The following is a 288358-nucleotide window of genomic DNA, read 5'->3' as shown; positions in this document are numbered from 1 at the left end:
CAAAGATGGCAGTGCAGGACAGGTAGGGCATCAGACGGAGGATTCTGGCAGCCCGTGGCAGGAGCTGAGGAGACGCTGTGATAGCGCATCAGTCTCCCTTGAATCCTTGGGTGCCAGGTGGTTATCTGGACTTGGTCTTGGCCTTGGCTCATGACCTTGGCTCATGACAAAGAAAGAGGAGCCAAACAAACAGGTGGAAAGGAAAGCTAAACCTTGTAGGGGTTCGATTTCTGAGTAACCCTAGCCAACTGCCCAGCCTGAAACTATTTTTCTCAAAGCATTGTCGCTATCCGGCTCTGCAGCTGTAGGTGCCCTATTTGACACGCAGGTGAGAATTACCTGTCCTGCTCAAATCCACCTGCTTGTCTTTCCCAGAGACCCCTGAAAATGGTCTTATTAATTTAAGATGGTACAGATTTGCCCTGGATGTTACTGAAGAAGTCCCTTTGAAGAATTTTTGTATTATTTCCTTCCCTTCTTTCCTCCCTTCCTCCCTTCCTTCCTTCCTTCCTTCCTTTCCTCCCTCCCTCCCTCCTTCCCTTCTTCCCTTCCTCCCTCCCTCCTTTCCTCCCTTCCTCCCTCCCTCCTTTCCTCCCTTCCTCCCATCCTCCCATCCTCCCTTCCTCCCTTCCCTCCTTCCTCCCTTCCCTCCTCCCTTCCTTCCTTCTTTCTTGTTCTTTTTTATTATGGCGAAGTACATGTAATATAAAATTCATCATTTTAAAGTGTGCAATTCAGTGACACTAATTACATTCACAGTGTTGTGTAACTATTACTGGTATCTATTTCCAAAATGTTTTTGTGACCCCACACAGAATCTCTGTACCTGTTAAACAATAACTCCACATACCTCCCTCCTCAGACCTTGGTAACCTCTTATCTATTTTCTGTCTCCATGAATTTGCCTACTGTAGGTACGTCATAAAAGTGAATTCATACAATATCTGTCCTCACATAGTATGTCTTTAAGGTTCATTCTTTTTGTACCGACTTCCTTTCTTTATAAGGCTGAATAATATTGCATCATAGGTATATCATATTTTGTTTGTCCATTCATATTTTGAACACATGGTTCTTTCTATCTTTTGGCTATTGTGCATAATTCTGCTATAACATGGATGCAAAATATCTATTTGAGTTGTTGCTTTCCATTCTTCGGGTGTATACCCAGAAGTGGAATTGCTGGATCATACGGTAATTCTATGTTTAGCTTTTGAGGAACCGTCAAACTGTGTTTTGTTTTGTTTTGTTTCAAACTGTTTTTCATAGCGGCTGCACTATTTTACATTCACATCAGCAAAGTACAATGGTTCCAATTTCTCTACATCCTTACCAACTTTTGTTATTCTCAGCTGTTTTGGTTTTTTTAAATAGTAGCTTTCCTAATGGGTATGAAGTGGTATCTTAATATGGTTTGTATTTTTGTAATGACTAGTGATATTGATCATTTTTTCATGTGCTTACTGGCCATCTGGTTATCCATCTTGGAGTACTATCTATTCAAGTCTTTTGCCCATTTTTGTATCGGGTAGTGTCTTTTGTTGTTGCTGAATTGTAGGAGTTCTTTGTATATTCTGGATACTAAACCCTTTTAAAAAATGATTTGCAAATATTTTCTCCCATTCTGTGGGCTGTCTTTTCACTCTCTTGATTGTGTTCTTTGATGCATAGATGTTTTAATTTTGATGAAGTACAATTTATTTGCTTTTTCTTTTGCTGTCTGTGTTTTTGGTGTCAAATGCAAGAAAGCATTGCTAAATGCAATGTCATGGAAATTTCTCAAAAGTCTTTTCTAAGCACTTTTTGTTTTAGCACTTATATGTGGGTCTTTGATCCATTTTTTTTAGTTTTTATATACGGTGTAAGATAAAGGTCCAACTTCATTCTTTTGCTTGTGTATATTTCGTTTTTCCAGCACCATTTGTTTAAAAGACTTCCTTCCCCCATCTTATTTTCTTTTATGTTTACATGATTTTAGACTCCCTGCATTGTAAGGAAAGTGAGAACTACTTAAATTGTAAGCAATATATAAGTAAAATATATTTAAGTATATGGTAATAAAACCCAATAACTATGATACAGAACTATGTTAATGTTACAAATCCAAGTTTCACCTGTTATAATCCATATGTCAGCAGCCTGAAAAGATTCTTTCTTTTATTGATCTCTTAGCCTTCATTGTCTATAACATTTTTTAAATTTTGCATCAATTCTTTTACAGAAATATATTTGGCATTAACATTGTGTAAATTTAAGGTGTTGTAGTATTTTTAAAATTATTAATTGGTTCACCTCTTACTTAGCCCCGATTTTTTTTTTTTTTTTTTTTTTTTAGCTTATAAACAACAGAAACTTATTTTTCACAGTTTTGGAGGCTGGAAAGTTCAAGATCATGGTGCTAGCATTTTCAGTGTTCAGTGAGGGCCTGCTTCCTAGACTGCACCTTATCCATAGCTAACAGATTGATGCTGGTTGTTTGCAGGAAACATCAGCTCTTCCCCATAGGGTCTTCTTTACCCCATAGGGCTGCTTGAATATCCTCACAATATGGTAGTCAGCTACCCTGAGAGGGAGCAATCTAAGAGACCAAGAAAGAGGTTCCTACGATCTCTCAGTAGCTGGACAGCTTATTGTTATTCTCTTAACTTCAAGTTAAGGATCCATGTGAGGCATAATGTCACATGCATTTGATGTCCTCTAGTACAGTGTCATCAACGGAGTATATGATTATGGAGGCTGAGAAGTCTCATGATCTACTGTGCAGGATGGGGGCCCAGGAAAGTTGGTGGTATAGGTCCAGTCCAAATCTAAAGGCCTAAAAACCAGGAAAACCAATGGTGTAAGTCCCATGGAGAAGCAATCAACTTCTCTCTGGCATAATTCTTATGTTCTGCCCCAGAATTCAGACTGAGGTGAGGGAATTCCTACAAAATCCACCCAGCACTCATGCATACACAACCTAGAAGTGCAGGGGAATCTGTGCCCCACAAAGCAAACCTTGACCAATGTGATCAAGAACCAATCCCTCCTGATCTAAGGTGGATAATTCTGAGGCCATTCCACAGAGCTCCTCAAAAAGCCCTAAAGAGATAGAGATGCAGTTTCTTATAACAACCATTTTGAGATTACACCTTTGTATTGGTTTTCTCTCCTTTCCTGTTTTACTCTCCCTACCTCTATGGGATTACTGTCCCCGACCCCCAAATAATTTTACTCGAGGCTTGGTCTCAATCCTTGCTTTCCAGGAGGAACATGGGCTAATACGTCAACCTTAGTCTTTTGATATCTCTTGTATCTATTTTTAGGTGAAAATAACAAATGATTTCTTATAACCAGTTAAAAAAGACTAAGAGGAAAGTAGATGTTGGGAGTCAGCAAAGATTTGACTATGTGATTAAGATAGAAACTCTTGGTTTCTGTATTAGGCTAAGCTAAGGCAATAGCCTGAAAATAGCCATTATGGAATCAGCTATTTTGAAGCCACCGTCAGTTGACTGGAGGCTATAATTTGTCCTGTGTGTCATTATAGTGCTTCCTTCACAATGCATTGCTCTATGCAGGGAGAACTGGTGTGATAAGTTCTCACGTATAACTGTGTCCTTCCCCTTGCTCTTTTAAACAAAAAGTTTATTTATTTGTTTATTTTTAAAGCATACAATCCAGTGGTTTTCAGTATATCCACCAAGTTATGCCATCATCACCACTATCTAATTCCCAAACATTTTTTATCATTCCAAACAGAAGCCCATATTGATTAACAGCCACTTCCAGTTCTCCCTTTCCTTCAAGTCCCTGCCAGCCATGAATCTACTTTCTGACTATATAACTGGTCTATTCTTGACATTTAATATTAATGGAATCATAGAATATGTGGCCTTTTCCTTTTTTTTTTTTTTTAAGATTTTATTTATTTATCTGACAGAGAGCGACACAGCGAGAGAGGGAACACAAGCAGGGGGAGTGGGAGAGGGAGAAGCAGGCTTCCTGCTGAGCAGGGAGCCCGATGCGGGGCTGGATCCCAGGACCCTGGGATCATGACCTGAGCAGAAGGCAGACACTTAATGACTGAGCCACCCAGGCACCCCAGTATGTAGCCTTTTCTGTCTGGATTCTTTTACTTACTATAATGTTTTCAAGGTTCATCCATGTTGTAGCATGCGTCAGTGCTTCTGGGGTTCTTTCTTGACATGGACCAGTTCCTTGCTACCAGCTGGGTGTCCTACAATTCAGCTCAATTCTGACTCTAACCCCTGGAGTTAACATCAGACCTTACAAGGTTAAGGGGTCAGTCCTGTGGGACTAAACCCCACTTCAGACACCACCTGCTAATGGGGTGCCCAGGCTATCCATATTTCTGCCCAGCCAACTACAAATTCAGGGGTTTCCATGAACCCACATCTTAGGTTTGATAATTCACTAGAATACCTCCAACTCACAAAAGCACTTTACTTATTGTTACCAGTTTATTATAAAGGATACAACTCAGGAATAGCCAAATGGAAGAGATGCATGGGGAAAGTATGGCGAGAGGAGGTACAGAATTTCCATGCCAGCACTTTGATGTGTTCACTAACTTGGAAGCCCTTTGAACCCCGCTGTTTAGGGTTCTTTTATGGACATTTCATTACTAATTGATTAAACCATTAGGGATTGGTGATTGAACTCAAGCTTCTGTCTCTTTCTCTTCCCTGAATGGTGGGAGTGGGACTGAAACTTCCAACTCTAATCATGGCTGTTCTTGCTTGCAACCAGCTCCCATCATGAAGCTATCTAGGGGCCCACCAAGAGTCACCCCATTAGTATGAACTCAGGTATGGTTAGTTGAAAGGGGTTTGTTATGAATAACAAAAGACTCTCCTATCACCCCATCACATAGGAAAATCCAAGGGTATTAGGAGTTCTGTGCCAGGAACCTGGAAAAAAGACCATATCTACATTTCTTTTTGTACCATAATACTTTATTCCTTTTTATGAATGAATAATATTCCAGTTTATGGATATACCACTTATGTTTATCTATTCCTCTACTGATGGACATTTGGGTTGTTTCCACCTCTGGTTATTATGAATAGTACTGCGGTGAACATTCGTGTACAATTTTTGTGTGGACATATGTTTTCTTTCCCCTTGGGTAAATACCTAGAAATTGAACTGCTGAATCAAATGGTAACTCCATGTTTAACTTCTTGAGGAACTGCCAAACTGCCAAACTCTTTTCCAAACACTCATATTTTTTTAAATTTATATGTACACTATTTAGGTTTTATCTCCCAATTAACTTTATAAACTCCTTGAAAGAAGGACCAATGTTTTCTACTTCCCTGTATCTGCCACCATATTGATCCTAATGCTCTGCACCTAGTAGGAACTCAAGTATTTGTGTGTGATCACATAATTAAGACAATATGGCCTTTATCATGGGAGTCAGTAGCAAACACAGTCTTATTGTCAGCTGGTTGGTGGATATTTATAGATATATCTGGCTTTTTTGTTTTCTTTGCTTTCCGCTCTGGAAAAATTCAGGCAACTGTTGTTGTATGTAAGGAGTGGGGTTACAGAGAATGGCTTACCCAATCCTTCTGGTCAAGTGCTTATACAGATTCCCAGAGAATGTTTATCAGTTCTTATTCAAAGTAACGTATCCAATTTAAACCATACTTACGGACTGGCAATAATTTGGAAATATTTTCCCTGTACTAATCAACTCATCTCAACTCTCCATTCATGAATATAGGGCCTTACTCTGGGGATTAGTCAGGACTCTTCCAGTTGTGAATAACAGAAAACCAACTTAAAGTAACTCATGCAAAAAAAAAAAAAAAAAGAAAAAGAAAAAAAGAAAAGAAAAGAAAAGAAGAGGAAAGGAAAGGAAAGGGAAAAGGAGGAGGAATTTATCAGCTGTAAATGTTAGTTCCTAAGCTTTGGGCAAGGCTGGGTCCATGGTCATCACATTGTTTGCTCATGCTCATTGTCTTCCTGAGTGTGTTGGCTCTGTTTTATCTGTTTTGACTTTCTTTTCTTTAAGATTTTATTTATTTATTTGAGAGAGAAAGAGAGAACACAGAGGGAGTGAGAGGGAGAAGCACACTCCCTGCTGAGCAGAGAGCCCGACGTGGGACTCCATCCCAAGACCCCGAGACCACGACCTGAGTCAAAGGCAGACACTCAGCTGACTGAGCTACCCAGGCGCCCCATGTTTTGACTTTATTTTCAGAAAGACTCTCTCTACCCGGCAGTACCATGTCCCCTGGCAGCTCCCTTTGCTTCTCATTATTTCTTTGACATAAATACTAGAATGCAAGGCAGCTACCAGGATTGGATAAATTCAATTTACCATCCTAGTGGTGACAAAGGAGCCTAACATCAGGCTGAAGCTTATTTTCTTATCTGGGTGGAAACTCTGGAGATACTCTCGGAGTCTAGATATCCACCTATCAGGATAGTTGCCACTACTTCTCCCCACCACTTCCTCTAGAAATTCTTGGTGCACCAACCTGCACCACATGTTCGGATTGCAAGTACCTAATCCTGTGCTTGTAGAGGGACATATGCTGTAGGATGATTAGAAAATACAGTGTCTAGGACCCATTCTTTAAAACTTCTTGCCATGCCTTTTTATCTCTGCTTGTACCTTTGATTTGATCTTGTCAAGCCCAATGGAAAGGGGCCTGGTACTGCTGGACAGCCATTCGTGGGAGAGGACCTCAAGTGGTAGGTGAGGTTAAACCCAATGGTGTGCAGGGCATTGGCTAGGACACACAACCTGAGCTCTTTCCTCAGTTGACCCCAGCATTCCTGCATCTTTTCCAATTCTGAGAAATGAGGGGTGCCTGGATGGCTCAGTTGTTAAGTGTCTGCCTTCAGTCCAATTCTGAGAAATGAATCCCTATAATGATAATAAAAACTAGGATCTCCTCACATGCTCAACTCAGCTCAAGGGTGAGATTGGGAAGTTCTCTATATCCTCTACCTCCAGTCCCTCTGTAGCTACTGCTCCATCAGCCCCTAAAACTTTCTGAGCCAGAAATAGGAAGAAAACATGGGGAGGACTGGAAGCTGGCTCACCTCACACTGTTGTGTTCCAGCAAGAAATCCAAGGAGTCCAAATTTTCTATTTAAACCAAGCCAACATTATAAAAATGTATTTGTCAAGGTAGAAGGATATATGATTTTTAAGTTTGTTACCATAAATTGTAAATTTTAAATAGTCAATCTATAGTGTGTTTCCTTGTCTGTATTTGTGCCTCGGGCCCAGCAAATGTCAGAAACAGACCGGCCTCTCTTTTTCCCTTTTCTCACTAATTTTGCTGATCTGCTATCTTGAGCACCCTCGTAAGATGGGGATAAAAGCACTGTCTTTGCCTAACCAAGTCTTGCATTTGTATCTGCTTATACCTTCCACAGAGAACAATCATTGATAGATCCAAACCCCACCGAGCAGAGAGAGCTTCAGAAAGAGGATGCTGTGATCAATGTATTTAAATCTCATTTGGAAAAGGTCATTGGTGTGAAATGGAAGAAAAAAAATCCTATCGGTATGGGTTAAAGATAGAAAGTCTCAGTTGCGGCTGCAAGAAACCAAGGCACGGTAAGTAGTGGAATGCAAAACAAGTATGACAGTTCACCTAACGGAAAGATTCACCTCATTGGAGGAACTCACAGAACTTTGCATTCATTGTCATAACACCTACCTAAAGAGGTGAGAATTATTATGGTTACTTGAAGATGAGGAAACTAAGGCACAAATAAGTAAAGTACTTATGGTAGGTGAATTATATCTCAATTTTTAGAAAAAGTCAAATATCAACCTTTGGCCAGAACCAGTTACATAATTTGCAGGGCCCAATACAAAAGGAAAACGTGGGACTCCTTATTCAAATACTATGAGGAATTTCAAGATGGTGACAGCAGAACATTAACCCAAGCACAGGGTCCTTCGAAGCATGTGGCCCAATGTGACCGTATAGGTCACATACCCATGAAGCCAGCCCCACACATGGCAGAGATGAAGCCAGACACAGAGCTCAGATTCTTATTTTCCTATGTGAATGTCTCAAGCAGAGCAGTGATTCTCAAGCTGGGAACACAAGTTCCTGGGGCTCCTCTGATAAATTTTTTGGTGTATTGAGACTTTGTTTCATTGTTTTACTTTACTGTCATCACTCAAGTTTGGGAAACACTGGGCCGTCTCTCCTCCTAACCAAAGTCACTCCTTCCTTGCCAGAGCAAAACCAGGTTTGGTGGGGGGGGTTGGTTCTGAAGCCCCTTTTTAAGAAAATAAAATACAAAATTACAAATACAAAGTAGGTCTTGAAAGAGGCCCATGCAAGTAAGGAGCCCTGAGGCTTCAGCTTCATTAGCTCTGGGGTAAATCTTTCTCTCCCTGCACCCCTGTCCCAGCTCTCAACTCCTCTCAGCTCTCAAGGACTTTGCTCCTCTGGTTATACCTTTCTTGTCCTTCGTCATTAAACTCACTCCATCTATTATCATTCCCACACTCCTGTCTCCCCTTTGATTCCTCATCTCTCTCTGGGTGACTTCCTTGTCTCTTCTCTCTTCAGAGCCTAATTTCTTTAAAGAGTGAAGTCTTCACACACTGCTACTTCACCTTCCATTTAATACCTTGCTTCCTTTCCCACCTGCCACGGACGAATGGCTTTTGTCATGCTTATTCCTAGTATATGGCTTCCTTGTGGCTTGAACCTGTGAGTACTGCTCAGTGCTTGTCTCTCTGACCTCTCAGCAACATTTGCCATAGCAGAGAACTATTCTTTCTTCAAGCTCCTCTCTTGGTTCAATGACACCATCTCGCCCTCATGTTGATCATAGGTCTCTGTTTCTTTTGTTCTCCTTTGCAGGCCCCTTGTCTCCTACTCAGCCCCCAACAGTCTCTGGCACATGAGCTAAGTAAGCCACACAGGGCTCAGTCCTTGGGCCCTCTTCTCTTCTCTGTTGACACTATCTTCATAACCCTCCATACCATGTATATGCTGAGAACTCAGAATTTTCTCTTTAGTCCTGTCCAAACCTCTCCTTTGAGCTCTAGTCCCAGATCACTATCTGCCAGCTTGGCATCTCCACTGGAATGGCTCACACGTAGCTCAAACTTAGTATGTCCAAAACTGGGCTTGACATGACTTTACCACCCCAAAGCCAGTCCTTCCCTCATTTTCCTCATCTCAGTATTTAGCACCATCATGTAACCTGTTGCTCAATTCAGAAATGTGGAAATCATCCTTGATCCATCAGTAAATTCTATGGAAACCCCCACCATATCTCAGATGTATTTGCTTCTCCCCATTTCCCACGATAACACCCTAACCCAACTAGTCCATCAGTTCTAAATGCCAACAATAGCCTCAGCCCTGATCTTCTCGCTTCCTCTGTTGCTCTCCCTCCAACCTGTTTTTCATAAATAACCAGAGCAACACTGTCTCATAGAAATGTAATGTGACCACATATGTAATTTCAAATTTTCTAGTAGCCACATTAAACTAAAAAGAAACTAATTTTGTGAAATTAATTTTGACAATTAGCCAAACATATTCAAATATATCAACATGTAATCAATATAAATATTAGTGAAATATTTTACACTTTAACGTGATTTTAAGTGAAAAATTTCAAAAAAAAAAATAATGTATATTCTGCACTTATAGTCCTCTCAATTTGGACTCACCATAATTCAAGTGCTCAGTAGCCACATGTGGTTAGTGGCTATCATACTCCAAGGAGCCAGAGTGATTTATTTTATTTTATTTTATTTATTTATTTGACAGAGAAAGAGTGAGTACAAGCGGGGGAGCAGCAGAGGGAGAGGGAGAAGCAGGGTCCCTGCTGAGCAGGGAGGCCTACAAGGGGCTTGATCCCAGGACCCTGAGATCATGACTTGAGCAGAAGGCAGATACTTAACCGACTAAGCCACCCAGGCACCCCAAGAGTGATCTTTTTAAAGTAAGTTGGGTTAGGTCATCACCTGCTTAGTAACTCCTCAATGGCTTCACAATGTACTTGGAATAAAATCTAAGCTCTTCAAGGATGCCTGGGCGGTTCAGTTGGTTAAGCGTCTGCCTTCAGCTCAGGTCATGATCTCAGGGTCCTGGAATCGAGCCCGTCGGGCTCTCTGCTCAGTGGGGAGTCTGCTTTTCCCTCTTGCTCTGCCTGCCACTTACCCTGCTTGTGTGCGCTCTCTCTCTCTCTCATTCTGACAAAGAAAGAAATAAAATCTTAAAAAAAAAAAAATCTAAGCTGCTCAGCATGATCTAGCCATATCTTTTCAACATCCTTGCGTCCTTTTTCTTTTTGTTCATTTTGCTTCAGCCACCTTGGCTCCCTTTCAGTTCTGAGAACACACCAGCTCTCTGTCTCCATGTACGTCTTGGCTGGCTCCTTATCTTCAAATTGCCGCTCAAATAGTATCTCCTCAGACAAGCCTTCCCTACCTGTATCTAAGAAGGTCCATCTAGTTATCATTTATCACAGTACTCTGCTTGTTACCTTCAGTGTGCTTTCTTCAGTTTGTGATTATATATTTATTAATCAATTTAATGTCTATCTCCCCTATTAGACTGTAAATTTTATGAAGGAAAGAATTATCTCCAGCACTGTAGACTGATTCTGCTCTAGTTGACACTCAATAAATATTTGTTGAATAAATGAGTCTCTGAGCACCGTCCCCCACATCCTCATTAAGGGAACTAAGAAGCAAATTGATTTCAGTAGTGCTGTGTATCAAATGACAATGAATGCATGATAAGTAAATACATCCTTGCTAGAAGAGATTCTTTCCCATTAACCAAAGAAAGGTTCGAATGTAGGCAAAGTTAGATTCTGTTTATTATCTTTCTTTTTTTTTTTAGGCGATCTTAATTATTTACTCTGCAAATAAAGCAATTTCGCTGAAAAAAATTCTAAGGTCAGTGGTCCCTCTGGGAATCCCCACATCTTAATATAATGGCTCCATGAAAGTTGAACTCTTGCTCTATGAGACAGAACCAGAGACTCCAAAACCTCTGTGGCTTTGGGGAAAGGCAGCTGGAAGATGGATGAATGCCCTGATCCCAACCTAGCGTGATTACTAAGTTGTTCGCTCATTCTGCGAATGTTTGTGAATGCCTTTATAGCAGGCATTGTTCTAGGCTCTGGGGATACAATAGAACTAACAGGCAAAAAATCCTGTCCTCATGGAGCTTATATTCTAGTAAGGGGAGATAGATAGTAAATAAGAAACTGAGTTTATACTATGTTAGATAGTGGTAAGCTCAAGGAAGGAAAATTAAGCCAGGAGGGGGGCTGGGAGTACAGTGCTTACAATTTTAGGTAGGGTGACCAGACAATGCCTCACCCATATGGTAACATTTGCATAAAGCACTGGAGGTGAGGGAGTGACCCAGGTAGCCAGCTGAGATAAGAGAGTTCCAGCATTAAGGGAACAGCAAGGAGGCCAGTGTGACTGGAGTAGAGTGAATGATAGGGAGAAAAGGTGGTGAGGAGGTCATAGATGTTGGCAATCCGTGAATAGATCGGGGAGAGCCCAAAGTAGGCCACTGTAAGGACTTCGGTTTTTACTCCGGGTGAGGTACAAAATCAGTGGAGGGTTATGAGCAGAGTTGTGACACGGTTCTGACTTATATTTTAGAATGATTACTCTCACCTATGTGCTGAAATGAGTGAATGAATGAATGAACGAATGAATGAAAGGAAACGAGGCAAGAAAGAAAATAGAACTAGGAAGCCTTCACTTAACCTGGAAACCAAGAAACAACGCTAGAAAAGATCTCTTAAAAAGAAGCGTAACACCTGATCGCTTTCTCACTACATTAAAAAGGCATATGACCCACTTAAGGTGCTTGATTGCTCGCTACAGGTCTCTCCTTGGGCGTGCGTGTGTTCAGGAGGGGCGGGGAAGACACTTGAGCTCACCAGAGAAAAGCAGCTGGTTGCTGGTGAGGCTGGAGCTGGACCCAAAGCTGCCCCTTTGTCACTAGAAACCTGACCCTTTTCAGTTTAGTCAGACAATGACGGCCTTGGCTGGGGAATGTTAGGGATGCCTGCCAAGTTTACAGTCTGCCTCTCTCAGCCTAGACAACGTTCGAGAGAGTAGCATATCTTTTGAATTTGAAGAAATGAGAGCAGAAGGGAGAACTCACATTTCTCATTAGTATAACAAGCCGACTATGTCAATTGTGTTGCTGAATCTATTCTGTGCCAACCGTGAGAAAGCAAGACATCCATAAACAGAAAGGAAGATATAACTGTGGGGTTTAGGATTTAAGGAGCTCCCAAATGCTTGTCTAGATAAATTTATCTCTGCTAATTATTGTTTACCCCTGTTGTAGTCTTTTATTTTTTAATTTTTTTTAGAATGGAAATGAACTTTTTTCTGGTTATAAAAAAGAAGACATGTACATGGTTAAAAATTTAAGCAGTACAAAAAAGTATACAATGCTAAGAAATAATATAGACATGTAAAGTCTCAATAATATGAACATGTAAGGTGTTTCCTAAATTCATCTACATATTTGACCCTATCACAATAAAAATGCCATCAGAATTTTTTTTTATAAGGCAAAGCAATGCTAAAGTAAATGTTGAAAGCAAATATACAAAAATAGTGATGAAAATTCTGAAAGAGAAAAATAACAGGGTAAAATTTGCCCTAGGAAATTAAAATATATTATAAAATTACTGTAATTAAAAGTTTGGTAGTGGCACAGGAATAGACAGATTGGTGGTATAAAATAGTATCCAGAAATAGACCCAAGTATACATGCAAATTGACTGTAAGAGGAAAGAATTTCAAAATTTGGGGGGAAATATGATTAATAAATAGAGTTGGGACATTAAGTTACTATCTAGAAAATAAAATAAAATCAGATCCTATTTTGGGGGCTACGGTCTTCATAAAGGTAATGAAGTTAAAATAAGGTCATTGTAGTGGGCCCTAATCCAATCTGAGTGCTGTCCATAGAAGAAAGGAGGTCAGGACCCAGAGATAAGAAAGACTATGTGAAGACACAGGGAGGGGGCCGCCATCTACAAGCCAAGGAGAGAGGCCTCAGAAAAAAACAACCGCGCTGACCCCTCGAGATTAGATTTCTGGCCTCCAGACCTGAGAGGAAATAAATTTCTGTTGTTTAAGCCACATGGTCTATGTGGTACTTTGTTATGACAGCCCTAGCAAATTAATACAGGAAATTAAATTCTTTCTCATCAAGATATGAAATTCAGAAGCCATAAAAGAAATGATTGGTAAGTTTGACTACATAACCACTTAAAATTTCTGCACAGAAATAAAAACATGCAACAATTAAAAAACCCCCCAAGGAGCACCTGGGTGGCTCAGTCAGTTAAGCATCTGCCTTCGGCTCAGGTCATGATCCCAGGGTCCTGGGATTGAGCCCCACATCGGGCTCTCTGCTCAGTGGGGAGCCTGCTTCTCCCTCTCCCTCTGCCGCTCCCCCTGCTTGTACTCTCTCCCTCTGTGTCAAAGAAATAAATAAAATCTTAAAAAAAAAAATTAAAAAGACAATAATCTGGGGAAAAAGTATGATACCCAGAAGGGCTAATCTCCTTAATTAAAAAAAAAAAAAAAGAGCCCAAGATTGCCAGATCTTTTTTTATTTATTTACTTCTCTTTCTTTCAAAAAAAGCTGGAAATCCTACATTTTATGGCTATCTCCTGGTGGTTTCACACTGACTACTAATTTAAACTTTAAACACTGCACAGGCCAACACTGTATGGGGCTCCTAGTTTAGGCCCTTTAGCCTAGATTACCACCACAGGGGGCCTTCCCTTCAGCAGATGAGTCCAAAGTGGGCTGTGAGATTTTTTAAAGATCTCACCGCCATTGAGAAATACAGAATGAGGATTTCGTCTTAGTCATCCAGAATCTCTCTCTCTCTCTCTGCCTCACATACATGCATGCATGCATACCTGACTAATATTAACTCTCAAATGTAGTTTGTAGCTGCTTTATGGAAGAAAACCATTTCCCCATATGCGACATAGTATTTACTGACCTCTGCCCAAATGGGAATAGCTTTATGTTGTTGGTGCAGAACTATGTCAGTCACTTCCTTTCCCCCTCACCTTAAATGGTAATATAAGCCTAAGAGGCCTACCTGCACAGGAAACAGGAGCCTCTACAGAGCTGACAGTTGATTGATGGATACACTGAGAACATAAAGTAGCTTTAAAAAAAAACTCTCTCTGTACTTTAAGCCAAATCACATTCCCAGGCAGACATCTCTAGAAGGGAAAGAAGAAATGGCAGAATTTATGACCCACTTGCATAAGAACCTCCTCCTATGACTAAGTGTGAGGCGAGAGTAGAGGTAGTATGCCTGTTTGTGGAGGGCTGGGGAAGGGGATGTATGTGTGTAAAGATTTATAATCTAGAACTTTAACTATGGTTAATTTGGGTAGTGAGATTTGGGATGATTTTTATTTTCTTCTATTTAATTTTTTTATATTTTATACTGTGAACTAGTATTGCTTTTATAACAGGAGAAAGAACAATAAATGTCATAAAAGTGTATTGTATGTTAACCTTATGTTCCTAACTAGACTATATAAATTCTCTGAAAGAGGGACACATTTTTTTAAATCTTTTCCCATACCTATATTTTAGGGCTCATGATAGACACTTAAACTGTGGCTGATAGTCATTAATATGGAGTCTTTTCCAGAACTAGTCTTGATTAAAGTCACGTAGGCAGAATAAGTCTTGCCTGGGTCAGAATGATCCTTGAGGATCCATCTGAAAAACAGAATCTGTGTGTTAGATATGTATTATCCTATACTGATCTCCTAGGCACATTATCATGCTCAATGGGCACCCAGCCTCATAATGCTATATTCTAGGACTTTGCACCAGGAGTCTGCTATTTGGTATTATTTTAAACTTCAGATAGTACTCACTGGCTTACAAGATCCATCTGTCTATCTATCTATCTATCTATCTATCTATCTATCTATCTATCTATCATCTGTCTATCTATTTATCTATCATCTTCTACTATTACTGTGAGGTTTAATGAGATAATGTGAAGTACCCAATATAGTGCTTAGTACATAGAACTCCACGCATATAAGCTCTACCTTCTGCTCTGCTCTCGTTTCCCACTTTGCAGCTAAGCTGAAAGAAGGCACAAAGCCAAAGGAGAGATGAATGGATGACAGCTGGCCATAAGAGAGATGTTAGTCAAATTCCACAAGATTAAATGGCTGTGAATCAGAGGTGTCAAGGTCCACTCCCAAGATTCCAAAGAGCAACTTTTAGTCTTGCAAGAAAAGTTGGTGAGGAGAGGGATAAGTGAGAGGCCTGCTGGAAGAAAGAGGAAGTAATTATTCCTAGCAGAGGGTGAAATTGGTTCTTGGTATTCCTTCACTATAATGAGTGACTATTTTGTTGGCCAGGATTGGATTAGCCCAAGGGTATTTAGAGATCTATGTATCTCATTGGGTCATCTGCATTTTACTGAGGAATAGGAAGATTAATTGCAGGCACCTGCCAGTCTGGTCATCCCACTTAATGCAACCAAGCCTAGGAAGTCCTCTCACATTCCAGAAACTGCTCAGTCTCCCGCTTTGATGAAGTTTGCCCCATCTGTCAGGAAAAAGGCAGTTCAGGCCACATTCTTCCCAAGCAACAGAAAAAGCCAATCCCAACAAAGCTAGAAGTTTGTCCTAAAAATCTGGAAGATTACTTAAGAGATATTTCAGCCACCTACATCTTCAGTAAGCCTCCCCAGAAACAGGTTAAAAGAGGAGAAATTACAACTGATACCGAAGAAATATAAGGGATCGCAAGAGACTACTACGAACAATTGTATGCCAATAAACTGAACAACCTAGAAGAAGTGGATAAATTTCTAGAAACATACAATCTTCCAAGACTGAATCATAAAGATGTAAAAAATCTGAATAGATCAATTATTAGTGAGGAGATTCAATCAGTAATCAAAAACCTTCCAACAAACAAAAGTCCAGGATCAGAAGGCTTCCCTGGTGAATTCTACAAAACATTCAAAGAAGATTTAATACCTAGCCTTTTTTAAAAAAACTCTCCCAAAAAACTGAAGAGAAGGAATGCTTCCAAACTCATTTTATGAGGGCAACATCACCCTGATACTAAAACCAGACAAGGACACCACAGGAGAAAGAAAGAAAGAAAGAAAGAAAGAAAGAAAGAAAGAAAGAAAGAAAGAAAGAAAGAAAGAAAGAAAGAAAGAAAGAAAGAAAAGAAAGAAAGAAAGAAAGAAAGGAAGGAAGGAAGGAAGGAAGGAAGGAAGGAAGGAAGGAAGGAAAGAAAGAAAGGAAAGAAAGAAAGAAAGAAAGAAAGAAAGAAAGAAAGGGAGGAAGGAGAAAGAAAGAAAGAAAGGAAGGAAGGAAGGAAGGAGAAAGAAAGAAAGAAAGAAAGGGAGGAAGGAGAAAGAAAGAAAGAAAGGGAGGAAGGGAGGAAGGGAGGAAGGAGAAAGAAAGAAAGGGAGGAAGGGAGGAAGGAGAAAGAAAGAGAAAGAAAGAAAGAAAGAAAGGAAGGAAGGAAGGAAGAAAGAATTACAGGCCAATATCACTGATCACATAAATGAAAAAGCCCTCAACAAAATATTAGTAAACTGAATTCAACAATAAATTCAAAGGTTCAAACACCATGATCAAATGGGACTTATTCCAGGGATGCAAAGATGATTGAACATCCACAAATCAATCAACATGATACACCACATTAACCAAACGAAGGATAAAAATCATACAATCATTTCAGCTAATGCAGAAAAAGCATTTGACAATATTCAACATAAATTTATGATAAAAACTCTTAACAAAGTGTATATAGATGGAATGTATCTCAACATAATAAAGACCATATGTGACAAGTCCACAGCTAATGTCATACTCAACAGCAAAAAGCTGACAGTTTTCCCCTTAAGGTTAGGAACAAGGCAAAGATGCCCACTCTTGCCACTTTTATTCAACATAGTATTGGAAGTCCTAGCCAGAGCAATTAGGCAGGAAAAATAAACAAAAGTCATCCAAACTGGAAAGGAAGAAGTAAAAGGATCACTCTTTGCAGGTGACATGATTTTATATGTAGAAAACCTTTAAGACTCCACAAAAAATTGTTAGAACTATAAATTCAGTAAAGCTGCAGGGTACAAAATCAATATGCAAAATCAGTTGCGTTTTTATACACTAACAATAAGCTAGTAGAAAGAGAAAATAAGAAAACAATCCCATTTACAATTACGTCAAAAAGAATAAAATACCTAGGAATAAATTTAACCAAGGAGGTGAAAGATATATATTGCAAACTATAAGACATTGATGAGAGAATTTAAAGAAGACACAAATAAAGGGAAAGGTATCTTACGCTCATGGATTAAAAGACTTAATTTTGTAAAAGCGTCCATATTACCCAAAGTAGCCCAAAATTCAATACAATCCCTATCAAAATTCCAACAGCATTTTTCACAGAAATAAACAATTCTAAAATTTGTATGAAACCACACAAAATCCCAAATAGCCAAAGTAATCTTGAGGAAGAAAAACAAAAGCATCATCCTCCCTGATTTCAAACTGTATTATAAACCTTTAGTAATCAAAATAGTATAGAATTGGCATAAAAACAGACACATAGGAGCAGAATAGAGAGCCCAGAAATAAACCCAGCATATATGGTCAATTAATTTATGACACAGGAAGCAAGAATATACAATGGGGAAGGGACAGCCTCGTCAATAAATGGTATTGGGAAAACTGGAGACCACATGCAAAAGAAGAATATTGGACCACCATCTTACACCAAACACAAAAATTAACTCAAAATAGATATAAAAGTGTATGTAAGATCGTAAACCATAAAACTCCTAGAAGAAACCAGACAGTAAGTTCCTTGACATCACTCTGAGTGACATATATTTTTGGGTCTGACTCCAAAGGCAGTGGCAACAAAAGCAAAAATAAATAATTGGGACTGCAGCAAACTAAAAAGCTTCTGCATAGCAAAGGAAACCACCAACGAATTGAAAAGGCAACGTACTGAATGGGAGTACATATTTGCAAATCAATATCCATTAAGGGGTTAATATCCAAAATGTATAAAGAACTCATATACCCAATAACAAAGGAACAAAAAATTTGATTTAAAAATGGGCAGAGTATCTTAATAAACATTTTTCCAAAGAAGATATACGAGTGGCCAACAGGCACATGAAAAGATGCTGAACATTACTAATCAAAACCACAGTGAGATATCACCTCACATCTGTCAGAATGGCTGTTATCAAAAAGACAACAAATAACAAGTGTTGGCGAGGATGTGGTGAAAAGGGAACCCTTGTGCACTGCTGGTGGGAATGTAAATTGGTGCAACCACTGTGGAAAACAGTATGGAGGTTCCTCAAAAAATTAAAAATAGAACTACCATTTGATTCAGCAACTCCACTTCTGGGTATTCAAAGAAAGTGAAAACATTAATTTGAAAAGATATATAAACCCCCATGTTCATTGTAGCATTATTTACCAAGTTATGGAAACAACCTAAATGTTCATTGATAGAGGAATGGATAAAGAAAATGTGATTAATATGTATGTGTGTGTATGTGTGATATATCGTATCTTTTTTAGATATACCACATTATATTATATATACCACATATATATATATGTAATGGAATAGTACTCAGCCATAAAAGAGAATGATACCTTGCCATCTGCAACAACATATGGACATGGACCTTGAGGGCATTACGCTAAGTGAAATAAGTCAGAGAAAGACAAATACCATATGATTTCACTTATATGTGGAATCTAAAAACAAACAAAGAAAGAAAAAAATTCACAGATCCAGAGAACAGATTGGTAGCCAGAGGGGAGGGGGATAAGGTAATAGGCAAAATGGGTGAAAGGAATCAAGAGATAAAAACTTCCAGTTATAAAATAAATAAGTCATGGGGATGTAAAGTACAGCATGGTGACTATAGTTAATATGGTATTGCAAATTTGAAAGTTGCTAAAAAGGGGCACTTGGGTGGTTCAGTCGGTCAAGCATCTGCTTTGGCTCAGGTCATGATTCCGGAGTCCTGGGATTGAGTCCCTCATTGTGCTCCCTGCTCAACGGGGAGTCTGCTTCTCCCTCTCCCTCTGTTCCTCTCTCTGCTCGTGCTCACTCTCTCTCTCAAAAAAGTAAATAAAATCTTTTTTTAAAAAAAGTTGCTAAGAAAGTAAATCTTAAAAGTTCTCAACAGACAAAAAAAATTTTTTTTAACTTTGTATGGTAACTAGACTTATTGTGGTGATCATTTCACAATGTATACAAATGTCAAATCATTATTTTGTATACATGAAACGAATATAATCTGTATGTCAATTATACTTCAATTAACTAAAAATGTCAGGCTATCTTTTCTTGCCAAAACACAACCATAACCATTTTTCCTCCTTGATTTAATCCTATAGGAGTTTCTGAGTAGTTTTGAAGAACTTTTCAAGAAACAAGACAATCCATCCATACCTGCATTGTCTAATATGGTAGCCACTAGTCATAAAATATAAGACACCCAGTTAAACATGAATTTTAGATAAATACAGAAAATTTTTTTAATGTGTGTCTCATGAATTATTTGGGATACACTCAACTATAAAATTATCTGTTGCTCATCTGAAATTAACAATTAACTGGACATCCTGGGGTGCCTGGGTGGCTCAGATGGTTGGGCATCTGACTCTTGATTTCGGCTCAGGTCATGATCTCAGGGTCGTGGGGTTGGGCCCTCCGTTGGGCTCTACACTCCGCAGGGAGTCTGCTTCTCTCCTTCCCCCTCGCTCTCCCTCTGCCTCTCCCCTTGCTTGCGCTGGCTTTCTCTCCCAAGAATAAATGAATAAATAAATCTTTAAAAAAATAATTAACTGGATATCCTATATTTTTACTTGCTAACTCTATAACACTGAACATTTGGCTATCTAAATTTAAATTAATTAAACTTTAAGAAAAATTTAAAATTTAATTTCTCAGTCTTACTAGCCACATTTCAAGAGCCTAATAGCCATGCATGTGGCTAATGGTTACCATTTTGAACAGCATAGATATAGAATATTTCATCATTGCAGAAAGTTCGATTGAACTCCACTTTTGCCAAACAAAAGATAGAAGGAAAGTTTTGTGTATTTCATAGGTTATAAAAAAAATTATATTTGGGGCTGGAAAACTGCCAGCACACCCCAGCTGGCCCCTTCTAACACAGCCAAGAAGCCATAGTCTTCATGTTCCAGCTATTATTATTACTGAATATGCAAGTTAATTTTGATTAAAAGGTAGGAGGATCTCTGTTTTAGCTAAATGAGTTTATATAAGAGAAGCAGCTTTTGCAATCTACATTTGTGGGTGCAGTTGTTCTTGCTTTTCTCCTGGGACTACCAGGAAATAAATTAGCTATCAGATCAGAGCAAGCCAAAATTTAAAAGGTTCTAGATGAAAAGTGAATGTGTTGCTACCTAAGTTATTAATATCATTATTTATAGATTTTTCTAAATTAATAATCAGAGAACATCATCAACCAGAACATCAGTTTATAACCCAAGTCTGTGATGAATTTGGTGAACACAGCAGATGTACTCCCTCTCTTAATTAGCCTTTTGGGAGAAACCATGTTTTGAATTGCTGCCTGCAGCCCTGGGAGTCTTATACAAAGCAGGCTAAGATTAAGCTCTAGAAGAGATCTGTACCAAAAGCTGATTTTTACATACCATTTGGTGAATCTTGAACAGAAACTGGCTAACATGTGAAATGTAACCAGCTAAAAAATGAGACTGTGTCATCATCAAAGGGAGAAACCATAAAGGATCTGACCCAAATATATTAAAAAGCTGTACATCAAAAACTTGTCAAAAACAAAATTAAAGACAGATGACTTAAATTTTATTTTATTTTTATTTTTATTTTTTTTAAGATTTTATTTATTTATCTGACAGAGAGAGACACAGCGAGAGCGGGAACACAAGCAGGGGGAGTGGGAGAGGGAGAAGCGGGCTTCCCGTGGAGCAGGAAGCCCAATGCAGGGCTCGATCCCAGGACTCCGGGATCATGACCTGGGCTGAAGGCAGACGCTTCACAACTAAGCCACCCAGGCGCCCCCAGATGACTTAAATTTTAAAATATTGCTACTTATGTGACAGAATCGATATCATTATTACATAAGAAATTCTTACAGATCAGTAAGAAAAAGACACACGTCTCAGTAGAAAAATGACCAAAGGATAAGCAAGTCCCAACATAAAAAATACAAAAGGCTAATAAATATTTAGTGTCTAGAATAGTACTTGTCACATGTTGGCACTCAGTAAATATCCACTGCATGAATGAATGTCTGTTTTTTTTTTTTAAAAGATTTTATTTATTTATTTGACAGAGAGAGACACAGCAAGAGAGGGAACACAAGCAGGGGGAGTGGGAGAGGGAGAAGCAGGCTTCCTGCTGAGCAGGGAGCCCCATGCGGGGCTCGATCCCAGGACCCTGGGATCATGACCTGAGCTGAAGGCAGACGCTTAATGACTGAGCCACCCAGGCGCCCTGAATGAATGTCTGTTAAAAAATATTTGATTCCAGGACTAAGCAAAGAACTGCAAATTAAAAGCACAGTGAAATACCATTTTCACCTGTCAGCTTTGCAACAATGAAAACTAATATCCAGTGTTGATGGGAGGGTAGAATGGTATAAACTTTTTGCTGGGAAAGTTGACAATTATGAAAAAACCTTTTTCTGAACCTTTGACACAGCAATTTCTTTGATTTTATGTATTTATTTGAGAGTGAGAGCAAGAGTGAGAGCAAGAGGGCAGGAGGGAGAGGGAGAGAGAATCTGAAGCAGACTCCCTGCTGAGTACAGAGCCCATGGGGCTGGCTGGATCCCACGACCGCAAGATCATGACCTGAGATGAAACCAAGAGTTGAAGGCTTAACCAACTGAGCTACCCAGGCACTCCCCGCCCTTTTTAAAAGATCTTATTTATTTATTTGACACAGCAATTTCTAGGAAGTTGTTCTAAGAGAATTCTTTGAAATGCCTATACCTATGTATACAATGGTAAGGTAGATGATATGTATTTTTTGTTGTTTGTTGGGTAATTCTTTATAATGTACCCTCCAAGTCTTAGTGGTTGGTACATAGACATAGGATGTAACCTAGTCAGGTCACTCCTTCCACAGAATTATCCAAGTTGGAGATAGAAAAGGAGTTTCCTCTTAGTCCTTGGCATGTTGGCTGTCGGGGTCAGCTCTAGAGCTGACACGGAGCATGTCCTCCACTAGAATGTGGTCAATGTATAGAAGTAGAAATGAGATTGAAAGATGGAGGGAGAGAGAAAGAAAAGGTATTCTGGTATAATTTGAGTCAATAGATCCAGTCAACCCTAAGGCTAGTATAGATTCTTCGTTTCTGTGGTTATATGATGTGAGCCAATTAATTCTATGGTTTTGCTAAATTCACACGAGCGAGGACTTCCACTTCCTATGAAGATGGAATAATAAGGGCCAAATTTATCCTTTCACCCAAAACAACTAAAAACCTAGACAAAATGTTTTTTTTAAATAACTATTTTCAGGACATTGCACATCAGGCCATAAAGAACAATGAACCCTGAGAGATGGGAAATAAATGAGGTTAAGCCCCTATGATTGCCCAGCTTACGGCCTTGAGAAAATTTCCAGATGGTGGCACAGAAAAGTGGAATCTAGGTAGAGCCTGGCAAATTCCCTGGGGTGAGGAGATGGAGCAGAGAGTCTAGGGAGATCAAGACAGCTAGAGTTTGTAAGGTAGAATACCAGATAGGAGACAGCTGTGCACAGAGAGAAAAATGACTAACAACAACAACAAAAATCTAGGGATCTTCAGAAGGTCCCTTTCAAGTATTCAACAGAATACTCACCAGCACATGAATGTGAGTGAAAGTGTCCACTGATAGATGAATGGATAAAGAAAATATGAGATAAACACACATACACACACACACACACACACACACACACAGAGTGAAATATTATTCAGCTGTAAAAAAAGAATGAAATCTTGCTATTTGTAATACCATGGATGGATCTAGAGCATATAATACTAAGCAAAATAATTCAGCCAAAGACAAATACCACATGATTTCACTCTAAAACCCTGTTTGTTTCTCAGAGTCCATAGTCTCTCATGGTTCATCTCTCCCTCCAATTCCCCACCCCCATTTTACCCTTCCTTCTCCTAATGTCCTCCATGCTATTCCTTATGTTCCACAAATAAGTGAAACCATATGATAATTGACTTTCTCTGCTTGACTTATTTCACTTAGCATAATCTCCTCCAGTCCCATCCATGTTGATGTAAAAGTTGGGTATTCATCCTTTCTGATGGCTGAGTAATATTCCATTGTATATATGGACCACATCTTCTTTATCCGTTCATCTGTTGAAGGGCATCTCGGCTCTTTCCACAGTTTGGCTATTGCGGACATTGCTGCTATGAACATTGGGGTGCATATGGCCCTTCTTTTCACTACATCTGTGTCTTTGGGGTAAATACCCAGTAGTGCAATTGCTGGGTCATAGGGTAGCTCTATTTTTAAATTTTTGAGGCACCTCCACACTGTTTTCCAAAGTGGCTGTACCAACTTGCATTCCCACCAACAGTGGAAGAAGGTTCCCCTTTCTCCACAACCTCTCCAACATTTGTTGTTTCTTTCCCTGTCCATTTTTGCCATTCTAACTGGTGTAAGGTAGTATCTGATGGCTAATGATGATGAACATTTTTTCATGGGTCTGTTAGCCATTTGTATGTCTTCTTCAGAGAAGTGTCTTTTCATATCTTCTGCCCACTTTTTGACTTGATTATTTGGTTTTTGGGTGTTGAGTTTGAGAAGTTCTATATAGATCTTAGATACCAGCCCTTTACCTGTAGTGTCATTTGCAAATATCTTCTCCCATTCTGTGGGTTGCCTCTTTGTTTTGTTGACTGTTTCCTTTGCTGTGCAGAAGCTTTTTATCTTGATGAAGTCCCAAAAGTTCATTTTTGCTTTTGTTTCACTAGCTTTTGGAGATGTATCTTGAAAGAAGTTGCTGTGGGCGATGTCAAAGAGGTTACTGCCTATGTTCTCCTCTAGGATTTTGATGGATTCCTGTCTCACATTGAGGTCTTTCATCCACTTTGAGTTTATCTTTGTGAATGGTGTTAGAGAATGGTCGAGTTTCATTCTTCTGCATGTGGCTGTCCAATTTTCCCAGCACCATTTATTGAAGAGACTGTCTTCTGCCTAACAAGTTTTAAAAGCAAGACTTGAAAGGATCAAACTGTTCCTAAATAACTGTGCTCCAAAACAAACTCAGGAATATTTATGGAACTACAAAAATATCCAGCACTCCACAAGGTAAATTCACAAAGAATGGCATTAATAAAAAATTACTGGACATCCAAAGAAGCAGGAAAATATGAACCATAATGGGGAAAGTAATTAATTGAACTGACCCAGAAGTGATGCAGATGTTAGGATTGACAGGCAATGGGGCGCCTGGGTGGCTCAGTCAGTTGAGTGCCTGACTCTTGGTTTTAGCTCAGGTCGTGATCTCAGGGTCATGGGATTAGGCCTGGCGACGGACTCAGCACTCAGCATTGAGTGCCCAGCCCGCTCACTCCCTCTCCCTTGCCCTCCCCCTCTGCCCCTACCGCCACTGGCGCTCTCTCTAAAATAAAAATAAATACATAAAGTCTTAAAGAAAAAAAGAATTAACAGACAGGAACATTACAATAGTTATAACTCTACTCCGTAGGTTCAAAAGGCTAGAGGAAAAATCAGGTATATCAAATAGAGACATGAAAGATATTTTTAAAGGCCCAAATTGAACTTCTAGAAATGAAAACTATAATGTATGAGAATGATTACTATACTGGCTGGAATTAATGGCATATTATCCATAATGTTTTCAAAGTTCATCCATATTGTACATGTATTAGTGCTTCATCCTTTTTTTATGCCCAAATAAGATTTCATTGTGTGAATAGGCAACATTTCATTTATCCATTCATTAGTTGATGGATATTTGAATAGTTTCTACTTGTTGGCTATTGTGAATAATGCAGCTATGAACATTCATGTACAAGTTTTTGTGTGGTTATAGGTTTTATGTCTCTTGGCTATGCACCTTGATGTGGAATTTTTATAAACTTCTTTATCCTTCTGATCTCCATTTATCAAATATATAAATAGCCTAATTGCACCTGGAATTGCAGGAATTGCAGCATAACTCTGCGTGTAACTTTTTGAGGAAGTGACAGTTTTCCAAAGCAGCTCCACTACTTTACATTCCTACCAACAGTGAAGTCCAATATACCTATTTTTGTTGTTGCTTGTGCTTTTGGTGTCATATATAAGAAATCTTTGCCTAACTAAAGGTCACAAAGATTCACTCCTATGTTTTCTTCTAGTAAGTGTTTTATAGATTTAGTTCTTCCATTTGGGTTTATGGTCCATTTTGATTTAATTTATGTGTGTGGTGTGAAGTAGATATTCAATTTCATTCTTTTGCCTGTGGCTATCCAATTGTTCTGGGACTGTTCGTTGAAAAGACTATTCTTTCCCACTGAGTGGTCTTGGCATTCTTTTTTTTGAGAAAGAGAGAGAGCGTGCATGTGGTGGGGGAGGGGAGCAGAGGTAGAAGGAGAATCTTTTTTTTTTTTTTTTTTAAGATTTTATTTATTTATTTGACAGAGAGAGAGACACAGAGAGAGAGGGAACACAAGCAGGGGGAGTGGGAGAGGGAGAAGCAGGCTTCCCGCGGAGCAGGGAGCCCAAGGCGGGGCTCGATCCCAGGACCTGGAATCATGACCTGAGCCGAAGGCAGACGCTTAACGACTGAGCCACCCAGGCGCCCCTAGAAGGAGAATCTTAAGCAGGCTCCACGCCCAGCATGGAGCCTGACATGGGGTTCAGTCTCAGGACCCTGAGATCATGACCTGAGCTGAAATCAAGAGTTGGCTCTTAACTGACTGACCACCCAGGCACTCTGGTCTTGGCATTCTTGTTGAAAATCAGCTACATCAAAAACTAATGATATAATGTATGGTGATTAACATAACAATAAAATAAAAAAATAAAAATAAAAAATAAAAAAAGATCAACTAATCATAAATATGAGAGATTATTTTTTGGACTCTCAGTTCTATTCCATTGATCTATATGTTTATCTGTATGCCAATTCTACCCTATGTTGATTATTGTAGCTGTGTAGTATGTTTTTGAAATCAGGAAGTGCAAGTGCTTTAACTTTGCTCTTCAAGATTGTTTGCTCTTCCCTTGAGATTCCATAAAATTTTAAGATCAGCTTGTCGATTTTTGCAAGAGATTTTGGTAAGGATGATGGTGAACCTGTAGTTTAATTGGAGAGTATTGTATTTAACAATATTAACTCTTCCAGTCAATGAACATGGGATGTCTTTCTATTTATTTAGGTCTTCCTTGATTTCTTTTCACAATGTTTTATAATTTTTAGTGTGTAAGTTTTGCACTTCTTTTGCTAAATTTATTCCTAATTATTTTATTCTTTTTGATGCTGTTGTAAATGAAACTGTTTTCTCAATTTGTTCATTGTTATTGTACAGAAATATAACTGATTTTTCTATATTGATCTTTTTTTTTTAAGTCATTTTAAAAAGAGGGAGGCAGGGGTGCCTGGGTGGTTCAGGTGATGAAGTGTCCAACTCTTGATTCTGGCTCAGGTTATGATCTCATGGGTTGTGGGATCAAGCTCTATATTGATTTTGGCTCAGGTCATGGTCTCATGGGTTGGGGGATCAAGCTCAGCAAGGAGTCTGCTTGTGAAGATTCTGCCCAGCCCGCTCATCTGCACATACATTTTTTCTCTCTAAAAATAAATAAATAATTCTTTATTTGTTTTATTTTTTTTAAGATTTTATTTATTTACTTGAGAGAGCACAAGCAGGAGAAGCAGAAGAGAGAGAAGGAGAAGCAGAGAGTACAAGCAGGAGAAGCAGAAGCAGGCTCCCCACCGAGCAGGGAGCCTGACCTGGGGCTCCATCCCAGGACCCTGGGATCAGGACCTGAGCCGAAGGCAGACACTTAACCGATAAAGCCACCCAGGTGCCCAATGAATAATTCTTTTAAAAGAGGGAGGCAGGGTACCTGGGTAGCTCAGTCATTAAGCATCTGCTTTAGGATCAGGTCCTGATCCCAGGGTCCTGAGATCGAGCCCCAAGTTGGGCTCTCCGCTCAGCGGGGAGCCTGCTTCTCCTTCTCCCACTCCCCCTGCTTGTGTTCCTCTCTCGCTGTCTCTCTCTCTGTCAAATAAATAAATAAAATATAAAAAAATAAAAATAAAAAGAGGGAGGCAAACTATAAGACAGACTCTTAACTATAGAGAACAAACTGAGGGTTGCTGGAGGGGAGGTGGGTGGGGGGATGGGTTAAATGGGTGATGGGTATTAAGGAGAGCACTTGTGATGAGCACTAGGTGTTGTGTGTAAGGATGAATCACTAAATTCTACTCCTGAAACTAATATTACACTATATGTTAACCAACTGGAATTTAAATAAAAACTTGAAATAAAAAAAATAAAATCATTTAAAAATTTTAATTAGTACTGTTTACCAATGGAGAGATGCAGTTTATTTATACCAGCAGCCATAGGGGCAAAGGGAATACACAGTTAGCTGGCAACCTGTATAGGATGGACTACTTAGGCAAAATAATAATCTCCAAAACAAAGGACAGTGGTGAGCTGCACTACACTTCCCCAGTGATCCCAATGCCCCAGGACAGGAGGTGGTGGGAACTAATGTGTGGAAGAAAAAGCCACAAACCACAAAAATGTGTAAAGAACCCCTTCCCCCCATACACACACATACTCTGACATAATAGAATTACAGGGTGATCAACATACTTAACTGAGGAAGGAAGGAAGGATAGGAATTCTGCTGTTAGAGGGAAGATAGGTAGGGAAAGAGAGAATTCCTAACATGTCAACTATATGGTAGGGAGCATTCGCACCCCAGAAAAGAAAGGAGTTAGTTTATTCCCTCAGGGCACCTGCTGGACCTAGCCCCGCCCATACCCATTCAGGACAGGCCAAGGGCTATTGCCCTAATAATGGGAGGGTAAAAAACAAAAACAGTAAGTAAGAGGGAGGTAATATGAACCAACCATCATTCAAAATTACTTTCCACTTCTTCCTCCTCTAACCAAGAGAAAGACAGAAAGGAAACAGAAATGTCACAGTCAGAACTCCCTCTCTGAAGGAAGAGTGGGATCATGACTTTACCTTCAGCCTGTTTCCCAGACATTAATTGGAAGCAGGCCATAGTTCCACTTAGACCCTCCTTTCCCTCTGCATCCCCACAGAAGGAGATGTCTATAAAGTCAAGGGCAGATAACCCAAATTATTTTAGCTCTTGCCAAGGCTTAACTTTCTAAAAAATTATTACAAATCTTGGATTGAAGACCAATCTGCAGCTAGACCTGAACCCTGATTAGGACAATTCCAGGGGGAGAATGCAATAATAGATAGTCTTTTTAAAATTTTTCTACATTGATCTTGTATCTTGTAAACTTGCTAAACTTGACACTAGTTCTAAGTTTTTTAGTAGATTCCTTAGGATTTTTTATATATAAGATCACATCATCTACGAATAGACATAGTTTTCCTTTCCAATCCATTCTTGTTTAATTGCCCTGGCTTGAACCTCCAGGACAATGTTGAACAGAACTGGCAAGAGCAGACATTTTTGTTTTGTTCCAGATCTTAGTGGAAAGCATTTAGTCTCTCACCATTAAGTATGATGTTAGCTATAGGTCTGCATTATGTTTATTTTCTTCTAATTAAGCATCTTGCTAAATTCATCCTGGTCATTTGCCAATATTTTATACATAGTTGTGAAATTTACTAATCTTTCAATCACCTATTGAATATTTAGAATGAACAGAGCTAGTTTTATTCCCAGTATGTGTTGTACAAACACTTGAACCCAGCTACCAGTTTATTTCCATTTTGTGCTGGCAGTAACAACAACAGCAAAAGATATTTTGACCATAACATTAACCTTCTTCAAGGCTCTATTAAGCTTAATGCAAATATGGTGGAGGCATAGCACAGTTTTTATAATCCCTTTGATGGCTATTTGGATGATCAAAATGCCTTACGCATAGTAGGTTCTCAGTAAATATGTGATGCATTGTTGTAGGTTAACTGATAATGGGAGAAGGAATAACATGGAAAAACAAAATCCAAAGATAATCCAAAGTTCAAGTTTTAGACAGTAATTTTTATCCCAACATCCCTCCCCACACTTTTTCCCCTAAGCTTCTTTATCCTTTTGTCTCCTTTATCATATATATAAGTATCCTAAAAGATAGGCAGGCCAAGAGAGGAGAAAGACTCCTCAAACTTTCTAATTTGAACCTGAATTATGAAAAGGAGTTGGTATACAATACTCCGGTTTTATAAGGAAATTATCAGGAAAATTAAATCCCTGTTGGGACTGAGCCTTCTGCATTCCACAAGCATTTGCCAGCTTAAAAAGAATATTGTAGATTTAACATGGCTAGCTAGTAAAAGAATGTCAGAATCTTGGGACAAATAATTTAGTTTCCTTAGGTCATAGTTTATTTATCTGTTTTATGATTCTATTTAAGTCAATTTTTTTCTTCTAGGAAGATAATATTCTATATGTTTCATTAAATATAACCAAAAAACCACAATGTAGATAAAAACACTTCTCCTTTTTATTTGGGGATGGTGGGGAGAGGTGCTAGGGAATTTGTCTAACATTGACAAGGATCAGGGAATCAAAAAATCTTAGAATTGAAAGAGTCCTTAGTGGTCATCGAGACTAACCTACTGTCCAATGTGGAAATTCCCTTCAATATCACTGACTGAAGATCAGTCATCCAGTTTCTGTTTGAACATTTCCTGTAACAAGGAGTTCACTGGCTCACAGGACAGTTGATTCTAATTTAGGGCAGCTTTAATCATTACCAAATTCTTGCTTATGTTAAGCTGAAATCTGTCTCCTAGTAACTTCTACCCTTCTGCCCTTTGGAGCCACACAGAATAAATCTAATCCATTTTACACACACAAGTCCTTTCAGACATTTGAAGAATGTTATCACGTCCCCCCCAAAATTCTCTTATCCATGCTATGTTTCCTAGGTTTCCACTGTTTTTACAAGACATGATTTCCAAGCCTTTTGCCATCCTGGGCTCTATTAACTGGGACTTGTTTTATCAGTTTCTTTAAAAATAGCGCTCAGAACCGAACACCATATTATAGATTAGTGGTTCTAAAGCTCTTTTTCTTTGATGGGGGAGATGTCAAAGACACACCTGTGGGACTCCAGTGAAAACTACGCACACTCAAAAAAAATGTAGACCAAAAACCTCATCATTTGCATAGGCTGTTCAGGGAGTTGGAGAACTGTCTAAAGCCTATATCTGTACACCCCAGTTATTACACGGTCTTTATGGAATATAATAGGTCTATCACCTTCCTGAACTGAATATTTGATAAATTCTAAGGTTTCTTTTATCTCATGTTTGTTCATTTGAATATTCAGCTTGTCAGGGCACCTGGGTGGCTCAGTCAGTTGGGTCTGCCCTCGGCTCAGGTCATGATCCTGGAGTCCCTGGATTGAGCCCTGCATTGGGATCCCTGCTCGGCGGGAAGTCTGCTTCTCCCTCTGCCCCTCACCCCACCCATGCGCTCTCTCTCTCAAATAAATAAATTAATTAAATATTCTTTAAAAAATGAACATTCAGCTTATCAATTTTGGCAAATAGTGGACTTCATTCCTTCCTACCTTCCTTCCTTCCTTTTCTTTTTTGTTGTTGTTAATGAAATATCTCCAAAGCTTGCTTGTACAGATGATTATTTAAATGTAAGTTTAGATCTTTTGTATTTATCTCTGTAAACTTTTATTTTGATCACTTTGACTCATTGTCCATGTCTTTTAAAATATTGAGATCTTTTAAAATATTGGTTTGATACAGTATTAATCGGCAGTCTCTTCAAGCCTCATGTCATCTGAAAATTTAGTTCCTGTTTCTTTTAGTGTTTGTAGAAGTCACTGATTAAATTGTTGAATAATACAGGCAAAGAACAGAGTTGTGTGGCATGTTCCTGAAGACCTCCTTTCAGCATGTCACCAATATTCTTTTGATACCTTTCAGTTCACATTTCTCCATCCTGTCCAAAAAAATAACCTGAGGGATTTTGTAATAAGCCTTGATAAAAATAAAATGACACTATGTCTTATGGCATTTAAAAAAAAAATTTACCAGGGTAGTACTCTTTATCAGAAAAGGAAATGAGATGGGGGCCTGCTGGTTCAGTTGATGGAGTATGTAACTCCAGATCTCAGGGTTGTAAGTTTGAACCCCACGTTGGGTATAGAGATTACTTAAAAATAAAATCTTAAAAAAAAAAGAAAATGAAATGAGGATTATTACAAGGAGTTAATTTTAGGGTTGATACATATTTACCATTTTATGCAGCTGTGGCCCTCCTAAGAAGATTTATGCAAATTGTATATCAATAACAACTAACAGCCTGGGACTATTCTGAATTTGTTTGTATCTACTTACTTATTTATTTGACCTAACAACCTCTGAGGTGGGTACTGTTGTCATCCCCATCTTATAGACAAGGAAAAAGGCTGAGGGAGGCTCAGGAACTTGTACAGTTAAATTGCTATTAAGTGACAGGGTTTGAACCCTGATAGGTTTTTGTTTTTGTTTTGAGAATTCACGTGTGAATTTAGTTTCCTCTCTCACGATTTCTACCCTGCTTCCACAGCACATATGAGTCAAAGAGAATGAATAGAGCACCCTTAACACTTGCTCTTTGCCCAGAAAAGTAGGGGCTTTTTAAAAAAAATTTTTTTTTAAGACTTTTATTTGTCAGAGAGAGAGAGAGAGAGGTAGGCAATCAGGGAAGTGGGCTCCCTGCTTCCCTGCTGAGCAAGGAGCCCAACGTGGGACTCGATCCCGGACCCTGAGATCATGACCTGAGCCGAAGGCAGATTCTTTAACCAACTGAGCCACCCAGGCCTCTCATAAAGTAGGCTTTGAAATAGGCGAGTTTCTTTCTAACCAGTAAATACGAGGAGGAAACATGCTAAGATTCAGTAAGATCCAGTGACGTGGTCTACATGGAGGCTCTAATGTGGACACCAAAGAACATACTAGGCCAGTTTAACCACTGGCTGGGTGGCTAAATTCTTCCCTTTCTGTGTTGCAGTTTCCCCGTCTGCTTTATTCCATTCTTCTCTTTCCTCGGAGGGACTGTGGGAAAATGGACATAAGAGTACGACTATGAGAAGAGCTTTGAGTTTGAAAGATACCAGGAAAATACAAGATGCTGTTAAAATTGATCTGTCCTGAACAATAACCCCTTAAAGACCAATTATCATAACCAGTTTGAGTACGCCATTGCATCATCCTCTTTTAAAAACATGGAGAGGCACCCCCCACTTAGAAAACTATTTAACCCTAAATTAAAGGTGAGGATTAGGACTGCTGGCTTCATTTAAATTGAGAGCGACATAAATTGCCAGCTGCTAGTTTAGGGATTATTGTTGATGAGGGATTTTAACTGTGGAATGGACTGTTGTCAGAATTAGGTAGGTCAGACCTTATTTGACACAACATGGACTGTTTGTTTCTGTGCCTTTATTTTTACGTAAAAAACTATATATAAAAACTGAGTGGGAAGGTCTTTTTAAAATCCCAGTTAATATTAAATAAATACTAAAAGCTTATAGTGTGTTAGGAGCTGACAAGGTATCATAATATCTAAATGGATTTGTTGACCTTTAAAATGGAGCTTGGCTCTCGTGTCTATTTGTCACAATTTCCTACTTATTTCCTTCCCCACCTTTTCCCCATTGTCAACTCTTGTTATTCTCAATGGTCATGGAAAAACTATATTCGTTTGAGAGCCTTAATGTGACCAAAACAACACAGACTGACAGGTCATCTCTCCTCCTTACTGAACTTTTTTTTTTTTTAAGGTGTAATTGACATACATTATATTAGTTTCAGATGTATAACACAATGATTCTATATTTGTATATACTGCAGAATGATCACCGTAGTAAGTCTAGTTAACATTTACTGAAGTATTTCATTTGAGCTCATTACAGAGCTTCTATCAGTAAGAATAAAGCTTTTAACACAAAGCTTGTACCAACAAACAGAATCTCATCAAGATGTTCTTTTTGGTCTTCCCCCTAACTCCTCAAGAGAATGTTCTAGTGATAATATCCAGTCCAATTGTGTATCTTCTACATGTGATTAAAATGCCACAGGATTGGGCGCCTGGGTGGCTCAGTTGGTTAAGCGACTGCCTTCGGCTCAGGTCATGATCCTGGAGTCCCTGGATCGAGTCCCACACTGGGCTCCCTGCTCAGCAGGGAGTCTGCTTCTCCCTCTGACCCTCCCCCCTCTCATGTGCTCTCTCTCTCTCATTTTCTCTCTCAAAATAAATAAATAAAATCTTAAAATAAAATAAAATAAAATAAAATAAAATGCCACAGGATTATTAGATTGCATAGACTTTGAAGTGGTCTTCTTATGAAGTAAACTCATTGTATTAGTGTGAAGAGAGAAATTAAATTTTGGGAAGGAGGAATGAGTAAAACGATGAGTTAAGGTAAAGCAGATGACTGGGTGAGTCCAACAGGAATGGAGAACAAAAGCAAATGAAGCTCTAGATCTTATTTTTAGTATTTAAATCGTAATTTTAAAAAATCTTTCTTAAAGAAGGTCTGTTGATGGGCCAGCCTTGGGAGAAAGGAGAAAGGCCTCTGGAGTAGTGAAGTTAGTTCACATTTTATTTGATCTCTATTGCCCACTGCTCACAGCTTCCATTTTAGAAACAGATCTTCCAAAAGCATATAATAGTGAAATATTAGTAACAACTTAAAAGTCCAGTAATGAGGTAGAGTTTAATAAGTCTTGGTTAGACTATGCTGTTATTTTTTTTTTCAAAGATTTTATTTATTTATTTGAGAGAGAGAGCACAAGCAGGGAAAGGGACAGAGGGGGGTGGCAGAGGGAGAGGGAGAAGCAGGATCCCCATTGAGCAGGGATCCTGACATGGGGCTCTATCCCAGGATCCCGGGATCATGACCTGAGCGGAAGACAGACGCTTAACCGACTGAGCCACCCAGGCGCCCCTAGACTATGCTGTTATTTAAAATAACATTGTAAGTAAAAATTAGCGATAATTTTGATGGTAATATGCAAATATGATTATATTCTTAGGTAAAAAAAAAATTACCATGTAAAAAGCATAAAAATAAAAGCATAGAAAAAATACTGGAAAATATTTTTGGAAAATATCAGATAATTTGGTTATTCTCTCTGCGGTAGAATTATGAGTGGTTTTTACTTTTTTTATTTTTATTTTCTAAATTTTCAAAAAAGAACATGTATACTGTTGCACTAATAAAACAATAACATTTTTTAAAGACTGCAATAAATAAAAAGCTTTCTTGCCTTTAAAGAGATAAAATAATGTAATTTTTAAAAATATGGCTTTTGGTGTTATAATGAACAGAATATTTATTAAAAACCTAGTTTGTTGTATGAATGTATGGTGGGAGTGGTTTGTATACACAAAGTTAAATTTAACATTTTGAATTAATCAATAGTTAACATCTGCTATGACCAGGGCTCCCTCACAGATATTGTAGAGGACAGAATCATTATCAGGCACAGATCTTGTTTACAGAAGGCTTACATCTGATTGTTGAAACAAGGTTTAAGCCAGCAGAAATATCAGTAATAATCCCCATGACTAGCTGATGTGTTTTTCCACGAGTCATTATATGATGTTTCATTCATGTAACTTGATGACCAGAAGATGCCTCTGGAGAGGACATGTACACTTGAAAACATCTTAGCCAATCTTTTTTTGGAATATTATCTATCTCTAGGTAATAACCATGTACCACAGGAATCTGAAGAGGCAGGACATTTTTTTCCATTTAAAAAACTGAATCAAAATTGATTCAGCATAAAATAGGGGCTAAATCTTTACAGGATTTTAAATTTTCCTTTGGGCCAGGGTTTAGCCTTTTGGGCCTCCTTCCAATTAGCACCCTTGACTTTATTTTTTCTTATCAAGACTTAGCATTTGTGTTCTGATTCTTTTGGGTAGCTAGCCCAACACTTCAACCTGTCCTGGTTTGTTATAGGCAGAGACAAGTGGTAAGATTCTCCAAATCTATTCTGTCATAGCTTAATACCTCTGTCAAAGCTCAGTGATAAGAGCTGTAAAGATGCTCAGATAGAGAGCTAAAATCAGTCTGGCAGTTGCAAATGTCTACTTTGAGAAGCTACTCCCAACATGTACTAAGCTATAAGGCAACATTATCTTGTCTTTCTCTAGGAAACCCCTACATTCCAAATTTAGATTCCACATGCTTATCTAACCTGGCCCCTTATTATCATCATGACTGTTATTATTGCTTAGCACCCTTATCAAAGAATTAAAATTACACCACATACAAAATGTGTTCAGCATACTTCCTCTCCAGAGGGAACCTAATCTAGATACGCACACAAAAAAAATTTAGAACTATCTTAGGGGAGAGAGAAGAGGGAGGGAAAGCAGTAGAGGGGAAAAGAAATAATCATTTTAGAATTTTCCTAGAGAAGGTATAAAGGAACTTCACAGGAAGTCCCAAAGGGAGTAGGTTGAGGTCACCTGCCACTCTTGACAATGGAATAGCATTATTATTAATTCATTTCAATGAAAGGTCCAGCTCTGCAAAAGGAAATTTGCTAAGGTCTCATCCATTACTAACCTGAATGGCCCAGGTTCCTTTCTCTTCATCTTTTTCCTCTATTGTTTCCTTGTATTGTGTATAATTTTATGAGCTTTGTGATTAAGTTGAAGAAAAATGAGACTACTATTTAAGGACAATTATTAGTGTTTTAGAACGTATACTTCTGTCTACTGTAGAGTATTACTCCATGTAGAAGCTGGAGCGCTTTTCCTAATTCTCAGCTGTTCTAGGAAAGCACATTTACGATATCTTCAACGCCTCAACACATATATTTGGAAGACGATAATATTATTGCTATTATTAAATTTACCGAATACTCTTTTTAGTTTCAGAATGAGCCTGACTGTGAAGGTTATTAAGCAAAATATGTTCAGTAAAATCATCATCTTTAGATTCAGAAAATTATCACTGAATGTTAATTTATGGATATTGAAGAAGTACATAGGATTTCCCTTGATCATAGATGGCTATGTAATGCAAGCAAACTCTTAAGAAAGATCATATGTAATTGGAAAACTTACCTTCTGTTTTATTGGTAAAAAGATACTCAGAAGATGAGCAGTGATTATGTTCATAATTCTTTTCAGTATTTTTCCTCATAGTTACCCCCGTCCCTCCAACCAGTGAAGATGGATGAACAATACCACTGCCCAGGGGTTTATCTAACTGAACTAGTAATCTCATTTTTTCATTTTTACCCATAAAGTTCATGTAGACTTTTAAGTATTATGTTTAATTATAAACAGAATAGGATGCTTTGTGGAGTATTTATGTTTCAATAATCTTGGTAGAATTATGTGCCAATTTAAAAATCTAATTTACTGAGGTAAACTTAGGTACAATAAAAATTGCCCAGGGATACCCGGGTAACTCAGTCAGTTAAGCCTTCGGCTCCAGTCATGATCCCAGGGTCCTGGAATCGAGCCCCTCCTCGGGCTCCTTGCTCAGCAGGGAGCCTGCTTCTCCCTCTCCCTCTAGCCTTCCCCCAACTCATGCTCATGCTCTCTCTCAAATAAATAAATAAATAAAATCTTAAAAAAATAATAAATATTATTTAACCCAAAGTCACAATGATTTTCTCCTATGTTTTCTTCTGGAAGTTTTACAGTCTTAACTTTTATATTTAAGCATATGATCCATCTTGAGTTAATTTTTGTGGATAGTACGAGGAAAGGATCAAGGTTTATTTTTTCCTGTATGGCCGTCCAATTGTTTCAGCATTATTTGTTGTAAAGTTATTTGCTTTCCCCATTCAATTGCCTTAGCACATTTGTCTATGTGTCTTGGCACTCTCTGTTCTGATCCAATAATCATTTGTTAATCTTTATGTCTGTACCACACAGATGACTTGATGACTGCAGCTTTCTAGTTAAGTCTTGAAATCAGGTAAAGTCTTTCAACTTTGTTCTTTTTGCAAATTGTTTTGGCTAAACCAGATTCTTTGTATTTCTATGTAAATTTAGAACCAGTTTGTCAATTTCCATTTTTAAAAAGATTGCTGGGATTTTGATTGATATTGTGTTGAATCTATAGATCAGTTTGGGAAGAGCTGACATCTTAATAATATTGAGTGTTCTGATCCATAACAGGGCATATCTCTGAATTTATTTAGGTCTGTAATTTCTCTCAGCAATATTTTGTGGCTTTTAACATATAAATCTTGTACATAGTTTGTTAAATTTTTCCTGAGGCATGTTTTTTGACACGATCTTAAATGATATTTAAAATTCTTTCTTTACATTAAAAAAATAAAAGTTGTATATATCTAAGGTGTACAACATGATGAGTCGATATACACATCCATAGTGAAATGATGAGTACAGTCAAGCTAATGGACATATCATCTCCTCACATAATTACCATTTTTTGTGTGTGATGAGTGCACCTGAAATCTACTCTCTTAGCACATTTCCAGTGTTCAATACAGTATTATTAAGGCTAGTCATCATGTCTATGTATTAGCTCTCTAGTCCAACTCATCCTACATAACTGCAACTTGATACCCTTTGACCAACATCTCCTCATTTCCCCATTGCCACCTCCCCCAGCCTCTGGTAACCACCACTACTCTCTAGTTCTATGAGTTTGACTTTTTTCTCTTTTCTTTCTTTTTTTTAGATTCCCCATATAACTTAGATGATGCAGTATTTGTCTTTCTCTATGTGACTTGTTTCACTTAGCATGCTTTCAAGTTTCATCCATGTTGTCACAAATGGCAGGATTTCCTTCTATCCCATGGCTGAATAATATTTCATTGTATATTTATACCACATCTTCTTTATCCATGCATTTTGTCGATGGACACTTAGATTGTTTCCATACCTTGGCTATTGTGAATAATATTGCAATAAATGTGGGAGTGAAATATCTCTTCAAGATCCTATTTTTATTTCCTCTGGATTTCATTTTCTTTCCTGAATTGGGATTGCTAGATCATATGGTTTATTTTTAATTTTTTTTGAGAAATCTCCATACTATTTTCATAACGGCTGTACCGATTTACATTCCCACCAACGGTATACAAGGATTCTCTTTTCTCCACATCTCAACAACATGTTATCATTTGTCTTTTTGATAATAGCCATTCTAACATGTGTGAGGTATTATCTCATTGAGGTATTTACTTGCATTTCCCTGATGATTAGGGATGTTGGGCATATTTTCATAATACCTGTGTGCCATTTGGATGTCTTCTTTTGAATAATATCTATTCAGATCCTTTGCCCACTTTTTAAATTTAAATTTAAATTTTTTCTTTTTCTTTTTTCTTTGCTACTGAGTTGTATGAGTTCCTTACACATTTGGGATAGTAACTCTTTATCAGCTATATGGTTTGCAGGTATTTTCTCCTTTCTGTAAGTTGCCTTTTCATTTTGCTAATTATTTTCTTTGCTGTGCAGAAGCTTTTTAGTTTGGTGTTAAGTCCCACTTATGTATTTTTGCTTTTGGTGCTTGTGCTTTTGGTGTTATATCCAGGAAATCACTAATTTTGTTGTCTATTTGTGTGTGTGTGTTTTTTTTTTTTTAAGATTTATTTATTTATTTGAGAGAGAGAGAGAGTGAGAGCATGCACACGAGTGTGGGGAGGGGCAGAGGGAGAAAATCTTCAAGCAGACTCCCCACTGAGTGGGGAGCCCCACGAAGGGCTTGATCTCATAACCCATGAGATCATGACCTGAGCCAAAACCAAGAGATGGACTCTTAACCGACTGAGCCACCCAGGCGCTCCTATTTGTGTTTTCTTGTTGTTCACTGAATTTCTTTCAGAGGATTATTCTCAATTCTTTGTCAGATAGTTCATAGATCTCCATTTCTTTAGGGTCAGTTATTAAAGCTTTATTAGTTTACTTTTGTGGTATCCTGTTTCCTTATTTGTGATCATTGTGGCCTTATGTTGATGTATGGGCCTTTGAAAAAGTGCAGGCTGGCTTCAGTGGGGGAAGCCCTTCACCAGTCAGCCCATCCAGAGATCCTGGGTGGGTTGTCTGGTGATGTCCGTGGGTGGGTTTGCTGCTGGAATCCTTAGTCAGGCAGATCTGGTGCTTGGGTCAGCAGCTGGGCAGGCTTTGTGCTTTGGTCCAAAGGGACCAATCTGGTGCCTAAGTCATTGGGGGGATGGGCCTGGAGCCTGATCCTAGGGGGGCAGTCCTAGAGCCGGGTCCATGGGGTTGGCCCAGTGCCAAGGTCTACTAAGGCAGGCCTGGGCCCTGATTCTGCTGGACCTGGGGCCTCAGGGGTCCCTCTGGCACTGGGGTGTGTCTGGGAGCTGGGGCCAGGGGAACCAGCCTGGAGTACGGGGCCACCTATCATTGGGTTGGGCCCAGTCCTGGGGTCTACAGTGAAGATGAGTATTTGCTTCACTTACTTTCTCCCATTGGGAGGGTATATCTCACTGTACTGGACTGCCTGGTCTCGAGGAAGGAGTGACAGGAGTAATGTGAAACTGTCTTTCCTACCCTCTCAATGCATCTTTTCTTATTTCTTTGCTCTACCCAGGTGCCATAATTCCCACCTGGAATCCTTAGCTCTTGTGAAGGTATTTTCATGTGTAGATTTTTGTTCAAACTGATATTTCTGTGAGGGGTCAACCACTGGAAACCTGCTGATGTCTGAAAGCCAAATGATATATTTTTAAATTTTAAATTATCCATTGCTTGTATATAGAAATGAAATTGATTTTTGTATATTAACCTGTATCCAGTGTCATTCTTAAATCACTTACTAGTTTTAGTAGGGTTTGTCTTTTAGCTTCCTTAGGATATCCTATATATATATCATCATGAGGTCTATGAATAAAGGCAGTTTTACTTCTTTCTTCATAGTCTGCGTGTCACTCATCTTCTTCCTTCTCTTATTGCATCAAGTAAGACAGCCAATACCATATTATGAAAAATGGCAAGAGTGAATATTCTTTTTATTTTTTTTAAGATTTATTTATTTTAGTGAGAGAGAGAGAACATGCAGAGGGGCAGAGGAAGATGGAGAGAGAAACTCAAGCAGACTCCTTGCTGAGCGCAGAGACTGATAGTGGGCTTGATCTCATGACCCTGAGATCAGACCTGAGCTGAAACTGAGAGGTGACCCTTAACCAACTGCACCACCCACAGGCGCTCCAAGAGTGAATATTCTTACCACGTCTGCCATTTTAGAAAGCATTTGTTCTTTTACCTTTAAGTATGATGTTACACTAGTTCTTTTTTTTTTTTTTAAGATTTTATTTATGTATTTGAGAGAGAGGGAGAGAACATGAGCAGCGGGGAAGGGCAGAGGGAGAAGGAGAAGCAGACTCCTGGCTGAGCAGAGAGCCAGACGTGAGACCTGATCCCGGGACCCTGGGATCATGACCTGAGCTGAAGGCAGACGCTTAACTGACTGAGCCACCCAGATGCCCCCTTTAGTTTTTTTTTTTTGTAGATGTACTTAATCATGTTGAGAAAGTTCCCTTTTATCTATGGTCAGCTGAAGTTCTGGGTTGTTTTTTTTTATGAATATTTGTTGAGTTTTGTTGCATGATTTTTCTACATCTATTAAGATGTAACTATAAAATGTCTTTTCTGTTTCCCAACACATTAATTTTTCCAACGTTTCTCATTCTTTGTTTAAATCCTAATTTACGGGGTCCCTGGGTGACTTGTTAGTTAAGCGTCTGCCTTCGGCTCGGGTCATGATCCCAGGGTCCTAGGATAGAGCCTCATGTCAGGCTCCCTGCTCAGCGGGGAGTCTGCTTCTCTCTCTCCCTTTGCCCCTCCTCCCTGATTGTGCTCTCTCTCTCTCAAAAATAAATGAATAAAATCTTTTAAAAAATAAATCCTAATTTACTAATTCATCTACTAATATTTTCTTTTCCTGAAGACTTAAAAAACCCAGTTCTTATAGTGCATGTCTACTTGCAATGGCTTCTCTCACCAAATATACACCTGAGTTGGGTGGGGTAGTGATGGTAAAACACTCCAACCAAGTGTATTTTGTAATAGCTTCCTAGGTGATTCTGATAAATCTCTTCCTGTGAGAGCTTGTGAAGGCCTAGAACATGATAGGGATTCTCATTTTTATAAATATTTTCCTTTATGTTCTTCCTAGATGATGTAATAAACTAATACTTGGTAATGTCATATGATGGAATATTTAATGACATTGGAAATGCTTATAATTATAAATTTTTTTATCATTCTGTAGAGAATGATACCTAAATATCAAAAGCTGCTATCTCTTTTTTTTTAAATATCACTGTCCTTTATTAAATTATGAACATTTTCCAATATATTTAAATGTTTTAATAGCTGCATAATATCCCATTTCATAGTCATGCCATAATTTTATTATTAGCAATTTTTGAAAATTTTAGTAATGGAATAATGCAGTATATATTCTTTTATGTCTGGCTTTCTTATATTCAGCTTTTTTTGTTTGTTTCAAATTTTTATGTAAATTCTAGTTAGTTAAGATATTAGTGTAATATTGGTTTCAGGAGTAGAATTTAGTGACTCATCACTTATATATAACACCCAGTGCTCATCACAACAAGTGCCCTCCTTAACGCCTGTCACCCATTTAACCCATCCCCCACCCATTTCCCCTCCAGCAACCCTCATTGTGTTCTCTATAGTTAAGAGTCTCTTACGGTTTGGCTCCCTCCCTCTTTTTTCCCCCTTCCTCTATGTTCATCTGTTTTGTTTCTTAAATTCTACATATGAGTGAAATCATATGGTATTTGTCTTTCTCTGACTGACTTATTATTTTGCTTAGCATAATACTCTCTAGTTCCATCCACATCCTTGCAAATGGCAAGATTTCATTCTTTTTGATGGCTGAGTAATATTCCTGTGTGTATGTGTGTCTGTGTGTACCACATCTTTATCCATTCAGCAGTTGATGGACATTTGGGCTCTTTCTCTCCATAGTTTGGCTATTGTTGATAATGCTGCTATAAACATCAGAGTGCTTGTGCCCCTTTTAATCCGTATTTTTGTATCTTTTGGGTACATACCTAGTAGTGCAATTGCTGGGTCCTGGGTATTCTATTTTTAACTTTTTGAGGAACCTCCATACAGTTTTCCAGAGTGGCTCCACCTGTTTGCATTCCCACCAACAGTGTAAGAGGATTCCTTTTCTCTGCATCCTTGACAACATCTGTTGTTCCCTGAGTTGTTAATTTTAGCCATTCTGAAAGGTGTGAGGTGGTATCTCATTGTGATTTTGATTTGTATTTCCCCAATGATGAGTGATGTTGAGCATCTTTTCATGTGACTGTTAGTCATCTGGATGTCTTCTTTGGACAACTGTCTATTTGTGTCTTCTGCCCATTTCTAAACTTGATTATTTGCTTTTTGGGTGTTGAGTTTGATAAGTTCTTTATAGATTTTGAATACTAACCCTTTATCAGATATGTCATTTGCAAATACTTCTCCCATTCTGTAGGCTACCTTTTAGTTTTGTTGATCAAAGTTTCCTTCTCTGTGTAGAAGCTTTTTATCTTGATGAAGTCCCGATAGTTCATTTTTGCTTTTGTTTCCCTTGCCTCTGGAGACGTGTCTAGTAAGAAGTTGCTATGGCCAATGTCAAAGAGGTTGCTGCCTGTGTTCTCCTCTAGGATTTTGATGGATTCCCGTTTCACACTGAGGCCTTTAATCCATTTTTTTTTCAAAGATTTTATTTATTTATTTGACAGAGAGAGACACAGTGAGAGAGGGAACACAAACAGGGGGAGTAGAAGAGGGAGAAGCAGGCTCCCTGCAGAGCAGGGAGCCAGACTGGGGAGGGGGGCTCGATCCTAGGATCCTGGGATCATGACCTGAGCCGAAGGCAAATGCTCAAAGACTGAGCCACCCAGGTGCCCTCCTTTAATCCATTTTGAATTTATTTTTGTGTATGGTGTTAGAAAGTGGTTCAGTTTCATTCTTCTGCATGTTGCTGTTCAGTTTTCCCAACGCCATTTGTTGAAGAGACTGTCTTTTTTTCCATTGCATAGTTTGCCTCATTTGTTGAAGATTAGTTGACCATACAGTTGTGGATCCATTTCTGGGTTTTCTATTCTGTTCCATTGATCTATGTGTCTGCTTTTGTGCCAGTACCATACTGTCTTGATGACTACAGCTTTGTAATATAGCCTGAATTCCGGAATTGCGATGCCTCCAGCTTTGTTTTTCTTTTTCAAGATTGCTTTGTCTATTTGGGATCTTTTGTGTTTAGGATTGTTTGTTATAGTTCTGTGAAAAATGCTGGTGGTATTTTGATAGGGATTGTATTAAATGTGTTTAATTTTGGGTAGCATAGACGTTTAGCATATTAGTTTAGCATAGATTGCTTTGGGTAGCATAGACGTTTATCAATATTTGTTCTTCCAAACCATGAGCATGGAATGTTTTTCCATTTCTTTGTGTAATCTTCAATTTCTTTCACAAATTTTCACAGATCTTTTACCTCTTTGGTTAGGTTTCTTCCCAGATATCTTATGGTTTTTGGTTCAATTATAAATGGGATCAGTTCCTTAATTTCTCTTTCTGCTGCTTCATTATTGGTATATAGAAATGCAACAGATTTCTGTACCTTAATTTTATATCCTGTGTGACTTTCCTGAATTCATGTACCAGATCTAACAATTTTTTGCCAGAGTTTTTCAGGTTTTCTACATAAAGTATCATGTCATCTGTGAATAGGGTGAGTCAGGCAGTTAAACAATGAAGAAGAGACTTCTTCTTCAAATGAAAATTTGACTTCTTCCTTGCTGATATGGATGCCTTTCTTCTTTTTGTTGCCTGATTGCTGAGACTACAACTTCCAGACTATGCTAAATAACAACGGTGAGAGTGGACAACCCTGTCTTGTTCTTGTTCTGTTTTTCCCCATTGAGGATGATGTTAGCTGTGGGCCTTTCGTACATGGCCTTTATGATGTTGAGGTATGTTCCCTCTATCCCTACTCTGTTGAGGGTTTTTATCAAGATGGATTTTGTCTAATGTAATGCTGTATTGTATGCAATATAATGCTGTCCAATATAATGTCCAATGCTGTATGTTGTCAAATGCAAAAGCTGATATCTCAAAGGCTAGTAGGGTTGCTGGCAATTTGTACTTTCATATTCTATTGTATTTTTCAAATTGTGTGCAATAAGTGAGAATATATTAAGAAATTCATACAATATAGATAAGAGTATTCCCCAGAAGTAGCCTCCCACTTTTCATTTTGGTGTATACTGCCCATACTTTTACTGTGTGCGTTGAAATACATATAGAAACAAAAATTTAAAAATACAACATATGATCTAGTACATATAATTCAACAATTTGAGTTTTTCACTTTTTTATGCCACCACATATATATCTACCTCCTTCTCTTCTCCTGTTGCATGATGTTCCCAAAATTAGATATACTATAGTTTAACTACATGCAGATTGTTTCAATTTCTTGTTATAGGCAAAACTGTAGTGGATCTTCATATACATATTTGTTAGTGCATACATACAAGTATTTCTAGAAGGCAGGTACCAAGAAGGGAAACTGCTAGCTCAAAGGCTGTGCATGTTGTACATTTCAGTAAGTACTAACAAATTACCCTCAAAAAAACGTTTTTCTAATTTATGCTATCATTAATAGCACATGAGTTCTCCACACCTTGCCTACACTTGATATTATAAATGCTTAAAATTTTTGCCAATGTTGTAAGGGAAAAGTATATATCTTATTTTAATTTGCACTTCCTTAGTTACTGAGTTCCACCATTTTTTTAAAGTTTATTTTTGTCATTTGGATTTCCTCCTGTCTCAATTGTCCCCTTTTTCTATAAGATTTATTATCCTTTGTGATTTAAGGTGTTATTTAGATATATTTTGAATATTAGTCTTTTGCTATACAGGTTTCAAAATTTTTCTGTCAGCTCACCATTTGTGTTTTGTCAATTTTGAAATAGTCAAATATTTTTCTTTATGGCTCTTGGGTTGTTCTTTGATGTCCCTTCCTATCCCATGTTTTCCTAGATTCTAAATATTCTTAGAGTTTATTTTGAAAATTTAGTCTTTAAACTATGTGGACATTAATTTTGTGAAGGGTGGGGGGTAGACATGGAACCTAATTTGTTTTTCTTTTTTTTTAAACACTTTTTTAAAGATTTTATTATTTATTTGACAGAGAGAGACACAGAGAGAGAGGGAACACAAGCAGGGGGAGCAGCAGAGGGAGAGAGAGAAGCAGGCTCCCCGCTGAGCAGGGAGCCCAATGTGGGGCTCGATCCCAGTACCCTGGGATCATGACCTGAGCCAAAGGCAGCCAGTTAACCGGTTAACAGACTGAGCCACCCAGGCGCCCCCTAATTTGTTTTTCAAATGAATAACTAGTTGTCCAAACACTGTTTATTTAACCTTTCTCCACTAACTTGAAATGCTATCTTCCTCATATGCAAAATTCCCATATATACATAAGACTGTTTCTGTATTATCTTTTCTGTTTCATTATCTATGCTTATCTCAAGGTCATACATTTAGTCTATGGTTTTATGATATGCTTTGATATAGGGCAAGTTCCACCTTCCCCGTTATTTCATTTATAATAAAAAAGGTTTAAAAAAATTTTGTTCTTCATTGTTTAACTGCCTGACTTTCCTTTCTTCCTTGAGTTCCACATGACAGGGAGGTAAAATTAAAAATATCCATAGGCATGGGAAAAGAGAGAAAGGAGACAAAAAAAGAAATGTTCTCAAGACGGTATTTTTTCCCCTATACTTCAAGAAGCTACATACAAAATAAGGTAGATTTTGTATGTTCAGCCACTGTCTAAATCAAAGCTGTTTCCGGTTTCATTACTAGCCAGTCACCAATGGCGGGGACCATGTATACGTAAAATGTGAATTGATGGGAAATAGAAACATGACTCAGTTTGAGAAAATGAACAAGGACTAAAGTGAACAAAGAACATGGTGAGAGCCAATAAAATACTTATTCTTATGGATCCACCTGTCAGGAACTAAAATCTCTTAAGCTTAGTGTGTCTATGGTATCTTGAGTTTTTTCTGCTGCTTCTATTTATGCCACTTGATGTTTTATATGGATTATAGGGGAATCAATTCTTTATTTGATAACTGAAATGACAAAGAAAGGAAAAGTATTATTAGGGATATTATAGTAATGAGTAACAGAAAATATCATGTTAATTGGAAGTTGGTAAGCATTAAAAAGGGAACTTGGCAAATAAACAGTTTAACCTTTAAATCCAACCATTGTACACAATATGGTTATATTCAATATAAAGTTGTACCTGTTTTCATAGTGAAGCTAATGTTACACTGGTAGGAAAAGCTGTCAGGTGGGCAAGAGTGGCTTTACCCCAACAGTTAATTATTTACAATGAACTTAATTGTTTGTTGCGGAAAAAAAACATGTTGATAAGGCACGATTGTCAAGGGCCTTGGTAGTGTGTACTCTAGTTGCCCTCACTGAATTCATATTTTACTTTATTATTATTATTTTTTAAAGAGTTCATTTATTTATTTGACAGAGAGCCAGCGAGAGAGAGGGAACGCAAGCAGGTGGAGTGTGAGAGGGGAAGCAGGCTTCCCGCTGAGCAGGGAGCCCGATGTGGGACTCGATCCCAGGACCCTGGATCATGAACTGAGCCGAAGGCAGTCGCCCAACAACTGAGCTACCCAGGCGCCCCTGAATTAATATTTTAAAGTGCTCATAATCTGTTAGCTCCATGAAACCTAACAACCTTTGTTTTTAAAACCAACTTTTTTGTAAACCTAAAAGTGTAGCTTTTGAGGAAAAATTGAAAACAGTGTAACTATTTTACGTATCATATAAATTATATAGCAAATCTTCTCTAGGTGGAGTTCATCCCGATAAGTTGTGGGCATTTTCTAGGAAACTGGTGCTAACGAATCTTCTGTCAAGTTGCTTCCAAACTACTCAAACTCTTAGTGGGGCGCTCGGTTAGGAAGTGTGCTTCTGAGTTCGTTCTATAGCGGGCGCTGATGAGAGGCAGGAGCCTATGGACGCTCTGATGCGGTTGCATACGTTTAAGATCTTCCCGCTCTTACCCGGTGGGCTAAGACTTTTAACTGCCATCTGACTGGTCTGGCTTCCCACTCTGTCTGGTGCCCCCTGGTGCTCATCACCTGTACAATCTTGAGTAGTTGCGAGGAGCGAAGGGGTCCAGAGAGCCTAAGGATGCTTTCAAGGAAAGCATTCCATTACTGTGAACTACATGGATCTAGATTTCCTCTAAGTCCAAAGCCACGGTATAAATTACGTGTACATTCATGTACCTCTAGAGAAAGGGGATGTTGTTTTACTAAGCCCTCAGGCAAATGAAAGATGGAAATTAAGCTCAATCGACTACATAGCAAAAGTCAACTCGGCTCTCTCAAGTTTGTGGTAAAAGACGCAAAGATACGTGGACCTTCTCTATTCTCGAATCCTCGCTCACCGCACCCTTAATTTTTTTCTGGCATAGCAAAGGATTCAATATGCTCCTGGATTTCAGGAGGGCAGCCCATCTTTGAGAGCCAGACTACCTATCGTGGGGCTGGAGCTGAGAGTGTGGCCTTAATTGTTATGGAAGGGAAGAGGAGAGGAGGTAACACTCCCTGTCTCCTTCTGCAATCCATTTCATCACTATTAATCCCATGCACAATTTTCACAAAATTTCTTTTACCCTAGGGAAGGAGTCTTCAGCCCCTCTGGCTCTCTGAGCTCAGGTTCTGGTTCTCTTTGCTTGCTTTCCTCCTCCACTCCCACACCCCTACACTCAACACTACTGCGGCTCTCTCCATTAAAGATGAACAACAGATCATCTTTCATTGCATGGCAACCTCTTAGCGCTCTCTCGCCTCAGCAGTGCATGACGGGAGTCTCTCCTCTCGTCCTGCCTCCCTCTTCTTTTTTTTCTTCCGGCCCTTTTTCCACAATTAAACGCTAAATAATGATTTTCCTAGCTAGCGTTGGCTTAAGGATGGGGTTTAGCGACCCACGGTGACGCTCCCATCAGCCTTCCAGAAGGGGCGGTTTCCAAAGAAAACTACAACTCCCATGAGGCATCAGGCTAAAGCAACCACAGAGCATCACGGAAGTCGTAGGCTCCCTCCTCCCCAATCCCTTTCATGCTTCACAGGCAAGAACTACAAATCCCAGAGAGCCTCGGTACTAGCACGCCTGCGCGAGAGCCCCGAGAGCCGGGTGGGGGTGGGGCGCCCCGGGCGGCGGGGGGCGGGGTCCGAGCGGGCTGTGTGGAGGCTTCAGACTCCCGGCGCCATTTAGCGCGGAGAGTTTCCCCGGCGGACGCGGCTCTCCACGCTCGGCCACTCTGCACCCCCATCTTCGGTGACAGAAGGAGCCTGGTGGGGGTGACTACTCTTTCCTCTCCCTAACCCCCTTCACCCAGTCCTCTCGGTCTCCTCTACTCTCGGCCCAGAGAAGCCGCGGAGCTCGGGCCCCGCGGTGAGCGGCCCTCCCCTCCCCACCGTTCCCTCCCTCTGTCAGCCCCCGGCACCGGCCCGGGAGGAGACGGGGGTTTGCCAGGCCCGGGGCGGGGAGGCCTCGGGGAAGGGGGGGCCCGCTCCTCAGGCACCGAGGCTTCGAGGCTTCGGCTCTTCCCGTCCGGGCGATGGGCGCCCTGTGAGACTGGTCCCCCTAGCTGGGGGCGCGTGTGGGAGGAGGCGACCGACTGACTGACTGACCGGGAGCCCCCGGGCCGGCCCTCCCTCGCCTTCCTCGGCCCCTCCCACCCTCTTCGGCTCTGGGATTGCCACCGCTCGGGAGTCCGTGCTCGTCCGTTCCTCGCGTTGCCGCCGCCCCCGGGGCCTAGCCCGCCCAGCTCGGGAAGCGGCGGCGGCGGCGGGGAGCTGGAGCCGCCGCCGCATCCGCCGCATCCGCTTCGACTCGGTGCCGGCTCCTTGCCCTGCCCCTCATGACTGCGGCGCCTCTGCTGCTCCAGCCTTCCCGGCCGCCGCTCGCCGCAGGATGGATGCGGACCGTGAGGCGCTAACCCCCGTGGCTCAGCTCCTCGACCGCCCGCCGACGAGCCCCCTCGTGAGCCGCAGCAGCCGCCGCAACTGGGCCCAGTGGTCCGCGTCTCCTTCGGGGCGGCTTGTCAGTGCTGAGTGAGGAGCCGTCCGGGTGCATCCGAACCCGCCGGGAGCGGGAGCCCTAGTAGCGGGACCCGCACACCTCCGCCGCTCTTCGGGCTCGGCCCCTCGCCCTCTCTTCATTCACAAGTTCGAGCCCGCTCGCCTCGCTTCTGCGGACCGACCATGTCAGGCGGCGCCGCAGAGAAGCAGAGCAGCACTCCGAGCTCCCTGTTCCTCTCGCCGCCGGCGCCTTCCCCCAAGAATGGCTCCAGCTCCGATTCCTCGGTGGGGGAGAAACTGGGCAGCGCGGCGCCCGACGCTGGGACCGGCCGGACAGAGGAGTACCGGCGTCGCCGCCACACTATGGACAAGGACAGCCGTGGCGCGGCCGCGACCACGACCACCACCGAGCACCGCTTCTTCCGCCGCAGCGTCATCTGCGACTCCAACGCCACTGCGCTGGAACTGCCCGGCCTTCCCCTTTCTCTGCCCCAGCCCACCGTCTCCGCGGTCGCGCCGCAGAGTACTCCGCCGGAGCCGCACCGCGAGGAGACCTTGACCGCCACCGCCGCTGCCCAGGTAGCGCAGCTACCTCCCGCCTCTGCCGCCCCTGGGGAGCCAGCCGGCGCGGGCCCTGCCGCCGCGACTGCCCCCGGCAGTACCAGCAGAGATCGCCAAGTGTCCCAGCCCAACCATGTGGGGAGCAAAGAGGAGCCTCCGTCGGCCAGAAGCGGCAGCGGCGGCGGCACCGCCAAGGAGCTACAGGAGGAACGGAGCCAGCAACAGGATGATATCGAAGAGCTGGAGACCAAGGCCGTGGGAATGTCCAATGATGGCCGCTTTCTCAAGTTTGACATCGAAATTGGCAGAGGCTCCTTTAAGACCGTCTACAAAGGTCTGGACACTGAAACTACAGTGGAGGTCGCCTGGTGTGAACTGCAGGTATAGCCCCACTTCTTTATTTTACGGTGGTTTGGATCTACATTTGGCTCGGTGAAGCCAGTTTATCGAATTCCTCCTTTACAAGTCATTCTCTTAACTGTTCGCTCTGGAGGGGGGGGAGTGGGAGGCCAACTTTTGAAAGAGATTGAAACTAGAACTTGGGGCATGACCTACGTAGGATAAGAATTATTGGTAGCCAAAGAGGTTTGCTACTGGGGGGAGTGGTGAAAATCATCTTAGTACAAACGCATTACCTACTTGTTACTGTTTTAGTGTCTGGCAGGAAACTCGGAGTTAGTGGGAAAGTTTCTGAGTTAGGAAAGTACAGAGTCTTCTTGCCTTGTGCGTTTCAATCTCAGCAGAGGCTCTGCACTGTAGAGCTGCTGGTGTGTTACATGCGAGTTTCCATCCCCGAGATCAAGCTGTACTTTTAAAATAACGACCTTGTTCCTGAATGACCTTACTTGGGATATATCTTAGTTGGTGATTGCACAGGCATTTAATATAAACTACAAAAAAGACTTTCTTCTCTGGATAAATGACTTCGGACTAGAAAGGTACAATAAGTGTTTGGTATTGTCCCACTTGATGATGCTTAAGGCTTTTGGTAGCTAGAAGTTACCTGACAGGGTAAATTAAAACTAGTAAGGCTTCACCCCATTCACTATACAGTGACTAGTACAAGAGCCCATGTAAAACTGTGTGCTTTGAGAGTTGTAATGTCACTATGGTTATTTTAAACTTGTTATGAAAGGTTTTTAAGCCAGACTTTTCCAAGAGTCCAAAGGACTCAAAAGTGCTTTGCTTTTAACCTTTCAGGGAGGTTTTCATGGTGTAAATAATGGTGTGTCATTCTGGTTGACAAGTATATTCTACTTTTAAATAGCTAGGTTTGGGCAACTTGTTGCTTGACCTATAGCAGCTTGATTGAACGTTGCTCGCATCCGGAAGTGAACGGAGGTTGGAAGAAGCAGAGTTCCACTGAATGAAAAAGTCAGTTACAGTATACAGGAAAAATGCCATTATCTGTATTCTTCTTGTCAAGAAAATGGACTGAATGGATCAAAATAGGATATGAAAGTAACTGAATAGTCTAGGAGTTTATCCATGAATGAATATGTTAGCACTTAACCCTTTGAATGTCACCTTCCAGATGACCAAGGCCATATCAAATGTGAAGGGAAGTTAACTCAACATGTGGAAGGAAGTGAACTTAAAAACTGACAAGTTCTTTAGGAACGTAATAATTTCTTAAGTTTTACAGTAAATGATGTAGAACTTCTAAGGCATTGTGAAATAAAAGCTCAATTTTATGGTGGTTTATATTGAAAAGGGTGCAGACCTTTTTGAAAAAATCTTGTCAAACTATAATTTATTCCTATTGGTCAGTCATACTCAAAAACTTAGGTCTGATTCCTTTTGGTTTACAGGCAACAATTCTGTTTACACGGGGACACTTTTTTTTTTTTTCTGCTTTTGTACCAGGGGTGCCTATTGCTGCTGATCCTGGATTTTATTCTTTTGTTAAGGTTTTACATTTGAATAGGTGCTCTATAGATATATTTTTTTAGTTGGTTACCTTACTTTCTTAAGACTGGACCCAAGTAAATGTTGAGCAGTTTATGGATTAATTTTGTTAGTTTCAATTTGAATTTAACTTTGAGGACTTACAGAGTGTAATGTGTGTATTTTCCTTAATCACCTGGAATTTTTTTTTTTTAAATTTATTTGAGCAAGCATGAGTGGAGGGGGAGGGGCAGAGGGAGAGGGACAAGCAGACACTCCCCCCACCCCCGACCCCGCCCCCCAGCAGGGAGCCTGTTGCGCAGTTGGATCCCAGGACTCTGGGATCATGACCTGAGCCATCCAGGCACCCCTCACCTGGCATTTTTTGATAGTTTATTTATCTTGGAACTAATGATATAGTGGGAAAAATCAGTTTGTCTAATGTCATAATAATTTTGTCTAAGCTCAGCTTTTCTTTGAACTCATTGCTTTTTGGATTTTTGTTCTCTGTCTAGACATGGGCATGGTCAAATTAAAGAATATTGGATGCTTTATATATAATATCACCATATTATTTTAAAGCCAGTTGAGGATTTGGCTGCAGAACCAAATAAATCCTAGCTCATTGAGTGGTACCCTGGTTTAGAAACTTTCATATGTCATTTGGCCCTGTTTATACAATTTCTCGTTTTGTTTTTTAAAATGTGATTTTCCCAGCCCCAGGATCCTTTATAGCAGTAGTTGGGCAGTATTTTTGGTTTCTTGACCAGGACATTTTCTAATAACCTATTCATTAGGTGATTGTTTGAGTTCTTATCTTTGGATACAAATTAAAGGACAAGTCACGGGATTATTAAAGCATTGGGAAGAAAGCAAAGCTTTTTCATGAAAGTATACTTCTAACATACATATTTTTTGTAGGAAGATAGGAGAAATATTGTATTCAGTTGTTGAGTTAAAAATCTTAGTGTATTAAAATTGGAAGAAATCTTATGTTATTCTGCCCAACTACTTACTTAATAAAGAACCTGAAATCATGGAGCAGGTAAATGACTTGCTTAGATTGGTAAAGAACAAATTTTAAACTGGTTAGGATCAGGGCACCTGGGTGGCTCAGTGGGTTGGGTGTCTGCCTTCAGCTCAGGTCATGATCTCGGGGTCCTGGGATTGAGACCCTCTTTGGGCTCTCTGCTCAGTGGGGAGTCTGCTTCTCTCTCCCTCAGTGCTCTCTTTCTCAAATGAATAAATAGAATCTTAAAAAAAAACTGGTTAGGATCTAATGATTTGGGAAATGTTAAAACATTTCTAGTCTAGTAAATGGCTAGTTAGTACATCTCAAATGAGGCAATTGTATTTTGGTGTGGAAGTCACTATCAGATTTCTTCAGAATTCTATAATCATAGCAAATTCAATACTTTGGTTTGGGTATTGATTTTATCAATTCAAATGTATAAATAGGCTTTTTGGGTTGGAGAATGAGTGAATGTGGTGTACAAATCAAATTTGTTTCCATCAGGCTAATTTTTAGAATCACAGTATGCATAGCTATCTATTAAAACAAGTATCAATTCCTAATAAATAATATTAGGTAATACTTTGATACCACAGGATCTTAAGTACTAACTTTGATCTTTTAAGATGCAGATTTCTTTACTTGATTTTATTAGGCAAATGACATGCCTTAAATTTTAATACTCAGTTTGCCTTGGTCAGAAAATGTTATTGCTGGACTTTGCAGAGTTTACATTGCTTTTCTATGGAAGGATCTTAGTTTTTTAAATGTAGCATAATTTTTTAAAGAAAATGTATTTATACACAGATTTGTAAATGATTTTACTTACTTTAAGTACTTTTCTCCCCAAATTGCTTCTAGCCTTCACTTGATAACTTGATACATTCACTTTGTATATTGATGAGATTGTTTCCAGATCAACTTGGAAGGGGAAGTCAAATTTTGTTTAAGCTCCAGTGTTCTTAGTGCTTGCTTTGCTCTGGCTTCTTCTTCTTCTTCTTTTTTTTTTTTTTTTTTTGTAAATTAAGGGTCATGTCTCATCATGAGTATATGATACTAATTTTTTTGGGACTTAATTTTCTTTTTTTAAATTGAAGTATAGTTGACACAATGTTACATTAGTTTCAGGTGTCCAGGTTTTTATTAATGTTTTATAAAAAGTTTAGCAATGCTGCAGAAATGTGATGTGGTTCTGTGATTAAGAAACCATAATTTATTTCTTTGCTTTAGTTCTTAAAATAACTCCTGAACTGAATCTTCCATTTGAATATTGATGGGTTTTTTGCCTTTATTTTTTACATTTGTGCCAAATTCCTTGTTTTTCAGGATGAGAATCTTCAGTAATTTTCAATCCCAGGAACAAGGTTTCAGGGAATGGTCTTCGGAGTTTTTTTTGTTTGTTTATTTTAAAGTCTCAGAGTCACTGATGAGTATGGGCAACATTGAGATAACTCAAGTGTTGCTGCTGTGCAAATTAAAGAATGGTAACTTGTTTGAAGTAATCCTTTTTCCCTCCTAACAAGACAGAATGGGATTAAAAATAGCATAATTTTGGTTTGGTATGATTTAAAATATATGTAAATTTATTGCTGTAGGAAGTAATCTTTGTGGTACAGGAATTGAGAATTATATTTAAGTTGATTCAATGATTTTTCTTAGCGTTAAGGATTTAAATGTTTTCCTTTTCTGTTTACCTTTTTTCTCATCTTAAGTATCTTAAGTATCACAGTTGTTCCTAGTGTAAGGTTGTTTTTGTGTAAAACAAATGAGGAATCTATTGTATGGTGATTGAGTTCATTTCTTGATATTTAGGTTTTAGTGCACAATCCTGGTCATTTGAAAGGCATTCTACTTAATCTCTATGGAAACATGCAACTAAAACTGAGCTCTCATTTTCGGAAATTATTCTTTTTTTTTTTTTTTAAGGGGGGGCCAAATTATATTATTATTTTAAAATTTGATTACAACCAATTTTGTTGGCATTAAAATTAGAGGTATTGTAAATTTGAATGGATAAACCAAAAACCAGAAATTAAGTTTGGTAAAAATGGGAATAGGAGTTTTTATTTGGGTTTTCTAGTAGTTTTTAAGTTTTTTAGATAAAGCTGTAAAAGTAGCAAGAGTGGTTATGCTCAAATTATAATTTCTGAAAATGTTAGTATAACATGAAAAAATTTATAAGTTACTAGGTTTTGCTGTACCAGTTCTTTGTATTTATTTTTAGCATCTTGCATTTTATTTGAGGAATTTTTTGGTTTTCTTTTCTTTTTTTTTTTTTCTTAACAGGACTACTGGAGTGTGCAGGAATAGGTGAGACTTACCATGCATGACCTAAATTTAGATTTGAAGAGGGCATTGTTTTCTGCAGTATAACATCGTCATTAAGAACATAACTGAATTCAAATCCTGACCCAGCTGATGATGTGTCACTTTGGGCAACTTCTGTGCTAGTTTCCTATTGATAAAATGGGATGTAGTAAGAGTACCTACTTTATAGAGTTGTTGTGACAGCTGAATGAATTATGTAAATATAAAACGTTTGGGACAGGGCCTGCCACATAAGTATTAACTATGATGATACAGCATCTTTTTAGGCTGTCTCTTTGAGGATATTTGTGAATATTTTGTTTGATTTGTCTATACTTACGCTTGAAAATTCATGTAGCAAAACTCTTATTGTTGCTATCATTCTTACAGGCGGATCTTTGGAGTTGAACATGTTGTCATCAGTGCTTTGAAATTCTTTAGCTTTACCTGTCTTCTGCCTAACTTTGTAATTTCATGACCTGTCACTTTCTAAAATGCCAGCCTTTTTGAATTATTACCTTCCAGAATTTGCTGAGATCTTTTTCCTTTTGGGATCATTCTTATGGTATTCTTTGGAATGATTCGAAATTGTTTATATTCTTTGTCTCCTTAACTAGTCCTTGAGCTCTTTGAAGATATAAATAGATTCTCAAATTACTTTAATAAATACTATGTTCTTTTCCAAGTTAGAAATAGTTGTAGATCTCAGGGTTGTTTTATCCATACTCCTTGCCTCTCTTTGGTCCACAGCAGATTCTCTAATCTTGTATTTGGAGAGTTCACTATAGTATAACATAATAGTCTATAATGGAAAAGACCTCTAAGGCAGAACATTTGGGTTCTCTGTTACTCAATTATCTGACCCTGAGTAAGGAACTTACATCTGTAATGCTGATTTATTAGTAATATGACTTAACTGGATTGTTGAAGATAACTGAAAAACTATGTGAAGGTACTTTGTAAAGTGTTATAGATAATAAAAGGATAATAGTGCTTTAAAAAAAATCCTTTTTTTTTTAAAGATTATTTATTTATTTATTTGACAGAGAGGGAACACAAGCAGGGGGAGTGGGAGAACACAAGCAGGGGGAGTGGGAGAGGGAGAAGCAGGCTTCCCACTGAGCCACCCAGGTGCCCCTAAAAAAATCCATTTTTTAAAGGCCTTATGTTGTCACTTGTTACAAATTGGTTGGATATTTTAAACTTCTTAAAGTTGGGCTTTAAGACATGCAATAGAAAATTAGGGAAAAGGCACTGGAGTTATAATGTTTGAGTTAATAAGCTACATTGGAACGATGATATAATTGCTTTGTTCACTACTTTGTTTAGCTCTGTAAAAGTTAAAAAGCAAAATTTTAAAAATCTGGAAGAGAATAGCACTCATCCAGATTCTAATATTTACACAGATTCTCTCCTCTATCCCCACCCTTTTCTAATTGACCTCAACTGGATTAATCCAAATAAAAATTAGTAAAAAATAAAATAAAGTTTCTAGTTAGAAAAAATAAAGTTGGCTTTTAGGAGCTTTTTGGTTTTTCAATTTTAGGAATTTTATCAAATCTTAAGACAAAGGGGAGCAGCTTTTCAGACTGAAGAGAAGTTGCCAGAAGCTCTTCTTAAGAGTGTTTTTATTTGGGAGAGGATGGTGTCTTTATCAGGTGGTATACTTAATATTGTGTGTACTTTTTAAAAGGTTGGTTATTGATATTCTACATGAGAAGAATGATGTCAGTAATTTGCTTGGTTTTGTGATTGACGTGATCATATCTCCACCTTAATTTATATTAATTTAGATTTTTCAGATGGGCTCTTTTTTTTTTTTTTTTTTTTTTTTAGAGTGGGGAGCAGAGGGAGGGAGATAATCTTAAGCAGAGTCCGTGCCCAGCACTCAACTTAGCTCACAATCCTGAGATCATGACCTGAGCCAAAATTACCAGTTGGACGCTTAACTGGCTGAGCCACCCAAGCGCCCCTCAAATGGGCTTTCTTTTTTTTTTTTAATTTTTTTATTGTTATGTTAATCCCCATACATTACATCATTAGTTTTAGATATAGTGTTCCATGATTCATTGTTTGTGCATAACACCCAGTGCTCCATGCAGAACGTGCCCTCCTCAATACCCATCACCAGGCTAACCCATCCTCCCACCCCCCTCCCCTCTAGAACCCTCAGTTTGTTTTTCAGACTCCATCGTCTCTCATGGTTCGTCTCCCCCTCTGATTTCCCCCCCTTCATTCTTCCCCTCCTGCTACATTTTTCTTTTTTTTTTTCCTTTCTTAACATATATTGCATTATTTGTTTCAGAGGTACAGATCTGAGATTCAACAGTCTTGCACAGTTCACAGCGCTTACCAGAGCACATACCCTCCCCAGTGTCCATCACCCAGTCACCCCATCCCTCCCACCCCACCCCCCACTCCAGCAACCCTCAGTTTGTTTCCTGAGATTAAGAATTCCTCATATCAGTGAGGTCATATGATACATGTCTTTCTCTGTTTGACTTATTTCGCTCAGCATAATACCCTCCAGTTCCATCCACGTCGTTGCAAATGGCAAGATCTCATTCCTTTTGATGGCTGCATAATATTCCATTGTATATATATACACCACATCTTCTTTATCCATTCGTCTGTTGATGGACATCTTGGCTCTTTCCACAGTTTGGCTATTGTGGACATTGCTGCTATAAACATCGGGGTGCACGTACCCTTTTGGATCTCTACTTTTGTATCTTTGGGGTAAATACCCAGTAGTGCAATTGCTGGATCATATGGTAGCTCTATTTTCAACTTTTTGAGGAACCTCCATACTGTTTTCCAGAGTGGCTGCACCAGCTTGCATTCCCACCAACAGTGTAGGAGGGTTCCCCTTTCTCCACATCCCCACCAACATCTGTCGTTTCCTGACTTGTTAATTTTAGCCATTCTGACTGGTGTGAGGTGGTATCTCATTGAGGTTTTGATTTGGATTTCCCTGATGCCGAGCGATATTGAGCACTTTTTCATGTGTCTGTTGGCCATCAAATGGGCTTTCATAATGAATTTGCTTTTTGACATCGTGACTTGAATCTTGGCATTGCAAGATTGACATATTAATTAAGTGTGTTATACTAAATGAATGTGCTTCATGATTTTTAGGAAGGAATCCTCAGGTAAATTGTCATCACAAAAGCAAATACAGTTTTTCTAGGAGTTCAAGAATTCTTTTTTTTTTTAAAGATTTTATTTATTTGACAGAGGGAGAGTACAAGCAAGGGGAGTGGCAGGCAGAGGGAAAGAGAGAGGCAGGCTCCCCGTGGAGCAGGGAGCCCGATGCAGGGCTCGATCCCAGGATCTTGGGATCGTGACCAGAGCCGAAGGCAGTTGCTTAACCGACTGAGCCACCCAGGTGCCCCAAATTCAAGAATACTTAAGAAATTTAAGAATTTAGGAATAATTTTAAGAAGTGTTTAGAATCTAGTTGGTACAATCATCGTATTCAGGTTAGTTAAGAAAAACCACAGTATTTCTGTAGAAATAATTATCTTTTATGCAGCCAAGGTTCAGCTTCTTGGAGACAGATGATTTTTTTTTTTGGTCAGTATGTGCATGGTGGATGGTCTTGTGTTAATTAAACACAAACTAATATATAAGCCAAACAGAGGTGAAACTAATTAGTAAATCAAATCATTATTGATGTGCACATTTTCTCTATTAATAGAAGTAAACAGCTTGCTTGGGATAATGACAGGATCATCTTATTATTATTTTTTAAGATTTTATTTATTTGAGAGAGAGAGAGACAGTGAGCGAGAGAGAGAGAGACAGTGAGCGAGAGAAAGCTTGGGGGAGGGGCGGGGAGCAGAGAGAGGGAGAAGCAGGCTCCTTGCTGAGCAAGGAGCCTGATGCAGAACTCAATCCTAGGACCCTGGGATCATGACCTGAGCCCAAGGCAGACACTTAACCGACTGAGCCAACCGGGTGTCCCTAACAAGATCATCGTAATGGCCAGTAGTTTTGTGCTAAATAACCTGATATATCCATCTCTATGTGGATACTCTCCTTACTTGGACTGGCATGTCATTGTGGGTTAAGATAAATTTGGGAAATGCACAGGTCATCTCTTTAACATGTTGAAGAATTCCTAGACATCATTATCATATTTATATTTACATGCTCTCTGAACGTTCCGCACACCCCTCCCACACAAATACTCAGCTATAGGCAGTGGAGAGTAACTAAAGAATTATAAACAAAGAAGGTAATTAGATTTGCATAGTAGTAATTGTGGAGAATGGATTTAAGGAGTACAAGGTATGTGTAGTTTAAGTGGGGTATGAGTATGAGATTTCTACAGCCTGAATGAGGGCAGTAGTAGAGAAAAGGAATCTTTAAATATTTCGGAGATAAAATATTCAGTGTTTGGTGATGAATTGGCATTTGGAGGAAAAATGAAGCACAGATAAAAGGGTAGGGATCTGATTGTGCTGTCAACTGAGGGAAGGAATAAGAAAGAATTAGGGGTGTTGTTTTTTGGGGGAGCGGAAAGGCTATGGAGATACATTCAATTTGACGTGTTAAGCCTGAGGTACTTGTGAAACCTCCAGCAAGAAGTTCAGTAGGCAGTTGGATATATTACTGGAGCTCGAAGAATAGGTCCAAGGTTCCCAAATGTCTATGTTAGTCATAGCTGAAATAATGCAAGTACATGAACTCATCGAGGGAGAGGATATATATAAATATGTAGAGAAAAATAGAGGAAGAGCCAGGGGAGGATAATTTTCCTGGGGCAGAATAGGAATAATTAATGGGTGGGCAATGGAAAAAAAGAGCCCAGGGGTTGGACTAAATAGAACGCTAGAAGAATGGCTGAATCAAGGGAATAAAATTATAAGAAAGGAATATAGTAGAGAAGTCCAATTTGCATAGTAGTAATTTTGGAGAATAGATTTTAGAAGGACTAGAAAAGAGTTGTAGAGATTAGTTAGGCTTTGGAAATTTATTGTATTTGGCTATTAAGAAGTCATTAATAAATTCAGGATTATCTAAGAGAGGGGATGTCGTGAGCAAGGGTGGATGGAAGTCACTGGTAACATCCTAGATTTATGTATTGTTCGCTAGCCTCCTATGGCTATTTAACTTAATTAAAACGGAATAAAATTTAAAAACTCAGTTCTTCAGTTAAACTAGCCACATTTCAAGTGCTCAAAAGCCATGTGTGCCTATCGTATTGGATGGCACAGATAAAGAGCATTTCTATCATTGGGGGAAATTCTATTGGAACATGTATCTAGATCTTGGGTTGACGTGTGTGTGTGTGTGTGTGTGTTTTTAACAGCTTGATTTAGATACAGTTTACACACCATAAAGAACATACAGTGTGGGGGCACCTGGGTGGCTCAGTTAAGTGTCTGACTCTTGATTTTGGCTCAGGTGATGATCTCAGGATTGTGAGGTCTGTTGTGTACTGGGTGTGGACCCTGCTTAAGATTCTCTCTCTCCCTCTGCGCCTCCACCACGCCCCCCCACCTCTTAAAATACACACACACACACACACACACATAGTGTATTGCTTTTATAACTTGTTACGTATTTTAAAAATTATTCTGTATTAGTAAAGTAAAATAGTTCCTTTTTTGGAAAAGCTATACAAAGGATGTTATCACAAACTCACGTATACATGCAGAATTAACAGATTAACATTATGTCACATTTGTTCCAGGTATTTGGTGATCTTACAGTTTGAGAATAGTGGAAAATTTGTAGTGGATTTAAGGGAATGGCTGAGGAAGGTTAAGAACTATTTCTTTTATTTAGACAAGTTTAAATGAGTATGGGGCAAGAAAGATTGGCTAAGTAGAAGGCATGATCAAGGATGAGATGGATAGATAAGCAAGGAAAGGGCTTTAAAACTTGAAGCATTGAAAAAGTATTTTCTCTGCCTCAGTATCTATCTTAAGGGTCTGTTATAAGCTAATTATTTTGCTTTGGTTATTTTTTGTGGATAGTTAGATTTAGTCCAAATAAGTTTTCATACTTCATGCTATTTATCAACTAGTGTCCAGAATACTTACCAGAATACTCATTGGAAGTAATGTTCTGGTTAAAGAGAGTTTGTTTCTCTCCTATGATCTCTGGCCTTCATGTTTCATTTACATAATAGTATGGTGATATATACTTCAGAAGTGAGCATCTCTCTGAAATGACCCATCTTTGTGTGTCACTTGAGGAAAAAGCAAGATTTCAAATAAAATTTTGTTACAAGAAAGATTCTGAATTACTATACTGTTTCTAGAATGTGGTAAAAATGGACTTTTCTGTAACAAAAGCCCTAAATACTGCATACCTTTCTTCAGGCCTTTTTTTTGCAAAGTGTTCCTTGCTAATTAAGCTGGAAAGGTATTAATAATCACTAATACCTATCTAATGAGAGCCTTTTTTTGCAACAGGCACAGTACAAGGCAGATATTTTCTTAATTTTATATTTGAAGAAACTAACTCAGGTTTAATAACTTATTTAAGATCTTGGTATATCTTGTTCTTTCCACTGCAGATTACTTCAGTTAAACCAGGAAGAAGAGTTTGAATTCTTGTGGAATTCTAAGTCCTTTTGCTCTATTTAGCAGTTATAATTCATCATTGAGCATCTTACACCTTTATATTACACTTCATGAAATAAATCTCTATTTAAATGTTCTTTTAGCCAGTATTTATATGTAGATTCTATAAAGAGGGAGATGGTAGGGTCTTTTTAATTAACTTCTTGGTGTGTTCAGAGTTTTTTATTTTTTATTTTTTATTTTTTTTTTATTTTTTAAAGATTTTATTTATTTATTCATGAGAGACAGAGAGAGAGAGAGAGAGAGAGAGAGAGAGAGGCAGAGGGAGAAGCAGGCTCCCCGCGGAGCAGGGAGCCCGATGTGGGACTCGATCCCAGCACCCTGGGATCACGACCTGAGCCGAAGGCAGACGCTTAACCGACTGAGCCACCCAGGCGTCCCTGTTCAGAGTTTTTTAGATGCTATTTACATTCATTGGTTATCACAGGGTGTTCTGTTTAGACTTATTTAAGGTAAAGCGGTATTATTTCTGTGGTCTGTGTGTATCAAATTTCCATCTAATAGAGACAAATTGAATGGCTGTAGCATTAGTAGGATTTTTGTCAGTGGTCTTTAGCAACTTCTGTAAAGATTGTTCATTTTCAAGTATTACATTGTTAGTAAAAATTAATTAAATTCCTAAATTCCTAAAATTGTTAGGTACCAATGCTATTTTTTACTCAACCAGGAAAGCAGAATTAAGGATATTGGAGTACTTAACAAATAGATCAACATGTTAGTTGTTATTGTATAACTTCCATAGGACTTAGTTTTACTTATTTTGGAGATTGAAATTAAAGTTTGTTAGGTTAGCTCTTGATGCTGACTTTTTTCCTTGATTTAAAAAAAAATCTTCTTACCTTTTTTTTTTTCCCCACTGTGTACTTTGACATATTACAAATGCTACTGAGAAGGATTTGGCTTTCTTGTTTGTATGAGCTCCAAGTAGAAATCTCATTTAAATTACATAATTATGTTTTGAAATCCTTTGGAACGTTTAATTTATTCAGCATTGTTATGGGACTAAGATGTTACCTCAAGTAAGATTTCCAGATAAATGAGATTTTCTTCTTGAAGTATCAAGACTTCTATTAATTTAGTAAAACACTTAAAGTGTATCAGTTGATATTATTGGCCTATGTATACACCAGGACAGACTAATAAGCATATCATCCCATAGGCCTGGATTCCTGGATGTTCTTTAGACTAAAATGGTTCTTTGAAGTCAGACAATTCTTTACCCTGTTATACCGGGGGTAATCCAGACTTGGGCACATAAGATCTCGCCTCATAGTATGGAAATTGTTCAAAATGTTCTTGTTTTGTTTAGAGTAACTGGGTCTGTAGGGGTTTTCAGCTTCCCTCTTTCATCCTAGGCATAGGTTTAGGCTTTCATTCTCTCTTCCTTCAAGGTAAGTTGCATTATTGTGGATGTTGAGGATGGGGGAAACTTTCCAGCCCGTGGACCATGTCGTTCAGGGCCATTTCTAGTAACAGTAAATTTAAATGGGAAGGCCTTGGAGTCTGCATGCTTATTACCAAGAGCCTTTTTTTTGTGTGTATATTTCTACACACTTTCTCTTAACTCGGTACCATTTAATATTATTGGTAGGGATGCTTTTATCAAGTCAAAAATAGAGCCTGGTATATACCTTCTCTAGGGCATAAGATACCTATTTGCTTCAATTACATTACTGAGAAGGGCCACTTAAGTGGTTCTACCCAGAACAAAGAAGGTGACACTCAGGTGCATTGCTCTTTTCTGCCTAGACAAAAAAAAGCCACCAGCAATTTTAAAATGGTAGACTCTCAACTTAAGTATTTGTTCTGCCTGACCAGGCACCCTATTACATGGAGGTGCTAGTTTAGATACTACTTTTGGTGGACAAATTGTGTTGCATTTGTACCAGCTTCTTTGTCTCTAGATTCCGCCCCCCCGCCCCCCCCAACATAAGTGGAGGGGGTGGGGCATAGTGATATTCTTCTGGGGAGAATCTTGACCATTTTCTATGCCTCTTCTTACAAGGATAGAAGGGAAGCTTCCATATTTGCCGTAAATGCCACTATTACAGGGTTTCACAGATCTTACTGAATATGTACTCTGCTTAAGTATCTTATTTTAATGTTTTAAACATCTGTCATCCTTAACCCTTTTCACAAGATGACTTCTTTAACAACCAGTACTTAGCTAACTATTACATGACAGAATTTTTTTCCTCTTGTCTTTATGTGATAGATACACTAATAACCTCAGAAAATCTTTTTACTATGAAATACTTAACAGTTGTCCCGGATTGGGCCAGAAGCTGCCTTCTTTGTCCTTTTTATTAACATATCCCTATCGTTTTTTGATGATATCCTTATTTTCTGCACAAGATGTTCTTTCCCCACCCTGGCCCTGGTATAGGGGAAACAGGTTCCTTACAGTGTAGAACAAGATTCAGAAAGCAATGTGTACTCATGGCTACTGGGGCATCACTGTTTCCAGATTTTTTAGTGAAGAGTTAGGAAGTATTTATATATGTATGCATGAATGTTTGTGCGTCTGTGTATATATGTGTGTTTGTGTGTATGTGTATACTTTTTTTTTTTAAGATTTTGTTTATTTGAGAGAGCAGAGCAAGAGAAAGAGCACACATGAGCGGGGGGAGGGGCAGAAGGAGAGGGAGAAGCAGGCTCCCCGTTTGAGCAGGGAACCCGACTCCGGGCTTGATCCCAGGACCCTAGGATCATGACCTGAGCCACGCAGGCACCCCATATTTGTATATATTTATATCTCTCTCTATATATTGGAAGCCGCAAGTTCACATTGATAGATCTATTCCAATTCAACTTAGAGTTCATTATAGCTTTCCCCTTTTCCTACATGTATGCTTCCCTTCTCCAGTAGTGAGAAACTTGGTTCTCATCTTGCTAAATATATGGACGAATTCGCATAGTTCTGTTCATGTAGAAGTGGCATAATAAATATATATTCGATCTTTGCCCCTGGCTCCTGACCCAGAGCTCCTAAACTTCTTGGAATTTCCACAGTGATATCTTGCCCTATGTGTCTTCCATCTGGCTGGCCTTAGATTGCATCCTTAAGCATTAACTGGTAAGTAAACCGTTAGAGTTCTTTGAGCCATTCAAGCGAATTATCAAATGTGAGGAGGAGGTCATGGGAACTCCAATCTGTAGCATGTTGGTCAGAAGTATAGGTGGCAGCTATATTGGGACTTCCAGCTATCATCTCAAGTGGGGGCACTTGTGGGACTGAGCCCTTAATGCTTTGCACTAACTTCAGGTAGTGTCAGGAATGACTTCCAGAGAATTGAAAAATTTGTTGGTGGTGTGAGAAACACCACGCATTTGTCAGAAGTGTTGAGAGTAAAAATATGAATATGAATATAATCTCTTAGCTCCCCTGGACTGAAGTCCCCTCTGGGACCCTTCTCACTGCAGCAGGGCTGCCTTCCTTTCCTCTAATATCTTCCTCTCTGGCAGTGGTACTCTTTTAAAATTTTTAAAATTAATTCACTGTTTTTACTTTGACATTCTTTCCGCTGTTGCTTTGAGGATATGATGCACTTTTTAGCCTTAAAGGAAAACAAGTGATATGAACTGTCCTCTGATTTTATTTTGAAATTGTAGAAGATAGCAGTAATCACTTCACTTACATTCAAAATCATTCCTGATAAATGCAGATAAATTTTATGAGTCTTAGTATCAAATTCAGTATTTGTTTTCTGTGGTTTTTCTAATAAAAATTTAGCATCCAGGGGCTTCAGTCGGTTAAGCGTCTGACTGGTGATTTCAGTTATGGTCATGAGCTCATGGGTTGTGGGATTGAGCCGCCAATTCAGGCTCCGCACTCAGCAGGGAGTCTGCTTGGGATTCTCTCTGTCCCTCTGCCACTCCCCCCACTTGCCCATGCTTGTGTGCGCATTCTCTCGCTCTCTCTCTCTCTCAAATAAGTAAATAAAACTTTCAGAATATTTAGCATACAAATTGAGATGTGTGGGTATAAATTACACACTGGATTTTGAAGACTTAGTAAAAAACAAAGTTAAAATATTCCAATTAAAAAAATAGATTACATGTTGAAATGATCATGTTTGGATATACTGGGTAAATATATTATTAATTTCTTCTGATTCTTTTTACTTTTTTAAATGTGGCTGCTTGAAAATTTAACATTGCATGTATGGTTCACATGGTTTCTCTGGCTACCTTTGACCTAGACTATTCTGTTAAAATAAAATGCTGTAAAAGAGCTGATGCTACAGTAAGTTAAGTATACTACTTCCTTTCAAAAAATGTTAGCACCTTCCTTTCTGTGGTTTCTTTTATTAGCACCCTTTACAAACCATAATTCTTTTGCCGTTGCTGAAGAGAGAAATTTGGGTTTTTGAAGTCTTTTCTATTTGGTTTGTGGTGCTTTTAATATCTGATTATTTTATGAAAATTGGCATTTAGTCCTTTAAAATTTTATCTTGTATTTTGTTATTTACCAGCATAGCTGTATCAGAAATGATATTTCTTACGGTCTTGTTCTTTGGGTATTTTATTTGTTGCTAAGACTATTATTATAAGAATATTCTTATATAATGCAGTTTTTATTGCAAATATCTTGAAATATTTGGTAAATGCTTTTATTTCACATGAACTGCTAATACATGTTTGGATATATACTAAATGTGTAAACTTGCTGCTTTATTTATATTCTTTAATTATTTCTGGCCATTGTGTCTCCTTAAACTTGTTAACCAATTTAGTGCCCATATTCATATTTTAATATTGAGGAAAAGGTTAAGTTGATTTTTGGTATCGATAATATTTGTAGTTTATTTATGTTAACTTTTTCCAAAATAGTTAATTTGTGGCTAGTTCTTCCTGTACAGTAAATAAGGGTGAAAAGATTAGTGAAAATATCTCTAAGTGCTTTATTTTAATAAAATTGTAAAATATCTGAGATGCCAAGGTAATGCTTTTCAAAATCTAGATGGTAATTTAATAACCACAGAAGCCTACTTTCCTTTTGTAGAAGGTCCTTTTCATAGTCATTGTTTAGAAAATGGTAATTTGATTTTGACTCCCATTATCTAAGTTATAACTTCACTTGTTTCTAGCTTAGGTTTTGTGATCATCCTTAAATCACACACAAAAAAGATTTTTAAGAAAAAAATCTATAGAAGTAATATATTCTCGATATAAAAATTAGGAAATTAGAGGAAAAAATGAAATAAAAATGACCTGCAGTGAATCCCTTCATCCAAAGATAAGCCTTGTTACCATTTCTAACAGTCTAATTTCTGTGTGTTTGATTTTTGTTTTTATAGTGTGATCATACTGTATGGTGGTAGTTTGCCTGTTTTATTGCATAGCAAAAGCATTTTCCCATTTAAAAATTTTAAGTGTTTTTTTTTTTTTAAAGATTTTATTTATTTATCTGAGAGAGAGAATGGGAGACAGAGAGCATGAGAGGGGGAGGATCAGAGGGAGAAGCAGACTCCCCGCCGAGCAGGGAGCCCGATGTGGGACTCGATTCTGGATCTCCAGGATCATGACCTGAGCCGAAGGCAGTTGCTTAACCAGCTGAGCCACCCAGGTGCCCCTAAAAATTTTAACTGTTTAGATCAAAACAACAAATACTGTTTGTATACTGTAATCGTAATTGGGTTATGTGTTCCCATAGTTGTGATTGTTTTGTATAGTGGCATAATTTGCCTGATTTACCTCACAGAAAAACTCATTTCTTATGTTAAAAGTTAGAAATTTTTGATAAAAATACGTATTATTTGTACACTGTCATAATTGTTTTTGAGACTTGGTACTACTACAGCACATGGAATTGTGATATCAGTTTCAGAACTAACATTTTGATCTTAGAGTGTGTAACACTTGAATTCCTACTTGACTGTGTATTTCTTTTTAATTCTCAAGAGAGAATCAATTAGAATGTTTGGCCCACAAATGCTAACATTTAGTTACAACTGCGTTTAGGAAATTGGTCATTGATGCATTTGATCACTCTGAACAGAAATTTAAAAGTCATGGTTGATATATTGTAAAGCTGATTAATTTTTTCACTCTCAGCCTTTGTTCAGAGATTTGCAGAAAGTTCATTCACTCCTCTCATGATTTTGGGCATGGTCAGAATATTTTAAATCAGTAGTTTGTTTTTAGAAGTGTTACTGTGCTGATACAGTTGTTGTTGTTGTTGTTTAAGATTTTATTTATTTATTTGACAGAGAGAGAGAGAGAAAGACAGCGAGAGAGGGAACACAAGCAGGGGGAGTGGGAGAGGGAGAAGCAGGTTTCCTGCGGAGCAAGGAGCCTGATGTGGGGCTCGATCCCAGGACCCTGGGATCATGACCTGAGCCGACTGAGCCACCCAGGCGCCCCTGTGCTGATACAGTTTTTAAGAGCCAAGTATTAGTACATTGAAAGATCTTTGAGGAAAGTTCTTTGTATATTGACTAAACTATAGGAGAAACAGCTTTAGTGTGCTTTTTTACTTCTACCCACTCAAGATAACTTAAATCTTCTTCCTTTATTTAAATTTTCATTTGTCTGTTCTAGAGCATACCAAAGATGTTTTGAAAATATAGGAAATTCTTAATGCATTTAAAGGGAATTACTTCCTAATTTTTTTTTTTTTTTCTGTTATGGAAGTAATATATAGTCAGAGACATCTTAGAAGACAGGGAAGAATAGAAACCAAAATAACTCCACTAAAGTTCTATCACTAAAAGACAATGCCAGTGTATCAGTTTGGAATATTTTCCTTTTCTCTCTCCCCTAAGATGGGTTTTATATTTATTCAACAACTATTTATTAAACTCCTCGTATGTGCCATTTTATAATTCATTGGTACATAGGAATCAGTATTAACATTTTTTACAGCTGTGTTTAACAGCAGTTCCTTATGCAGAAACACCACGATTTACCCCCAATTGTTCTTTTAAGTTACGTTTTCTTATATACAGTAGGCCTGAGTCTTGTCTGTAAGGTTGTAACTGTGAAATATATTCCCATTTTACTAAAATTTAATATGTTGTGACCTCACCTAATTTTGTTGGTCATTATTCCCCTGTACAACTCCTTCTTCTCCCAGTCTTTGGATAGCTTCATACATTCTAGAACACTATCAGGAAAAGGCTTTCCAGTTTTCCATCTACACTGTTTATCAATGACATGCTATTTATATAAGCCTGGAAGGTTCTTTTGAAGGCCAACTGACAGAGAACCTTGAGTAGTAGGATCTTTCACAGAATTTTTTAAAACAAAGTTCTTAACCGTCATTATGGTCTCTCTCTTACCCTCACTGCACCACCATCCTCTTCTTCCATATGCCACTCCCAGTGGGCTTGGGGGCAGGGGTATTGATCTTGATCTGGGTGAATCCTTTAAGCCCCTTGTTTTCCCCCAGTTTCTACCTCTTCAACTCTTCATTCTTTCCATCCCCTCCCTCTCTAGTACAGTCCAGCTGAACTTCTCTCTTTGGGCCTGGGGCTTGTCTTCTAACTGTTGGTTCTAAAATAACACAAAAGACCTTGAGACAATGGCTTTGGAGTGGGGGAAGGGAATCTACCTATTGCCTTGTGAATAAAACACAAATTAATACCTCGGATTTCACTATTTAGACCTAATTTTTTTAGGATTAAATTTCAGAATGTAATTATTGGTTTCTAAGGCTATGCACTTAAATATTTTCTACAGTCAGATTGTTTCCAAAAGAGAGATGCTCATGTATATTTTCAGTGCCCCAAGTGAGAGCTGTTTTATTTATCAGTACTGTTATTTAAAAATTTCTCATTGCTTTATATTTATTTCTTAAGAACTTCCCCATATACTTAATAATAAATTATATATTCTCTTTTGTCTTTTGATATTTTGCCTACTTCCAGGTGCTTTACTCCCATAATCAATTTCATAAATTCTTCAAAGCAAAATTAATGTTATATTTTTGGAAAATCTTTTTCCGTGCTGGGAATCAAGTGTCAATAATACAATATTCTCTTTTTTCCTTCATTAGACTTAATTTTTTTTTTTTAAAGATTTTATTTATTTATTTGACAGAGAGAGACGCAGCGAGAAAGGGAACACAAGCAGGGGGAGTGGGAGAGGGAGAAGCAGGCTTCCCGCGGAGCAGGAAGCCCGATGCGGGGCTCGATCCCAGGACCCTGGGATCATGACCTGAGCCGGAGGCAGATGCTTAACGACTGAGCCACCCAGGCGCCCCTAGACTTAATTTTTTTAGAGCAGTTTTAGATTTATAACAAAATTGAGAGAGAAATACAGAGATTTTTCCATACACCTCTCTGCTCCCACACATTCATAGCTTCCCCCCATATCAATATCACTGACCAGAGTGGTACTTTTTTCTTTTTTTAACCAAGGATGAACCTACACTGACACATCATAACCACCTAACGTTCATGGTTTTCCTTAGGGCTTTTTTTCTTAGGATGTTATACATTCTGTGGGTTTGGACAAATGTATAATTACATATATCCATTATTATATCATTCAGATTATTTTCAGTGCTCAAAAAAATCCTTGGTGCTGTCCCTATTCATCTTTTTCTCACCCTCACTCTTAGGAACTACAAATCATTTTACTGTCTCCACAGTTTTGTTTTTTCCTGAATGTCACATACCTGGAATCATACAGTGGTAGTAGTAGTCTTTTCAGATTGGCTTATTCTACTTAGTAATATGCATTTATGGTTATTCCATGGAACCTTTTCATGACTTGATAGCTCATTTCTTTTTAGTGCTGGATAATATTTCAGTGCGTAATATACCAGTTTATCCATTCATCTACAAAGGGACATCTCGGTTGCTTCCAAGTTTTGGCAGTTATGGATAAAACTGCTATAAACATCTGTGTTGCAGGTTTTTGTGTCAACTTAAGTTTTCAGCTCCTTTGGGTAAATGCCAAGGAGCATGATTGCTGGACCGGATGGTAGGATTACGTTTAGTTTTGGAAGAAACTGCCGAAGTTTTCCGAAGTGGCTGTATCATTTTGCATTCCCACTAGCAATGAATGAGCGTTCCTGTTGTTCTACATGCTGGCCAGCATTTGGTATTATTGATGATCCGGATTTTGGTCATTCTAATAGGTGTGTAGTGGTATCTCACTGATGTTTTAATTTGCATTTTCCTGGTGACATATGTAGAATATCATTTCATATGCTTATTTGCCATCTATCTTCTTTGGTGAGGTGTTTGTTAAGTCTTTGGCCCATTTTTTAATCAGGTTGTTTTCTTATTGTTAAGTTGTTGTTTTTTGTTAAGATTTTATTTGAGAGAGAGAGCGAGTGAGTGAGCACAAGTGGGGGGTCGGGGCAGAGGGAGAGGGAAAAGCAGACTCCCTGCTGAGCAGGGAGCCTGACCTGGGGTTCGATCCCAGAACCCCAGGATCATGACCTGAGCCGAAGGCAGATGCTTAACTGACTGAACCACCCAGGTGCCCCTCTTATTGTTGAGTTTTAAGAGTTCTTTATGTATTTTAGATAATAGTCCTTTATCCAGATGTATCTTTTGCAAATAATTTGTTTGTGGCATGTCTTCCAGTTCTTTTGTATTATAATAGATTCTGTTTTCTTCATTACTTTTAATTATAGATTCTGCACTCTAAAGTTCATAAGTGAATTTCTAATTTCTCATCTTCCCAATCTTGGTATTAAAAAATTGGTTTGTCTTTTTGAGCATATTTATGCTAGAGTATTATCCAAATTTTAATTTAACACAGAAGTAGATTATTTTAATGTTTATTTTTCCTTTTATTTTTCCCAACTCAGCATGTGTTTAAAATTTTATAGTTACATTAGTGGTTATTCTCTCATTTCTTTGTTTTTTATTAGTATTTAGAGAGTAAATTAACAGATTACCATTTACTTGAGGTAAATGGCACATTGAGTAAGATGGCTTCTTGTGACACAGAACAGTTTTTAATTTAGTTGTCTTTTAAATTTCTGTCTTATTGTGACAGATTGTGTGTGGCTTTTTTTTTTTTAATGGTGGTTAGATTTTTTTTTTTTTTTAAGTTTATTTATTTCAGTAATCTCTACACCCAGCGAGGGGCTCAAACTCACAACTCAGAGATCAAGAGGATCATGCACATCCAGCTGAGCCAGCCCGGCGTCCCAGTGACAAATTCTGTTTTTATTACCAGTTGCTTCTAGGGTCTAATACGAGGTTTGATGAGAAATTTGAAGTGTATGTGCGTTTGTGTTTAAAGGACTTGAGAAAGGGGTGGGAATTTGGAACTATTTATGGGGGTCCTGTGTTTTACATATATTCTCATTTAATTCTTGTGACATGAAGAATTCAATCATTTTATAGGTGGAGAGGCTATAAAAGTTAAATAATTTGCCAAGATCACAGCTAGTAAATGGTAGAAGTGGAAGTTGAGCATGGATCTTTCTTGTTTCTTTTTTTCTTTTTCATTTGTGTTTTAAAAGCTAGCATGCTTTTCTTCAGACTTTGTAATTATCTTGTAGTGCACACTAAAAGGAATAGTTCAAGTTGTTTCTGTGACCTAAAGACCAAATTGATAATTTTTCAGTTTTTAATCTGGTGTTTGAAGTATATGAAATTAAAATTGGATGTCAATGTGTTCCTCCTGTGTATGGCGTTTGTAACTGGTCTCGTGCTTTGAGAAAGAAGTTGTATGGGTTTTCCAACGACTTCCAAGAGGCAGTTAGTAAGGATCTAGGTAAGAATATGAACTGAAGGAAATTAACCAATAAACCCGTGCTGGAGTCATAATTGTTGACCAGAATGTTTACAAATGCCTCCCAGAAGTGGGTGCCTATTCAAAAGTGTTGCACACAAAGGATTGGACAGATGACCTTTTATTACTACTATTCTGTGAATTAATTGAGAATTATGTGCATATGTTAAACTCATTCCATGATGTACAGTGTGACTTTTAGTTATTCTCAATGGATAAAAATCAGTCAGCATCTGTGATTTTTCATTTGCAGTTTTAATTTATTATTTATTTATTTATTTATTTTAAGATTTTATTTAATTATTTGAGAAAGCAAGTGAGCGAGAGAGCGAGCAGGAGCACAGGGGAGGGGTAGAGGGAGATGAAGAAGTAGACCATTCCCAACAGGAAGCCTGATGTGGGGCTCGATCCCAGGACCCCAGGACCATGACCTGAGCCAAAGGCAGACGCTTAATCTACTGAGCCACCCAGGCATCCCTCATCTGCAGTTTTTAAAAAGCTAAAGGGTTAGATTGGCTTCTTTGTGAAAGACAAGATTTTATCATGGAGGTAGATGCTTCTGTTACTTGGAGCCAAACATAATCTGCTAGAATTTTGAGATACAGCTAGATAAGGTCTACCATGGAACTATTACCAGCTATATAATTTCTCATTATTATTCTGAGCTAGGAAACATTTGAAGAGAAACAGTGAAAGGAAAGCTTGCTTATAAGCATGGTATTTCTTTTGAAATGATAAATGGTAAATATTTAGTATCAAAGTTCCTTGTAGTTACTCAAGGAAACAAGTATTAATATTACATGTAGCTATTTTAAAAACAATTTACTACAGACTCAGGAAACTTTAGAATGTTTGGCTTCCAAAAATTTACTGTATTTTTTTCTTTGTGTCTTGTCGAGATATATGGCAGGATTGTACTATTACACTTAACCTTTTAGTAGTATTTAATTTTGAGTTGTAGCCACAGGTAAATATGACTCAAACATATTTCAGAAGTTTTGGTGATGGAAGCCTTGTTAGTTGATTTAGAAGGACTTAAAACTTCATTTATTTAGTGCCCTAGCTAGAAATCTGTAACTAGTAGCTGGCTTCTGGTTTCCTAGTGATTTAAATTATATTTTCATCTAAGAGGAATTACATTCCAGCCTAAGTGATTTCATGTCTTTGCTTATAAATGAGGGTTAAATTTTGTTTAAACTGTTTAGTTGAGCTGTGGGAAACCAGAACAGGGCTATTGTCTAATAGTATTTCACGTCTAGATTTTTCATACCTGTGAGTATGATTTTTTAAAACTTATTTTACTCCCTGCCCCCGCCCCCCCCCCCCCCAATAACACCCTGAGCTCTACCATCTACATCATCTTCCCTCCACTCCATACCCCGGGCAGGGCACTGATTGGCTCCAGTGCCCTGCCAGCATACCCCTGCCCCACCCCTCATCGTGTCTTTAGGGCATCGCCTATTTTCATTATGTTTTAGAAAAATGAATGAATGGACTTTGGCAGCTCTTATATTTGGCATGTGAGTGGTACTTGCTTTGAGTTAGAATTCCCTGTTGGGGCAACAATCTCGGTTATGTTGCTGTGAGTATAATTTAAGCATATACACATACACACATATTTATAAATTCCCCTTCCCTTAATCTTCTAAGAGAAAAATTCACATTCAGTCTTGTGAATTGGCTGGACTGTAGATTAAAAATACTGGATTTTCTCTAGTACATTTAAACCTGTACTATAAAAGTAAAAAATAGGACATTTCTCTTTGGGTGTGAAGGACAGTGTGCCTCAGTCAGTTTCCCTTTCCCCTTCCCTGTTTTTGTTTGAAATTTCTATGTACTTCTATACGGCTCAGAAGTCAGAAGAAATAACTTTATAGCTCTGCTATTCCCAATGTTTAGCAATTTTTAAAATCTGCATTTTGTTAGTAATTATTAACAGAATTGTTTAAGTGTAAACAATGATTGTTCTTTATAGAAGTAATTTGAGGCATTGGGGGGCATTCTCTGCAAGTGTTACGAGTTATGGATGTTGGGAGAGAGGATGTAGAAATGTCTTTGCTTGTAGTATGAAGTGTTGATAATCTGCTTCCTATTTTCAGTGTTTAATCTTTTTAGCTCTTTGTAGAGATATCACTTATGTTTAGACTTCAATCCTTAAATGTTTCTTTTCTTACTGACTTTGTTGTTGGTGAGTATTTATTTGTCAGGGGATGGGAATAAAATATTTTGCATATGCTTCTCACTCAGATCTCGTAAAATGTTTATGTTTTATATAGAGTGAGGTATACAGATCACAAAAAATATGGTCTGATTTAGTTAGAGTTGTAGTATGTTGCTTCTAAAATTTGGACAAAATATAGAAATTTACGAAGATTTCAGTTATGTTATGGTCCTGGTCATGCATTTTCAAAAGCAGTGTGTTGCATTCCTAACCAGTGTATTGCATGCACTGCTGAACATAATGGGAAAAGAAAAGTGCCATAAAAAGCTAAGTACCAAGTAACTAGCTGGAAAAAGCTTTTAATGGGAAAGCTGGCGAGGTCATTAATCTGTTAGAATAGTATTTGAGGAAATAGTTGCATGTGTTAAGCTGCAATTTCTTTTGGTTATTAGAAACCAAAATAGGAAATTCAGAATTAGCATTTAAATGCTGATCACTTTTTTTTTTTAAGTGGCTTTTTGCAGCCTAATTTAGTGCATTGAAAATTAGAATGGAAGACTTGATCTTAATGCTAACTACTGTATAGAAGAATGACCTTGGGTAAGTATGTTGTCTTATTAGTGAATTGAGTGGTAGAATTGCTGAGGATCCTTTCAGCTTTAAGCAATTGCCTTAAATGTGCCTCATATCCTCTTGAACAATCAAAAAGGAGGGTTTTTAGTTTGATTCAGTTTTATTTCTCCCAACAGTCCTCCAATTAGTAAATGTGTAGTAGATTTGCTGTAGGCAGGCTATGCGGTGTCTTTCAAACCTTTTTGACTGAGACCCATTCTAAGAAATACATTTTACATTATGATCCAGCACATTCACAGACAAAAAGACAAGTTTCACCAAATACTTACTAGTGATGAGTTATGTTTTCTGTTCTATTTCATTAAGGGGGGGAGCTTTTTTTTTTAAAGATTTTATTTATTTATTTTAGAGAGAGTGTGAGTGGGGAGTGGGGGAGGGGCAGAGGGAGAGAGAATCCCAAGTGGATTTCTCCTGGGGCTCGATCCCAGACCCTCAGATCATGACCTGAGCCTAAATCAAGAGTCAGCTGTTTAACCAACTTAGCCACCCAGGCACCCCAAAAGCAAGGAGGGGCTGGGGGGGGCTCTTTATAATCCACTCTCTTTTTTGTTTGCTTTTTTAAAGATTTTATTTATTTATTTATTTGACACAGAGAGAGCATAAGCAGGGGGAACAGCAGGCAGAAGGAGAGGGAGAAGCAGGCTCCCTGCAGAGCAGGGAGCTGATGCCGGGCTCCATCCCAGGACCCTGGGATCATGACCTGAGCTGAAGACAGACACTTAACTGACTGAGCCACCCAGGCACCCCTATAATCACTCTTTGAAAAATTATTTATTTAGAGTATAAACTTGAAGTCAGATCTTTTTTAAGTTAAATCAAGCAATAAGTTGTTTTTAAGTACTTGCCACAAAATGAAGATATAGAGGCTATATGAGTTTTAGCTCCTGCTTTGTTAATCGTAACACAAGCTTTGAACATATTTGTTCCTTCCTAAGAAGGAACACTCATGATGATTTGGGGTAACAGCTGAAGCTAGGCACATGTAAAATTCAAAAGTTGCTTGTCTTCAATACAGATAATTTAATGAACTGTTAGTTTTATTTAACTTCTTTAGTCCCTTATCAATAGGCACAATACTAGCATTGGCTGTAACACAAACCGTGGCACTAAAAATCTTCAGCACCTTTTTGGATTTGAGTTTTTGGATGGTATTTTGTGGAGAACACGTTTAATTTTCAGGCATACTTGTGCTGTTAAGTGAGTTTTTTGCTCTTGTGTTTTAATCATCAAGATACATTTTGTTTTTAACCTTAAATTTGCCAATCTCCTAGTTCTATCAGATTCCTTTATCTCTTTCCCCTGCCTCCTTACAGGATTTGTAGCTTACTTTTTCTAATCTAAGGATTAAAATAAAGTTTTCTAGGGGGGCGCCTGGGTGGCTCAGTCGTTAAGCGTCTGCCTTCGGCTCAGGTCATGATCCCAGGGTCCTGGGATCGAGCCCCCCAGGCTCCTGGGCTCAAGCCCCGCATCAGGCTCCCTGCTCGGCGGGAAGCCTGCCTCTCCCTCTCCCACCCCCCCTGCTTGTGTTCCCTCTCTCGCTGTGTCTCTGTCAAATAAATGAATAAAATCTTAAAAAAAAAAGTTTTCTAGGAATATTACTTAATATTTGTATGACCCTGAACAAGCCCACTCCCTTAAATTCAGAGCCTTTTCCTTATTTGAAAGTGATAATTTTGTGTACCTGACTGGATTATTTTAAATAACAAATAACCAAAAAATACAGTACATTCATAATACAGTGTGAAAATTTATACAATTGTAAGTCATTATCATGGACTTGACTTTGGAAACTAACTTCTGAGTTATTTGACTTGAAGTGACCCTGAAAGTTCATGACCTAATTATCATTTCACTGGAGATTGAATTTGAAGCCAGAATTCTGAGAGAAAATAATGTAGAAGTAATTACATAGCTGACTGTTTAATCTAGCAACTCTAAAACAATACTGGTTAGTTCTTCTGTAGTACCTCACCTCATTCAGTTCTCTCAGTAGCCCATACATAGTATGTTGTCATCCCTATTTTAAGAAGAGAAAGCCACGGGAACTATTTGGTGGAATAATGTTTGTAAAATAAGGGATCCTCCCATGGGCCTTAGTTGTGTATAATTGAATGTATCACTTTAGAGTTCCTAAGTCTATGACATTAATTAGAATTTAGAAATCTAAATCCAAGGAAAACAAGATGGAAATAAAATAGTGGTGAGAGACTTTATTTATCCATGACAAGTTAAATAGATTAAAAAATAAATGTCTTGGGATGCCTGGGTGGCTCAGTCGGTTAAGCATCTGCCTTCAGCTCAGGTCATGATCCCAGGGTCCTGGGATCGAGTCCCACGTAGGGCTCCTTGCTCAGCGGGGTGCCTGTTTCTCCCTTTGCCTGACACTCCTCCTGCTTGTTCTCTCTCTCTCTGACAAATAAATAAAATAAAATCTTTAAAAAATAAAAAATAAAAAATAAATATCTTAAATCAGCACTGCCCTAAATAGAAATATAATGTGTACCACAGATGTAGTTTATATTTTCTGTAAATTTTCACATTAAAAAAAAAGGTAGAATTAAACATTTTATATAGCCCAAAATCCCTAAATAGCGTTTCAACATGTGATTAATATAAAAATTATAAAGATGTTTTATATTCCTTTTTTCTATTAAATCTTCAAAATTCAGTGCATATTTTACACTTTTACACTTAACATAACTGAATTCACACCAGCAACATTTCAGTGAAGTATTCAGTAGCTATATTTGGTTAGTAACTACCATTACTGGATAACTCAGTTCTGAGGTTTCCAGTTTTTTTTTTTTTTTTAGTTCTGAATGCTAAGAACCTCATTAAATTATTCTTGAGTAACGTTTTCTTATCATCTCACGAAGTTGGTGATAGTTTTAAATTATGCCGTATCAGTAGTGAGGCTGTGGTTGCAGCCATCAATGAAATATGAGTGGCTAAGTTCTCCTCAGTTTCAAGTTTAAGAAAATATTTATTTTAAAGGTTTTCATTATTAGAGTATTTTTAAAAAAGATTTATTTATTTTAGATAGCATGATTCTGGGGGGGAGGGGCAAAGCAGAGGGAGAGAGATAATCTCAAGCAGGCTCCATGCTCAACGGGGAGCCCTATATGGGGCCAATCCCAGGACCCCCAGATCATGACCTGAGCCAAAATCAAGAGCTGGATGCTCAACCGACTGAGCCACCCAGGTGCCCCTTCATCATGATTAGAGTATTAATCCTGGCTCATTATGCATATTTTGGAAGATCTAGAAATGGAAAGGAAAAACTACCAGTTTTTCTTATATACAATGGAATATTATCCAACCATTAAAAAAAGAAGGAAATCTTGCTGCTTGTAACAACATGGATGGACTTTGAGAGTATTAAGTGAAATAACTCTGATGAAGTCTAACAATTTGTTCTTTTATAGATTATCCTTTTGATGACATATCTAAAAAAGCTTCGCCTAACCCAATGTCACAGAGGTTATCTAAAAGTTTTGTAGTTTTAGGTTTGCATGTAGGTCTAGGAGTTAATATTTGTATATGGTATGAAGTATAGATTGAAGTTCATTATTTTCGCATATGAGTATCTAATTGTTACAGCACTGTTTGTTGAAAAGACTGTCCCTTCACTGAGTTGTTTTTGTACCTCTGTTGAAAATCAGTTGTCCCTCATTCATTTCTTCCTTCCTTCCCTCCCTTCTCTTCCCTTCCCTTTCCCTTGCCCTTCCCTTTCCCTTTCCCTTGCCCTTCCCTTTCCCTTGCCCTTCCCTTCCCCTTTCCCTTGCCCTTCCCTTCCCCTTTCCCTTGCCCTCCCCTTCCCCTCTCCTTCCCCTCCCCCTCCCCCTCCCCTTCTTCCCCCTCCCCCTCTCTCTTCCTTCCTTCCAAAGATTTTATTTATTTATTTGAGAGAGAGAGAGAGAGAGTGTGTGCACAAGCGGAGGTGGGGGGAGGGAGAGGGAGAAGCAGGCTCCCAGCTGAGCAGGGACCCCCCCCCATGTGGGGCTCAATCCCCGGACCCTGAAGGCAAACATTTAACCAGCTGAACCACCGAGGCACCCCTCTTTTTTTTCTTTTTTTTTTTATTTAAAGAGAAAGAATGAGCGGGGAGGGGTGGAGGGAGAGGGGGAGAGAGAATCTTAAAGCAGACTTGCCCAGCATGGAGCCCTATTGGGGCTTGATCTCACGCTGAGATCATGACCTGAGCTGAGATCAAGAGTCAGACGCTTAACCAACTGAGGCACCCCGACGCCCCGTCCCTTATTCATTCTTTGGTCAGCTTTATTGAGATATTCATGTACCATAAAATTCACCCATTAAAAAATGTGTAAGTCGTTGGCTTTTAGTATACTCACTGAGTTGTGCAGCCGTTACCACAATTTTTATCACCCCCAAAAGAAACTGTGTACATGTTAGCACTAATGAACTTTTACATAAATTAATAACTTTTTTGCAAAAGTTGAAATGCTGTTACTGCCCCTGCCCCTCTGTGCCCAAATTTTAAACTTTGATAATATTTTGTATCACACTGATAGTAGTCTCTGACAGTTTTGTATCTTTTGTAGTGTGACTATATCATAAAATACTTAATCATTTTTTGAGGGGACATTTAGGCTATATGTTCAGATTTATACCTTCATAGCAGTATAAATCTATTAAGTATCCTTGCTTAGTGCAAACATGTTTGTGTAGGATGGATCCCCATTTGAATTGCTAGGGAACTAGATATGTACATTTATTACTTAAGTTTTTAATTTTATAATAAGTTCTGTGCTTACATAATTTGAATAGGTAAATAGTTCTGTGAAGCTCACTACAGAAAATAGCAGTGCCTCTGTTCTCTTTCCACCATCTTTTTCCTATTTCGTAGTCCCCAGAAGTACCTACTTGGCAATTTTTTTAGCTATCTTATCTCTTTTGGTATTTACTTCTATATAATATCTGTAACATACTACAGGTCTTGGTTTTTCAGTTTTCAACATTAGTTTTTAATTCTCCCTATGGATTAATCTCACATCTTTCATGCATAGTTTTATCTGTCATTTCCCTAATGAAGTTGAAATATTTGGTGTTTGTATCATTATGATTCTGTAAGTGCTGTACAAAGCTGAGCCTAGTAATAAATGTGATTACTTTATTGTACAACCTTTTGCTTTCTCTGGAGTTAATGTTGAGTTTTTGCTTAGTTTCCTTTGTATTTGTTATATTTTTCCCTAAATTCTTCTCCTAGTTGTTTAAATTTCGTGTCAATACATGGAAACTTTTAGATATTCTTCCTTGAAGATGCCTCTTTTAAGGACTTCTGACCTTCACCAGTTTATACTGACTGCTTTCTAGTTGATGCCCAGCTTAGGCATCTTGTATCATTCATTTCAGGAAGTCTTTTGTTTCTGGCTGATGTTGGATCTTGTTTCTAGAATCCCATCTCTTTCTTGGTCTCTTCCCTCGTTTTTGAAGGTATACCTTAATAATTGTTTGAGAAAAGGCATTTGGGAGAGAGAGATTTTTTTAAGACCTTGCATTTCTAAAATATCTTCCTTCACCTTTCTTTTACTCCACTCCTTAATTTGGAGTTTGGATACTGAATTCTAGATAAGAACTAATTTTCCTTCAGAATTTTAAAGGCATTGCTCTGTTTTCTTCTCTAACTTCTAGTGTTACTGTTAAAGTTTGATGCTAATAGGATTCTCTGTCCCCGTAACCTTTTTTTTTTTTTCCTTTTAGAAGTTTTCTCTACATGACCTATGTTTTAAAACTTCAGTGATATGCCTTGGTATAGGTCTTTTTTTTCCATTGTGGCTCTTTGTGTCTGGAAATTCATTGGTCATTAACTCAGATAATTTTCCTTCTGTTGCTTTATTTCTTACTCTGTTTTCTCTGTTGCTTCATCTGGTGCTCCTGTTATATATATGTTGTTTCTCTTAAACCAGTGGTCTAATTTCCTGTTCTTGTTTCTCTTGTTTTTTATATCTTTGTTTTTTAGTTCTGTTCTCTAGATTTCTTCTTGGAAGATCTTGACTTGACCATGCTGTTGAGGGTTTTTTTTTTTTTTTACTATCATATTTTTTAACTTCCAAGAAATCTTAAAAAAAAAAAAAAGCACCATCTTGTTTGATGTATACAAGATTTTCTCATTGTAGAATCTTTTTCTTTTCCTAAAGTTTTTGATTTTTTATAGTTTCCGCTTTTTCCGTTTCTTTACTGATTTTAGTTGCTCCTTTTTTTTTTAGATTTATTTATTTATTTATTTATTTATTTGAGAGAGAGAGAGAGAGAGAGCGCACAACAGGGGGAGAGGGAGAAGCAGAAGCAGGCTCCCCGCTGAGCAGGAAGCCCAAGGCGGGGCTTGATTCCAGGACCTTGGGATCAAGATCTGAGCCTAAGACAGATGCTTAACTGAGCCACTCAAGTGCCCCTTTAATGGCTCTTTGATATTAAAGGCTTTCTGCAAGTATCTGGTAAGTCTTGGTTATATGCTGTTTGAGTTGGGCATTGGAAAACTGATAACAATTTTAATGGCTGGGCTTCTTTACTGTGGGCTCACTGATTTGACTGGGCTGTTGAGGAACCTGTTGGGGAATCTTTTGGAACCTGGATGTTAGAATTTTTAGATCTTTCCATTTACTAGTCAGATTCCTAGTTTTATTGCATATGGCCAAAGAACAGCTTATGGTTAATGTGATACCTACTTTAGGGATTTTATTAAAACTACTTATAGCCTAATATGTGGGTGTTTCAAAAATTGAAGTTCTGTGATCATTCGAATTAAGTTTTTTCTATTAAGAGAAAATATTCTACATTTGTTCATTGTATTGCTTAAAATGCATATATTCTTGCCTTGTTAGACCATTTGATTATTTATTTCTATTTTATTATGTTATGTTAATCACCATACATTACATCATTAGTTTTTGTTGTAGTGTTCTATGATTCATTATTTGCGTATAACACCCAGTGCTCCATTCAATACATGCCTTCTTTAATACCCATCACCAGGCTAACCCATCCCTTCACCCCCCTCCCTAGACGATTTGATTATTGAGAAACACATATTAGTCCTATAAGATAATTGTGAATTTATCAGTTTCCCCTTGTATCTCTTCTTTCTGAATCATTCTAGTTTAGATATATTTCTTATATAACACTTAGCTAGATTTAAAAAAAAAAGTTTGTTCCAAAGGTCTCTTTTAATAGAGAACTTTAACCTATTCACATGTATAGTGATAATTTATATATTTGGAGTTGGATTTCTTCCTGCCTTCTGTTGTTTTATATTTGCCTCTCTGTTTTTGGCCTGATTTTCTTTAGAAGATGCATTTTTATCTCTAGTGGTCTGTATGTTCTATACTTTTTATTATTCATGTGACTACCCTAAAATTTGTGTTGAAATCTGACATTTTAGTACTAGATTATTAATTTTTTAAAAGATTTTATTTATTTGAGAGAGAGATTTTATTTATTAATTTTTTTTAAAAGATTTTATTTATTTTGAGAGAGAGTTGTTCAACCCACGAACAGGGTGGGAAGGGCAGACAGACAGAGAGGGAGAAGCAGACTCCCTGCTGAGCAGGGAGTCCGATGTGGGGCTTGATTCCAGGTCCCTGGGATCATGACCTGAGCTGAGGCAGACTCCTAACCGACTGAGCCACCCAAGTGCCCCTAGATTGTTAATTTTTTAAAAATATTACTATTTCTCGTTTCTTTTTTTTTAAGATTTTATTTATTTATTTGACAGAGAGAGAGACAGCGAGAGAGGGAACACAAGCAGGGGGATTGGGAGAGGGAGAAGCAGGCCTCCAGCCGAGCAGGGAGCCCGACGCAGGGCTCGATCCCAGGACCCTGGGATCATGACCTGAGCCGAAGGCAGACGCTTAACGACTGAGCCACCCAGGTGCCCTTATTTCTCATTTCTTGTATAATGGAAAGAGCACAGGCTCTAGATCAAGACAGCTTTGTGTTTGGATCTTGGCTTTGCTAGTCTTTGTTTTTTTTTTAAGATTTTATTTATTTGTTTGTTGGAGAAGGGGAGCAGCACAAGCAGGGGGAGCGGCAGGCAGAGGGAGAGGCAGGCTTCCTGCTGACCACCAACACCAGGCTGGATCCTAGGACCCCGAGATCATGCCCTGGGCCAAAGGCAGACATTTAACTGACTGAGCCACCCAGGTGTCCCTCATTTTTCCATCTCTAAAGAGACAATAATAACTACCTACCTCTCAGGGGTGTTGTTAGGTTTAAGTGTGTTAATACACATAGGAACTGGTAGGAGATATTTATTTATTTATTTATTTATTTATTTATTTTAAAGATTTTTATTTATTTGTCAGAGAGAGAGAGAGCACAAGCAGGGGGAGCAGCAGAGGGAGAGGGAGAAGCAGGCTCCTCACTGAGCAAGGAGCCCGATGTGGGACTCAATCCCAGGACCCTGGGATCATGACCTGAGCCGAAGGCAGATGCTTAACGACTGAGCCACCCAGGCGTCCCTGTAGGAGATATTTATTATATGTGTGTTTTTTCCATACCACCAATCAATTCTTTGACACCAGCTGGGTGTTGGGTACCCTACAGTTCAACTATGAAACTGCCCCTGCTCCCACTTTGGACACTAATCACAAGTCCAGGTTATTCCCTGTGCTTTTGACTATCTGGCTCTAGATCAGAGGTTCCAACAACTCCCTTCTCTGGTTCAATTAATTTGCCAGGGCAGCTCACAAAACTCAGGAAAACATTTTAGTTACTATATTACTGGTTTGTTTATAAAAGGATATGACTCAGAAACAGCCAGATGGAAGAGATGTATAGGACAAGGTATGTGGGAAGGGGCATGGAGCTTCCATGTCCTCTCCAGGTGCACCACTCGCCCCAAATTTCCACATGTTCACCAAACCTGAAGCTCTCCAAACCCCATCCATTTGGATGGTAGCCTCATTGTATAAGCATGAGAGAATGGAGGAGGGGCAGAGGGAGAGGGAGAGAGAATCTTAAGCAGACTCCACCCCCAGTATGGAGCCAAAGTGGAGCTCGATCATTACCTGAGCTGAAATCAAGTCGGTCGCTTAATTTGACTGAGCCCCAGGCACCTCGCAGGGCTACTAATTTACGGTAAGAGTCAAAATTAGGGGAAAAGCTATAGCGCAAAAATCCACTGGTTTTCCATTCTAGTTATTGAGAAGTATGACAGTGTACTCTGTATAGACAAATAACATTGAAGAATAACATAAAGCCACAGAATATTTTGCTTTTAAAATTAAAGCATAACTTTTTTTTTTTTTTTTTTTTTTTTTAAATTTTTTTTATTTTAAAGCATAACTTTTAAGCAAAGTATAGTATGTTGTGGTAAATGACGTACAATACTAGTCATAACATTTATATTCTGTCCCCAATTCTATCTATATTAGTCCTTCTTTCTCTCTTCAGTGGTCAGGTTAAATGTATCACTTTCACCTTCATTTCTCTGAGGTAGAAACTGTGGGATTACATCTCAATTCTTCATTAAACTTCAGCTATTCTATCTCAGAAATGCCTCTCCTTCCATCTCCATTGCCTTAATTTAGGCCATTGTGTCATCTGTTTTGGTAATCCAACTGACTATTCAGCATCCAGCTGCATCACCCCTGTGCAAGTACCCACACTACCCAACCCATTCAAACATACAGATCTTTCATTTCCTGTACTGCCGTCAGACTCATTTATATGAGACAAAACTTCATGTTTCATGTTACTTTCTATTGCCTAAAATTTAACTTTCCTGACCAAAATTTAGAAATTGAGAATGCATATTGTAGGTTCACAAGAAGCCCTACGTTGAAGAAACCAGTTTAACTTAGTTCTACCAACATTTCCACATGCATACTCTTGTTAGTATATCTTTTAATATTCTAGAACAGTGTTCCCATTTTGGGGAAGATAAAGTCTAAATTCCTTAGCTTGGTCAGGTTTTTAGTCTTGCTCCAACCAACATTTTTAGCTTTATCTCTTTTCTATCTTATACAGATAGAGTTATTCAAGGAATGAATATTGAGGATATACTCTCAAGGCACTGCAAAGATCAAGAAGCCATTCTTTGTCCTCAGGTTGCAAATAGTCTTTGTAAAAAGTCCTGTGGTAGCATTTTCTGTGATAAAGTGTCTTCTGAAAGGACAAAGAACTTTCAGGATGTTTTTGGCTACAAGTAGCAGAAAATCCAACTTTAATCAATAAAGATTTATAAGTTTTCATAAGAGAGAAGGCATTTCCATATAATTTGATTCAGTTATGTTATTAAAGATCTCTTTGCCATTCTCAGCATGTATCTCAGACCAGTGCTCCTTATGGTCCCATTCCCAAGTGTCTCATGCATCCTGGACAGCATTCAACAGCAGATGTAACAGTTTCTTTTGGATTGTCTCATGCCTCACTGGCCAGAGTTGAGGTCACATGCCCACATTCCCCTTGCACTGGAGGTGGGGCCTACCCTTCTTTTAGCACAGGATAGGTACTTGAACCAGGTAAGTGATTATGGTTAAGAAGAAGAAGGGGCCTTGGGGATGGCTGGTAGACAGTTGCTAATGCCTGCTACTTAACTCAGTCTTAATGAATGGGGAGGAAGTAGAGTAGAAGGAAACAACTTTTTCCGTAAAGTGATTTTAAGCTGAGTTTTGTGGAAAGGGGAGATCAATAGAGAGACCTTTCCTTATCCTTCCAAGCCACCTTTATTATTGCTTGTATTTTCTTTTTTAAGAATAGCGAACATGTTTAACATATTTCTCTAGGAATGTATCTTGACCTTCTGTGTATATGTGTGTAAAAGCTGTATCATTTACTTATTTAAAAGGAACATGTAGCAGCTGGTTCAGCTGAATGAAATATGTTCTGTAGGATAAAGGCTTTATAGGAAAACTAATCATTGTTTTAAAATGACAAAAAAAAATCTATTGATGTCTCATACCTTAATGTTAACTTTTTTTTTTTAAACTTTAGAAGATACTAAGAATTTACAGCCTGCGTGTCATTTTGTTTAGTGTTTATTCTGTCTCTCTTCCTTCCTACCTTCCTTCCCTCTTTCCCTTCTTTTCCCTTCTCTTCCTTAAGAGAATTCTTTTTGAAATGGAACTTGAGTACATGTTTTGGTTCTCTCTGCCTGATCTTGTCCTTCTAATTTTAGAGGTGAAAATGTAGAGATCCAAAAAGACTAAATGATTTGTTTGAGATCATTTGGCTAGTAGAGCTAGGTTTAGAAGTCATATTGTTTAGGGAAATGAAATGCAGCTGTAGTGGAAAACTAAGGGAAATATGCTATGTTAAGATTCTACAGACAATTGTCTTACAATCTTTTTTACCCCAAAAGAGCCTGATATTTTAAAAAGGGGTATAAAACTGTTTTTGCTAGGGTTGGTGGGTTATTATAATTTTGTGGATGTCATAGTACCACAGTATATGGTAATTAAGTAGCACCCTTAGAAATCTACAAATGTCAGGAACAGAATTTTACTATTTTTAAATTATGAACAAAAGAAAAAGGTCTTTCTTGGACCTGTGAGAAAAATAATTACATGAATAATGAGGCTCTTTTGGAAATTTTAATGTGCACACATAAAATTTTAGTGATACCAGAATGCTATTATAAATATTGGTTCTTTGTAACACTTATGTGATAGGAACTTTTTGTACAACATGGTCCTTAACTTACCTAAAACCTAGATCTGTGTTTTTCTATATTCCTGGCGTAAGTTAACACTTGTCCCAAGAAGAGATACTTGGCTTGGAGAGCTGCTTTTTTATTTTTATTTATTTATTTATTTATTTATTTATTTATTTAAAGATTTTATTTATTTATTTGACAGAGACACAGCGAGAGAGCGAACACAAGCAGGGGGAGTGGGAGAGGGAGAAGCAGGCTTCCCACTGAGCAGGGAGCCCGATGTGAGGCTCAGTCCCAGGACTCTGGGATCATTACCTGAGCCGAAGGCGGTCGCTTAAGGACTGAGCTACCCAGGCGCCCCGAGAGCTTCTTTTTTAAAAATAAGATTATATTTCATAGGTAATCTACCACCCTAACATGGTAAGCCATTTTATTTTAGTTCATCAGGTATTTATTAATGATTTACTTTGTGAAAGATCCTGAGGAGGGCAGATAACATTGTCTGTGTTTACAGCTTACTTAGCACAGGACGTTGTACTTGAAATTTATAACTATTAATATGATTGATGCCTTTTCTGATAATTTTCTATTTCTAATCTTAAATTGGGGGAGGATGTTTGCTTTTTAAATCTAAAATACATATGGTGATAAAAGAAACATTTATTAGTCCAGGTTTAAGACATTTCATAATACTCACACTCTTACCTCCAGACCCCCTTAGTGAATAGTTTTATTTTACTCGGGACCTGTAGCTAGACCAATGGAGGAGGGGAATTAGGGGATTCCTCATTACATCAAACTGACTGTCTGCCTTTTTCCCCACCTAGACCTAAACACTGCTACTCCTGTATCCCCAGGCTCTCAAAAGTGAGAGATGAGAGAGTTCATTAAAGTTTTCTGGAGGGAGAAATTAGCTACATAGGAGTGGTGGAGGGAAATAATGTATGTTGTAGGCTGAGGAAGAACAGAAGTCTAAAAGTAGAGAACTTGGCACAGAACTATAGTAGTATATGTATTAGTTCTGATTAATAAAACTATTTTTTCCATTTTTGTAATATTGTTATTCTTATAAGAGAAAAAACATACAAATAGGAAAGGGTTTACACTGTTTAATATTAAAGCCGTATGTACATGTTTACAGCAGAAGCTAATAGTTCCTTCTTGCCCCTTACTGCTTTCACTTTGCCCAGATGCAATCATATATTTGTGTGTGCTTCCAGTTCTCCATACATTTATATCAATATATGTTCCCATTAAAAAACAAAACCAAAAAACTTGTAAATACTGTTCTTTGACGTGCTTTTTCTTTTCCTTAACTCTAATTCCTGGCGATCTTATCAGGTCCTGTAGAACTCTGAGGAAAAGAGACATCATTTGGATTCAAATACCGCTAGCCGGGTCGCCTGGGTGGCTCAGTCGTTAAGCGTCTGCCTTCGGCTCAGGTCATGATCCCAGGGTCCTGGGATCCAGCCCCACATCTGGCTCCCTGCTCAGCAGGAAGCCTGCTTCTCCCTCTCCCACTCCCCCTGCTTGTGTTCCTGCTCTCGCTATCTCTCTGTGTCAAATAAATAAATAAAATCTTTAAAAAAAAAAAAAAATACCGCTAGCCATTAAACCTCTGTTTTCTTCATTTGTGAAATAAGGGTAATGATAGCATCTACCATTTAGGGTTATTACAAAGATTAAATGAGACATATATGGGCTCTTTAGCATGGTAGTTCTTGGTAAACTAACATGTGATAGCTACTATTATTAATAAACAAGACCAGTACATTTCTATATTATCCTTCTATACTTAAGAAATGAACTTGTGGGGCGCCTGGGTGGCTCAGTCGTTAAGCGTCTGCCTTTGGCTCAGGTCATGATCCCAGGGTCCTGGGATCGAGCCCCACGTCGGGCTCCCTGCTCCGCAGGAAGCCTGCTTCTCCCTCTCCCACTCCCCCTGCTTGTGTTCCCTCTCTCGCTGTGTCTCTCTGTCAAATAAATAAATAAAATCTTAAAAAAAAAAAAATGAACTTGTAGCAATAAAGCTCAATCGGCCTACCCTCTAAATCTAGAGAATAAAATCTTTATGGGGCCTACCAGTGATGGCAGTGATGACTGTTACCAAATGATTAAAGGGCTGTTTCATGAAGAACAAATCAGACCTTTCTCTGTGGTTTTTAGAATCATTGAGATACCAAATTATTAGCTGTTTATGGAAGAACTTTATAAAGCAGAGCTTACCAAAGTTTGATGACCTGAAAAGTCTATAAAATGATAAAGGAGAAAACATATAGGTCTTCCTAATTGTCATATATTAAAATAAGGACACACCCACAAAAGAGCTAAATAGTAAATTTAGGACAAAAATAAGGATTATATTTCTCTATTCAATGGGTAGTAAACATTGGAACTAATTATTTTAAGTAAAAAGGGTGATAACAGTTTTAAAAGGATTTAGATAATAGAGATATATATTGAGTGATAGTATTGTTTTAGGACTCCCTCCACAATTCTTTCTGAAGGAAACAGACCATTTCTTCTTACTGTACAGTATATATGTTATTTTCTAGCACTGAGAACATGGATTAAATATGGCAATTCTGAAATTGTTTGGTGATGGTTTGTATTATTTTATTAACTTGATGTTTGTATTTTTAAAAACAGCCTTATTGAGATAATTCACATATATTACAATTCACCTATTAAAGTATACAGTTCAGTGATTTCTAATATAGTCACAGAGTTGGTGTAGCCATTATAAGTCAGTTTTAGAACTTTTCATCACCTGCCAAAGAAACCCCATTTCCCCCATTTCTATCTAACCCTTCTAGCTATGGGAAACCACTAACTTATTTTCTGTCTCCATAGATTTGCCTATTCTGGACATTTTGTATAAATGAAATAATACAATATATGGTCTTTTGTTGTGACTGGCTTCTTTCCCTTAGCATGTTTTCAAGATTTGACAGAACTACTGGTAAGGGGTTTTGTTTAGGGGTACTAACTTCTGCTTTAATTGCCCCACTATTTGCGTTGATTTCTTTAGAATAAACCTTAATTTTCCCCCTACCACCCAAAGGTAAACTCTTGACTGAGCATTTTCTCATGTACAAGGAAGGGAATGGGCATTGATTAGTATGCCCTACAGACTCTTTCCTTTTTTTAATTTGATGTCCCATTTCTGCTTTACTGAGCCTTAATGTTTTTGAGGAAAGGATTGGCTCCCTTCTTAGATACCCTCTATATTCTAGGCTGTTACTTTTTGGGTCAGAATGTCAGCATTTGCCAGACATCTTTTGCAGAAGGCTCCTCTCCATCCTTTTACTGTTTTGCATTTAGTATTTATTTCTCAAACTTTCTTGGGTTACTGTGGTTAATGCGGTCTGGAGGGAAAGTAAGATAAGATGTTTATAATTTTAGTTGGAAACTCCTGCAAACTTCTCAAATGATGTTAATGATGTTGAATCACCTTTCTGTATGGAGTTGACAAGCTTGTTCCTTGGTGTTGGCTTTTTGCTTAGCAGAGCTTAAAAACTCATGTATGGGGGTGGGGAGGTTTTAAGATGGTAGCTAACAGTTGCAAATACAGCCTTTCTTATTTTTTTCACTAAAATAATCGTGAAATCAGGAATGAATGACAACTAATATTACTAGGAATGAAAATTGATAGACATAAAGACAGAACTGGGAATAAGTGTTACTAATGATGAGGCAGATTCAGCCAGATAGAGGAATACTACGTAGATTTCAGCACATGGAGTTTATATTGACTGTTTTTTGAAATGAAGATCACCAGCAGGAAAAAAAATCCTTATCTATCCTCATTATTTGTTCAGAAGTGTGACCTGGAGCCTGAGCTAACCAGAAAGTTGATCAGCCATCAACTTTACTCACTCTTACATGAGATGAACTGAGTATCCTTTTTCCATGCCTCTAGTATGTGCCCCTCGCAAATTTTCTGTATGTAAGCATATCAGTAAATGAGGTGGGGGGGGGAGGAGGAATGTATAGGTGGTAATTCTGTTGTACATGTAGTGTACTTGGGATTGTTACCCAAAATATGGTATATATACTTCTAGAGATAGAAGATATTTTTAGGTGATATATGAAAGAACATTTGAATACTTACAGATTTTTTAAGGGGGAGAGGGGCAGAGGGGGAGAGAGAGAATCTTAAGCAGGCTCCATGCCCAGTGCAGAGTCTGACGTGGGGCTTGTGTTGGGGCTCAATTGCACAACCCTGAGATCATGACCTGAGCCAAAATCAAGAGACAGATGCTTAACCGACTGAGCCACCCAGGCTCCCCACTTATAAATTTGTTTTAATCGCCGGCAATACTAATTGGTTAAGAGGATGCCAAATTATATACTAAATAAAGTGTCATAAATAAAAATAATCAAGTAAATATTATTTATAGCTGGTATTGGTTTTGGAAAAAAATTGTGAAAATGATAGGCGAGTGACAGAACTTTGAGAAACATCACTAGATAAAAGCTTACTAGAAACTGGCACTAGTATTGCTATTTATGTATATCACAATATAAATATGATAAGGGAATTTGACTTGCACATGTTTGACAGGCCATAAACCGTGAAAGATCTGTGCTGTCCGCTTTATTCCCATGGCTCTATTCATTTCTAAAGGACAAATAATTGATAGACTAGAAGAAAATTTTCTGAGTTTGAAAATAAAGTTCTTTGTACACAGACACAAAGAACTCGCTTTGTTCTAATCAAAAACCAAGGAAAGAGGCCCACATCTTAGATACGTTCTAGCAAAATAATTGAACTTAAAAGTTTGGGGAAAGGGAAAATTATAAATATCCGTGTATAGAAGTGCTGTTATTTTTTAAAGATCTAAAATCAGATTCTTCACTCCAATGTTAGATGCTAGAAGACCATGGCATCTACTGTGTTTAAAGGGACTCTAGAGTATAGGGGCGCCTGGGTCACTCAGTAATTAAGCGTCTGCCTGCGGCTCAGGTCATGATCCTAGGGTCCTGGGATCTAGCTCCGCATAGGGCTCCCTGCTCAGCAGTGAGCCTGCTTCTCCCTCTCCCACTCCCTCTGCTTGTGTTCCCTCTCTCACTGTCAAATAAATAAATAAAAATCTTAAAAAAAAAAAAAAAGGGACTAGAGTATTGAAACAAGAATTAGGGTATCAAAGATTGGAGTCTTTTTATAATGAAATGGTTAAAATTGTAAACATGGCTATAAAGGGAATATAAATGCCATGTGACCAATAGTCTGTGGCATCAAAAAGGAAGCAATAATCAATACTTAGATTACTTTAACAACTAAGAAGTAGGTAAGGAAGGTGGTGAACATGTTTTGAATTCCAATGTAAGGCACTCCAAAGAACCTGATCCTAGATAGAAGTTAAAGAATGTTGTTGGAGGGGGCGCCTGAGTGGCTCAGTCGTTAAGTGTCTGCCTTCAGCTCAGGTCATGATCCCGGGGTTCTGGGATCCAACCCTGCCTCAGGCTCCCTGCTCAGCGGGAAGCCTACTTCTCCCTCTCCCATTCCCCCCCTGCTTGTGTTCCCTCTCTTGCTGTGTCTCTCTGGCAACTAAATAAATAAAATCTTAAAAAAAAAAATAAATGTTGTTGGACAACTTAAAAGTAAGCACTAATAGATTTAAATAAGGTATCTTCCAAACCACTAGGAGAAAAAATGAAAGTAATTCCATCATATGTTAGGTTGAATTATATGATATAGCCTGTATTCAACCATGATGATGGACAAAAAGACAATTTTATTTGGTTCAACTTTATAATATGGTTAATTATATTTCTGCGTTTTTAAAAAATCCTGAAACCCCCACCCCTCTTTGAGTTTCTCAAGTGCAAGTGCCACACCCTTCTTATACTTTGAATTGATTGTGTTTTAGCATTGTCCTTAATAACCTTGTATATAATTTCAATAAGAATTTGGTTTTGCAGAACTGACCTTAGGATAAATAACATACTTTTTTTGATAGTTTCATTATGATTGATTATGAGATACCTTTGACTTACTGCTAAAACCATAATACTAACCATATCTGATTTCCTTTCATTCCTATTTTCCTCCTTCTAGAAATAAAAGAAGGCAATGGAAAAAACTCTTAATTTTTAGTTACTCTTTGGAGAGAAGTATGGAAGTATAGGGGATTGGAACTGATATCTATGACAGAGTTTAAAGGCTGAAACTGGGGAATTGTTTATTTCTAAATGAAACTATTATATGATTCTCCATAAACTGAAAGTTCATTGTTGAGATGGGTGGTAAACAAGATACTTTTGAAGCTGCAATTGTTTTCCTTGTCAGAAAAACTTCCCAGCCAACCTGAGGCCATATATAAAATACAGTTAGATCTAATTTTATAAAATTAGGTGGATATGTTCAATAAATAAGAACTTTCCTTTACAGTATCCATAGTTTGAAAATGATTTAGCTAAAAGTAAATGTGCATGTTCTTTTTTTTCTAATTGACAAGCAGCTTCTAAAAGTATTCTAACTCAAGGATTAGTTTTATGTATTGCAAATTATAATAGGTAAATAACGGTTTCTTTGAAAATCCATAATTATTGTTGCTGATTTGACCAGGATATTGCTGCTGATTTGACAAGGATATTATTATTATTTTTTTTTTTTTTTAAAGATTTTTTTTTTTTTTTTTTTTATTTGACAGAGAGAGACACAGTGAGAGAGGGAACACAAGCAGGGGGAGTGGGAGAGGGAGAAGCAGGCTCCCCGCTGAGCAGGGAGCCCGATGCGGGGCTCGATCCCAGGACCCTGGGATCATGACCTGAGCCGAAGGCAGACGCTTAACGACTGAGCCACCCAGGCACCCCGACAAGGATATTATTTAGTCAGGTATACTCGAAGAATGGCCTTCTCTGTTGGGATAGGAACCTTAAAAAAAGATCATAAGCAAAAAAGCCAGATTTAGAAAAAGTTCAGAAATAGCATTTATTTAAAAATCAAAATATATAAAGCAGTATCATTCATGAATGTGTATGTATGTTGTAAAAACTTTAAAAATATACATTAGGGTGATAAATGCCATATTCCAGACAGTGGCTAGGTATGGGGAGGGGGAGAAAGGAATGACATTTTATTTTATATAAAATAACCTAAAACAAATATGGCAAAACATTAAGATGTGACAAATACAGAAGGTACATACATATATATATATTCTACATTTCTCTTTGCTGAGAAAGTTCATGTAAAGTTTCAAAGTATTTAAATTCCCCATATACCCACTGATCATACTGTAACTGATTTTTTTAAAAAGATACATTAAAACCAATTCATGGGGTGAAATGACACTTGGTTTAGGTTTTTTTTTTTTTTTAAGATTTTATTTATTTATTTGAGAGAGAATGAGAGACAGAGAGCACGAGAGGGAAGAGGGCAGAGGGAGAAGCAGACCCCCTGCTGAGCAGGGAGCCCGATGTGGGACTTGATCCCGGGACTCCAGGACCATGACCTGAGCCGAAGGCAGTTGCTTAACCAACTGAGCCACCCAGGCGCCCGGTTTAGGTTTTAATAATAATGAGAACTAATCTAGTTCCTAGTTAAACTTATCGAGAGGTCAGTATTGAGGTAGAATTATTTACTTGTCTTGGAAATAAGAAAATGTGAGATTTGTAACTTATTTTTTCTCTTATTTAATAGGGAGTTGGTAAGATGATTAGTAGATATTATTTTTCTCTTAAGTGTAAAAGAATTATAGACAATATCTCATATAGGTTATGCACAACTATAAAGTCAAAACACACTTTTGATTTAAATGCAAATTAAAATCAACTAAAATCAAATTAGTGCTTACTTCGTAGTCTGAATCAAATTGTTGCAGTAAGTCTTCCTTTATAAAAAGCTTAATCTTACGAGAATGTCTTTTTCAGTTACAAATTATAACTAGCAATTTTGTCTATTTTTTTTTAAAGATTTTATTTATTCATCCCCGTTGAGCAGGGAGCCCGATGCGGGACTTGATCCCAGGACTCTGGGATCATGACCTGAGCCGAAGGCAGATGCTTAACCATCTGAGCCACCCAGGCGCCCGATTTTGTCTATTTTTTAAACATTTTTTTTTTTTAAAAGATTTTATTTACTTGACAGAGGTAGAGATAGGGAGAGAGTGAGCCTGTGTGCACACACATAAGCAGGGGGGAGTGGCAGGCTCCCTGCTGAGCAAGGAGCCAGATATGGGGCTCAATCCCAGGACCCTGGGATCTTGACCTGAGCCGAAGGCAGACGCTTACTGACTAAGCCACCCAAGTGCCTCAGCAATTTTCTTCCTTTCCTTCCCCCTTCCCCTTTCCCCCTTCTCTCTTCCCCCTTCCCCCTTCCCTCTTCCCTTCTTTCTTTCATTGACAGAGAGAGACAAGAGAGGGAACACAAGCAGGGGGGACTGGGATAGGGAGAAGCAGGCTTCCTGCTGAGCAGGGAGCCCGGCTCGATCCCAGGACCCTGGGATCAAGACCTGAGCCGAAGGCAGTTGCTTAACCAACTGAGCCACCCAGGCGCCCCAGCAATTTTATCTTTAAATAATAAAGGAATTCAGAGTAAATAATTGGGGGAATTTGCTGACATTAGGACACGCCAATCTGTCTGCAGCCAAAATTAATTTCTTAGCAAAATTAACAATACATGGAATTTATAAATTGCCCCTTAGCTTAGCATTTGGTTGCTAATGTAATTTGTAAAATAAACTGCCTCGTGAAATCTTTTAACTAGTTGAGTCAGAATATACACATATAAATTTGTATTTGTCTAAGAGCACAGAAATCTTTTACTTATTCCTGATATGTCTGTAGTCCCAAATTAAGGAAATGCTACTTCTGATGACTTTCTCGGTAGTCTCTTTCACTGCAGTGTAAAAATGGCCAAATGTGAATTATATTCAGGAATACGTATGAGATAATAAATCCCTATGAATGGAGTAGCTGCCATAAAAATAATGTTCTTAGGGATGCCTGGGTGGCTCAGTCTGTTAAATGTCTGACTCTTAGTTTCCGCTCAGGTCATGATCTCATGGGTGGTGAGATTGAGCCAGGCATTAGGCTCCGGGCTCAGCAGGAGTCTGCCTGAAAGATTCTCTCCCTCTGACCCTCCCCGTGTGCATGTTGATGCTCTGTTTCTCCAATAACTAAGTCTTTTTAAAAATGTTCTTTATGTAAGTATTTTGATAGTTTTAAAAGCTTACATGCAGTATGTTAAATTCTCAAAATAATTCTTAAGAAAGATGATGTTTCCATTTTACAGGCAAGAAAACTAAGACTCGTGTCAGTTCAGCTATAGGAGTGCAAAAGAAGAGATAAACATGGCATATGAAAATATAGGAATCCCTCCTACCTGGTGGGTTATTTTGGAAAGTGTTGGGGGAAAAAAGGTGAATCTGAGTGGCTTTTGAATTTGGATTTAATGTAATAGAGTACTTTTCAAATATACTGGTCATAAGAAGTACTTCCCCTGGTGATTGATTCACTGGGGCTAGGGTAATGCTCCTGGAATCCTTAGTTGACAAATGCCCCAGAAAATTCTTATAATTAGGCACAGTTGGCTAATTTTACACTCGCTCTTTCTGAGCAAGGGACTTGGCATGATAAAAATAGTGTTTTGGAGGACATCAGCCTTCAAAAGGATAGATTGACGTAGGAAAAGTGTAATAGTTGTTTTGATATGAGATAGTTGTATGTTTTACTAGTATGTGTCAATCAATGGAAATGAGATATGGAGAATGATGGAATTACGGAATTACAAGGATTGAAAAAGTTCCAGTCTTACTGCTTAGGAAAACAAAGAGAAACTAGGAAATTGAAATTGTTAATAAGCTAATTTGTGGAAGAAACTTTGTAGGGTTGGAGATATATTGAGTCTTGGGTCATAAAATGTGCATTAGACCTTTGTAAATGCTAATTCGAATTCCAGAATTAGTAAAGCGTTACATTAAAATAGACCCTACCAAACATGAACATAAAACTTCATTAAGGCAGGTGCGCTTATGCAAATGAGGCTTTTTGTTTTTCTTTTTCTTTACTCTTCGAGTCTTACTTCTTTCTGCATTTCTGGGTCTCCCTGTAAAGTGTAAATATTTATTCCCTGCCCCCAAAGTGGATTTGAAAAGAAGGGAGAGGTTAAGATTGAGCTGATAGGGAGAGGATCCTAGAAGAAAAAGTGATACAGAAGTATTTCAATTTAATATGAATGGGTATATTATACTCAAGGACCCTCTCCATGTGTATGTGGTGTGTGTGTGTGTGTGTGTGTGTGTGTGTCTTTTTAAAGAGTTTTTGAAATTGTGCTTTGGTTTTATTTCCTTAGGTCATGCCTATTGAAAAGCTAATGCATTGTGTTCTTATATACTGGACTTAATTTTATTGATTTCTTTTCTGGACAAATGAGACAAGTTTTGGATATCAAGCTCAGTGAATTCTTTGAGATTCTTTTTTTTTTTTAAGATTTTATTTATTTATTTGACAGAGAGAGACACAGCGAGAGAGGGAACACAAGCAGGGGGAGTGGGAGAGGGAGAAGCAGGCTCCCCACAGAGCAGGGAGCCTGATGTGGGACTCGATCCCAGTACCGTGGGATCGTGACCTGAGCCGAAGGCAGTCGCTTAACCGACTGAGCCACCCAGGCGCCCCTTCTTTGAGATTCTTGCTTTGCAATGTGCACCTATAGCATTTGCTTTCCTGTGGTGGCCGATTCTTAATAGGAAGATCCACTAAGTTTCAGTGCTAATAACTCCATTTGAGTTTTCAGTTATGTTTTGTTGGTCTCCCCTTTGGAAACCCTCCATTCCCCGTTCAAAAAACTGGAAACTTTCTCATACCCACTGCAGGGTATCATTTATCTCTGAAGTGTAAAATTTCCTTCCTATAGTGAGCAAGAATTTTTTTAATCTTTCAGTCCACATTCAACTTACCTTCTTGTCCCCTTCTCAGTCCTTTTGCTTTCTTTAGAAAGTTTTAGTCTAAGGTCCTACCTATAACAATTGGAGTTTAGCTCTCTCCGTTAATTGCCTTCACATTCAAATTAACCTATTTCAATAAAAACTTTTGAATTTATGTGGATGGCTTAGTAGTGTTCTGAGTTGTGCTATTACAATGGATATTTTAAGTGATTTAGCGAAAATAGTTTGCTATTTTTTAATAGGACTGTTTACTTTTTTTGTGTGGTTCATCTATTATAAGTATCCGCTATATTTGTAGCATTAACATAAAGCTTTCTATTTGTGCCAGGCTCTAGATATGTTTGAATTATCTGGCTTCTGTGCCCCCTACCCCCACAAGGAGATAGGCGGAGAGAATCTCTTAGGCTCCAAATTTACATATTTGTGGCCCAGATTTGGGGATGGATTGGAGAATGCTTAATGAGAACTCTATAAATTAGTCTGGTTTGAGAAAACACTCTTGACTTTTTTGTGTAAGTAGATCATTTTTTCTTGCTGCTTTGAAACAAATTACCTTTTTGTAAATAAATGAAATACAAATAAAGATGAACCAGATTGGGAAGAAGGGATTGATTGGGAGTTAGAACAACCAGGGTTTTTTTGTTTGTTTGTTTGGTTGGTTGGTTTGGTTTGGTTTTTACTGTTATTTTGATGACCTTTTTTTGTCTCTGAAACTGGTACTCACTCTTTCAGAATAAAAGACTCCATGGAGAAGCAGGTGATACAATGTCATTTTTAAAATATCCTTCTACTCTCCCCCAACCCCATAATTATATCTATTGACCTATTGAGTAAAATTAAGCTAATGTAGACTCTTCTCTATGGGATAGACCCAGTTCCTCTCTAAGGGTACCTGATAAGAAGGCCATAAAGAAATTTGTAGTAGAAATTTACTCTGTAGATTTGGCCACTTAAAATCCAGGTTTAATTTTCATATTGTATTTCAAAACACCTTAATAGCCCTGTTAATAATTTTTTGTTGTTGTTAACATTTAAGAGTTTTTGCATGAGAATCATTATTTTGCTTCTATCATTTATTTTCCCTTCTTTCCCCAGGCCTCCAATCTCTTTTCTGAAATTTTCAAGACAAAGAATACAAGTTACCTATGTAGGTTTTTTTTTTTTTTAAGATTTTATTTACTTATAGAGAGAAACAGCGAGAGAGGGAACACAAGCAGGGGAGTGGGAGAGGGAGAAGCAGGCTTCCCCAGGAGCAGGGAGCCCAATGCGGGGGCTCTATCCCAGGACCCTGGGATCATGACCTGAGCCGAAGGCAGACGCTTAACGACTGAGCCACCCAGGCACCCCACCTATATAGTTTAAAAAGCTAAGTATTTAGTAGATAGAAGTATTTAGAAGTACAAAATACTTTTTTTTTTAAAGATTTTATTTATTTTATTTATTTGAGAGAGAGAGAACGAGAAAGAGAGCACATGAGAGGGGAGAGGGTCAGAGGGAGAAGCAGACTCCCCGCCGAGCAGGGAGCCCGATGCGGGACCCGATCCAGGGACTCCAGGATCATGACCTGAGCCTAAGGCAGTCGCTTAACCAACTGAGCCACCCAGGCGCCTCAGTACAAAATACTTCTATCATCTTGAAATTGTTATTAGACCACGTAGCCCTAGGAGAGATAGATAACACCAGACATAAATAGTTACTTATGTGATTCCTTTCTTTCAAAATAGGGAATAATTCTTTTAAAAAAAATTACTATTTTACTAAATGGTAACTGAAACCCATGCTGCACTGGAAAGCAGTGTTTCAAACTGCTTTCCCCCTGAAGACAAGTTTTTATTTCTATATCCCAACACCCACAATTAAGCGTCACTTTAAAAGATGTAATAGATGCCCAGGTCTTTGCTAAGTCAGAGTGGTGCAAAAAGTGATAAGGAGGGGGAGGACTCCAATATTGACTGAAAACATTTTAATCTCAGAATTCCAGGCACTTCTCTCCACCCATATTTTGATATGTAAACTTATCATCTGTGGTCTTAATTTAGCAGTAAAACTTTGAATATTGCTAAAAATAAAATGCTACAGAAGCTTAAATGCTAATAAGACTTGAGAGCCAGATATTTTGGGGGTACAGATGTTAGCCAATAAAATTAATTAGTGAAAACCAATCTCGGGGCACCTGGGTGGCTCAGTCGTTAAGCGTCTGCCTTCAGCTCAGGTCATGATCCCAGGGTCCCGGGATCGAGCCCCGCATCGGGCTCCTTGCTCCACGGGAAGCCTGCTTCTCCCTCTCCCACTCCCCCTGCTTGTGTTCCCTCTCTCGCTGTCTCTGTCTCTGTCAAATAAATAAATAAAATCTTTAAAAAAAAAAAAGAAAACCAATCTCACTGTTTCATTGCACAGTTTGGAATCCAGATTTGCTTCTGGGGCTAACAAAATAAACATTAGTTAGGGATAGGATTGCTACTTTAGGAAATATAATAGTGAAATTTGGGGATAAAGAGAAAATGCCTCTAGAGGATGTTTAAAATAAGCTTCTTAAAAGCAAGCAAATGAAGATGTGCGATTTGCTATGAGGCCATCATACCAAATAGTAACATTGTGATTTTCACCCAAGAAGAAATTGCATCAGCAAATAATCTACTGAGCACTGTTATTTGGATGGTACTGAGATGAACAATTGTTTCAGTTATTGCCCAGCTCCCCACCTCCACCCCTCAGCAGCCTGGAACTGTGCATATTATGGGAGGCCATGTGACAGTGATCCTTGGTTTTGTTCATTTAGCCTGTCAAAACAATTTTATGTAGGTGGAAAGAAATGAGTGAAATGAATAGAGTGGGTTAGCTGCATCAGCTCTAGTTTACACTGAAGTAAAAGAATGATAGTGTATCAAGCCCCCAGGAATATCCAGCTTGATAATGTTGGGGAGAAGGTACTAAAAAGCAACAGTGGCTAATCTGTTCAAAATCTCATTTGATTATTTTAAAATTTTATCATTGTCTTCCCGATAATTTGATTGACAGTTGGTAATATTTAAATAATATATATTCCTCTTACTCTGTCTTCAGTTATAATTTAGTAAAGTGATTAGTCCTTTTCAGCGATCCCTAGTTAATAGAAATATCAACATGGCTTTTCTGAGAACATTGTTTTAGAAGCTTCACAAAATGTTAAAATGTTTGTTCTAGTATAGTAAATGGAACATGAGCTTTGAATCAAATCCTCATTTAATTCTTGGTTCTTTTTTTCCTGTGAACTTAAGGGATATATTAAATTTTTTTCTGAGTTTGCTTATCTGTTAAAATAGAGTCATACTATCTAATATCTCACAGGTTTTTCCTGAGGATTAATGAGAGCAATTAAACAACCAGCTGCTAAGTAGCAAACAATTAGCAAATATTTTTGAAACCCCGCCTGTTCTTACAGGTCTGTGTGCTTGTTGGTTTTGATTGGTTTTACTGTTGTCTTAAAAAATTTTGGGGATGCTAAAATAATGTCATTCTGAGGTATTTTATGAAATGCTCTTAGATAAAAAATAGGAGACTTAGTTATAGGTAGAGCAAGTTGACAAATTATTGAAAGAAGCACCAAGTTACTTGTTTGGGTTTTTTCCCCACTTGGTTGATAATCTGTACTCATGTAATTACATATTTCTAATTTTAAAGATCTAGTAATGTTCTCAGACCTCTTAAATCATCAGTTATTTTCAAGGAGGATAAAAATCTGCACAATAAATATTTAAAATAGCCTCCATTACAGTATAGATGACTTAAAGGCAAAATTAGATAAAAGTTAATATTTTGATAGAATTTTAAGACTGCCATTTATTGTGTTTACAAGGAAACAGGTTGTAGTTTTTTGGTGAGGAAGAAGTCCCTGTTTGAGCTTTTTTCCCCTTCTTTTTTTGTGCTTTGCTATAAATAAGTAGTTGGCAGCTTTTTTACAAAAATGAGCTTTTACAAATTATTTTTAAAAATGAAAATGGCTGTGACCTTTACAAGTTGGTCATTGTATTAGACTTACAGAGACTCAATGGCCCAATTTTAATTCTCACCTTTCTTTTAAGTCATAGAAATTTCTTTTATTCCTGGGGAAATGCTAACTGCACATTAAGGATATACATATACTTTTTTTTTCTTGGAAAGCACTTTCATGGATTCATTCAATACCTGGCTGTTGAATAAGTCATTATACTAGGTTGTCAGATACTAAAGATAGAACACTGAAAAAGCATTTTGTCACTGCTTTTAGAATAAGTCTCAATGTAATATGACTTGTGATTAAGTGCTATAAAAGAAGCATATACATAGTTTATAAAAAGGTGTGTGTGTGTGTGTGTGTGTGTGTGTGTAGGGGGTATGATGACCTAGAGTAAAGGACAGTTAGGGGAGGTGTCTCTGAGGAAATGAATTGATCTTTGAAGGATGACTGGGCATTAACTAGGCACAAAAGGTTGATAGAAGGGTGTCCTAGATATAGAGGAAACAGAATGTATGAAAGACCTGTATGGGAAGAAGCATAACATGCTTAAGAATGGAAAAGGTTAGAGTGATAAGAAATTAGGCTTGAAGGGTGGGCAAGGACCATACTATGTGGGACCTCATAGGTCACAGTGATTTTCCCCTTTGTCCTAAAGGCTGTAGAAAGTTATTAAACGTTTAAACAGTATCATGACATACAGTATTTCATTGAATCTTAAACTCCAGTAGTGTGACACATTCTAATTTCAGATGTAAGAAAAATGTGAAAAATGGCGTTTCTAAAAATTATGTAGACATTCTTTAGAATTGATTAAATTGGCACTTAAAACATTCTGGCTATATATGGACAAAATGGAAAACAGATTATATAAGGGTAAGATTAGATTTGGGAAACGACGTAGTAGGTTTCAGAAGAGATCATGATGGCTTGACATAAGATGGTGATACTAGAGAAAGATATAAGTAAATTACTTAGAGTTTCAGCAGAAAATTTACCAAGCCGTGTGTACTTTTTTTTTTTTTTAAGATTTTATTTATTTGTCAGAGAGAGAGGGAGAGAGAGCACAAGCAGGGGGAGTGGCAGGCAGAGGGAGAAGCAGGCTCCCCGCTGAGTAAGGAGCCTGGTACAGGACTTGATTCCAGGACCCTGGGATCATGACCTGAGCCGAAGGCAGATGCTTAACCGACTGAGCCACCCAGGCATCCCAAGCTTTGTGTACTTTAAAACATTATTGAAAACTCTGAATTGTAGATATGATAGACAGTCTCTAGATTTTTTTTTTTTTAAGATTTTATTTATTTATTTGACGGAGAGACACAGCGAGAGAAGGAACACAAGCAGGGGGAGTGGGAGAGGGAGAAGCAGGCTTCCTGCTGAGCAGGGAGCCCGACGCAGAACTCGATCCCAGGACCCTGGGATCATGACCTGAGTCGAAGGCAGACACTTAACTGACTGAGCCACTCAGGCGCCTCAGTCTTTAGATTTTAAAAACAATTAAATTTTAAGTAACAACATAGAATGATTTGTGTTAGTGTCATATTTCATATCTAGTAACAATTTCTGTTTAAAATTTTCAGTTGAGAGAAAACACTTCACAATTGAAGGTTCAGACATAAAGGTTTTTTTTCTTTTAAACTGTCTAAAGATTTTGTGAAAGCCCTATACAGAGAATTATTCAGACTTAAAATTAACTTCCTATTTGTACAACAGTGATTATATTTATATAATTTATATTTGTTTTTTTGTTTTTTTTCTTTTTCAAAGATTTTATTTATTTATTTGACAGAGAGAGAGAGGGAACACAAGCAGGGGGAGCAGCAGAGGGAGAGGGAGAAGGAGAAGCAGGCTTCCCGCAGAGCAAGGAGCCTGATGCGGGGCTCGATCCCAGGACCCCGGGATCATGACCTGAGCCGAAGGCAGACGCTTAACCGACTGAGCCACCCAGGCGCCCCTATATAATTTATATTTAAGCTATTACTCTTGAACAGTATTCTCCCTTATCCTTATTCCGAGTTTCAGCTACAGTGGTCTACTGTAGTGATATATTTCCCAGCAGTTCTAAACTATGGGTGAATAAAATTTAAATAAAATAAGTTCAAGTTTCAAAGCTCACTCTTATTAAAGTTTGAATCTCCTCAACCCTGTTCTATATCCTACATTTCCAAGTTTACCTTTAGCACTTTTTACAGATTCTTGTGGTCTTAAGCATTTCAAGTATTATGTGACCAGAACCGTGGGTACTTTCATGCCCATGATCTCATTTAATTCTTAGAGTATCCTGCTGATATGGGTTCTTCTTTTCTTACATGGTTAACTCTAGCTTGTACACAGTCATGTACGGAGAATTGGGTCTTTTGTGATATGCTCTCAGAGTACCCAGTTTTTTCCTCTTCATCATACTTAATAAAATTCATGCCTCTGCCTCTTACACTGTAAAGTCTAGGATAGCAGGAACTTTGTCTCTGATGTTCATTATATCCTGTTGTCTGAGACAGGGTACCCAAATATTTATTAAAATTAAGCAAACAGGGGCACCTGGGTGGCTCAGATGGTTAAGCGTCTGCCTTCGGCTCAGGTCATGATCCCAGGGTCCTGGGATCGAGCCCCACATCGGGCTCCTGGCTCAGCAAGGAGTCTGCTTCTCCCTCTCCCTCTGCCTCTCTCCCTGCTCATGCTCTCTCTCTCTCTCTCTCTGTGTCTCAAATGAATAAATAAAATCTTCAAAAATAAATAAATAAAAATAAAAAATAAAATTAAGCAAACATTTATGAAGATGTACAATAATTGCTAAAAACTAAAATGGATATTGCATGCTACAGAAGATAAGAATACTCATCAAGGGGGCTCCTGGGTGGTGCAGTCAGTTGAGCCTCGACTCTTGGTTTCAGCTCTGGTCATGATCTGATGGTTGTGAGATCGAGCCCCCAGGGGACTCCTGCGCTCAGCATGGAGTCTGCTTGGAGTTTCTCTCCCCCTGTACCCCCCAGCACCCTGTTTGCTCTCTTTAAATAAATCTTTAAAAAAAATACTTATCAAGAAAATCAAGAAAGGCAGACTATATATTAAAATATAAAAAATAAACGTCTATTAATTGTAGGTAGAACATCATAATTCATTTGGCTTATGTGATTACTGTCTTCTAATTGTTTTGAGCTGGATTAGCTTCACAATTTCTTTAAAATAAGTTTTCTTAATTCAACTATAGTAAGGTTTAGTAATGTATAAGGGAGTCAACAAGTGATCTAGATTTTTCTTCTGTTTTCTATATAAATTTTCCTTAAATGAGGAACATTTAGGAATGAATGTATGGTAAATAAGATTTTTTTTAAAAGTATATTGGGAGGGGCGCCTGGGCAGTGCAGTCAGTTAAGCTTCTGACTCTTGGTTTCTCCTCAGATTGTGATCTCAAGGTCCTGACCCCTGTCAGGCTCCATGCTCAGGGTGGAGTCTGCTTAAGACTCTCTCTCCGCCCCCCCAGAATAAATAAATAAATCTGTAAAAAAAAATGTGTATTGGGGAACCCTATCATAGGTCAATAAATTGAAAACCAAACAAGCTGAAAACTCTTCCCACTGTAAAACACCAGATATTTTGTGGAAAATTTTTATTAAAAGAACAATAAAAACCTACCCTAAGCTTGTGGGAATTTAAGGATAATCTCGAAGGTCTAAAAACTAAGAAGAAACAAAAAACCAGAGTGGGAGAAGTGTGAACTGACAGGAGGACTTTTCTGGGACAGTTGCCAATCTTGTTAATAACTAAGAGGCATGGTTTTACCGTCTATCTAATGATAGATGAAGTCTTAAGCCCAAGCAGGTACTGGAATTGAGATGCAATGAAGTTGTTCCTTGAAGAGAGCTACACCTTTAATGAAAATACAGACTAGAGGAAAATTCCCTTTCTTTTTTTTTTTTTTAAGATTTTATTTATTTGAGAGAGAGAGAGAGGGCACAAACAGGAGGAGAGGCAGAGGGAGATGTGGCTCGATCCCAGAACCTGGAGATCATGACCTGAGCCAAAGGCAAATGCTCAACCATGTGTGCCACTCAGGTGCCCCAAATTCCCTTTCTAAGACAGGAAAAGACAAGCTTCTTCAGGTCAGGAGAAAGAAAAGTTTACCCTTGAAATTTATAAACAAGGACCTGTATTCACACAGGTGATTTTGATTTTGAACTGATTGCATGGAGTTAACGGCCAAGGCTAGTAATATCCCTAGGGCACTAGACCTAAGCAAACTCCAAACCATCTACAGGGATACACCTGTAACTGAGGATATTCCAACAGACAAATCACAGTTTAAGATAATCATTTTATTCAATATTGTAAATCACATGAAGAAACAAACCCACCACAAGTGAATCAAAACAGTAGGTAAAATTAAAGCCCCAGTAACTCAGATAAAAGATTGAATTGAGCGTTTAAGGTAAGTTATTTTTAAAAACTTAAAGGACTAAAAACATCAAGTTAGTGTTGGAGGGGGGGTAGTGAATGACTTAATAAAGACCTGAAAAGAGATTCAAGAAATGAAAATGCATTGCGATCAAAAACTAAATGACAAGTGCTACTTTCCTCAGTTATCTGCCTTTAGATATTTTGACTTTATCTTTTCACTGTCTCTTCTCTCCAGAACAGGAACATTTTAGGAGGATAACCCAGGACAAAATAGCTCTGCTGCCATAGATCTGAGTCTCAGTGGACAGGGTATATGACTTATGGATGATTGTAGCCCCTAGTTGAGAGTGGGAATAGAAGTGATTAAGGGCTGTGAAAAGGGGCTTTTATGGAACTTTGAGAGGAGCCAAGCTTGCAGTCATAATTTGGAGATGGAGCAGGACTCCGGAATAGAGGAAATTCCAAGGAAGGTGCTAGGAAAACTTATATGTTCATGAAGCAGGGAATGGGGGGAGGTTGGAGGGGTTCTTTGCAAATTGAGCTGACAGTTATCATGTCTCATTCAAAACCCATGTGTTAGGGTTGCCACTGAATGGGGAGGGACATATCCTTTCCCCAGGCATTGGGCCTGGTGAAATGGCAGCAGAATTCCTTCCCCACTGAAGCAGTTAAGTGCCGAGCCTTTTTGTTCCTTTTTTCCCTCCTCGCTTTATGATATTAGTGAGGAGAGTAGGGACTGGAGTGGTGACTGAGTTCCTTTTATCAAACCCTTTGGTGGGTACTTTTGGTGACAGACTGACAATTTTGTTTTATTTTCTTTGTGGATGTCCAAATATTTGCCCCTCTTACCTATATACCTAGTCCTCCAAGACTTGTATGGTCAGTTGGAAGTGTTCATCTGGTTTGTGTTCATTCATCTCTTATTTCTGGAGCAGGGACTGAGACCTGGCCACATGTCTTTTGCATCCCTTCCTCCTTTGGACTATTTATCTGTTTGTTCGTTTGTTTGTTTGACAGAGAGAGAGACACAGCGAGAGAGGGAACACAAGCAGCGGGGAGTGGGAGAGGGAGAAGCAGGCTTCCCGCTGAGCAGGGAGCCCGATACAGGGCTAGATCCCAATCATGACCTGAGCCGAAGGCAGATGCTTAACAACTGAGCCACCCAGGTGTCCCGTCCTTTGGACTTTAAAGTTTAATTAATTAAAAAAATTTTTAAAAGAGGTAATAAGCAGTTTAGATGTAATGACTCAAGAGAGACTTAGTGAACAAGAAGGTAGATCTGAGAACATTGCCCAGAAGGTATAAGAAATGGAAAATGAGAGAGAAGATAGGAAGGATAGAGTAAGGTTGTGCACGTGTACACACACACATACACACACCCTCACGCATAACACATAAATCTTATAAAGAAGAGAAAGGGAAATAGGAGGAGGCAATTTTCAAAGAGATAATAATTGAGAATTCTCTGACTTGAAGACAAATACTTGAAACTTTTGGCTTAGAAACACAGTCAGCCCCATTATATATACATAAAACTAGGTGCATGGTACTGAAAGTGCAGAACACAATTAAAAAAAAAAAGTCTTTGGAACAACTAGAGAGAAAATACAGATAAATTTACAAAGGAGAACATTTATACTGACAGCTGCAGTAGACACCAGAACACCACAAAACGGTATCTTGAAAATGCTGGAAGAAAAATAAGCCAGCCTGGAATTCTACATCCATCTAAACTATCATTCAAGAGTGATGATGAAGTAAATATTTCAAACAACCTAGGATTATACCACTAATGGAACGTTTACTGAAAGAATTTTGAAAAATATATTTCACAGAAGAAGAAAAATGAACCCAGATAAAGAGAATAAGGAGCAAAATGGAAAGGTGAACAAAAAGATATGTGGGTATATATAAGTAAGCATATACTGTTAAATAACAATTATAATGTTATCTTAAGGAGCAATAGGATAAGAGGGAGCTAAAGTATTAGGGAAATAATGTATAAGATGGGGAGGGATGATGCGAATAGTGTTTTTTAGTGGTATGTAAATTTACAATAAATTTTTAAAAATTAATATATACAGCTTAGGAAAAAGTTGAACAGATGATACAGTCTCCATATCATTACAAATTATATGCCTTTAATTAAAATTCTTGATAATATTCTGATAGTTTTAGTTGGCTTATGCTGTAATTTCTACATTATAAAAATAAAAGTCTTCTTATTGGAAAAACAAATAACCAAGATAATTTAGAAAATAAAGTTGAGGAAGGTGTTACAGGAAGTGGTTCTGCCAAGAATGAATTATTTTAAAACTATAACAATTAAGAAAATGTGGTATTAGTGCAGAATAGACAGACCATTGGAATAGAATATAGAATCCAGAAATAGAATTACACTTATATGGGAAGGATGGATTGTTCATCAAATGGTATTAGGTTATTGGTTGATATAGAAAAAAACAGCCAGTCCTTCTTTTATCCAACCAAATAAATTCCTCAACGGATAAATTCCCAAGTATGGCAAACAAAACGTTTATATTTTAAAAAGGAAAAGAAAAGGTATGGCCTCAGTGTCTGGAAGAATTACTGAATAGATAAAGCCCACCTACCATAAAGTAAAAGATTAATTGAACTACAGTGAAATAAAAATATCAAAATCAAAAGACATCATAAGCAAGGTGGAGACACAAACCACAAATTGAGAAAACATTTGTAACATAAAATTAATAAAGGATTTGTATCCAGAATATATTGAGAACTTCTACAAAAAAGGAAAACAACAAATGATAGGATTAGGCATCTCACTGAAGAAGAATCTCAAGTAGCCTGCAAAGAAAACAAAAACTTTTTTTCATTCTTGCCTCTAAAAATGTAAATTAAACAGCAGGATATGAGTTTACACCCATCACATTGATAAAAAGTTAATGTCTGATAATACCAATTACTGGTGACCCTATGTAGCAATGGAAACCTTCATACAATGCTATTAAGAGAGTACATTGGTATAGTCCCCTTGAAAAGCAGTTTGTTGATAGCTATGAAAATTGAACGTGTGGGGCGCCTGGGTGGCTCAATCGGTCAAGCGTCTGCCTTCAGCTCAGGTCATGATCTCAGGGTCCTGGGATTGAGCCCCTCATTGGGCTCCCTGCTCAGCGGGGAGCCTGCTTCTCCCTCTCCCATTCCTCCTGCTTGTGCTCTCTCTCTGTCAAATAAATAAAATCTTAAAAAAAAAAAAGAAAAATTGAAGGTGCCTTTTTCTTATGATTCAGTAATTCTCAACATGATCCTAATAGATGTTTTTAGTATTTTTTTATGCCTCATATCTCTTTTGAAGGCTAGAGTAGTGTTTTAAGTCTATACAGTAAAATACATAGGATTATAATGGAAACTAATTATACTAAAATAGTTATAAAAATTTTAAAATTTATGATATAGTATGCATTGTTAGTGTATACTAATCAGATCAACTGAAAGATCTAATAACTGTCAATTTCAAAGTAATGATTAATGTAAATGATATTTTGAGACAATCTATAACCACTGTTATGTGATACCAAAATATCTAGGGCTGTTGGTGACAAAAATCACAAGGATTACTGAATACTCTCAGGTATATATATTCATAATTGATGTATGGGCTTATTTCTAGACTTCCAATGCTGTTCCTTTGATCTACATATCTTATCCTCGTGCCAGTACCACACTGTTTTGATTACTGTAGCTTTGTAATAAGAACCTGTGTCCTAGAGACACATTTAAATGTATATCCAAGGAGATTAATAGTGTAACACCACTACAGTATTGTAGTAGCAAAAAATGGGGAATAGCCTAAAGATTAATCAATAGGAGATGATATAAATTGTGATATATTTAGGTAGCAGGTAACTGTGTAACAGTGACGATGAATAAAATCAAGTTACAATAATATGGTAGATACCTTGTAGTGTCTCCTTATATATCATCACAGGTGATCTCAAACAGTACCGAGTGAAAAAAACAAGCTTTCCGAGTGAAAAAAAGAAGCTTTCAAAGAAAACATACTCTATAACATCATTTTATGAAATTTTAACATTTTAACCAAAGTGTAAAAACCTATATGGCAGTGGTATGTCCAAATTCAGTCTAGTAGTTACTCAAGGGTAAGGAGTAGTGATGGGAAGGACAATCTTGTTACATAGGGGGCTTTTAATTATGTCTATAATGTTTATTTAACTGTGTGATGGACACATTGTATGCCTGGAATCTTTTGTTAAAATATGTATTGCGTGATTTGACAGAATATTAATAAGACAGAGATAGTTTCAATTTTAATATACAGAATAATTTGGAGTTTGTGTATATGGGACCTTGTCAAGGGAAGATCAGCAAATTAAGTGCTTTCCCCCAGTTCATCTCAGAGAAGTGAATTAACCTAAGAATTGCCAGGTGCTTTAAACATGATGAAAGCATACCTAGTAGATTATTTAATATATTCATAAAGAAAATTCTAATCAAAGCAAAGACAGAACTAGAATTTATATTTAGATCTTTTTGCCTCCAAAATCTCATACTTGTTCCATGTTGTTAAATTGCATATATTGCATAGCAATAAATGATATATTTTAGAAGTGGTAAGTTAACTGTACCCACAAAATGATACTGTATCTGAGGCACATGTTAACATAAAGACATTGAAATAATCTCAAGCATGACATTATAATCCAGTTTTCTTAAATATAGTTTAGATTGTTCTCACACTCATGAAAGGCTGAAGAAATTATTAGTAACTTTAATGTTACAGCATTCCTGGTTTATTGATCATTATAATTTAGTATACGTTTGGCATTTGAATTTATTATTGTGGAGTTTTTTTCTATTTGAACTATTTTATTTAAGTATAATTAGCAGATAGTGCTATATTAGTTTCAGGTATGCAGTATGATTCAACAGTTCTGTACATTTCTCAGGGTACATCAAGATAAGTGTATTCTTAACAGCATTTAAATTTGTGTGACTTGGTGTTCTGTTATTTTAAACCACATTCTGTTTTGGTTTTGATTTTAGGATCGAAAATTAACAAAGTCTGAGAGGCAGAGATTTAAAGAAGAGGCTGAAATGTTAAAGGGCCTTCAGCATCCCAATATTGTTCGATTCTATGATTCCTGGGAGTCCACAGTAAAAGGAAAGAAGTGCATTGTTTTGGTGACTGAACTTATGACATCTGGAACCCTTAAAACGTAAGTCTATCAATGTTATAAAAGTTGACCAAGAAGTTTGAAAGAACTTGAATTGTCTCATGTCATATTTTATCAGTCCTGCTTTTGTTGCCCAGCATACCAAGAAGGGAACAATCCCTCCAATTCTTGGTAGCACATTTTCCTGCCCACTAAGTCCTCTGGTGCATAAAGTGATTTGATAATTATTTAATGGTAATATTAAAATAAGTTAATACAGAATAAACCTAGTTCTTTTAAATCATGTTGCTTTGCAGTTCTAAAATTGAGTGGCTAAGGGATCACGAACTCATATGACAATGTAGCCCTCTAGTGGTTAAAATGAGGTTGAAGCTTATTTGAGAAGCTTTCTCCATTTACTTTATCACTGTGTATTGGATAGTTTTTGCCGCATCTATGCAACTTATGTCACATTGAAATTGTACTGTGACAGTTATTACTAGATAAATCCATTTGCCATAGTATCAGAAATTAAAGCCGAAATAGCTAGACTCGTCGTTTCTTTCAGGAGAACAGGTCAAATGCAGAAATTTCTTGTTCTCCATTTGAACAATTCCCAACAAGGAATTCCCTTTCCCTAAAAGAGTTTTAAAGTAAGAATGGGAGTTTGCCTTTGAAATCCCAGGTCTCTCAGATTACCTGTACTCAGAGGGGAAACTACAGTCGACCCTTGAACAACGTGGGGGTTAGGGGCAATTGACCCTCCATCTAGTTGAAAATCCAAGTATAACTTTTGAATCCCTCAAACTTACTTAGTAGCCTACTGTTGACTGGAAGCCTTACTGATAACATAAATGGTTGATTAACATGTATTTGTATATTATATGTATTATATACTGTATTATAATAAAGTAAGCTAGAGAAATAAAATTATGAGAAAATACATTTGCAGTACTATACTGTAAAAAGTCTGCATGTAAGTAAACCCAGACAGTTCAAACCTGTGTTGTTCAAGGGTCAAATGTAGTATAAATTATATGGTTTAAATTTTCTATTGTGGAGGAATTGGACTTTTAAAAATTGTCTCTTTAGTATGTATTCATTCCTTACTACTTTCTTTAATTAATACTACTGAGCTAATTCATCCCAAATCTTTGAAACAGTTTTGTATCTCCTGGATGTAATGACTTGCATGTGCTCTTGGATGCTCAAGATTAACACATTGAAAAGCCAACGGATTATTTCCCTCCTGCAAATTCTAGTTTCCCCACCTAGCTTCTCCAATATTTATGGCAACACCTTTATCCTAGTCATCCAAGCTGATTGCTATATGTCTGTTTCTTCCATTAGATTGTGATCTCTAGCACTATGCCTGAAATTTAGTAAGTATTTGAATGAATTAAGGAAAATTGTGCGGTAGTAGTTGTGTATATCTGTACCTTGAGATTCTTTTCACCAGTTTGGATACTTTAGTGGGCTGTCAATAATCTGTCAGGCATACCCTACAAGAGTACCCTATGACAGTTTATTTGTTTTAAAAAGTTTATTGAGGGACTTTGGGTAACATAGTAGGCTAAGCCTCTGTGGAATTGTCCCTTAATTGGTGGAGCACACAACTCTTGATCCTCGGGATCATGAGTTCTAGCCCCATGTTGGGTGTAGGGATTACTTAAAAAAAAAAAAAAAAAGCTCAGGTGTAATTAGAAAAGATCCAAAGAACTTTTAGAAATAAGAATAAATACTTAAAATTAAAACTTCATTGATTAGGTTAAACAGCAGACTAAATTGAACTGAAAAGAATAAATATGAAGATCAGAAAGCAAAAAGAACACAAGACATGGAGTGAGAAGACATTAGATTTAATTATCATTCTAGGAGGAAAGAATCAAGAGAAAGACTTGATGTGTATATAGTTCTAAGCAAATAGATTTATTTTAAAAAAAAGATGTTTAAAATTTATTTGACAGAGAGCACAAGCAGGGGGAGTGGCAGGCAGAGAGAGAAGCAGGCTCCCTGCTAAGGAGCGAGCCCAATGCGCTGGATCCCAGGACTCCAGGATCATGACCTGAGCCGACGCTTAACCAACTAAGCCACCCAGGCACCCCCCGCCCCAGCAAATAGATTTAAAACAAATCCATATTCTCGTATAGTTATATATGACTTTTATACAGCCATTAAAGCAAGTCCTATAAGCTGCTTCTTGTTAATACTTTGTTAGCAGTTCAAATGAGTAGCAGGACGTTAAGTTGTTTTTCTTCACAGTACTTAATAAAGTTGACTGTAACAAACGAAGAACCAAATCCATATTCATACCTGGAAGAACACAGAATAATTAGGAATATTGGTAGCATTTAGAGAGGCAAATGGAGCGAAAGGGATGGGAATTGGTTCCAACATACATGCTTTTTGGACTTTTTAAGTTTCTACCTTTGTTCCACATATTTATTAATACTTAAATTGAAACAAATAAACACCCATACCTGAAAAATAATATGGGTTAGAAAATTTGATTCAGGAAATATAAAGCTAGATTTTTTTTAATTGAGATGAAATTCACAGAACATAAAATTAACATTTTTATTTATTTTTATTTTTTTGAAGATTTTATTTATTTATTTAACAGAGAGAGAGCGAGAGCAGAACACAAGCAGGGGGAGTGGGAGAGGGAGAAGCAGGCTTCCTGCCGAGCAGGGAGCCCGATACGGGACTTGATCCCAGGACCCTGGGATCATGACCTGAGCCAAAGGCAGATGCCTAACTTCTGAGCTACCCAGGCGCCCTAAAACTAACATTTTTAAAGTGTACGATTCAGTGGCATTTTGTACCTATACAATGTTGTATGATCACTATGTGATCTCTCAAGTTCTTAAACATTTTCATCACCTCAAAGGAACACTGTACTCATTAAGTAGTTATTCTCCATTTTCCTTCCCATGCAGTGTATTTACTCTTTAATTGCCCACCATCTAAGTTCTTGGCATTTTTCTTTCTAAGCTTAAATCATTTCCCATCATTTCTGTTGGCCTCAGAGCTAAGGGAACAAGAGGGTTAATAGAAAGAGCACTAGGGCACCTGGGTGGCTCAGATGGTTAAGCGTCTGTCTTCAGCTCAGGTCATGATCCCAGGGTCCTGGGATCGAGTCCCACATCGGGCTCCCTGCTCAGCACGGAGCCTGCTTCTCCCTCTCCCTCTGCCCGCTGCTTCCCCTGCTTGTACACTCTCTCTCTCTCTATCAAAAATAAATAAAATCTTTTAAAAAAAAAATAGAGCACTAGACAGAGTAGGAGTGATGAGTTCTACTCCTAGCTCTGCTTCTGCCCAACTGTGATTTGGGGCAAATAGCTCCCCATATCTGGGCCTCAGTTCTCCATGTGCAAGATGAGGAATTGTACTGACCTCTAGGATTTATGGATAGGAATTTTTTCTGTGATAAAAAACAGCAGGGCATCTGGGTGGCTCAGCCAGTTAAGTGTCTGCCTTCGGCTCAGGTCATGATCTCAGGGTCCTGGGATCCCTGTCAGGCTTCCTGCTCAGCGGGGAGTCTGCTTCTTTCTCCCTCTCCCTCCACCCCTCCGCCCCTCCCCCAACTTGTGCTGTCTCTCTCGCGAGCTCTCTCTCTCAAATAGAATCTTAAAAAGAAAAACATATAGCATAAAATTTGCCATCTTAGTCATTTTTAAGTGTGTAGCTCAGTAATATTAAGTATATTGACATTGTTGTGCAACCATTTTTCAGCACTCTTCAGTCCTACAAACTGAAACGCATTAAACAACTCCCCATTTCCCCCTTATCCCAGCCCTTGGCAACCACTAACTGGTTTTTGTCTCTGGTTTTATCTGATCAAGATATTTCATATAATTGGAGTCATAAAATAATGGGGCCTTTTGTGTTTGACTTTCACTTAGCATAATGTTTTCAAGGTTCATGATGTTGCACATATTAGTACTTCATTCCTTTTTATAACCACATAATATTTTGTTTCATGGATATACCACAACCATTCCTTTGTTTATAGACATTTGATTTGTTTCCAACTTTTGGCTATCCTTAGTAGTCCTGCTGTAAATATTTGTGTATAAGATTTTGAGTATATATTTTTATTTCTTTTGGATGTATGCCTACAAGTGGAATTGCTAAGTCATGGTAATTCTATGTTTAACCCTTTGAGGAACCACCAAACGGTTTTCCACAGTGACTGAACCATTTTACATTCCCACCAACAATCTATGAGTTTCACTTTCTCCACATCCTTGCCAACACTTGTTTATTATTTTCATAGCCATCCTACCAAGTGTGACATAGTATCTCATTGTGGGTTTTGATTTGCATTTTCCTAGTGTCTAATGATGTTGAGCATCTTGTCATGTGCATGTCGGTCATTTATCTATCTTTGGGGAAATGTCTGTTCCATCATGTCTTTTGGACAAATCTCTGTTCAAGTTCTTTGCCCATTTTTAATTTTTTTTATTATTGTTGAGTTGTAAGAGTTCTTTATATATTCTGTAAGCCTTTCTCAGATACATGATTTGCAAATACTGTCTCCCATTCTGTAGGTTGTCTTTTTACTTCCTTGATAATGTCCTGTGATGTATAAAGTTTTTAATGTTGATGAAGTCCAATTTACTTGTTTTTTCTTGTTGCTAGTACTTTTGGTGTTGTATCTAAGAATCTATTGCCAAAACCAAGATTGCGCAGATTTACCCCTAAGTTTTCTTCTAAAACTTCTACAGGTTTGTCTCTTATATTTACATTTGTTTCAGTTTGAGTAAACTTTTATGTATGTGTGAGGTATGGGACCCAACTTCATTCTATTGCATAGGGATGTCCAGTTACCCAGCATTGTTTGTTGAAGGGACTGTTCTATCCCTATTGAATGGTCTTGGTACCCTTGTCAAAAATCATTTAACCATAGATGTATGGGTTTATTTCTGGACTCTTGATACTATGCTGTTAGTCTGTATATCTGTCCCTAGCCAGTACCACGCTGTTTTGATTACTGTAGCTTTGTAATATGTTTTCAAATTGGGAAGTGTGTGTTCTCCAATTTTGTTCTTCTTTTTCAATATTGTTTTGGCTAGGGGTGCCTGGGTAGCTCAGTCAGTTAAGGGTCTGCCTTCAGCTCAGGTCATGATCCCAGGGTCCTGGGATCGAGTCCTGTGTCGGGCTCCCTGCTCGCCGAGAGCCTGCTTCTCCCTCTCCCTCTGCTACTCCCCTGCTTGTGCTTTCTCTCTCTCTGTCAAATGAATAAATAAAATTTTTAAAAAAATATATTGTTTTGGCTATTTGAGGTCCCTGCAATTCCATGTGAATTTGAGAATTAGTTTTCCATTTCTGTAAGAAGGCTGATAGAATTTTGATAGTATCTGTAGATAGAATCAAATATATTTATAGATGCATTGACTCTGTAGGTCACTTTGGGTAGTACTGCCATCTAACTAACTATATTAAGTTTTCCAATCCATGTGACAAGATGTTTTTACATTTTATTTAATTTTTCAACAGTGTTTTCTAGTTTCTAACGTATAGGCCTTTTACCTCCTTGGTTAAATTTATTCCACTGTATTTTATTCTTTGGGATGCTTTTGCAAAATGGAATTGTTTTCTTAATTTCCTTTTCAGGTTGTTAATTGTTGGTGTATGGAACACAACTAGTTTGTGTATGTTGATCTTGCAATCTTGCAACTTTGATGAATTGTTTTATTAACTCTAGTTGTGAGAGTGTGTGTGTGTGTTCTTCGGTATTTTCTTTATATAGGATCTTGGCATCTACAAATACAGTTTTACTTCCTTTCCAATTTGTATACTTTTATTTCTTTTTCTTGCTTAGTTGCTCTGGCTAGAATTTCTAGTACAATGTTGAATAACACTGGTTATCCTTGTCTTACTTCTAATCTTAGTGAGAAAGCTTTCAGTGTTTCATTATTGAGTATGATGTAAAGTTTGGTTTTTTCATAATGTTCTTTATCATATATTCTCTGCTATTCGTAGTTTGAGTATTTTTATCATGGAAAGGTATTGGAATTTATCTACTGCTTTTTCTGTATCGAGATGATCATGAGGTTTTTTTTTGTTTTTTTTTTAACCTTTGTTCTACTAATGTGTATTATGTTGACTGATTTGTAATGTTGAGGGATACTTCCATTTTATGGATAATTTGTACTTGGTGTATAATCCTTTTACCATGCTGTTGGATTCAGTTGGCTAATGTTTTCTTGATGATTTTTGCATCTGTATTCATAAGAGATATTGGTATGTAGTTTTCTTGTGGTGTCTTTGCTGACAGGGCAAATGAGTGACTTATGAAGTCATTTTCTACTTTTCTACTTTTTGGGAGTGTTTCCTCCTTTTTTACTTTTTGGAAGAGTTTGAGAAGGATTAGTGGTTTTCCTTTAAATATTTGGTAGAACTCAACAGTGAAACCATGTAGTCCTGGACTTTTCTTTGTTGGGAGGTTTCTTGAGGGAATGTTCCATGTGTTCTTAAGAATATGTATTCATCTGTTGTTGGGTGTCATGTTCCATATATTTCTCTTATGTTTAGGTGGTTTATAGTATTGTTCAAATCCTCTACTGCCTTAATGATCTTCTGTCTAAATGGTCTATCCATTTTTGAAAGTGGGCTATTAATTCTCCAACTTTTACTGTAGAACTGTGTACTCCTCCTCTCAATTCTGTCAATATTTGCTTCATGTATTTAGGAACTCTGATGTGTATTACGTTTATAATTGTTATAATCTTGATAAATTGACCCTTTTATCAATACATATTCTTTATCTCTTGTATCAGTTTTTTTCCCTTATGTTGAAATAATGCAAAACATCTATTTTCTATATCAGATAAGAACACAGCTAAGTAATCCAATTCTACTGCAGCATTATAAAAATCATCCCTTCACCACAGTGTAAGATTTAAATGCATCTGCACAAGGGTGCACACTCTATAAAAGGAATAAGGTTGCTGCTGCCCTGCCAAGCACTTCCGGTCCCTACCCAGGTCCTACTGCAGTACTGGTGGTCCCAGTGGTTTTATCCAAATAAATTGTGTTTAAGAAATAAAGCATTTAAAAAGACAAGTCAAAATGCCTCAGAAACCATATCTCCAACTCAGAATTCATCTATTTAAATGTTATATTTGCCTCCCACTAATAAACCTTTATTTCACTCAGCTGGAGCAATAAATCTTCCACACTGAAGTATCTTCCTTGCCCAGTTAATCCAAAGGAAAAAAACTGAAATGATTAGTAAAGAAAAATGTAGGGACTAACACACCCTTTTAATATGTTTTTAAATATTTTTATTTAAAGGTTTAAAAAGTGTTTAAAGTTTGTAATTCCTAGTAGGAAGGCATTATCTGAATGAATACCCTAATGGCAAACCACTGTAGAAATATTTTAGTTGCACGTGGGGCAGAGAGGTGGGGGTTCTCTTCACAGCACCCCAGCTTTCTTCATGAGAAGGTCAGAGGTACACTGGTTTGTATTATTGTGACATCCATTAGGTGATCGAAGTTGCTTTTCCTTCAGCAAGGGCTTTATTTGTCAGAAGGGCATTATGCTTGACCTCCAAGTTTGGCTGACAATTTACTGATGAGATTCATAACCTTTGGGTTGCTCTGATATTTTGACATATTCGCTGGGTTCTGGGCTACATTCTGGAAGGCCACCATAACTTCTGGATCCTGCATGGCTACAGGAACCTCTGGATCACTAAGAATTTCATTGAGCCCAGGTATTCCTGCCATTCCAGGCATCCCCCCTGCCATTTCAGGCATTCCTCCAGGAAAATTACCAGGCATTCCCCCAGGAAAGTCACCTGGGAAAGAACCATACTGAGCTCCTGATTGTCTTCTGGCTTTTTCCTCCCTCTGGGCTCTCTCATGTTCTTCCCGAGCCTTCTTAACCCTTTCTATTCTTTCTTTGATCTCTTGCTCTTCACGTTTTTGCTCATACTTTCTCTGATGTTAAGCAATTTTCTGGGCCCTCAGTTGAACTCCTTTCAGCATTGCACTAGCATCTTCATCGTAATCCAGTTTACAAGCAAGGGCAAGATCGTGTGCTGCTTCTTCCCAACGGCCCAGAAGTCTGTGTGCTTTCCCTCGCCACTTACAAGGCTGAGCTGAATCAGGATTTATTTCAATAGCTCTGTCACAGTCTCAAATGGCAGCATTTGGCTTCTGTAATTTGATGAAGACACTGGCTCTCTTGGCATACAGAATGGCCAAGCGAGAATTCAGTTTGATGGCATCTGTGAACAAGTCGGTGGCTTTCTGTAGTTCACCATCATTTAGGGCATCAGTGACAGCCACTTTTTTATCATTTGCCTGATCCATCATTTCCTCGATTATCTCTACATTTTCATCTCCCATTTCTTGAGGGGCATCAGTATCTGGTTCAGTCACACCTTCATTGTCATTTTCTAGATCACTTTCCCCACTTGATGGTTTGTCTGTCTTTATGTTTTCCTCCACCTTCTTACTATCTGTTTTTTCTTCCTTGATATTGTCTTCTGATTTAGTTTTATGAGTGGCAGGTGGTATTTTACCGTCCATGTTCTCCACGCACTCCTGCAGGAAGCGCATTTGCTCAGTGTGCAGAATACTCGGATTTTGCTTCCACATTTTCTCGAAGGCCCAAAACTCGCTCACTTTGCAGGGGTCCATGGTCCAGAGGCGGTGGCAGGTGGCAGGCGTGGCTGAGGTTGCAGCCCAATTCCAGGCGCGGGCACTAGCTCAGCATGATCGTGTTTGTATCAGTTTTTGATTTAGTCTATTTTGTCTGATATTAATATAGCCACCTCATTCTCTTTTGGTTACTGTTTGCATGGAATATCTTTTTCTGTCCTTTCATTGTGTGTGGGTCTTTGAATCTAAAGTGAGTCTCTTGTAGACAGCATGTAGTTGGATCTTAGATATCTCCATTCAGCCATCTCTGTCTTTGATTAGAAAATTTAATCCATTTATACTTGAAGTAATTGGTGATAAGGAAGCACTTTTTGCTATTTGTTTTTTGTATATTTGACATCTTTTTTGTTCCTTGTCTTCATTACTGCTTTTTAAAAAAATTTTTCTTTGTAGTGTACCATTTTAATACCCTTCTTGTTTCCCTTGTGTATATTGCGTAGATATTTTCTTAGTGGCTACCTTAGGGATTACAATTAACACCATAAATTTCTAACAGTCTAGTTTGAAATGTTACCAACTTAGCTTCAGTAGCTTCAAAATCTTTTCTCTTATACAGCTTTGCACCTGTTTTGTGTTTTTGTAGATTTTGCAAAGATGCAAATTGCATCTTTATGCATTGTGCTCCCATTAATACAGATTTATAATTATTGATTTATGTGTTTGCATTTTAAATCATGTAGGAAATGAACAGAGAAGTTACAAGCCAAAAATACATTAATACTGGTTTTTATATTTAGCCAAGTAGTTATCTTTACCAGAGATTTTATTTTTTCCTATGGCTTCAAATTTTTGTCCATTGTCCTTTCATTTCAGCCTGAAGGACTTGCTTTAGCATTTCCTGTAGGGCAGGTGTACTGACAACACTCCCTCAGCTTTTGTTTATCTGACCATGTCTTAATTCTGGCTTCATTTTTGAAGGATATTTTTTGCTAGATGTAAAATTCTTGATTGACAGGTTTTCCCCCTACCTTTCAGCACTTTCCTCTGCCTTCTGCCTTCTATGGTTTCTGCTGAGAAGTTGGCTGATAATTTTATTGAGGATCTCTTGATTATGATGAGTTGCTTCTCTCTTGCTTTCAAGATTCTCTTGTCTTTGGTTTTCAACAGTTTGAATGTAATATATAAACGTGAATCTCTTTGCATGTGTCTTTCTTGGAGTTTGTTGAGCTTCTCAGATATGTAGATTCATGTCTTTTATCAAACTTAGAAAGTTTGTGACCATTATTTTATCAAATACTCTTTCTGTTCCTTCTTATTTGGGGCTCCCATTACACATATGTTGATCAGCTTGGTGGTATCCCACAGGACTGTTAGGCTCTTTTTTTTTTTTTTTTTTTTTAAATATTGTATTTATTTATTTGACAGAGAGAGACACAGTGAGAGAGGGAACAGAAGCAGGGGGAGTGGGAGAGGGAGAAGCAGGCTTCCTGTGGAGCATGGAGCCCAATGCAGGACTCGATCCCAGGACCCTGGGATCATGACCTGAGCCAAAGGCAGACGCCCAACAACTGAGCCACCCAGGCGCCCCAGGACTGTTAGGCTCTATTGAGTTTTCTTTATTTTTTTTTTCCTTTCTGCTGTTCAAACTACATAATTTCAGTTGATGTGTTTTCAGGTTTGCAGCTTCTTCTGCTTGCTCCATCTGCTGTTCAAACTTTTTAGTGAATTTTTCATTTTAGTTATTTTATTTTTCAGTGACAGAACTTCTGTTAGTGTCTTTTTAATAATTTTTAATTGATATTCTGTTTCTTGAGCTAAAATTTCCTGTGCTCTAGTTTTTGGCAGCCATTGTGCTTAACATTTAGTCCTCCAATTTTGTGGGATGAGTACCGTAATTAACCCTATTTAACCATGAGTTGGTTGTCAGTTTATGTTAAATAATTCAGCATTGAAGAGCTGATTAGGAGCTATGGTTATGAGGGCAAGACTTTTCAACTACTAGGCTTTTCTTCAAGGTGATTGGGCATGAGTCAGCCATAATGAAGGACTTAGAGATGCTGTATTAGAGAGACCCTTTATTTATTTATTTATTTAGTCGGTCTTCTGCATTGATGGTACTTTTCTTGTTTGGTTATGGTGGTTCTTAACTAATATCCCTATCTTTAGCACCACTTTTCATTCTCACCATATTTAGCTTTTCTGGGTTTGTAAATGTCCCATTTATAGTTGTATGGGCAAATCAGATCTCTTCTTGTCCACATTCTCCTCTTTAAAACTATGCTACAGTTATCATGTATATATCTATGTCCTTATTTATTTCTGTAGAAATAGGTTTCTAAAAATGAAATGTGACTCAAAATATATGTATAATTTTAAATATTTATTTTATTTTTTAATTAAATGTATGCATTAGAGATTGAGTAGCCAGTCAGGCAGTAGCAGGAGTTCAGGCTTAAGAATTCACTTGCCATCTCTATCTTGTAATAGTTGTATAACTTTGGGCTCACTGTCTTCATCAATAAAAAGAAAACTTACTACTCTCTACCAGAAAGTAGAAGTGACTTTGTTATTAGCATTGTCTGAAATGTATGCCATATATCAAAAGTTTTTAAATCCAGTGTGTTTAAAATTGGACTTTGTAAAAATTAAAAACTTATGTACATTGAAAGATATTATTAATAGAGTAAAAAAGCAACTCACAGAATGGGAGAAAATACTTGCAAATCATATAACTCAAAAGGGATTAATATCTGGAATATATAGAGAACTCCCAAAATTCAACAACATTAAAAAACCCTATTAGAAACGGGCAAAGGACCTGGATAGACATTTCTCCAAAAAGATTTAATGGCCAACAATACAGGTCATTATGGAAACATAAGTCAAAATCACAATGAGATACCACCTCATATCTGTCAGAATGGCTATTATCAAAAAGACAAGGAAAACAAGTGTTGGCAAGGATGTGAAGAAAAAGGAATCCTTGTGTGCTGTTGGTGGACATGTAAATTGGTGCAGCCATTGTGGGAAACTATATGGAGGTTCCTCAAAAAATTAAAATTAGAAGTACTGTAATTTGAAAAAATATATGTACCACCTGTTCATTACAGCTTTATTTACAACATGAATGGATAAAGAAGATGTGGTGTATGATGGGTTATTAATATTGTTCATCCATAAAAAGAAGGAAATTTTGCCATTTGTAACAATGTGGATGGACTTTGAAGGCATTATGCTAAGTTAAATAAGTCAGATAGAGAAAGACAAATACTGTATGATCTCACTTATATGTGACATCTAAAAAAATTTAAAAATACCCAAAACAAGAAAAAACTGAACTCATAAATACAGAGAACAGATTGGTGATTGCTGTAGTTGGGGGCACGGGGGTGGAGTGTATGTAATGGGTGACAGTGGTCAAAAGGTACAAACTTTTAGTTATAAAATAAGTAAGTCCTGGGGATGTAATGTACAGCATGGTGACTACAGTTAATAATGCTGTATTACATGTTTTAAAGTTGCAAAGAGTAGATCTTAAAAGTTCTCATCACAAGAAGAAAAAACCTGTAACTGTGTATTGATACATATTAACTAGACTTATTGTGGTGATCGTTTTGCAATATATATAGATCATTTTGAATCATTACGTTGTACATCTGAGACAAATATAATGTTATATGTCGATTAATCTCAACTTAATTACCATATGACCGAACACTTCCACTTATGGGTTCATACCCAAAAGAATTGGAAGCAGGGTCTTCAAGAGATATTTGTATACCCATATTTATAGTTGCATTATTTACAATAGCTAAAAGGTAGAAGCAGCCCAAGTGTCCATCAAGGAAAGAATGGATAAGCAAAATGTGTGTACGTGTGTGTGTGCCTGTCTGTCTGTTTGTGTCTACACACACAGTGGAATAGTCTTCATCCTTAAGGATGGCAAGGAAATTCTAACATGGGCTGTAATATGAGTGAACCTTGAGGACATTATGCAACGTGAAATAAGCCAGTCACAAAAAGTCACATACCAATACTGCTTGATGTCACTTTCTATGAGGTACCTAGAGTAGTTGATTCATAGAAACAGAAAGTAGAATGGTGGTTGCCAGAACCCAAGGGGGGTTGGTTTTGGGGAGTTATTGTTCAATGGGTATGAAGTTTCAGTTTTCAAGATGAAAAGAGTTCTGGAGATAGTTGGCGGTGATGATTTCATAACAGTATGAATTAATATCACTTTAAAATGGTAAGTTTTATGTATATTTTATCTTAATAAGAAATGGGAAAATCCACTGTGTTGAATTTTCTCAAAAAATAGAGGTGGAACAATTAGAGTCTAACTCATTTTATGAAGCCAGCATAACACTAATACCAGAACCTAAGATATTATGGAAAAAGAAATTTTTAAAGAACAATGTCCTTCATGAATATTGATGCAAAAATCCTTTACAAAATAATAGCAGATTGGATCCAGCAATCACAATACATCAATACCAGAGAGGGTTTATCCCAGGATCACAAAGTTGGTTTAACATTGAGTGAATCAATGTTATTCAGCATTAACAGAATAAAGGAGAAAAGCCATATTTTCAAAATCTGTCAAAAAGTATTTGACAATTCAATATCTATCTATTCATGGCTAAAAACTCTTAGCCAAACTAGGAATAGTAGGGAACTTCCTCCAGCCTATAACTAATATGTCAAACTTAACCATTGCCTCTGAGATTAGGAACAAAGCAAGAATGCTTGTTTTAACCACTTATATTCACTATTGTTTCAGAGGGCCACCCATTGCAATAAGGCATAAACACAGGGAAAACTAGTAAAAGGTGTAAAGATTGGAAAGGAAGAAATACCACTGCCCTTGTTCGCAGGTTATGTAATTGTTCACATAGAAAATTCCAATGTTTCTAAATAAATTTAATGAAATTATAAGATACAAGGTTAATATATAGTTATATTTTATATACTTGATCATTTTATTAATTTTATTTATTCCAATGTAAGTTGTAGACATCAGTATGCTTCACATGTAAACACTTAAGTGCTCATTTCATTAAAGTTCTAATATTTATATGCTTTGTTTTTCCTTACAGTAATATTTAAATATGATGAAAAGTGTAATCAATCATAATGGTATCATTCTATGAATTTTGACAAAGGCATATTCACTTATGTAATCAAAATCCTATTAAGGTATAGAACATTTTTATTATCTTAGTAAATGCCCTTATGGCTCCTAGGCAGCCCTTCCCTCACTCTACAGAGGTAATATGTTTCAATATTTTTTTAAACCATAAAACCAATTTTCACCATTAGTTTTCTTTTAATTACCTCATCCAAGTGAAGTAGAATTTCATTTTAGTTCCTGTATTAGCTTTTTAGTTGAAACCTTCTTGTGTTGTTTTGTTGTTTTTTTTAAAAAGCAATTGCTTTTGAGATTGTGTTTATATCTTTAACTTTTCACAATAAACTTTGGGTTGATATTGTACAATTTCATGTAAAGGAACCTTGCTACAGATAAAGTTTCAGTTGTCCCTGATACTTGTTCTTTGTGCTATAATTTTTATATATGTTACATTTATGTATTCTATAGACCCTATAATACAATGTTATAAATTGTTCTTTAGTTAAGCATGTGTATTTTAAAGATACTAAGAGGCAAATGTAATTTTTTATATCTTCATAATTCTGAATATTTTCAGATGTCTGAAGCCAATCCACAAACTTTATCTTTCCAGCAGTAGGTAGCATCAGAAATCTCTGTTCCATTCTTTTAGCATTAGCTGGGCTGCTTGGAATCTGCTTCACAAAATATGTATTTCAGAGGTCAACCAGAGATTTGGGCAGAATGAATATTCAGGATTTGGGGCTCCCTTCTATACCACCCTTCTGGGATTTCCCTCCTTTTTTTTTTTTTTTTTAAAGATTTTATTTATTTATTTGACAGAGAGACACACAGCGAGAGAGAGAACACAAGCAGAGGGAGTGAGAGAGGGAGAAGCAGGCTTCCCGCTGAGCAGGGAGCCCGATGCGGGGCTGGATCCCAGAACCCTGGGATCATGACCTGAGCTGAAGGCAGACGCTTAACCGACTGAGCCACCCAGGCGCCCCTGGGATTTCCCTCTTTTACTTTCTAGATCTCTGCTGTCCACTAGAACTCTGTGCTGATGGAAATATTTTATAATTTGTACTATCTAAAATGGTAGCCACTTGATACATGTGGCTGTTGAACACTTAAAATGTGGCTAGTGCAGCTGAAAAATGGAATTTTAAATTTTAATTTATATTTGTCTAGTGAATACTATATTGAACAGACTATCATTATAGAAAGTTCTTTTGGACAGCCCTGTGCTAGCTGCTGTGGTCATCTTGAACTCTGTCTTCCTATTTCTCAGCTAATAAGACTACAGGCTTCTGTTTAGAATTGAGCTGATCCGCATGTTCAGGCTGGCACCTTCCCTCAACTGTGAAAAGATTTAGAAAATAGGAAGCTCAAGCAGTGCTTTCTTTTTTCCCCTCATGTGAACTCCCTTCCAATTTATGCCTAATTTTGATTGCTCTCAAGAGTCTTGAAATAGTTGTTTTTATATTTTTTACTACAGTTCTGTGTCCAGTAAGAATTACTCCATTTACCAGAAGTCAAATTCCACCCCTTAACTTTTATTTTTTTATTGTTATTGTTTATTTTTTATCTCTTCTAAGTTATTTTATTAGTTACCCAGTTTTAAGGAATTCACTTTCTGTGCTTTGTTGTTAGAATTCATTTACCAACCACTTGTTATCCTTTCCCCTTTAACCTTGCTAAAAGTATCACTAACTTTTAAGGTTACTGAATCTTAATAGTGTAAATTTGATATTCCCATCTCAGATATGCTAGAATTAATGGAATTCTTCAAAGCAGTAAACTCATATCATTGATAACCTGTTTGGTGTGCTTTGCCTTTTCTAGGTACCTGAAAAGGTTTAAGGTGATGAAGATCAAAGTTCTAAGAAGCTGGTGCCGTCAGATCCTTAAAGGACTTCAGTTTCTTCATACTCGAACTCCACCTATTATTCACCGAGATCTTAAGTGTGACAACATCTTTATCACTGGTCCTACAGGCTCAGTCAAGATTGGAGACCTAGGTCTGGCAACCCTGAAGCGGGCTTCTTTTGCCAAGAGTGTGATAGGTATGTTTCAGGTGTACCTTGCATCCTAACTGGTTTTCTGATATTCCTTTTATTTAGAAACCTGACCCTGTCAAAGCTTTTATTATGTGAAATAAGCCTTCAAAAATTCCTAGCTTGAACTCAAGAAGTGATCAGTTTTACTTATGAGATGTGGAGTTCTCTATATGCTTCTAGAATCATCTGGAAGACTAACAGTGTTTTGTAAAGTTACAAAGTTACGTGAAGAGAAGTAAGGTGAACTTTGTTGACAAAACCTTATGTAACTATCAATCTTATTGGGTCATTCTGTTGATGTGTAGTATTATGTACTTAATAGAGTTACTTTCTTATAAAAGAAATTGAATTTATATGTAGTTTACTTTCTCAGAAAGTGTTAGATATATGTATTCAAAAGTTTCTACCTGTTAAGACTTTGTTTCAAAATGTGAAAATGAGTTTATTCCGAGAACTTGGTTTTAACTTTTCTTACTCCTACTCTTCAGAAGATATATCTGAAACAGCTTTTCAACCCAATATTATTTGACATTTGGGGTTGGATAGTTCTTTGTTGTTTGTAAGGGCTTTCTTGTGCATTATAAGATTATTTAGATGCCAGGAGCACATCCCCTTTCCAGCTCCCCCACAGTTGTTAAAACCAAAAATGTCTCTGGACTAAATGTCCCTGGGTAACAAAATTGCCCCCTTGTTGAGAATCACTGATCTAAAGAACGAGGCTGTCCTTTCAGACTTTCAACTAAATGTTAGAGAGTTGCAGCTGGAAAGATAATTTAATGCTTATTATTTTGATAAACTTTCACTCTCTGAAGAGGATATGACACTTTGAAAACTTGAAATCTTTACAGATACTCTATTCTCCCCCCAAAGGTGGTGACAGCAAGGAAACCATTAATTTTTAAGTGGGCTAGAATTTTATGTATTAAAAGAAAACCATAGGACACCAGTAATTTGTACATTCTTATAAAATAGTGTCCTCCATAGAATATTATGTGACTTGGATTCGGAATGCTATTTTTAAATTTTCTTAAAATAGATTAACAAGAAGAATTGGAAAAGAGTTATTTAAAGCTGAATTTCCTTTTTGCATTCCTTACAGGAAAAGGAAACATTTCTTTGTCTTTGGCTCCTTAAAAATCTCTCACCCAAGAGAGTTTTCCCCCTCTTTTTTTGTTTAAATCATAGTATGTAAGCCTATTCTTGGAAATGCCCTGTAGTTTGAGGTATCCAGACTTAATTTCTTTGGAAACATTGGAAAACCTGGTCTGTGGGACCACACTATTCTCATAACTCACTCTGTATTTGAGTTCTCCATTTGTGTGTATTTATTTTTTGTCTGTAAAATCTGTTAAGATGTCCTTCACTGTTTTTCTTGTTATCTGCAGTAGACTTATTTGTGTACTGCAGGTGGTATGGTAAGTAGGTGAAGAAAGGGGCTCTGGTGAGTGGCCTTTATAGACAATTACACTTTATTTTTTTCTTTTAAAAAACATATTGAATGTTAGATTTTTCACTGCAAGGCCTGCTTAAAAGTGAAACTGATCAGGTGGAATGTTAATGGCCAAAGACTAGCTATAAATACTAACCTTACAGCTACCATACAGTAGGGGGCAGACAAGTATTTTGATCTTTTTTAACCCACCTTGTCTTATTGGTAGATGCCATTATATCCTCTTTATTTCTTGCTAGTCTCTTACTTTTCCTTCCATTTGTTTTCGTTATGAGTTATATCAGTTTTTCTCTTATCCAAGTCTCTATTTTGACATTGTATAACAGTAATCCGTTTGAAACAGTAAATAAATAGACACTTGACCCTGTTCTAGTTTCTTTTATGAAGGCCATGCAGCAAAGAGACTAAGATTTTTTTCCTCTTCCCTGCCCCCACCACTCTTCTCTCTTCTCTTCCCCCCTTCCACTTCCTTCTATCTCACAGGTCAACCCCTCTGCTTCTTCCCCAGGTGAGTAATATCTGTAGCCTCTGCTCACATTGAGTCTGAATTGTTCTTTTAATTTAAGGTACCCCAGAGTTCATGGCCCCCGAGATGTATGAGGAAAAATACGATGAATCTGTTGACGTTTATGCTTTTGGGATGTGCATGCTTGAGATGGCCACATCTGAATACCCTTACTCAGAATGCCAAAATGCTGCTCAGATCTACCGTCGAGTGACCAGTGTAAGTCTTAGCATGATTAGTGAGCTTAAGTCACACCAAAAAAGGAATGCCAAGCTGGGTATCATCGAACCATGCAAAAGAGAACAATAGAAAGCACACTCAGTTGTTCGGGGAAGAGGGAGTTGAGGGATTTTATTGCTTCTGATTTAGTGAGAGCAAAAATAAAGATCAAAGAAGTACCAGTATATTCTGGATTCTCCTTGCATACATTTAAAACTTTATTTTGAGATAATTATGTTTAAAAATACTCTCATTACTACTTTTCAAACCCTAACTTATTCATCTAGGTTCTCATTCCCTCCAACCATAAAACAAATTTCTGAGTTAAAAATAATGCTCTTAACTCAAGTTGCTTTGTTCACAGATCTTTCCCTAAATAGTTTAAAATTGATTTATGAATTTATTAAATCATTTGTAAGTACCACAGAGTTCAAAGCATAACAGTAATTTCTGGATCATCTAAATATCCTAATCTATTAAGATATTTCCCCCGATGTTTCAGAGATGTCTGTTTACAGTCGGTGTTTTGTGGACCCCGTCAGGGGGTCACACAGAAGATACTTTATTGTTATGTCTCTTAATTTACAACTGTTGCCCCCTCCTTTCTTTTTCTCAGGCTGGGTGAGGGCAGGAGAAATGTAGTAAATGTAGTTTGTTTAGCCTTCAGATAATTCTGATAAGTATCCTAATCACTATTCTATTTTGCCCTTAGAAAGTGCATCTGCTTTGCTTCTTAGATAAAGTTCTATATCTATATTCCAAAGTTCAGTATTCCCTATTCTTCCCCCCAGTGCCTAATAATTTACATTATCACTTTTTTCTTTGGGGGTAGGATGGGGTATTCACTGGATGGTTCCTCCCTGTGTTTTATTTAGAATTCTTGAAACCTCAAGAAGTACATTTGATTCCTTGTTTTTCTATTCACCATATCCTATTTATCAGGTTCTTGGTTCAGAATAACTCTTAGGTATAGGCCTTATTCATTCCCATTGTCAGAACTCTGCTTTCACATCTTACTTACTTCACACCTTACACTGTCATCCTGAAGTAGTTAACAGTATGAATTTGTTTTTCTGCTTCACTTGAACTAGTTGAATTTCCTTGCTATTTCTTTTTGGTGTAAGGAACTTACATGATACCAGTTTGCTTATGAAAGCATGTACAAATTCTTATTATAATCTTTGCTGTTCCTCATCTTTATCTAAACACCTTTTTTTAGTGAAGCCGGTCCTCTTTATTATCTTGCATATATGCCACATCCTTTCCTTTTTTCCTCTCCATTTGTACATGCTCTTTACTTTCTATGTGTGCTCTTCTACTATCCAGTCAGTTTTTATATACTGGATTTAACAGACTTCCCCCACAAAATTTTATCTGATGGGCTTCACTACATAATGATTTTTGCCTTCTCTGAGCTTCTCAACTGTTCTGAATCATAGCATTTTATTTGTAATTGATTATTTTACTTAGGAGTTCAAAAATTGAATTAATCTAAAGCATTTAAAATGGTGCTTAGCATATAATAAGCACTATATATAGGTGCTTGCTGTTTATTTTTATTGCTTTATATTCTTCTTTAAGATTTGTAATCTTATCTCTACAAAGTATTTCTGTTTAATTCTATCCTTATCTTTAGCACTATCCCAAATATAAGTCTCAAATGCAAATACATGCAACATTTTCTGAATCCCTGCTACATGCCAAGTCCAGAACCTGACAACAGGTAATTAAAGATGAATAACATATATATTCCCTGTCTTCAGAAAACTAGCTCCAATATAGAAGATAAGTGTGTAAGCAAACAGTTGTAATTACAGTATGATGATAAGAGCTTATTGACTTTTTGTCTTTTCTCCTTTGGAAAAATGCCTATTCAGATCCTTTGCTTGGTTTTTAATTGGGTTATTTGTCTTTTTATTATTGAGTTTTATGGGTTCTTTATATATTCTAGATAGAAATCTTTTATGAGATAGAGGATTTCTAATTATTTTCTCCCATTCTGTCAGTTGTATTTTTTTTTTTTTTTTTAAGATTTGTTTATTTATTTTGAGAGAGAGAGCCAGGGGGAAGGGCAGAGAGAGAATCAGAGAATCTCAAATACACTCCACCCTCAGTTCGGAGCCAGACACGGGGCTCAGTCGCTCGACCCTGAGATCAAGACCTGAGCTAAAATCAAGAGTCAGACACTTAACTGACTAAGCCACCCCAGACACCCCAGTTGTCTTTTCTTACTACTGTCACTATATTACTAGTGCCCTTTAGGACATAAAAGTTTTTCATTTTGATGAGGCCGAGTTTATATATTTTATCTTTTGTTTTTCTCATGCTTTTGATGTCATATCTAAGAATCCATTTCCAAACCTCAAGTCATGAACATTTACCCCTATGTGTTTTCTTCTATGAGTTTTAGTTCTTATAATTAGATCTTTGATTCATTTTGAGATAATTTTTGTATGTGGTGTGAGGTAAGGGTTTTAACTTGATTCTTTTGCTTGTGACAACTATCCAACTGTCCCAGTACCATTTGTTGAAAAGACTATTATTTCTCCATTGAATGATTTCACCCTTGCTGAAAATCAGTTGACCATAGGCACATGAATTTATTCCTGAACCCTCAATTCTGTTCCATGATCTATATGTCTTGCTTTGTAGTAAGTTTTGAGTTGGGAAGTTTGAGTCCTCCTGTTTATTCTTCAGGTTTTGGCTCTTCTTGGTCCTTTGCAACTCTGTATAAGTTTTAGAATCAGCTTGTCAATTTTTGCAATTCAGCTGGAATCCTGGTACATATGGCATTGAATCCATAAATCAGTTTGGAGATTTGCCATCTTAGAACATGGGATATTTTTCCGTTTACTTAGATCTTTTGTAATTTCTTTCAGTGGTGTTTTGTAGTTTTCAGAGTATAAATCTTGGACTTTTTTTATTAAGTTTATTCCTGAGTAATGTATTTTTGGGGGGATTCTATTATAAATGGAATTGAGTTTTTTATTTCATTTTTTCGATTGTTCATTACAAATATTGTTGGTGTTTGCATACTGATTTTGAATCTAATAAACTTACTGAATTTATTCTAATAGTTTTTTAGTAGATTCCTTAGGATTTTCTATATACAAGATAATTTAATCTGCAAATATAGTTCTTAAAGAAACATAAGGCTTGGCAAGTGCGAGTATACGCTTTACTTGTGAGAAAGAATTGGGGGAAAAAAGGCTGACTCTTAGTTTAATGAACAGAATTTAGGGATAAAGTTGAAAAAACAAAAGACTGAGTAATGGTTGGCTTCTAGGAATTTTCTAGAGAAAAAAGAGACCTATCTCTTGATATGTCAGATTCCTCTCCCATGGTAATTATATAGTCTGTGTAAGAGAAGATAAACACGTAATTCTCAACTTTTTCACTGAAATAACCAATAAGAGTTTGTTTTTAAAAATTAACTGTAGGAATAATAAGTAAAATTTTATAAGTGAATTACTTTTATTTTTTTTACTTTTCCTAAGGGTAATTTGCTGTTTTTTTAAAGTTGCCTTGGATTTTATTTCCTTTCATTAACTCTCCTGATTTTGCTAGAAATGACAGAATAGTTGACAAATTAAAATACTGAATTAAAACAAATCTGAACCACCCAGTTGTTTCGATAGGTCCTGTACAAATCCTTGTTTGAATCCAAATATGTGAATTTAATCAGTTATTCTATTATATCCTATTACATTAAGTTACCTTACTACGTCCACACATATTGATTAATTTTTTTTAACCTAACTTTCAAGGAAGAGTTGAGGTTTGGGGTATAGGGAGACACAGGAAACTGTATACACCTAAAGTGTAAATTGGTTCACCAAGTATTTGGGCATAGTTTTCAGGGGCTGTTATAACAAAGAGCCACAAACTGGGTGATTTAAACCAGCAGAAATTTATTGTCTCACAATTCTGAGGCCAGAAGTCCAAAATCAAGGTTATAGCAAGGTCATGCTCTCTGACACACGGAGAGGAAAAATTTTGGTTGCCTTTTACCTTCTGATGGTTTGCTAGCAATCCTTGGCATTTCTTGGCTTGCATCTGCAGCACTTCAGTGTCTGTCTCACGTGGTGGTCCCCCCTCATCTGTTTGTGTCTCCTCTTCTTAGAAGGACACCAGTTAGATTGTGTTAAGGGCCCACCCCACTCCAGGATGACCTCACCTTAACTGATTATAATTGCAAGGATCCTGTTTTCAAATAAGGTCAGATTCTGAGATACTGAGGGTTAGAATTTTAACATATCTTTTGGGAGGGCAACAATTCAACCCGTAATAGTTCAGTAGTTCATGGGTTCATCCAACAAATATTTAAGTCTACTCTGTTCCAGATTTTTTTCTAGATACTAGGTATTAAATATTCTTGTTAAGTAAAACCCAAATCCTTGTCTCTTAAGAACTTATTAGGTGAGGGAGAAAAGACAAGCCAGATAGTTACCATATGGTATAAAACCAGTTATTCTTGGGATAGCTACTTAATGGAAGCATTAAAGAGTGGTGCCTAATTGAGTTTGAACAGGTTGGGAAAATGATGTTAAATAGGGAGAGACTAAGTTAATAGTGTTGCATGTGAGAAATCTATTATTTGTATGTCTGTAGAATTTGGAAGTGGGAAAAGAAAGAAACAGGATAAGAGAGGAAAGGAAAGCTTAAACTATACTCGAGCATTGGGGGAACTATTGCAGTACTTTAAGACTGGGTAGTAGGTGTCATAAGATCAAACTTAAATTTTAAATTTTTAGAAAAATTATTCTGGGGGCGCCTGGGTGGCTTAGTCATTAAACGTCTGCCTTCAGCTCAGGTCATGATCCCAGAACCCTGGGACCACGACTCGAGCTGAAGGCAGACGCCCAACGACTGAGCCACCCAGGCACCCCATAGCCACACTTGATTCAAAAGTTGCTCACTAGAGGCTCAGGACTAAAACCAGTGTTTCAGAGTTCTTTGGCTTCAGATAGCACAGCACTGCCATCAGATCAGATAAAAATTTATATAAGTAATTACTTGATAAAATAAAAAAAAATAATTTGATTTTTAAGAAAAAGCATTTGAGACACTATACTAATAAACAAATGTATCTTTATTTGTAGATACAGACTCAAGCTCAAAATCCCCTTCTTAAATGATTGAGTTTTTCACGTTAATTTAATAGAACTGAGAAAGACCAGTATCACTTTTCCATATTCTTAGTATAGTATCTACCCTGTTTTCAGTTTTTCACCATTTTTTAAAGATAAAATTCACATACCATAAAATTTATCATTTAAATACTTTAAGGTGTACAATTCAGTTTTTTAATATATTCATATTGAACCTTTCCATCAGCCCCAAAAAGAAATCCGATACCCATTGGCAGTCACTCTCCATTCCCCCTTCCACTGAGCCCCTGTCAACCACTAATCTACTTTATGTCTCTGGATTTGATTTGCCTGTTGTGGACATTTCTTACAAATGGAATCATATGATATATGACCTTTTGTGTTATACTTTGTTTTTCTGTTATACCTTTTGTATTACGCTTTGACTTAGCATAATGTTTTCAAGGTTTATCCATGTTGTAGCATGTATCAGCATTTCATTCTTTTTTATGGCTGAATAATAATCCATTGTATGGCTATACCACATTTCTTACGTTCAACAAATTTTATTTCTTCCTCCTTTTCTCATTGTTAAACTGTTTGAACTCATAGCCACCTTCCCTTCTGGAGAGGGACTGGGAACAGAAAGGATGAAGTATATAATGTCTTAAAAGATACTGTCCCAGAGCCTGATTTATCAAGTCTTTGTTTATACATATTGTATTGATAGCATAGCATATGGAACATTGTAGGCACCTAGTAATATTTTGAAGAATAAATTATTTTTGATTAAAGGAATCCCAAATATAGTCAGTTAGACACTATGTAAGTTTGGAAGTTTGAATTTACCTTGCAAAAGAGGAATGAAACTTAAGGCCACCTTTGAAGTATTAACAAAATTATTCTAAAATGATATTGAATCGTAGCAAGTAGAAACTGATACACATATAAAAGCAATACATTTTATAGGATGAGTAAAACTATTTGGTACAAATAGAGCTGGAAACAATGACTTTAATAGTTAGAAAAAGTCAAACTTCCAGGATATGAAGTACATTCAAGAAAGTCACCTATACACATACTTTTCCATCGATTCTCAAATCTCATACTTGTAATTTCTTTTTAAGATTATTTATTTTAGAGAGAGAGCACAAGCAGGAGGGGCAGAGGCAGAGGAGAGGGAGAGACAATCTCAGGCAGACTCCGTGCTGAGTGTGGAGCCCAATGCAGGGCTCATTCCAGGACCATCAGATCATGACCTGAGCTGAAACCAAGAGTTGGACGCTAACCGATTGTGCCATCCAAGCGCCCCTCATTGTTGTAATTTCTAAACAACTATTTTATAAGTAACTCTTTCCATTATGAGGCTAGGTCTGTATTTTGTTGAAGTGTTTCACCATAATTTTTACCTTATGATCACTCACACTTTCTTCTCTGAGATTTCGTATAAGATCATAATTTCACTTGTTAATACCTCAAATGTTTCGGGGTCCCTGGGTGGCTCAGTCAGTTGGGCAGCTGCCTTTGGCTAAGGTCATGATCCCAGGGTCCTAGGATAAAGCCCCGCATCGGGCTCCCTACTCCATGGGCAGCCTGCTTCTCCCTCTCTACCGTTTGTGCTCTCTTACACTCTCTCTCTCTCAAATAAATGAATAAAATCTTTAAAAAAAAAATACCTCAAATGTTTCAGGACAATTCCTGATTCATGAGTCCTTCTCATTGAGACCCATCATTTTCAGTTTTTAGAGCTATAGGTTTCCTTCGCTATCCACAAGCAGAGCATTCCTGTGAAATCTTTTGTAAGTTGAAAAAGGCATAAAGTGAAGGAATAATTAACTTACATTTATATCAAAATATTTTGAGTACTCGCAAACCCCAAAAATAACCACTCTCAGACTTTTCTAATACCTTAGGACATATCTTGCTAATAGTTGCTTAAAATAAGTCAAGATAAAGCACAGGTGTTCATAGGCACAATTCAAAGCTATGTTATTTGGATGCTGGATGTAGCTCCCAGGGGAAGGAGTTTGGCATTGCCATTCTTGCTGCTCAGGGTATGTACTGTGTCTGTACTGGCTGGCTCACTGCAAAACAAGCCCTGAATCCTGTTTTCACTTTTTGCCCTTTTTCATAAAAGCAAAAGCCCTCTTTGGTTTTCTTTTGGTTAGTGAAAACAGGTACTAATGTAGATCTTTCATAAAAGCAAAGTGGCGTAATGCAAACTTCCGAAAAGCGAGGATAACTATTCCTTTAGATTTCTTGAGTGAAGGGACTTAATATGCATAATTGGAAGAAGGGACTTAATATGCATATGCTCAGCAATTGTTTTCTTGACCTAGAGGAGACTAAATAAAAAGGAAGAAAAATCATAATTGACGATAAAGAACTTGGTAAGATTATACAACATTGCAAAGGCCTGGTAGAGGTTTAAGATTCATCCATTAAGATCTTTGAGATTAACATAGCAGCTACCAGACTTGAATGATTTAGTTCAGTGGCTGTCAAAGTCTTTTTATCAGGATGCTTTTATACTCATAAGAATTATTGAGGACCTCAAAGAGCTTTTGTTTATTTGTGTTTTACCATATTAGAAATTATCACTAGATTTTATAATGTATCAATTAATAATATAATAAGCTCAATATATGTTGACCTCAGTAACATTTTTGCAAAATACTATTTTTTCCAAAACTAATTTTAAAGATTTAGTGAAAAGAGCAGCATTTTTCTATTTTCGCAGCTCTCTTTAATGTCTGGTCAGAAAGAAGACCGTTGAGTTCTCGTATCTGCTTCTGTATGAAATCAGTTGCAATATTTTTTATTTGGTTGAAATGTATAAAGAAAATCTGGCCTCACGCAGATATGTCATTGGAAAAGAAGTACCTTGTAGGTCCCCTGATAGAGTTTTGAATACTACATGTTGAGAGTCTCTAATTAGATCTTTGCTATGCAAAGTGTAGTTCCCAGATCAGCAGAATTGGTATGCTAGGGCGCTTGTTGAAAATGTAAAATTTCGACCCCATCCCAGACAGATCAATCAAAACCTGCATTTTACAATATCCAAAGATGATTCATGTGTACATTAAAGTTTGAGAAGTGTGAGTGAGAATAGTGATCACCTGAGGTCCTTTCTAGTTCTGTGTACCATAGACTAAATAATATAATACCAAGACATTAATTGAAAAGTACTATTCCATCATTCATGAAACTTTTTTACTAGCATTCTAAGTAACCAGACTGATTTAGAAATTTTACCCTATTTAATTGCATTTTTTCTGACTTATTTAGGAATTGCTTTTTTTAAAAAGCAAAATAATAAGTCAAGCTGTAGAAAAGATGGAATAAAAAGCTTAAGGAGTTCTTTAAGTCAGTTGGAACTATGTTAGAATCCTTAGTTTCTAGGGGCTCCTCCGTGGCTCAGTTGGTTAAGCATGTGACTCTTGATTTTGGCTCAGGTCATGATTTCAGGGTCATGGGATTGAGCCCTAGGGTGGAGCCCACTTAAGATTCTGTCTCTCTCTTTCCCTCTTCCCATCTCCCACTCTAGCATGCACATGTGCTCTCTCTCTCTCTCACTCTCTCACTCTCAAAAAAAAAAAAAAGAATCCTTAGTTTCTAAGCATATTGCAGGCATTCACTTGTGCTTTATTTTTTCTCTAGCTGTGAAAATTTAGTTCTGTATTATCTATAGTCCCTTATTCTGTTCTGTCAATCATTAAATTTCTTACCTGGGAAATGTCTTGATTTCACCAACCTCCATCCCCATCTTCTGGCTTCCAATGAAGACTAAAAATGGCTGTGTCCTTTTTTAGTTTTCTAAAGTTTTTCTCATGTTTTGGGTGCTAAGATAAACGGGGATTAAAGTAAATCCCTAGATTATACAATGATATATAATTATATAAGCAGTTAGTGATGACTGTTGTGATGAAATACACCTTGAGTCTGCCTTGGATATTAATTTAACTAATTTTATTAAAGGAAATGTTAGCATCAGTGCCTAACTATTGCACATTTATTAAGGAAGCATGCTTGGTTATCTATTGAGAGATCATAGGGCTCCCTAATGCAAATTCTCCTCACCCTGCCCTTCCCTTACCACCACCAGCACCAGCCAGTGCCCTTATCACTCCATATTTCTGGTTTTCATCCCAGATCTACCATGTATACCCTATTAGTAATAAGTAAACATTGAAGTAGTAATTGCACTAAAGTAGATGGATTTTATAGACATAAAGAAGTAGGGGATTTGATCTCCTTCATAGGGTCAAATGACAGTATTCCTGAAAAAGTATGTTTAAGTTGAGAACTTTATTGGCCCCCTGTCACAGAGGTGGTGAGTTATATGAAGTAATTATCAGTAACTTCAGCCCCCTGGCACTTTTTACCGGAAATATTTTAGGATTCTTGGAAGAAAGTCAATGACAGTATCATTCCCTCTTCTATGTTCCCATCATATGCTACCTCTGTTTTATTAATATAATAATTAATATATTGATATTAACTATTGTCCCCCCATTAGAACTGAGCCCTTCAAAGACAGGTTTCTTTTTTCCTCTGTAGGTCAGTTCACTACTATGTGTCTGACCCTGCAGTGGTGCACTGTCATACAAATAGTGAGTAGTAGCAATGTAAATATTAATAAATATACATTCTTTGTGCCAGACATTGCATTAAACACTTTGCATATATTACATAATTTAATTCTCCCAACAGCCTGGAGTGGGAAGTGAGTAATTGCTACTTTTACCAGCATTTTGTAAATAAAGGTCTCAAGCCCAAGAAGGCTAACCCAAGATTACATATCTAGAAGATAACAGAGCATTCATGTTATTTCTGTTATCTGATTCCAGATCCTGTGCTCATACCAAAATACTGTACCGAATCCATAACTGTCAATTACAGTATCAATCTGTGACCTAAGGGTATTTAAACCTGTCTGTGTAAGTGCTGATGTAGAGGGGGTAAATGTAGACTGTGGTTTAACAATTACGTTCTACAGTGCACTGATAATAAATTGTTATATGTCATTGTACATGCAGTTTATTCAGGCCTGTACTTGAAATGTTACTTGCTCAGAGAGGCTTTCCCTGCCCACCCTCTCTAAGATATTTTTCAGTGTGCACACACTTTACTGCTATTCCTTCTATTCTTTTCCTCATGGCTTTTATCGCAGCCTTACAGCATTCATCTAAAGCCCCAATTAGAATACAAATTCTATGGGTTGGGGGTTTTATTTGACTTGTTCTTTGCTCTATTCCTAGTGTTTAGAGGTTGACAAGTCACAGGCACTCAGTTTTTGTGAAATGAATACAGAACTGCAGAGAGTAAAAGCCAATTTTCCGTTGCTGTGGAGAAACTGGGCTCTGGAGTTGGGTCTGCTTAAGTTTAAATCCCAGCAATGTCATTTCCTAGCTGTGGTACTTTGGGCAAGTTATTTAACTTCTCTGAACCTAAGGGGTTTTTGAGGATTAAATGAGAAATGCATGTAGAACATAGCCAAGTGCCTGGCATATAGTTATCAGTCAGTACTTAGTAGGTATTGCTGTTGTTATCATTAACATCATTATGACATGCTTAGTAGTGTAATAAGTTGTCTCTTCTTCCATTCTTTATCCAGTGACATTCAGTAATTTGCAGTTATTAAAATGTGTTTAATGAACTTAAAGTCAAGTTTTAGAGGAGAGTGAATGCGCCAACATTTATAATCTTGCTTCTTGCCAATAACCTTGGAAAGTGCTTTACATATACTATCTTAATTTTATCCTGGTAAGTAGATAATATCTTCATTTCACAGATAAGAAAATAGAATCAGAGGTTAAGCGTTTTGTCCCAAGGACATGAAAGAGAAATAGTAGTAGTAATAATAATAATAATAGTGGTGGTGATGGTGGTGTCAGAAATCAAGCATCTTAACATGACATTAATACAAACCTTAAAATTTTTTCTTTGCCTGTTTTTGCTGGTTTTTTTTTTTTTTTAAGCTTTTATTTATTTAAGGGAGAGAGACAGAGAGAGCATGAGCTGGGGGAGAAGGACAGACTCCCCCCTGAGCAAGGAGCCCGATGCAGGGCTCGATCCCAGGACCCCGGGATCATGACCTGAGCCGAAGTCAGATGCTTAACTGACTGAGCCACCCAGGTGCCCCTGTTTTTGCTTTTTTAACTTTTTTTTAGACCTCAAGGGGAAAAAATAGCATAAAAAAAATTAAGGTACACGGACAGCATAAGACTGGTATTACAGGTTTGAGCCCAGTATAGAGGGTTCATGATCCATGTTTAAAGGAGAAAAGCTTCAGTTATCTTGAAAATCTGCCATTGGTAATGAGAAAATCCAAATAAGAGTAGTAATGTCGTTAGCACAATTTTTGTCTGCTATTAAAAGAATAGAAACTACAATAAGCAATGGCATCAATTTTTTTATATGAAGGATAGTGCACTTGAGGTTGGAGCCACACACAAGCTTTCATGTATCCAGAGAGTAATGAGCCTTGGGGAATCATGAGGTAAACTAATTTCCTTTGATAGAACTAGCTAGATTTGGTAGAGAGTTTGAAGAGGTTTGTTTCCAATGGGATCATAAAGTATGTTCAAATTCCTGTAAACTAATGGTTCATACCAATAAGAATCTGGCTGAATCCAGCCTCATAACAACCAAGTTAGAAATAATGGGGATTTTTAATGACTTTGTTTGTGTAATTTGACTTTGTCACTGATTCTATTAGCCATTGGATTGCAAGGTTTGAACATTCTGTCTGGGAAAAACAGAATTAAAGCAGTTAGGGTGAAATTCCTTTTAGTTTTTTATATAACAGATTAGAGTTTACCCCACTTTTTTTTTTTACAGAAACAAGTGAGGCTGATTCCTGATTAGATAGTGTTTGAAAAATTGAGGAACACTTTGTATTTTTTTCTTTAGCAGCTAGAATTTTTTATGCTATCCCAGAGATCTGAATCCACTGGAATTAGCTGAAAATGGTTCCTTTATAAATTTTATTCCTGTTATAATCCAATAAATTTGGATTCTACATGTAAAAGAAAACTTTGTGTATCATGGGCTCTATCTTGGGAGCATTTTGCATGATTTTCAGAGGCATTCCATTATACTGTGATTTGATTAATATTGAAGCTTCTTAATCAGACTGTTAATATTAAACCAAACAGTTCTGGGTATCATTCTTAATGTTTTAGATACTAAAGAACAATTGTAAAATCCTTATTTCAGAATTTCTCAAAAAGCTGGGGTTTTTTATACTCACTGAATGTTGATATATAATTCATAAGGCATTAGACTATAGACTTAAAAACCAGTGGGATGTAGAGAGAGAGTTTCTATATTTAAGTACATTATAGCAATGATGAGTTTCCTGGTATCTTATAAATAACTAACATGCCAAAAGATTCATATATAGATGCTTTGTAGCTGCTGCCTTCTCATTATATATGATTTGTGGTATACTTTGAAAGAAGTGTAGAACTCAGGTGGCTAAAAAAGGGGGGAGTAGAAAGAGTACTCTTGTCAGTGAAAATGTGCACTAAGTATTTGGTGAACAAGTAACCAATTTGGACTTATTTTGGGGAGATAAGAGTAGAGAAGAAGGTGGAAGTTGGATTGTGAGGGTTTTTCACACTAGATTAAGGAAATTAAAAAGGACTGTAACATGGACTAGAAGTAACATTGAACTAGGCATTGTGGGATCTGGTTTCTAGATTTTGCTTTACCATTGCAAGGCCCTTACTATTTTATTCTGGGTGCTGAAGATAATACAGTGTTTCTGGCGGGTATCTAATAATGAGTAGGCTAGACGAGATACTCCATAGATGCCAGTTGAATTAATTAATTAATTCTCGCTTTGACATGGCATTAATCTCTCTGGGCCATAATTGTCTCATTTGAACAAGGAGGGACTCTCACTCAGATTCTTTCTAAATCTGTGATCTCATGGCTGTCTTTAGATATGGAGAACTTTTAACCAGTTTTGAGTAGTGTGATGTGAGTTAAATGATGTCAGGTGACTGGAAATGGTTAAATGTTAGATGATTAAGTGAGGCTGGATGATTGAGCTGGCCATAATATAAAATACACATTGGAGATGGAGAGAATGGAAACAGTGAAACCCATCTTAAATTGGTTAAGTTTAAAGAGGTGAGGTATTGATAATCTGGACTTTGGTGGTGACAGTTTTTATGCAAAAGAAGCAATGATTTTGAGAAGTAACAAAGAAATTAGTAAAAATCTAATTTTGCCTGGCCAGAGATATTTGACTGTTGGAGGGACAGTTAGGAATGCTAGTAGCAGAAGTGTTCACCAGTTGCTTTTTTTATCTTTGTTTAAAGAGCTCATAGAGAATAATAGTACTTAAATATTTTGGGAGAAGCAGCATCTAAAAATGACTGTTTTCTATTCTAAATCATGGAAATAGGGATGATACCATTGAAAGAAATGAGGAAATGTAGAGAAAAGCACTGACTTTAAGAGGAATTAGAGCTTAGATGTGTAAACTGTTGTCCATATGTGAATGGTATTTTTATTGTATATGTTGAAAATTCTTATTTTGATATATAGAAAAGACTGGTCTTTATAGATCTAGATATTTGTGCCTACATTGTACATTTGTCCAAAAAAGCCGATCTCACTGTGGTTTTGTGTGTTGCCCAGCAGTTTTAAAAGCCGCAACAAATCACCTGTTTTCTAGCTCTTTCATTTTCATTTAGCTAAGCATAGTCCTAAGCAGGCTTACTCAAACATTTAAGTTAAAGGTAAGGCTGGACCACATTATTGTATTTCTGACCAATACCTGACATTCTAGACTACCTACTTAGTAGTGATGAATTTTGTTGAACCAGAGATCAGTGGCAACTACTTTAAGATAGCTTGTTAGGGGGCACCTGGGTGGCTCAGTCGGTTAAGCGTCTGCCTTCGGCTCAGGTCATGATCTCAGGGTCCTGGGATCGAGCCCCGGATTGGGCTCCCTGCTCCGCGGGAAGCCTGCTTCTCCCTCTCCCACTCCTCCTGCTTGTGTTCCCTCTCTCGCTGTGTCTCTCTCTGTCAAATAAATAAATAAAATCTTTAAAAAAAAAAAAAAAAGATAGCTTGTTAGAATTAGTAGTCATTTTTTTTAAATAGTCATTTCTATCCTTTAGAAGTATTCCTACCAAATAGCTTCCAAGCCCTTATCTTATGTTACTGTTACTGAATAATTAAAGCCTTAATACCCACTGTCTTGATGGGGACTCCAGCTTACCACATTACAAGGGATAGACTTTATTCTGTTACCCATAATGACAGTGCATTGAAAAGTGCTTTTTCTCCCATCTTTGTTAATGCCATGAAGAAAAACCTTTCCTTAATCACTAAAGTAGTAGTTATTTGGGTCCATGAGATCTTCCTGGCAAATGCAAATATCTTTAGTTATAAATGCATATTGAGGGGCGCCTGGGTGGCTCAGTTGGTTAAGCGTCTGCCTTTGGCTCAGGTCATGATCCCAGGATCCTGGGATCGAGCCCCGCATGGGGCTCCCTGCTAGGCAGGAAGCCTGCTTCTCCCTCTCCCACTCCCCCTGCTTGTATTCCCTCTCTGGCTGTCTCTCTCTGTCAAATAAATAAAATCTTTTTAAAAAAATAAATGCATATTGAGGCTTTTAATAGAAGGGAAGGGGGAAGACTAAATTCTTACCAATTCTGTGTACTAATTCACAGCTGTTTATTTTTTTTAATGTACCATGAGAGAGTAGTAAGGCTTTAATATCACCTCTTTTTAAAGTAGGTAAATATTTAAATTAGGTAATTTAGGTAAACTGTTACGCACAGTTTTCAAGCGAGTTTAAGGGATGTGGCCCAGGTTGCACACACACACTTGATATATGAGAAGTAGACCTGAGAACCCAAATCTGGTATTGTGATTTCCTTGGACAGTGTTCTTTTGGCTGCATATTCAGAGTTTACATTTTGGTTGTTGAGCCATTTTCTTTTAAAAGCACAGTTACAACATGATAGGGGTGAGGGACTGTTCAGATAAATAGATTTCTAGTGTGGGTTTTGATGTCAAGGAGGCAGAACCTGTGGACATAATGGGTGGAGCTTTGACCAAGTACAAATCTCATTTTGCTTGTTCCGGGATCTGTTGCTTTTGGAGGAAAAGCAGGAGGAGCAGTAGCGGAACAGTTTCCCTGCTGTTCAGCATGTAGGCTTGTTTAAAGGGCCAATCTAGAATAAGTAGATTATTGGCTGAGCAGAGTTAAACTCATGTCTGAGAGTTGGAGAAGCATGGCTAGTGTTAACCAAGAAGCTATGCTTCAGTCTGACTTTGATGTCTGCCTTGCTTATGCTGTAGGCTAATTTACTGTTAATTTCCATCTTATCAATTTCCTCCCTTTTCCTCTAACTGTAACAAGTCTATTTTGTCTTTTGTGATGGATTTTACAAAGAAAGACTTTTGCTCAGTGTTTGTCATCGTAAATTCTCATTGCTGCTGCTGCCCTCAAAAGGATTGTGTAAAGGAGGTGGGTAAGAATTTCTGATATATACAAAAGGTGTATTGTAGCCATTTGGTAATATATGTAGCAATATTGTTTACTTTAGAATGTTTTTTAAAATACTTGAATTTTTGTGGTTAATTTCCACTACATTTTGTATGAGGAAGAAGGAGGCTTTTCTCAATTCTAAATGGTGAGGAAAGATTTTACTTTTATGAAAGTATAGATAAATGTTACCCTAACACATTTGAAACCTGAGCTTTTAAGAAGCAAGTGCTGACAGTTTTAAGAGCTAGAATATTGAACCAGAGAATATTATATTATGACTCACTTTTATTTTTCCAGCAGATTAGTTGGCAAGCCATAAGTATATAGAATTAAAAGAAAAACTTAAGTCTATAAAATGCATGTATGTCTTTTTCATTTTTCTTAGTTCAAATCAACATTTTATAAACATATCAACTCTTAGTGTGACTTTGGGGGGAGCCACAATTGTTTCCTTCCTTCCTTCCTTTCTTTCTTTCTACTCTAAAATTGCACACAAGTGGCCTTTGTTTTTGTTTTAAGACAATACATAATTTTGTATAAACTCTGAAGTAAATGGATATACATTAGATGCTCAAGAAGTACTTTTGTTTAATGCAGGGAAACATGCTACTCTCCCATGTCAAAAAAACATAACATAGCACTATTTGCCTAAAGAGAGATCTTGTGAATTACAAAAGTAAGCAAGAATATTTCTAGAGCCAGTGAGTTGCTGGCTGTAGAAGAATGGAGTAAGAGGGTATGTCTCTAACCAGATTTTTCTTATGTGTAAAATATTAGCCCAATTTATCTACCTTAGTACTCTTTTCTTCTGATTTTGTGTTTTTAAATCTCATTCAGAACTAGTGAGCAAAACTTTGCCTTTACTGGTCAGAACTGGACTAGAATAGTACTTAGTGGGGTCAAATCAGGAAATAAAGGAAAGAGGTAACATTAGGATTTTAAAGGCTCTAAGTTGATAGTCTTTGTTGAAGTATATGAACTAAAAGGGAAACAGATGAAGACAAAATTTTATATTATCAAAATACTTTCTCATCATTACTTTGTTCTGTCTGGTGCTTAAAATCATGTTTTAGAGTAATCTACATCATTTTTTAACTTAAAAAATCATCAGTTACCAAAAGTATTTTTAAATATATTGAGTTCTTCCATTTCTTAAGAAGCCTATAGGTATGATGAATGTGTCAAAACCTGTACTTGTTTATTTTATTTTTATTTTTAATTTTTTTAAAGATTTTATTTATTTATTTGACAGAGAGAGACACAGCAAGAGAGGGAACACAAGCAGGGAGAGTGGGAGAGGGAGAAGCAGGCTTCCCGCGGAGCAGGGAGCCTGATGTGGGGCTCGATCCCAGGACCCTGGGATCATGACCTGAGCCGAAGGCAGCCACCTAACGAGTGAGCCACCCAGGCACCTCTGTACTTTTTTATTTTAAGCAGCTTTTTATTATATGTCCCAGATGATTTTTCTCTGGGTCACTTTCAGGGTTAGTGAGGTTTCATGCTCATTTTTACATTTTGGGGGTCACTTACAGTATACAATCCCCATATATTCTTGCTTCTCAAATGATTCAGAATACTTCTGCTAGATATTTTGATAATCCTGGCTTCTTGATGGTAGCTGACTGGTAGCTGAAATTTCTTCTACCTTTTTCATTATCTAAGTGGGTAACAGTAAGCCGCATTAATCTTTTAATACCAGCTGCTGGTATGTTATATCTCAGTTTTATTGGCTACCTTGGCACCTGTAATATGTTTTTTAAGTTGGCAGTGGCATCACAATGTTATATAGCATTGGTATGGAATTTTCTATATTTGAATCTTGAATAGGTTGAGAAAGCAGCTTAACCTAGTAGATTCAAGGTGTTACATGATTCACAGTTGCTGGTTTTGCTCTTATGACATTATATAGCTCATTTGTTCAGCTAGTATTTCTATTTGTAAGTAGGAATTCCTATTTGTAGAGTAGTGAGTGTGAATATGTTTGCATGGGTAGGATTAACGAGTATTACTTATTTTTAAGGGTAACCAAGGATAAAAGTAGGTTCACTGTAGATCTTGGTGATTATTTTTCAAGAGAATTCTTTGCTTCCTTTTAACCCTAAGCTTTATTATCTTTGGTGATTGCCTCTGAATTCAAAAGTGACCTTGGGTCAGCAAACTTAATTCAGAGAGCTTTCAATCTAGATACTACATCTGATTTTAGCTGCTGTGAATATAGGATGGTAAGTTGTACAGATATTATCCCCATTTGCTAGACAAGGAATCTGAAATCATCTTTCCAAGATGCCTGTGCTAAATTGGAACAGAAGAGTCTTCTAATATAATCAGTGCATGTGTGTCTTATTAATATGTAGCTTTACTGCCTGAAGACCAAACTACATACCCCTAAAATATATATGTTTATAGAAGAAGCATTTCTCCTAATCATATTCTATATTTTCTTTAGCCATTTTCCTGTAATATTTGAATTGTCTTTACATGCAAAGACCAAATATATATTAAGTGTCTAATTTTACCAAAGAACATTCTTTTAGATAATTTTCTGTCAATAGTGAATGTTCTACAAACTTAACGTAAAGTATTTTAGGTTGTTCTTCACATTATGTTTATAAATAGCATCTTTAAAGTTTGCTTTTCTACAGTTTTACATGTTTATTGTAGAACATTAAAAACAAACAAAAAACAAAATCTCCAGTGTTTCTACTACCAGAGAACTTTTAGAGTACGTCATCCATTTTTTTTCTTAAAACAGTTCCTATTTTCTAAAGCCTTAGTTTGAAATACCATACCAGCTTGCTCAATTAAAGCAGCTTTTTGCTTCAGCAGCATTATTTTCTTGTTCTCATTAGAATTATTATATGAAGACAAAGACCAGTTGGGAAAACTTAGCTGGATTTGAAAAATAAGATTGAGGAAGATTGTGACCTTTTAGTCAGTACTTAGAAACTAACCTTTTTAAATGCATGGATTTAACTTTTAGGGTCAGCCCTACTGACACTTCCTTGGTGTAGAAAGTTAGCCCCAGAGGTAGAGATAGATTCCTCCAAATCAGGAGTTTTTAATAATGCAGTTGAGTAATTGATGAGAATTATCCCATCACAACTCCAATATTTAAAGACTTTTTAGTGCTAACCATTTGATGCATTTCATTTCAATCTATGAGAAGTTACATGCATTCCTGTGATTTATCAAATTATCATCATTAATTCTGTTTTAATCTGTCTTGTCACTGAGACTATAGATGATTAAACTTTATATACTATATTCTAACTTTTCTAGTCCCTCTCCCTTATTTTCCATTCCCTGTGTTTTATGTGTTTAGAGACTAACAGTGCCACTTGGGCAGTATATTAGTGCAGCTGCATCAATCCATGTGGTTACTTAGACAAGGTGGGAAGAGAAGATGAGATGTTTTCTCCATATCACCTTTTAGGAGTATTTTGTTACATCTTACGTATATTTTCCACACATTGCTGAAATTTTTATTTGCAAAAAATTTACACTTATGAAGATTCTAAAATACTGCTGGGATACTACATAGTATTACATATAATAGTGGTATTGAGATTTCTTCTGAAATTAATTAGAAATCTTGTCTTTTATATGGATCTGATATATCACTTTTCATTTTATGTTTCATATGTATAAGACAATTTGTTCTTCTGTTATCAAGCTAAACCAATCCAAATCCTTAACTCCTACACTTGTTGAGGTTGTTAGAGTACTATGATAATAGAATACCTGCCAAACTAAGCATGTGAATTCATGCCCATTCATGGATTCATTGTTAAATACTGTGTTGATTAATGTGTTAGGGAACAAGGCTGCACAAAAGATCTAACCTTTTAGAACATTTGGCCCTTCTCTTTAGCCAGTAACTTCCTTTACCTGAAACACAGCAGAAGATATGACAACAGCCTCAATTTTTCCTTACCTACATATGGAGGCCATGGAAGTAAGTGACCACGCTATCTGACTATTTCTTGTTGTTTTCTTGTGGGAGCTAAATTGCTACTACCCAACTCTGACCCTGCAATGGACCAGCTCCTGTAGGCAAATCAGAAAAAAGCCAGGATGGTGAGAGGCTAATCTAATAGAACCTTAAGAGGCAATTCAAAATCAAAGTTCAAAGAACCTGCCTTTATTAATGTGTTTTTGTTGCTATTTTTATGTTTCTCAGGGAGTGAAGCCAGCCAGTTTTGACAAAGTAGCAATTCCTGAAGTGAAGGAAATTATTGAAGGATGCATAAGGCAAAACAAAGATGAAAGGTAAGTTGCCACTTTTGACTTAGGTGTTGCTTAAAAACCTAAAATGTAATGATATGCTCTAAATACAATACTCAATCTGAAGTGTATTCAATACTTCAGTTGTGATTAATTTCTCTATTTATGTCATGTAATATCTTTAAAAGTAGAGTTCTGGGAGTGCCTGGCTAGCTCAGTCAGTAGAGCATGCTACTCTTGATCTTGGGGTGGTGAATTCAAGCCCCCATGTTGGGTGTAGAGATTACTTAAAAAATAAAATAAATTTTTTTTAAAAATCTTAAAAAAAAGAGTTCTGTCCATTTAAGATAGTATTGAGATTTGATAGAGCGAAATGTTGTAAAAATGTGGTATGGTAGAGTTCAAGTGAACCAGAACCACCTTAAACATAGTGCTGCATTCAGTGAGAACTACTTCTAAAACATAAACTACTTACAAAGCATCAACATGATTTATAAAATTCAGTAGGGTTCAGTCTCTCTCTAACCAACAGATCTGTACCTAATTCTTTACCCGTTGAATTCTAAAAGGTGAAATAAAATCTTGGCTCTTTAAAATAAGCTCAACTACACATCTTGATTTGCTGTCATTGTGCCATAATTTTGAAGAGCAAAACATCAGCATTCCTTTCAGTAAAAAGAGACAACTTTGCCCAAAGCTTAGGAGGAGATTTGGCTTAGTCATTTGTACTAATAGGACTTTTCTCAGAGGAGTGGCAAGTATCTGATCTGTCATATAGCTGATTCATCACCCGTTAGGCATGGCAAAGATCCAGTGTCTGTTTTTGAAAAATAATCTACCCACACCATCCCCCCTCACCCTCCAAAAAAGAAAAAGTAGACCAGCCAGTATAAATATAAATTGTAAGTTGAGCATAGTCTACCTCCTGAAGAATGTGAGCAATCAGGTATATCAACCAAATTAAAGAATTCCGTATCTTCACTTCTCCGGTCTCCTACTCTTTTCATAACTTTGTTATTTATCTTTAAGGCTGTTTAGTAGAAATTTAGTTTGGGTTTCTAATTTTATATACAGTGTTGGGAAAGGAGAGTCCCTTATCTAAGAACTTTTTTTACTATAAACAAAGGAGTATTTGTTTCCAGTCTTAGAACATATTACTCTGTTTCTTTTTGGATGGTACAGTTTACTAGATTACTGGTATTTTGAAACCATTTATCTAAAGAAGATTATTCCACATTCAGACTTCTTGCCTAGTACACAAATTGTTGAACAAGGAATTGAGAGAATTTATTGTGGTAAATAAAGTTGCAGTAGAAGGTAAAGAACTAGAAATCAAAAAACTTATTTTCAAATTTTGATTCAACCATTTGAGGCTTATAACCATGAGCAAGATTTTCACCCTCTCTGAGCCTTTGTTTCCTAATAATCAGGAAATAATATCTCATTGGATGTTGGTCAGGGATCAGATGGGATCATAAATAAGAGGAGTATTTGTTAACTATAAATTCTACATAAATTATGTGGTATTTTGAAGCTATGACATTCTGTATATTACTTGCCATTGTTAGTACATTGTTAACTGAGATTAGATCACTTAGATTAAAAAGTATCGCTTTTAGCTCTTATTTATAAATGATGTTGTATAACTTGAGAGTAAAACTATAATCACTGTTCACATGGAGCAATGTAGAAATGAGTTATAAACTTGTTTTTTTTTTTTTACAGTCTTTATTATTCCAAGCATAACAGTTATCAGCCACACTTGAAAATTATGTTTTCAATCTAATGTCATTTTGTTTTGTTTTTGTTTCATTTCCCTCTCTTTGGAAGATATTCTATCAAAGACCTTTTGAACCATGCCTTCTTCCAGGAGGAAACAGGGGTACGGGTAGAATTGGCAGAAGAAGATGATGGAGAAAAGATAGCCATTAAATTATGGCTACGTATTGAAGATATTAAGAAATTAAAGGGAAAATACAAAGACAATGAAGCTATTGAGTTTTCCTTTGACTTGGAAAGAGATGTGCCAGAAGATGTTGCTCAAGAAATGGTAAATTAACATGGATGGAACTAAAGGGTATTATGCTAAGCAAAATAAGTCAGAGAAGGACAAATATCACAAAGATTTCACTCTTATGTGGAATTTAAGACACAAAACTGATGAACATAGGGAAAGGGAAGGAAAAATAAGATGGAAACAGAGGGAGACAAACCATAAGAGACTCAATTATGGAAAACAAACAGGGTTGCTGGAGGGGAGTAACTGGGTGATGGGCATTAAGGAGGGCATTTGTTGGAATGAGCAGTGGGTGTTATATGCAACTGATGAATCTCTGAATTCTACCTCTGAAACTAATAATACACTATGTTAATTAAGTTGAATTTAAATTTAAAAAATGGTAAATTAGCATTGATCCATCATTTAAAAATTTATGTATATTTATAAACATGTTGTTGAGCAAAAAAGTTTATGAAGCAGTGTGGATGGCAGATCTCATTGATAGAAAATTGTGTTGATTAATGGCCCTAAAAGTTATTTGTAATTGAGGAAAAGATATGTACATGTAGATATGTTAGGATGGATAGATGGATGGCTGGGTAGATCTAGAATGCATCCTGAAGTAATGTGAAAGTCTATGAGGTTGAATGACTCCCTAATTTATATAAACCTATTGAGTTAGAATGACAAGTTATATTTTCTAAATATCGATACATTTGATGAGTCATTTGGATAAACTCTATAAATACATAATGAATTGTTTTTACTTTGAGGGAGTTTTCAAGATCAGTTATTAGTAGGCAGCCTTTGATGAATCACTTTATGAAGTATATCCAAAAGGTGACTTTTCAGAAAAGAAAGACTTCACCAATTTTATGCTTGCGATAGTGCTTAAAATAGCCAGTTAATATGCAGAGATACTCATAGAATATCTCTACTAGAACTTATAAGAACTATTCAATAGAAGTTGCCTCTGAGAAGGGGTTGGGTATGAAAGAGATACTTATTTTAATTGTTAGTTTTTTATACCTTTAGAGATTTGTGTGTGTATGTTTTTTTAACTTCCATGTATTGATCACAATTGTTTTATCTGGTTAAGTTGTTGCCTAGGGAAAAGAAGTAAAAACAACACAGGTTAATATTAATAGTTACATGTGAGCAGGAAATAGAGTGACTAGAATAAAAGGAGCCTTATTGTTTTATTGTTGTAAGAAGTGAAGGTATAACTACCTTGAGTTTCTACAAAGTTTCTACTTTGAGTTTCGACAAAGATGATGGCACCCATCCCGTGAGTATCTACAAAAACGGTTGAGAAATGCATAATACAGACAAGTAATTCCACAGTTTGGTTAAGACCAGTCATTGGAGAGGTCTTTCTCTTCCCCTTTCTTCCTACTTTTTCCCCAAAGGTGCCTTTTTTGTTTTATATTTGGTTTGTTTTCTTTTGATATCGTACTACTTCCTAATGCACTCTTTTATCCTGTAGGTAGAGTCTGGGTATGTCTGTGAAGGTGATCACAAGACCATGGCAAAAGCCATCAAAGATAGAGTGTCATTAATTAAGAGGAAACGAGAACAGCGGCAGTTGGTGCGGGAGGAGCAAGAAAAAAGAAAGCAGGAAGAGAGCAGTCTCAAACAGCAGGTAGAACAACAATCAAGTACTTCCCAGGCAGGAGTCAAACAGATCCCGTCTGCCAGCACTGGCATGCCTACTGCTTCTACCACTTCAGCTTCAGTTTCTACGCAAGTAGAACCTGAAGAACCTGAGGCAGATCAACATCAACAACTACAGTACCAACAAACTAGTATATCTGTGTTGTGTAAGTATTTTGGGAAGTGCACAAGTATGCTAAGGATACTCCTAATTGACTTTTCATCTTCTTGTTCATCATTTTGCACTGGCCTCTTGGTTTGAAACATGAATTCACCATATAGTAAGAAATTTGAGGGGCGCCTGGGTGGCTCAGTCGTTAAGCATCTGCCTTCGGCTCAGGTCATGATCCCAGGGTCCTGGGATCGAGCCCCGCATCGGGCTCCCTGCTCAGTGGGGAGCCTTCTTCTCCCTCTCCCACTCCCCCTGCTTGTGTTCCCTCTCTTGCTGTGTCTCTCTCTGTCAAATAAGTAAAATCTTAAAAAAAAAATTGAAATGATCACCATCTACTTTTTGTTTCTATTCTAACATCCATCACTAATAGACTAGAAGGACAGAACAGTAAGGAAATGTGATTAGGATATAAAATAATTTTACAGGTTCCAACATCTTGGAAGTTCCAATTTGTAGATTTTTACTTTTCACAATTCCTTAAAATAAAATGTAATTATGAAACTAGTATTACACTGTATGTTAACTAACTGGGATTTAATTACAAACTTTTTTAAAAACTTAAAATCTACAAAAATAAATAAAATGAAATGTAACTAATAATGAAAAATGAACAAGTTTATCTTAGCTATTTGTAATTGAACCTGTTAGTCTGGTTCAGCTTTTTTTAGCAGCGCTGAATAACATACAGACTAGAAATGAATGAGTTTGTTAGTTTTTTATTGAACTATCTGCTTAATACAAAGAATGCACTGGTCTCCAAAGTTAAGACTGATGGCTTACAGCATTCCATTTTATTTCCCTTATTCTTCAGGTAATAAAATTCTATGATAGCCATGAAGGTTTGTTTGTTTTTTTTTTTTTTAAGACATCCTTTTTTTCCATATGGATCCTTCGTGTTTTTAAGCATAGAAATCTACTTAGTTAAAAACTAGTATTCATGTTTTATTTAGGTCAGGTCTTTGTGAAGAAAATACTAATTAACCCTAAAGTCATGGGTTTGTGATGGGAAAATATAAACTTCCCTTTTGTGATTTGTCTCTCTGTTTTGTGACAATTTATTTCTCCTTCAGCTGATGGAACGGTTGACAGTGGTCAAGGATCTTCTGTCTTCACAGAATCTCGAGTGAGCAGCCAACAGACAGTTTCATATGGGTCCCAGCATGAACAGGCACATTGTACTGGCACACTCCCAGGGCATACAGCTTCTGTTGTCCAAGCACAGTCTCAGCCCCATGGGGTCTATCCACCCTCAAGTGTGGTAAGTAACTGCATAAGAGAGTGTAAGCCTATAATGAGAGCCAATAGATGTATGTTAAATTCATATTCTTTCTACTATCCAAGTAATAGCATGAGTCTGAAGTAGAAAGTGTAAATGGTATATTTCTGAAGGAAATAGGAGTACAATTAGAGTAGTTCTGGCAGGCTAGGACATAAACATTACTGTGTGAGAATTAGCTAAAATTCATATGTGAAGAAACTATGTACAAGATTTAGACTAATCTGCATTTGATTAAAGATAACGCTCTCTTTAGCACTTTAGAGTTGAAACTGTTCAAAACAGCATTAGTTGGACATACAGATGATTTGGAGGTGGGCACAAGGAGACTTTTCAAAAGCTTACTTACTAAAAGATTACTGAGCATTTTTTGTAAGATTTCTTACTGTATAAAACAAAGGTAAGACGTTCAAACCATTATAGAATGCTGCATGTGAGTACTTCAGAGTGAAGGAATCCTTTATTTGTATGACCATTTAATTTAGCGCTTGTGTTTAGTTAACCATCAGTTGCTATGCGTGTTCCTGCCTTAAAGTCTGTGTTGGACACAAATTCCTTCCCCAGTATACATTTATTTGCTTTTTCTCTTTATTTGGTATTGTTTTATTACAGATTTATTTTCAGAATCAACTTACGGAGATTATTTCTTGAAATATTTTATGCATTTATATATACATAAACACACACACACATAGCCCCATCTTTTACATTAGCCACTTTTGCTTCTCATATAGAAAATGTTAAAATAGATCTCAGGTAATACCTTATTTCTTTTGTTGACCCTCCGTGAAGTCTTCAGAGGTAAATAAAGTACATCATCTGCCTCAGGAAAGAATTGGAGAACAACTGGTCACTGTATAGCACTTGTTTAGTGAGATCTTTAAGCAGATAGATTTTTTTCTTTCTCAGAAAGCTTTTAAATCTGAATGTTATGGAACTTCTCTTCATTAAATGAAAATCTTTCTCAAGAAAATATTTCTGCTTGCTCTGTTCTTTTATCCTACAGCTTGAAATAAAAGATGTTTTTATGTTTCAGAGTCCATTCATCAGTCTTGAGATGAATGGCCACAGTAATACAAACTACTAATACACTGTTTTAACAGTCTACTTTTCTGACCTTTAAAATAATTAGGTAGGGTAGAAGAACTTATAAAGACTATGTAGATGTATTTCTTTGTTCTGACATATTATTTGTCAGCATTCATGTCCATTTCTACTATTGTTCTAATTGATTTTTTGTGGATCATAATAACTAGATTTTTAAAAAACTAGTCTCTTGGCTTCCCTTATCACTGGTATCTGTATTTTAGAAAAGGAAATAGAATGATCATGAAGATTTTAAATATTTGAGCCACAAACATCCTGTATTTATTGATGCTCTAGAGGACTGTTAATGACGGCCTTGCCTTTTAATTTTCTGTGGAGGTAGCATGAGAAGAGTTATCAAATACTGAGGATTTTTTTAATCTTATGATTCCATTTCTTTCTTATTCCAGAAAGAATTTATTGTGGCTTACAATAATGTATCAATGTGGAATTTAGAAAAATTAGAGTAAAAAAGAAACAAGGGTGGAGAAAAATAGAACCAGGAATGAACTAAGTACGATAAGTATACTGATACTTTCATACTTGCTACTGGTATTTGAGCCACAAATTTGGCTCAAAGCATTCTGTGCAGCCAATTTTGGAAAAGAAAACATGATTAGTGACACAGTTCACAATACCTAAAGGAAAATAACAAGTTTGCTCAGGATAACCTTACAGTATTAGGTATACTGCTTTTTTGTAGCTATATTAAAATTTTTATGTTAAGGTGCCTCAGACTTTATAAACCTAAGTTGAATCTCTGATATGCCGAAAAATTGTTAAAGTTACTCTTTAGAGATTCACATTTAAGATAATTTTCCATTCACTACTTTAGTAAAACTACAGAATGTGTCTATATCTATCGCGCATTACTTCTAGAAAACTAATGCTTTTCCTACTAGAAAATGACTTTCTACCCTCTACAGATAAAAATAGGAAGTGTAATAAATAAAATACTCTGAGCCAACAACTTTTTTTAGTCTGATGCCTTCTAAAATAGAATTGAAAAAGGTTTTCTGAGGTTTCCAGAGTTCCTGCAAAGTAATCCAGTCTTAAAGTCTTCTACACCTTATAATAATAAGTTTGCAGAAAACTGCAAGCCAATGTTCATTGTTTTCCCTGTTCTACTACCTCAGTCAGTCGACCATTCTTATTCATACATTCATAACAATTGATGTTATTTCAGAATATTTAGGAAGAGAATTGATCATTATCATGGTTGTTGATACCCTGTACTTGACCAACAGTATAGAGAGAATAGTTGTGATCTGCCAGTTGTGCTTTGTGGAATTATACCTCTCTTCAAAAAAATTGGATTTGTGGGATTGGGGGAGGATGGAACACTTCTTTATGTCAGCTATGCCCTATTTTCATTGTACATTTGGTTATTTTGTTTTCAAAGTACTGTGTTTTCATGTATGTGTTTGTTTTCTGTTTAGCGTCGTCGTGGCCGTAGCATGTCGGTTTGTGTTCCCCATCTTTCTGCTGTTCCCTCTCTGTCCCGCATCTCTCCCAGTGCTCCTTCCACCCCACCACCAGTGCTGTCTGCACCTCTTTCTCCTTCCCTCCTTCGGATTGCCCCTGAGGAAACTTTTGCCGAAAAGCTTTCTAAAGCATTGGAGAGTGTCCTGCCTATGCACTCTGCCTCTCAGCGCAAGCACCGACGCTCCAGCCTGCCTTCCCTCTTTGTCAGTACTGTATGTAACCATAAACTTCCTGACAAATGAAAATTTATTGCCAATGAATACATCCAGGCATCAAGAATTTTAATAAAAATTAAATAAATAAAAGGACTACACTTAGTAATATATTATGCTTTTAGGATACCTGTTCTTCCTATAGGAAACTTTTTTGTTACAAGGCTTTAAGGAGGGGAAAAAAAGCAAGGAGGTAATGAGAGAGAATGCTAATAACACCCTGGGCACATATGAATATGTACACAATAAAATTTAGCTTTCATTATATTCTCCTATCCCCAACTGACCTATGCAAATCCTTGCATTTTCATATATTAGTGAGGAATACATATTACTTCATTTTAAATTCGTTGGCTTAATCAAAAGCAAATTTTCTCTTTATCAGAAATTAACCCAAATACATTTTCTCTTCACTTTATTCTAAAGAGACATTCATGAAGCTGGATGAGTCCATTTTTTCCCCATAGTGAAGAGTAATTAAAGAGTGAAGGTTGGTTTTTAATTTGTTAGCTGTTTAAAATGATGTATTGGCAAACTAAAGGTCATATGTTCCCTTGTGGAAATTTTTCTTAGATTGAATAAGGTGGGATCTTGACCCTAATGAATACATTAGATACACATGTAGTACATAAGATTTTCTTTGGCCCCATTTATATCTATAAAAGATCTGTCTTTTAAAGTTTTATTAAACACTGTGGGACCTTGCTGCTGCTTTTCCAGATAGAGAATATAGTTAATATTCTGATATAGTAATACCAAAATCTGCAGATTTTTACTTAAGAGAGTGAGTAACTATATAGTATTTTATGGCTTTGGGATTCTCCTTGAATAAACAATAAAATGGAACATTCTGGTTTGAAATAAAGGCCCTCTTTTAGCTGTTGTGAAGAAGTAACAGTTAAGCTATTTTACTAATTTGATAGGGACCATCCCTACTAAAAGAATGAAACCAATCTACTCTTTTTAAAAAGAGTCCATGAAAGTACACTGTTTGCATTTGGCAAGGTAGGATTCTAAATTTAGAGTCTATGTCTAGAACTGCCTCTAAATAAAAAGTGCTATTAAATCAGTGTTAATTATATTATCCTTTTCACTTGATTTGAACACCAAATTATTCAACCCTTAACTAGGATCAGAAAAGTGGACATTCAGTGATTTGGCATCTGCAACATGTTTCATGTAGCAAAAGTAACTGCATCTAGTTTGGGATAGATGGGAAAAGGACATTACTGTCAGTAGTCAGTAGTGTGTTTTTTGCTGTCCACCAAAAATACCTCTTTTCTAGTTAGAAGGCATAGTATTAGTTGATAAGAAAATAACACTGGAGCCTCTAGCACAGCACTGGATAATAAGAAGATAGGGTATAGGAAAACTTTGTATTGCAGGTTAAATTGAAGTATCTTCCATTTTAAAAATGTTGTGATTATATTGTCTTATTGTCTTCCCTTAACTCTTACTATTTTAACTCTTTTTCCACTCGTGTAATTTACATTAAATCTTAAGAGTGAGCATATTAATTGGGGGTAAAAACAGAATAGACACTTAGAAAGTTCTTCCATTTCCTTTGAGAGAGGATGTTGTGGAAAAGCAGCTCTTATCTAACGCGAAGAGTCCCACAGACTAATTTTATTGACCCTGGATGTATTTAATGGATTTTTACTATGCACATAATTTCCATAAGCATTGTTATTTCTTTATTAATTATAAATTTGGTGTAACCATTTCATACGGTTACACAGAGCTACCCAGTTTTGCATGTCTACTGTAATTTCACATATGAATGTATGAATTACTTGTCTTATTCATGTTGATACAGCCTCAGTCCATGGCGCATCCGTGTGGGGGGACCCCAACATACCCAGAATCACAGATATTTTTCCCAACTATTCATGAACGTCCAGTTTCTTTTTCACCACCTCCCACCTGTCCACCGAAGGTGGCCATTTCCCAGCGGCGTAAGAGCACCTCCTTCTTGGAAGCCCAAACTCGCCACTTCCAACCCCTGCTGAGGACTGTTGGCCAAAATCTTCTTCCACCTGGTGGCAGCCCAACTAACTGGACACCAGAGGCTGTAGTTATGTTGGGCACTACAGCCAGTAGGATAACTGGAGAGCCATGTGAGAAACAGGTCCATCCTATGTTTGAACCAACTCAAGTTCACGGTGACTATAGACCTGGACTAGTACTTCCAGAAGAAGCTCACTATTTTATTCCTCAGGAAGCAGTGTATCTAGCTTACCAGGCCCAGGTGACAGAACAGTATGAGGGTATTCCATACAACTCACCAGTACTGTCAAGTCCTATGAAACAGATACCTGAACAGAAGCCAGTACAAGGGGGCCCTACCTCAAGTTCTGTCTTTGAATTTCCATCTGGACAGGCTTTCCTGGTAGGACACCTTCAGAATTTAAGATTAGATTCTGGATTGAGTCCAGGATCTCCCCTCTCTAGTATTTCTGCACCTATCAGTACAGATGCTACACGTTTGCAGTTTCACCCTGTCTTTGTTCCTCATTCTGCGCCCGCTGTGTTAACTCGTAACAATGAGAGAAGCAATTGTGTATTTGAGTTTCATGTTCACACTCCAAGCTCCTCTTCAGGAGAAGGAGGAGGAGTTTTACCTCAGCATGTTTACCGAAATCGACAGGTTGCAGTGGACTTGAATCAGGAAGAACCACCTCCTCAATCAGTTGGATTACACAGCCGCCTACAGCCTGTGACTGAAGAACAGCGTAATTACCATGCCCCAGAATTGACCGTTTCTGTGGTAGAGCCTATCGGACAGAACTGGCCAATAGGAAGCCCAGAATATTCCAGTGATTCCTCACAAATTACTTCTTCAGACCCCAGTGATTTTCAGTCACCTCCCCCTACAGGGGGAGCAGCTGCACCTTTTGGCTCTGACGTCTCGTTACCCTTTATCCGTCTGCCTCAGACAGTGTTCCAAGAATCCCCACTTTTCTTCTGTTTTCCCCAAGGAACCACATCTCAGCAGGTTTTATCTGCCTCATTTTCTTCAGGAGGATCTGCACTCCATCCACAGGTTATAGGAAAACTTCCACAGTTCTTTTAAACTACCCTACTATGCATCATTACATTTAAGTTTTCTATCCCTCCTTTCCATTTATAAGGATTATTTTTAATTTTATTAGTAGAGTTTCTCCTTTTGGGGGGGGATTATAAACTACTTGTATATAAGAACAAAATATGAGAGAGAAGCTGCCTCGTTTACCTATAATGTGCGCAAACCCTTGAAAAAGAGAACACAAAAACTAGAATTTTAATCACTCGTCAAAATCAGTTCTGTTTGTACATAGAATAATTTCAACTTGTAGTGAAAATGTAAATGGCTGTAATGTAGAGTTAACTCCGCATTGATTATTTATAAATGCTAATGTGAAGTATTTCTTTCTCCCTAGAACAAACATGACTAGTTTTTTAAAAAATAGAAAGGATAACCTCCTTTTTTCTGTAAACGAAAAGAATGGAAAATGGGAAATTTTTTTAAGAGTATTAAGAATACACAAAATTTTCCTAAGTGTGGAAGAATCTTGAAAGACAGAAAGGAAACATCTTAAGAATTTAGGAACAAATGAAAATGCCTTTTAAAATGGCATCATTTGAACAAGTCACTGTATATGTCCAAATAAAATGTTAATCCATAAAATTGACTGATTCTAATTTTTAGCAACAAAGTTATAATCTAGTGTGGGTGGTGGGTTTTTGTTTTTGTTTTTGTTTTGTTCTTTAAGAATTTGTGATATGTGTTGCAAGCTAAGAAACAGGTATCTCAGGCCTTGGTTCCTTCCTCAACAAATTAAATTTTGTTATTTATATATGGGTGTATGTACTCTCTTGTGAATAAAGACAAAGTAATGGACATAATAGAATTGAACAAATGGAGTCAGTATTAACTATTTCATATATTCCATATATTTTATCAAATATATAAATCTTACAAAATCAATATAGGAGTCTTTCCAATTATATATTCAAGGCATCATTTGGATCTTCTAAATTTTCCACTCTTACAAAGTATTATATGTTCTTGATACTTTCTTCCTATGTTCTTCCCTCATAAGGGGCATAAACAACCCCAAAAGTGTACATGAAGTATCAGTTATGTAGAATAGTTCTAAGAAGGAAAAAGATCCAGAAACTTGAAAATTATGCTGCATGGTATAAAATTACACTGCATGCAGTGTACTCACGTTAATGCAGTAGTTGTTAGCCTGTACTATAAATCCTAATGCACTGCCAGCCATTCTTCTGTAAACATTCCAAAGTGAAATATCAGGTGGTTAATTTACAAACCTACTGCAGGAAGAATGTATACTTAGTAGTAGTTAAGATGCAGTAGAATGTGATGTCAGATCCAAGGAAGCTTTAGAGAAACCCCTCTAGACTGAAATGGAACACCAAAGGTGGGCCTTTTCATTTCCTTAACTTACTATATAAAATCCTGTATTCATTTCTCACTTTCTCATTTATCTTAACTTAGACAACTTCTAGGTCAGGGTTTCTCAGATTCATCACTACTGATGTTTTAGGTTGGATAATTCTTTGTTGTGGGTTGTGGTTCTGTGTTGCAGGATGTTAACAGCATCCTTGGCTTCTAATCATTAGATGTCTGTAGCAGTCACCTCCCTCAGTTGTGACAACCGAATGATCCCTGGGAGGGCAAATAACAGGTTTTTTACATTTTTGGTAAAAGTCACCATGGCCCTACAAAGAAGTAGCAAAAGGAACCAAATTAGCATTATCAAATACCCTTTTGTCTTCAATTGTTCAGATACGGAATTTTTTCACATCGGTAGTCATACTACTATTTTCCTAATTATTATATTTTCAGTAAGAATTTTATTTTGAATTTTAGTATTTTGGCCAGGTAAAATTATAGCCGGAGCACAGCAGTAGTAGGTTTTAACCATCAGTGGTTTTTGTGTGGGATCAGGATATGCTCTGTGATGTAATCCTTCTCTAACCTTTTCTTACAAAAGATGCCCCAGTGGTCTCTCCCATACGTACTTAATCAAGCTAATACTTTATTTTGCTCAAGCACACTCTCAGGAGTTTAAATATTTATTGCAAAAGCCTGACCTCTCTATATATTTACGTAGGGCTTCGCTAATTTGTTGTATTCACTTCTTTCCTTCAGGCACAGGGGCAAAGCCAGGGTCAACCATCCTCAAGTAGCTTAACAGGGGTTCCATCTTCCCTACCCATACAACATTCTCAGCAGGTGAGAACAACTCATTGCTACATTTTATGGATTAACAGTAGCTAAAACACTGTTTAACATCTTTTCATGAATTAGATTCCTGATGTAAATAAAGGCTTGCTATGTTTTTGAAAGAAAAATCAAGAGGCATAACATTTCTTGTGTTCTTGTGTTTCTAAAAAGATTTTAGAAAATCTTCTCTTTTGTTTAATGTATTTTTAAACTACTAAATTAGACATAGCATTGAAATTCAAAGGAATCATTGTTAACTGATACATTATTCATCTGCCATCTGAAATAGATGATTCTACACATAATTTAACAGTACAAAGAATATCAATTTTGTTTTTATATTTGTGACTTACCCTTTTATGAGCATTTTGCCATTGCTTTCATTGTATTTGACTCTACTAATGCTAAACTCCTATTTAATTATTTCTAACCTGTGGGATGGGATATAAGATTTTATGCTAAGAGAAACTGAACAACTACTTTAGGAACTTTTAAAACATTGCTTAAACTTTTGATTTGGGGAATATAATTCCCCAGGGTTCAAGGAGCTCAAAAAATTAGTACAGTGTTGATGTATTCAACAGCAAAACTACTAATTCTAAAATTAAACATCTGTAGTTCAGTACTGATATTAGTTAATAGTAATTATTTGCATGGGAATAATGCTTTATTGGCACTATTGAATATTTATTAACTGTTTCAAATAAAATTTATAGTCACTACATGTGTCGTAAAAACTTCCTGATGAACTATTTCATTGATAGTTCCCTGCGAAGTGTGTTTTCCAACCACCAAATCATAAATTAGTTTCTCTATTAATTTTTTTAAACAACACTTTTAATTCTTATTACAAAATAGTCTCCTTCTAGTCCAGCATGTGATCACACAGTCATTTGATTCTAGTTTAAGATTAAATGTTCCTTGTACAGGATTAGTTTGGTTATGTGTTCATTTATTTGGTGACCCAACAGCCCTGTCTTCTAGAATTTGCTTTGTCTTGCTTTTGTTCTTGCAGAGAAGTAGCAGAATCTGTATATAATTATAGTTAAATTTGAGTAGTCATATTTTTGCCAACCTTAACAAATTCTATTTTAATTGTTATTAATAATCCCTAATAAGAATACAAACTAAGGGGCCCCTGGGTGGCTCAGTCAGTTAAGCATCTGACTCTTGATCTCAGCTCAGGTCTTGATCTCAGGGCCGTAAGTTCAAGCCCTGCATTGACTCCATGGTAGACACGAAGCCAACTTAAAAAATAGAATACAAATTAAAAGTTACATAAAGATGTTTGAGGACAGAAGCACTATCATGGATACCACTGTCCTCGTTTGTTTATCTTTGGACAGAGGCCAACACTAATAAACTGAGCAAATTTAAGTGTGTGCTCTGTTTTTCCTTTTCCAAAGGAATTTCTTATATGTCTTATATGTGGGCATATATATGTATACTTACTAGCAAATAAAGATACTAGTTCATTGGTAAGAAAAATATGTGGGGGTAAAGGAGGGCAATGTGGTGGTAAAGGAGGGCAATTCCATAAATGTCAGGCTAAAAGAATTAGTTGACTCTTCTGGGAAAAAAATGTAAATATGGCTATTGCTATAATACAAAATTTATGTGTCAGTGATGCTTTTTTAAGATAGTTTTATTTTGTGAATTATTTTAAATATAGGATGGTGTTTAAGTTGAGTAGAACCATAAAACTGAGCCCTCAATTTACATAAATACATGCAGTCTAGAATACTTCACTTTTTCAGGATTACATAGCCAGTAAGTGGATAGAACTAAAAACTACAAGTCAGAATTCAACATTTCTAGAATAGTGAGGGTTTTTTTGGTATTAAAGTTCTACAGGGACTTCTGATTCTGCAGAGGTGCTCAAGAAGCTGCATTTATTTGTTTCAGCTACTGAGGTTTCATGTATATTTTTAAAAAGGTTGTAAGCCCTTTGTACTATATGGGTAGGCAGAGGGAGAGGGAGAAGCAGGCTTCCCGCTGAGCAGGGAGCCCAGTTTGGGGCTCGATCCCAGAACTCCAGGATCACAACCTGAGCTGAAGGCAGACGCTTAACCGACTGGGCCACCCAGGCGCCCCAGGTGTTTATTTTTAGAGGTGAGTTTCACTTTACATACTATCAGTTTCCAACCCCATCTTAGGAAACCGTATCTCTAGTTTTATTAGAGTGAGGAAAGAAAAGTACTTTAGCTAAAATTTATTTTATTTCATGGGTTTCTGGAATGTAACCAATAAGGGATTGCTTTTTTCATGTTTTTATCAAGAGTCCTTTCTAGTGCTATGCTGTATCTTAATGAGGTACCAAAAAATAGCTTCCTCCTACTAGAAAACTTAGTATTTCTTTGCCATATGCCATATAGGCCGTAACCCAGCCTACTTACTAATTTCTTCCAAAGGGTCTATCAAGATAGACTGATCAGATATCACTACTTTCAGAGGAGCCTAAATAATCTAGTAAACATATCTGTCAACTCCTACAAAACAAATAAGTGTGGGGCGCCTGGGTGGCTCAGTCGTTAAGCATCTGCCTTCGGCTCAGTTCATGATCCCAGGGTCCTGGGATCAGGCCCCTCATCGGGCTCCCTGCTCAGTGGGAAGCCTGCTTTTCCCTCTCCCACTCCCCCTACTGTGTTCCCTCTCTCACTGTGTCTCTGTCAAATAAATAAATAAAATCTTTAAACATAAAAAAAAAACAAGTAAGTGTAGTAGGTAAGATTATATTCAATGTGCAAAGCACTTTGCCTATATTTTTATTTAATTCTTATATGAACCCTATAAGTATACTGTTGTTATTTTCATTGTGCAGATGGGAAGGCTGAGATAAGATCTGGAAAAGAGTAATTTATCCAAGCTTATACAACTTATGAGAGGTAGAAACAATTTAAATCCAAGTTGCCTAACTCCACAACTCACTGGTTAACTACATCCCATTTATGACATAAAAAGAGATAAATTACATCACTTTCATGCAGGGAGGGGGGATATCAAGAAGGCTTTATGAAAGCGATAGCATTTTTTTTTTTAAGATTTTATTTATTTGACAGAGAAAGACACAGCGAGAGAGGGAACACAAGAAGGGGGAGTGGGAGAGGGAAAAGCAGGCTTCCCGCCGAGCAGGGAGCCCGCTGCAGGGCTCAATCCCAGGAGCCTGGGATCATGACCTGAGCCAAAGGCAGACACTTAACAACTGAGCCACCCAGGCACCCCAAGAGATAGCATTTAAACTGGACTCTGATTATACATTAAACTCAGATGTAAGAATAAAGAATATTCTAGACCAAAAGGGAAGGGGGGGGGGGGACAGTGTAAGCAAGAGAAAAAGCACAAAGGTAGAAAAATTTAAGACAGAAACAAACCTTTTAGTTCAGTTTAGCTGGAACATAAATAAGTGAATATAAGGTTCATAGAAGAGCTGTTTGAGTCCAAATCTTGATGTAAGCATGGGGTGAGAGAGGTAATCATATGCCCATATATAATGGAATTTTTTTCCTCATATTTTCCCCTTTCCCTTAATAAGGAAGGGAATCAGCATATATTTAAACCTTTAGCATACTTCTATATTACAGGCTTTCACTGTCCTTTATTTTGAACAGTAACCAAAAAAAAAATGTTAATGGAATAAAATAAAACGTGAAAACACATGTGCCTGTAAGGACCTTAAAATAGTATATGTAGTTGGAAATGTTTATAGACAGTATCTGACAGAATTGGTTTTAAAATAAAAGCCAAGAAGTTAAACATAGATTTGGTCCTTATTCTTAGGAGAACAACTTGACTATTCCAGGTGCTATATGTCATTGTAAACAACTTGCTTAAAGATCATTTTAAGGAGTTAATACAAAGATTACATGAATATAAACCTGTAAGACAAAAGCAAAAAAAAAAAAAAGAAATCCAGCTGTCCTAGTATTTTTTTTAAGATTTATTTATTTATTTTAGAGAGAGAGAGAGAGCAGGGCTGGGGAGGGGCAGAGGGAGAGGAACAGAATCTCAAGTAGACTCCTCATCGAGTGCGGAGCCTGCTGTGGGGCTCAATCCCATGACCCTGAGATCATGCATGACCTGAGCTGAAATCGAGAGTCAGACACTCGGGCACCTGGGTGGCTCAGTCGTTAAGCGTCTGCCTTCGGCTCAGGTCATGATCCCAGGGTCCTGGGATCGAGCCCCGCATCGGGCTCCCTGCTCAGCGGGAAGCCTGCTTCTCCCTCTCCCACTCCCCCTGCTTGTGTTCCCTCTCTCGCTGTGTCTCTCTGTTGAAAAACAAAACAAAACAAAAAAATCTTTAAAAAGAGTCAGACACTCAACTGACTGAGCCACCCAAGTGCCCCAACAGCTGTCCTCATATTATTCATGATGCTTGTCACTGCAAATTTTACCTCAAGACACAAGTTACAGGGAAAGTATTATGCTATGCTCCAGAAAACTGGAGGCTTCACAGTATAGCTGCAGTGAAGATAAAGAGACTGGTTTATTGTGTGGGAAGAATTTGAGAGAGGTGGAGCAGTATTTCTAAGGTAATACATTTATGTAATGTGCCATCTTATTTAGGTGTGTAAATTAATGACTTACATAATGGGTAGTGTTGCAGTGTAAATCCCTTAAAGTTAAAATATATTCAGGTTGACCAAAAAGATTTTCTAGTTTCTTTCTTAGTGGAAATATGGAAAATTATTTTATATTCAGAGTTGCCTTATATTTGGATATATATGATATATCTTAGTTGCTGAAAATAAATGTTACATAATTCGGTCGCCATTTGCTCCTGATTTAAAAATGTTAAAATAAGAATACGTTGTCAGAAAAAATTAAAGAATAAAACAAACATATGACTGCTGTCACCATCTTGTTTCAGCATTTTGGAGGGTGATTTTAATTGATACAATAAGAACAAAGTAAGAAATATCAGGAGAGCAAAAATCTTATTTGCACGTTATCATCTAACAAAATCTAGGATGTTCATGAAGGTGGCCAGATTCATAATATACATATAAAACAAATAAAAACAAGTCCTGGGGATGCAATGTATAGCATAGTGACTACAGTTGCTGTAGTAGTGTATATTTGAAAGTTACTAAGAGAGTAGATCTTAAACATTCCCATTGCAAGAAAAAAATTGTAACTGTGTGGTGATAGATGTTAACTAGGTTTATTGTGGTGATAGATGTTAACTAGGTTAACTAGGTGATAGATCATTTCACAATATATGCATATATTGAATCATTATATGTCAATTAAATTTATTTTTGTATATACCCACACATATAAACAAATAGCTTATCTTTTTACCAGCAGTAGCCAATTAGTTGTATAGACCAGGATATATGTAAAAGGCTACTGGTTGCAGCATTATTTTAAGTAGCAAAAGAAAAAAATAAAAATGTTCATTTTTAGGATATTGATGCCATTGATAAATGAGAATAGCATGTTAGAGAACAGTATTTATAGAATGGGCATGCTTTTGTTTCAGAAAACATGTCATTGTGTGTAAATGACCACTTACAGGGGTGCCTGGGTGGCTTAGTCGGTTAAGCGTCTGCCCAACTCAGGTTATGATCCCAGGATCCTGGGATCGCCCCATGTCAGGCTCCTCGCTCAGCGAAGAGCCTGCTTCTCCCTCTCCTTCTGCCTCCCACTCCCCCTGCTTGTGCAGGCGCACTCTCCTCCTCTGTCAAATAAAATCTTTTTTTAAAAATGATCACTTATATGTAGAGAAAAATCCATAAAGGTGATGACCAAACCACTAAATAGTTTGCCTCTGGAGATACGGGGCTAGGGTATTTCATTTAACTTGATAATCTGATAGGTTAGTTAAATTTTTTATTACAAACAGCTGTTGTTTTTGTATTAATAACAATTTTAAATTACTTGTAGGTATTAGTCTTGAAAGTCAGCTATGAAGTTCAGATTTTTGCTGGGTTAGTGAGAGCCATTAATTTATTACAAAATTTACAATTATGTGCCATGCGTTAAGTTTAAGTGTATTATACTAGAATGCCTAGCACATGGTTGATTCCTAAATGTCACTTATTCCCTTTGTCCTACTTTGAATTGAGTGATAGTGTTATTTTCAAAGAAGGAAATACCTTTTGGCAGTAAAATGAGCAGTCTCTAAGGTATTAGAACTAGTAAATGGTAGAGCTAAATTTCCACATTCAGTGCTTTTCTCAGTATTTCTCAATAGCTGTAATCAGAGCTATTCTTCAAATTAGCTACACAGTTGATAAAATAGAGTAAGAGAAAGATTAAAGTAGGAGATTGGATTTGTTTAACAGGACCAAAGTGTGAGAGGTGATAACCAAGAAATAGAGTGAAAAAATGGGGAACGGGGGTTGGAGGAGAGAGGATCTATTTGGATATGTTATCTAAAGGTCTTTGTGAATGACCTGCTATTGAGGTAAGAGGGATGATAGGTGAAGAACCAGTGGTGACTCAAATTATGAAACATTGGTTAATTGCTCTTGGTTGTACCATCACAAACAAACAATACCAGAGGAAAGAGAGAAATAAATGTAAAGGGCAATTGATGAATTTGGGTTTATGCATGTCTTGATTACTAATACTGTCATTTACAGATACAGAAGACCTTAGGCAAACATATTTCCTTAGACCCATGCCATTAATGACTTGAAATAAAACTGAATAATTCTATTTTATTTTCAGCAGCAGGGAGTACAGCAGACAGCCCCTCCTCACCAGGCAGTGCAGTATTCACTTCCACAGGCATCAGCCTCCAGTGAGGCCACTGCTGCACCACCGGTCAGTCAGTCTCAGGCTCCACAGGTCTTGCCTCCAGTATCAGCTGGAAAACAGGTAAACTCTCAATTTCTAAATAGATGCTAAAAACGAATCTCCATATAACTTTTTTCATGGATAGGTTTCTATCTTCTCTAATGGTGAAATACCAAATTTGGTTATATTCACCCCAGAAATAATTGACATTTGTTCCTTTTGTGCACATGCATTGGTTAATATAAATAGGTACGTACTGACAGCATTCACAATCCAAAAATGTTTAACTTTTAGGTTTATTAGTCTAAAGGCCGTTTGACAGGTATTTGAACTGGTGGGTTAAATAACAGTGCTTATTGAATGAACCTGAACATTTTCTAGAATTGCGTCAGCCATAGCTGACATTCTAGGTTTACAACTATGCTGTATTTTTCGTGTAGATTTATGCATTGTTTCCTCCTCCATTGCCCACTGACAGTCATAAAAACCCCTTATATGGAATGATGTTTGTTCTAAGTCGTCCTTCTAATCACTTGGAAAGTGCCCTTTGGAAGGTATATTCTATTGAATGACCTTTTTTGACTTTAACATTGGGACTTGTCCTTGTATTTTGGCACAGTGTATTGTTTCTGTCATATTTCAGACAGATTGTAAAATGCACCATTATTTTATGTAGCCAAGTACTGACACACCATTAATTGCAAGATATCTCAGTTTCACAAATGTTAAAATGACCAGGTGGTAGAGAGGGATGATTGCATCCTAGAATCAGTGAAATACAGTACTTATATACCTACTTTCATGGCCAGTGTTAGGCTTCAGAATTGTAGAAGCAACATGGATTAGAATCTAATTCCAGGGAGAAGGAATTCATTTGAATTCCAGTAACTACTGTAATAGCAGTCATAGATTTAGTGACAACAAACATGCCAAAAGATTAGGGTATGTGAAATATATCTAAATAAATCTGTAAAAAAACAAAAAAAAAAACCTTTGCCTATGGAAGTGTCCTCTTCTTATTGTTAAATGATGAAGCATGAGCAAAATTTTCTACAACAGAAGATTTGAAACAGCCAGTCTATCAGCCTCTTTGTCTCCTATTATCCTTTCCCTATTCTTGTGTGGCAAATTAACTTACACTAATGTATGCAGGGTTTTGGGGGTTTTTTTTTTTCCTTCTTTTTGGCTAATACATAAATCTTGCTTTTGGCAGCCTTGCTTTTTTCTTTTTTTTTTTTAAAGTCTGTCTGTTTTGTTTTTCTTTACCTTCCCAGCTTCCAGTTTCCCAGCCAGTACCAACTATCCAAGGCGAACCTCAGATCCCAGTTGCGACACAACCCTCAGTTGTTCCAGTTCACTCTGGTGCTCATTTCCTCCCTATGGGACAGCCACTCTCTACTTCCTTACTCCCTCAGTACCCTGTCTCTCAGATTCCCATATCAACTCCTCATGTGTCTGCGGCTCAGACAGGTTTCTCATCCCTTCCCATTACGATGGCAGCTGGCATTAATCAGCCTCTGCTCACCTTGGCTTCATCTGCTACAGCAGCTGGGATCCCAGGGGGACCAGCTGTGGTTCCTAGTCAGCTTCCAACCCTTCTGCAGCCTGTGACTCAGCTGCCAAGTCAGGTTCACCCACAACTTCTGCAACCAGCAGTTCAGTCCATGGGAATACCAGCTAACCTTGGACAAGCTGCTGAGGTTCCACTTCCCTCTGGAGATGTTCTATACCAGGTATTGTGTTGGCTAGCAAAAAGGAGGGCACCAGAGGGTTTGGTTCTAATAGACCATCAAGGACTTGAAAACCTAATAGTTGAATATCAGAGTAACTAGCAATAACAAAGGTGTAGCTGATATCATCTAGAGAAGCTAGTAGAGTAAAATTCAGAGAAAAGATAGGGTAATGATGTCTGATGATTCATTTCCATTTTTCTTAAGACACTTCTTAGAGAAGGATGGTTCTGTTCTCTCTATTTGATGTAAGCTGACTGAATGCTAGATATGGCTAATAATATATCAGGGTACTCTTTTTTTATAGGTAGGGTTAATAGAGTAGCCAACGTGGTACCAATAAAAAGCTTCAGATTATCCTGTTATGATATGACTAGAATGACTGATACTTTGAAGAGTTTTTGCATTCTCCCACTTAAGATTACCTAGAAAGTTGATATTTTTCTAAAAAGAATTATGTTTGGGGGCGCCTGGGTGGCTCAGTCGTTAAGCGTCTGCCTTCGGCTCAGGTCATGATCCCAGGGTCCTGGGATCGAGCCCCACATCGGGTTCCCTACTCGGCGGGAGGCCTGCTTCTCCCTCTCCCACTCCCCCTGCTTGTGTTCCCTCTCTCACTGTGTCTCTCTCTGTCAAATAAATAAAATCTTTAAGAAAAAAAAAAAAAAAAGAATTATGTTTGTTCCTCCTGTTTAATCTCCAGGAGGGCAAAACCCAGCAATTTATAGTTGTAGAGTACTGTCCCCTAAATTGAAACCGGTCTACCATTTCAAGAATCATGTTTAAATCTTCTTTAAATTATTAGAGATTGGGCTACTACTATTCTTCTTTGCTGTGTGCTTTCTTTTTTTGTTGGGGTCTTTGGGGGTTTTTTTTGGTGTTTTGTTTGTTTGGTTTGTTTGTTGGGTTTTTTTATGCATGTCTTACTGTTTTGCTAATTTGATGACCCAACCTGCACTAACTCACCTTCCTCATTTCTGTCACAGGGCTTTCCACCTCGACTGCCACCACAATACCCAGGAGATTCAAATATTGCTCCCTCTTCCAGCGTGGCTTCTATTTGCATCCCTTCTACAGTCCTATCCCCTCCCATGCCGACAGAAGCACTGGCTACACCGGGTTACTTTCCTACAGTGGTGCAGCCTTTTGTGGAATCAAACCTTTTGGTTTCTGTGGGCAGTATAGGAGGACAGGTTCAAGTGTCCCAGCCAGCAGTGAGTTTAGCACAGCAAGCCCCCACTACATCCTCCCAGCAAGCAGCTCTGGAGGTAAATGGAATTACTGCATGTTTATATATAAAACATATATACACATGGGATAATTTGACAAAGAAAAAACATAGGTTCCCCTGTTTTAGAACTCAGTTGGAGACTATTTTCAAACTAACTTCTAAATGACTTTTTCTTCCAGCAGAATGAAATGCCAATGTGGGGGCCTTGTTGCCACTGGCTGTTCTGTTGGGAAGTGAGTGTGCTTTGGAGAAGATTAACCCTATTAGCACTTCACTTCTCTAGCTAGTACTTTAGCCATTATTCTTGTCCTTTCACAAAGTCTTGCCATTGGCAGTCATAAAAGTATCTTATCCTGCTGTGCTCCCAGTAATCATTTTTGCCCTACTAGGAGAAAGATCTGAATCTTTGCACTTTGCTCTGCCTGCCCTGTTGCACACTTCTAGGAAGATGCTGGCTGCATGCAAGTTGTACTTTCTCACTACCTAGCAGCTATGTCGGCTGATGTCACACCATGCAGTCTATACCAGAGACTTAGTTTTAGAAACTTCCTTTGGAATTTTAAGACCACTGTCTCTAGATGCTGAATACAGAGAATACTAGTAAATTTAGTGCTTCTAGGACTTAGACGGGGGATAAGGAAAAATAAAAAAGAGTAGCTTATTGGAGATAATGAATAATAAATAAAATGTATTACTGCCAAGATTTGCATTATTCTTTCTATTTACAGAGTACTCAGGGAGTCTCTCAAGTTGCTCCTCCAGAGCCAGTTCCAGTGGCACAGGCACAGCCTACCACTTTGGTCTCCTCTATAGACAGGTATGTAAAAGTAAAATTCTCCTTTCTTGACTGGTAGGTAGGATGATCTAAAACTTCAAAATATTAAACCTTTAAACACTTAACTTTTTTTTTTTCTTCAAAGTGCACATTCAGATGTTGCTTCAGGAATGAGTGATGGCAATGAGAATGTCCCATCATCCAGTGGAAGGCATGAAGGGAGAGCTGCAAAACGGCATTATCGAAAATCTGTTAGAAGTCGCTCTCGTCATGAAAAGACTTCACGTCCAAAATTAAGAATTTTGAATGTAAGTTTTACTAATTTGTGGGTTTCGTATAGTTACTTAATATCATTTAAATATTTCTAAGGCTCAGGTGTATTGATGAAAGTTTGGAATTTTCTAATCACCCAATAATATTGGTAAATTCCATATTTTTATAGTAAGACATTTATTTACTTTTTAGAAAAAGAGTTTTAATTTGTAGAACAGAGACTTTACATTCCTTCCAGACCCTTCAGTGGAAGATGAGGAAGTAGCCCAAGGGCTGGTATTTTCTTAATGTTTTCTTGCTACCAGTTTAAGAGGTAAATACCAACAAGTCTTTAAGTGGTAACATCAGGCTTAAGTTCAAGTGATAATCTGCATTCTTTTCTCAAATTCAGTAACAGCATTGAATATGGCTTCTGCAATATTAAGTACCTTTTCTTTTTCTTTTTAGGTTTCAAATAAAGGAGACCGGGTAGTAGAATGTCAGTTAGAGACTCATAATCGGAAAATGGTTACATTCAAATTCGATTTAGATGGTGACAATCCTGAGGAGATAGCAACAATTATGGTATGTCTGCATTTGGAGCTCCAGATTTTGCTTTAGTACTTTTTCAGTATCCACTGCCCTAAGAAAATGTGCGGTATTTTGTAATCTCTTTTGACAGTTATGTATTTATTTAAACGTGAGTATAATTAGCACACCAAACATGTGATTTAGAGATATTTTTGTCTAGGACATGTCTCACTCTAGGTATTGAAGAACTAACTTACATAGCAAGTAAATAATGATACAGGTGGTATGCAGATAGGACAAAAGTTATGAATAAGTGGCAACTGGAATGACTTAAAACATGAGTAACACTGTACTAAACAGACTGACATCACATTTCTTCTGCAGGTGAACAATGACTTCATTCTAGCAATGGAGAGAGAGTCATTTGTGGATCAAGTACGAGAAATTATTGAAAAAGCTGATGAAATGCTCAGTGAGGATGTCAGTGTGGAACCAGAGGGTGACCAGGGATTGGAGAGTCTGCAAGGAAAGGATGACTATGGCTTTGCAGGTTCTCAAGTAAGTTCACCATTCCCATAGAGAAGCTTTATTTATTTAAAATAATGCTGTGGTGTTAAATCTGCCATGCACAATGGTCAGTGATACCACATTATATCTATGACTGAGATTATCAAACATTTATGTTCTCTCTGCATGTGGCCATTTGCTTTGCCCAATCTTTAAGATTGTGTTTGAGAATGAATTTGATCACTTTTGTTTGTTGTAGAAATTGGAAGGAGAGTTCAAACAACCAATTCCTGCATCTTCCATGCCACAGCAAATAGGTGAATTTCTTTTCTTTCCATGTTTGCTTTTACCTTTGACCTAAGAAGTTGTATGTATACTAATAATGAAATCTTGAAATCTCATGTTGGTGACAATATATAAATAATGCAATTACGTGGTTTCTTTTTAACCAGGCATTCCTACCAGTTCTTTAACTCAAGTTGTTCATTCTGCTGGAAGACGGTTTATAGTGAGTCCTGTGCCAGAAAGTCGATTACGAGAACCAAAAGTTTTCACTAGTGAAATATCAGATACAGGTAAGGAATTGCTTCTACCACAAACTTCTATTACTCCTACAGTATCTCTGCTATATTGGAAGTTTGGTTATCAAGCAGTACAAATGATGACATAGACAATAAAGAAGAGTAGAAAGTTAAGATTATAAACAATAGACAAACATATGGGGGAGGGAAATAGATGATGAATAGAGAGGATTAAAAGACAAGAGCCAGAGAGGAGAAGGTACTAGATGCAGCCTGTGTAATAGATACTGTATCCATACAGTAGTATGTGTTTGTTTCTCCATTTAGGATTATTGTAGATGCTTTGTGGTGACTTAGTTTTCCTTTTTTCCTCTTTATTAAATTTTTTTGCCCCTAGAAATAGATCTTCATACAAGCTAACTTATTTTGATCAAACTGCTCTTTTACTTTACTGTTTTAGAGCCTGTCATTTCCTTAGAAGTTTTAAACCTTGTTGGTATGTGGCAATGTTGGTAATTGCAAAATAGATTGTTAGGACAATTTTGAGTCCACCCTTTTAAAATGGACTGGTTCTGAATTTTGTGTTTTCCTTTGCAGTTGCTGCCTCTACTTCTCACGGCGCTGGAATGAACTTGTCTCACTCTGCTTCATCTCTTAGCCTACAGCAGGCCTTTTCTGAACTTAGACATGCCCAAATGACAGAAGGACCCAACACGGCACCTCCCAACTTCAGTCATACAGGACCAACATTTCCAGTAGTCCCTCCTTCCATGAGTAGCATTGCTGGAGTCCCAACCACAGCAGCAGCCACACCTTCAGTGTCAGTCCCTGCAACTAGCAGCCCTCTTACTGACATTTCCACATCAGTAATTCAGTCTGAGATTCCAGTGCCCACTGAAACAGGGATTGGTGGAGTTGCCACCTGCACAGGTGTGATGCCCTCAAGTGGTCTCCCCGTACCACCTGTATCTGACTCACCAATATTTTCCACTGTGGCTTCGAGCATCACAGTACCTGCAGTTGTCTCGATATCAGCAACATCCCAGCCAGTTCAGGCTCCCACATCTGGGGGCGCTGTTTCTAGCATAGGCACTTTGCCCTCTATACCGGTTGCAACAACTTTAGCCCCTGCAGTGGGCAGTGCTGCTGCCCCGGGTGCTAAGCCCCCGCCTGTACTGTCGCAGCAGGTGGCAGGCAGTACTGCTGGCGCAGCCACGTTAGCCTCTGTTCCTGCCACCACTCCGTTCCCAAGCTTAGCTTCACAGCCGTCTCTTCAGCTTAGCAGTAGCACCTCTGCTCCGACTCTAGCTGAAACAGTGGTGGTTAGTGCACACTCACTAGATAAAACATCTCATAGTAGTACAACTGGATTGGCTTTGTCCCTCTCTGCCTCGTCTTCCTCCCCTGGAGCAGGATTATCTAGTTCCATTTCTCAGCCTGGTGGGATGCATCCTTTGATCACCCCATCAGCTATAGCTTCTACTCCTGCCCTTCCTCAAGCAGCAGGACCTACTTCTACACCTTTATTACCCCAAGTACCTAGTGTCCTACCCTTGGTACAGCCTGTTGCCAGTGTGCCTGCCGTGCAGCAGACACTAATTCACAGTCAGCCTCAACCAGCTTTACTTCCCAACCAGCCCCACACTCACTGCCCTGAAATAGATGCCGACTCACAGCCCAAAGCTCCTGGAATTGATGACATAAAGACTCTAGAGGAAAAGCTGCGGTCTCTCTTTAGTGAACACAGCTCATCTGGAGCCCAACATGCGTCTGTCTCACTGGAGACTTCACTGGTAGTAGAGACCACTGTCACACCAGGCATCCCAACCACTGCTGTTGCACCAAGCAAGCTCATGACTTCCACTACAAGTACATGCTTACCACCAGCCAGTTTGCCATTGGGTACAACCGGTTTGTCAGTTATGCCAGTGGTCCCACCGGGGCAGGTTTCTACCCCAGTCAGCTATGTGTCAGCCCCAGTCAGCGCGACACCAGGAGCGAAAGCTGGACCTGCTCCGTCGAAGCCACCTTTAACTAAAGCTCCAGTAAGATTCTTGTTCTGAAATAATTTGATAAATATGATCATTCTTCCCCCCACGCCCATAAGTGCATTTTTTCAACTCAGCCTTGCAAAGTAGAAATGTAGTTATAAAGACAGCCTGGCCTGTATTAGACATTCGGTATTTATTAAATAAATTGAAAATGATTTTACGATATATGTACGTTGAACACAAGATGCTTTTTTCTTTTGAAATATGGCAGGATTTGGGGATTAATTATACTGCCTGGTTTTCTAAGGATGTATAATAGGTACAATACAGACATCTCTTCCTAACTGGTACCAGCTAAAGAAATCTGTCTCTCAAAAGGAAGCTGAATGCTTCTGCTAGCAATTACACATAGCAATAGCAGTTCACAGCCTTTGTTTCAGTGAGAATGAAGCAGAAGCAAATTTTCTGCTTTGCTTAGATTCCACAGATACACAATTTGGGGTTTATAAAAAATTGGAAGTTGGCGATGAATTTTATACAGAGGAAAAAAGAATCTAATCCTAGGAATAAAATAACTAAAATATGTTTTCTAATTCTGCTGTGGTGGATTTCCTCTCATTCTGCCGTCTTCAGTCTCCCTGATCTGCTCCAAGTAACAAGATTGTGTTTTTTCTACTATATTCTGTGCTTCACTCATCTTTCTGCTTTGCCATTGACTGTAAAGTTCTTTCTATAGTAGGGTAATAATAGAGGCTGTGTACAAATTGTTTACTAGTAATAGTATCCTGATGACTTTTGTTATCAGACTTGACCTTTGGTTATTTCTGAACTGTATTGTTTTCTCAGAAAAATGTTTGTTTTAGGAAAAGCCTGATGATACTATGCCAAAACAGTGGCTCAAGAATACTGGACTATGCCTCTCATGTCCTTAAACCTTTGATTCTCTTTTCCCTAGGGAATAACCTTTTACTAAATTTTACTATTCATTTTATTGGTATGCAGTAGTAACCCCTATAACACTATCATGGTTATGATGTCCTTTATTTAAGATAGATATCAGAATATAAGCTAGGTGACAAGCATGTCTTAACTATAGATATATTTTACTCTTACGTTTCTACATTGGAATTAATTGATTTGCTCTCCAGTATGCAGTCTTTACTCTTAGTGTCTCATGGACTTGAATTTCCCTTCATTGTCTGTAGGTGCTGCCAGTGGGTACTGAACTTCCAGCTGGTACTCCACCCAGCGAGCAGCTGCCACCTTTTCCAGGACCTTCACTAACTCAGGTGCCCTGCCCCAAGACTTGGCAGATTTCTTTTTGTACCCCTACTTTTCTTTCACAAAGCTTACTTAAATTCTCCATTGCATGATCTTGGCTTCTGGCTTCTCTTTGGTTTTGACTTAGTAACAATTTTCTTTTAAAACAGTATAGGTAATTATCTAGGCCCTATTTAAAGTAAGAAGCTTCATAGTTCTCTTGTTCATAATATTGCTTCAAGTCATCTAGAAAACCTTTGATATTAATACTTTTTCATATTTTATGAAGGAAGAAAATGGCAAGGTTTACATTTTACCAGACAAATATAATTCTTCTCATTCACAGTTTTGTGGAGTGAAATTGCATCTAAGGACTGAGATTAGGTTCTAGAGTACTCTGGAAGTAAAAACTTACAAGTAATCAAAATTAACTTTGAAAGTTCCTTAAGAAAAGATACCACACTGATAACTGATAATGCCCCTTTTCTGTGAGTTCAACCAGTTTTTTCTTGAATGTTTGACATTTCTTTCATTGACAACCTAATAAAGTAATTGGCTTATGTATAGGTGGATATAAGGGTCATGCTTCATGAAAAATACGTATTATATCTTTCAGTACAAAACCCACACAGCTCAATTAACATGAGATTACTCATACAGAAACTGAGACCAGTGACATGAATATTAATTCCCTATCTCACGCTCAGTTCTGATCATTGGGTAGAACTGCCTGCAATATTTAAATTATCATTTCCCTTTCCCACCCTACTCCACCACCCCACACATTTAGTTACCACCCTACTCCACCACCCCACACATTTCCCACCCTACTCTACCACCCCACACATTTCCCACCCTACTCCACCACCCCACACACATACCCATAAGGAAAGTACTTACTGTGAATTCATTATAATGCTGAAAAAGCTTCTGCCCTGAGACAGAGTAGTAAACATTGAAACTAAATCAGTGATTTACTTTAAAATTGTATCTAAGGAAAACATGATAAATTTCTAACTTGAGAAGTCTGACTTTATCCCTACTTATGTAATCCTAGATGTACAGTAGAACATAACTTAAAGAACTTGCCAGAATAAAGTAATAACTCCAAAGAGAACTCAATCCATCAGCCACTAAATTTTGGAAAAAATACATTGTGAAATTCTGTAAATTAGGGGTTTTACACCTATTTTCTCATTAAAAACATACATTGAGACTCCTAAGGGGGCTCAAATGTGACACAAAAGAGCAAATAAGATGGGGAGGGGGTGGTGAGGGTAAGTGGATAATGCCTGTATATAGAGGAAGGAAGATAAAGCTGCAGAAGAATAGGCTGATAGAAGCCAAGATAGATGTGGGATTACAGTCTGTGTCAAAGGTAAAAAGTTAACGGCCTTGGGGTGGATGGTAGTAAGACGTGGTTAACAGGATGGAATGTCCAAACCTCCAGTTCCTTCTTGCTGCAATCTGTAGGGTGTAAGAAGTATAGATTATTAAGACTTAAAGAAATATGGGGCGCCTAGGTGGCTCAGTCGTTAAGCGTCTGCCTTCGGCTCAGGTCATGGTCCCAGGGTCCTGGGATCAAGCCCCACATCGGGCTCCCTGCTAGGCGGGAAGCCTGCTGCTCCCTCTCCCACTCCCCCAGCTTGTGTTCCCTCTCTCACCATGTCTCTCTCTGTCAAATAAATAAATAAAATCTTAAAAAAAGGAAAAAAAATACTTAAAGAAATATCCCTTGATAGTGACAGGATATATTAATGCCATTCATAAAGACAAGTTCTCAGAAAGATGTACCAAACTGAAAGGAAAATAGGGGAACAGGTGATAGAATTAATCTACTGATAGATCTTGATACATTTATCAGAATTTTTTTTAAGATTTTATTTATTTGAGAAAGGGAGGCAGAAAGAGTGACAGAAATAGCAAGAGAGAACACGAGCAGGGAGGAGAGGGAGAAGCAGACTGCCCGCTGAGCAGGGAGCTGACACGGGGCTCCATCCCTGGACCCTGGGATCATAACCTGAGCCAAAGGCAGATGCCTAACTGACTGAGCCACCCAGGCGTCCCTATCAGAATGTTTTTAAAGAGAGGACAAATAGAAACTTTTCTATCACTTCAAGTAACATCAAACATAGAAGGTAAGAAGACTTCAAAACTGTAAAAACATAAATGTAACTGAATTTCTCTTAGGCTTGGGAAATTGACATAAATCATTTAAGCAATGTAAGTTAAATTTAGCATATTGAGTTTTATATTCAGTGAATAGATAATATGTTGTGTCAATCTAAAGCATCAAACAGTATTCGTATATAGATTGGCTATATATAGTGGCTCTGACTATGCCAAAGACCTCTATTTATTGTGCTTGTTTTCATTCAGTCCCAGCAGCCTCTGGAAGATCTTGATGCTCAGTTGAGAAGAACACTTAGTCCAGAGACTATTGCGGTGACATCCACAGTTGGTGTAAGTTTTGAAAATCTTGACGACATCTTTCCATAATCCTAATATATTATATTCCTAGAGCATACTGTAACCTATTAATACCATTAACACCTACAGAGTTAAAAGTATTAATTCAGAGTCTTTGCTTGTTCCAGCAAACAGAAATGAGGCAGATGAATGTAAGATTAACAACTGACCCAGTGGTGTGATTGTGGAAAAGATTTTATTTATTTGAAAGATACTTTTCTTGTCTTACCTCTGGCTAGAATTACACCATAGATCAATCCTATGGATTTTGCATTTATGCTTTGGAGGAAGCTGTACTTTTTTTTTTTTTTTTTTTTTTAGATTTCATTTATTTGACAGAGAGAGATATAGTGCGAGAGGGAACACAAGCAGGGGGAGTGGGAGAGGGAGAAGCAGGCTTTCTGCTGAGCAGGGAGCCCGATGCAGGGCTCAATCCCAAGACCCTGAGATCATGACCTGAGCCAAAGGCAGACGCTGTAATGACTGAGCCACCCAGGTGCCCCGGAAGCTGTACTTTAAGTTAAAAGTTTTAACTTCTTCCTTTTAAGCTTGTGACACAATGTTCTGATTAAAACTATTTTTCTTTGGGGGCGCCTGGGTGGCTCAGTCGTTAAGGGCACGCCTTTGTTTCAGGTCATGATCCCAGGGTCCTGGGATCGAGCCCCGCATTGGGCTCCCCGCTCAGCGGGAAGCCTGCTTCTCCCTCTCCCACTCCCCCTGCTTGTGTTCCCTCTCTCGCTGTGTGTGTCTCTCTCTCTGTCAAATAAATAAATAAAATCTTAAAAATATATATTTTTTTTTTCTATGAATACTCAAGTTAAACACTAAGTATCCCATGAGAAAAATGAAGAAAACAATATAGAAACAACTCAGGATTTCTTCCTTATAAAAACTTTTTTAGGGGCGCCTGGGTGGCTCAGATGGTTAAGCGTCTGCCTTCGGCTCAGGTCATGATCCCAGGGTCCTGGGATCGAGCCCCGCGTTGGGCTCCCTGCTTGGTGGGGAGCCTGCTTCTCCCTCTCCCTCTACTGTTCCCCCTGCTTGTGCTCTCTCGCTCTCTCTGTCAAATAAATAAATAAAATCTTTAAAAAAAAAAAACCTTTTTTTTTACATCAGACTTCTTTTTAGGCTGAAAAAAAAAAGAAAACTCCCTTGGATATAAGTGTTTCTTCACATATATTTCTTTTGCCCTTTATAAAGACCAGAGGAAAGGCAGCATGGCAAAAGTTTAAAGAGTGACTGAAGCTAAAGATTTTATGGTATCTGTGTGTATGTTTTGCAGCCTGTGTCCGTGGTGGCTCCAACAGCAGTTGCAGAAGCAGGAGCACAGCCTCAGAAGGATGGTGAGAAGCATCCTCTTTCTTATGTTACCATTTCCAGTCCTCTCTATAATCGATCATAGGGGTTACTATTTCAAAGACTTTCTTAAGAATGTAGGTGTATTTGAGATAGTTTTAAAAAACATTTTTATATATTTCATAACTGAGGAGCATCAATACTAATATCTAGACCATGTCATACTAGCAAATTAATGAGTCTTTTATATTGTTTTTTTTGTTTGATTTCAAGGGGGGCATGCAAAGGGTCATGATAGTTTCTCGGAATAAGACCCTTTGTTATTAGCTGGGCCAGATCCTTGCTAAGAGAGAGAGGAAATTGAGGCAGGCATACATACAAAAGTTAATTTACCTTAACCTCTTGGCTTTTGTGCCACTAGGTAGAGATAGAGATAATCTTAAATAACATGGATGGTAGAAATACAAATGTAAGATTTTAATCAGTTTAAGCATTTTTATCTATTTCTGGAGTCTTTAGAATTGGCATGTTCATATGTATATTCTCTTTAGGCATATTTCCAGCTTAATTTTGTAAAAATAACCCATACCAACAATTTAAAATTTTCATGAGCATGCACTAGGTCATAAGTTCATATCAGCAACTTCTTTTCTAAAGTTTTATTGTGAATCTCTTTTCATGACATCACCAGTCCCCCAGAAACTAGGAAATTTAAAGCTTTTATTTTCTGTCACCTTTTCCCTTAGAACCATTTATATTCAAAAGTGGAAATAATTCAATATGAGCTGTACTTACTCAGTGTGATTTTGTGGAGCACTTGCTTGATATTTTTCCTTTTTATATAGTTTATTCATTCTCCTCACTATCACCTACATAGATATATTTCCCTGTATAACTATTAGTAAGATTTACCTGGAATGCTCAGCTTTCTTTCTTCCTTAAATTCTAAATTTCACTTCAAACCTCTCTGAATTATTTTCAAGACAATTATATTCTGAATTAGCTCTCTCATTTTAAAAGAAGTGACTTGACAATCAGTGGAACAGACCAGAAAAGTCTAGAAATGGACAAACTGTAAGAGAATGTAGAATATGAAAAAGGTGGGCTTTCAACCAAAATAAATTCCAAATGGATCAAAGATAGAAAATGATACTGTAAAACAGTACTGTAACAAAACATAAAAGGAATCTTTTTCTTTTTCTTCTCCCTTTTCTTTTTTTTAACTGTCTAGAGCAGGGTCAACAAACTTTCTGTAAAAGGCCAAGTATATGTTTCAGGCTTTGCTGGCTGTATAGTCTCTGTCACAATTTCTTGAATCTCCTATTGTAGCCCAAAAGCAGCATAGACGATACATGAATGAATGAGTTTTGCTCTGTAGTCTAACAATATTTATTTACAGAAACAAGCTATGGGCTGAATTTGGTCCATGATCATAATTTGCTGATCCCTGATGCAGAGACCGGTGTTATTACTACATTTAATACTCAGCCCAGAAGCAGTAATAGATTCAAAATTTTCTACATGGAAAAAATGCCATGAGGTCCAAAGAAAATAAAAAAACTGGGTTGGGGGGGATGTATTCATATCACAAAAAAGACTAGTAAGTGATAGTATTTCTTACCTCTCACTGGTAAATTCAGAAGTTTAATAGCCACTAGTGACTTGATACAACCTCTTTGGAGATCAGTTTAGTAATGTCTATCAAAGTTTTAAATGGGTATGATTCAGCATGTCCATTTTTAGGTATTTATTCCACAGATCTATAAGAAAATATTTGTTAGAGCACTTTTGTAATAGCAAGTTCTGAAAAACTTAAATGTCCATCAGCAGAAGTCTGCTTAAAATGTGGTACATTTGCATACATACAGTAGGCAGACAAACCTAAAACACTATGCAGCCATTTAAAAGAATAAGACAACGATATGGAATGCTGTCCAAGATACATTGTTAAAATATCAAAATCAGTGTTGTATAAAATACAACTTACTAGTTGTGTAAAATAAAGTGCTGGTATATGTCTACATTATCTCCAGGAAAAAAACCTCAGAGGGTTGTCCGTAGAGAGGAGGACCTACGTGACTTTAAAGTTGCTCAAAACTACCTATCAGTGATTCTGACACCTGTACTTCTTGTTCTAGGATTTTGCCTAAGTATTGCCTAAACCAGTTTATCATAGTGATTTTCAGTTAAAAATGGGTCTTTAATATCCTAGGTAAAATCTCATCCTTTCTCTTCGTTTACTTATATCTATCTTTGAGTTAAAGAATGAGTAATTGAATTCTTAGTGCCTGTTAACCATAGTTTTTGTAATATCTCTTCTTTTGTCCTTGCCTCAAACAGTTTTCCTCACCTGATACATAGTTTTATTTTGCTGTATTTCTAGCCAAAGGGAAAGGAAGCTAACTAAAAAGAGATACTAATTTAAGTTCTTTTTCTCCTCCATGTACTTGTTTCATTTTCTCATATTGTAGAAGGTCCTGTCCTAGCAACTAGTTCAGGAACTGGTGTTTTCAAGATGGGACGATTTCAGGTAAGACAACCACTTTTCCTTGCCTTGATTTCCTCTTTGGGTGAATAGGTATATAATAAAATTATTACTTAACTTTGGGACATAATTGCCAATTTAATGATATATCTCTTTTGTATAGCTCTTTATCATTTTCCCCTCTTAAAAATAATACATGCAAAAAAAAAAAAAATACATGCTAGGGTCCTTGGCTGGCTCAGTCGGAAGAGCGTGTGCCTCAGTCTCAGGGTCATGAGTTCGAGCCCCATGTTGGGGGAAGGGATTACTAAAAATAAGTAAATAAGTAAACTTTAAAAAATAATAATAATACATGCCAATTAAAGAAAATATAGAATACTTAGTATAGTAGAGAAACAGGAAATTATCTGCTCATCCCCCCACCCTTCCCCATCCAGGATTACTTTTTAGGGTGTGTGTTTCCTTCCATTCCTTTTTCTGTGCACATGTGTATATCTGCAGTTGACCCTGCTTCTTCTCTGAATATTTCGTGGCTTTTCCCCCCATCTTTTGTTAGTCATTAGGTTGTTTCTGATTTTTCCAACATAGTAAAGTAACAGGAAACATTTTTGTATATAAAAACACTTTCCATGTTTAGGATAATTTTTTAGGATTAATTTCTGAAGTGAAAGTACTGACTGAGCATCAGGTGACACCATATCATTATATTTTCCCAGCTGGTCCAGCTAGTGAAATTTTTTTTTTTTTAATTGCTTTCACAACTGCTTTCCAGTTATTCTCAGGATAGCACTGGGTGTTGGGGATAGTAGTGGATCCTCCTTATAGTCCCATTTGGTGTGTTGATTCTTGAAGCTTAGTTGGCATTTGTAGTTTTTATATTCACAAGCAACCTTCAAGATTCTATTCCCTGTTGTTATTTATATTTCCACAAAGACGTAAATCTAAGTCCTGTGTATAACATGAGATATGAAAGTAAATTATTTACTTAGTAAGCTTAGCCAGCTGCTGAGAATCTGTATATCTAATCTATACATCTCAGTACAGATTTGTTGTTTTCTATAATGATATTCCATTTATTTTCACAGTGAAGATGGAGGGACTTACGTAAAGACATTCTTTCCATATGTAAAGACTTATGTAAAGACATTCCAGCCTATTCACTGGAAAATAAAGTAATTTACTTGTTTAAGATTTTATTTTTTAAGTAATCGTACACCCAGTGTGGGACTTGAACTCAGAACCCCGAGATCAGGAGTCACATGCTCTACTGACTAAGCCAGCTAGATACCCCTCAATTTTTTTTTAAGGGCCATTTTAAAAAATTGAATATTGGAGACTTTGTTTTTTAATCTCAGTTTGGTCTCTTTCTATCAGGTTTCAGTTGCAATGGATGATGTCCAAAAAGAGGGTAAAAATAAGTCAGAAGATACAAAGTCTGTTCATTTTGAATCCAGTACTTCAGAGTCCTCAGTGCTATCAAGTAGTAGTCCAGAAAGTACCCTGGTGAAGACAGAGCCTAATGGGATAACCATCCATGACATCTCATCAGATATGCCAGATAGTGCCCACAAAACTCCTGCGTCGGAAGCAAAGTCAGAAACTGGGCAGCCTACCAAGGTAGGACGTTTTCAGGTGACAACTACAGCAGACAAAGTAAGTCGTTTCTCTGTATCAAGAACTGAAGACAAGATCACTGAGGCAAAGAAAGAGGGGCCAACAGCATCTCCTCCTTTTATGGATTTGGAACAAGGTGTTCTCCCTGCTGTGATACCAAAGAAAGAAAAGCCTGAACTGTCAGAGCCTTCACATCTGAATGGGCCATCTTCTGACCTGGAGGCCGCCTTCCTTAGCAGGGATGTAGATGATGGTTCAGGTAGTCCACACTCCCCCCATCAGCTGAGCTCGAAGAGCCTGCCTATCCAGAATCTAAGTCAAAGCCTTAGTAATTCATTCAACTCCTCTTACATGAGTAGTGACAATGAGTCAGATATTGAAGATGAAGATTTAAAATTAGAGCTGCGAAGACTACGAGAAAAGTAAGTATATTTTCTTCTGTGAAAGAATAATGGCAGAACTGTGTTAAGACCTAGCTCCTGGTGCCTAGATTAGTATTCTTTTCACTGCAATATGCTTGTATCTCATTGCTTTTAAAGAGAGGGTGATATGCAAAAGCTAGTTATCTGAATGTAGTTCTCCTTTGGTCTCTTATATTTATAAGGACCCATAGCATTTCTACTTCTAGAACTTCTTCACCTTTTGTTATATTGTTGTTTTTGTTAATAGCACTCTTTATCATTATTAACCTAATCTAATTTATTTACTAGTCTACCAAATGAATCTAGTAATGGCACTGGGATGTAGATTATGTTGGCAGGTTTTATAGGTCATATTTAATAAACTGGATCAAAGTAGCAATTCAGTACTCCTATGTATAGCCTCCAAAGTCAGGAAACCTTTTCTCCTAACACATTGTCAACTTATTTGTTGTTGTTTAGGAGCTTGTTGGAATTTGGCTTGGGTAATGGAGGCCAACAATATGAGATGACACACTAGAATTTCAAGGCAATAGAAATTAGGTTAAGTATACTGGGGTGGGGGGGAATTCATGAGTAAGTAATTACTTGAATGGAGGTTAAAGAATATGTTATTAAATCTTATTTGAACAAAAGTGGTTATAATGTTTTTGAATTATGTTTGGTTATCTTTCATAGGCATCTTAAAGAAATTCAAGACTTGCAGAGTCGCCAGAAGCATGAAATTGAATCTTTGTATACCAAACTGGGAAAGGTTCCCCCCGCTGTCATTATTCCCCCAGCTGCCCCCCTTTCAGGGAGAAGAAGGCGACCCACTAAAAGCAAAGGCAGCAAATCCAGTCGCAGCAGTTCCTTGGGGAATAAAAGCCCCCAGCTTTCAGGTAAAAAGCCATGGACCAGGTCAGCCTTGGCTGTCCCAGCTTTTGTTTCTGTCTCCAACTCTATATGTAACCTATTGAACATTTGTTGTTTTTGTTAAATTTCAAAGGAGTTTGACTTTCCTAATATTCTTGCTTCCTTGACTTTTACACTCTCCCTGTTTATAGTATCTCTTTTTGTTGAGTCTATGAAAGTAGACTGGATGAGTACAGTGGCTTATTCCATTGTGATCCATATTACTATCTACTGGTAGCCATTTATGGTTGTCCTTAAAGATAGACAATTTAGCATTACCTGGTTACTCCTATAACTCACATTTCACCAAAATCACGGGCAAATGAAAGAAAATACACTGTTCTTTGTTCAGTAAAGTTTAGGTAGATTTTTCCTTTCAATGAATGAATTACTCATAATTGCCGCTAGGATGAATGTAAATTTCATATATGTCTTAGGTGGTAATTTTCTTGATTAAAGTTATTTCATTTATCTATATTGAAGTAAAGAACTTGCTAGTGGTTGTAATAAAAAAATAGTTAAATCACGATATCTTGTAACTATCTTGTAACAAACTACACAGTTTGTCTACCCTTCAGTGAAATTACGATGTTAACAGATAATTAGTTGAAAAGTGAAAAAGCCTGAAATAAGTTTGTACCTCTATTTGCTCTCCAGGTCTAACATAAATATGTTGGAAAGCAGTTGTAAACTTCTTAGTAGCTTTCCATTCTCCTGGAAGCTCTCAGAAACCCAAACCTCTTCTCTAGCACATTAGAACCAATTCAGTAGTGGAAATGTGATTATAAGGGATATCAGCTAATTTAGATTCTGATCCCAATTTTGACATACTTTTTGAGTGGCCTTCTATTCCACCAATTAGTAGGGAACAGACACGTTCGTCAATTTCAAGACAGATGACTAGGAAATAAAAGCCACCTGCCACAAATAATTTTAAATATGCATCACTCTGTAGTCACTTGTGTCGGTTTTGACAACACTTCTGTATTTGATCTGACACATGCTTGGAAAAAAGACTAAGCAGAGACTGCCCCCCACCAAACCTGTTGATGTCGTGCTCCAACTCAGTGTTTTATAATAGTGTTTAGGAAAGCGATCATGGAATTCTCTCATACCCACTGAATGTTCTCAGCTGAGAGTTATGAACCTTCTAGGTTATCTAAAGCTACCTATAGCCCTAGTGCCTGTTGATTCTCATGGCATTCCTCACTTCCCCTCCCGTGAGGGAGGCCTTTGTTCTTTCATTAGTTATAGCTTCTGACTTGTGATTAGTCACTTAGTGGGACACATTGGAGTAATGAGAATAGTGCCTCTTAAGGGCAAGGGGAAAGCTGTACATGTTTCCTCATGCTGCTTTATCTTTTGGCAGGTAACCTGTCTGGTCAGAGTGCCGCTTCAGTTTTGCACCCCCAGCAGACCCTCCACCCTCCTGGCAGCATCCCAGAGACTGGGCAGAATCAGCTGTTACAGCCCCTTAAGCCATCTCCCTCCAGTGACAACCTCTATTCAGCCTTTACCAGTGATGGTGCCATTTCAGTACCAAGCCTTTCTGCTCCAGGTCAAGGTAAGCAATCAAAGTAACCATTGTCTTCTAAAAACTGCAATATCTGTGGCAGAAGCCTGAAGAGTAACTGTTGTTAAGGTCAGTTGGAAAACCAGCTGACCAGAACGTAGCCTGTCTGTTGTACCCTTACAGATCTTGAGCTGGAAGGGGAAGTTGAGTAATGATTAGATTAGGTGAACTCATTGCTCTTATCAGATGAAATGGCTTTTTTCAAAGGATTACAGCAAAAAGTTGCATGTGTGAGTTATGTGAGGACTTCAACCAAATTAATGACTCATTTGGGATTTGGATCATACACTTTAATACTAGACTGAGATTTCCTGAACCAAAATCAAAGGAGTTTTAGCAGTTTCTGAACGCTAATGCATTTTCTTAGCCAGTGCAGACTTTTTAGACTTTTAAGTATGGGAGTAGCATACTAAGATAAATAGCCCTACAATTCCATTATTTATCTGTAATCTACTTCCTAAATATAGTTTTATTTACTAATGATCATTCGAAACTTTCCTGTTGAGGAGGGAGCTGCTAGCAATAGTAGAACGACAATTGGAAGGACTTAGGTATCTGGGTGAAAAAGAGTAGGAGAAGATATAGGTAACTCGCTTAGGGGCTTTTGCTACAACATCACAGAAATCAAAGATTAGATCATCTCTTCACAAGGTTAATATACTTGCTTGCTAGGAGTGCAGACCAGCTGGCATTATTCCCAGGGAGGAGCTTCAGCATTTGACAGAGGGAGGGAATTGAGACCTGATATTTCCTGTCCTAGATATCTGGCCTTTCCCTGGAAGCTTGTTCTTCTGTGTGCCGTCTTAGCGCATTTCACCACTCCAGCCTCGAGTTTCTAACATCTTGTAGTTGTGTTCTGTCTCTTCTCTCCCTGTTCTTCCCTGTTTTCCCCCCTCTCACAGGCTGTGCGAAGTTTAACTGTGCATCTGAGCAGGTGACATTCAAACCTGGTGGCAGGAGGACCCGATTTCTGAGTACGCCCTGCTTGGCTCTTTGTGTGTAACACCTTTACTCCTTCCTCGTCCTTGTTTTCTGCTGCTTGGATCTGATGTTTCATGCAGTCCATTTTCATTTGTCTCTTTGTATATCATCTACTCGGTGGCTTGGCTGAATTACTATTACCCTCAGAAGTTTGGGTCTCTATGTTAATTATGATAAAAAATACAGAGATAATAATAGGTTTCTATAAGCTTAAAAAAAAACTTTCTGGTAGAAGTGCTTCTTCATAGATCCGTGACAGAGTAGAAAAGGTGGTAATGCTGTAGAGACTGCTGGGTCATTTAGAATAAATGAAGACTGAAGTCCATAGTCACATCTGCCCCTTGCTCTGGCATTAGAAGTGACAGAGAACATCTTGACCACTGATATACTTAGATCCTGGCAGTAAGGGAGAATTCACCCTATTTTTTTATTCTTTTTCCGAGTAGGTTGAAATCTTTTTTTCTTTTCAATTAAGCCTAACCATCTCTCAGTTCAAATGATGCTAGAATCTGTTCATTGGATCCTTTCACTCCCCCACCCCCACCCCCACCCTCTAACTCCATAAAATTGGTAGTTCAAAAAGGGTTTCCGTATAGTTACTCTGATTAAGCATTTATTCTTTTAAGGACCAAAGCCCAGCACCTGCCAATGAAAATGGTCTTTTTAACATGATTGCTAGGATTTCCTAGCTCTCTTCTTTTTTTTTTTTTTTTTAAAGATTTTATTTTTATTTTACAGAGAGAGAGACAGCCAGAGAGGGAACACAAGCAGGGGGAGCAGGAGAGGGAGAAGCAGGCTTCCCGCAGAGCAGGGAGCCTGATGTGTGGGGCTCGATCCCAGGACCCTGGGATCATGACTTGAGCTGAAGGCAGACGCTTAACGACTGAGCCACCCAGGCGCCCCTCCTAGCTCTCTTCTTAAAAGCAAGGTACAATAGCAAATCACCCAACTTTCTCAGCCTGTCCTCGCCAAAGGTAAAATGAAGATGATGCCTGTCTCCTAGGGCTGTTGTACAGATCAAATGAGATCATGTGCACAAACACAGGCAGCACTTGGGAAGCACACGTCATTTCCTTCTAAATCAGCCAGTGCCTACCTGGCACATAGTAGGTAGTCAATAAATGTATATTGAAATAAAAATTTAAAAAGCAAAAACAAGGCTCAGATAGAAAACCTTTGTTACAGTTTGTTTAAAGATCTTCTCTGTTGAGGCCTCAAACTTCTGATGTGGTTATTGAAGTGCTTTTTAAATGCATGTGCAAAAAGGTCATCACTGTTTCTGAGTGTGGTCCAGAGGTCCTTGGGCCTCACGTATCACCAGTCCAAGACTACTGAACAAAAGACGTGGAAGGTGTTATCCAATTTGGTAGCTTTCCAAAGCATGTATGGTTTTTGGGTACTCAGATCGATAACTTTTCTGGTTAGACCAGGCTGGACCAGGCATGTTTGCACCTTGACGCTTAAATAAGCATTTAATTTCTTTGTCCAGCTGGCAAGATGAAAAGACATTTAATAGTAAGAGGCAAGTGTTGTAAAGTAGGATGTAACATGTCAGGCCTATATTATACAGCCTGAGATGTCTAAGAGGGAAGAAAGAGAACCAAGGCTTTTTTGGGAAACATAATGTGAGAGATACACTTCAGATTAATTAATTAATTAAATTCTCACACACTCTTAAAGGTAGGTGGTGGCACACTTGTAACATCAAATGAAAGTGGTTAGAAATATTAAATCTTATCACTTCCTTTTGGGTCTAAAAAGAAAGGCCCTACATCTGTTGAAGGCACTTGAGTATATATCATATAAGCCTTGGTGAACAAATTGCAAGAGGCAGATTTAAAGCAAATACGGAAGGGAAAACAGGTACTTAACAGACGTGGGGTCTTTCTAGTTTTGGATGCGTTATTCTGTGCTCTCAAAATAGATTATGGTTTGGAAGCACGGCTTGGCTTAATGCTTTATTTATGTTCAAAAGTTGCTCGTTTTCCACATACTTTTAAAGACTTCTGGAGGGGAAGGGGTTAGTGTGTATGTCTAGGATTTGGAAATATATTAGCCAATTTAAATTGACTCAAAACTGTAACAGTGGTACTGTCAGTCTACTGGGGTAGAATTGCTAATGCATTTAATCGAGTGCTTTTTAACAACCCAGCAGGAGAAACAGAAAGTGGGACAGGGTCAGTGGAAAGACTGCTTGAGTATTTGAAATTCAAGCAGTAAGACCTGAGAGACTGGAGTTCCTCCCCCATCCCAGAACCTTAGTGCAGAGCATTATTCTTAGATACAAAGATTGGGTGTGGAAGCTCCGCTATCAGCCAGGTACCTCCATCCATCAGACACCCATGTTAAGGCTAAGTAAGATACGTCCCATAGAACTTTACCTATAGCAGGGGCTCCCGGGTCCCACCAGTCTGTCTCTCTTTCTGCTTTCTCTTGCTGGGACTTTGTGTGCTGTTTGGAGATTCTAAGTATTTTACACTGATGTTTCTTTATCTTTAACACATTGCTCTCTCTTTGTGCTTCAGGGAAGATGGTGAAAAAAGTCTGTCCTTGCAACCAGCTCTGTAGTAATTATCTTTTCTTTCTCTTACTTTTGGTCCTTGATTGCAAAGCCGGTTATCCATGAGTTCTTGGAACCCTGAAGCTTCACAACGTCCTCATTCCCAATTTTCATCTGTCTAGTTCACCCTTTTCTAAGGTTTTTTAACATGCTTAATTGCTGACCACTGGCGGATTAAGAAATCACCTCATAGTCTGCTCTCATGTGATGACCCCCTGTGAGCTGGCTTTGTGACAATTATGGATTGATAATGCCCATAATATATAGAGAGATCAGGGATGCCTGGCTCTTTTGGGAAAGAGAGTCCTTTAGTCAGGAGATAATGTGCCAGCCGCTGTTCCGCCCACTGGGAAATCGGCACTGATCCAAACATAGAAAAGTCCATAGCCACCCATCATAGTGGGAGACATCTGCTGGATTGGTGAAGAGAGAAGCACTACTTTATAGGGTTGGCCTCTTAGACTGGTGGCTTCTCATTAAAGTGCAGACTGTTCAACTACCCAACCGGCCACCTAGAGGATCAGTCAGAAAACTGACTAGTATTTGGGATACTAGGCAATGAGCTGTGACTCAGAGTAAGTTATTGTTACTAGGATCTGGTGGTGTGGTGTGTGGGAAATGTATTATGGCAGGAGAAAATTTAAAAATGGATTTTGGGTGGTAAAACATACACTGCTTCTTAGAGCTTTGCAGCAGAACTGAGAACGGTTTCAAGGTTACTCAGTATATTCTCTGGAAGGCAAGTAGCATTCTCAGAAATATCTGCATTACAGGTAGTGTTCTTAAACCATTTACTACTAAGATGGACTAAATGCACTATCCATTCTCCTAGCTTTCATAGTCAAGTCAGCTTTTGCCAGGCGTTAATTTCTGGCCAGAGTGGGATGTGTTTATTTCCTTTAATGGGAAAGCCTGTTTTCAGAAGCCAGAATGAGAAGGGTAACTGTATGGTTGACCCCTCCCCCCATCATGGTGTATAAACCCCACTTCAGAATCCAGTAGTGTGTAAGACAGATTAAAATGAAAAATTAAATTTGGTTATAAAGGAGCCTCACGGCATCAGAGGCGACTAGAGAGGTGTGACTCCGAGCATGAGCTCTTTGTGAATAAGCAGTGTTCACCTCTACGGAGCTTCTAGTATTTGGCTTTTAATAGTTCTGCTCACTTGTGATTGTTTCTGGTTTTCATTTTGATTGTCTCACTCATCATCAAGCTCACCAAGCAGTTATTATTCAAACAGGAAAATAGTCCTCATGCATGTGATATGCTTGCTTTCTAGATTTTATCACTATCACGACTGCCACCCTCATTGCTTGTGCTTCCCCACCACTGTCTGTCTTGCTTTTCAAGGCAGGCTGTTCCTGTGCTTTTTCCTTTTCCACTTGGGTTTCCTGTACCGTAGGGGAACTTACTCTTCCCTTTACGCTGTATGTGCAGTAGCTATCCCCTTGTGGCTCCAGTGGGCACTAAGAAGTGAGCTAATACACACACTGCAGTAGATCCATGTCTTGCCTTGGTGGTAAGAAGCATGTGACCTTCCTCACTCTGCAGCTTCACCTCAGAATTAGCTATTACTCTAATACAAACATGCTTGTGTGTGCCATTCCCAGGCAGTGGGGTTTAAACTTGACTTGAGAACAGCAATGGATTATCAAGGGCTTGTAAAAGTTGCTTTGGGCATGCTGCTGTGCTCTGGTGCTGCTTGGACCTGGAAAGCAGGAATATGTATGCATTTTTTTTTAGCCCCCAGCATTACTTGGATATCTGAAGGCCTAGTGGCTCACAACTTACCTTAGTAGCTTTTATTTATTCTGCAGCAAATGTGAGATCTGGTAAGAAAGTGGGGGGTGAGGGAAGAAAAACAAGATCATGACTTTTCTTTCCCTCTTCCCTAAAACTTGCCTCTTCGAATAATCTTCAGTGTGCCCTCCAGCAGAGCCGAAATCAGGCAGGACACAGACCCCTTCTTCCTTTCTCATCAAACCATAGAAATAGAATTCCTTCATCATAACCTCAAAGCTTCCTCCTTCCCTTTGCACTCCTACCTCAGCTGAATGTTCCTGTTGCTTCCACGTGCGAGTGCTTGCTCTTCTGGGAAGGAAGGGGAGGGGTGAGAATTCACGAACCAATTGAAACTGAGGTCATCTTCAGGAAAACCATGTCTTCCTGGAGTTGAATGATTCAGGCACACCACAGAGAAACTTCCTCAGGAGTAATCTTGGTTCTTAACTCATAGGCAATTGGGAGAGGTCAAAGCCTTCATTCCTCCCGAGTTTATGTTTATGAATTTGTGTGTATGAGTCCAGGTGAAAAAGGTTTTTGAACAGAGCATGCTATCTCCTCTCGCCTCTTTCTGTTAAAGAATGGCTGAAGACTGTGGCATAGCATCCACATGGTTTGGGAACCCCATCTTTTCCTGGGCCAAGCAATCTACCTTTGCATTCCTTTAACTCCTGCTTTTAACCCTGCCTCAGGGCTCAAGAAATCCTCTTCTTTTGCCCTGCATTCTGCAGCATTCTAGAGCCTCATTGACCTTAGCGCACCTCCCTCATCAGTGTGGTGCTGGGAATAGGGTACTAAAAGTAAGTTTCAGTACTCTAAGATACCGTGTGAATGGGCTGAAAGAGGGCCCTGCCCATTTGTGCCTACTATCATCCGGAGTTATTTAGCCTCATCCGCCACAACTCCTGAAGAGAGTCTGTTTTCATTACCCTGTTATGTTATGCCAGAACATGTGGCTAAACAAACCCTTGGACCCTTCCCCTCTCGCATGCCTTCCCAGCTTATCCTCTCCTCATTCAGTGGCTTGCCATTCATCATCCTGTGAAGTTTTCCCTCTTCCTGACGTTCTAACCCAAGCTTCTTATAATGGTTGTATTCTGATGCTTCCTCTAATTCTAGGGACCAGTAGCACAAACACCGTTGGGGGAGCAGTGAACAGCCAAGCCGCCCAAGCTCAGCCTCCTGCCATGACGTCCAGCAGGAAGGGCACGTTCACAGATGACCTGCACAAGCTGGTAGACAATTGGGCCCGAGATGCCATGAATCTTTCCAGCAGGAGAGGAAGCAAAGGACACATGAATTATGAGGCAAGTCTTCCCTTTTTGTCATTTTCCTAATCTAGCAGAGTATCGCTGAGCACACATCTGAAGCAGAGGTGGTATCAACTACCTAGCTAGTGCTTAGCCTTTCATGCTGTAGCCTTCTGTAGCAGCTCATAAATTTTAACACCCAGTTACCCTTTTGTCTTTGAATCCCTAGCTCCCTGTTTGTCAACTCAGTTTTTTCTCCCCTTTTCTCTTAACGCCCTGAATTGCATACACGTATATACACATGTACGTGACTCTGCCCACTTCCAAGCACACCCTTACTTGGCAAGTGTAAAGAGCCAATAATTATGAAAGGTTTGGTTTTGGTTTTACTACACCCTGTAAGGCTCGAACAGCCCCAGTTCTAGAATTAGATTTCAGTACCACCCATTTCACCTCTGGGTTATACCCACACCAAACTTGACATGTAGTTGTTTTGTTTTCAGGGCCCTGGAATGGCAAGGAAGTTCTCTGCACCTGGTCAGCTGTGCATCTCCATGACCTCAAATCTGGGTGGTTCTGCCCCCATCTCTGCAGCATCAGCTACCTCTCTAGGTCATTTCACCAAGTCTATGTGCCCCCCACAGCAGTACGGTTTTCCAGCTCCCGCCTTTGGCACTCAGTGGAGTGGGACAGGTGGCCCAGCACCACAGCCGCTTGGCCAGTTCCAGCCTGTGGGAACTGCCTCCTTACAGAATTTCAACATCAGCAATTTGCAGAAATCCATCAGCAACCCCCCAGGTTCCAACCTGCGGACCACTTAGACCTAGAGACATTAACTTGAGTAGATTTGGGGGCAGGAGATGGAATGCTGAAGGGGGGGTGGGGGGAACGGGAAAGTAGCCTATATACTAACTACTAGTGCTGCATTTAACTGGTTATTTCTTGCCAGAAAGGAATGTTTTTAATACCGCTTAGAGCCCTCAGAATTGAGAATCTCCCTCCCCCTTCACCATTTATTGGAGTGGAACGAGAAGGAAAGAGCAGCTTTCTTGTGATGGGGCGGCTTCAAACCATGCTTTCCTGTTTCTCTACACCCAATAGTGAGGGCTAGAAAAGAGAATCATTTATCGAAAGCTACGAGAGAGCTCAGTGGAAAACCAAACCCCATCTGTATTTCAAATGGGTGGAGCTCTTAATTTTGGTACCCACCCCAAATCCCTTATTCCCTCAAGAATCTAAACCACAAGACAAAAAAAAACACAAAAAAACAAAACAAAAAAACTTTTGGGCTCTCTCCTACCCTGTTCCCCCCTCCCTTTTTTTTTTCTTTGTTTCTTTTTTCTTTTTTTTTTTGCTTTAGAACCCAGTGAAAAACACCAGGGGACTGAGGTTTCAACCCTTTCTTATGATAGGTCATTAGTGCTTTAAGCAAATGATATTAGCAGCTTTGACTGCAGCATTAGCAATTAGGAAAAAAAAAAATTAAGTCCCCTGCGGACATGTAACTTTGCCATCAGTTTTGATGTGGAAACACTGTGATATATAAATGTTGTTGGACAACAGTAGTTTTAAGAGTAAAATATGAAAGGTTTAAAAAGTTGAAAAAAAAAAAGCAAGCTCTGTCCTTTACTTATTGAGACACTTTAGCTTTTTCCTTTGTATTTCCATTGTAGTAGATAAATAAATGTGAATGTAAGATTGTATAAATTACTGTACTTGAATACTTCTGTTCTCCCAGTATTGCTTGCTGGATATTTTAGTGCCTTGGACTTCTACTGCTTCTGCCATTAGCACCAACTTCTCATCAGACCCCAGATCAGCAGAGGGCGTATGGAAGGATATTAGGTCCATGTGACCCCAGCAGAGGATTATGCCAAAGGGAAACTGAGTTGTGTTGTTTTTTTTTTTTAAGTCATTCAATTTTGTCTAGAGCAGGTGTAAGATGAGCAGGGTGAGAAGTTAAGTTGACATCAGTGGTTGAAAGCAGAAAGTTCTGTTTCAAGAACAGTAAGGAGGGGTGTGGTAACAAAATTGAGCAATTTAAAAGCTTAAAGGTGGTGTGTGATAAATGAAAGAAAAAGAAAGACTAAGAACGGGAGAACAGACTTGTCAGGAAGATGTGTGCTGCCTGGCCCACAGGGTGCCGTGAGCCTTACTTAAGCCAGGCTTGACAGACAAGACCTAGTGGAAATGGCTGAATATAAAGGGAAGGGGGTGGGGGCTAGTTTTTAAGTTGGGAAACGTTGATAGTGAAAAGTTACAGATGGAGAAAGATGCTCTAAGAAAAACTTTGGATTGCTTTCCTCTTGTTGCAAATGTATCATGCATTTCTCAGCTTGGGGTACTGTATTTTGTGGAAAGTGGACCCACATCTGAATTAAGCATTGTAAGAAAGAGTGGCTTATTCCTACTCGTTTCCTATGTGATGTCCAAATGGTTGCAGGATCATAAATCTGTTGTGCCACCTCTATTTCTAGAATTGCAGCTGATATTCTCACATTCTCCTATAAACAAATACTCCCCTTAAGTAATAACTGCAACCAATCAGTATTATATAGTGCTATGCCTAGTTGTAATGGGCAGTTCTATTATTTTCAGAGCTTTCAGGAAATACTCTCCTAATTGGCTATGTTTGGGATCTCTATTATCTCCGAAGATGGGGAAAGAAGCTAGGACTCCTAATTTTTTGGGTGCTTCTTCTCTTGACTCTTGAGTTGGGAAATTGACACATTTCCAATCTCTTACCCACCTCAACAGCACATCCCAGGAATCACCACAATAGGGGGAGGCTGGTTGGCTGTCCTATCCTGTTGTTCCTTCATGGGCCCTGTTTTCTTCAGTAAGTTAGCCTAGGTCCCAAAGATGCAAGTGAAAGCTGAAGGTTTAGGAAAGTAGAAATGAAAAGGACAGGGGTTCCAAGCCCTGCTTCAAAGTTGTTTACTTATTTATTCTCTGCTTAAGATTCTTGGGGAGATAGTAAGAGTAAGGATAGAACAACGAAGGTGCCAAGTAAATGAGAAACAGACCACCTAAGATGAATGAAACCATACTTTCTACTAGAGGAATGAGGGAAACAAATGCAGCACATAATTTTTTGTTACTTTGGTTTAATTTTGAGATCACTTACACACAAAAAGTAAGAACTGGTTTTATTTACTGTTGATTTTTTTTTTCCCCTCCTGTGGATGAAGTAACTGAAGCCTAGAGGAATGAACTAGTGCTACTGAACTGTTTAAATTATTTTTGTGTTAATAGTACACTTTGAGTATCTTTTTCCACATTACAAAAATCTTTCTGAATTATAAATGTTTTCCTTACATTATTTAACAATGTACACTGTTTAAAAAAGCAAATAAACTGAATTCAAACCTTGGGGGTTTCTCAGCAGCCGTTAATTGTACATTTTGCACTAACTCTGGGTGTTGCGCTTCTTGTAAGATTGCGCTTTGTGCTTCAGTTTGTTACCTTTGTAGACTTATTTAATGAAACCATTCAAATAAACCAAACTTGCTTTTGTTGAGCTGTGGGGTTTCATTTCCATCAAATTCCTTTTTCATGATCTCATTAGCTCAGTTTTCAGTTGTGTGCAATTTATAACTGGATTCCTGACTCCGGGAACTTTTTTAAAGCAGCAGTTCTGAACTAAACTAAGATTATGCTTCAGACAAGGGAGAGATTTTTTTTTCTGGAAAAAAAATGGTAAGGATATCAAAACCAAAAGATGAACATATGACCAAATCCATGTAATGAGAGGTGAGATAAAGGGGAAATCAGGGTAAGCTAGAGCCTCTTCATCTTCCATAGGAATAGAAATGTCTGGCTGCCTTCCTGTACTTTAAGAGTTCCTTGCCTTCGGTTCATAGCTTCCCACAAATGGATCTGTGATCTAAAAATTAATAAAAGCCACAGCTTGAAGATGAGATAAAAGGCACAGCCCAAGATGCATCTTAAAAAGAACCTGCAAACTCATTATGGGGGGGCGCGGATTATGAAACATTTGAAACTATGAAAAAAACCCATTTATGTTAAGATGGGTTATATCTCACATCTGAAATGGAGAAATACACCCACTTTTATTTTTTTTTTTTTTTTTAAGATTTTATTTATTTATTTGAGAGAGAGAGAATGAGAGACAGAGAGCATGAGAGGGAGGAGGGTCAGAGGGAGAAGCAGACTTCCTGCCGAGCAGGGAGCCCGATGCGGGACTCGATCCCGGGACTCCAGGATCATGACCTGAGCCGAAGGCAGTCGCTTAACCAACTGAGCCACCCAGGCGCCCTATTTTTTGTTACAAAGGAAAATTTATTTTGCTTTCTTAAAATGCCTTTTCTTCGGTCTTAGATCATTTCCTTGATTAGGTAAAAAACTGCAGGATAGTGACACCATAAACCTATAAACGAGAGATTATCATAGATGAAGATCACAGCCTGTATTGATGCAAGGTAGTTAAAAAACACTAGCTTTTGTTCTCGGAAGGATACACAATATGGTGTGGACAACATTAAACACCGAGCGCCAAGGTGAAAGGCAGGTATTACAATAATTTCACATAGGCAGCTGTAAAAGTTGGTGCTTAGTAATATTGCTTGAAGGCAGGTAGGCACTGGGGATTCCTAAAATTTCTATACATGCTAACATAGTAGCTTAGGAATAAATAGTGAACAACCTCAAGAGACAAAGAAAAGGTATTTAATCTCAGAGCCTCCCCGCTGCAGTGTATGACAAGCTTTTTTAAAGCGCTTGTTTTCTGACTGCTCAGCTTTACCTGCAGAAGGCTCCAATAGTCAAATCCTCTGGTAAAGTTCAGAACGAAGCAAGGTAAATCCTTGGAAATAAAGCTCATTCCCTGGGAATGATGAACAGTTTTATGACCTAAAAGTAGTTTTCGGAAGTCCCTTTGTGACAAAGTCCAAGGATGTGACCTGAGCCTCCATTAGGATGGATCCAATTTCCTTTTCTTCAAGTCCTGGTTCTTGCCATAGATACCACAGTTTCCTATGGGAGAAAAAAATAATTTAAATGTGGCTGCTGTGATTTTTCAAATAAGGAATAAACTGACAGCTAATAATTTCTGAACTGTGTTTGTTAACAATCCTAACTTAAACTAAAAAGCCAAGAATGAAAATTGTTATGAGGGCAGATCCTTCTGTTAACGCTAGATCCAGTTGCAATAACCAAACACGATGGGCCTGATTTAATAAGGAAAAGCTCTTCGTTCATTTTGTGGTTAAGCTTCCTACTACTATAAAGGGTTACTAGGGGTTACACCTCTAGTCAGGACCTCAAAGGAAAAGCTGTGGCTCATAAACCAGTTGTCGTTTTCTTGGACCGCTGTTCCTCTGGCATGATAGCACCCGACTTCTTCAAATGCAATGTCATGCTTCCTTTAAAATGCAGAGAATTAAACCCAAGTTCTCCTTTCAATTTTTGTTCCTAAACACTTCGCTACCTGTTACATCTTGGTTGCTGTTGTGAGTTTGGAGGTGCGAGAGTCCAGATTTTGCTTGTGGATTCTGGTGGCAGAGGTTCTGTGGGGTCCTGTCCCAGGTCACCATCTGGTTCTTCAGGACTGATGTAGCAGAGGTCTGGAGCAGTTCTGGTTTAGACAAGGGCTTGACATCACTGTCGCTTGCATCTGGATCCATATCCCACATTCCAAGACTGTCTGCGAGGACCGAGATCATGAGAAAATGCAGCATCAACCAGTGTTCCCACATAAAGCACTGGGGAAAACTGGTCATGAGAAATTCCATGTCATGCGTGGCCTACGACAGCTCCTGGGATTTCTCTTGCCCCTACCCCTAAATGTACCGTGAAGCTTCTCTTAGGACAATAGAGGAGTTGAGTGTGTGCTCTCAGAACTGCCATCAGTCCATTAGGGGTCCTCTTTTTTCCCAAAACTTCACGGGGCTATCCAACAGATAAAAATGAGAGGTTTTATGCCTCTTTTAAAATGTGTTAGTGACTACCAAAAGCGCATGTCCTAGGTACTTACTGATCAATGCTTAGGTCCTGCCCGGAGCTCTTACTGACCTGTAAGGAAGTCCTCTGTGAGTGGTTCGGAAACGGCAGTTACAGGAGTGCTGTGCTTGCGAGGAGCTGCTGACACTGCTGCTGGAGTTCAGAGAGCGACAGCGAGAGCGAGCAAGAGCGAGAGGAAGGACAAAACCACAGTCACGTAACTGTTGGAGCGAGCACCTCAGAAGTGCAAAGCTGCCTAGAGTTCCACCGGTTCCTCGCACAGCCAGTAGGAGATTCAAGATTCCTGATCCCCGTCCCTACCTACAGATCTACAAGAAGCTAAAAAGACTTTTTTTCTTCTCACCAAATTGCGGGGGGGGGGGAGGGGGGGGGAGTTCATTTCTCCTTAAGCAGCAAAAATAGAGGGGTTATTAGAAGCTATCTGGTCCACTTTTTACTTTTTAAAGCTATAAGCTTTGTTCGAAAAAATCTTAAGCAGAAATTCAAAATGTAAAACCAATATAAACCACGGCTCCGGCTGTGGGATCCGGGGTGGGGGGCGGCCTCCCCGCCAGGAGCTTCTGCAATGGTTTGGAAGCTCAAGATCCAGAATAATAGTTACTATTAAGAACATCCCCAACACAGTAAGCTTTTTCCCCCGCTACATTAAGCCTGTCAGTGCTGAGCGGAATATTAATGAACTAAACACGAAGAAAGTCCTCTGAATCTTTCTTAGGGAGAAGCTGGGCAAAAATCCAGCTGGTCTGGGATAAGCCCTTTCTTTGTTTCTACTCTCTGGGAAAGACTAAAAAAAAAAAAAAAATTCTGCTACTACCACTAGGCCTGGATCAAGTAAACTGAAGTTCATGCATGAAGCACGGCCCAAAGCCCCCATTATCGTCAAACAATTCTGCCTTCTATTCACGGACTACTCAGAAAAGCTTTCTAGCAAACGCGGCCAAAGTACCTGAAAGGAAAAAAACCGTTCTCTACCCTGAAATTTCTAGTTCTAGATTATGTCAAGGGCCATTTCCTTCCCTAAAAAAAGGAGTGTCTTTAAAAATGGGGAAATGCAGGGCAGGACCTCATGATCGCAGCTTAGCCTCCTCTACCCGGCGTGGAACCTGAGAGAAGGCCTAGGAGGGCTGGTCGGGAGCGAAGCGCGGCTCCCGGCCTCCTCACGCACCCGGAGTCTTCGGCTCAGCCGCCGGAGCGCACAGCTGAACCTGCCGCTGCTCCTCCATCTGCTGCCGGAACTGCCGCTGCAACTGTTTCTGGCGCAGCTTCCGTTCGTACGTGGCATCGCTCGCGGTGGCAGGCGGCCGCAGGCTGCATCCCAAGAGAACAAGGGGGGCGGGGGGTGAGTCCCGAGCGAGCGCAGGGAGCAGCGGGCCCGGCCGGGGGGCACACAAGCCACCGCGCTGGCTCAGCCCGTGAAAATGGAGGAGGGGGGGACGGGAGGACGGGGAGGGAACCAGGGCCGCACCGGCAGCTGCTGGCCTTCTCCTGCACCACAGTGGGCGGATCATCCGAGCGGCTCGGTCTGCAAGGCGAGGTCACCTCCGGTGGTTCGGGGGGTCCCGGAGCCACATTCTGCCGGCAGCTGCTGTATCTTGCTTGTTCCACAGATGGTTCAAAATCTTGTCTCTTTGCTCTCGTTAGATCCACTTCAAGAGGCAACTAAAAAGGGAAGAAAGGGGCTAAATACCTTCTTCCAACTACACTTGCCCTCCTTTGTCCCCGCCTTAACGATCTAGGTTCCTGGAAAATGGCATCTGACAGTCCTCCATCCATCTTTCCCTCTAGGTCCTGAGAAGCTGAGACAACGGATCCACATTTCACCTTGTATTTTTTTTTTTTTTTTGAAGATTTTATTTATTTATTTGACAGAGAGAGACACGGCGAGAGAGGGAACACAAGCAGGAGGAATGGGAGAGGGAGAAGCAGGCTTCCCGCAGAGCAGGGAGCCCGATGTGGGGCTCGATCCCAGGACCCTGAGATCATGACCTGAGCCGAAGGCAGATGCTTAACCAACTGAGCCACCCAGGTGCCCTCACCTTGTATTTTTAATTACAGGAGGAGAAGTAAAACAATTTCGTGTTCTACTTTATACCATTCTGTATTAATCACGTTTTGATAAAAAGGAATCTTACTTTATGATTCAGGGCAAATGGTCTGTAAACCCTAATTTGAATCTCTCCTTGTCAGCCGGATCTGTCTGATGCTACTTTTTCTCTCTTTTTCATGGAAATGATCACACGGACTCTTTGTGGAGGCCTACCCTTTCTCTGCCCTTTCTCCCAGGATTTCCCCCGAAATACAACACTCATCACTGAAGAAGCCTTGGGTTGCTGTGGCACAACTAAGTGTCCTTGCAATGACAGGAAGAGGAAAACTTGCAAAGCACAGGTGTAGGCTGCTAGCCAAGGCCGCTGGAAATCTCCCAGTTTGGGGTCGTTCCTGCATCTCACCAAATGTGAGAACTAACGATACTTCATGGCATTTGGCACAATGTTTTACTTCCAGGCCCTAAGCACTACAGAAACCCAAAGCTTTTCACTTGGAGAACTTCTCTCTCAATTCATATCGACAGAATAATTGAATAGGAGAAATTGAGACAACTACCATTTTGATAAAGATAACCTGAAAATGAAAATTGTATTACGAAATTTCTTATCTACATTGGAAAGTAAATAAGTAGGTTAAAAATAACTGAGCTTGGGGCACCTGGCTGGCTTACTCGGTAGGGCCTGCAACTCTTGACCTTGGGGTCGTGAGTTCAAGCCCCCATGTTGGGGGAAGAGATTACTTAGAAAATAATAATAATATATTTTTTATTTGAAATAAAAATAAAATAACTGAGCTTATGCTACAAGGATGAACACTGAGGACATTATGCTAAGTGAAGTTAGGGCAGTCACAAAAGGGCAAATATGTATGGTTCCATTTATATGAGGTATGTACTTAAGAGTCAAAAAGCAAGACAGAAAGAAGAATGGCAGTTGCCAGGAGCTGTAGGGAAGAGGAAGCAGGGAACTGTTGTTATAGTTTCAGTTTTAAAAGAAAAGAGTTATAGAGATGGATGGTGCTGATGGTTGTACAACATAACAAAGGTATTTAATACCACTATCTGTTCACCTAAAATAGTTAAGATGGTAAATTTCAGGTTTTTGTTGTTGTTATTTTGTTGCTTTTGTTAAAGATTTTATTTATCTATCTATCTATCTATCTATCTATTTGGCAGAGAGAGAGAGCACAAGCAGGGGGAGCAGCAGGCAGACAGAGAAGCAGGCTCCCCACTGAGCAGGGAGCCCGATGTGGGGCTCGATCCCGGGACCCTGGGATCATGACCTGAGCCGAAGGCAGATGCTTAACGACTGAGCCACCCAGGCACCTCAAGATGGTAAATTTTGTTCTGTATAAATTACTGCAAGTACAAAAAATGGGGAAAAAGTGAGCTGTGAAAAAAGCTTAAAAGACGCACAATGCTGAGTGCTGTCAAGGATATGGAACAGCTGAAATTGTACACTGCTGTGCAGAAGTGTGAAGTTGTACAACCACACTGGAAAACTGGAAGAATCTGTTAAAATGAAACATGCCTATCCTCTAACCTGACCCAGTAATTCCCAAGATAAATGGGTGTGTATGTGCACCAAAAGACGTGTACAAGAATGCTAACAGCAGCCCGATTCAAAACAACAAAGAACTACCAAAAAACTCCACTGTCTATTATAAAGTCAGAATGGAAAAATGAGTTGTGCTATGCTCATGCAATAGAAAAGTATACAATGAAAATGCTACATGCAACATGAATTAATCTCGCAAACATGTCGAATGAATGCCAGACACAAAACAGTCCATATGTTTGGTTCCCAAAAGTACAAAAAGTCCAAACTAATCTATGTTGCTAAAAGTGGTTTCCCTTAGTAGTGATGAGAAGGGGAGTCCTTGGCAGTGACATCAAGGGACAGTATTGAGACTTCTGGGACACTGGTAATGTTTTATCTTGATTTTGATGCTGGTTAAGTGAATGTGTTCATCACACTGAACATTTATGATTAGTGTACTTTTCTACATGTTTATATGTACACTTTAATACTTCAGTGAATTTTTATAAAGAACAATTTCATTTATATAAAGTTCAGAAACAAGAAAAAAAATCTACAAGGCTGGGGCACCTGGCTGGCTCAGTCGTTAGAGCATCCAACTCTTGATCTCGGGGTTGCAAGTTCGAGCCCCACGTTGGGTGTAGAGATTACTTTTTAAAAAAAGAAAGAAAGGGGCGCCTGGGTGGCTCAGTCAGTTAAGCGTCTGCCTTCGACTCAGGTCATGATCCCAGGGTCCTGGGATCGAGCCCCGCATCGGGCTCCCTGCTCTGCGGGAAGCCTGCTTCTCCCTCTCCCACTCCCCCTGCTTGTGTTCTCTCTCTCGCTGTATCTCTCTCTGTCAAATAAATTAAAAAAAAAAAAAACTTTAAAAAAGAAAAAAAAAACCTATGAGGCTGAAAGTCAGAATAGAGAAGTCAGGACAATAGTAACTTTTCAAAAGAGAAGTCAAGGTAGTGAATGGGAGGGGGCAAACGGTACCCTGGGGTGCTGGTAAGGTTTTAGTTTCTTATCTGGGAGATAAGTAACTCTGTTCACTTCTAAAAATTCATCAGGCTGTGCCATTACAAATTACATAGTTTTCTGTGTATATGTCACACTTCATTTTTAAAAATCTTTAAAAAAAAAAAAAAATAAAAGAGTAAAAAAGAAAAGGAAAAGGATGTTATCAGAATGGTAGACTCGGAAGCTCCAGGCGCCCCCTCCTCCTAGAGACACTGGGTTAACAATATACAAACTAAAATACCTTTGTGAGAACTCCAGTGACCAGCTAAGAAGCTACAGGCCTCAGGCCAGCATAAAACCAAGACAAAATTCCAGCAAAAGGGGTAGGAAAATTCATGGGTGGCATTTTACATGCCCACTCAGGCCCCTGCCCCTGCCCTCATCCAGCATAGAGCAGTACAACCAGGAGGAAACTTCCCATCCTGGGCTCTGCCTCTGGGATGGAAACAAAAGAGTAGACTGTATCTACGATGTTGTGGTTGGTCTGGGGGCTGCCCAAGGCATTGGTTTCTGTCTCACCTGACTCAGCACGCTGATGGGACCAGCAGAGTTTTAAAGTCACTAAAAACAGAGATAAGCACCAGAACACATTGGACCTACAGGGGTGCAGTCAGATGCCAGGAGGAGAAGGAGATCCTAAAAGGTTTGGGAGGTCCTAGGACCTCTAGCTGGGCTGACTGTTTAAGGTCTTCCCCTGCACAAAACCAGTACATAAAAACTGGGAAAGGTGGTTGTTTTCTCAAATGCCACATCTCAACCAAAGATCACAAGGCATAGAAAGAAACAGGGAGGGGCGCCTGGGTGGCTCAGTTGGTTAAGCGACTGCCTTCGGCTCAGGTCATGATCCTGGAGTCCCTGGATCGAGTCCCGCATCAGGCTCCCTGCTCGGCAGGGAGCCTGCTTCTCCCTCTGACCCTCCCCCCTCTCATGTGCTCTCTCTCTCATTCTCTCTGTCTCAAATAAATAAATAAAAAAAAAAAAAAAAAAAAAATCTTTAAATAAAAAAAAAAAAAAAAAAAAGAAAGAAACAGGGAAATGTGGCCCAAACAAAGGAACAAAATCATCTCCAAAAACTGACCCCCCCCCCAAAAAAATGCAATCTATGTGCTACCTAACAATGAATTTAAAATAATGGTCATAAAGATGCTCAATCAGCTAAGAGAGAACACACACAACTAAATGAAATCAGGAAAATGATGCATGAATGAAATGAGAAGAATATCAACAAAGAGAAACTATAAAAAAGCAGCTAACAAGTTCTGGAACTGAAAAATATAATAACAGCTGAAAAGTTCACTAGAGGGGTTTTACAGCAGACTTGAACTGACAGAAGAAAGAATCAGCAACATGAAGACATACAAATTCAAGAAGCTCAAAAAACTACGTCTAGGACAAACGCAAAAGCCTCACACCAAGGCACATTATAATCAAACTGCCAGAAGTCAAAAACAGTACCCTAATAACAAACTACCAGAAAGAGAAATTAAGAAAACAAACCCATTTATAATTGCAACAAAAAGAATAAAATATTCAGCAATAAATGAATCAAGGAGGTAAAAGACCTGTAGAGTGAAAACTGTAAGACATCGATAAAAGAAACTGAAGAATAAATAGAAACATATTCCATGCTGTGGATTGGAAGAATTAATATTGTTAGAATGCCCAACAAACCAAAACAATCTCCAGATTCAGTGCAATCCCTATCAAAATCCCAATGGCATTTTCCACAGAAATAGAACAAACAATCCTAAAATTTGTATGAAACCACAAAAGACTCCAAATAGCCAAAGCAAACTTGAGAACAAAGCTGAAGGCATCATGGTACCTGATTTCAAACTATATTATAAAGCTATAGTAGTCAAAACAGCATGGTACTGACATAAATACAGACACCTAAAACGATGGAACAAAATAGAGAGCTCAGAAAGAAACCCATGTTTATACAATCAACAAATTTATGACAAAGAAGCCAAGAATGTACAATGTAGAAAGGACAGTCTCTTCAGTAAATGGTCTTGGGAAAACTGGACAGCACATGCAAAAGAATGAAACTAGACCATTATCTGACACAATACACAAATATACCCAAAACAAAGTACAGACTTAAGTGTAAGACCTGAAACCATAAAACTCCTAGAAGAAAACACAGGAGATAAGCTCCTTAACATTGGTTTCGGTGATGACTTTTTGGATCTGACACCAAAGCAAAGCCAACAAAAGCAAAAATAAACAAGCATGACTACATCAAACTAAAATGCTTCTGCACAGCAACAGAAACTGTCAACATGAGGGTGCCTGGGTGGCTCAGTTGGTTAAGCGACTGCATTCAGCTCAGGTCATGATCCTGGAGTCCCAGGATCAAGTCCCGCATCGGGCTCCCTCCTCAGCGGGAAGTCTGCTTCTCCCTCTCACCTCCCCCCTCTCATGCTCTCTTTCTCTTCATTCTCTCTCTCTCAAATAGATAAATAAAAATCTTTAATAAAAAAATAAAAAACTGTCAACATGAAAAGGTAACCTATTGAATGGGACAAAATATTTGTAAACGATATAACCGATAGGGGGTTAATATCCAAAATATGTAAAGAAATACAACTCAATAGCGAAAACAACAACAACAAATAATCCGATTAAAAATGGGCACAGGATCTACACAGACATTTTTCCAAAGAAGACACACAGATGGTCAACAGACACATGAAAGGATGCTCAACATCACTCATCATCAAGGAAGTGCAAATCAAAACCAAAATGAGATACCACCTCATACCTGTCAGGGTGGCTATTATCAAAAAGATAAGAAATAAGTGTTGGAGAGGATGTGGAGAAAGAGGAAGGCTTGTGCAGTGTTGGTGCACAGTTGGTGCAGCCACTGTGGAAAACAGTATGGAGTTCCTCAGAAAATTAAAATGTGATCCATCAATTCCACTTCTCGGTATTATCCAAAGAAAACAAAAACACTATCTCAAAAAGCTATCTGCACCCCATGTCCACCGTGGCATTATTTACAATAGCCAAGGTATAGAAATAATCTAAGTGTCCATCCATGGATGAATGGTTAAAGAAAATGTAGTGAATATACAATGGAATATTATTCTACCATAAAGGAGGAAATCTTGTATTTCTCACAACATGGATGCACCCTGAGGGTATTATGCTAAGTGAAATAAATCAGAGAAAGACAAACACCATATCGTCTCACTTATATGTGGAATCTGGGGGGCAAAAAGAGCTCATAGGTACAGAGAATAGATTGGTGGTTGCCAGGGAGAGGCAGGTGGCAGGCAAAATGGGGAGGGGGTGTGCGGAAAAGTACAAACTTACAGTTATAAAATAAGTCATGGGAATGTAATGTACAGCATAGTGATTACAGCTAATAATATTATATATTTGAAAATTGCTAAAAGAGTAAATCTTAAGTTTAAAAAAATTTGTAACTAGCTTTGGTGATGGATGTTAACTAGACTTATTATGCTGGTCATTTCGTAATATATACAAATATCAAATCATTATGCTGCATACCTGAAACTAAAATAATGTTACATGTCAATTATATCTCAATTTTTAAAAAGTCAAAGACAAAGAGAAATCTTGAAAGCAGCAAGAGAAAAACAAATCATCACATACAAGAGAGCCTCCATAGGATTATTAGATTTCTTCTTACAGGCCAGAACAGAGTGGGATGATATATTGAAAGTGCTGAAAGAAAAAAGCTCAGCCAAGAATACTGCATCCAGCAAAACTATCCTTCAAAAATAGAGAAATTAAGACTTTCTCATAAAAACAAAAGCAGGGGGAGTTCATTTCCACTAGACCTGCTCCACAAGAAATGCTAAAAGGAGTTCTTCAAAGTGAAACAAAAGGATGCTAGACACGAACACAAAGCTACAGGAAAATAATAAGTTCTCCAGTAAAAGTAAATACATAAATATAATAGCCTGTATTATTATCCTTTTGGTGCACAGAATTTAAATGAAAAAAAAAACTATTAAAACTATATAATGAATAAAGAAGTTTTAAAAACAACTACAGTTTTTATAACTGTAAATCTCTGTTACTGGGTATACATTATATAAAGATGTAATTTGTAACATCAATGAGATAAAGTGGAGCAGGGGTGGAGTTGTAAAGGAATAGAGTTTTGGGGGGCACCTGGGTGGCTCAGCTAGTTAAGCATCTGCCTTCAGCTCAGGTCGTGATCCTGGGGCCTGGGGATCAAGCCCTGTGTCAGTCTCCCTGCTCATCGGGGAGTCTGCTTCTCCCTCTTTCTCTGCCCCTACCCCCCTGCTCATGCTCTCTCTCTCACTCTCTCTCAAATAAATAAAATCTTAAAAAAAAAAAAAAGGAATAGAGTTTTTGTATGCAACTGAACTTATCAGTTTAAAATAGAATGAATGCTGCAACGTTAACATGTTTTATAATTGCAATAATAACCACAAGGAAAATATCTCTAGAATATACACAAAAGGAAATAAGAAAGGAATCAAATCATGTCACTACCCAAAAGTAAAACAAAACACAAAGGAAGGCAGTAGGAGAGGAAAGGAGGGACAAAAAAGCTACAAGATATACAGAAAACAACAAAATGGCAACAGTAAGTCGTTCACTAACACTAATACTTTAAATGTAAATGGATTAAATACCCCAATCAAATGACATAGATTGGCTGCGCAGATTTAAAAAACAAGATACAACTATATGCTTTTTATAAGAGACTCACTTTAGATCTAAGAACACAGGCTAAAGGTGAAAGGATGAGAAAAGATATTCCATGTAACTGGTACCAAAAGAGAACAGGGCAGGCTATACTAATACCAGACAAAACAGACTTTAAGTCAAAAATTGTTACAAGAGACAAAGGTTAAGTCAAAAATTGTTACAAGAGACAAAGGAGGACATTATACAATGATAAAAGGGTCAATTCACTCAGTAGGTATAACAATTATAAATATTTGTGTACCAAACACCAGAGCTCCTAAATATATAAAGGAAACTTTGTCAGAACTGGAAAGATAAATAGACAGCAACACAATACAATAATAGTAGGAAACTTCAATATTCTACCTCCAATAATGGATAGAATAACCAGACAGAAGATCAATAAGGAAATAGAGGATTTGAACATTATAAGCCAACTGGACCTAACAGACATATACAGAATACTCCACCCAACAACAGTAGATTATAAATTCTTCTCAAGTACACATGAAATATTCTTCAGGAGAGACCACATGTTAGGCTACAAAACAAGTCTTAACCAACTGAAGAATACAGAAATCATACAAAGTATGCTTACTGATCACAATGGAATAAAACCAGAAATCAATAGCAGAAGGAAAAAGTGGAAAACCCACAAACATGTGGAAATTAAACAGTACACTCTTAAACAACCAATGGGTCAAAGAACAAATCACAAGGGAAATTAGAAAGTATCTTGAAACAAATGAAAATGAAAACACAACATACCAAAACCTATGCTATGCAGCAAAAGCAGTGCTAACAGGAAGGTTTATTGCTGACACAAGCTAGCAAAAAAATGAAATAAAGCTTGGAGCAGAGATACATGACATAAAGAACAGAAATGCAATAGGGAAAAAAAATTGACAAAACTAAGAGTTAGTTTTTTGAAAAGATCAACAAAATTGATAAACCCTTAGATTAACTAAGAAAAGAGAGAAGACTCAAATAACTAAAATCCAAAAATAGGGACATTACAACCAATGCCACAGAAATAAAAAAGATTATAAGAATACTCTGAACAATTATATACCAACAAATCAAATAACCTAGAAGAAATGGACAAATTCCCAGACACATACAACCTACCAAGACTGAATCATGAAGAAACAGACAATCTGAATAGACCAGTTACTAGTTAGAAGATTAAATCAGTAATCTAAAATTTACCACCACCACCACCAATAAAAAAGCCCCGAACTAAATGGCTTCATGGCAGAATTCTACCGAACATTTAAAAAATTAACACCAATCCTCCTCAAACTCTTCCAAAAGCTAAAGTGGAGGGAACACTTCCAAGCTCACTCTATAAGGCCAGCATTACTCTGATACCAAAGTCAAACAATGACACTACATACACTTACCATGATGAGCACTGAGTAATATATAGAACTGTTGAATCACTATATTGTACACCTGAAACTAACATAGCACCATATGTTAACTAGACTGGAATTAAAATAAAAAACTTAATAAAAACAAAACAGAAAAACCAATGACACTACAAGAAGAAAAACAACACTGTGACAAAATTATAGAAAAATATCCTTGATAAATATTGATACACAGATCCTCCAGGGTGCCTGGATGGCTCAGTCAGATAAGCAGCTGACTCTTGATTTCAGCTCAGGTCATGATCTCAGGGTCACGGTACTAAGCCCCATGTTGGGCTCCATGCTCAGTGGGGAGTCTGCTTCTCTCCCTCTCCCTCTGCCCCTACCCTGGCTCATGCATGCATGCACTCTCTCTCTCAAATAAATTAATTAAAAATTCTTTATTAAAAAAAAAATCCTCCAAATTCTAGCCCACCAAATTCAATAGCACATTAAAAGAATTATACACCATGACCAAGGGGGATTTATTCATAGGATGCAAGGATGGGTCAACTCCACAAATCAATCAGTGTGATACACACCACAGTAACAAAAGAAGGGACAAAAGCACATGCTAATCTCAATTAATGCAGAAAAAGCATTTGATAAGACTCAATACCTTTTCGTGATAAAAATATTCAACAAACTAGGAATAGAAGAAATATACCTCAACATAATGAAGGCCTTATATGAAAAACCCACAGCTAACATCATACTCAATGGTGAAAGACTGAAAGCTTTTCCTATAATATCAGGAACAAGGCAAGGATGCCCACTCTCACTACTCATACTCAGCATATCGGAAATCCTAGCCAGAGCAATTAGGCAAGAAAAAGAAATAAAAGGAATCCAAAGTGGAAAAGAAGTAAAATTATCTCTAGATGTAGATGACATGCTCTCATGTGCAGAAAACCCTACAGACTACCAAAAAAAAATTATTAGAACTAATAAACAAATTCAACAAAGTTGCAGGATACAAAATCAACACACAAAAATCAGTTGTGTCTATACACTAGTAATGAACAATCCAAAAAGAAAATGAAGAAAACAATCCATCTACAATAGCATCAAAAGAATAAAATACTTAGTAATAAACCTAACCAAGAATGTGAAAGACTTATACACTGAAAACTGCAAAATATTGCTAAAAGTAATTAAAGAAGCCACAAAAAAATGGAAAGACATCCCATGTTCATAAATTGGAAGACTTAATATGGTTAAGATGCCCATATTACCAAAGTGATCTACTGCTTCGACACAAACCCTATCCAAATTCCCATAGCATTATTTGCATTAAAAAAAAATTATCCTAAAATTCATATAGAATCTCAAAGGACTTCAAATAGTGAAAACAATATTGAAAAAGAAGAACAAAGTTGAAGGGCTCATACCTTCTGATTTCAAAACACACTGCAAAGCTACAGTGATCAAAATGGTATGATACTGCCATAAATACAGACACACAGTCCAATGGAATAGAGAGCCCAGAAATAAACCCTTGCATAAATGATCAAATGAATATCAGCAAGCGTGCCAAGACCACTCAATGGGGAAAGGAGAGTCTCTTCAACAAATGATGCTGGGAAAACTGGATATCCACATGCAGAAGAATGAAGTTAGACCTGTATCTTACATCATAAACAAAAATAAATTCAAGATAGATTAAAGACTTAAACATAAGACCAAACCCATAAAACTCATAAAAGAAAATATAGGGGAAAAGCTTGATGACATTGGATTTGACAATGATTTCTTGCATATGACACTAAAAACACAAAGCAAAAATATACAAATGGGACAATGTCAAACTTAAACATTTTAAAGGCAACCTATGAAATAGGAAAAAAAAAATTCCAATCCTGTCTCTGATAAGGGGTTAATATTCAGAATAGATACAGAATTCCTATAACCCAACAACAAAAAATTAAAATCCCCAATTTAAAAATGGGCAAGGAACTTGAATAGACATTTCTCCAAAGATAATATACAAATGGTCAAAAAGCATATGAAAAGATGTTCAACATCGAAACTTATCATCAGAGAAATGCAAATCAAACCCACAATAAGATAGCACGTCACACCCACTAGGATGGCTGCTATCAAAAAAGCAGAAAATAACAAGTGTTGGTAAGGATGTAGAGAAATTGGAGCACTTGTGCACTGTTGGTTGAACTATAAAATGTTGTGGCCACTACAGAAAACAGTGTGGAAGTTCCTCAAAAAACTACCATATGGGGGCGCGGGGGTGGCTCAGTCAGTTAAGTGTCCAACTCTTGATCTGAGCTCAGGTCTTGACCTCAGGGTGGTGAGCTCAAGCTCTGTGTAAAAAAAAGAACAAAAACACTACCATATGATCCAGCAAACCCACCTCTGGATATATCCAAAGTAACTGAAAGCAGGGTCTTGAAGAGGTATTTGCAAAACCATGTTCATTACAGCACTATTCTCAAGTCAAGAGATGAAAGCCACCAGATGTCCATTGATGGAAAAATTAAAGAAAATGTGGTGTATGCATACAGTGGATTATTCAGCCTTAAAAAGGGACGTAATTCTTTTTTTTTTTTTTAAGGACTTTATGTTTAAGTGATCTCTACACCCAACATGGGGCTTGAACTTAAAACCTGAGATCAAGGGTCCCACACTCTACCGACTGAGCCAGCCAGGCATGCCGAAAAAAAGGAGGGTACTTCTGACACAGGCTACAACATAGATGAAACTTGAGGTCATTATGCTAAGTGAAATAAGTCACAGAAAAACAAACAGTATGATTCCACTTGCATGTGGCGTCTAAAGTGGTCAAAGTCACAGGAACCGGAAGTAGAATGCTGGTAACCAGGGGCTGTGAGAAGGGGAAATGGGGGGTTGTCCTATGGGTGTGAAGTTGCAGTATCCCAAGATTAAAAGTTCTGGAGATCTGTTTCATCAGTGAACTATACACTTAAAAATGGCTAAAATGGTCAATTTTATGTTATTTTTTTACCACAATAAAAAAAAAAAAAACCCTAATATCCCTCATAAACACAGACGCAAAAATTCTTAACAAAATATAAGCAAGCGGAGGCCAATAGTGTATAAAAAGGATTTTAACAAGGGAAAGTGTGGCGTTTTGACAGCTGCCAAGTGCCACTCCCGTCTGTCAGGTGTCCCCAGGCGGCAGCCGTGGAGGACAAGGCCGGGAGTGCTGCGTGGGCGGCGGCACTGCGGGCGTCTTCGAGAACGCCGGCCCGGCCCGGAGTTGGCAGCCACTCCGCCGGCCACAGGCACGCTCCGTCCCGCCTCAGCCCCGGCCAAGAGCGAGGCCAGGCCGCACGATTCCGGACCCGTCTCCAAAGGCCAGGGCGCGGCTCATGGGACAGGCTCGGGCAGAGACAAGGGCTACGCCGTGGCGCCTCGAGCGCAGGAGCAGCAAGAAGGCTGAAGAGGTGGGTTCTTCCTGAGTGTTGCTAAGGAACCCCAGGGGCGCTGCCGGCGGCTCTGTGCTCCTTTTGAGGTTTCACAGACCGTTCCCGAACACAGCTCTCGTGTAGAAGAAAACAAGTGGCACAGATTCTCGAGGCTTCAATTCCTTCAGCTGGAAAATAAGGTGACTGGTTCCTGCTGGCTCTGGTCGTCAAACAAGTCTGAAATACACATTCCAGACCCTCGAAAGAGCCGAGTCTCCCCTTCTCTCTCCCTCCCGGAATACTCAACCCATGCCAGCCGGAAAATAGTCCTCTCTTTACTGCGCTGCATTCCATCCATCCATTTCTAACATACCTGGCGGGGAAGCTTATTTAGTGACCTCAGATAGTCTTTGTCCAGAATACAATTTCCAAGTGCATTCCCGAAACTTCTAAGGGTAAGGAAAAAAAAAAAAAGAGCGAGAAACAGGTTGAGAATGATTAGGTGTAAATATCAGAGACCAGATACCTTTGTGGCAAGGTGCTTCTCAACTGCGGCACAGGAGATGGAACCTAATACACCTGCAGTAACGTTTCCTGGGCACCTGCCATGTTCACGCCCTCTGTATGAGGCTCTCAGAACACAGCACAGGGCATAACAGTCACCAGTCTCTGCCCTCAACAAGAGGTGAGGAGGACGAAAAGACTAAGAAACCATTCACAAAACCCCATTAGCACCAACTCCAGAGCAGAGAATTCTTTTTCCAAGGACAGTTCCAATTCCCCAATAATAGTGGGCAACACACACTTAGGGCACATCCTCCTCCCTGACTGAAGTTCTTTACTTGGGACATCTGGCCTCCTGTATGGGTTATGGTACAGCAAGTTTTTAGTGTAGGTTCATACATGTGTGATCCAATTCACTTCAATTCTCAAAGGCCACATATGACCCCAAAAAAGGTTAAAAAAACCCTTGTTCTATGCACCTAAGGTGTACATACCCAAGGAAACACTGTTTAGGTGTTTTAAAGAGAACGGGGAAGCTATCTCTGTCCTTGTGTGGAAAGGTCTCCAAGACACACGACTGAGACAGGGGTATGCAAAATGAAGTACAGAGTAGAGAATATAGTATTCTACCACTTGATCCCAAAGAAGGCAGACCTAAGCATAAAGAAGCATGGGGAAAATACGAAGTGTAGGAAACAGGGCCGACGGAGACAAGGGGGAGTGAGACTTGGGTTATTTTATTATTTTATAAAAATATATATATAAATTATAATTTATAAAGTTATTTTAACTTTCGTACCACGCATTACGTTTTAAACAAACGCACAGGAAATAAAACTGACGCAGGTTAGACCCCAGCCCTTGTGCTCACCTCAGCGCTCGCTTCAGCCCGTCAGTCACGGCCTCCTTCCTGGCCTTCTCCAAAGACAAGGCTTTTGACTTGAGGCCCTCACTGACACCATAGCCCACATCTTCATGGTAGGAGCCATCCTGCAGGGAGAGAAGGAGTTCAGACTCCAACATGAAAAGCTGCACTCGTGTCCCTGGTTCCACAGCTTTTCTCGCCCTCAAGGGCATTCGCACCAGGCGCACAGAACCCAGGCGCCTTGCTAAAGGGCACACGGGCACAGAGTTGGAAGAGAATTAATTTCCAGCACTACGTTCTAGACCTGATCTCCGCGTAAATGTGCAAGACAATTCTCCCTTCCTACTTCCTCTTTCACATAAAAAAGGCACATATCTGGGGCGCCTCGGTGGTTCAGTCTGTTAAGCATCTGCCTTCGGCTCAGGTCATGATCTCAGGGTCCTGGGATTGAGTCCTACATTGGGCTCCCCGCTCAGCAGGGAGTCTGCTTCTCCCTCTCCCTCTGCCTGCCGCTCCCCCTGCTTGTACTCTCTCTCTGACAAATAAATAAATAAAATCTTTAAAAAATAAAAAATATAAATAAATAAAATAAAATGAAATAAAAAAGACACATAGCTAACCCACCCTAAGTCTTACTAAGGTGCATTACCCCAAGGTATAAAAACCTCTGAGACACTAAACAAAAGGAAAATGTGAAATACTGTATTTAACAGACTCTTAACGACTGGATAGCAAATCTTTTCATGGGTTAGGTGGGTATCCATTTCTTGGCTTTCACCAAAAATGAAGGTACACCTGATCAAGTTATTAGCTGATAGAGAACCGAATATAATTTTGGATGACAGGACTCTGATTTTTGAGGTATAACTCAGAAAGCTTATTCAAAGAAATGAGTGACACTGTAACAACACTCTCTCCATTCCCAGTTTATTTATGTGAGCAAGGTTTTTCAGTACTATTTATAAAAATGAGAAGTTAGAATAGAATTAATGCTGAATGTTCCATCTAGGAAAAAGTAATATTAAATGATGGACATATAAACTATCTAAAAAGAAAAAAAAGTTTCATCCATCTCATTAATAAATGCATTTTCCTGGGGCCCGTGGGTGGCTCAGTCGGTTAAGCGTCTGCCTTCAGCTCAGGTCATGATCCCAGGGTGCTGGGATCAAGCCCCGCGTCGGGCTCCCTGCTCAGCGGGGAGTCTGCCTCTCCCTCTGCCTGCCACTCCCCTACTTGGGCTCTCTCTCTCTGACAAATAAATAAATACAATCTTAAAAAAAAAAAAAAAGAAATGCATTTTCCATAAAAATTTATTTTTATTAAGTATATAAATTTTGATGTAGTTATTTTGTCCCCCTCATAGACCCAATTGACTGATCAATTTTGTGTTAATAATACCTGTAATAGTAACTCAATCCAGAAGAAATTTTTTATAATTTAGAGCCTTAAGGTCACTGAAAATTTACCCAAAAAAATTACTTTTATATACACATACATACACACACAGAGGAATATGCTAAGGTTATTAATAAAAGGTTCTGAACACATATAAGATATATAAAATATATATTCCAAACATATATCATACATGTATTCCAAACATGTATTTTGTTTATACATATATACATATACATACACATATATACATACACACACACACACACACATACTGACAAAAGCCAATGGGGAGATAGAACGGAAATATGAGTTTGAGAAGAAACAATGTAAAATTTCTCATGATTAAAGAATAGCTTGCTCGTGTATTTTTTTAAGTGGATGACAGTATTTAATCGTTTATGATATTTAAAATCCAGTGGTACATTTAAAAAAGATGTAACAAAATATACATGGAATAAAGGGGACAAAGGATACACTTATCCTGATGAGCCGTGAGAAATGTACGGAAGTGTTGAATCACTATATTGTACACCTGACACTAATATACCACCGTATGTTAATTACACTTGAATAAAAAAGGAGGATAAAAATGTAACAGATTTATTTTAGAATGTCAGATCTTACAATATGCTAAAAAACATACCGTTGCAACTACAGGTTTGCCCTGTTATCCAAAAGTAGAATGTTCTCATGAAAACTTCCATAAGCCAAAATGGCATAAACCAGAGAATTACCATTAATTTATATGGAAAAATTTTTGAGCATTCCCAGATGCAAAAAATAACCTGTTATGCTTTTCTGATACCTTAGGACACATCTTGCTAACGGATGCACAAAACATATGGAGATAAAACACAGATGCTCACAGATGACGTTCAAAGCTCTGCCGAGATGCTGAGTGTGGTTCCTGGGGATGGACTCGCGGGGCCACTCTTGCCACCAGGGTGTGCCTTTTTTCATAAAAGCGAAAATCTTCTCTGGATTTCTTTCAGTTAAGCGAAAACAGGTACCAGCATAGGTCTTTCATAAAAGCAGAGCGGTGTAACACAAAATTTTGAAATGCAGAGGACCTGCATTTATACTTTGGGTGAAAACTTTTAGGTGTCAGCTTAAAATGTGCAGGAAAACAGAAGTTTTTCAGAATTCATTTAGGGGGCACGTGAGTAAGAATGTTTGGGTACCACCATCCTAAGGAACACTGGCTGAGCCCCAGCTCTAGAGCCTAGCTCTCTAGGCCCAGTCCAGAGAATTCTCTACCTGCTCATTCTCTCTTACCACCCACCCGGTCCTTGGAGGCAGCGGGTCTATTCCATCACCCTCACCTTCAACTGGACTCTCACAAATGCACAGACTCCCACGTAGAACTTGCCATTGTTAAGGTCAACAAAATCTAGGAGTGGGAAAGAGAACCAGTTGAAGAGGATACTGATCCCTGCGCCTCACCCATATCCTACTGGCAACTAAATACACCTACTCTACATCCTCACCCACAAAATACTCTCATCCGAAATTAGTACCAAAGTAAGGGAAATGAAGAAGTCACCGTTGCCAGGAAACATACCCACATTCTGCTGTGTGATAGAGTGTGCCCAGCCATTGTAACCAAACATCTCATTGGCCAGATTAATTACCCTGTGACCTTCAATGTAACATACCTGGGAAAAGAAATTAAAGAGGAAAAAAAAAAAAAGCTTATTAAAATTCCCTGCCATACTTAAATGAGAATCAAAATTTACTTAATTTACTCCTTACCAGCTTTTTTGGCAAAACTGCCCTTTAACATTCCAGGGAAATTCTCAGTGAACTTATTTCAAAGATCTTCCAGAAGGAACCAGTTACAACTAATGTTTTGTCTGGAGGGAGGGACTAGACTCAGAGGGGAAAGATATCCACTCACCTAGCAGTTTCCAAAACTTACAGTTTCCAAAAAAGTACAAGTCTCAGGCTGACATATATTATTGAAGACCAAAAATATACACAGAAGTGAAAATTAGAAGCAAAGGGCAAAAGAAACATTTTTAAAAGACGGTGTAAAAATCCCAAGATGGCAGGTATGGAAGTCTCAAGACAACACTTCGGTCGCTTCAGATGACAATGATGGCTGGAACCCATCCCCTCCCAAAGACACTAGGAAACATCTAGCAAGAGTGAGCAGGAGACCTTCTGAATCCGTGAAGACCCAGAGAGGGAGCGAGATCCTCTGAGTAGCCAGCTAGAGGGGCACCCACTTTTCAAGCATATCAACTCTCCTACCCTCTGGCCTCCTCCAGCCATGCGGCTACTGATGTATTCCGGGCCCAGCCTCTGCCTCAGAGCATTCTGGATGGCCTGGTACTCTTCTGCTGTGTACTGATACTGCAATCCAGAGAGGAAAATTAAATTGACATTTCCCCCACTCCTACGTCAGCAAGTCTTCAACTTTTTGGTCTCCAGACCCTTTACACTCTTAAAAAGTATTGAGGACCCTAGGAGCTCTTGTTTACAGGGTTATGTCTACCAATACTAGGAATTAAAACTGAGAAACTTCTAAGGCACACCGTCCATGAGCCGTCAAAGCAGCATCCCCCCAGGCCGTGCGTGCTCTGGAGAGCCCCACTGTTCACTCAGAGAATGAAAGGAAAAGGCAGGAAGTATTTTAGTATTATTAAGGAACTCTTCTTGACCTCATGCACTCGGAAGAGGTCTGGTGGACCTCTGGGGGTCCCTGGGCCACATTTTGAGAAGCATTGCCCCGGTGTCACCACCCTCCTGACAAAACTTTCTCAAGCCAGAATTGGTAAACTGAAACATCCTGCCTCAGGGTCTGTATACATGACGTTTATGCCCGCAGGGGAGTAGGGGGAACCTCTTCTCTAATTCAACAATTTTCCATCCTACACGTACATAAATATACTACTACTTGTTTTGACTTTTGTCCCCTTGGTAGTTTTCCCCTTGCCCTATTTAAATGAAATACCTTTGAACCAACAGATCTCTGGTATAGACAAAGATGGAATCGAGCGGACAAAGCAAGAATCTCTTTTATATGCACAGAATATCTCCACAAAGAATATGACCCCAGAATCTTTGGAACTGGGTGAAATGTGGATAGGAGTGATGGGGAAAGAGTAAGACTTTTCATTCACATATAGTCTACGTTTCATTTTGAATGTTTTACCACGTGAATATGTAATCTATCCAAAAAAATAAACAAAATGTAAATCTAAATGTAATCCCCAGTACTAATGCTAAAGTTCCACAATGCCCTGAGAGTTTATCAGACTCCCAAATAACGCACCTAACGGAAAACCCACTGACAATAAATAGCTTCCAAGTATATGACGATGCTCTACAAATGACTTTCTCCTACCTTTTCACTTAACCTCATTCTTCCCAGGTATGAAAAACACACAGTTACCTGTCCAAAGCATAATACAGAGCTGCCACCAGCAGAGGAAGGATGGCTGCCACGGCCTCCAAGAACTGCTTCCTCAGTCCCAGACATGTTGATTCCGGGTGACCTCTGTAAAAACAGAAGATTTAAAAAGATCTCAAAGAATGCTAAAAGAAAAAAACAGGAGCCTCTACTCAAAATCAGATTAAATCATCCATATGTAGTATCCTACAAGTCGCTTTATTTACTTAACACTTTATTTGTAAGCACTGCCCCAATCAAAGACTAAGTTCCTCAATGCTTAGCTACCCTCCAACATGGCACTGAAAATCCTTTAGGGACCACTTATACCCTTCTGTTAAAATTCTTGCTAGGGTGGGGGCGCCTGGCTGGCTGAGTTGGTAGAGCATGCAAACCTTGATCTCAGGGTCATGAGTTCAAGCCCCACGTTGGGCATGGAGCCTACTTAAAAAAACAAACGATGAAATGTTTGCTAGGGTGATGGTGTTATTAAAGGTGATTTTTATAATTAGAATGTATTATAATTGCAATATTTATCATTGAAAAAGTCAAAATTACAAAGACACTCCAAGGGAGATTAACCAAGCAACTGATTACTACCTACTATATCAACAACATGATCCTGGCCTCAGTGGGGTCAGAAAGGGAAGTATAAGCCAGGGGCGCCTGGGTAGCTCAGTCAGTTAAGTGTCTATCTTCAGCCCAGGTCATGATCTCGGGGTCCTGAGATCAAGCCCCATATCGGGCTCTCTGCTCAGTGCAGAGTCTGCTTTTCCCCTCTCCCTCTGCCTCTACCCCTGCTCATGCTCTCTTTCTCTCTCATATAAATAAATAAAATATATATATATTTTTAAAAAGGTAAAAGCCATAATAACTGACCTACTTTCCAGGAGCTAACAAGCTGGCTAGTAGGGGAAGACTAACAGGGAAGTTAAAGAGCAAGAGAGAGCAGTGCGGACAGCCCTAACATTCAGGAAGAATAAAGCGTTAGACCAGTTAGGTCTGTTGCAGCATCAGCATCACCTGGGAACTTATTAGAAATGCAAATCCTCAGGTCCTACCCTAGACCTCCTGGATCAGAAACTAGAGCGGAGGCCCAGGAGTTAGTGCTTGCCCAAGCCACCAGGTGATTCTGACACAAGCTCAAGTTGGGGAGCCAATGCATTAGACTGAGACTATGCAAATGTATAGTCCATTAGAAAACAGAATTACCCTCAGAAGCACCTGCAACTGGCTGACCCACTACCTGACTGACCCCTACACCCGTCTCAGAGCAGATGGATTCAATATTGTGCCCCAGCCTTTCTGTCCCTTTCCAGCGTTCAAGATGTGGAAGCGAGGACATGGTGGGTCCTCCAGTGTGAAATTCCGGATTTCCCTGGGTCTTCCCGTAGGAGCCGTGATCAACTGTGCTGACAGCACAGGAGCCAAAAATCTGTAGATGATCTCGGCGAAGGGGATCAGGGATGGAACCGGCTTCCTGCTGCTGGTGGGGGTGACATGATGACGGCCAGAGTGAAGAAAGGCAAACCAAGTTCAGAAAGAAGGTATATCCAGCAGGTAACTGGACAACGCGAGTCCTACTGGAGAAAAGCTGGTGTGTGTCCCTGTTTTGAAGGTAACGTGGGGGTCACAGTGAACAGTAAAGGTGAAATGAAAGGTGCTGCGGTCACCAGACCAGTTGCAAAGGAGTGTGCACACGTGTGACCCAGGATTGCAGCCGCTGCGGGCAGCACTGCAGGATTCTTTGGTGTGTTCAAAAAAAATTTTAAATTATGTGCTCCCAATGTTTGTCTTCCTATTCTTTTCTACAGGTCACCTTTCTTTTTTTTTTTTTTAAGATTTTATTTATTTATTTGACAGAGAGAGAGACACAGCTAGAGAGGGAACACAAGCAGGGGGAGTGGGAGAGGGAGAAGCAGGTTTCCCGCTGAGCAGGGAGCCCGATGCGGGGCTCGATCCCAGGACCCTGGGATCATGACCTGAGCCGAAGGCAGACGCTTAACGACTGAGCCACCCAGGCGCCCTACAGGTCACCTTTCTTGACACCACCCAACCCTTGCCTCCTTTTGTAAAATGAAATTACTCGGTGCAAACTGGCTGTGGGTGTGTGCAAAATAAAGATAAACAGTACTTGGCAAAAAAAAAAAAAAAGTTGTGCCTCAGCAAACTTGCTTGCTGTAGTCTTCAGGTTATTTGCTGACGGTAAAACTACAGATCTAGGAATGTTAGGTGGCGGGACGCTCCCATGGCGCCGCAATACAGCGTTTAGGGGCTCAAGTCCTAAATGTCAGTTTCTGGCTGTACACCCACTAGGTGCTTGACTAAGGGAAAAAATCACACAATCTCTCTAAAGGATGTTCTCTCATCTAGAAAATGGACAAAGGGGGGGCACCTGGGTGGCTCAGTCGTTAAGCGTCTGCCTTCAGCTCAGGTCATGATCCCAGGGTCCTGGGATCGAGCCCCATATCGGGCTCTCTGCTCGGCAGGAAGCCTTCTTCTCCCTCTCCCACTCCCCCTGCTTATGTTCCCTCTCTCGCTGTCTCTCTCTCTCTGTTGAATAAATAAATAAAATCTTTAAAAAAAAAAAAAAAGAAAATGGACAAAGGAATAATACCTGCATTTCCTACGGGTTCTGTCGAGATTAACATGATACTGCTTGAAAACTGCATTAGAATAGCACACACAAGAAGTCCTAAAAGGTTAGCTATTGCTAAGTGCGTCTCAACTTTCTTATGTACAGTATGATGAAAATGCAAAAGATTATTTAAATGATCATAAAACACTACATTTCAACTAAGAATGATCAATTATTTCTAATCTGGCACTGAAAAAGTAGAAGGGTGGCCTACACTAGGTTAATTAAGTGTCTAAAATGGTTATAACAGGGGTGCCTGGCTGGCTCAGTCAGAAGAGCATGCGACTCTTGATCTTGGGGTCGTGAGTTCAAGCCCCATGTTGGGGGTAGAGAGTATTTAAATAAATAAATAAACTTAAAAAAATAAAACAAAAAATTGTTAAAATAGAATCAATATATTATATACCTGAAACTAATATTACACCATATGTTAACTAACTGGAATTTAAATAAAAACTTTAAAAAAAAGAAACACTTCACATATGCTGGGATAGCTACAATAAAAAAGACAAAGAATAACCAACATTAGTTGAGGATGTGGAGAAATTGGAACACACACAGACACACACACACATACACACACACACAATCTATTAAAACAGGTTGGGTGCCTGGCTGGCTCAGCTGATAGAGCACTAGACTCTTGATCTCGGGTTGTGAGTTCAAGTCCCACGTTGGGCACAGAGATTACTTTAAAAAAAACCCAACCAACAGGGGCACCTGGGTGGCTCAGTCGTTAAGCATCTGCCTTCGGCTCAGGTCATGATCCTAGGGCCCTGGGATCGAGCCCTGCATTGGGCTCCCTGCTCGGCGGGAAGCCTGCTTCTCCCTCTCCCACTCCCCCTGCTTGTGTTCCTTTCTCGCTGTGTCTCTCTCTGTCAAATAAATAAATAAAATCTTAAAAAAAAAAAAAAACCAATAATTTAAAATTGTTACAGCAGGAAATAGTGGAATAAGGATCATATTTAGAATGCAATTGTAAATGCCAGAAAAAATAGTTAAAAGAACAAAGTGGGGAGGGTGCCTGGGTGGCTCAGTCAGTTAAGCGTCTGCCTCAACTCAGGTCCTGATACCAAGTCCCACATCAGGCTCCCTGCTCATCGAGGAGTCTGCTTCTCCTCTACCCCTCCCCCTCCCCCCAGGTGGCTCAGTTGGTTGTGCCCGACTCTTGATCTCAGCTCAGGTCTTGATCTCAGAGTCATGAGTTCGAGTCCCTACTTAAAAAGAAAGAAAAGAATGCAGCAGGGATGGGATGCAGAATGTCTCCGAGGGATGGGACTGGGGTGGAGAATAGTGTAGCAGGGATCTTTTTCCAAATAAAACTTTTAGCACTATTTCACTTTCCAATATGTACATGTATTATTTTAATAAAAATTAGAATAAAAAATTTAAAGACCTGTTATATAAAGCAGAGGTCAGCAAACCTTTTCTTTAAAGTGCCAGATAGTAAATATCTTAGGTTTTGCAGGCTACATGGTCTCTGTCACAACTATGCAACTTGGGCCTCTAGCCAAAGATAATATGTAAACAAATGGGTGTGGTTGTGTCCCAATAAAACTTTATCACAAAAAGAGGTGGCAGCTTTGGGCCACAGGCCGTAGTGTGCCAACCCCTGCTATAAAGCATGCTTTGAACGTTACAGTCAGACCTGGTTCAATATCCCACCCCACCCAATACATAATACATTATTTAAGTTGGGCAATTACTTAAACTTTCTGTGCTCCAATTTCCTCATCTGTAAAGGGGAATATTAGTAAAATCAACCCCATAAATGTGTCGTATTAAAATGATGTGATAAGGGGCACTGGGTGGCTCAGTTGGTTGGGCATCTGCCTTTGGCTCAGGTCATGATCTTGGAGTCCTGGGATAGAGCCCTGCATCGGGCTCCCTGCTCAGCGGGGTGTCTGCTTCTCCCTCTCCCTCTGCTCCTCCCCCCGCTCGTGCTCTCTCTCACTCACTCTCTTTCTCAAATAAATAAAATCTTTAAAAAATAAAATAAAATTATGTGATAATAACAGTATCCAGCAAAAATCATCATTGGGTACTAAAAAGTTGTGGGGGAGACTCACAAAGTTTCAAATGAGCACTTGTTCAATTATTTGTTAAAAATAAAAGGGTATACACTGGGACTGTACCTAATGCCACTGAGTTGCACACTTAAAAATGGTTAAAATGGTTAAAAATTTAAGTTATGTATATTTTGCCACAACAAAAAAAAGGAGGGAGAATAACAACACAATCAAGGTTTATATCTCCTTCAGGCAGGATCTAACCCAGTCTGGGGCCCTGCCCATCCCGTGGCTGTGTCATCTAAGCACATGTGACCTCCAAGGTCATCACTGCAAGGGGAGAAAGTTGTTAAAGTCACACCGGTTCATAGCTGCCTTAGGCCAGAAGTGATATGCATCACTTCTGGTCACAGTTCACCGGACAGAACTTGTCACAAGGCTCCAACTTAATTGCAATGGAGGCTAGGAAAGGTAAGAAAGCATTTGGTGAGTACTGTCTCTTCTGCATCCGTTTTCCCCCCTCCAGTGTGAGCCCCTAGAAGGCAGAAGATTCTTGGATTCTTCTTGGCCCCCCAGTGAGTAGCATGGTACCTTGTTCCTAGTGAGGGGTCAGGGAGGGAAGTGTTTGGTGAGTGATTAAATGAATGAATGGATAGAGGATGAAGTACATAGTGTAGGATACAGAGACAAAGTATATTTTTTAATTCTTTAGAAACTGATTTTATAAAGCAAGAGTTACACTTCTCACACTTAAAAAGCAACTTGTTGGGGCGCCTGGGTGGCTCAGTCGTTAAGCGTCTGCCTTCGGCTCAGGTCATGATCCCAGGGTTCTGGGATCAAGCTCCGCATCGGGCTCCCTGCTCTGCGGGAAGCCTGCTTCTCCCTCTCCCACTCCCCCTGCTTGTGTTCCCTCTCTCGCTGTCTTTCTCTGTCAAATAAATAAATAAAATCTTAAAAAAAAAAAAAGCAACTTGCTACTTTTCTAAACAATATCTTAGAAGAGTCAACCTTTTATCACAGAAAAGGACAACTTCATCTCTGCCCATAAAGTAAAACACGGAATCATTCTTTTTTTTCCCTGCCAGTTACTACTTTGAGAAAAAGTTGACTGCCTTCCTTTCTAAAACTGTCTACAACCATTTTCCTATTATAAAATTAAAATATCTTTATTGTAGAAAGCTTTACACATATATCAAAAAATACGGAAGGAAGTAAAATTTGACTGGATCACCACCAGTAACAGATAACTGTCTTTTTTTATGTGATTGAGTTTATGTGTGTATATTTTATGTGTGTGTGTATGTATGTGCATACTTGCTAAACAAAAGTAGAATCCAAATTTATCAGGCGTATCTTACGCAGCAGCTCAAATCTTCTTGGCCTTGCCTGTCTCTGAGGCCCCTGACCGCTTTTTATACCCCGGTTGCCATGAGGTAGACCAAATATGCATGAGTTCTAACTGAATGCACAGAGGCACCACCACTGGTCCCTTACTTCCTGCTCATGCCGGATGCCTCTCTCCCACCCCTGGCCTCCCTCTCACCTTGAAGGTGTGAGAACCTGTGGGACCCCCCTGATGCCCACACATGCACAACCTGGAAGTCTGAGGGAGGGAACATACCATGCAGCAAACCTTTTACCAATGAGATACAGAAGCTGAGGGGTAAATTCTTCTTCCTCCTTTCTTTGGGGGGGTTGTCCTGGGATACGGAACTTCATACACGCTCCTGAGAGACAGCATTAGGAGATCAAGCAGTCAGTTGTACTTGTTACCAAGGGGTGGCCAGCTTGGAAATGTACCCTTGAACTGACTTACTCTTCCTTCTCTCCTCAATCTCCCTTTCCCTTACTTCTGCTTCCTGAAGAAATCATAGCACATAAGGTTTTGCCTCAAGTCTAGGTTCTGGGGTCCCCAGATATAGAGATACCATGGATGCTCTGCCAACTCTCTCTTCAGCTCTTACCACAAACGTGCGCCCTGGCCTAACCGCCAAATGCCAACATATGTATCTCTTTATCTGAGGGCCTTTTTTGGCATCTAGGGCCCATTTTGTACCTGTTCATGGTAAGTTGGAAGAGCCAGAGAACCGATGCCCTTGGGAGCAGCCCTCCAACACTGACTGATGGGAGACCCTAGATCTCTTACCCATTTTGTGAGATAACACTGAGCTGTGAGTTCTACATTGGCTCGAGTTCCCCAGTGAAATTAGGTTTGGTTGCCCACTGGTGGTAACTGGCTTGACCATGCACCCTCACCCTCTGATGACTGCCTTTTCTTTCCTGTCTCACTCCCCTCTCCTCTACCAGTACATCCTGGACTCTTCTCTCAGATAAGCTACTTACATTTGAAGAAAAATGTAGGGGAAGCAAAAGATACCTTTACAATGGAGAAATCTAACAGATGCTACCTTAATCAGGTAATCAAACATAATGTCACCAGTAATAGTCCCATGATAAGCTTCCTGATGGATACACTGAAAAGGTCAAAACATCACTTAGGGAGTATTCCTACTAATTTAATCATGACTCTAATCAAGAGGAAATAATTAAACAAGTTGAAATCTACAACGCTTGGACTCAAACCATGTCAATGTCTCAAAAAATAAAGCAAGTGAACCCTTCTAGATCAAGAGACTAAAGACACACAACGCACAACAACAACTACAGTGTGGTCCTTGAGAGGATTCTAGATCAGAAAAAAAAAGCTGTAAAGGATAGTCTGAGGACAGAGGTGATTCTGACGATGGACTGCATATTATTCAATGGTATTGCATTGTTGTTAAACTTGTGTCACAGTTATGTAAGCAAATGATCTCGTTCTTATATATGAGGAAGTAGTATGAGTGAATTGTCATGTTTTCTGCAACTTACTCTCAAATCATTCAACTGATAAAATGTGTGTGTGTGCGCAAAGAGGAGGAGAGGAAGATAAAGCAAAGTAACAAATTTATAAATCTAGGTGAAGGACACGCAGGCATCCCTTGTATAACTTTTCCGAAGGCTTCAAATGTTTCAAAATAAAATGTTAGGAAAGACTTCCTGCATAGCCACAGATATGGCAGCTACGTAAATCCAAATATCCCAATACATCCAATGCAGACCAAAAAGAGAAACAAATAAAACCACAAATATTCCATATCTTGTAATATAATTAGAAGACTGAAAATACTGCAAGCTTCAAACTGCCTGGAATTAGAAAAAATAAACATCAACTTCTGGTGGAGATATTTCTCAAACACACATCCTAACTCTTCAAGGAGAGTAAGGTGGGACATAGATGGGAAGAGAAATGCATAGGCGAGAGAGGAGTAGGATGGAGAGCCTAAGATGGACCTAAATTGCTCCCGGGAAAAAAAAACCCACACTAAGTATGCAGATACTGACAGAGAGTTCTGGCAGGTCAGAGCAGTCCAGGAAAAAAAGTGTATACACGACACAAGGAGGCAGTATTGGAAAGCCCATGTTTCTGGAGAGAAGATGGCAAAAAGGAATGAGCTGCCTTTTGAAACTGTGCTGTGAAGGGCGGAGAGCACAGAGTATAGATCCTATAAGACAAGAGAAAATTTAAAAGTCAAAGGACATATAACCATGTCCCCTTTTTTGGCTTTTTGCCTTCTAGTAAAGAAACCATACTCACTACACTTACAAAAGAATAGGAACTGTTCTTGAACACGGAATCTTGTAAATCATCTATCAATCCTGTTCACAAAATACAAAATTAAAGATAAAAAAGAGTCAGTGAACTTGAAGATAGTGCAATAGAAATTATATAATCTGAAGAGGAGAAAAAGACAGACTGAAAATAATGAAAGAGTCTCAGGATCCTGTGGAATAATATAAAAACACCTAACACAAATATAATTGAAGTCCCAAAAGAAGAGGTTAAAGAGAATGGAAAACAAAAACAACAACAAAAAAATTTAATGACTTGAAATTTCCTAAATTGGGTGACAGGCATAAATTTTTTAGATTTAAGGTCAGAAAACCTCAAGCAGGATAAACACAAAGAAAATCACACCTAGACACATTGTAGGCAAACTGCTGAAAACAAAAATAAAGAGAAAATCTGGGAAACAAAGAAAAATGGCACATTATATACAAAATAACAATAAAAATGATGACTCCATCTTACAATAGAGTTAAAAAGGTGTACTTAGGAATAAATTTAATGAAAGATGTATAAGACCTCCCCACTGAAAACTACAAACAGTACTAAAAGCAACTAAGACCTAGTAAAAAGGGAGATATACCATGCTCATAGATTTTAAGAGTCAATACCATTGAAATGTTAATTTTTCCCAAATTGATGTAAAGATTAAATGTCATCCCAGTCATAACCGTAACAGACTTTTTCATAGAAATTGATAAAATGGGGGCGCCTGAGTGGCTCAATCGTTAAGCATCTGCCTTCGGCTCAGGTCATGATCCCAGGGTCCTGGGATCGAGCCCCGCATCAGGCTCCCTGCTCAGCGGGAAGCCTGCCTCTCCCTCTCCCACTCCCCCTGCTTGTGTTCCCTCTCTCGCTGTGTCTCTCTGTCAAATAAATAAATAAAATCTTTAAAAAAAAAAAGAAAGAAATTGATAAAATGATTCTAATACTGATATGGAAATGCAAAGGAACTAGACTGTCCAAATCAATCTTGAAAAACAACAAAGTTGAAGGACCTACACTATGTGACTTCATGACTTACTATAAAGCTACAGTAATTAAAATAGAAGTAATTAAAACTATCACTGAAACAAATAATACATTATATGTTAATAATTTAAAAAATAAATAAATAAAAAAGTAACTAAAACTGACATTAAGAATTGATCAGTGGTGGGGCACCTGGGTGGCTCAGTTGGTTAGGTGACCAACTCTTGGTTTTGACTCAGGTCAGGTTTCAGGGTCAAGGTCTTGGGGTTGTGGGATCAAGCCCTGCATTGAGCTCTGTGCTCAGCGGGGAGTCTACTGGAGATTCTCTCCCTCTCCCTCTCCTTCTGCCCCTCCCCCTACTCTTGCACGCACTCTAAGATAAATAAATCTTTAATAAAAAAAAAAATGAGGGGCGCCTGGGTGGCTCAGTTGTTAGGCGTCTGCCTTCGGCTCAGGTCATGAGCCCAGGGTCCTGGGATCGAGCCCCGCATCAGGCTCCCTGCTCTGCGGGAAGCCTGCTTCTCCCTCTCCCACTCCCCCTGCTTGTGTTCCTGCTCTTGCTGTGTCTCTCTCTGTCAAATAAACAAAATCTTTAAAAAAAAAAAAAATGATCAGTGGAACAGGAAAAAAAAGCCCAGAAACTAACCACCATTTATACAGTCATCTGAATGGCAATCTGAATTGCAAAGATACAAATGTAATGCAATGGCATTTTCAACAAATGATAGGACAACTGGATATCCATATGGGGAAAAAATTTTATATTTTCCAGAAAGTATTTTTCACACAATTCACAAAAACTAGAGATGGATCATAGGCCTAAATATAAAAGCTACAACCATAAAATTTCTAGAAGAAAATATAGAACTATATCTTCACATCCTAGAGGTGGTCAAGATTTCTTAGACAAGACTCAGAAAGCAGTGACAATAAAAAAAAAAAAAAAAGATAAATATGACTACACCAAAATGTAATACTTTGCTTATCAAAGAGCACTCTATGAAAATGGATAGGCAACCATAAAAGACTGATATCCAGGATATAAAAAAGATATAACTCCTGCAACTCAATAATAAAGACAAAAACCCCAATTTTAAGTAGTCAAAAATCCGGGCAGGTGCTTAAAGGAAGATATCCAAATGTCAACAAGCCCAGAAAGTGTTCAACATCATTAGTAATCAAGGACTAAAATTAAAACCATAATGACATACCCTTCTATACCCTCCAGAATAGCTAAAAATAAAGACTACAGCACCAAAAGTTGGCAAGGATGTGAAGCTACTGGAATTCTCATACACCGTTGGCTGGAAAAAGAATGATAAAACTATTCAGCTGTAAGCACATGCTACCCTCCATGAATAAAGAATCATGACTTAGGTTCAGAGGGTAGAACAGCAGGCCACAGAGGATTATCCCCAGGCCTTGAACCCTAATGGCTCTTTTTATACCCTGGAGATCAGTCTTTTGTTAGGTAGGTGTTGATGTTTGCCTATTCATTTTCTTAGAGTCTTTGATGAGAAGTTTTAAATTTGATGTAATCACATTTTTTTTAAGTGGGTACTGCTTTCTAAGTCTTGTCTAAGAAACCTCTGCACACGCCCAGGTCATGAAGATATTCTTTTATATTTTCTTCTAGGAGCCTTATGTTTTGTAATTTTGGAAAAGAACTGATAATTTCTTTAGAAATTAAACACGCGGAGGCGCCTGGGTGGCTCAGTCGTTAAGCGTCTGCCTTCGGCTCAGGTCATGATCCCGGGATCCTGGGATCGAGCCCCGCATCGGGCTTCCTGCTCAGCGGGAAGCCTGCTTCTCCCTCTCCCACTCCCCCTGCTTGTGTTCCCTCTCTCGCTGTGTCTCTCTCTGTCAAATAAATAAATAAAATCTTTAAAAAAAAAAAAGAAATTAAACATGCATCTGCCATATGACCCAAGAATTCTTCTGATAGATATTTTCTCAGAGAAAAAAAATCAAAGGACCAAGAAAAGATTTGTGGGACAGGGGCACCTAGGTGGCTCAGTCAGTTAAGCTCCGATTGTTGATTTTGGCTCAGGGTTGTGAGATTGAGCCCCCAGTTGGGCTCCACATTGGGCTCTGCGCTGGGCATGGAGCCTGCTTAAGATTCTCTCTCCCTTGCCCCTCCACCACCCTCTCAAAAAAAAAAAAAAAAAAAATTGTGGGATGGAAAGGGAAAGAGCTTGAACCAGGCAGGGGCTATGAGCAAGAAATGGATGAATTCGAGAGATATTAAGAAGATCAACAAGATTTGTAAAGATGTTTTTATTCTTATCTACTTCCTTCTCACCTAAAAGCGTTTCTAATTATAAGTGGAGGGAGGAAGGAGTAAGAGGGAATGAGGCATGTTACATACGGGAATTTTCCTCTTTTGTCTGACCTTTTCTCATCTTTACTAAAGACAGGACAGGAGGCACCTGGGTGGCTCAATTGGTTAAGTGTCTGCCTTCAGCTCATGTCATGATCCCAGAGTCCTGGGATCGAGCCCAGCATCCTGCCCTCTGCTCAGTGGAGAGCCTGCTTCTCTCTCTCCCGTTCCCCATGCTTATGTTCTCTCTATGTCAAATAAATAAATAAAATCTTTAAATTAAAAAAAAAAAAGACAGGATAGGCAGGGCATGATCATGAAGGGTAATATAAGCCACTTTAAAAAGCTTGAAACATTAGTTTATAAACCTTGGGAGAGCAATGGAAATTTTAAGCCGGGAATGATGAGATTATATTCAGGTGTCAGAAGGCTCTTTGTCAACAGTGAATAATTGAGGGAGGGATCAGTTAGGAGTCTGTTAGAACACTCCAGAGAGAAAATGATAAAGGAAGATCATGGCCATGCGGAGAAAGAACGGACTCTGGATATGTATTACAGGGGGCAGAACCGACAGAACTCAGTGACGGGAGAGGATCTTGATTGCAAGGATTAAGAACAGCAGGATTGGAGATCAAGTTTTTTTCTTTTATTTTCATTTATGTACATGCTGCTGTAACATTTTGTGAAACTTCAAATGTCATCTTCTCTTTGAAGCCTTATGCAGGTTACACTCTAAATAGAATCAATCCTACGTTCCCTAGCATTTTAGACACACATCAAAGCACACATTACACTCATAATCCACACTCAGCCATTCAAGAACAGAAAGGCCCATATACTAATTACTGAATCTCCAGCACTTAACATAGTCCTGACCTAGCACTAGTATAGAGAGCATTTTACTTTTATTTTAGCTTCTCTTCACTTTAAAACTGCCAGTATGGTATTAAAAATGAATACCTTGAGCGGCAAAATTTTAAAAGTTACAGAGATAGAAAAATATCCACACTAGGCTTTCTGCCCTTGAATAATTACATTGGTTATGCAGTCAATTCTCATTCATGGTAGTTCTATAAAGTCATCATGAACACTGAATTATCAAATACCGAACCACTGGCTCCCAGGAGAAACACAGGGTTAGGTTCTTGTGAGCCTCTGGTCACAATATTTTCTTAGTCAATACATAATCTTGTTTTATGTGTGTTTCTACTGAAAGATACCTCCCTCCATATATAGTAGCTCATTAACAACAACCTCATAGCCAGCAGCACATAACTCATACCTGAACAATGCTATCTAAAAGAAGCTTTCTTTTCTTTGTGAGAGACATCACAGCCTTCTTGCACTTGTAATGCTAGAGAACACTTCAGCAATATGCTTAGAGGCCATTCCAAACTGCAAAATCACTACCAAAAAGTACAAAAATGAGAAAAATGTGACACTAAATATACCTCAAAGCACCATGAGTGTTGATTTAGGGGTTACAAAGAAATTTATGGGTAGATACATTCCCAAATAAAGAGTCCGTGAGTAATGAGGATCAACTACAGGTTTTTTTATTTGGTTTTGAGATAAAACCTCTCTCCCACAGCTATTATCAGCTACATTTTTCATACACTCATCTCCAACTGCACCCAGTTCATATCACAAGGCTAACAGGTCACGGCACACATCACTCAGCAACACAAATATTTCTCTGCTAGCTACTACAATTAATGGTCTAAGAGACGACTTTAAAAAGACAATTTTCCCTAAAAGATACCAGAACTGAGGCCACTAAAATACCTGAGCCAGTCCCAGAGTTAAATGCTGGCTTATGAGAATTTCGTTTAAAAATGTGTCTTGGGGCGCCTGGGTGGCTCAGATGGTTAAACGTCTGCCTTCGGCTCGGGTCATGATCCCAGGGTCCTGGGATCGAGCCCCACATCCAGCTCCTGGCTTCGGGGGGAGCCCGCTTCTCTCTCTCGCTCTGCCTCTCCCCCTGCTCATGCTCTCTGTGTCTCAAATGAATGAATAAAATCTTTAAAATAATAATAAAATAAATAAATAACAAATAAAAATAAAAATGTGTCTCAGACTGAGTTCTGCGGAGGAATAGACCTTAAAAGGTCTAGGAAGCCAAAAGTAGAAACAACCCAAATGCTCATCAACTAATGGAGCAACAAAATGTGGTATACCCCTACCAAGGATTATTATTATTATTCAGCCATAAAAAGGAGTGCAGTATTGACAATGCTACAACATGGATGAACCTTGAAAACGTTATGTTAGGTGAAATAAGCCCAACACACAAAAACAAACCGTAGGATTCCACTTATCTAGAATTGGCAAATTCAGAGACAAAAAGTAGATGAGTGGGGGGGGAAGGGATAGGGACAAATGAGAAGTGCCGGGAAACGAGTTGTGGGTTTCTTTTCGGGGTGATACAAATGTTATGGGACTAGAAAATGGTGACGGTTGCACAACCCTCGAACTGTTTAAACGGATGAATTTAATCATATATGAATTGTATCTCAATTTTTTAAAAAAAACCTATGAAGGCTAAATATGTGGCTAAACTTGAATGTCAAATTCCTTTGAAATGGGTAATTCTTTCCCAACTGCGGCCACTCCTCCCAACTCCGCCTAGCTACAGACACAAACTTCAGCACCCTTCACTCCCGTCAACAAGCAGCGTTTGGCAGGTCTCGCGCCCGTGCACCGGACCGTCACAATTAACAGTACGCCGCCTGCACCCCGTCGTGGGGTCTCGGGATGTTGGTCCAAGTCTCCTGTACTCCTGTCCCTCCCAGTAAGCCCTGATGCTGAACCCCTACTGTACTAACTAGTACAGGCCCTGGACTCAGGATCACTCTTTTGGAGCCCGCAAGCCGAGCTCAACCGCCGCCCGAATCGATCTACTCAGAATCTGCGCAGCCCCACGCTCCACAGCCCCCGGCCGGAACCACCCCAACTGGGCCGTCCTCCCTCCCCGCCCCGCCACTTACGCGCCTCGGGCAGCGCGCGGTGCACGCAGGGAGCTCGGTCTAGGTTAAATGCAAGGGGAAGGGAGTTTAGATAGAGCCGCGCAAAGGAGACTGGGAAGGAACTGCAAGAGAACCCTGGGAAGAAGGTCCAAAACGAGGGCGAGCCCGGGGCGGGCGGGAAGGACAGGAGGAGGAGCCGAAAATCAAGTCGGAAGGGGAGAAGAGCCGCAAGGCAGTCTGCCGAAAGCCGTAAAGCAAGCTGGCAGCGCGACGCTGACCTCGACGTGCCAAAGCTGATCTCTCCGCGTCGCTCCCTCTGCCTCCATCTCCCCCGCATGCCCTCTACTTTTGCGGCCGCCCAGGTCTCTGCTGCCCCCTGGCGGACTCGGCGGGCTCACGAGGGGCATTGCAGCGCCTTATTGAGAGACCGCGCAAACCCAATCCCCAGATAGAATGCGGCTATGGGGCAGGGTAGGAACTTCTCAGAATCCGTCCGTGCACGGGAGGGATACTGCAGGAAAAGAAAAACATGCTTTTAAGTCTTCTTAAGAATGGTCATCAGAGGCCTTTATAGATTCCACACCAGGCAGGCATAGCAAACCGAGGCAGTGTGGACATGTTTGCTCACTAAGCCTTCTTCCTCTCCTGCCACTGCCCCGCGCACACACACACTCATCACCTGATGGCTTCTTAAATTAGCTGGGACCGGAGGGAAATGAGAGTGTGGCGACAAGGAGGAAGGGAGTTCTTTAGAATGGCCCTTGGAACTGTGCCTTGCAACTGGATGATGACTGCACATCCTATTAGCAGTGTTCAAAAACAAGATTAAAATGTTTAGTCATGACAACCCTGTCTTAAGTATTTAAGAACTCCAACAAAAGCATTCTCTTACGTTTCCAAATTGGTTGTTTCAATACACCCCTTTTAACCAGAAGGTTCATTATCTGAGCAGCAATACTCCAGAGCAAGTCATTTCCTGGATGACTACTCACTCTTCCCAGTAACACCATCGGAAGCTGAGTAAAAAGCCTAGAATCAGATCCAATGCATGAACAATTTATTTGGTAAAGGTGGCATTTCAAATCAACCAAGAAAGGAATGGTTTACTTTTAAAATGGTGCTGGGACGATTAGTTAACCGTTTGGGTTAGATTCCTTATCAAAACATACACTAAAATAAATTACAATTGAATTCAAGAGTGAAATGTTAAACACAAAGATACACATAAAACAAAGTAAAAGATACACAGATGAGTATCCGACCTCAAAATGGAGGACTTTCTAAGTATAAAAACAAGACAAAAATCGTAAAGTAAGAGAGGGACAAATTTAACTACCTACATAAAACTTTTTAAACTTCTGGAAGTTGAAAATAAAATAAACTTTAGAAGTAAACAAGAAAAAGGGGAAATACCATGAATGGTAGAGAGTTTATGTATAAAAAGTTCTAATAATAACAGGCAAATGAAATAAGTAGGTATTTCACAAAAGGATAAATATAATAAATATGAAAAAAGGTTTAACTTTAATAAAAGTAAAAAAGACATGCATACTAAAATAAGTGTATCATTTCACTCATTTCTGTTTTAAATTAGGAAATTAAAATATTTTATACAAGTATTATATGATTACATTCTTATTGAAAAATACAAACAATAAAAATAAATCCAACGTTTTATTTGACCACTCATACATCAAAACCCGTCCTATTCTCAAAGTCAACCATTGTTATCAGTTGATGTATATTCTTGCTGACCTTGTATTTATGATCATACATTAAAATAATGTCTGAGGGGTGCCTGACCGGTTCAGTTGGTAGAGCATGGGGCTCTTGATCTCAGGGTCAGAAGTTAAAGCCCCACATTGGGTGAAGAGCTTACTTTAAAATAATTAATTAATTAGGGGCACCTGGGTGGCTCAGTCGTTAAGCATCTGCCTTCAGCTCAGATCATGATCCCAGGGTCCTGGGATCCAGCCCCGCGTCTGGCTCCCTGCTCAGCGGGAAGCCTGCTTCTCCCTCTCCCACTCCCCCTGCTTGTGTTCCCTCTCTCGCTGTGTCTCTCTGTCAAATAAATAAATAAAATCTAAAAAAATAAAAATAATTAATTAATATTTCTGATAATTATTAATTCAGTGTAGATGATACTTTTGCACTGCTGGTAGGAATATATACTGATGCAACCTTTCAGGAAAGCAATCAGACAATATATATATGACAAAAATATATACCCTCCAGGGGCTCCTGAGTGGCTCAGTTGGTTGAGCTTCTGTCTTCGGCTGGGGTCATGATCCCGGATCCCTGGGATCAAGCCCTGCGTCTGACTCCCTGCTCAGCAAGGAGTCTGCTTCTCCCTCTCTCTGTGCCTCTCCCCTCTGCTTGTTCTCTCTCTCTCAAGTAAATAAATAAAATCTTATATATATATATATATACACTCTGACCCAGGAATTCAACCTCCAGGACCTTATCAACTAAAGAAAATATCAGGGATGTACACAAAGATTTATACCCTAAAAATTACTGGAAACAAATTAAAATACCACATTATGGGATCTGTTCAATAATACAGCTATTAGGGGTGCCTGGGTGGCTTAGTCGGTTAGGCATTTGCCTTCAGCTCAGGTCATGATCCTGGGGTCCTGGGATCAAGCCCCATGTCCGGTTCCCTGCTTAGTGGGAAGACTGCCTCTCCTGCTCCTTCTGCCCCTTTCCCTCTGCCCATTCCGCCCTCCCTGCTCATGTGCTCTCTCTCTCTTTCTCTCTCTCTCACTCTTTCTCTCTCACCAATAAATAAAATCTTTAAAAAAAAATACAGCCATTAAAAATCATGTTTAGAAAAATGTCCATTGACATGCAAAAATGTCCAAGATTGTTTTCTGTGCAAAAAGCAGGGTCCAAAACTATACACATAAAACAGCTTGCCTACACCCATTACGATGACTAATAGTAATTTTAAAAATAGAAAATACTCGGTGTTGATGAGGATGTAGAAAAATTGAAACCCTTGTGCCCTATTGGTAGGAATGTAAAATGGGGCAAACACCATGGAAAACCATATAATGGGGACGCCTGGGTGGCTCAGTCTGTAGGGCATCTGCCTTTGGCTCAGGTCGTGATCCCAGGGTCCTGGGATCAAGCCCCTTGTCAGGCTCCCTGCTCAGTGGAGAGCCTGCTTCTCCCTCTGCCTCTGCCTGCCTCTCTGCCTACTTGTGCTCTCTGTCAAATAAACAAATAAAATCTTAAAAAAAAGAAAGAAAGCCATATAATGGTTCTTCAAAAAATTAAAAAATGGAATTACCATATGACCCAGCAATTCTTCCATGTATATACTCGAAAGAATTGAAGGCATAGTCTTAAAGAGACAGCTGTACACCTACGTTCATAACAGCATTATGCACGATAGCCAAAAGGAGAAAGCAACCCCAGTGTGCATTGACAGATGAGTGGATAAGCAAAATGTGGTAAATACATACAATGGGATATGATTCAGCCTTAAAAAGGAAGTAAATTCTGACACCTGGTACAACATGGATGAAATTTAAGGACATTATGCTAAGTGAATTAAGCCTGTCACAAAAAGACAAATACTGTACAATTCTGCTTATGGGAGATACCTAAAGTAGTCAAATTCATAAAGACGAAAAGTGTGCGTGTGTTACCAGGGGCTAGGGTAAGGGGGAAATACACAGATGTTATTTAATGGACGTTGAATTTCCATTTTGCAAGAGGAAAAGAGTTCTGGAGATTGGTTGCACAAAAATGTGAATGTACTTAATACTATTGAGCTGTACACTTAAAAATGGTTAAGCTGGTAAATTTTATATTATGTGTATTTTACCACAATTAAACATTTTTTATTTTTTAAAGATTGTATTTATTTATTAGAGAGAGAGAGAGGACAAGCAGGGGGAACAGCAGAAGGAGAGGGAAAATCAGGCTTCCCGCTGAGCAGGGAGCCCAACGCAGGGCTCCATCTCAGGACCCTGTGATCATGACCTGAGCCAAAGGCAGAGGTTTAACTTACTGAGCCACCCAGGCGCCCCTAAACATTTTTAAATTAGAATAAAATAAGTTTTAAAAGCTTGCCTACAATGAAGTAAATCAAAGAGCTTCCATACCCTCAAAGTCTCAAATGAACTGATTAATAGCTCATTCTTAAGTGTGAGGGCAGTAAAAGATCCAAGGAATAACTTTGACATAAAAGCTATCAAAAAAAAAAAAAAAAGAAAGAAAGAAAGAAAAAGTAAAACCAAGAGACAAGGCAGACATTTTACTCCATCTGCTTTGTCATTTGTTTTCTTTGTCATCTGTCTCTACCTATAATCTACATCAATATAAAATGTAAGGGAGGGTCACATACATCATGGCTCTATCACCCCATAAAAATTTGGAAGATAAAGTGAAGAAAATCTCCCAGAGAGTTGATCAAAACAATGGATAATAAAAGAGAAATAATAAGAAAATTAAAGTATCAGTCAAGGAAATCCAATATCTGACAAATAGCTATTCTGGAAAAAGAGAATAACAAAACACCAGGAAGAAATTAACAAAGAAGGGGCACCTGGGTGGCTCAGTCTTTAAGCGTCTGCCTTCCTCCTCAGGTCATGATCCCAGCGTCCTGGGATCGAGCCCCGCATCGGGCTCCCTGCTCGACAGAGAGCCTGCTTCTCCCTCTCCCACTCCCACTGCTTGTGTTCCCTCTCTCGCTGTCTCTCTCTCTGTCAAATAAATAAAATCGTAAAAAAAAAAAAAGAAATTAACAAAGAAAAACCACAAAAGAACTTTTCAGAACTGAAAAGATATCTATATGTCTATAGATCTTCATATTGAAGGGACCCACAGTACAGCTTGGTATGATTAATTAAAAAGAAGCTACGCTGAGAAATTTTAGATCATTAGAGGTGGAGGAAATATCTTAAATGAAAATATCCAAAATGAGTACTGAAAAACTGTCATTACATACAAAGTATCCAGCACCAAAAGGATTAGGAATCAGAATGGCCTTGGGCTTCCCTTGCACAGCAATAGAAGCTAAAAGACACTAAAGCAAAGCCTTCAAAATTCTGAGGGAAAACAATTTCCAACCTAGAATTCAATACCCAAACTATCAATAAAGTGAGAGTAAAAGTAAAGATATTTTTGGACAGACATGTCCTCAGAAAAAAACTCACTTGTTGCCCACCTTCTCTCAGAAGGTGAGAATGTATCAAAATGTAAAACAAGACTTAGGAAGAGGGGACGCCTGGGTGGTTCAGGCAGTTGAGCTTCCAACTCAGCTCAGGTCTTGATCTCTGGGTCATGAGTTCAAGCCCTGCATTGGGATGGAGCCTACTTTTAAAAAACAAAAACAAAACGAAGAAAGACAAAAGCACAGGATTTAGGAAATAGGATCCAACACAGAAGAAAGGCCATGAAATTTCTGAGATGGTATGAAGTAAAAATCTCAGGAAGGCAGCTAAGCAGCAGGCCAGAGACCTATCAGTACAGAGTGGAGAAAAGGATGACAAGCTCCAGATGGAATGTGTACGGGGAGGGGGGGGGATGGTGATAATAGATAACCTGGCTTTTTTGACATGTGGAAAAACTGAATTGAGAATAATTAATGAGTCCTTCTGAATTAAAAAATAATAATAAAAGGGAGGTCTCTTGTTTTAGCAGAATGAGAAAGGCTAATTGGCAAATGTCGAGGAAATGCCAGAGTTGAAAAATTATCATTTGGCAACCATCGGTAAAGATGGAAGCAGGCAAACATCACCAATGGATGCTAAATCTCAGGGGAAATTTTGATGAGGATGCAACTTTTAAGTTGCAAAGGAGGGAAAGAACAGTAAGAGTATAGTGGGCACACCTTGACTAGGTGATCAAAATTAACATTACCAATGAAGGGTAGCAGGACATCGTCTCCAGATGTGATATCCTGAGAAAGACACAGCATCACCCGTGTGGTGTCCCAGAGAGAATGCGTGACCTCGATGTAATCACAAAGCAACATCAGACAAACAAAATGAGGAGCATTCAAGTACAAGAAAAAGGGTATGTGTTAGGGGCCGGAACATGAGGCACTGTATTCTTCAAAACATCAGTGTCAGAAAAGATAAAGGCTATGAAAATGTCCCAGAAAAAAAGGAGGCTAAAGAGATTTGACAACCACATGCAATGCCTGACCCTGGAGTGTGCTGGACAGCGGGAATGCTAGAAAGGACATTTTTGGCTCAGTCGATAACATTGGAATATGGATGGTAGATTAGATAAAATTCTTAAATCAATGTAAATTTATAAATGTATAAAGCTGACAATTGTCGTTACGCAGGAGAAAGATCCTTCGTCTTAGGAAATACACATTGAAGTATTCAGGGGTGATAGAGCCATGATGTATGTGACCCTCCCTTACATTTTATATCGATGTAGATTATAGGTAGAGACAGATGACAAAGAAAACAAATGACAAAGCAGATGGAGTAAAATGTTAACTAGAAACCATATCTGGGTAAAGCGTAGACAGGTATTCTGTGTGCTCTTTGTATTTTTGCAACTTTTTGTAAGTTTGGAATTATTTCCAAATAAAAAGTTTTAAAATACTGTAAATGCAATATGATACTAATTTTGGATCGTATGAATTATGTATTTGTTTTCTTTTTTTTTTTTTTTTTAGATTTCATTTATTTATTTGACAGAGAGAGAGATAGCGAGAGCAGGAACACAAGCAGGGGAGTGGGAGAGGGAGAAGCAGGCTTCCCGCTGAGCAGGGAGCCGGATGTGGAACTTGATCCCAGGACCCTGGGATCATGACCTGAGCCGAAGGCAGACGCTTAACGACTGAGCCACCCAGGCACCCCTGTATTTGTTTTCTTAAAAAGACTAAAAGAAACAATAGATTTTTCTGGGCAATGGGAATATAGGTGATTTTATCTTTTTTATTTTTATTTATTTATTTTTTTTTTAAAAGATTTTATTTATTTATTTGACAGAGAGAGAGAGCACAAGCATGGGAAGCAGCAGAGGGAGAAGGAGAAGCAGGCTTCCTGCCGAGCAGGGAGCCCGGTGCGGGGCTCGATCCCAGGACCCCGGGATCATGACCTGAGCTGAAGGCAGACGCTTAACGACTGAGCCACCCAGGTGCCCCGATTTTATCTTTTTTATAAATTTACACATTTCTCTTTCCTCCAGCCCCCACAAATAGAAAAAATATATTGCTTAAATGGCAGCCGAGGCATTCTTTGTTTCTCTTGGTATATGGCTTCCATCCCACCTACACAACTGCACAGCAGATTGGCATTCTGATACTTCCTCGTCACCTCACCACAATCAAATTATTCATATTAAAACACCTGCTGTTGGGGCCCTGGCTGTCTCAGTCCGTAGAGCATGCAACTCTTGATCTCAGGGTTGTGAGTTTAAGCCCCACGTTGGGCACAGAGCCCACTTTAAATTCATTAACTAACTAATTAAAACACCTGGTGTTTACCAAACAAGCTCCTTCTAACATGCTCCAGGATTTTATTTTATTTTTTAAAGATTTATTTTATTTTATGTATTTATTTGACACAGAGAGAGAAGGAGCACAAGATGGGGGAGCGGCAGGCAGAAGGAGAAGGAGGAGTAGGCTCCCTCTGAGCAGGGAGTAGGATGGAACTCGATCCCAGGAATCCGGGATCATGACTTGAGCTGAAGGCGGATGTTTAACCGACCGAGCCTCCCAGGCACCCCTGGGATTTTAAAATTCTACTTTATCCTGAGCATAATTCTTTTTATTTATTTATTTTTTACCCCTCCCCTGAGCATAATTCTTTAGACAGGATGGGTGGAGTCTTATCTCATAACAAGGACATTATTCCATAACCTTAGAGCACCCTGCTGTGAGTTGTGTGTTCTACTCTCTTCCCGTACTGCCGATTGTTTCTGCGACTCTGCCTCCCAGGACACACTTAAACCAGGCATATTAAAAATCTATCTCTCCTACCTGAGTTGTCACCCTGGTGTAAGAACTGAATCTTTATGCTTCTAGAGCCAGAAAGGGGGGATGTAGAACAGATAGAACAGCAACCTCATACATTTTCAGAGTTTACTGATCCTTCATTTCTGTAGCCCACTGGTATCCTGGAGTAAGAGAGACGGCAGAATCTCTCTAGCCCCTCAACTCCTTCCCCTGCTCCTACGGCCCTTCCCGCATTGCTTGACCCTACCAAAGGGTCTAAAATGTCTAAAAATGGTATATGATATAAAGTCCAGATAATGGAATTTGAGGTGAATGAAGATGTTACTTCTAAAGAGTCAGCAGGAAGACTTCTTGGAGGAAGCAGCATGTGAACTGGGATTTAGTATCTGTCTGAACTGATATCAGAACTTAGGCAGTAGAAGGCTAGACACTGTACCTAATGTAATATCTTAGGAATATTATTTTGAAGTTTGCTGAATTTTTAGAAATTGCTTTTTCTGAAGTAATATTAGTAATTTGGTTTTTTTTTTTCTTTTTCTTCCTCTTGCTTGTATAAGTCTCTACCTCTACTTCTCTTACCTATTCTTCCGTTCTTCTATTCAGCACTACTTGAAATAAGCTTAAAGGTCATCTCATTTAGTATTTTTCAAAATCTTAGAAAAAGTATCCTTTTTGAAAAAATGAAATTGTAGATATAACCAACAGAGAAAATGCAGCGGTTCTGTTCTAATGAAATTGGTGTAGGACTAGGGCACCTGAGTGGCTCAGTTGTTAAAACATCTGCCTTCAGCTCAGGTCATGATCTCAGGGTCCTGGGATAGAGCCCTGCATCGGGCTCCCTGCTCAGCAGGAAGCCTGCTTCTCCCTCTGCCCCTCCCCCTGCTTGTGTTCCCTCTCTCGCTCTGTCTCTCTCTGTCAAATAAATAAATAAAATCTTTAAAAAAAAAAAAAAGAAATTGGTGTAGGACTATGAAGGCTTACCCTCTCTGCCTTGAAGCACCTCTGCGGAAAAGTTTGAAAATCACTACCCACTCCCCATTCAAAGGTTCAATTTAAATGGCAAATAGTCAAGCAGCTGGTGTTTGACCATCCGTCTTGACAGATTATTAGAATATATGCAAAAGTAACTTATACATACATATAAGTGAATTAAGTTATTATTTTGGAGGTATAGGGCAATTATATTGAAGTCAAAAGACCAAAATTTGAGTCACTCTCTCCATTTATTGTCCATCTTTCAAACTTTGAGTCTTATTTTCCTCACCTGAAAAACGGAAACGAAACAGAAAAACTCAGATGGAGGGATATTGTAGAAAATCACTAGACTGTACTCCTAAAAATGCCAGGGTCATGAAAGATAAGAAAAACTGAGGACTTGAAGACTAAGGAGACAATGAAAACTGAAAAAAATCTGTGATTTCAAATTTCCTTTTTCTATAAATGGCAGTATGAGGACAATTGTCAAAATTTGAGTAATATCTGTAAACTAGCTAATAGAATTATATTGATGTGAATTTCCTGATTTTGGAAGTTATGTGATGGTCATCTAAAAGAGTATGCTTGTTTCTAGAAAATACAAATAGAAATATTTAGAGGTAAAGGACCACGACAACTTTCAAACTAACCAAACAGATATAAAGCAAATGTGGTTAAATGTCAACAGTGGGAAAATCTGAGTGGGGTATATGCAAATTCTTTGTGCTATGGCAATTTTTCTTTAAGACTGAAATTATGTTAAAATGAAACGCTTTACAACAGAGATGATACCTGCTTATGCACTTCATATAATTTTGGGAAAGATCAAATAAAATCTTATGAGTGAAAGAGCTTTGTAAACTGTGTCTCCCTACAAATGTAAAACATAATTATTGCTACTGCAAAGAGTTTTATAAGCTATAGGGCTCTCTACAAATGTAAAACAATTATTTCTACTGCGTTTTATAGCTTCTACAGAGAATAAGTCTAGTTCTGTATCCATTAACTCAATTATTGCTCCTCTGAGAGAAGGCTTTTTATAGCCAAAAAAGATTGCCCTTTGGTTGCAATGTTTTAGAGGGTCAGTGATCAACAGTAACTTTATTACCTCATTTATTACAAAAAAATCTATATCCTGAGAAATTGTCTCTTTTCTGTATTTACTGCCTGAGACTAAATGTCCTCCAAAGTCCCTTTCCAACACTGGAATTTCATGATTTAACAGAAGCAATTTAGAAAAGTTATGGGAAGACTGATGCTTCTTGTCCCTGTATCATTTCACGGCTGAGCCATGATGCTGTCTTCTTTGACACTATGTGCTAATTGACTGAACTCTGATAGGCTGGCACAGAGTAGGTGCTCAATACTATAATATATATAAAAGAACCCTAGAAGGCAGAGTGAAGGACTTCTGCATTGATCTAGCCCATTTTTCTTCCCTATTGCTTTTGTTTTGTTTTGTTTTTAAGGATTTTATTTATTTATTTGACAGAGAGAGAGACACAGCTAGAGAGGGAACACAAGCAGGGGGAGTGGAGAGGGAGAAGCAGACTCTTCGCTGAGCAGGAAGCCTGATGTGGGGCTTGATCCCAGGACCCTGGGACCATGACCTGAGCCGAAGGCAGACGCTTAACGACTGAGCCACCCAGGCACTCCATTCTTCCCTATTTCTGATGAATTTCTTCTTTTGCTTGACATACACTTAGAACCATAAGATATAGACATTTTTACAGGTCCAAAAAGGTTGAATATCAGCAATTTCTTATGTTTAAACTTAAGGTTGAGCTAATCTATTACATATATATTAGGAGGTGTTCCTTATTTGTTTATTCTGGAACTCATAGATATGTAGTGTCGGGGTTTTTAGGCGGCTTGCTTCCCTTCCCCTCTGAATGACTACAGTTTGGTCCTTTCACAACTCATTAATACAGCTACCAAACAGTGGGCAGAGAATTGCAACCTATATTGCTATGGCTGTTCTGGTAAAATATTAGGTAAAGTAAGTTGAGATTATTGCCTTCAATGTAACCTGGGAATTCCTGTAGATTTTAGTTGTTCATGAAATATCAGTTTCCTTTGTTGCCAAGTAAAATCAGAAGTTGGTTTGCATGCAATTGTTCTTAAGCTAATGAAAGTCTGGGAGGAAATAATTTGCATATCAATGGCAGAAATAAAAACAGGCACCATTGTTTAAGTTCTGAAAGAAATCTTCTGCAAGAATCTGGGCTCCCTGCCTGGTATCATTTCAGTCTTTCTTGTTGACAAATTTCTTATCTATATAAGGCTTTCACTGTGTTGTTACTGTAATTTATCTGTTTACTTGTATGTATCCTCCTTAAGACTGTGAATTCCTGATAGGAATCTTGTATGGTGCTAGGCACAGAGCAGGTGACCCATAAATGGCTATTGTAGGGGGTGGGAATTGCGGGGGGGGGGGTTGGGATAGATGACTTAATGTAACTTTTTTTTTTTTTTAAGATTTTAGTTATTTATTTAACAGAGACACAGTGAGACAGGGAACACAAGCAGGGGGAGTGGGAGAGGGAGAAGCAGGCTTCCCACTGAGCAGGGAGCCCGATGCAGGGCTCGATCCCAGGACCCTGGGACCATGACCTGAGCTGAAGGCAGACGCTTAACGACTGAGCCACCCAGGCGCCCCTTAATGTAACTGTTTTTATCTCTCAGTCCAGAATCTTAAAGAGCCCTCATAATTGTCCCTTTAATGCCTTAGTTGTTATGTTTCATTTAAAAGAATCAACTTCCCAAAACACAAGCAATAAAAGCAAAATAGACAAATGGAACTACATCAAACTTAAAAAGCTTCTGAACAGCAAAAGAAACAAAGTGAAAAGGCAACTTATAGAGTGGGAGAAAATATTTGCACATCATACATCTGATAAGGGATTAATATCCAAAATTAGAAAGAATTTATACAACTCACTAGAAAAAAAAAATTCAATTAGAAAATGAGCAGAGGAAGAGTGCCTGGGTGGCTGAATTGGCTAAGTGTCTGCCTTTGGCTCAGGTCATGGTCCCAGGGTCCTTGGGTCGAGCCCCATGGTGGGCTCCCCACTCAGCGGGGAGTCTGCTTCTCCCTCTCCCTCTGCCATTCCCCCTGCTCATGCTCCCTCTCTGTCTCATTCTCTCTCTCAAATAAATAAATAAAATCTTAAAAAAAAAAAGAAAAGAAAATGAGCAGTGGAACTGAACAGACCTTTTTCCAAAGAAGACATACGTATGGCCAACAGGTACATGAAAAGATGATGAACATCACTAATTATCAGGAAATGTAAATCAAAACCACAATGAGACATCACCTCATATCAGTTAGAATGGCTATTATCAAGAAGATAAGGAATCACAAGTTTTGCAAGGATATGGAGGAAAGGGAACACTTGTGCCCTATTGGTGGGAATGTAAATTGACACAGCCACTATGGAAAATGTCTGGAGATTCCTCAAAAAAATAAAAATAGTATTAACATACAATCCAGCAATGCCAGTTCTGGGTATCTATCCGAAGGAAATGAAAACAGTATATTGAAAAGATACTTGAACTTCCATGTTTATTGCAACATTATTCATAATAGCCAAGATATAGAAACAACCTAAGTGTCCCTTGAGGGATGAATGAATGGATAAAGAAGATGTGGTGGATAGATGATAGAGAGATAAATAGATAGATAGATAGATAGATAGATAGATAGATAGATAGATAGATAGATAGATAGATGATAGATAGATAATCAAATATTATTCAGTCATAAAAAAAGAGGGAAATCCTGCCATTTGTGACATGAATGGACTTTGAGGTCATTATACTGAGTGAGATAAGTCAGAGAAAGACAAATACTGCATGATATCACTTATATGTGGAATCTAAAACACCTGAATCTGTAGAAATAGAGAGTAGAATGGTGGTTACCAGGTGCTGGGGATGGGGGTGGAATTAGGGAGATGTTGGTCAAAGGGTACAGATTTGTAGTTAGAAGATGAGTAAGTTTTGGGGATCTAATGCACAGCATTGTAATTATAGTTAACAATCCTGTATTATATACTTTAAAGTTGCTATGAGACTCCATCATAAGTGTTCTCACCAGAAAAAAGAAATGATAATAATGTGACATGATGGAGGTGTTAGCTAATGCTGCAATGGTAATCATATCTCAATACGTAAGTGTGTCAAATCAACATATTGTATACCTTAAACTTACATAATGTTATATTTCTTTTTATTTTGTTTAAGAAGTGGGGCTCCCAACGTGGGGCTTGAACTAACAACCCTGAGATTAAGAGTCACCTGCTCTACTGACTGAGCCAGCCAGGCATCCCTGTAATGCTGTATTTCAAGTATATCTCAATAAGAAAATAAAAGAATCAACTTGATTTGTGTCATTGAAATGATACAACTATTGGGGCGCCTGGGTGGCTCAGTCGGTTGGGCATCTGCTTTTGGCTCAGGTCATGATCTCAGGGTCCTGGGATCGAGCCCTGCATCGGGCTCCCTGCTCAGTGGGGAGCCTGCTTGCTTCTCCCTCTCCCTTTGCCCCTCCTCCTGCTCATGCTCTCTGTCTCTCAAATAAATAAATAAAAAATATTTTTAAAAAAAGAAAGAAATGATACAACTATTATAACTTTACAACTTTATAAGAAACTGCCAAACTATTTTCCAGAGTGGTTGTACTAGTAGCGATGTATGGAAGTTAGTCTTGTTCTTGTTCCACACCCTCATAAACACTAGGTATTACCAATCTTTTTAAGTTTAGCTATTCTTGGGGCACCTGGGTGGCTCAGTCGGTTAAGTGTCCAACTTTTGATTTAGGCTCAGGTCATGATCTCAGGGCCGTGGGATCGAGCCTCACATAGAGCCCTGAGTAGGGCTCCTCACTGGGCATAGAGTCTGCCTCAGATTCTCTCTCTCCCTCTCCCTCTGCCCCTTCCCCCCTGCTCTTTCTCGCTTTCTCTCTAAAAAATAACAAATATAAAATGTTTAGCCATTCTAGTAGGTATGCAGTTGGCTGTATCTAACTGATTTTAACTTGTTTTTCCCTAATGATTACTGATAGTGATAAGCTTTTCACATGTTTATTTCCCACTTTTATATATTCTGTGGTGAGGTGTCCATAAAATTACTAGTCCATTTTAAAGAAATCAGATTGTCTTCTTATTATTGAAGTGTAAGAGTTCTTTATATATTCTCTTATAACTCCTCGATCAGATATATGTTTTGTAAATATTTTCTAGACTATGCTTTGCCTTTTATTCTTTAACAGTGTCTTTTGGAGAAAAATAGTTTGTTTCTGTTTTTGTTTTTGTTTTTTTAAGAGAGAGAGAGTGTAGGGGAGAGGTAGAGGGGGAGAGAGAGAATCTTAAGCAGGCTCCATGCCCAGCTGGGAGCTGATGTGGGACTCAATCCCAGAACCCCAAGATCCTGACCTGAGCTGAAGGCAGATGCTTAACCAACTGAGCCACCCAGGCACCTGAGAAAAATAGTTTTAATTTTGATGAAGTGTTATCAATTTTTAATTGTTTGAGCTTTTTAAAAAAGATTTTATTTATTTATTTATTATTATTATTATTTTTTAAAGATTTTATTTATTTAGGGGCACCTGGGTGGTTCAGTTGGTTAAGCATCGGCCTTCAACTTAGGCAATGATCCCAGGGTCCTGGGATCAAGCTCCACATCAGGCTGCCTGCTTAGTGGGTAGTCTGCTTTTCCCTCTCTCTCTCTCTGCCCCTCTCTGCTGCTCATGCTCTCTCGCACTCGTGCTCTCTCCCTCTCTCAAAGAAATAAAATCTTTAAAAAAATAAAAATAGGGGCGCCTGGGTGGCTCAGTCATTAAGCGTCTACCTTCGGCTCAGGTCATGATCCCAGAGTCCTGGGATCAAGCCCCACATCCGGCTCCCTGCTCAGCGGGAAGCCTGCTTCTCCCTCTCCCACTCTGCCTGCTTGTGTTCCCTCTCTCGCTGTCTCTCTCTGTCAAATAAATAAATAAAATCTTTAAAAAAATAAAAAAATAAAAATAAATATAAATATTTTTAAAAATTAAGATTTTATTTATTTGAGAGAGAGTGAGAGAGAGAGAAGGAGCAGGGGGAGGGGCAGAGGGAGAAGCAGACTCCCTGCTGAGCAGGGAGCCCGGCATGGGGTTCAAACTCATGACCCCATGATCAAGTGTCACATGCTCTACTGACTGAGCCAGCCAGATGTCCCTTACTTTCTTGGATATATACTCATAAACAGAATTGCTGGATCATATGGTGTTCTACTTGAAATTTTTTGAAGGACATTCCATACTGTTTTCTATCATGGCTGCACCAATTTTCATTCCCACCAACAGAGCCCAAGGGTTCCTTTTTCTCCACAGTCTAGCCAACACTTATTTCTTGTCTTTTTGGGTTTTTTTAAGATTTTATTTATTTATTTATTTGACAGAGAGAGAACACGAGCAGGGGGAGTGGGAGAGGGAGAAGCAGGCCTCCCGCGGAGCAGGGAGCCCTATGCAGGGCCCGATCCCAGGACCCCAGGATCATGACCTGAGCCAAAGGCAGACGCTTAACAAATGAGCCACCCAGGCGCCCCTTGTCTTTTTAATAATAGCCATTCTAACACGTATAAGGTGATATCTCATCATGCATTTCCTTGTTGATTGGTGATGTCAAGCATCTTTTCACGTGTGTGTTGGCCATCTGTATGTCTTTTTTGGAAAAAAAGTTCGGTTCCTCTGTCCATTTTTTAATGCTTGGGTATTGTTTTATTTTGGTTTGGTTTGTTTGTTTTGTTGTTATTGAGTCATATGATATTTTTAAAACTGTTTTGGATATTAATCCCTTATCAGATATATGTTTAGCAAATATTTTCTTCCATTCAATAGGTTGCCTTTCTGGGAAGGTTTGTTGTTTGTTTGTTTGTTTGTTTTTTAGGATATTTTTAAGTAATCTCTACACCCAATGTGGGGCTTGAACTCACAACTCTGAGATCAAGAGAGATCAAGAGTCCCATGCTCTACTGACTGAGCCAGCCAGGGGCCCCTGGGAAAGTTTTTACTGCAGATTCAATTTCTTTTAAAGATGTAGAAATATTTGTTTTATCTATTTATTTTTGAGTGAGCTTTAGTATGCTTGCCTTTCAAGGAATTTTTTTCATTTTATCTAAGTTGTTGAATTTGTTCACATAAAGTTGTTCATAGTATTTCCTAATTATCCTTCTAATGTCTGTAGTATCTGTAGTGATGTCTCCTTTGATTCCTGATTTGGGTAACTTGTGTCTTTTCCTTTTTTCTCAGTTAGTTTGGAGCTGGAGGTTTGTCAGTTTTATTGATCTTTCCCAGAAACAGCTCATGATTTTATTAATTGCTGTAATTATTTTTTATTTTTAAATTTTATTGATTTTTTTTTCAGTATTCATCATTTCCTTTTGTCTGCTTACTTTAGTTTTAATTTACTTTTCCTTTTTTCTAGTTCTTATAGTGGACACTAAACCTTTGATTTTTTAACAGTTTTTTTTTTTTTTTAAGATTTTATTTATTTATTTGTCAGAGAGAGAGTGAGCACAAGCAGGGGGAATGGCAGGCAGAGGGAGAAGCAGGATCCCTGCTGAGCAAGGACCCCCAATGCAGGACTCAATCCCAGTACCCTAGGATCATGACCTGAGCTGAAGGCAGACAGTCAACCAACTGAGCCACCCAGGCATCCCAACACTTCTTTTTTTCTTATATAAGCATTTAAAGCTACATATTTCCTTCTAAGAAATACTTTAGCTGTATCCCACAAATTTTGATATATAATTTTTGGGGTTTATGTATTTTTAAATTTATCTAAATGTTATTGAATAGAATATCATTCTATTTCTCTTTTTTGAAAAGCATCATGTTTTTAAGGTTGTTCTTGTTGATGTTTGTTGAGGGTTGAATTGTGTCCCCTAAAAAGATATGTTGAAGTCCTAACCCCTACTACCTGTGAATGTGACCTTAATTAGAAATAGGGTCTTGGGGCACCTGGGTGCCTCAGTCGTTAAGCGTCTGCCTTCGGCTCGGGTCATGATCTCAGGGTCCTGGGATCGAGCCCCACTTCGGGCTCCCTGCTCTGCGGGGTGTCTGCTTCTCCCTCTCCCACTGCCCCTGCTTGTGTTCCTTCTCTCGCTGTGTCTCTCTCTGTCAAATAAATAAAATCTTTAAAAAAAAAAAAAAGAAAAGAAAAGAAATAGGGTCTTTGCAGATGTAATCAAGCTAATATGAAGTCATAACCAATTAATGATGGAACCTAATCCAATATAATTTGTATACTTACAAGAAGAGAAAACAGAGACAAAGAGGGAAGACAGGCATATGAAGACAGAAGCAGAGGGGCACCTGGGTGGCTCAGTTGGTTAAACATCTGACTCATGATCTCAGCTCAGGTCTTGATCTCAGGGTCATGAATTCAGGCCCTGCATTGGGCTCCACTCTGGGTGTGGAGCCTACTTTAAAAGAATGAAGAAGAAAAAGAAGAAGACGACAGAGGCAGACATTGGAATTACGATTTCACAAGCCAAGGAACACCTAATACTACCAGAAGCTGAAAGAGGCAAAGAAGGATCCTTTCCCCTAGACTCTTTGGAGAAAGTGTGGCCCTGTTAATACCTTAATTTTTGATTTCTTGCCTCCTGACTGTCAGAGAATAAATCTCTGTTGTTTTAAGCCATTCTGTTTGTGGTAATTTATTATGGTGGCTCTAGGAAACTAATACACTGTTAAATCTAATTCATTGTGTCTAACTGCCATAGAATTTTCCATGGTGTAACCTGCACCACATTTCACCTATTTACTTTCCCCACTATGGACATCCAGGTTTCTTCCAACTCCCCATCACCATAAATAATACTATAGTGAATATATTCATACATGTCCCTGTATACACCTGTGTGGGAATTTCTTGGGAATATACATACAAGAGTGGAATTTTGGGTCATAGACATATGTTTTATTTGCCTGAGTAATGACAGATTGTGCTCCACAATAGCTGCAGTGCAGGAGAGGATTCCTATATTTTCCTATCCCTTCACATTTATATACTTGACATTATGTAGATTTCTAACTTTTGGCAGTCTAATAGGTATAAAAAGATACTTTATTGTTGTTTAAAATTACATTTCTAATTACTAATGATTTTAAGCATTTCTTCCTATGCATGCTTTACATAAGTTTTTTGGTTTTTTATTCTTTAAATTGGCTGTTCATACCATTCTTCTATTGATATGCTTTTTTTCCCGCATGGTCATGACTTTTTTCTTGTTGATTTGAGGGTATTATTGAAATTCTGGATGTTAATCTCTTGGTAGATTATGACTGTGTAAATATCTGCTATTATTCTGTTAGCTGCCTATTAACTATGTCCATGGTGCCTTTTCTTGAACACAAATCCTTAAATTTTATGTAATAACATTCATAGATAATTTTCCTTATTGGTTTGTAGTTTAAAATTATATCTAAAAATCCCTTCCTGGCTATCATTATCTTACATCTCCATTAAAATTATAAATTAAATATTAATAGTGTAATCTTTTATATTTGGTCTTTAATCTAGAATTTTCCTTTAAATGTGGTATTGGTTAGGGGTCCATGAGGGATGTGACTGAAGCATTCCAGATTTATAGCTTCTTAATTCTGTCACCAATAGGGCAAGGGATTCTTTTTTCTAGATCCAATTTGAAAAATTGTAGAGAAAGACTGATTGACTACCTTGAGTCACATACCCATTATTATGGCCTGATTAGCAAGATGCCTTATCAAGTGCTGGGCAGACAAAACAATAGTCACTATAGAAGTGGTAAGATAGGGGCGCCTGGGTGGCTCAGTTGGTTAAGTGGCTGATTCTTGATTTTGGCTCAGATCATGATCTCAGGGTCCTAAGATCTGGCCCCATGAAGGGCTCTAGGCTCCACACTCTGTGCTCAGTGGGGAGTCTGCTTGAGGATTCTCTCTCTCTCCCTTTGCCCCTCTCCCTGCTCACGCTCTCTTGCTCTCTAAAATAAATAAATAAATCTTTTAAAAAAATGATAAGATAAATATACCTACTAATTAGAATTTAAAGTTAAAAGTTCTTAAGACTTCAGATGTAAGAACAATTGCACCCTATTAGGGGAACCAGGTAATTTTTCATGACAGAAATAACATTTTCTTTTTTTTCTTTAAGATTTTATTTATTTATTAGAGAGAGAGAACAAGCACAAAGGGGGGAGGGGGCAGAGGGAGAAGGAGAAGCAGATTCCCCACTGAGCAGAGAGCCTGACACAGGGCTCGATCCCAGGACCCCGGGATCAGGACCTGAGCCAAAGGCAGATGCTCAACCGACTGAGCCAGCCAGGTGCCCCCAGAAATGACATTTTCAATAGACTAAGTCTGGGTAAGATTTAGACACATAAGAAATTACATGTGTAGTGACTTTTAAGTAGAGAAAAAAGCATAATAAAGATTCAAGGGCAGGAAATTAGGACTGTGTCCAAATTGGACAAATGTGCCAAATTTCTCTGGACCATTGGACACAAAAAATTTTAGTATGTTCTGACACTCCAAAAAGGTATTTGTAGAGGACAAATTGCCCAATGGCATTTACCCCAACCCTTCATCTTTGCTAACAGAACTCTGATTTGGGATAGCAATGGATCTTGATTGATGTAAGTCTGCAGTGACAATTCAGTTCCCCTTTGCCTGATACTCATTTTCTTAGACTCCCTTGAACAAGAGGTAGCCACATGACTCAGTTCTGGCCAACAAAACTCAAGTGGATTTTGCTTTTTGAGTCCTTCTCTGTCCATTCACTTCTATTTGGCATCTTGTGTCCAAATAGGAAAGGACAGGAAAATTGCAGATGCAAACCCAGAGTCCTGACATCATCAGAACCTGGTTCAGCTTCAGGGGACTAGTCATACGGGCCTCAGCACTTAGAATAATATTACACTTGGTTTAACACTCTGCTGTTGCTGTCCTAAAATTAGGAATAATTTTTAAGAAGGGACCTTGCATTACCATTTTGCATTGGGCCTCATAAATTATGTAGCAAGTCCCGATTAGAGTGGCAATATAAATTCTGGAATCTTCTATTTCCAAACTTCTTGCTAACAATAAGTATTCTTCTGGATGGGCACACTGTCTTGGGGTCTTCTGTTACTTGTAGCTAAATATATTCTAATACAATACATAAACTTGAGACAAGATTAACCTATAACAATGTTTCCTATAAAGTCACTGGATTCTCTGGGGTGCCTGGCTGGCTCAGTCGGTAGAGCATGCCACTCTTGATCTCCTGGTTGTGAGTTTGAGCGCCATGTTGGGGGTAGCGCTTACTTTTAAAAAATTTTGTTTTTCTTTACTGCTCCACCCCCCAATTTTTTTTTAAAGAAAAGAAATCACTGGATTCTCACCTCAGATAGATAAAGACTGAAATTATGTAAAGAGCACGAATTTTGGATTCAGACAGCTCTACAACTTGAGCCTTTTGCTTTAAGCCTCTGAACATCAGTTTTCTTTCTCTTAAAATGGCAATAGTTAACTTTAATCAGAGTTGCAGGATTAAATGAGTTAACGTATAAAGCACACAGCTTAATATCTGATATTTAATAGATGCTCCAGAAATGTTTGTTCAGTCGTTCTTAATTCTACACCTTACAATAAGCCCACCTGATAAAAGGAGATAAGTGTAAGAATTCCATGCAGACCAAAGTCCTTGCTTGGGCAAATTACTTTCAGATCTCAGTAAATAATAATAATAATAATAAAACAAATAAACATATAAGAGATTAATAAGTAGATAACATTGTTTAAATTGAAGAATTAAAAGACTATGAAGAGTGAAATACAATTTTTACTTATTAAGAATTACCATTTTGGTATAGACATTGGCAAAAATGAGCTTTATCCATATTCATTTTCTCCCATTGTAAATAATATTTGTTTGGAGAGGGATCCATCATTTATTCTGCTCACGACTCTCCTTTTGGGCAGTGCTTGGCAAGGCAGCTTCAACTCTGCTTTGTGCATCAGCTGGGGTGGCTTGACTGGGGCTGTAGGAATGCTTTTCAAGATGGCTCATCCACACAGCTGGCAGGTTAAGTGCTGACGTTCAGCTCAGATTTCTGTTGTAGATGGGGATGGGGGCCTAGGTTCTTCTCCATATGGGCCTTTCCACGGGGACTGCTGGGGATTTCTCACAGCCTATGACTGGACTGTCAGAGCAAGCATTCCAGAATAGCAGAAAGGTGTATTGCTTTTTATGACCTAGCTTTAGCAGTCACATAACATCCACCTGAAAACCATAAGTACACCCTGATTCAAGGGGAGAAAATATAGCCTCACCTCTCCAGGAGAGAGTGGCAAAGTCACAGCGTAAGAAGAATATGCGAAATGGAAGCTACTCCATTTTTGGCAAATACTGTCTGCCACAGAATACTAACAATTTGGGCCAAGACATGAAGTGGTTGGTAAGGCTGAAATTGGAAGGCCCTGGGCGGTATGGAATTGATGCAGTGATTCAGAAGTCCTTTTATTTTATATAAAATGGAGGTGGGTGGGGTGCTTCAGTGATAGGATCAAGTCTGGCTTCACGAGACTGGGTGGCATTTTCCTCAAACATCACTATGTGAGTATTAGCAACTTGGCCAGATTCCAAATCTAGTAATAACATACTGTTTCTTTGAATTCGCCACGATCCCCAGGGGATGGAGTATTCTTTTTGTTTCCTGGCCTTGTCCATTGTATGATGGCAGCTGGGCCGCTTATCAAGGCACTGATGCCCTCTTCACCAAAGAGAGATGTCCTTACGCCTCTTCTGAAAGAAATGCTGAAGAAATAAAAATGTTAACATTAATTATTTAGTCAACAGATTGCTAAGTGTACAAGATGCAGTATCTCATTTAATTGTCAAAACTTCTCTAAGAACTAGACACTATGATCGTTGCTATTTCATAGTTACGGGAAGTGCATTTTAGAGAGATGAGGTAATTGGCAAGGTTAGGGAGTATCAGAAAAGGAACTCTTAACTCTACTATACTATTATATTTAAATATGTACTTTTGGGGTGCCTGGGGGGCTCAGTCAGTTAAGCATCTGCCTTCAGCTCAGGTCATGATCGCAGAGTCCTGGGATCAAGCCCTGCATCGGGCTCCCTGCTCAATGGGGAGTCTGCTTCTCCCTCTCCCTCTGCCCCTCCCCCTGCTTGTACTCTCTCTCTTGCTCTCGCGTTCTCTGACAAATAAATAAAATCCTTAAAAATATATTTTAAAGAAATGATCAAGAAGATACCTTGATGACTCTGCAAGGAGCAGTTCTGTGGAAGGCTGAGTAGAATTGAGAGAACAGGAAATGAGGAAGTAGAAATGGCCCCTGGAAGCCACACTCTCAAGAAGGGTCATGAAAGTGATCAGAGAAATGGGGGTAGATGGAGGGAAATGTGGAGTCAAGGAAGACATTATTTAAGACAGTTACTTAAGCATGTTTGGCTGGGCTTATTCTTACTGGATTTAAGGAGCATGAATGAGATTGGAACAAAAATAGAGGAGCACATTTTTTTTTTAAAGAAAAGATTTCATTTATTTAGTTTAAATCATCATATGCTTCCATGTGAAATGTGTGGGTTCTTTCTGTTTTGCAGAGAGTACTGTATAAAATGCCCTTCCAAATATTTTACCAGCTAAGGGCTCCTACAGTGTATAGTATATTGTAATGGTTAATATATCTCATTCATTCTTTTATTCATCTTTCATTAAATAAATATTTATTAAGATACTCCTTTGTGAAAGGCACTAATCTAGGCACTGAAGATAGAGTAAAGAACAAAAAAGTCCGGGCTCTCGTGGAGCTTGTATTCTAGAAGGCAGAAACATAATCTACAAGTAAACAAATATGTAGTATGGCTGGTAGAAGTAAGTGCTACTAAAAAAAAAATGAGGCAGAAGCTAGAGAGTGATGACATAAATGGTACCATTTTATTTATTTATTTTTTAAAAATTTTCTTTTTTTTTTTTAAAGATTTTATTTATTCATGAAAGACAGAGAGAGAGAGAGAGAGAGGCAGAGGGAGAAGCAGGCTCCCCACGGAGCAGGGAGCCCGACGCGGGACTTAATCCCAGGACCCAGGGATCACGACCCAAGCCGAAGACAGACGCTTAACCGACTGAGCCACCCAGGCGTCCCAAGATTTTCTTTTTTAAGTAATCTCCACACCCAATGTGGGGCTCAAACCCACAACCTTGAGATCAAGAGTCACATGCTCCACCAACTGAGCCAGTCAGGTGCGCTGAAATGGTTTTTTTTTTAAGACTTTATTTATTTTATTTATTTGACAGAGAGAGAGAGAGAACGAGCACAAGTAGGCAAAGCGGCAAGCAGAGGAAGAGGGAGAAGCAGGGTCCCCACTGAGCAGGGAGCCCAATGTGGGGTTTGATCCCAGGACCCTGGGATCATGACCTGAGCTGAAGGCTGATGCTTAACCAATGGAGCCACCCAGGCACCCCAAGAAATGGTACTTTTTTAGATGGAGTGATTCCTTGGGAAAGGCAACTGAGAAGGTGACATTGCAAAGAACTAAATGAAATGAATGAGAGGGCGCCTGGGTGGCTCAGTTGGTTAAGCGACTGCCTTCGGCTCAGGTCATGATCCTGGAGTCCCGGGATCGAGTCCCACATCAGGCTCCCTGCTTGGTAGGGAGTCTGCTTCTCCCTCTGACCCTCTCATGCTCTATCTCATTCTCTCTCTCAAATAAATAAATAAAATCTTTAAAAAAAAAAAAAAAATAAAAAATAAAAAAATAAATGAAATGAATGAGAGGTTATAGGGAAAACGAAACTCTTCCTCCTGTTGTGTGTCTCCTTTACTCTCATAATACTGTAACACACTTCTGATAACAGATGTGTGGGCTTTCCACACATGAAATTCTCTGCAACACCAGCTGGGGGTTCTACAATTCAAATAATTTCTGACACTAACCTATGTTAGGCGGACTCCACAGAGTGGTTGATTCCATGTCTTGGCTCAGTCCCACGAGACTGCCCCTCACTTTAAACTCTGATTGCAAGTAGGAAGTTCCCAGGTTATCCACCATTTTTGCCAAGTTGGCTACAAAAGTAGAGGTTGCCATTACCCCCCTCTTTGGATTAAGTCATTTTCTAGAACAGCTCAGTGGAAGTCAGGGAAACACTTATGTTTACCACTTTATTAAATAATAAAGGATATGATAAAGGATATTGATGAACAGTTAGATGAACAGTTACATACAAAGATGTTTGGAAGGGTCCTGAGCATGGGAGCTTATGTCCTCATGAACTTGGGATGCACCACCATCCCAACACATGGATGTGTTCAGCAACCCAGAAGCTCTCCAAACTCCACTTTTGAGCTTTTTATGGAGGCCTCCTCATGTAAGTATGATGGATCCTTAACTCAATCTCCAGTCCCTCTCCCCTTCCCAGAGCATGAGGGGTGGAATGAAAGATCTTTCTGGTGACTAGCCCCCATCCTGAAGCTATTCAGAAGCCCACCAAGAGTTACCCGGTTAAAACAAAAGACACTCCAGGGGTGCCTGGCTGGCTTAGTTGGTAGAGTATTTGACTCTTGATCTCAGTGTTGTAAGTTCAAGCACCATGCTGGATGTAGAGATTACTTAAAAATAAAATCTTAAAAAAAAAAAAAAAGACACTCCTATTACCCAGGAAATACCATGTTTTCTAAATCTCTGTGTCAAGAACCCAGAGTCAAAGACCAAATATTAGAACAAAAGATACTGCTAGCACTCTATCACTTAGGAAAATACAAGGGTTTTAGGAGTTCTGTGCTGGAAACCGAGAACAGAAACCAATATATATTTATGGTTTTTTCTTTCTTTTTTTCTCTAGCTTTATGCCATTGTTCAAGTTTAAGGTGTATAACGTGATAATGTGATATACATATGTACTGTGAAGTGATCACCACCGAAAGGCTGGTTAACATGTTCATCATCTCACACAGTTATCTTTTGTGTGTGTGTGATGAGAATTTTTAAGATGTACTCACTTAGCAATTTTCAAGTATACAGTACAGTATTAAGTAGAATCACCTTGCTATATATTACACCTCTAGAACGTATTCATCTTATAGTTAGAAGTTTGTACCCTTTGACCACCCTCAACCATCCTGCCCCCTATGCCCCCTGCCACCAATCTACTCTGTTTCCATGAGTTTAGTTTGTTGGGGTGTTTTTTCTTTTTACATTCCACGTATAAATCCGATGATAGAATATTTGTCTTTTTCTGTCTGACTTATTTCATTTAGCATAATGACCTCAAGGTCCATCTTTGTGTTGTCACAAATAGCAGGATTTCCTTCTTTTTAGTGGCTGAATAATATTCCATTTTATTTATACAGTTGACCCTTAAATAACATGGGTTTGAACTGCACAGCTTCACTTATTTTCATTTGGATTCTTTTTTTTTTAAAAGATTTTATTTGACAGAGAGACAGAGAGCGAGCACAAGCAGGGGGAGCAGCAGGCAGAGGGAGAGAGAGAAGCAGGCTCCCCACTGAGCAGGGAGCCTGACGTGGGGCTTGAACCCGGGACCCTGGGATCATGACCTGAGCCGAAGGCAGACACTTAACTGACTGAGCCACTCACACGCCCCTGGATTCTTTTTTTTTTAAGACTGGAGAGCAAAAGCCATGAGGCATTTATTTACAACTGCCTCCAATAGGACCAAATTATAGGTGGCTGGCATAGAGGTCAGGCCTGCTGCCCTCTGGGCACATGGGGAGGCCACAGAAGCTGTCAGTAACCCCTGGTTGATTCCATATCTTGGCTGGAGGAAATAATACTGCAATGAGCACAGGGTGCATATATCTTTTCAAGTTAGTATTATCGCTTCCTTTTGATAAATACCCAGAAATGGGAATTGCTGTATCATATGGTAGTTCTATTTATTCCTCATAAGAAGGAAAGCCATTGAAGGATTTTGAGCAGAAGAGCGACGTTACTTATGTAAGTTTTAAAAGGATCTTACTAGCTGCTATGTTCAAACTAAAGGGGGCGATGATGTTATATAAGGAAACTAGTTAGAAGTCTATTTCAATAATCTGGATGAGAGATGATAGTGACCTGAGCTGGAAATGGAAGAGTTGGACAGAAATATTCCTTCTGAAGGTATAACTCAAAGATTTGCTGACGAATTGGATACAGGCTGGCAACCAAAGAGAAGAGTAAAGAATTTTTCTTTAACTTTATAAAATTTTCAGAATGACTGTTTTCTTCATAAATATTACTTTTAACTGTTGAGCGGGTTATCCAGCTATTAGAATTAAAGCAATGTAGTCAAACTTATTACATAGGTACTAGCACAATCCAAGTCAATTGGGTTTCTACTCCTGAGCTCCTGAAATTATGTTTGTATTTACTGTTTATAAAGCCAAAGAGTTGGGGCACCTACGTGGCTCAGCCGGTTGAGCATCCAACTTCTGGTTTTGGCTCAGGTTGTGATCTCACCAGTCATGATATAGACGGAGCCCCACATCGGACTCGGTGCTTGGCAGGGAGTCAGCTTGAAGATTCTCTCCCTCTGCCCCTCCCCCCAATTGTGTGCGTGCTCTCTCTCTCTCTCTCCCTCAAATAAATAATCTTTTTAAAAAAAGCCAAAGGGCTTTTTTCACTAATAAGTACAAGGATTCACTAAGGAATATGCTATCTGTTCTACAAAATGTACTGAGTTATTGGTCTTTGAGAGAAATGTTCAAATCAGTCTAAACAAAGTGGTTAAACTAAATTTATTTTTTTATTAAATTAATTTTCATATTGCTGCTATGTTAAGTTGACCTCGTTTGGGGCAAAACCAGATTTTCCCATCTTTTCCATTTTTTCTTAGAAATTATTCCTGGAAGGATTAAATATAGCTGCTTTGAAAAGTTGAATTTGAGCAAATTCTGAGTGAAAGTTTCTGATCAATCTTTTTTTAAAGATATTAGCACATTAGGGGCGCCTGGCTGGCTCAGTTGGCAGAGCATGAGGCTCTTGATCTCGGGGTTGTGAGTTCAAGCCCCATGTTGGGCATAGAGCCTACTTAAAAAAAAGTAAAAAGAAAAAAAATATTAGCACATTGTAAGCACAATGTGAGCTACATAAGTTACTAGTTTTTACCTATATGCCCCAATTTTTAAATATTTGATATTTTGGATAGACATCTACAGAAAATGTATCATACACACCTTTGCTTTCTTTACAGAAGATTGGTACACATAATTGAACATTTTCTTGATGTCTCTGGATCTGCATCAACACCTATTATTAGTATATATTGTTATATATTATGCCTATGCTGTGTTCAAAGTCTCTTGACATATACAGGTTAGTCTCTTTGCTTCCTGATTAAATTGTCCTTCTGGCAGAGATTGCCAGTTACCTACCAAATCTATTGTCTCCTTTCTCATGAACAGAATTCCAAATTTTAGCCACTCAGATAAAACACTTCTATTTCTTAACTTTCCTTATATCTAGATCTGAACAGGCAACTAATTCCCTGCCAATAAGATGTAAGTAGGAGTGTTGTATGGAATTTCTGGAAAGCTCCTTAATATGGGAGGATGTGTTCTTCTTTTCTTCTCCCTTTTTACTATTGGATATGATAATGGAAGGACTAGTGTCTATCTTGGGCCCAGAGGGGATCTTGAGACTAGCAACCATGAGCTAAAGATGGCAAAGTGGAAAAATGGGAGCTTGGGTCCCTCAATGAGCACTGAGAAATGTCTTCTTCATATATCCCACCTACACTTCCAGTGATTTAATCTTAATTTAGTCTTTGTCTCCAGAGTCACATTCTTTTTGGTGTTGATTTCTTCTCTCATTTTGCTGATTGGATTCTTATGTAGCACAATCTAATACAGTCAGGAAGCTATCCACAGATTAAAATAAAAAGCAAGATATTTATAACCAAAAATGAAGGAACATTTCTTTTAACCAAAATTCTTCTTGAAATCCTTGTAGTTTGAAAGGTTGGCCTATTAGGAATGGTGGTTGACAAAGAAAATTAGCTGTTAGGTTAAAATGACAACTGGAGGGGTGGGGTTGAATTCGAGCTTGTAAGTTCAAGCCCCACGTTGGGTGTAGAGATTACTTAAAAAAAATAAAATCTTTTAAAAAAATGGCAAAGAACAGCAACAAAGTAGGAACTGTGAAACGTTGATTTAGAAAGGCAGTTGGGAGTGGGCATTAGGAGGAAGTGATTGCAAATGGTAATTTAGAATAACATTTGGGAGTAGGTGGCTCATGAGACAAGGTGGTATCTGAAAAAAGTGAAATAGCAACTGAGTTATTTTAGATAGGGTGTCATAGCAATTTTAATGTTATATTAACTGCTTTTCTCATCAATAATCAAAGCCAGGCATATCCCTTGCTGAGACTTTGGAGCATTCATATAAATATATGGCTGTATATAACTACTCTCATTCTATGAAAATATAATGGTATGAAGTTACTCAAGCAGAGACATAAAATCCATATGCATACATTCATAAATTACAGGGTGCAGAAGACATTGTGGGGAGGGGCATGGTATTTTTTTTTTTAAAGGCATAATCATGAAGGCAGATAAACTGCTTCTCCCTCTAGATTCTGTAACTAAGATAAAATCTAATGAGTAGGACTAAGAATCCTGCACTTGGGGGCCAGTATGACACTTAATGGAGGAAAATAAGAAGCAGTGTTTAGAATAGGTTATTAAGTTCACCTTTAATTATAGTTAGCCAAGGGTAGGTCAGAGCCACAAAGGTGAATAAACCTGAGAAAATCTGTGGATGAGGTTTTAATTTTTTTTAAGTACTATTTTTATTTATATTATATTTATTTATTTAAACTTACTATTGATGGTTATAAATAAATATAACCAGTCTGGCTGGTTCAGTCAGTAGAGCATGTGACTCTTGATCTCGAGGTCGTGGGTTTGAGCCTCACACTGGATGTAGGAATTACTAAAATAAATAAATAAATAAATAAATAAACTCTAAAAAAATATGGAAAAATAATCAAATCTCCTAGTCTTTCCTATAAAATTTGTGGAAAAGTTTTAAAGTATAATGCCTAGCAGGAGCCTCTTATAACTAGTACCCTTCTACCTAATTGTATTAATTATTTTGGAAAGCAATTTGATAACTTTTATTAAAAGCCAAAAAATGTTTTTTTCAACAGTCTCATTTTGGAAATACATACAAAGGAATTAATCATAAAGTATGGAAGTAATATGCATAAAACTTGGTACACACAAAGCTTGAAGCAACCCAAATGTCCAGTATTATTTGGTCATTCATTTATTCATTAAGCAAATTTTTTTCTAAGGACCAGCTATGTTCCAAGCACTAGGGGTAAAATAGGGAATAAAAGAAAGTTCCTTCCCTCACAGAACTTACATTTCAGAGGAGGAGATAGAAAATAAACCAACAAGGGGTACCTGGGTGGCTCAGTCACTTAAGCATCTGCCTTCAGCTCAGGTCATGATCTCAGGGTCCTGGGATCAAGCCCTGCTTTGGGCTCCCTGCTCAGTGGGGAGTCTGCTTCTCCCTCTCCCTCTGTTGCTCCCCCTGCTTATGCTCACTCTCTCTCTCTCAAATAAATAAAATAAAAATCTTAAAAAATGAAAATAAACAAGCATAATACATATACTACACACACACACACACACACACATATAGTATGTCAGATGGAGAAAAATGAAACGGTAAGAGGGTAAGGGGGATAGGGAGTACATAGAAAGATGACTGTTCTTTGTTTGCTATTTTTTTTTTGCCCCTGAGGGTAGAGAGCTGGCTGTTCTGTATAGGGAGTTGGGAAGGCTTCAGGGATGGTGACATTTGAGACCTGAAGGAAGTGAGGAAACCAGGCTTGAAGCCATCTGGCAGAAGATGTGTCCATCAGAAGGAGCAAGTCTTGAGCCAAGAGCATGCTTGGCATTGTTGAGAAATAGCAAGGAACTCAGTGCAACTGGGGCAGAATGAACTAGAAGGAGAGTAGCAGATTAAAGTCAAAGAGTCAGAGAGGACCAAAGAGTATTCTGAGCACAAAGGTGATATAATGTGATCTAGCTTTTAAAAGGATGGTGGGGAGAGGGAAAGAAAGCACAGAGACCAGTTAGGGAACTATTGAAATAATCCAGATGAGAAACCACAGTGGGTTGGGTCACGGTGGTAATAATGGGGTGATGAATGTGGCTGGATTCTGGACATACTCTGAAAGTAGATTGAATGTGAGGGATAAGAGAGAGGAATTAAGGAGGACTCCAGCCTTTGGGCTGACTAGCTGGAAGGATGGAGTTGCCTCTCCTCATGCCTTTGGTGTTCTCATTCTTGGCTCAGTTTTACATGCTGTGGTGGATTAAAGTTCATCTGGCAGCTGAATACCATGCAGTGAGTGACCTCAGGTGATGCCATGTGAAAGAGAATAATTGCCCAGCTGAGACAGGCTCAAATTTCCCATCCACAAAATTGTGAGCTAAAAAACAAAACAAACAAACAAAAAACCCCTGTTTCAGACACTAAATTTTAGTTTAATCTCTCTTGTTGCAATAGATAACCAGAACAAAGAACCATCTCTTTGCTGATGACCCACATATTGCCCGAACCTCTCACCTGAATTCGACATTCATATTTAATTGCATATCTGACATTTCCACTTGGACATGTCTTATTTTGGGTTCTCCCAGAAGTAGACTCCGAGACAAGGATTCAAGTGCAAGTAGCTTACTTGGGAGGTGATCTCAGGAAACACCAGCAGAGTAATGGGGAAGTGAGACAGAGAAAGAAAGCAGACAATAATGAGTGTGTTATTAAGCCAGTTATCACTGAAGAAAACTGCTCCATACTGTTGGGAAACTTGGAGAATTCATGTCAAACCTGTACCTCACAGTTTTCACACTCAGAGGGCACGGGAACTGGAACACTTACATGCTAACTTGTGTGAGTCATTGGTTGAGGGCGGCTCCTGGGGAAGCTAATTCCCCACTGGTCTGCTTAGCCCTCAGGCAAAGAAATGAAAACCCTGGGGGTGGGGAGCAGATTAAAGTGGGAAAGTTGAGGAAATCTGAGCAGGACTCTGACAGCATTTGCTAGGACATTAACATTTTAATGATTCCAGGACAATTGTTTGTTTTGTTGTCCTTGTTGTTTAAAGATTTTATTTTTAAGTAATCTCTACACCCAGTGTGGGGCTCAAATTCACAACCCCGAGATCAAGAGTTGCCTGCTCCACTGGCTGAGTCAGCCAGGCGTCCCTCCGGAACAATTGTTTTGTAGAATGTTCTACACACTGGCTACTGGGGATAGTTCTCCATGGTCTCACATTTCTTCATGGCTTGTGAGCAGAAGCACTAACTGTCCTTTTGCGTTGGATTACCTTTCCAAAGGTATTTGGATAGTGAACAGCTTTGGAAGCTAAAGTCTCCCATCAAGACAGGCTTGTTTGTTCTTACCCAGTGTAATAAAGGTAGTATCTCTCTAAGGCAAAAGTCAGGCATGTTTGCTTGCAGCCCATTAAAAAATTGGGGCTCCCTAAGCTTAGGATTCCTCTCCTGTAACTCAACACACATTATGTGTGGGTATCGCCTAGCTCTTGTATCATCCTGACTGGGGCTTGGGAAACTGGCACAAGAAAATAATGACTCTGCTGTTACTGCAATCCAACAGTATAAAGCACTACTTCTCGTAATAACCTCAATATATTTACTTGTTTGCTTTATCCTACAACAAAGACAAAATAGTTCCAGAATTACTATTCCATTGATGCCACCAACAACAAATCTAAGTAACTTTCAAAATTTCTTTGTAGTTATTAGACGATGTATTATTAAGGATTATAGTCAGAATACTATGTTCAAAAATAAGTGAAATTTTCGTCAGTGTGGTTATGTACCAATTTGATATGATCAAGTTCATTTGCTTCATTATTTTTGTTTTTTTTTTTTTAAGATTTTATTTATTTAGGGGTGCCTGGGTGGCTCAGTTGGTTCAGCGTCTGCCTTTGGCTCAGGTCATGATCCTGGGGTCCCGGGATCGAGTCCCGCATTGGGCTCCTTGTTCAGCTGGGAGCCTGCTTCTCCCTCTCCCTCTGCCTGCCGCGCCCCCTGCTTGTGTTCTTTCTTTTATTTATTTATTTATTTATTTATTTATTTATTTATTTATCAGAGAGAGAGCACAAGCAAGGGGCGCGGCAGGCAGGGGGAGAAGCAGCTGCTGAGCAAGAAGCCCAAGGCTGCACTCGATCCCGGGACCCGGGGATCATGACTTGAGCCGAAGGCAGACACTTAACCGACTGAGCCACCCAGGCTCCATTTCATTATTTTTGAATTAATTTCTTAAAAATACATAAACCATTTATGTGATTAAAAATTTAAACTTTACAAACAAAATTTTAAATTTTACAAAAAGGTATGCTTGGAAAAATCTCATTAGAATCCTTATCCACTCCATTCACTCCCTAAAGGGTAACTGTTGTGGACCAAATTGTGTTCCCCCAAAATTTGTGTGTTGAAGATCTAACCCCCAACGTTACTGCTTTTGGAGATAGGGATTTTATTTTATTTTAAAGATTTTACTTATTTACTTGACAGAGAGAGACACAGCGAGAGAGGGAACACAAGCAGGGGGAGTGGGAGACGGAGAAGTAGGCTTCCCGCGGAGCAGGGAGCCCGATGCGGGGCTTGATCCCAGGACCCTGGGATCATGACCTGAGCCGAAGGCAGACACTTAATGACTCAGCCACCCAAGCGCCCCGAGATAGGGCTTTTAAAGAGGTAATAAAAGATAAATGAGAGCATAAGGGTGAGGCCCTTATCGGATAAGACTGGGGTTCTTATAAGAAGAAAATGAGACATCAGAGCATGCTCTCTCTCCCTATGCACATGCAGAGGGAAAAGGCCATGTGAGGACAGAGAGGAGGCAGCCATTTGCAAGCCAGGAAGAGATGCCAACAGAGTTGATGTATCAACAGAGACCAAATTTTCTGGCACCTTGATCTTGAACTTTTAACCTCTAGAACTGTGACAATATACAATTCGTTGTTTATGCCACCCAGGCTGTGGTATTTTATGGTAGCCCTAGCAGATTTATACAGTAACTATTAATTAGGATTTGATTTCTTCTTCTTTCTCTTTTTTTTAGAGATGGGGGAGGGGCAGAAGTCGAGAGAGAGAGAGAGAGAGAGAGAGAGAGAGAGAGAGAATCCTAAGCAGCTCCACACCCAGCACAGAGCCCGAGGTAGGGCTCTATCTCACAACCCCAAGATTATGACCTGACGTGAAATCAGGAGTTGGATGCTGAACCAACAGAGCCACTCAGGTGCCCTTCTTCTTTTTTTGTTTTTGTTCTTTTTTTTTTTTGAGAAAATAAGCAAATATTTCCATTTTCCTATACAAAAAGTAGCATATTATATACTCTTTTGCACTTAACAATATACCTATAAATCGCTCTATATCAGTCTGTAGAAATCTTCATTCTTTTTTACAATTCCATTTCTTTATTGTATGTATTAAGCATAGTTTATCCAACTATATACGCAATATTTTACTACTACAAAAATGCCTGAATGAATTACCTCATATATACGTTGTTTAATGTTTGTGGAAGTGCCTGTTTAGGGTAAACACCTAGGAAATGGATAGCTGAATCAGAGGGTACATGTATATGTATTTTTGTTAGATAATGCCTAATAATCCTTTAGAGGGGTTGCACTATTCTATATTCTCTCTGGCAATGCATGAGAGTGACATTTTCTTCACTGCTTCACCAACAGTGTTGTCAAACTTGAATTTTTGCCAATCTAATAATGAGAGATGATATTTCATTGTATTTTAATTTACATTTTTTTATCATAAGTGAAGTTGAATCTTTTGTCATATTTTTATGGGTCATGTATATATCTTTTTCTCTGGTTATCTTTTTTTAAAGTTACATTTTCTAAAAAAAAAAAAAGGAAAAAAATTACATTTCCTATCCAGGGTATAGCATATGCTTGATTTTTGTATATTTATTTTCTATCTAGATACATTACTAAATTATTTTATTAAGTCTAGTGGTTAGTCTATCAATTCTTTTATATAAAAAACTCTAAAAGTGACAACCATCATTTATGAATAGTAGTATTTTTGTCTCTTCCTCTCTGATCCTTATAAATTTCTGTTCTTGTGTTAGTATGCTAATTAGGACAATGATATGATGTTGAATGGAAGAGACAATAGTGGCTTTGTCTTATTCCTTATTTTATTTTTTTTTTTAAACAATAACTTTTTTTAAAGGATTTTATTATTTATTTGACACAGAGAGAGACACAGCGAGAGAGGGAACACAAGCAGGGGGAGCGGGAGAGGGAGAAGCAGGCTTCCCGCTGAGCAGGGAGCCCGATGCGGGGCTCGATCCCAGGACCCCAGGATCATGACCTGAGCTGAAGGCAGACGCTTAACGACTGAGCCACCCAGGCGCCCCTGTCTTATTCCTTATTTTAAAGAGAATGATTTTAATGTTTTTCCACTAAAGGTAATGTTTGCTATAAACATTTTTATTTACTTTTAATTATTATTTTTTACTATAAGCATTTTTAAAAACAGTTGGTTTTTTTTCTAAGTGGAACCCAACATGGGGCTTGAACTCACGACCTGATGAGTTGGATGTTTAACTAACTGAGCCACTCAGGTGCCCCGAAAATAGCTTTCTGTTAGATTAAATTTCTCCTCCATAATTGTTTTGCTAAGAAGTTTAGTTTTTGTTTTTGTTTTCGTTTTTGACTGGCCACGGTTTGATATTGTCCAGTGAAATGACTCTTGGTTTCAGAAAACTGCCACTTCCCGTAGTTCCAGCCCTCCGCCGTGGTCCCCTCTGAGCCCCTCTGAGCAGGTGAATTCCTCTGCTGAAACTTGCATACCGTAAGGAGACAGTGTCGCCAACAGCCGGGGAAGTCAAAGATCCTAATCTATCTAGGGACAAGGTGAACAGGCAGGCTCCAGTATACTGGTTCCAAAATGTCACTTTGTTTTTTTGTTTTTTAAAGATTTTGTTTATTTGACACAGAGAGAAAGAGACAGCGAGAGCAGGAACACAAGCAGGGGGAGTGGGAGAGCGAGAAGCAGGCTTCCCTCGGAGCAGGGAGCCCGATGTGGGGCTTGATCCCAGGACCCCGGGATCATGACCTGAGCCGAAGGCAGATGCTTAAGGACTGAGCCACCCAGGTGCCCCCCAAAATGTCACTTTGTAGTCATGTGATAAAGTAGCAATTATAGGCATTGAGGCCAGTGCCCTTGGTAGAAAGACACAAGATGCAACAGTCTGGAAATGCCCCTTATATTCTCATATTCTGTTCCGTGTCTGCCTTAGGTTCCACTGTGTGGCTTCACAGCCTTCCCCTCCAAAGCCATTGCTGCAGGAGACACACTTGTGTCTGTCCTCACTGACCTCGCAGTAAGTCTGAACATGCTGCTTTGCAGGAAATGTATGAGGTACCTGCAGCCCCGACTGTCCCATAATCTGACGGTTTTATCTTCAGATGTCTGTAGTGTATGTGGTTCTTGGGGGACCCAGCAACAGGTAAGTGACCAGGTTCCTAGAGACAGAGGCTCTCTCTGTACACTGGTCCCAACATCCCACGAAGAAGGGTGTTGTCCCGAGAGCCAGGGCACAGCTGTGACACGTCCAGACTCAGCCAATGCAGTGACCACCAGGGCGTGGCCAGGGAACTTTGGCCTTGGTTGTGAGGGACCATGCAAGTGCCACATCATGACCGTCCTTCCACGACAGATGCTGAAGAACTGGCTTGATTTGTGAATACAGGCTACCTTACTGATTTCTCATTCCTGTCCTCTGAACCTTTCACCACATTTCCAGTTTTCCAGTTAGAGGCCACAGCTGTCTTATCTTTTCCTCTGGAGACACACAGGTCTGAGTTCACAGCAGCAACAACAGACAGTGTCCACGGGGGCTGGGCTATACTCCTGACAAGCTTTAGTTCGAATCCTCTCTTCAGTAATTCCACTGGGCCTGCTGTATTTAAAAGTGCTGTGTCTGAGTTTGCTTTGCAGTTTCCCCATCACTGCACAGAATCTACACAAAACCTTCTGAGAAAGAGCTTTTCAGGTGGTACCTGAGGAGCAGCATCCCTGTGGCTGTTGGAAGTTGTGTCCCCCCCCCCCCAGACCAATGGGATTGATTTTCTTGGGGTGTCTGGCTGGCTCATTTGGGAGAGCATGCGACTCTTGATCTCAGGATTGTGAGTCTGGGTGTAGAGATTACTTAAAAATAAGAAAACCTTTTTTAAAAAATAGGATTTTCTTGGTGAGCTTCTGTATTCAATGCCTTATAATGTTTATCCTTTGGAAAACAGTTCAGGCAGCCACTTGCTAATCTCTGTGATTACAGCAGGCTGGCTGGGCATGGAGCTGAGGCCGGTGGGGCGCAGAGTGGAGGGCGTCCACAGCTACCACACTCCAAGCCTCCCATGCCTCTGCCCCTAGCAGTGAGGTGCATCGCTAGGACAGGACCTGTCTTGCTAGAATTTTTATCATAAATGGATATTGGATTTTATGAAATATTTTTTGTATATCTATTGATAAACTTTTTTTCTTTAATACCTTAATGTGGTAAATTACGTTGATTTTCTAGTATTAAATTACATTTGTATGCCTGGGTAAACCCAACCTGGTTATAACACACTATCTTTTAAATATATTGTTGTACTTGGTTTGCTACTTATTATTTTTGTAACTTTCTTCCATGAGTATTGCTCTATAATTTAATGTTCTTGTCTGGCTTTGGTATTAATATTTTATTAACTTCAGTAAATGAGTTGGACTGGGGCATTTTCTAACTCTATTTTTTATAAATTTTCTGGAAGAGTTGAAAATAAGTTTAAAATTATTTGTTCCTTAAATATTTTGTAGAACTGATATGTATAAACTTCTGGACTTTCATTTTTTTTTTAATGAGAGAGTTTTTACTACCAATCAAATTTCTTTGTTATAAAAATATTCAGGCTTACTATTTCTTCTTCAATCAGTTTTGGAAAGTTATAAAGTATGTGTATTTTGATATCTCCACATGTTCACTAATTTCTTTGATTACCATATTCCTGTCTTTCAGAAATTTTTCTAGGATTTTTTTTCCTGAAGTGTCATTTATATTTTCCTTTGGCGAAGATCAATTGGTAATAAACTCTGCGCTTTCGTTTATGTGAAATGTCTTTATTTTGTCCTTGGTCTTATAAAATAGTGTTACTGGGTACATAATTCCAAGATGACAGTTATTTTCTCTAAGTACTTGAAGATATTATTCTGGCTTCTGGCTTCCCTTTTGTGTTAACAAGTCTGCTGTCAGTCTAATTACTGTGCCTTTGTAAGTAAGCTGATTTTTTTTTCCTGGCCTGATGTTATGGGTTGAATTGTATCACTCAAAAAGATATGTTAAAGCCCTAAGCCCCAGTACCTAAGAATGTGACCTTATGGGGCACCTGGGTGGCTCAGTCGTTAAGCGTCTGCCTTCAGCTCAGGTCATGATCCCAGGGTCCTGGAATCGAGCCCCGCATTGGGCTCCCTGCTCCGCGGGAAGCCAGCTTCTCCCTCTCCTACTCCCCCTGCTTGTGTTCCCGCTCTCGCTCTCTCTCTGTCAAATAAATAAATAAAACCTTAAAAAAAAAAAAAAAAGAATGTGACCTTATTTTGAAATAGGGTAATTGCACATATAATTAGTTAAGATAAGGTCATATTGGAGAAGGGCGGCCCATTGATCTAATATGACTGGTGTCCTTTTAGGAGAGGAAAAGAGACACAGAGACATAGGTATATGAAGATATAACAGACACTGATGGAGGCAGAGACTGAGGTTTTGCAGTTGTGAGCCAAGGAATGACAAGGATTGCTAGCAAGTCATCAGAAACAAGGAGGAGGCAAGGAAGGATTTTCTCCTACCAGTTCAGAGGAAGCGTGACCCTGCTGACACCGGGCTTTTGGACTTCTAGACTCCAGAACCATGAGACAATAAATTTCTGTTATATTAATCCACCCAGTTTGTGGCACTATGTTACAGCAGTCTTTAGGATTTAATGCAACTGATTTTAAGGTATGTGGTCCAAAAAAAAAAAAAAAATTTCTTTTATGTTGTCAGTTTCACTGGAATTTTCCAGGTTGGATTTCTTTTTACTTAAGTCTTCTTAGTGACTTCTGATGTGTGGATTTATGTTTTTTATCAATATGGAAAAATACCACTCATTATATGGATGTAAGCTCATTTCCATTCTCTTGATTCTCCTTCTGGGACTCTAAGTAAATTTAAATTAGGAAACTGCCTTTTCTATCTTCATGTCCTTAGCCTGTCATATTTTCATCTCCTTGAGTCTCTGTGCTGCTTTCTAGGTAGAGATGTGTGGCAGCAATTGATAGTTTTCACTCATTAGCTATTTTCTCTTTATTTTAGTAATAGAACTTAATTTTGATGGGTCCATGACCATCCACAGTAAAAGCTTTGCCCTTGAGCGAAGAATGACCATGTAGTGAGCTTTTGCCATGGGATATAAGCAGGGGTGGTGTGCACAATTTTTAGGAAGTTTTCTTTTTGGCTATTTGTATATCTTCTTTGGAGAAATATCTATTCACATTTTGTACCCGTTTTTTTAAATGGGGTTGTCCTTTTATTGTTGAATTTTTTTTTTTTCATTTCTTTTTTTTTTTTTTAATTTTTTTATTGTTATGTTAATCCCCATACATTACATCATTAGTTTTAGATATAGTGTTCCATGATTCATTGTTTGTGCATAACACTCAGTGCTCCATGCAGAGCGTGCCCTTCTCAATACCCATCACCAGGCTAACCCATCCTCCCACCCCCCTCCCCTCTAGAACCCTCAGTTTGTTTTTCAGAGTCCATTGTCTCTCATGGTTCTTCTCCCCCTTCGATTTCCCCCCCTTCATTCTTCCCCTCCTGCTACATTCTTCTTCTTCTTTTTTTCTTTCTTAACATATATTGCATTATTTGTTTCAGAGGTACAGATCTGAGATTCAACAGTCTTGCACAATTCACAGCGCTTACCAGAACACATACCCTCCCCAGTGTCCATCACCCAGTCACCCCACTTTTATTGTTGAATTTTAAGAGTTATTTATATATTCTAAATATAATATCAAATATATGGTTTGCAAAATTTTTCCCCATTCTATGCACTGTCTTTTCACTTCCCTGACAGTGTCTGAGTTAGTCTCCTAGGGCTGCCATAACAAAACACCACAGACTGGATATGACCCCATTTAACCTTTATCACCTTTTAAAAGGCCCTGTCGCCAAATACAGCCACATTGTGAATTAAGGCTTCCACGTATAAATATTAGGAGAACACAGTTCAGTCCAAAACACTCTGCCTTCTGGGTACCCAAAGTTTATATCCTTCTCATGTACAAAATACATTCACCCCAATCCTAAATTCTTAACCCGTTCCAGAATCAACTCTATGTCCAAAGCCTCATCTAAATATCATCTAAATCAGGTATGGATGAGACTTGAAATATGATTGATCCTGAGGTAAATTCTTCTTCCAGCTGTGAGCCTATGAAACAGAGAAATTCTGTGCTTCTAAGATACAATGGTGAGACAGGCATGGATAGACATTCCTTTTAAAAGAGAGAAATCGGAAAGAAAAAGGGGGGGGTGGTGGATGCAAAGGAAGTCCAAAACTTAGCAAAGCAAATTCCATTAGATTTTCTGGCTCAATACTTTGCCCTCTGGGGCTACGGGGGTGGCAGCATCATCCTCTTGGTTCTGGGCAGTAGCTTTGTTCCTGAGGGACTGGTTGGTAGCAGCCTGACCCACTAAAACTGAGGATACAGCCTTGCCCCCCGCCCCCCAGACCTGTATCCTCTGGGCTCATGGTAGGAGTGACAGTTCTGCTCATCTCTGAATAGTTTTTGGTGCTATTCCTCCCTTTTCTTGAAGGATAATGAGGACTGGCAGCCAGATAGCTCTACTTTTTTTATCCTGTAGAATCCCAGAAGTCCAACAGGACTCCTTTATTTTGGTGACTCTCTCCCCATTCTTGCAAGCTGGCAGTGTTTCTGCTGGTATAATCTCATCTCTATTCCTGGATACTTCTGAGATAGCTGATTAAATCCATGAGTCACACTCTCAGGGGGAAGAATTTTCTCTACCCTCAAGGTCCTTCTAGCTGGACTAAGAATCAAATTGATAGGGGGCAGAGTAACAAGAGAAAATCAAATTTAATAGCATATATACAGGGAATCTACACAGACATGGAAATTCCAAAGACAGTCAGGCAACGTGATGCTTGTATGAGCTAAAGAGAGGGTATCTGAGGATACAAAGGGGAGAAAGACCATTAGCAGGAAGGTGAAAGATGTTTAGAAAACCAAGGTTACCTTATTATGTAGATAAGTTTCTTAGGTAAAGGGGAATCTCTATTAATAGCTCTCTTCCTGGTACAAAGGGGCAGTTGAGGGGGGAGGTAAAAAGCTTTTTCTGAATCTGCTGGGTTTTAATTGTTTTTAATTCAAAATAATGTTCATGCCGAAGTGGCCCATCTTGGGGCAGCCTGCCCTTGGACCCTACAGCACCTATGATCTCTTTATCAAATGATTTTCCAGCCACACCTTTGATGTGCTTTGTAGAATTTACCTTTTCTTTTTTTGTAATATGGACAGTAATTGGGTACTGCCCCCAATTCCAACATGTGGGAGGGGGGTGGGTTTCCCCACATTACCAAGAAGCAGTTCTCCAGACACCAGCTGGGTATCTTATAATTCAACTCAATTCTGACAGTATCTACCCAGAAATAGTATCAGATCCCACAGGTAAGGGCTCAGTCCCACAGGAGTGCTGTCACCCCACTGTCTTTCCTGCTCCCTCATATGCCAGATGCAAGTCTATGTTATATACCTGTGTCCTTGGCCAACTGGCTACAAATTGAAGGTTCCAGTGATACCCTCCAACTCAGGATGCTGTCTGCAAGTTCAAATTGTTACCTGTACTTCTGACCAGTTGGCTATAAATTAGAAGTTCCCATGATCCCCTCCTTAGGATTGATTAACTTCCTAGAGTGGCTCACAGATCTCAGAGCCACATCTTTCTTAGTGGTTCTTTCTTTCCTACTGGTTTATTATAAAAGGATATAACTCAGAAACAGCCAGATGGAAGAGAGGCATTGGGTAAGGTATGGTGAAAGGATGCAGAGCTTCCATGCCCTCTCCAGGTGCATCACTTAACCCATACCTCACATGTTCACCATCCCAGAAGCTCTCCAAATCCCATCTTTTTGGGTTTTTGATGGAGGCTTGATTACATAGACAAGATTGATTAAATCACCGGCCATTGGTAATTGATTCAAACTCTCGCCTCTCTCCCTTTCCAAGAGTTAGGGGTGGGATCGGACGGAAAGTTCCAAACCTCTATTCCTGTTTGGTTCCCCTGGCAACCAGCCCCCATCCTTAGGTGCTTCAAAAAGTCACTTTACTAACATAAGCCCAGTTGTGAAAAGGGGCTTGTTACATCTATTTCACCTATGTCACCAAATATTTTGACAAAACATGTTCCCATTGCTTTTATTGCTCAGGAAATTCCAAGGGTTTGGGGAGCTGTGAGCCAGGAACAGTGGACAAAGACCAAATATATTTGAGAAATATATTTTGGTCATCTGAGTGACCAAATATAAATCATAATACCATAGATAGGCTAAGAATTTTCTAAATCTTCAAGTCCTCATTCCTTTTTGCTTAGTAATTCCTTCAATTTATCTCTCTTCTCCTGCATTTTACTATAAGCAATAAGAAGAAATCAGTCTGTACCTTCAGCACTTTGCTTAGAAATATTCAACTTTACTATTTTTAAATTCTACTTTCCAGGGGCGCCTGGGTGGCTCAGTCAGTTAAGCGTCTGCCTTCGGCTCAGGTCATGATCCAGGATCCTGGGATTGAGTCCCTGCATCAGGCTACTTGCTCAGCGGGGAGCCTGCTTCTCCCTCTCCCTCTGTCCTTCACCCTGCTCGTGTTCTCTCTCTCTCTCAAATAAATAAAATCTTTTAAAAAAATTCTACTTTCCACAAAATACAAGAACACAATTTGTCCAATTTCTTTGCCATTTGATAAGGGTCACCTTTCCTCCAGTTTTCAGCAACATGCTCATTTCTGTCCCAGAGCTCACCAGAATCACCTTTGATATCCATTTTTGTACCAACAGTCTCTTTTCAAGGCATGCTAGGCTTTTTCTAACATGGACCTCAAAACTCTTGCAGCCTCTAATCATAAAGCTACTTCTACATTTTTTAGATATTTGTTGCAGCAACATCTCACTTCTCAGTATCAGAATCTGTATTAGTCTGGTAGGGATACATTAACAAAATATCATGGCTTAAACAACAAAAATTTGTTTCTCACAGTTCTGGAGGCTGGGTATCCAAGATCAAGGTGTCAGCAGGTTTGGCCGGCTTGTAGATGGCCATCTTTGTGTTGTGTCCTCATGTGGCCTTTTCTCTGTGCATATTCCCCAAGTGTCTCTTCCTCTTCTTACAAGGACACCAGTCCTATTGGATTAGGGTTCCACTCTTACAACCTCATTTAAATTTAATTACCTTTTTGAAGGCCTCTCTCCAAGTATGTTCACAGTTTGGGAAAGGGTGAGGAATTTTGAAGGAACACAATTCAGTCCAAACCAGTGTACTTGAAGCACAAGAGATAATTTTTTTTTTATTGTGGTAAAATATATACAACATAAAAGTTACCAATTTAACCATTTTTAAATGTACAGTTGTATGACATTTAGTGCATTCATATTGATACGCAATCATCACCACCATCCTCTCCAGAACTTCATCTTCCCAAACTGAGGTTTGGGAAGTACTCTAATTCCTAAACACTAACTCCGTATTCTCCCTTCCCCAAGCCCCTGGCAACCACCCTTTTACTTTCTGACTCTATGAATTTGACTACTCTAGGTATCTCATATAGATGGAATCATACAATATACAGTCCTTCTGTGATTGGGTTATTTCACTTGGTATCATGTCTCCAAGATTCAATCATGTTGTAACATGTATCAGGATTTCCTTCCTTTTTAAGGCTGAGTAATATAAAAGTTTTCCATTTTGGTGAAGTCCAATTTTCCTATTTTTTTTCTTTTGTCACTTGTATGTTTGGTTTCATCGCTAAAAAACTATTGCCTAATCTAAGGTCACACAGATTTATACCTATGTTTTCTCTAAGAGTATTACAGATTTAACATTTATATTTAGGTCTATGGTCCATTTTGAATTAATTTTTGTAAATGTGAGGTAGGGGTCCAGTTTCGTTCTTTTGCATTTGGATATACGATCATTACAGCACCGTTTGTTAGAAAGACTATTCTTTTCCCATTGAATTACCTTGATATTCTTGTTGAAAACTGTCCATAAATGTATGGGTTATTTCTGAACACTTAAGTCCATTTCAGTGATATATATGTTTACTTTTCCAGTACTACACTGTCTAGATCACTGTAGCTTTGTAGTCAGTTTTGAAATCAGGAAGAATGAATGTTCTCCTTTTTTTTTTTTAAGGATTATTTTGGCTATCCTGCGTCCCTTACATTTCCATGTGAGGGACACAGCTTGTCAATTTTTGAAAAAAAAAAAAAAGGCAGCTGAGATTTTAATAGGATTGCATAGAATCTGCAGAAAAATAGGGGAGTATTGCCATTATAACACTATTAAGTCTTCTGCTACCATTTCTTGATGAACTACCTAGATTGATGATGATTTAGCTAACTTATAAACCCTGTATCTTGTGTCTTCCTACCCTCTCAGTATAGACTAACAATTACTTGCTCTTCCATTAGTTACGTTTCCTACTTTTAATTTTTTTCTAAAGATTTTATTTATTTATTTGACAGAGAGAGAGAGAGAGAGACAGCGAGAGAGGGAACACAAGCAGGGGAAGTGGGAGAGGGAAAAGCAGGCTTCTCCCTGAGCAGAGAGCCGACATGGGGCTCCATCCCAGGACCCTGGGAACATGACCTGAGCCGAAGGCAGACACTTAACGACTGAGCCACCCAGGCGCCCCTACTTTTCCTACTTCTTCTTCTTTTTTTTTTTTTTAAAGATTTTATTTATTTGACAGAGAGATACACAGCGAGAGAGGGAACACAAGCAGGGGGAGTGGGAGAGGGAGAAGCAGGTTTCCCGCGGAGCAGGGAGCCCGATGCCGGGATTGATTCCAGGACCCTGGAATCATGACCTGAGCCGAAGGCAGACACTTAACGACTGAGCCACCCAGGTGTCCCTAAACATAATCTCTTGAATGCTTTTACCTTTACTTTTACCTTTCCTCCCTATGCTCCACATCTTAAACTGTCCACTGCATTTTTACCTTATATTGTCTCCCATCCAAGTACTAACCAGGCCCGACCCTGCTTAGCTTCCGAGATCAGACGAGATCGGGCGCGTTTTACCTTTATATTGTCAACAATGGTATACATTTACAAACTATGCTTTAATGATAGCCAGATTATTCATAATTTATTAATATGTTGGATCTAAAAGTTGAACACCAGAAAACAGCACTTTCTAAGCTTTCTATCATAGTAATTAGTTATTCAGTTGAATTCTCTCTTTTTCAGATTTCTCTCCCAGAGCTCCTATCTTTCCATTCCAATCTAGCCTAGAACTCTTGGGACTTCCCTGAATTAGATCTTCCCTGTCCTCCTGAATTAGATCTGATATTGTCAACTACCCTATTTTCTATCTCATTTTGCTTGAGCTTATCTTCAAGTAGCTCTATTTAAAAAATGGTATTTGAGGGGTGCCTGTGTAGCTCAGTCAGTTAAACATCTGCTTTTGGCTCAGATCATGATCTCAGGCTACTGGGATTGAGCCCCCCCCATCAGCCGTCATGCTCTTGCTCAGTGGGGAGTCTGCTTCTCCCTCTCCCTCTGCTGCTCCCCCTGCTTGTGCTCTCTCTCTCTATTCCTCTCTTTGTCAAATAAATAAATAAAATCTCAAAAATAAAAAATAAAAAAGAGTATGTGAGAGTTTACTTTTTTGAATCCCTACAGATCTAAAACTGTTTTCATTCTGCCTTTTTTTTTTAAGGTTTTATTTATTTATTTATTTGAGAGAGAGTGAAAGAGAGTGAGAAATAGTATGAGAGAGGAGAGGGTCAGAGGGGGAAGCAGGCTCCCCACTGAGCCGGGAGCCCAATGTGGGACTGATCTCAGAACTCTGGGATCATGACCTGAGCCGAAAGCAGTCGCTTAACCAACTGAGCCACCCAGGTGCCCCCATTCTGATCTTTTACTTAATGATAATTCAGCTAGGAGTGGAACTTTTCTGAAAAGTAATTTTTTTTCTTAGGTTTTGAGGTTCAAGAAATATTTCCCTCAGAAACTTGGAACTCTTTGTTATCTTGTTATATTTAGAGTTGCTGGTAAAAATTCCAATGTCAGCTTGATTCTTGGGTCACTTCTTTTCTTTGGAAATTTAAGATCTCTGTTTTTGCAGTTCTAACATTTTACAAGGTTGTTTTTTCTTCGTTTTTGCTCTGTGCTAGTAGACACTTCAAGCTCTGGGAAATTTTCTTCCATTATTTTTGAGTAATTTTCCATTCTTTATTTACTTTGTTTTCTCTTTCTCTTGTAATATTAGTTCTCTTGGATTTATTCTTTCTCTCATATTTTCTCTCACAATTTCCATCTCTCTGAGTATGTCTTCTTTTTTTAAAGTTTATTTATTTATGTAATCTCTACACCCAACATGGGGCTCAAACTCATGATTGGGAGATCAAGAGTCGTGCGCTCTTCTGACTGAGCTAGCTAGGTGCCCCATATTTCTTCTATTTGTAAATTTCATTCACTTTATCTTTTAACACTTACAGTGAATTTATAATTTTGGCAATTTCTTTTTTTTTTTTTTTTTAAGATTTTATTTATTTATTTGAGAGAGAGAGAGCGTGCACAAGCTGGAGGTGGGGAGAGGCAGAGGGAGAAACAGACTCCCCCCTGAGCAGGGAGCCCAACGCGGGCCTCCATCCCAAGACCCTGGGATCTTGACCTGAGCCAAAGGCAGACGCTTAACTGACTGAAACACCCAGGCACCCCTAATTCTGGCAATTTCTTATTTATGATTTCAAGACTTACTTTTTATTCTTGGATTGTTACTTCATCTGAGTATACTGAGTATATTATTCTTATTTCATAGTTGTACTAAAAGTCCAAGAGCATACTAACTATTATTTTTTAAGTTCTGTGAAGTTTCATTATTTCCTCTATGGTCACATTTTGTTTATCTTTCTCCCCTCCCCCTAAACTGGAGACTTCTTTTAAAAATCTATTAATCTAATCCTTGGTTGTCTGTTCATGTTTAAGATGAAGTAATTGGAATGCTGATTAGGAATCTTGTGATCTTGGGAGGGTCTTGCCAACTTGCACAACTTCACTCAAGGGTGAGTGGGTAGAAAACCAGCTCCTGTGCCAGAATGAAGACTGCTTCACTCTTAGTTATTAAATGCTCAAATAGGGGGTGCCTGGGTGGCTCAGTTGGTCAAGCATCTGCCTTTGGCTCACGTCATGATCCCAGGGTCCTGGGATCAAGTCCCGCATTGGGCTCCCTGCTCAGTGGGGAGCCGGCTTCTCCCTCTGCCTGCAGCTCCCCTAGCTTGTGTTCCCTCTCTCTGTCAAATAAATAAATAAAATCTTTAAAAAAAAATAAATGCTCAAATAGCTGCCCAACTCCTCCCCAGAGATTATGAGAACTCTTGATTTTTAGCCTGGGATAAATGCCTACTGACTGTATTCGAGATAAGGAAGGGTTCTTCTGTTCTATATGGAGATCTTTATTTCACCTTCCTATTGGCTGCAGCCTCCTTCTGCACCTACTCCACATTATGGTTCCTTTCATTTTGTTTAGTCAGACTGCACTCACTTCTTGTGTAAATTAAAAAAATATATATGTTTTGGTGGTCTTCTTCCTATTTTCTATTATGTATGGGTTTTGTATCATTTTAAAAATTCCTTTATTAGCATTTTAATTGGGGTCTCAGGAAGAAGAGGTAATGAATGCATGTGCTTAGCCAGCTTTTTAAAAATTTATTTTTAATTTATTTTTATTATTTTTTAAAAGATTTTATTTATTTGAGAGAGAGAGAGCATGCGCAAGAGCCGGGGGAGGGAGAAGCAGACTTCCTGCTGAGCAGGGAGCCTGATATGGGCTCGATCCCAGGACTGTGGGATCATGACCTGAGCTGAAGGCAGATGCTTAACCATCTGAGCCACCCAGGTGCCCCCCAGCTTTTTTTTTTTTTTTGTAATTGAAATATGGTTGACAACCAATGTTACATTAGTTTAAAATTATGGAATGCTTCATTAATTTGTGTGTCATCCTTGCACAGGAGCTATGCTGATCTTCTGTCATTCCAATTTTAGTGTATGTGCTGCCCAAGGGTGCACTCAGCTGGCTTTAATAAAAAAATACTAAACATAAATTAAAAAAACAAACAAAAACATCTGGGGCAGAGTAGGAAATAAGAAAAAACGACCAGTGGAAGGGCAAAAAACCAAAAAACAACCCTCCCCCAAAGCACACACAAAAAACCAAACTACCACAATTCTCAGTCTGTGATATTGATAGTACCCTGTGTATGTATAACTTAGTGCTTAACATAGCAACTCTCCAGATCCACACATTTTAGCGACATCGCGGATCTCAGACATGGAGTTCACACCCCATTTTACAGTTAAGAAAAGTAAAACCCAGAAATAAAGTGATTTCCCCAAGGTCATTCAAGTAGAGAGTGGCAGAATGGAAACTAGGATATGACTCCCACTTTTTTTTTTTACCTCCCCACACTGCTGGGGAGTAACAGGATGAGCAGATCAGCAGTTAGATGAAAAAGATCTTGAAAAACAGTCGAAGAAGGATGGCTTTTTTTGGGGTAAAAAGCCAGATGTATAAAAAAATGAAGTATTTTAGGATGCTTATTTGGCAGCTCTACAGTCTTTGGCAGCACAGTCTAACAATTGGTAGGCATATGTTGAATGTACTGAAGGGGGCGACTGTACAGCAGGACCGGGAACTGCAATAATCCAAGTGCGTGGTGATCTGGGAGGGAACAGAGTCTGGGCAGGATGTAACAGTAGAATTTGGTGAATGAATGAATGAATGAATGTGAATACTGAGGAGAGACGGGAAAATGTTAGTGGGATTATGAAGGAGTGTAAATTGGTTAATTGTAGTGGAGAATAGGTAGGGGTAAAATGATGACTCGACCCCTTTTAAGGGCATTTTAAATGACTCGATCCAACCTAAAAGACTGGTGCAAATATAATTCACATCACTCCTACTTTCTTGGTTAGGGATAGTTTACCTACATTTGTAAATTAATGGATGCAGCTGCCCTCTTTGCATGACTCCGACGAAAGAAAAACCGAATGCCATTCAGTACAAGAAAATTGGATTTCCTGAAATAAGGTACCATTTGCCTAGTAGACTAGACTAGCTGTTCTGAGGACCAAGTAAGACAACGTAGCACCGCATTTGGCACATCGCAGGAGCTGACTGTGCACCTTAAATTCCGCCCACGCTCTCCTCTCCCGCCGAGCTCCTACAGAAAAACCACGTACACTGGCGTGGGTCTTCTGCGACGCCTAAGTTCTTTCCCTAAGGTCGAGTGGACAGCCCCGCAGCCACATTCGCAAAAGCTAAGGGTGGGGGAAAAATCCAATTTCCCTCGGACAAAGGGTTCCCACTGCGGCCTTGGGAGCGCAGCCCAGAATGTATGACGATTCTAGACCTACTCTCAACAGCGGTGGCGGTCCTGGGGCTTGTGTAACGGGTCCCGCCAAGGAGGGGGTGGGGCTACTCTAAGGTTTGGGAAAGCGACGATTCCGCTCTTCGGGCCTGGCCGGTCCACTTCCTACGGCAAGCAGAAGGAGACAAACGCCGCCTTGCCTCGCTCCCACCTACCGCCTCTTCCCGGAGCGGACTCTGGCTCTCCCTTCCCGTGGCCGCAGGGGCTGCGCGTGGGGGTTGTGGATGCCCCGCGCCCGTTGCTGTGCTTGGGCGCGCAATCGCCGCCGGAACCTTGAGTCACCCCACTCCCAGCCCCTGACCCGCCTTCCTTTGGAAGGCGCCGGAGGCCTGCAGGCTGCCAAGTCGCATTCTCAGGAGGGTGCGGGAAGGCTAGGTGGCCCGGCCGGGAGGAGGCGGAGCTCGCGGTGTCTCGCGGCCCCGGCGGGGGCGGGGCTAGGTGTCTCGCGCAGGGGGCGGGGCGCGGTGACGTCGGCGGGCGCTGGGGCAGTACTGTGGCTGTGGTGGTGGTGGTGGCGGCGGCGGCGGCGGTAGTGGCGGCGGCGGCGGCGGTGGCGGCGTCCGGGCGGCAGCAGCAGCAACAGCAACAGCAGCAGCCCTGAGGAGGGTGAGACGGCCGCCGTGGCGGCAGCTCGGAAGTCGGGCGGGACCGAGAGCTTTCCGTCTGCCGCTGGCGCTGAGGCTTTTTTTGCCTTTTCTTAGCTTGCTTCTTCCTCACGGCCCTGGCTAGGGCTGGGCAGCGCGCCCCCGGGGAGGGGCGGAGCTGTAGGTGAGGCTTCAGGACCCCCCCTCCCCCTCCTCTCCCTACCGGGGGGATGGGAAAGTCCGGGGAGGGGCGGACCCCACCCCACCCCAGCCCCCCGCGGGCTCCACCCCACCGAGCTCCAGGATTGGGCGCGAGCTGAGGCGATAGATGTGGGGAGCCCGAGGTGGGAGATGGGAGATAGGGGTTCTGGGCGCTTGGTGAGCGGAGGGTTTGAGGCGTGATGTTGCCGGCGAGGTAGTGGCGAGATGGAGAAATTGGGGAGCTATGAGGAGGTTGGGGTGCGGTCAGGGTGGATCTGTGTGTTTAGGCGACCGATGTAAAATGTTGAAAGAGATGATTTTTTTTTCTTCTGTGAAATGGTAAGATAGATGAAGGGTGTATTTCAAAAGGAAGATGAGCTGTGGATGTTGCCTTTGAGGCAGTTGGAGAAGCTATTGAACTAGGTCTCACATTTCTACTTTGGGGTTTGGTTATTATTATTTTTCCTCCTCGCGGGGTGAGTCGGGAGGAAGAAAATCCCTCTGCTTTTGGCGCAGGTGGGTACATTGTGAGGGTGGCTGGGTTTAAAGTTTTACACCCTTCAAGAAGAGTGAGATCTTGGATTAAGACAACTTCATTTTGGCAGCAGCATAAGGGAATAGGTCCTATTACACCTAGTTCCCTAAAGGTGTTATCTTCCAGTCTTTTTTCTGTGCCTAAAAGATCTAATTTATACCATCTCACTTATAAGCTTTATCCTGTCCTCTCTAGAGAAGGCCTGAAAATCAAGTGGTTGCTTTGGAAGAAACGTTTCTGAGTAATAGTTGCAGGTGGTTGTGGTTGACTGCTTTGGATGGATAATTTGAACAGTTCTGTTGGAGCTAATTATATGAAAAATGCTTAAATGTTTTAAAGCACAGCTGTCTTTTACAGCTCGTTTTTCAACAGACCTTGACATTTAGACATTTTGTGTTCAACACAGTTATTGGGGATTATTTTTATTTCTCATTTGCAGATGTTATTAGACACTTTAAAAATGAAGTGGAATAATTTTTTTTTCGGTAGGTCCCTCAATTTCTGAGAAATGTTCTTGGAGTCAAGTGCTTTTAAAATGCTCTTTAATAACATTTTGGGGGCATGTATCTCACTTCATAGGGAGATAATGTTACTAAGAGTAAACAGTGTTCAGTGTTCTTCACATCAGTGTTTCACAACTTTATACATTAAATCAATCTCTTCTCGATTCCTGCTTCCTATTAGATTACTGTCAGTATTCACTGACCTTACCTATCAGTTAGTGTCATTTAAGCTGTTTCTTGCTCAGAAAACAGGTCCTGTGATGGACATGTATTATGTAATGGATGGAAGTAGGCATGACTCTCAATAATTCATTTGTGGAGGAAGAAAAACCGTCATGAAATGGAATTTCAGCAGTGACTTTCCCAAGGCTTACTCAATTTATTTGGGAACATAGCCAGAGAAGTGCTTTCCTGTAACCCAAGAGAGAATTATACAGATGTGAGTGTCAGTAGTTGCAGATCATTGCCTTTTTTAACATGCCTAATTAATGAGAAGACTATTATCTTCTAGAAAATACTTATGGGCAACAGATGATACAATAGCTATAGAGAAAGGGTGTGTCCAATTTGTAATTCTAAAAGATTCAATTAAATGTATTCAAACAGATCAAATTAGAAGTTGGTAAATGAATACTTTTGATTTGGATTAGTTACTTAGAAGGAAAAATTAAAATTCATATATCTAGTTTTGGCTTTTAAATTATACTTTGATTTAATTGGGTATGAATGAGGACAAATGTGAACTAAGGTATCAGGTGAAACTTTGTATGTATATTGCTAAAATTATATTTGCATGGCTGACAGTGGCATTCTTTGTGGGAATGAAATCGTGGGATTGGGGGGAAAGTATAAGGTAGAAGTGGTCTGTTTCTCTTTAGAATTTCTTATGCCTAAAAAAAAAATACTACATTTTATTTTTCCAAGAAATGTCACTTGCTAGTCATTACTGTGTTCTTGTTGAATTTACTGAGCTCTCTCCTCCCACCCCCACCCATTAGTAAAGTCAGGTAAGTATGTCAGTCTGTTAATTCAACATTAGTACTGGAAGCAAGATAAAAGTGAAGGTTCTTACAGCAACAACTGCTCTTCTTCTGCTCTAAGTTTGTGCTTTTGGAAGTAGTAGAAGAGGTGTTAAATGTGCATTTTATACATACCATATCAAAACATCAATGGAAGAAGACCAGGGAATGTAATATTTTGGTTAACTGAATAATGAGTACATTCATTATCAATTTTCAGACAAATATAATGTAATGAAGTAAACAGCATACAAGTTATATAAAATATTTATTTCTATAGCTCTTCAACATCTGAGCCTTGGGGGCACTGATTCATTCAATGGTTATTTATTGAGTATGGTTCTGGGTATTTTTTTAGTGATTGGGGATACAGTAGTGAACAAAACTGACAAAAATCCCTGCCTTCATGGAACTTACCTTCCAGATACTTTTTGGGGAGATGAAGAGAAACGTGGCAAAGGAAATTAATAAAAGGTCATTGGGTTAGGAAAACCAGGAGAGTGTGCTGTACTAGCAGTGAAGGAAAGGAAGTTTAAGGAGGAGGGAATGATCAAGTGTGTCATTGTTTAAAGATATGTCAGAGTGTTGGGTAAGGGAGAATTTGCACGATTATAATGTCTAATAAGAGAAATATGAGTAATTGCTTTTCAGTGTGGGATGAAATAGATGTAAGAATTTGTCAGTTTTTTACTTCCCTGGATTGATTTTTAAAAAACATATATTTCGGGGCGCCTGGGTGGCTCAGTTGGTTAAGCGACTGCCTTCGGCTCAGGTCATGATCCTGGAGTCCCAGGATCGAGTCCCGCATCGGGCAGGGAGTCTACTTCTCCCTCTGACCCTCCCCCCTCTCATGTGCTCGCTCTCTCTCTCTCTCTCTCATTCTCTCTCTCAAATAAATAAATGAAATCTTAAAAAAAAACCAAACAAACCTATATTTCAGAGGCGCCTGGGTGGCTCAGTTGGTTAAGCGACTGC

General features: G+C 38.6%; 3 protein-coding genes, 1 non-coding gene and 3 pseudogenes across 19 annotated transcripts in view; 3 read left to right on the top strand and 4 right to left on the bottom strand.

Moving 5' to 3' along the window:
• Positions 1-48546: 48546 nt before the first annotated feature.
• Positions 48547-198579, top strand: WNK1 (WNK lysine deficient protein kinase 1). 4 transcript variants are annotated; one of them, XM_078075456.1, is made up of 28 exons: positions 48547-50334; positions 111180-111352; positions 126860-127080; positions 129091-129248; positions 149038-149126; positions 150912-151131; positions 152567-152900; positions 153976-154163; positions 158781-160007; positions 162123-162206; positions 168873-169022; positions 171655-171936; positions 172628-172716; positions 172820-172982; positions 173395-173511; positions 173842-174015; positions 174224-174281; positions 174417-174539; positions 175083-176530; positions 177682-177765; positions 180116-180199; positions 181488-181548; positions 183973-184031; positions 185361-186022; positions 186698-186900; positions 188283-188477; positions 194929-195116; positions 195563-198579. In XM_078075456.1, exons 1-28 carry the CDS (start codon positions 49576-49578, stop codon positions 195878-195880), a joined length of 7911 nt encoding a protein of 2636 aa, XP_077931582.1. In that variant the 5' UTR covers positions 48547-49575; the 3' UTR covers positions 195881-198579. The 4 variants fall into 4 exon arrangements, with proteins under 4 accessions (XP_077931582.1, XP_077931581.1, XP_077931584.1 ...); XM_078075455.1 differs by lacking the exon at positions 158781-160007 and adding an exon at positions 170216-170674 and having other exon boundaries at positions 48549-50334; XM_078075458.1 differs by lacking the exons at positions 158781-160007; positions 171655-171936 and having other exon boundaries at positions 48551-50334; positions 168876-169022.
• Positions 118837-119946, bottom strand: LOC118535783 (hsc70-interacting protein pseudogene; annotated as a pseudogene).
• A 1147-nt stretch (positions 198580-199726) lies between the features above and the next one.
• On the bottom strand, positions 199727-236016 carry RAD52 (RAD52 DNA repair protein). Of its 2 annotated transcripts, XM_078075459.1 has the most exons (13): positions 235875-235972; positions 227562-227655; positions 221285-221389; positions 220141-220242; positions 219449-219542; positions 219210-219277; positions 216496-216614; positions 215494-215569; positions 202507-202700; positions 202207-202349; positions 201093-201173; positions 200509-200724; positions 199727-200054 (listed from the first exon to the last, which is right to left on the bottom strand). In XM_078075459.1, exons 3-13 carry the CDS (start codon positions 221369-221371, stop codon positions 199993-199995), a joined length of 1242 nt encoding a protein of 413 aa, XP_077931585.1. In that variant the 5' UTR covers positions 221372-221389; positions 227562-227655; positions 235875-235972; the 3' UTR covers positions 199727-199992. The 2 variants fall into 2 exon arrangements, with proteins under 2 accessions (XP_077931585.1, XP_035948283.1); XM_036092390.2 differs by lacking the exon at positions 227562-227655 and having other exon boundaries at positions 235875-236016.
• LOC118535797 (large ribosomal subunit protein uL14 pseudogene) lies at positions 222588-227036 on the top strand (annotated as a pseudogene).
• Positions 236017-270552: 34536 nt separating the features above from the next.
• Positions 270553-271873, bottom strand: LOC118535799 (WD repeat-containing protein 31-like; annotated as a pseudogene).
• An 11204-nt stretch (positions 271874-283077) lies between these two features.
• On the bottom strand, positions 283078-283180 carry LOC118535851 (U6 spliceosomal RNA). Its single transcript, XR_004917378.1, has one exon. It is a non-coding gene; the product is annotated as a U6 spliceosomal RNA (small nuclear RNA).
• A 1865-nt stretch (positions 283181-285045) lies between these two features.
• ERC1 (ELKS/RAB6-interacting/CAST family member 1) overlaps positions 285046-288358 on the top strand; it is a 550857-nt gene continuing 547544 nt past the window's right edge. For 5 of the 12 annotated variants that reach the window (XM_078075441.1, XM_078075448.1, XM_078075445.1 and 2 more), the window contains exon 1: positions 285047-285309. The gene's annotated coding sequence lies outside the window, so the exon portion shown is untranslated. Of the gene's footprint in view, positions 285310-288358 lie in introns of all 12 variants that reach the window. The other 7 variants (XM_078075446.1, XM_078075444.1, XM_078075453.1 and 4 more) reach the window with 3 other exon arrangements.

This window comes from Halichoerus grypus, chromosome 6 (genome assembly GCF_964656455.1).
Source record: "Halichoerus grypus chromosome 6, mHalGry1.hap1.1, whole genome shotgun sequence".
Lineage (NCBI taxonomy): Eukaryota > Metazoa > Chordata > Mammalia > Carnivora > Phocidae > Halichoerus > Halichoerus grypus.
Note: the sequence above shows the minus strand (reverse complement) of the source record. Positions and strands in the feature narration are given on the sequence as shown.

What these genes read in the sequence shown, in the direction of transcription:
- WNK1 (XM_078075456.1), top strand. Translation starts at nt 49,576, where the DNA reads ATGTCAGGCGGCGCCGCAGAGAAGCAGAGCAGCACTCCGAGCTCCCTG. An exon ending in GATCTGCACTCCATCCACAG is followed by an intron (nt 160,008 to 162,122) that starts GTTATAGGAAAA and finishes TCTTTCCTTCAG; the next exon opens with GCACAGGGGCAAAGCCAGGG. An exon ending in CCTTTCTGCTCCAGGTCAAG is followed by an intron (nt 188,478 to 194,928) that starts GTAAGCAATCAA and finishes CTCTAATTCTAG; the next exon opens with GGACCAGTAGCACAAACACC.
- RAD52 (XM_036092390.2), bottom strand. Translation starts at nt 221,371, where the DNA reads ATGTCTGGGACTGAGGAAGCAGTTCTTGGAGGCCGTGGCAGCCATCCT. An exon ending in GAGAAGGCCAGCAGCTGCCG is followed by an intron (nt 202,350 to 202,506) that starts GTGCGGCCCTGG and finishes CTTGGGATGCAG; the next exon opens with CCTGCGGCCGCCTGCCACCG. An exon ending in CAGCAACCAAGATGTAACAG is followed by an intron (nt 200,055 to 200,508) that starts GTAGCGAAGTGT and finishes TTTCTCCCATAG; the next exon opens with GAAACTGTGGTATCTATGGC.